Source organism: Anas acuta, chromosome Z, assembly GCF_963932015.1.
Source record: "Anas acuta chromosome Z, bAnaAcu1.1, whole genome shotgun sequence".
In the NCBI taxonomy this organism is placed as follows: Eukaryota; Metazoa; Chordata; class Aves; order Anseriformes; family Anatidae; genus Anas; species Anas acuta.
In genome coordinates, this window is record NC_089017.1 from 36,105,198 (window position 1) to 36,362,190 (window position 256,993).

At 38.6% G+C, this 256,993-nt stretch overlaps 1 protein-coding gene and 1 long non-coding RNA gene across 3 annotated transcripts; one reads left to right on the forward strand and one right to left on the reverse strand.

Annotated features, from left to right (window-relative positions):
• Positions 1-58,934: 58,934 nt before the first annotated feature.
• LOC137847940 (uncharacterized) lies at positions 58,935-68,391 on the reverse strand. Its single transcript, XR_011091125.1, has 3 exons — positions 68,217-68,391; positions 66,252-67,723; positions 58,935-66,004 (listed from the first exon to the last, which is right to left on the reverse strand). It is a non-coding gene; the product is annotated as an uncharacterized lncRNA (long non-coding RNA).
• Positions 68,392-68,753: 362 nt separating this feature from the next.
• LOC137847939 (transducin-like enhancer protein 4) lies at positions 68,754-166,595 on the forward strand. Of its 2 annotated transcripts, none has more exons than XM_068666658.1 (20): positions 68,754-69,715; positions 70,102-70,199; positions 71,295-71,358; positions 72,812-72,856; positions 101,003-101,065; positions 109,893-109,967; positions 122,846-123,050; positions 123,469-123,485; positions 152,118-152,237; positions 152,777-152,830; positions 153,492-153,644; positions 154,868-155,000; positions 155,328-155,521; positions 155,719-155,795; positions 159,379-159,628; positions 160,710-160,957; positions 161,964-162,111; positions 162,659-162,809; positions 163,149-163,225; positions 164,856-166,595. In XM_068666658.1, the coding sequence occupies exons 1-20, from the start codon at positions 69,671-69,673 to the stop codon at positions 164,961-164,963; spliced, it is 2,325 nt and encodes a 774-aa protein (XP_068522759.1). In that variant the 5' UTR covers positions 68,754-69,670; the 3' UTR covers positions 164,964-166,595. The 2 variants fall into 2 exon arrangements, with proteins under 2 accessions (XP_068522759.1, XP_068522760.1); XM_068666659.1 differs by having other exon boundaries at positions 68,755-69,715; positions 122,849-123,050.
• Positions 166,596-256,993: the final 90,398 nt, after the last annotated feature.

Consider the following 256,993-nt stretch of genomic DNA (forward strand, 5'->3'; position numbering starts at 1 on the left):
TTAGCAACATATAAGGAAGGTAGGTGGTACCAATTACAAAGACTTCCTTCCTCCCTTCCTCCCTTCCTCCCTTCCTCCCTTCCTCCCTTCCCCCCTTCCTCCCTTCCTCCCTTCCTCCCTTCCTCCCTTTCCCCTTTCTCTCACTTTCTTTCCATTATCTCCATTCTTTCTCACATTTGTCTCTATCCATTAAAAATATATTGTATGTTATTCCCAAGTGGACAACATGACTAATTCTTTTCTCAGATACACCTTCATAAAACCAATATAATTCTGTTTCAATGAATGGATTGGATAGTAGTGTTAGTTTGCAAAACCAGCCTTGTTCCTGCAAAGGAAGGATATTTGTTGTTCTTTGAGCTTCCTATTATCTATATTAAGCCTCCAGGCTACTTGTTACTTCTATTGTGATTGCTAATGCTTGTTCCTGTTTAGCACTCCGATTCTCTGTTACAAGGTCTGGGCATAGCTTGTTCTGTGTTGGCATTAAGTGCTGGTGAAATGCAATCAAGTTTTGTACCTTCAGACCACCATAAGTGACACTTAAGGAGATGATTCAGCACATCAACAGCACCTGTTTTAAGAAACCTCACCAGTCTAAAAGTATTTTCTTTTCACCTGTGAACCACACATTGCATTATAATCTTGAAATTTACCAGTGAAACATGAACCTTTAAACCTAAAGTAAAAAAAGAGGGGCAAAGTCAGCCACAGAGTGATCCCAAAAATGATTCATACCCAAATCTTATTTCCAGTTCTGAATCAACACCTCTCTCTTCGTGTTTCTGCCTGACTTGCTACTACTACTAACTTTATATTTTGGCTTTTTCACTCATATGTTCCAGGATAGCTCAGCTATTTCTTTAATCCCTCAGTAATGTATGTTTGATGTTATTTTTTTTTCAGTGTCATAGTTTCCTATTGACCTTTATTTCCTTTTCCTTCTCCTCTCATCTCGCTCTCATGTTACTCATGACAGGTTTTTCAGGCCTAGATTTCACCTTTGTGACTCCTCATTTCCAGCAGCCATTGTCCCATCACTTTCTTGTTGAAGTGCTCCTGGTGTAAAATTGAACACTTCTGGGACAGTATGGGTGCTATGCAGCTAGGGACTGAAACCCCACAAAGAGTAGGCTGGAGTTTATAGATCTTTTCAAATATTTTGTCTCTTGGGAGTTTAAAGGTATAAGAAATAAGGCCTAATGGAATACTAGAGGATGAAACCGAGGTGCTCCCTTAAGACTGTATGGGAATGGAGATGGTTCAGACTTTGTTGTTCATGACAGAACCCGTTAGACAATGCACAGTAAAGTAGAATTTGTGTTTTACTTCCCACTAGTATGCTTCCTACATACTTCTGAAGTAGGTGTCATTTGTGCAGTTTTCCTGTGGGCAAGGAAATCCGTAGAAAAAAAATATGGATGAGTAAACTGATTTTTTTACTTTATCGCCTATGAATAAAACTCATTGTGTTCAAAAATGTTCAGAAATCTTGAGAGAGTGCTCAAAAATTATGTGTTCAAGAAACAACCATAATGGTCCAGGCTTGTACTGTGGGAAATTTTAGTTATTTCCCATTTTTGTAGCTGCAGCTAGAAATTACAAATAGGATTGTCTCTAGATGTTCACATCTTCAGAGACTATCCAGAAGAGTTTACAGGCTAAGCACCAAAGAGTACATACAGATGATTACATCTAGAGTGGAACAGTTCGTATGAGTAGTACTTTGAAAGTTCAAAAGCACAGCTAAAATTTTGAGAGAGAAGAAAATGTCATTTTACCTTTTATTTTATTTTATTTTATTTTATTTTATTTTATTTTATTTTATTTTACAAATTGGTTAATGAGGTGCTGTTGGATTAAGTAACTTCCAAAGGTCACGTAAGACTATGGCAAAATTATGAACAGAAATTGGCTCTTAAAGTTACACAGTTTGACAGTGCAATGCAGTCTTTAGCAGTCTTTATTTCCATTCCCATAGTATTGCCTTTATTTAATCTCAGCTGGCATAGACTAAAATTTTCTTCTAAACTTAGAGAATATTAAAAAATCTCTTTAAAAACAAAAACAAAACCACCTCTTAAATAGCCCTCCCAACCTGTTTTCCTGAATGCTTTCCTGTCCCTTGGGTTAAAGAAGCAAATTCTGCTATAAACATGTTTAATTGTGTAGGCTCTATTCTCATCAAAGACAGCAAACCTTCACATTAGGAAACCTGAGGGGAAAATGTTTAAAAGGGAAGAAGACATGTTTCATATTGGAAAGATTTGCATGTGTTCAACATTAGATAGAGAGCTTTAGAGAAAGCTCAGAAGACTCTGTGCATTCAGGCTTTTCTGGGTTCCCCACTGGGAGGTGATACTGCACTTGGTTAATATGTTATAAACACAAACTGGCTAACACTTGCTGTATTTACATTGCGCGTTAGAAATTTGAGTTTCCATAGGGAATTCACAATTCCTCCTCTTATGGAACTGCTGCTCTCTGGAGACGTATAGCCACTGCCTTGATCAGCAATGGCATGGAAGCAAAAGAAGGAAAAAGTAACAGAAAAATTCTTCACTCCTTTAAGCCACAAGCTCTGACTCTATGGGAGTCACACTATATGTACAGGGTGCTTCAGTCAATATTTGTACGAAAGACCTTGTGAGAAAAAGACAAAGTGTGCCCTCAGCTATGCAAGATGTGCTTTCTTACTGAAAGCACAAACTGTGGTTAATTTTCCCAGTGTATCAATTTCCTTCAGCTTAAGGTGAGATTTTAGTAATAGAACCCTTTCATGTTTCTTTCTTACTGGTACCTTTGCTGATATATTGATGCTTTTGACAACTTTTTTAAACATTAAAAGGTAATCCCATTGTACCAAACCATATTCTACAGCTAAGTAGAATATATTTCTTATTGCATAAGAAGCTGTGAAAATCACATTAAAAAGGGGGACATTGGAGTGCAGGTGTGGCTGTAAAAATTTACATTCCTACATCCTGCATTACACTCCTGACAACTGTTGCTCAGCTGTTGCCTGACTCTGAGGTGCCTTTTAGAGATAGTTCCTCTCCTGTAGCTTCTGACAGCTGCTGGGTTCCCATCCTGCTGTGCCCAGTGAGTTTTAGCTGTCCCTGGACACTGACAGGGCATCTCAGTGCCAGGCACAGCATCCAAGCCCACAGACATTTGGAAGTGTGGCATCCAAAACCTCAGCCCAGGTTTTCTGCTGGCTCTTGCCTCATGGCTACCAGTGGGTAAGCAGCACATGGCCTTTGCCATGCCCCCAGCAAAAACCTATCCCTATGCTTGCAAAGGCAGAAAACCTGGGTTTATTTATGCCTAAGGTGAGCTTCACCCTTGCCTCCAATTCACTGATTTGTAAAACTCCTTAAAATAGCTCAGCTGTCAAAGCCGATATATGAACCCCCCATTGCTATATTAATGTAAATTATTACTTATCTAAATTTTTTAAAGGTGCAAATATATGGCATTGCAAAATGGCATTTGACACAGCAAAGTGTGACTGCACTGAGTGATGTGAGCTTTCAGTCTGCTGTGCTCCTAGAAACAAATTGGAGTGCTTTCGCACATCTCCCGTCTCGCGGTCTGTTTGCGGTTACTACAGTGACTTGTCTTTGTTCTGTGCTTGAGTGCTGTAAGAGTCAAGGGCTCATCTGTCATGTGCTATAGATAATCTCAAAAACACCTTAGCAGACAAGGTACGAACCCCAGGGCTGTTTATATTCATGAAAACTTTCCCCCCCCGCAGAGGTCACATTGAGTAAGATAAACCGGTGTCATCAAATATGCACTGTACATTGCAACAGGGGTCTGGCACTGCAGGCTTAACATCTTTCGTGAGTTGGGTGGAAGAGGACTGGTTCTGTCCTTAGCTTGATCATCAGCTTCAAACGGCCAGCACCCTTGTAGTTCAAATGTAAATGAGAACATGGGTTACAACTATCCTCATTTCTCATTACTGAGGTGACAAAATGCATTTTCTGCTGCCTGACTGCTTGATAGTGAGAGAGCAACTGATATACAGATATCGTGGTTCTAATGTGGATATAATAAAATAGGCCTAATAAAATAAAAGATATGTCTGACAGCAGAGCCACAAAGTATTGGCTTTCCATAGTTGCAGGTTGCAATATGTGTTTTATAAAGAATCAGGCCATAGGCTGTGTTTATACCCACTGCAACAGCAGTCATTTAAAAACCCCATACAATAACTATATTTTCCCTAAGTATTTTCTGACTTAATCAGGGGATTGCCACTGGAAACAGTTGTGCATTTACCATATGGTATGGAACTGTTTTCAAAATTTTGCTGTTTCTTCTGAAAGTAGGAATTGGGGTTATATGAATATTTGCAGTACTCCCTTATACACCCCATGGCTATTTCCCCTTGATTTCCCTGATTTTTAACTTAGATCTTTTGTTATTTAAAACTGTTTTTGAAGGCTGCTGCACTAAATACCTCTCAAAAGTACACGTATTTTTATTTCTGTTTTGCCCTTTTCTATCACTGTAAATAACTTCGTGCTATCACTGATGTAGTCTATTTCACTTTTTAAACAGATGAAATCCAGAATACAGCTATGCACTGATTGTCTAACAAATATTAAAAACATAAAAGCATATAAAAAACATTAAGTTAAAACTCCTTAGAATAACAATAATAATGAAGAATTTAGCATGCATTTTTTTTTCCTCAACACTTGTTTTATTTTGTTAAATAGCCTATGTAAAGTACAATTTACTTCTCGATTTAAAAAAAAAAAAATCCCTGTTCCATTCTGTTTTGGTTTGTGGGGTTCTGTTGTCATTTTATCCTAAAGTGCTGTTTCCTCACATTTGCATCTACCAGCCTTTTTAATGTGATATTCCATTTAAACTGCCTTTTAATTGTATGTGCTGCCTTGGCAGAACATGACTGATGTACTAGCGTTAATTAGGGCTCCAGTCAGCAGCCTATGCCAGCTGGAAACTGAGAAACAAGCGTAAATTATTCTGTCATCAATCAGCTCGAAAATGTTTGAATCACTAATTAGTTTGCAATTTGGGTGACAGTTTATCTGACGCAGGCGGTGTCAGAAACTTCAGATCTTAGATGAATAATTTGCCAGCAACAAGCACATATTCCCTGCTTTTAAATACATGAAGGTTTATCTGCATGTTGAAAGGTGGCTCAGCAGTCTTCATTAACTTCCAACTGGGACTATGTAAATCAGGAATCAGTGTGAGGCACTTCAGTCTGTGGTGGTTTAGCAGATGATATTTAGAAAAAGAAAGCCTCTTTTCTCTCTTTTTTATTAATAATTCATAAACTGATAGACGAGAATGTTTGGGCTTTAACAACTTAAAAAAAAAAAAAAAACACATCACAATGGTTAAAAAAAAAAAGGCAATCACCCCCTTTTACATGAAAATTAGTTGTGCTGCATCTTGCTGTTTAACTGATTTATTCTCCTCCACTGTCATGTGGCTGGAATGTTAAGCAGCAAGTGATTAGCCCTTGTCCTTTAAAGCAGGATCATTATTGGGGTTTTATTAAATGGCAGACTTGTGTTTCCATTTAAAGGATAAGGGGGGGAAAGAAGAAATTGCTAACAGGAAGCAGAAAAGGTTATCCATGTCTCAAAAGGAGAAACTATTCAACATTATAAATGCAGTCAAGAGGGTCTTAACATCTATGTTATTCTTATCTATAAGAGAGATAAGTTTGATATCTTGCAAGGCATACAACTGTTGTGCGACCCACAGATAAATCAACATTGCAGAAACAATTTAGCAAGATAGTTAGTGTTAAAAGGTAGGGACACCAATGTGTCTTCTACCTACACATCCATCCTTCTATGTCTGAAAGACGTGTTGTTGATACAGGAAGTGTAATTACAGGTGCACAGAGGAGACCCATTAAATGTCCTAGATGCCAGATTCAAAAGACAGGTGAAGATCTGATTTTTGGGTTCTCTGTGGCTGGCAAAGGGAGTACTCTCCATGCTTAGAGACTCAGCAAGGTGAGAGAAGTGGGGGAAATAACACTGTGTAATTATGATTAGCTGATACCACTCTGTAAGCACATCACAGCAGTAGTACAGGAGTGCAGCTGCTTAATAGGTGTACACAAGAGGAATTGATGTAACAAATCAACAATGTTTGGGTGACAGTCCTCTTCTCTTCTGCCCCACATACTTCTACTCTCAAGTCCTCTTTGTTATAGGCACAGCTAATAACTCCTTGGTACTTCCCATTTCGATACCTTATCAACATTGATTTAAAACTTTGCTAAACTTTGGCTACTTTAGTTCATACTTTTCATATGTTAAGTGGACCCAAATAAAAACATTTGTTTTCAGAATTTTCTAGGAAAAATAAATTTGCTCCTTTGGGAAAAAAAACAACAACAACAACAACAACAACAACAACAAAATATATATTTTTTCAATTGCTAAAAATTGGGATATCTGTAGCTGCTTTACTGAGAACCTTCAGTGCATAAAGGAAAAAACTTTTAACTTCAACAAAATAAAAGTGGTTTGCACCTTTCTCATGAAAAATAAAAATCCAAAGTTGGTTGAGTTATAAGGCCTTCACCCAACTTCACTGCAAAGGTCAGAAGAGATTAGATGGAAATATGGTCTTCAAAAATCTTCTGGCAACATTCATCACAATAAGGCTTCGTGTACCACTGTAGATGGGTTGTCACTGTGAAGGAAGGAGTGCCATGCAAGGAAGGAGAATGGAGGAGAATGACCTCATGTTACCTGAGATAATGAGCAACTGTATTTTCCATGGATCATCCTTCGTTGGGCTTTTTTTTTTTTTTTTTTTTTTTACTGTGTGCCCAAATGGCGGTCTGCACTGGAAAGTCCTGACAGTCTGACAGTCTGAGTGCCCCACCTGCAACCAGAGGAATGGGTCTGCAAGCATAAAGTCACACTTAATGGCAAAGCGGCCTACAGGACCAGGTTTTAAGGCTATAAGATCGAGTACCACTTCTGACCTTAATCCCTCTCTCTCAGCTCTGTCAGCACAATGAAGGAAAAATAAATTCCTGTTTGTCAAACATTTTCATGGACAATATAAAAAGCACATGAAGAAATTAATGAGTCTGGCTTCAGAGTAAAGTTTGAATAGTAGAAAATAAACAAAGCTTCGGACTGCACACTGGAGAATGAAGATAAAACAAAATTGTGAATAGCTGCTTACTCTGTAAGCCCTCCTCTATCTATACATTGAGCAGAAATATGCTCTATGAAGAAAATTAAAAAAGAAAAAAGGAATAAAATAGAAGAAAAAAAAAGAAAAAAAGAAAAAGGAGCCACATGGGAATTCCTTCGTTCCTTCCTTCCTTCCTTCCTTCCTTCCTTCCTTCCTTCCTTCCTTCCTTCCTTCCTTCCTTCCTTCCCTTCCTTCCTTCCTTCCTTTCTCTCTTTCTCTCTTTCTCTCTTTCTCTCTTTCTCTCTTTCTCTCTTTCTCTCTTTCTCTCTCTCTCTTTCTCTCTTTCTCTCTTTCTTTCTCTCTTTCTTTCTCTTTCTCTTTCTCTCTCTTTCTCTCTTTCTTTCTCTCTTTCTTTCTCTCTCTCTTTCTCTCTTTCTCCCTCTCTTTCTCTCCTTCTCTCCTTCTTTCTCTCTTCTTTCTTTCTTTCTTTCTTTCTTTCTTTCTTTCTTTCTTTCTTTCTTTCTTTCTTTCTTTCTTTCTTTCTTTTCTTTTCTTTCTCTCTTTCTTTCTCTCTTTCTTTCTCTCTCTTTCTTTCTCTCTTTCTCTCTTTCTTTCTCTCTTTCTCTCTTTCTCTCTCTTCTCTTTCTTTCTCTCTTTCTCTTCCTTCTTTCTCTCTTTCTTTCTCTCTTTCTCTCTTTCCTTTCTTCTCTCTCTTTCTTTCTCTCTTTCTCTCTCTTGCTTTCTTGCTTCCTCGCTTCCTCGCTTTCTTCCTCACTTTCTTCCTCACTTTCTCTCTTTCTCTCTCTCTTTTTCTCTCTCTTTCTTTCTTTGGCCTCTTGAGGGATCTGCTTGGTAGAGCACCATGGGAGAGAAGAGGGGCCCAAGAAAGCTGGTTAATATCCAAGGATCACCTCCTCCAAACTGAGTATTGATGCATCCCAAAAAGGAGGTCAGTCAGGCAAAAGGATGCCTGTGGATGAGCAACAATCTCCTGGAAAAAAAGTCAAACACAGAAAGGAAGCGTACAGAAGGTAGAAGCAAGGACAGGTAGCCTGGGAGGAATACACAGAAATCATCCAAACAGACAAAGATCAGGTTATGAAAGCTAAAGCCCTGACAGAATTAAATCTGGCCAAAGTCATCAAGGGCAATGAGAAAAGTTTCTAAAGGTATGTCAGTGATAAAGGAAGACTAGAGAAAATGTGGGTAGACTCTAGAAAGAAACAGAGACCTGGTTATTTGGTGTATGGAGGAGGCTGAAGTACTCAATGACTATTTTGCTTCATTCTTCACTGAAAAGTGCTCTAGCCACCTAGATCACAGAAAACAAAAGCAGGGACTGAGAGAATGAAGGACCACCCACTGTAGGAGAAGATAAGGTTCAAGACCAGGTAAGGAACCTGAAGATGCACAAGTCCTTTGGACCTCATGAGATATATCCACAGGTTCTGAGGGAACTGGACGGTGTAGAGCCATTATCCATCCTATTTGGGAAGTTGTGGAAGTCTGGTGAAATTCCCACTGACTGGAAGAGGGATAGCATAACCCCAATTTTTAAAAAGGAAAAATGTAAGACCTGGGGAACTGCAGGCCAGTCAGTCTCAGCTCTGTGCCTGGCAAGATCATGTAACAGATCCTCCTGGAAACTCTGCAAAAGCATGTGGAAAATAAGGAAGTGATTGTTGAAAGCCAACTCAGCTTCACTAAGGGCAGATCATGCCTGACAAATCTAGTGGCTTTCTAAAACAGGGTTAGGACATGGAAGCAGAGAGGAAGAACGACTGATATAATCTACCTGGACACATGCAAAGTATTTGATACTGTCTCATGTGATATCCCTGTCTGCAAAATGGAGAGGCATGGATTTTATGAACAGACCATGCACTGGGAAAGAAATTGGCTGGATGGTTGTACTCAAAGTGTTTCAGTCAACAAATCAATGTCCAGAGGGAGGCCAGTCACCAGAGGTGTTGTTCCCCAGGGGTCAGTATGTGGACTCACACTGTCTAAAGTCTTTGTTGGTGACATGGACAGTGAGATTGAGTGCACATTCAGAAAGTCTGACAATGTCACCAAGCTGTGGAGTGCAGTTGACATGTTGGAGGGAAGGGGCGACATCCAGAGGGACATCAACAGGCTTGAGAGGTGAGCCTAGGTGAACCTCATGAAGTTCAAGAAGGCCAAATGTAAGTTTCTGCATCTGGGAAAGGGCAATGGCAAGCATAAATATAGGCTGGACAAACAATGGATTGAGAGCAGCACATAAGAACCTGGGTGTTCAGAACCTGGATGTGGTGCTTAGGGACATGGTTTAGTGGGTGACATTCGTGGTAGGGTGATGGCCAGATGATCTTGGAGGTCTTTTCCAACCTTTGTGATTCTATGATTCTATGATTCTATGATTAGTTTTCTCTAAAGCACAACCCATCCTTACTAGGGATGCTTCAGCCATCTTGTCTTAAAGCTCTGAGCATATAGCTTCAGAGAAAGAGCTTCAATGAAAACGTAAGGCTGAGTCCAACTCGGTCCTTAAGAAGATCATAAAAAATGTCCAGTGCAAATGGAGAATCTCTTGAAGATCTCAATTTAATGTGAGAATGAATTTGATGGAATGAGCTTCTCTTTCCATCCTACAGCAGGTGGCCCTAGTTTGACACATGTGCTACGGTATCCCCAATTAGAAGGACCTGGGGGTGTTGGTTGACAAGAAGCTCAACATGAGCTGGCAATGTGTACTTGAAACCCAGAAATCCAAATGCATCCTGGGCTGCATCAAAACAAAGAGTGGCCAGCAGGTCGAAGGAGGTGATTTCTCCCTCTCTACTCTGCTCTCACGAGACCCCACCTGGAATTCTGCATGCACTTCTAGGGCCCCCAGCACAAGAAAGACATGGACCTGTTAGGGTAGGTCCAGAGGAGGGCCACAAGGATGCAGTGTAGGGGTTGTTCAGTCTGCAGAAGAGAAGGCTCCAGGGAAACCTCACAGCAGCCATGTACCTAAAGGGGGCCTACACGAAAACTGGAGAAGGACTCTATACAAGGGCATGTGGTACTAGGACAAGGGGTAACAGCTTTAAACTGAAAGAGAGTGGATTTAGGTGAGATATTGAGAAGAAATTCTTCACTGTAAGGGAAGTGAGGCCCTGGACCAGGTTGCCCAGAGAAGCTGTGGATGCCCCATCCCTGGAAGTGCTCAAGGCCAGGCTGGATGGGGCTTTGAGCAACCTGGTCTAGTGGGAGGTGTCGCTGACATGGCAGAGGGGTTGGAATCAGGTGGCCTTTAAGATTCCTTTCAAGCCAAGCTGTTCTATGATATTTTGTGTTCAGATTTTCTGAGTTTAGCTTATCTTAAGAGGATTTAACTTTGCCTTTGTTACAGAGCATCCTGGGACTAATGAGAGGTGTTTTGTTTTGTCAGTGTTCAAATTTAGATCTATGAAAATGACAATTGGAGAATTGCTTTAAATATAAGATTTATATAGATATTATATATGTATCATATTATTATATTTATATAAGCTTTAATATAAATATAAGATGAAAGTGTTATCCTTTTTTTTTTTTTTTTTTAGAAAATCCAACATTCTGATATTGTCAGTAGCTGGCCTCAGAGATATCATCCTGAAGCTGAAGAAAAGGGCTGAACACCAGCTCTGAGTGGTTCAGCTGAAAGAAGCTAATTCCCAGAGATTGCTTTGTTATCTCAGGACATGTTGCTGAACAAAACCATGATGAGATCAAGGAATTGGGAAGAGTTTAAGTAATAAAAAAATGGATTGTCTGATATCTGAGCTCAAATTTTTGTCATGTAGTTTCTTGCCATTTTCTTGGTAGTTTCTTCAAAGGCCCTCAAGTGATCTAGAAATTCTTTGGTTTATTGTTTGTTTGTTTGTTTGTTTGTTTTGTTTTTGTTTTGTTTTTGTAAGGTTTGATTTTTTTTTTTTTTAATTTTATTTATTTATATATTTATCTTACAATGCAATTATACTTTGAGTATGTTTTTGTTGCAAAAGATGCAATTTCTACTGTTGCTCACCACCTGACATGTTGAGGTAGAGGGGTGCCAAATAAAGGATTAGTATTTACTTATCCATTTCTGACAATTATGTACTTGCTAAGAGAATGGGAAATTGACTTCAACTTTCCAAACTACAATTTCAGAATTGGACCAGGTTTATTTAAATGAGACAGGTTCCAAGCAGAATACAAACAAAAACAAAGCTTTTGTATCCTAGTTTGTTCTTGATTCCTGCCATTTAATAACATTTTAATAAACAAAATGGATGAGGGAGGCGGATGGAGAAGAGGAAGTCCTCAACGTTGAGTGAATACACTTAAAAGAAGCTAGTCAGAGAGAAATGTGAACCTCATAATGGTGAAGCTCACAACACAGTGACAGTTGACATAGCTAATACATTGAAGTAGACCATCATTATATTTTTAGCAGACAACCACCAGTGAAAGAATAGATTGAAGACTGAGAAGGGGTGAATGAATCTGAGTGAACTGTGTCTTAATTTTAGACACTCAAGATGAATGCTTCATATACAATCCTTTTTGCTCTGGAGGTCTTAAGCTGTCAGTGGGCAAAGATGAACATCTGCAGAGTGTGGTGACTGAATTTCCTACTATACACCCCCACCCTCACCACTCCCTTCCCCTACTGATTACAAGGAAATTGGGTCAACATGTTCCCAACTTGAAAGCAAAACCTCTTTGGAAAGCTGAGTTTCTCAGTTCCCTGCTCTGATCTTGTTTAGTGGAAAGAAAGGTACTCACAGCTATTTCCTTCTCAGTCCTAAACACCTCTTACCCTAAATGACAGATTAGAAGACATGCTAATCACAAAATTAGTCCAGGTAAAGGAGTGCAATGACCTGTTCCCTAAGAGAAACATTTTGCACTGTTGTGAAGATGCTACAGCTGTCTAGTGGCTCCTGAATTTATTATTTCCTTTTCATTTTTTGTTATCTTTTTTTTTTTTTTTTTTTTTTTTTTAGGATGAAAATAATAGTTTTGCACCCCTGTCTGAAGATGTCTTCTTCCTGGTGAAGACTTGCATGGCATGTAGCTGGCCTGTGACTGGCTCGTTGCAGTTAATGTGGAGCCAGACTTTGTGTTCTCCATTTGAATTTAACCTTTATTGGTTATTTTGTAGAGAAATATCATGAATATGAATATTTCATTTCAAGGAAATCTTGAAACATCCTGAAGCACCTGTAAACTAAAATCACAGTGATGAGGGTGCAGTTCGCTTCCTTGAGGGGACACACTCTATTTTAGTCTTGTGTGTCTCACACATTCTGGCTTTTTTAACTTGGACATTTATTAGCTGTAATTGTTATATAATTCACTGATACTTAAAAAAAATACTCCTGGAAAACCTTCTAATCAACTGCCAACACTTCAGGGATGCAAGCAATCAACAGTGAATATGTTCAGAGGCTGGGATTTTCAAGCAGCAGTGAGGGAGTCAGCTGCCTAATTAAACTGAATGGAAATAAGTCTTTTCTGTCTTTCAGAGCAGCTCTAAAAATCCCTGCCTTGTTTTCTTATGGGTTCAGCCACAGATGTTCTTATCTAATTCTGGATGCCTTCCATTTTCACTAGTTTAGGTGCCTGGGAAGGGTCAATCTTTATGCCTGATGTTCTTGGAGTCTTTATCACCTCTCTATCATCACTCATTCAACACATTTTCTAATGGATTTTCCTCACTTACCCTTATGCTCTTTGGTCAGAGTGTTTAAGGCCATGGGGATGACTTGATCTTTGTAAGTGTGCTCCTTCACTGCCCTCTTTAAATTTTAATGCACATCCATTGGATTCTGCTCAGGGAGCCGAGTATTATTGATTGTGTGATCTTATAATGTACTTTATGTAAAAAAAAAAAAAAAAAAAAAAAAAAAAAAAAAAAAAAAACCTACTCTATCTTTAGTTCTCCCTCTGTCCCTGCTGGCTTGAAGTAATTGGTAAGCTATTAAATGGGAAATGGAGATGGAGTTTCTCTGAACTAGAGAACCATTTCCAGTATTTCAGTGTTAATCTACCATGGTTATATCAGGTCATTATGACCAAGTATTGTTTCATCATCATGATTATTCAAAAATTCTCCCACTACTTCTGGTGTAGCAGAAATTGGGGTGAGATTTAGAGCTGGACATTCATTTATTGGGATTGGTAGGAGGAGCTTGTGCCTTTGCAGTATACCAAGATTAAACACAGGAGATTTAATATTGAGAACTAAAATTCATAGTGGGATTTTCAGCTTGTTTTTTTTTTCAGACAATGTATACTGTTTCAACTCCTGTCCTTTGTACCTCTCTTAGAAAGAGATAAACCTGAAAAATGCAGGATTTGTTTGTTCTTTTGTTTGTTTTTCTTTTCTTTTCAAAGTTGAGAAGTGAAAGGAGGTGTAAGTGTAGGTGTAGTGAAAGGAGTTAGTACTTCACTGGAAGTCCTTCATATCTTTTAGAATTGCGTCTTTCTTTCTTCCTTTCCCTAGGATTGGGTTAAATGAAAACTACAAACAAATATTCCTATCTTTTTGTAGCTATGTTGATAACATTTTCCCTCCCATGCTGACTGCAATATCTGCCAGGGGATGAATTCAGATGGTCTGAAGTTCATCTTAGTAAAAACTCTGATGGTTCTCCATCCATGAGAACAGTGTCTCAACAGGGACTTATAAAATCCAGATTCTTCCTCCCACTCAGTTCTACCTCCCCTGCTTAGTCAAAGTCTGGACTGTTTTGAAAACTGTTAAGACATTGCTATGATCATACAAGCTCCACTCACAGTGGCTTGTACATGGTTTGAAATGCAATTAGATTTGTTTTTCTACAAATTTTTAAAAGCTATTGGCAGATACATGTTATTACTAGTGAAACTATGATGAAGTATAACTCCTTGAAAATACTCAGTCAGATGTAGATTCTGCATTACACATATATAATATTTTCATGTATTTTTATGCTTCTTTTATCCTTTTCAAAATGTACAGCACCATTTGTGAATAGGACTTTTTCAAATTATATGTTTTACGTATTTTTTTATCTTTCCCAATGCTGTATGGTAGCCTGTTGACAGGTTTTCCACAAGATTCAGCTGAACAAATGATGGCACAACATTTTAACTTATTTAATCAGGAAGTCAAGAAAGTAGTCTAATGTGCTCTAAATGTTTTAGTATTATTATTATTATTTGTTTCTTTAATTATGAAACTGATAACCAATGCCTTTAGAAAATATATACATTATAGATCAATATATGCAGCTTGACTAATATATACTTCTGTACTTGCATACACTTTGGAAGGTAATAAAAATGTGAAGATGAAAAATTCAGCTTTTCTTCTAGCACCAGATCTTCATTTAGTGCAACTCATCCCAGCTCAATAGTAAATTAGACACTATGTGATGATCTGGTCCCTTTTTTAATCAACTTTGAAGACCATCATGGGGAAAGACAGCAGTTATATGACAGTTGACTTGATCAGTCATATGAGCTATTTAGCAGCAAATTTCAAATTAATGCAAATTAAAAGTCCAAGGTGTCATGAAGCTCTAACATGTATGAAAAAGCCTTATGGCATGGAGGGAAGAGACAGGTGACAATATCAGAAATTCTGGAAATATATCTGGAAAATCTTGTTTAGTGTTGAACATTATATGTATTAAGACAGTACAGAGAACACAAAGTGTAGTCAAGTCACTAAAATAGATAATAATTAACACTGAAATTCTCAAAGGAGTACTGTGGGTTTAAAAATAGATTCAGGAAGAGTTTTAATGGTGCTTAAGGCTCCTGCAGTGTTTGACAATCTTAGCCTAATTCTCTGAATTATATTGGATAAACGATGACAAAAATAAGATATAAAAATAGCCTATATTCTCATATATGAGAATAAGGAATAAAATACTAGATAGAAATATCAAGATAGACTAAAGTCATAATAACAACTAGGATGATGACATTCAAAACACAAAAGTAAGTTTTTTCATTATTATTTTTTATTTAAACAATGGAATATAATTCAGCCATAAAACTTCATTATCGTCTCCAGTGGAACTTCAGCTATTTATAATGAGATTTTTAAAACTATTTAGGACAAAATACTAGAAAATATACCACAAGGATCCTTCCTACATTTAGGACAGAGCAAATCTGTGTGTTCTTTCAAATAACGAGTTGTAATTTTGTATTAATGTTGTCAATTTCTTTGATAGCAATAAAATATGCAAAAAGTAATTTATTATTCTTTTTTGATACTATTTTATTCACAGTAATGATAAATCTATACTGAACTTTCTTTCAGCTCTGTGTCAGACAGTTAACACCTTAACCACCATTCTTTATACAGTAGGTCATTAAAATCAATGAGTGGACCCTGCTGAAACAGAAAATACTTTAAATGTATCTTGGAAGATTCGCATATTTGGACTCTAAGGCATCAATAGAAGAAACTGGACCTTGAATCACAACAAATATCTAAGCAAAGCCATAGCAAGGTATTCTGATCCCTAGGGCATCATTTCCTCTCCTCTTGTAGGTGGGATTGCAAACATATCAGGGTATAACCATTCTTTCTCCTTTCATTTATGCTGTGTTTATCTCTTTATCCTCTGTGGAAACAGCTGTGTTAAGGTTTCACAGATATAGTTGTCCCCCTTTGGGAGACTTTCTTACCTCCTCTTCCTACCGCTTTGCCTAGATACTTAACAACAGGCAATAATGTAATGAGTACAAGAGAATGTCTCTTGAATTTCAGAAAGGCATTTAAGAGAAAATGTCTCTGCTGGGCTATGGTCTACTGTTTCCAAAGTTCAAGAGGAAGAAAAATAATGAAGAATTATATCTTTCTTTAATTGATGAGCTGCAGCACCATTTATCCTTAAAGCTAGAGAGAGCTTTCTGTAAAACAAAACAAAACAAAACAAAAACAAACGAGCAAAAAAACCAAAACCACTTTGTCAAAGAGATATATCATGAGTATTAATAAACAAATCACTATATGAAAATTACTGTGCCACAATGAAATCTATAATGAAGTTATCAGTGAAAAATAGTGATTTCTCTAACATGATCAGGTAGGGCCTGCCTGTGCAGAGTTATATGTGGTCATTAGATTCAGGTATCGAACACCCAATCTAGTGAAACAAGGCAGATGAGTATTCTCCTCCCCCCCCCCCCTTTCCCCTCCCCCCAATATTGCTACTATTTTTAGTTTATTTTCTGAAAGTTATGTTGATGTATTGTGCAGTTCCAGCACTGCAGTATTAACTAGAGAATGCCTGAAAATGTATTATCTCTAGTATTAACATTATTGTAAGTACGCAGCTCAGACATTACTCAAAAGTATAAAAGAATTCTAATAGTAATATATTTGACTTAATGAATATATTATCGACTATATATTGAATATATTATTGACTTAATGAAACTAAAGCAGTAAAGTTCAGATTGATGCATATTATACAAAATTTTTGCTGTATATTCCTAACAGGAAAACTAATTGAAAAACTGAAGACATTAAAATATAGCTTAAAAAAAATCCTGCTTGTTGGCTGAATTAATTGGCAGAAAAGTTTATGATGTGCCAATATATTAAGACAGAGCAAAGCATTTCATACTAGTAGAGCTCTGCCACATTTCTAGTTCCTTCCTTGTCCACAAAAAGCTGTTGGTAGCAAGGTGTTTTTCATTTAGTCCATATGTTTCAAGAATAAATTCTTATACAATATCTAGAAGAAAAAGAAAAGTCTTTCAGGGTATGTATTTCATGTTAAGGATGCAAAGTGAAATGTAGGCTTTGAATTACATGCTATTCTACTGCTATTCTACATCTGGGTATATTTAATGTTTCTCAGGCTTGAGCCCAGAGGAACAAATGATTTCAAAGCTTTTTGTAAAAAACTAACAGACAAACAAAACGGCTTACTAGAGAGAGAAGACAGGTCTGGACAGATTTTGGTTTTACAGACAAGGACACTGAAGACATCAGTTTGGGCACTTCTGCCCATCCCTCTCATTTTTGTGTGTATTATTAAATACTTACCTTTTGAGACAGTCACAACAAAACTTTCATGAGCCACCAACTAATCCATTTATATATTGATATTTCAAAATAACCTAAAGGGTGTGGGTGTCCAGGTTTCATTTCTGACTTCCTCATTTGGAAATAGTAGTAATCCTGCTTTAGGAGGTCCAATGGAGGAATGGGAATCCTATTGTAAAATGTACACTACTTTTGGGTACCCTATTTCACAGAATCACAGAATCATCTAGGTTGGAAGAGACCTGCAAGATCACCAAGTCCAACCTCTGATCTAACACTAACAAGTCCTCCAGTAAACCATATCACTAAGCTCTAAATCTAAACATCTTTTAAAGACATCCAGGGATGGTGACTCAACCACCTCCTTGGACAGCCTATTCCAATGCCTAACAACCCTTTTGGTAAAGAGGTTCTTCTGAATATCCAACCTAAACCTCCCTTGGTGCAACTTTAGCCCATTCCCTTCTGTCCTATCTCCAGGCATGTGGGAGAATAGACTAACCCCCACCTCGCTACAGCCTTCTTTAGGTAGCTGTAGAGTGCAATAAGGTCAACCCTGAGCCTTCTCTTTTCCAGACTGAACAATCCAAGCTCCCTCAGCCTCTCCTCGTAAGCCTTGTTCTCCAGATCCCTCACCAGCTTCATTGCCCTTCTCTGGACTCACTCAAGCACCTCGATGTCCTTCTTGTAGCGAGGGGCCCAAAACTGAACACACTACTTGAGGTGCGGCCTCACCAGAGCCGAGTACAAGGGGACAATCACTTCCCTAGACCTGCCAGCTACACTGCTTCTTATACAAGCCAGGATGCTGTTGGTCTTCTTGGCCACCTGAGCACGCTACTGGCTCATATTCAGCTGACTATCAACCATCACTCCCAGGTCCTTCTCTGCCAGGCAGCTTTCTAACTACTCATCTTCCAGCCTGTAGTGTTGCTTGGGGTTGTTGTGCCCCAGGTGCAGGACTCAGCAATTGGCCTTGTTGAACTTCATACAGTTGACCTCAGCCCATCGGTCCAGACTATCCAGATCCTCCTGCAGAGCCTTCCTACCCTTGAGCAGATCGTTGCACGCACCTAACTTGGTGTCATCTGCAAACTTACTGAGGGTGCACTCAATCCCCTCATCTAGATCATCTATAAAGATATTAGAGAACTGGCTCCAGTACTGAGCCCTGTTAAAACTATCTGGCTAGTTTTTATTTATTTTATTTTATTTTATTTTATTTTATTTTATTTTATTTTATTTTATTTTATTTTATTTTATTTTATTTTATTTTATTTTATTTTATTTTATTTTATTTTATTTTATTTTATTTATTTTAATTGTATTTTTCTATTTTATTTTATTTTTCATTTTTCTTTTCAGCATAGTTATCATTTTCTATAATTTAATATATTGAGAGGACTGACATTGACCTCACAGCTGTGAGTACTCATCTCTTTGCAGTTTATTGAGTACAGTCGCCATAAAATAGCAATATACAATTAGTGACTCAATGAAAACTTTGGTTTGTAACTTGTCTGGAATGACAAAGACTCTGCAGCAATGACAGGAAATATTGGAAATATAGATTCTGCCAAAGCACATCATTCATAGCTAGAGCTGTCTTTAGTCTTCTGCTAGCCATGTGCCCCATTTGGTGACACATGAAAACTTCTGCAGCAGGTGAAATAGAGATCTGATCACCATCCCTTCCATTACCCAGCAACTTGAGAAATATGGCCATATTGAGCCTTTTCTTTATACTGAATGAGACCAAGGTCAGGTGAAAATAAATCTATTATCATTTAATAACTATGCTTGAGTGAGCTAAATTGAAATTACTCTGGTAACATTAATATTGGTATTTCTTTACTTCTGAGTGCTCATAATCCTACCATTTTTTCTTTAAAAGAGTACTTTATATGCAATTTTCTGAAGTTCTAAAAAACATCCTAGAACATTGACTTCTCTGTCCTTTCATTCCCTAAAAATCACATGCCATCAAAGCAAGGCATGAAGGGAATTGTCTTCCTAGACCTACACTGCTGGAGCCAAGAGGCGGTAATAGCCTCTGTTGCATTAATAGACATCTGTTGCATACGCTGTCAGCAAAGTTCTGTTTTGTACTTCAGTACTCTGGGAACAAATTCTTCCAGCTGAACCACTCAGAGCTGGTGCTCAGCCCTTTTTTTTCAGCTTCAGGATGAGATCTCTGCAGCCAGCTACTGACAATATCAGAATGCTGGATTTTCTAAAACAAACAAATAAATAAATAAATAAAAATATGGATAACAGTTTCATCTTATAATTCTTCAATTGTCATTTTCATAGAGAATCATAACCTGATCTTTGTCAGTTTGGATGATTTAGATGTAGAGCTTAGGGATATGGTTTAGTGGGGACTGTTAGTTTTAGGTCAGAGGTTGGACTCGATGATCTTGAGGTCTCTTCCAACCTAGAAAATTCTGTGATTCTGTGATTTCTGTGTATTCCTCCCAGGCTACCTGTCCTTGCTTCTACCTTCTGTATGCTTCCTTTCTGTGTTTCACTTTTTTCCAGAAGATCGTTGCTCATCCACAGGCACCTTTTTTCCTGACTGACCTCCTCTTTGGGATGCATCAATACTCAGTTTGGAGGAGGTGATCCTTGGATTATAAGAGGGGCCCCTTTCTTGGGCCCCTCTTCTCTCCAGGACTTTGTCCCATGGTGTACTACCAAGCAGATCTCTCAAGATGCCAAAGTCTGCTCCATTGAAATCCCAGATTCTTGAGCTCTCTTCCCTCAGGATCCTAAACTGCACCATTTCATGGTCCCTGCAGCCAAGGCTACCCTTGAGCTTCTCATTACCCACCAGGTCCTCCTTGTTGGTGAGAATGAGGTCCAGCATAGCACTTCTTCTCCTTGATAGCACCATCCCAAAACACAGATGAATATGATAGTGTAGAAATTACTTATACCCCTTGCAAGTAAAAATAAAAATAATTATGAAGAAATTAAAGTTCTAAACTAGGATTCAGTGAATTCTTGCCCAGCTGCCATTGTTGTGTCACATTCTCTAAGCCTTGTCTGCCATTTTTCTTTTTGAAGAAGGAAATAAACTGTTTCTTTTCTCATCATTCATCCGTAACATCTATTTAGGTTGTAGGGTTTTCAGAACAGGGATTCTGTACATAGAGTAGGACAGTGACAAGCACCACATCCAACCTTTCCTTAAACACTCCCAGGGATGGTGACTCCATCACTTCCCTGTGCAACCCGGCTTCAAAGTGCAGCCTTATTCAAGCTGAGTAAAGGGAGATGATCACCTCCCTTGCCCTGCTGGCTACACTGTTCCCATACAAGCCAGTATGCCGTTGGTCTTCTTGGCCACCTAGGCACACTGTCAGCTCATGTTCAGGTGAGCATCAATCAACATCTACAGATCCTTTTCCTCTGTGTAGCTTTCCAGCCATTCTCTCCCAAGCCTGTAGGGCTGCACAGGGTTGTTTTAGCCAAAGTGCAGGACCCATCACTTAGCCATGCTGAACCTCATTCTTTTGTCCTCTGCCCATTGACCCAACCTGTCCAGGTCCCTCTGCCTACCTACCCTTCCTACCCTCCAGCAGATCCACACTAGAGGGGAAGACATACAAGGAGCGGCTGAGGTCACTTGGTCTGTTCAGCCTGGAAAAGAGGAGGCTGAGGGGAGACCTCACCATAGTCTACAGCTTCCTCATGAGGGGGAGAAGAGGGGAAGACAAGGACCTATTCTCTTTAGTGACCAGCAATAGGACCCATGGGAATGATGTTAAATTGTGGCAGGGGAGGTTCAGGCATGATATCAGGAAGAGGTTCTTCACTGACAGGGTGGTTGCACACTGGAACAGGCTCCCCAGGGAAGCAGTCACTGCTCCATGCCTGTTGGAATTTAAGAATCATTTGGACTGTGCTCTCAGTCACATGGTCTGAATTTTTGGGTAGACTTATATGGTGCCAGCAGTTGGACTTGACAATCCTTATGGGTCCCTTCCAACTCAGGATAATCCACGATTCTGTGATTCTATGAACACTTTCCCCCAACTTGGTGTCATCTGCAAACTTACTGAGACTGTACTCAATTCCCTGATCCAAGTCATCAATAAAGATATTGAAGAGGATGAGCACCAACACCAACCCTTGGGGAATACTACTTGTGACCAGAAACCATCTGGAATTCACTCCGTTCACCACTACTCTACGGGCCTGGCTGTGCAGCCTGTTTTTAAACTGGCAAAGCATGTACCTGTCCAAGCTGTGGGTTGCCGGCTTCTTCAGGAGGATACTGTGGGAGACTGTGTCAAAGGCTTTGCTGAAGTCTACATCAACGGCTTTCCCTCATCCACCAGGCGGGTCACCCCGTCATAGAAGGAAATGAGGTTGGTCAGGCAGGACTTTCATTTCATGAACCCCCATTTTACCATTCCAAACTTCCATGTTGGGAGGCTGAATGCCCTGAGGATAAGTGGTCTGAGTGGTAAAGACAGATGTAAAGAAGGCAGTGAGAACCTCAGCCTTTTCCTTATCCCCAGTAGTCATGTTCCTCCAAGCATCCAGTAAAGAATGGAGATTCTCCTTCACCCTCCTCTTGCCATTAATATATTTATAAAAATATTTTTTGTTATCCTTGACCATAGTGACCAGGTTGAGCCTGTGCTGGGCTTTGGCCTTCCTGATATTTTTTCTCTGCATATGTGGGCAACTTCCTTATATTCAGTTGCCTGCCCCTTCTTTTTCTCCCAGCTACTCACCAAAAGTTCCCTGTTCAGCCACGCTGGTCTTATTCCCCACCAGCCCATCCTACAGCACACAAAGACAGTCTGCTCCTGTGCCTTTAAGACTTCCTTCCTGAGGAGTGTCCAGCCTTTGTGGAGCACCTTGCCCTTCAGGACTTACTCCCAAGGGACCCTCCCCAACAGTATCCTGAACAATTCAAAGTCTGCCTTCCGGAAGTCCAAAGTAGCAGTTTTACTGATGCTACTCCTGACTTCACCAAGAATAGAGAACTCTACAATGTCATAGTCATTCTGCCTGAAACAACTCCCTACCACCACATCTTCCACCAGCCCTTCTCTTTTTGTGAACAGCAGGTTTGGCAGGGCACCCCCTCTTGTAGGCTCACTAGCCAGCTGAGTCAGGAAGCTATCTTCCACACACTCCAGGAACCTCCTGGACTGTTTCCTCAGGGCTGTATTGTATTTCCAGCATATGTCTGGGAAGTTAAAGCCCCTCATGAGGACAAGTGCTGGTGATTGAGCAACTTCCACTGGCTGTTTGTAGAATGCCACATTTGTTTCTTCATCCTGGTTTGGTGGTCTATAACAGACACCTAATAGGATGCCACATATGCAAGCTATATATGCCAATGAGATCTTTTTAGGAGACACTCTGATATAGGTGATTTCTCCACAGACTGGAAATCAAATTCTTCCACATTACTCTTCTGTTCCAGAGAGCAGTTGTTTTTCAAGGGGCAGAAAATAGTTCCTCATTCATCTTAGAATAAGTGTTGGATTTCTCACTAGTCACACAGCAGTTACTTTAATAACTTAATTCTCTGTTTCTTATTATTTAATGCAAGAAAAAGTGAGAAACAAAAGGAAAAAAGGAAACAAGAAATTTAGAAACTATGCTACTGGTTAATTTGAATTGAGTGGCAATTTATAGTTGTCCAGTACTGAAGGGTTTAGTGATACTTTTTATTTCTAAGCCAAGAAAAATTAAATAATATTTATCTGATTTTGTATGGTTAAGCAAGATTATCAGCCAAGACACAGTATTTCATTTAAAAGAAGTACCCTGGTCATACTAACAGCAGTATCAATTATAGAAATGTTACTAACAACAAAAACATTCAATTTCCCAAAAAAGGTCAACAGTAAATCTATCTAAAATATGTAAGACTCATAAAAGTAATGGGTTTACAACTGTGATTGAAACAGATGTTCACAAAATCAGCATTTAAACATGAAGACACTATAACATAAATGAAGACAGAATTAATTTAACAAGTTATCTCAAGAGCAGAAAGAGGAAAATGAATGAACAGTTACTCATACAATTCAGAAGGGTTTTCTTCTCTCTAAAATAAGTGAAAACAGAAATGAAAGCATAGGGTCAAATTCTGTCACTGCTCAATGACAGTATTGTAGAACTGTCTGTGCAATCAGGGGCAGAGTCTGATGTGTAGCAACAGAAAAAAAGAGATACTATTAATAAAATTGTCTATCTTGTTATAAAGGAGTAGTAATCTATCCTCATTCTCTCTGTACAAGATTCATATTGACTCAGATTCTCTAACAGCGTAGTTCTTTACCTGTATAAGTATTAGAAGACAGAAGCCAGCAGAATGAGATTACATTTTCACAGAAGTTTTGAGTAACAGGGAAGGAGGGAGAAGGAAGGAAGGAAGGAAGGAAGGAAGGAAGGAAGGAAGGAAGGAAGGAAGGAAGGAAGGAAGGAAGGAAGGAAGGAAGGAAGGAAGGAAGGAAGGAAGGAAGGAAGGAAGGAAGGAAGGAAGGAAGGAAGGAAGGAAGGAAGGAAGGAAGGAAGGAAGGAAGAAAGGAAGGAAGGAAGGAAGGAAGGAAGGAAGGAAGGAAGGAAGGAAGAAAGGAAGGAAGGAAGGAAGGAAGGAAGGAAGGAATAGTTGTCATTATATATCTGAACAAGATATTCATATATTTGGAATACCTTCTTCTATCAGCTGTTTCATCTTTTGTCATTCCTCTTTGGTATGACTGAAAGGGTAGAATGGTATTTGATTCTCAAAGATTCAGAAATTTCTAAAAAGGACCAAGTTTCTTATTGAGGGTTTCTGACTAAGTAATGATCTTGGTGCAAGCTTTTAAACAGGTTCAGACTGACACATGAAAGTTGTAATTGGTTCAGAATGTCGTGCACCACAAAGTGTTAGTTTTGACTATCTACTATATTGCTGTATATTGAATAACAAAAAATAAACCAATACAGCATGTCTAATTTTAGTGTAATAAATACTACAATTACTTGCCTTTTTTTATTAATATTCAGCACCAAATTCAATACTGTTACTTTTTTTTTTTTTTTTCTAATCAACAATTTTTCCTTTAGTCTAACAAAATTCTAAGAAAGTTACTAAAATGTCTCACTTCCTAAAACCAAGTTCTCTGCTGCTTATTTTCACTTAATATATAATTCTGGGGAGTAACGAAGTACTTGTGAATCATGAGCAATATAGGGACCACTCTTTGAGAACCAGCTACAGCATTACTCTAACATGTAGACAATAAAACATTTCTTTTTCCTCATCGTAGGATCTGACCCTACAATGTCCTTTTTATTCAGGCAGTAAGTTCTGCTAAAGTATAGACTAATGATTGTCACATGGACCTTCCTTAGGCCTGCAGGCATCTGTTTGTAATTTTCTGCTGGTACATTGAAAATTGCAGACACTGTAACCTATTTCTTCTTCCACTGAAGTTTCTCCAGTTTTGGATAGTGGCTTTAGCATATTTTATCTGAGAGGACTTTTCCAAAATTATTTTCTGAAATATCTGTCAAGAGAGTTTAAAGTTATTTCTTCATTAAAAGATTCTATATACTACCTAGGTCTTTTGAGCTTTTTATAACATACTTTTAAAAAGAGCTTGAGGTAGCAGAATATACAAAACCAAGCAACAATATGCTAATAGAGCACAGAAGTATCTCACCTTAGGAAGCACTTCACTACTTCAGTATTCAAAGCAGATTCCTAGTGCATATTTACTCAGTAATTGAACACTCAGTAGATGAAGCCTTAATTTAACATCAGCATTGGATTCTCCTCATAGTTAACTTATGTTACAGAGTGAGTGGGCATTCTCCTGAAAGATGTGCATCTATGGGCTTGACTGTGGTGTAAACTAGGTATTTATAAAAATAACCTTAAAAATAGCACTGACTGAAAAATGGTGGAGGAGAATGCCATTATATAGGCCATTCACATTCAAGTTTCATAGTCCCTCCTTTTCTCCTTTTTTATTCCTTTTTTTTTGTTTTGTTTTTCTTTTTCTAATATATTAAAAGTAATTAAATGTTAGATTACCTTTGGAGAACACTTTGAACTAAAGCCATCATTTTAAGAATATTGTAAGTTTCCTGCGTGGATACATTTGTCTGTTTTTGTTTGTTTGTTTGTTTGTTTTGTGTGTGTGTTTTTTATTACTATTATTATTTTTTGATGGTGGTTTTTGGTGTTGTCATTGTTTGTTTGTTTATTTGTTTAAGTACACAGAGGTTTGTATTTAACATCTAAATAATTTAATTATTATGTACATTGTAACACAAAATCAAACAGAACCTTCTAAAGAAAGCAATTTATAACTTCTAGCCTCTACAATGATGAGCACTCTGATGATTTTACCCATAACTTCACAATTGTTAGTGCAAACTCTTTCAATCTTGCTTCCATAAAACACATCTTTTTCTCATCTGGACCTTGGAAAGTGGAAAGTTTATGATCACCACCAGGCTAACTGCTAGGGTATCTCAAGCTTCATTGAGATATTAAGTGATTATTTGGTCTATCCTTTCTCCTTTTAATACTTTGAGGGATAAAAGACAGCAAGAGAAGTGTCTGAGGTTATTCAGTACAAGATAGTCTTTATTATTCCTCTTGACCTCCAATAAATTCATTTGTAAGGGTCAAGAAGACAGCTAGAAACTTACTCTTGCTGCTAGCAGCCTGTTGGTACTTTCTTCCCCCAACAATTAGGCAGTTATTCTAGCTCTCAAACTACCAGATTTTTATTTATTTATTTTTTTTTCTGAGAATATCTCTGTCTCTAGTAAAGGTGATCTGGTAAAGGTGATCTCCCTAGTGCCAGCCTTTCCCACTGTCCTAGCCTTCAGTGGTTCCCCTGTCATGGACAGAGACCACTGTGGGAAGGGGCAGCACTTCCTTGCCTCCATGAAGGAAATTTCCCATCCCCTTCCTCCTTTCTTTCCATCCCTCTTCCCCTTCCAGTAAGCACAAGGAAAAGTTTGAGAAAATAGTGAGAAAAGAGAAATAGAGCAGGAAAAAAAAAATAAAAATAAAAAAATAAAAAAAACAATGGTGGGAATTGTCAGGAAATGGCTTTGCAATGATCTTCAAACTAGAACAAAAAAAAAAAAAAAAAAAAAAAAAAGATCATTGAGAAACAGGTGGAAACAGGTGGAGAAAATTTAGAGATGAAGAGATACTGAAGAGATACTTAAGGACAGCAAGACAAAATAAGATATTTTGCTCTATAACATACCTTGCAGTGCTTTAATTCTCTATGTTCTTTCCTCTGACCATTACATCTAGTATTTATTCCCTTTTGAGCTACTGAATAATCCCTGGGAAGAGTCTGTTGAGGGTGCTGCACCAGTGAGGTGTCCAGATCTGTGGCTATCAATAATTTTTACTTTCCAAAACAATCACTCTATGCAGTCAAAAACTATCTGGTACATTTTTGTCTTGTCTTTGGATATTAGGAGTTGTTCAGGATCTTTTGATACCACAGCTTAAATAAGTATGTTGTATGTGAAGAACTTTCCAACCTGACACAAGATAATAATCTTGCTATTCAACAAAGTGCACTTTGTAGCCTGTATAGCAACACAAGCATTTGAAATGAAATCCCATTATTTGGAAAGCATGGGTTTTAAAAGCTACTGTACCTCTGTCTGTGGTGTAAGAATTCAAAGTAAATTTTGACACTTGGCATTTTGCATCTTCTCAGCAGAAATAAAGGCAAAAGTTAAATCCACATCATTTTATTTATTTTCTGTTATGTAAAAGGTCAGATTTTCTAATTACTTTTGTCTAGCGGTGTGGATTTTCTGCTGGATGGTTCTTGGGTATTCTTCCACTATTAGTATTATACTGTTCATCTTCCTTCTGGTTAGCTATCACCTCTGCTGCCTTTACAAAGCTTTCACACAGCTAAGGTATAAGCCTGAATATCTAAGAAAATAAAAAGCCTGCAATCTATTGAAATATTGCAAGAAAATGAACAGGAAACAAATGTCCATCCTGTGTGTCTTATGGAGACCATAGCAATATCTTCTGTGTCCATGTAATATAACATACATGTATTTGGCAAGAGGTATGTTTATTTCAGGGAAATATACCCAAAGTCAGAAATAATTTTTTGAACTTACAGGACTGATGTTCATGTCCTTTTTTTCTCCCAGATTTTCCTTAATCCTGCTCTGTGGAATGCATACTGTGTGGCCATGTAAATACAGGGCATGGTGGTACCCAGAATTATCTCACTGGCTGTTGGGGTGTGTGTCAGTAGTTCTAAATCCCTTCCCCATTTGAGCAGTTTATCTAGTGGAAAGTAGAGATGAAACCTCTACATTCTTCAGAAAGACCTTCTTGCAAGTGTTAGGTGTATTTACATTGAAAAGCTATTTTGCTTTAATAGATTGTTTCATCACAACTGGTGCTGGGTCACTGCACTTAGACACAGTTTTGTGGGGAGAGTTGAAGGTACCAGCAAGGAGTAGGAGGTAAGGAGGACATTAGGTTTTTGTCACTATACCTTAAGTCTGAAATTAATTGTTTGGAGCTATTTGGAGAAACTATGCAGAGCCTTATATACTTTTGGAATGACATTTTTCATCCTCACAGTTAGCACCTCAGAGCAAAGCCCAGCTAGCTGCTGGTGGCATGAAGCAAGAACGGATAGTTTCGTCCTTAAGGAAGTAGTCTGAATATTACATTTAGTATTCTCTCCTAGAACTCTCTGCTTTCTGTTACTCATTTGTAGTTCTGTTCAGCATGGTCTGCCATAATGTCAATATTATTAACTGAAAAATATAGTTAAGTCTGTGAAGTTTTTAAAAAGTAATATAATTCTGGTCAGATCATTTATCATAATATGATAAATAGTATTTTCCATTTCTTGAAAACTGTGCTTTCATTCCCTTTGGGATGGCTTCATTTTGTCCTTTGCATCATTATGGCATCAGATATAACTTTTTTATTTCCACATTGAACTTCATGTGTATGTCTGTTAGAAGAGGTTGACACAGTATTTTGGGATAGTAGAAGATATCCATACCAGGATAGCAGAACACTAGTAGATGTTTTTCTTATTAATGATTTTCAAAAACAAACAACCTAAAAGTCAAACAAACAACAAAACAAAACAACAACAACAACAACAAAAAATAGTAGAGTTTGACATGCAAATAAAATCTCAGTGTTATTTCATGACCAAAGAAATATCTTCCAGAATCTCCCAAATTTTTGAATTCCAGCAATAGCTACTATCCAAGCAGAGTTAGTGCTGTAGATTGAATAATTGTTATATCACCAGAAAGAATCCAGCAAAAGATTTTCAGAATGAGAACTTTTATCTAGGGCTTTGTTCCATAAAAATAGAGAGAGCACTGCAAGCATACATGTCCTGGTTTTCAAGCCATGAACAAGCATGGTCTTTGACACTGTTCCTGAGTGTACTATCCATAATGAGACTATAAAAGGATGGTTTTGCTTGTCTTTTATTCCATTCTAAACGTTTCACTTGAGCTGTTGCTAATGTGGCAATCATGCCCAGCAAGTGCAAAAAGGTTTCCAAGCACTTCTGGTTGAATACAAGGAAGGTACTCTTTTGCTTTTGCTCCTTATAACTGTCTTATATTTTTATAAAGTCTTTAATCAATGTACCCAAATTTAAAAATCTTGTCTTCTTTTTCTTTTTCTTTTTCTTTTTCTTTTTCTTTTTCTTTTTCTTTCTTTTTCTTTTTCTTTTTCTTTTTCTTTTTCTTTTTCTTTTTCTTTTTCTTTTTCTTTTTCTTTTTCTTTTTCTTTTTCTTTTTCTTTTTCTTTTTCTTTTTCTTTTTCTTTTTCTTTTTCTTTTTCTTTTTCTTTCTTTTCCTTTTTCTTTTTCTTTTTCTTTTTCTTTTTCTTTTTCTTTTTCTTTTTCTTTTTCTTTTTCTTTTTCTTTTTCTTTTTCTTTTTCTTTTTCTGTTTCTGTTTCTGTTTCTGTTTCTGTTTCTGTTTCTGTTTCTGTTTCTTCACTCTCAGCTACCTCCAGGACATCATGTTCTGCAAATTACAAAAGCTCCCATCTTCCCATTGAAAAAAACGTTACCAAGGGGTCCTCGTCTGACTCCAACTGCTTATTCTTCCTGCTAATATGCCTTTTCAAATAAACCACCCCTAGTTTCTTAGGCAGAATGATTATGAAGCAGTGCAGTGCTCCATAGCCTGAAGGAGAAAAGTGTGACTTTGCCATCAGTCTGAAGAAAAGGCCAATGCAAACAGGAGTCACTGCATGGTAAGTTGTTTCTCCGTAGCAAGACGTGTTATGCACACAGCTCTTGCAGCTTGGAGCCGCTGGACCTCTTACTGCTGTAGGAAGCTCTATCAACTTTCTCTTCCTATCCCGTGGGAAAAAGGTAAACCTAGAAGGGCTCAGTTTCATTTCCCTTCTTCCTAAGTGCTAGAGAAAGAAGAGGGCTTCTTAGGCCACCCTACTTTCCTGTGAAAGCTATGTCTCAGCCCACAAATATATGACTTGAGTCAAAGATACATGGCACCCATACACAACCCTCTTGCCTGCATCTGCTATGTTTCTAACTGGTGGCTGCAGTTGCCTGCCAGTCACTAACTCCATGAGCTGTGAGCACTACAGCACTACAGCAAGTGCTCTACCTCACTGTGGCACCAGCTTGTTTCCTATCAGGAAACAAATAGTCTACAGCCTGTCCCTGGCTCTAGCTCTCTGCCTGGCTTTAAATCCTGGCAGAGGACAGCTACTGCAAAGCGTGCTCATATTTCATTGGCAAGGAGCAGCAAGTATTCAGTACAATATACAATGCATGTTAGATCTTTTTCTTTTCACCTAAAATACTATCACACACTCTCATAATTTTATAATACACACAAGAGTATATTTTGGATGTGTCTAGGTGATAATAAAAGATGTTTAACTTGTTTTATGCTGCAGGAGATAACCCAGATCTGTTGAGTTGAACCTAGGTTGATCAGGAAGCATGTACAAAGATACAGCCACAAGCATGTTTTGGGGGCTGTGAGGATGAGCGTTCATTTTCATTCAAGTAACTTCAATGGTATGCTTCATAACAAGGGACAATACTGACAGGAGATCTACAGACTTAGACTCCCTGTAAAACTGTGTCCATTATGCAGCATGTAAAACGCACTTGAAAAGATTTATCAAGAATGTTTCCTTCTAGCTGAACATGCATTCTTGTGCAAATGCAGACAATGCAAATATGTAAATACGTATTGCCAATAATGCCAGTTCATCTAGTTCATCTCTTTTTAGATTTAGTCTTTAACATTTAGTCTTACCTAGACAAATAGTTTGTAGCAGTAACTATTTTAATAGTTTTAGGAAAGCTTTTTTTTTTTTTTTTTTAGTGATTAGACTTCAAAAACACTTTAGGTACACCAAAGCTGTATTATAAATTTAGTGTTTAGTGTGCAGAATAAATTATTCAGTTAGATTAGATTAGAACCTCCTGTCACACAGTAGCCCCAGAAATACCTTTAAAGGTACTTACAGGTTAATAAATAAATATCAGAATATGAACTATTATAAACAATTTGTCCATATTCTGGTACATTGAAAGGGCAAAGTAGAACAGTGCTCAGTTGGTGAAATTATGCTCTCACATCCCAGTGTATGCTTTCTCCACAACACAACTTGAAGTTTTGTTCCCATAGCTGCCAAGCTAGAGCAATAATGGTTTTGAGTCGTGGTTATCTCCTTGTGAGTTCAACTTCTTTCCTAGAGAAAACAAAGCAAAGAAGAAGGGAAAGAGACAGATGTGCGTGATGTACCCAGGTGTTGTCAGGACATGGGTAAGAAATACACTTGGACTTGGCTGCCGAAGCATATATTCAGCTCCCCAGTGCAAAGAGCTACAAACCTCATGGCATGTAACAGCACTACAGACAGACATCGATTAATGTCAAACTGATGTGAAATGAAAAGCTATTTTTCTGTTTGTCAGAACATGACTTTTTGATTTGGGCTGAGCTGGCCTGAAATAAAAAACTTTCTGTTCAAATTTTCCTCATTTGAGAAAAAACCAATCTCTCCTCCTTCTATGATATTTTCATTTGTTTGATTTTTGTTGCTGTTGTTGTTGTTGTTAAAAACATTTATTTTTATTTCTGTTTTCTACCACCTCAAAAAGCCAGCTAGATAGAAAATGCTTGGCTAAGTCTAGCATTGTAATTGTAGAAAATTCCTAACAGCACTGTGATAAGACATATGTTTAGATTGCTAATGATGGAAAGCCCTTTAGAAATGATGGAAAGCCCTCTTCAATTCTCTGATGCCACAGAACACAATTTGACCTACACAGCTCAACCGAAATCTCAACAGGCCTGCGGTATAACTTTAAAATGTCACTTTGAATCAAATCTATGTACAAGACAGTCCTCCCTAAACCATACTGTTTTGTTCTTCAAAGCAAGTTTAATAATAGCGTTGCTCTTTGCTAGAGTTGCAGTAGAAAAAAAAAATAATATAGAGCTGTAGTACAAATGTCTTGAGCAGGATTTCCAAATCTTTATCCTTAAGATAACTTAGGAGGACGGATTTCTTCCAAGATGAGAAACACTCCTGTTCCAAAGTCAAATAAATAAATAAATAAATAAATAGTGATTCTATAACATGTTTTACAATATAAATAGGAGTCCACATTCATCCACATATTTAATCAGATAAATAGCAAGGAAATGTGCCACATGTGTGAATTGTTGCTAAATCAGCATTTTCCTAGGAACTCTTGTTGGCTGAGAAGTATTTAAAGTCAGCAAAATTTCTCTCTCTTTTTGTTTCCTGAAGTATTTCTGAACCCAGCTGGAAATATTCCAGAAATATTATAAGGAAATTATCAGCATTCTGTAGGTGTCTTCTCCCATGAAATCTCATGTGTTGGTGTTTAGCATTCAAGTTTTGAATATGGTCACCTCTGTCACATGTTCGTGTTTTTCTTCTGTGCCTGGAAAAACTTGATCTTATATTGATGAAATACCTTTCTTTGATAACAAGTGAGTATTTCACTGCCAGGCCAAACCATATCAAAATATGCACACAGATGCAGCTGAAACTAGCCTATATTTGCAGTTGAATAAAAAGTTTCATATAACCACAATTAATTATGATTGCATTCCTTATTTGGCTAGTAACAGATTGAAGACCTGATCCTGAGCCACATAAGAAACTTTTATCTGTACAGAGTTCTGTTGGCATTAGATAAAGAACATGAACAATGTGGAAATGTTTTACGCTGTGTAAATATGTCACTTGGGTATAACTTAATTTTTACATTTCTCTAGAACTAAGAGTAACATCAACATTGTATTAGAGTCATGACAAATCCTTCAGTTCTATTTCTAGCTGAACAACCACAGTCTCATTAAGTTTGCTTAAAGATTAATATAGCCTATATATGTATTGTGCAATATCCTTAAAAATAATAGTATTATACTATAATATCCATCATTATCTGATTTTTCTTCTCAATAAAAAGGCAAAGTCTCCTAGAGTGGAGACATTATATAAATTGTACTGTTTAGTAATAGCAATGTTCATTATGAGAGGCTTAATTATGGTCATCATTTAAAAAACAAAAACAAAAACAAACAAAAACAACAACAACAACAAACAAACAAACAAACAAAAAAAAACAGTCTTGTCACAGAAAGCATAATAATGAATGTCTCTTGTTTAAAAATTTATGAACCAATTTTTCTTCTAAAGGTATGAAGTCTACTAGTCTGCAGGGTGTCATGAGTTTTATTCTCCTCTTTAAAATAATTAATATTCATGAAAATTAGATTCAAAATAATTGCAATATGAGAGTCTTTTTTACACTGCAATTTAGATATGTGTTTGTTTATTTACATGGAAAACCACCCAAAAGGGGGAAAAAAAAAAGGCAGAAATTATTTTGTACATATAACCAAGTTGAAATTTTATTTATACTGGTGTAACTGAATGGCAAATCTAATACTACTCCAATTTGCAGCAGATTGGCTAGGAGCTTTTCTTCTTCTAGGGAGTAATATTCATTGTGAGTAGACTAAATTATAACTTACTATGTGCTCCTAAAAGGAAGATGCACTCCAGTGCAGGAGTCCCATGCAATGCCTATACATAGGGATTAAGATGGGTTTATAGGTTTTATAACACCTAAATTCATTAGGAAGAATTTTAGCAAGCCAGGAGGATGGAAAGCAGCTTTTAGCTTTCAGAGGAACTTATTTATTTATTTATTTGTTTGTTTATTTATTTATTTATTTATTGTAGTAGGTTTTAGTTGATGTGCAAATTGAATGTCATCATTTCTAAAATAAAGCAGTTTGTAGTGAGCTTACTGGCATTTTGCATGTCAGTTTTAATTCAGTAGTTGTAACTCGGAGTTTGGCAAAACATGGATTCTTCATTAGAGAAGTCATTTTGTCCTTATTTAACCTGGCAAAGCAGGTGGAAAGTCCATACTTCTAAAACTTCATAAAAGTTAGCTGGCTGTGTTTGTTTCTTGCAATCAACAAAACAAATGAGGTGGATAGAAAATTACTACTCCATCGTATCAAAGAAATGGCCTGTTTGCAACCAGTTCTCTCCAAGAGGGTTGATTGTGATCTCTTTCGGGACCAGAGCCTATAAAGACTAGACTCTGACTAAACTCAGAAATCTCTCACACATCCAGAATAAATTATCAAACAAGCAAACTAAAAATACTGGCAATGAAAAGGTTTTAAAAGCTAAACTGTTAAGATAATTAAATGCATATTTCAGCAGTATTTATTTGGCATTGATTAGCTAAGGCCACTTACTGCGAAGAGCTGAATAGTTAATTCAAGTGCTAGGCATCTCCTAAAGGAGATGACCTCAGGGTCATATAATTGTAACAGTAATTTATTTAGCTGAAGAAACGAATATGTTCTCAATTAGCTTGGCAGGCATTATAATAACACTAGTGGGATTTATATTTACTTATGTCACTCTGCTGTAAGGATAAAGTTATTGGATCTGTTTGCCTGTATTTAGTCCCCCAGTTCATGATTCTTTGCAGCAGAGATGTGAAGGTTTGCTCATCCTGATTAATAGGTGTCCAATCCTAATGCTGTAGATATTGGCATAATCACTCAAGGGACCTGAGGGACATACACACAGCAGTAATACTGGCAGAAGACAGTGTTACCTACTTAAATCTTTCTCGTGCTGATTTTTTTCCCTATTACAGATTCTAAGGCTTCTCAAACTTACCCATAAATTGGTGCCTGATCTGAGATTATTCTACCACTGGGGCTTTTGGAGCTTTATCACAGATACTTTATTCTGTTGGGATTTTTTTTTTTTTCACTGCTTTAATCTGCTGTCACTATAAAACAGGAATGCAGTAATTCATTTGACTGTGCTGTACCTCAATGCTACTGCAATACTCTGATCTAAACTTAATATATATCTTTTAATTTTCCACTGTTGACATATTTTCAGTGTTTGCTGGTTGGGGTACATGTCAAAGAATGTCTAATAGCTGTAATTTACCTACCCTACATCACAGTGTGTGATTTATGGAAATTTGTAGTCTAGAGTTGTCCATTATCAGTAACTACCATCACAACTAAAGCAATCATCAGCATTTTGAAGAAAAAGATCCACAAGAGAGCTAGGGATAAATAAATAAATAAATAAATAATGGAAAAGAAGGTTTCTGATTCGTCTGTCTTTCAGGAAGCATAAGGATTATTCCATGAAGGCTTGTGGTGGCCAAGGAGAGGAATGAGGTAGAGATGACTTTCTAAGCTCTGCCAGGAGAGGTCTCTGCAGGACTCACTACTGCAAGAGGTGCAGGGCAGCCCCCCATCGTATGGTCCCAGTTTTTCCCCTCTGAAGCTATGTCAGAGGGGAAAAGCACAGCAAACTCGTGATGTATGTTCCAAATCAATTTTATCTGTAGCTTGTAGGCTGTTCAGTTTCCTCACATGCTACCATTTATACAAATTAGAGGCAGATGAAAAAATCCTTTAGTGTTTAGAAACAGACTAATCAAGTTGTTAAGACAGACTGGCTGAGTTGTTTTGCTTCATTTTTAACAGACAAAAATCACGTGCCCCAAGAAATAGTTGAGTGAAATAGAAGAAGTGCATCTTCCTAGGGTTCTCATCTGTAGTGTTTCCTAATCATGTAGGGAACTTATGTCTGTGCTTTGATCTTTTACTTATACACATGCCTAACTATTTTATTGAACAGAGATGGGTGTCACTCAGCCTGAGCAAGGAGGATCCTGTGATTGCCTTATTTTCTGAGCCCTGGGGATCTCCTGCCACTACTTCTTGCGTATGGGAAAGCTCAGAATGCACCCACCAGTCCTACAAGTCAGGGGGGAATCTGAAGGGGAATCTTAAGAGTAGAGGCACCTCCATGATTAGCTGGCTGCTAAGCCATTTCAACCACAAGTCAGAACTTCAGCTCAAGAAAGTTAACTGTATCTTTTTTATGTCTTCTGTGTACTTAGGAACTTCTTAAGAATCGGAAGGAAAATTTTTGGTACCTCAACACATTAATCATTATGTTAAAGACCTCACCCATTCATCAGAGCTCAAGAGTGTGTAAAGTCCATATGATCTGAATAGCTGGCCTTCAAAATATGCAACAAACATATTTGCTTTCATTTTTTCAAATATTTTGCAATCAGAGAGGGGGATGGAATTTTGCATATAGATGCAGGTCATTTTGTAGCCAGTGTCATTTTACAAAATTTGTTTAAGTAAAAGGTATTTCCAAAGGAACTTAATTTTTCTCCTTTCAAATCACAAAGTTGTACAACTCTCTGCAGAGGCTTGGGAGAAGAGATGAGGAAATCCAAAAGCTGTTCAGTTCTCTTCAGTTTCAAGCTCCCTTTTGACTAGGAGCATTGATGAGAAGAAAAACCCAGTGAGAAGTTTATAAGCATAATAGAAAATATTTTAGCAGCACTAAGTAACATGTTTTCCATTTATTACTCAGAGCTTTGAAATAAATTGATGGCAACAGTGAATAAGAGACTTTGATCAGGGAACTTATATAGGTGTTCAGACGTGGTTTTTAGTGACTCTGTGGATGCTGATGCTTGAAAGTTGACTGTGATTTGCAAACAGGTTAAAATATATTCTTTGTGCCTTGAGTTGACTATGATCTTTAATTGTAAAAAGAAGATATAATGTTAGGAGAACATTCATCCAAAAAAAAAAAATCTGTTCCTTTTATTGGTGCTGTAAAGTCTCATCCCCTCTTAAGCACTGCAGGGTGTTAGCAATTTTGACTCTGTCCCAACTCATATTCTACTCAGTGTGCGAGGCCTCCTGCTGACATTACATCAAGGACTTTGGGCCAACACAAAGCCTATTTGAGTCTTACAAGTTAGTGTGCACATCTGCTTTCAAATTAATTGACTCATTTGTAGTATTCACAACAGCTGTGACAGCTATGTTTTGTGACATGGAATGCTTTATTTTATTGGTGAAAAAACATATTTATTAAGGAGTTTACTCCTTCAAACTGAACATTTTTGAAAAAGGATTCTTTTTTAGATTGTGAGTACAGTTTTAAAAGATGTGCTGTAATATCCTACAAAAGTAATTTGAAACACTAAGGTTTATGATATAGATTTTGCAGTGACTCTTGTAATGTTCTGTTGTGATTGCTTATGTAATCATTTTCAGTCTATCAAGCTCAACATTAGTCTAAATACTGAAGTGATGAATACTGTTGGTTCCTATTCAGATACATGGGCAGAGCTTAACTGACGTTGAGGAAATTGCTTCTGCCAACACAAAATCTGATCATAGATCTAGAGAAGTAAGACCAAACCTCTTTATATGATATAAGTCAAAATCCATATAAAATTTATGTATAATTGAGTACGTGTATTCTCTGTCAAACCCAACATTTTTACTTGGCAGTTGAGAGGCTGAAAGAGAGGGATAGAGGAACTCTATCCTTTTCCCCACTTAAGATGGAAATGAGTACCAGATGTCACCTGGTTTTTGCATTTCTGTACCCTGTCCTCCAGGTTCTCCCTACCCATGGTTATACAAAACTTTGTGGAGAGAATATTCCAACACCACCAGTGATGCCTTCAACTTAACCTTCTTCCTTCTGTATGACACAGCCTGCTTTATCTCACTTATTGGCTTTGTCCTCTTCCCAAGCATCAGTGAAATTTTCAATGTGTTGTTGTGTTGTAGAGACAACCTAAAGTCAAGAGCTGCTTATCTTGGCTTTATGTCTAAGCTTTGCTTTGCATTTTGAGTTCATAACAATTCTACCAATGGCTAAAAGAACCATCCTCTAGAACAGCAGACAACCTCAGCAACAAAAGGGACAGAAGAGCAAAGAAATTATTACAGAAGGAAAATGTTTGAGTTGAAGACTGTACTGACAAGAATTCCTCAGAACTAGATTTCCCTTGGCACAGGTAGTCTTCTGTTAGCTTTAATGGCACTTAGGCACATGTACTCCCTAGGAAGAAATACATACCTTTGTGTCTAGATGCATGACCAGTAACCATACAAGGAAATCTTCATGCTCTGTGGTTTAACAGTAGATCCCAGGTTTCCCCTACTCTAAGCAAGTTCTGTATCTTGGTAGAAAAGACATCTTTTATGTATACAGTTAAGACATGCCTGAGATATGGGAATTCAACACAGCAGTCTTTCTGAGATGAAAGTGTTATGGGTTATATCAGTACATTTTTAATAAAATACGCTTACCTTGATCAATCTATGCCCTTCAATTTAAAGCTGAGATTAATTCTCCAAGACACATTATGGTACTGTGTTAATACTTGAAATCATCTTATAAACGCTTGCTTTCATATTTGGCATAACTATTGTACCACTATAGAAACTGCTTCTATTGACCTTTAGATTAAAAATATGTTGGATTATCATGATTGACACATTTAAAATGACTCATTCTTGCCAAACACAGCATAACAACTTTTTAACATTCCCTTTTCTTTACAACTGCCTCCACTTTCATTATATGAAATATGGCTGTATTATACACCACCTCTCATTGCCTAACATGCTTTTTTTCAGAGTTCAAGAAGATTTACATTTGGAGCTAAATGTTTCAGTGATTGCTCTGTTGGATTTCATTATACCAGTGTAGTTAATCAAAGCAAGTCTGGCCTTGCAACCATGATTCATTGTATGGTTTTTTGAACTTAGTCATTTATACTGAATGAATATACACATTATCACCAGAGTACCAGATTTTCTTTAACAGCCTGCATGACACTGTACTGTAATGCCTTAGTAAACTGCTTATGCCATGTGCGCACTGCAGCTGCTTTTTTAATTTATTTTTTTTTAATCCTTTTTAAGGATTTCATTGCAAGCCATTCTTTTTACTGGAGAGAATGAGGGACTCACTAGGAGTGTCGTCAGTGCACGGGTATTCTCTAGTCGTCCTAATGACTGCTATTTCACTGTACACAGGAATATTTTCAGATCTGCACACTTTGTCTGTGCAGCTGGGTGGTCTGCACAATAGTCATTAACAAGAAATCCCCAAATAAGCATAATATGCTCATGTTTGGCAGACATTTATTCAACCACATGCTTTAGAGTGGATTTCAGTTATGGGCAAGAGAATCACTGGTTTTGTTGTGGCTGAGAAACAGTTTTGTGGTTTCAGTTTCTTTCTTCTGGACAACCTAAATGAGTTTTTGCAACTATTATTGAGGGAGCAGATTCCTTTTGCTTATAGAAACCTATGGAGGTAAAGATTTAAGGTAACAGCACATGTCAGCTAATACCTCCTTGATAATTATTTTGCAGTCTTATGCAGACTAGGATCTCTGTCTTTAAAATGTTGGCAGAGTTGAGTTAAAGCCTCAGCAACATCTTTTAAATGCTATAAATCAGACTCAGGTATTTAGCTGCCTAGAGATGAAGATGGGCATTTAGTAAGATTTACCTAAATGTCTAAACAGGTCAGGTACTTAATTCCCACTGAAATCACATAACAGTACTTCAGATACCTCTGTAAATCAAGATGCTTGTACTTCTGTCTACAGTGAACTTCTGAAATTTGTTAATACCTATACCTGTTGTTATTATGCCTTTACTCTGTGTCTAGATTAAATTTAGGCAATGGTCATAGGTTTTTAGCTTAATGGGCAAGAAAGATGCACCATCAAAAGAACAGTTTTGATCAGTGTTTAGATGAAATTCAGGTACAGCTGACTATTATCTTCCTAATCTCTGTTTCTGCGCAGCTGGTACATTACAGGATACTCTGTGGGGTTTCACCTTTTCTGTCACAGAGAAAACTTGTGAGCTGCTGGGTGGTAGACATGACTGCCTGAGTGAGAAGCAGTCCACATAGAGATGGCAATTACCAGGATTGCCCATTTTGGATCAGCTACTTGGAAAGAGTATATGTGACTGGGAGAATTTTTTAATCTTGTACAGTTTTCAGTGTGTTATTGTTCTACAAAAATAGATGTCAGTTCCTAAGCTGGATTAGAGTCATTTTGCACCTAGCAGGTTAAATGGTTATAAACTGATTAGATGCAGTTATGGGAGATTTCCTTGGTTTGACAGATCTTCCACTTATTTAAGACCCCCATAACAACATTTTTGACCCAGTTCCTTTTAGCTATTGTCATAGAAAAAGTATATTACAAAGTGAGAAGTGATTTCCGCCTTCTCATGCAACCCTGAGGACAATGGTTAGCCAGCACAGCGTGGAACAAAATCAATTTTGAGGACATCTATTGGATATCTGTTGCTACTGTCATTGGTCTGGTTTGTAACTGCCTATGAACATTTTTTTTTTTTTTTTTCTTAACAAAAGGTACTCAAGAACATCAAACAATTACAAAAAGGGGAGACAGACAAATAGTATGTAAATAACTGACAGTGGGATTGTCTTTGTATCTTCAGTGTCACTTATCTTCCCTACCAAGAGCATATTGTTAATTCATTCCCCTGTTTAAAAATGGGATTGTGTTTTGTGTTGGCTACATGATAATCACAATTTCCTTTTGTGTTTGCTTTCTACAGGCATTTGAATGATTGCTTTTTACTGGCACAAATGGTCACAGAACACATGCTCCCCTATCACATGCAGGGGTATTCAATGAAACTAAATGTCATATTCGCATGTGTAAATATTTCTTCCAGAAGTATATACTTGTTCCAGTACATGAATAGAAAGAATACTTTGTGACTTATCTGGCTCATCACAACTAACCAGCCCAACTGAGTTGTCAAATATTTGCAGATAATGGGTTTGGATTAATCTATATGGTTACATTTTTAAAATAGTTTCAAACAAAAAATGAATCTGAAAAAACATGATCTGTTTGCAGATATTCTGTTTGCAAAAAGAAGGCAACATGTGGCTGATGAAATATTCATTGCGAATTATTCACCAGTCTCAAACTGTAGTAAGTGTTAAGATAAAAGATTTGTAAACTCATCAAGCATTCAACAAAATTCACCAAGCCTGCTGTATTTTTTTTTTTGGTCATGGCATTTCTACTTATGAAAATATATTCATGAATTTGAAAGATTCTGCACACTTTATGTTTACTTTCTGAATTAACAATTATTCAGCAGTTAAAATAAATCTATATTACCAATAGATCTGTACTCTTCCATTTTATTGCTTCACTTCAAAGATGTTAGTGTTGCATATATATTAATACTTCCTAGAACACATGGCTTAATTTCTCCCCAGTACTTACCATTCCGATAACAAAGAAGAATCCTATCAAGCTCTTCTGATATTCAATAAATAAATGCAAGTAGAAGAAAATATTGTATGAGTATTAATTTAGTTTAGTTTTAAACCTTTTAGCATAGATTTACCTTTTTTCTCTTTTTTCTCTTTTTTTTCTCTTTTTCTCTTTTTTCTCTTGTTTCTCGATTCTGTTTCTCTTCTCTTCTCTTCTCTTCTCTTCTCTTCTCTTCTCTTCTCTTCTCTTCTCTTCTCTTCTCTTCTCTTCTCTTCTCTTCTCTTCTCTTCTCTTCTCTTCTCTTCTCTTCTCTTCTCTTCTCTTCTCTTCTCTTCTCTTCTCTTCTCTTCTCTTCTTCCTTTCTCTCTCTCTTTCTCTTCCTCTTTCTTTCTCTCTTTCTCCTTTTCCTTTCTCATTCTTTCTTTTTCACTCTTTCACTTTTTCTTTGTTTCTTTTTTTTTCTTTTTCCCTTTTTCCCTTTTCTTCTTCTTCTCCCTCTCTCTTTTATTTTTATTTTTATTTTTATTTATTTATTTATTTATTTATTTTTTTGTCTAAGAAAGGGTTTAAGGAGGTTAGATAGGATTCTTAGATAGGCTTCTTTACAGGTGAAGTTCAGCAGATGCTTTTAAATATTATCTTTTTAATAAGAAATTCTGAACATGGTGAAACACTGATAGCATGAATATAACAAAGTAATAACATCATCCTCTCATCCTTCTTTTGAAAATATGCATATGTTTGTAATGTTTGTCCTTAGATAGTAAATAATTTACCATAAGGAATAGTAAATAAAATGTGCTACATAATATGGAAATATTTTTTTTTTAAATAATTTGTTTTGAATAATCACTTCTTTAAAAAAAAAACAAAAACAATTCTTCAGAAATGTGGTGTAGAAATTGTCACAGAAATTTATTTTAATTTACATGGCAGTAAAAAAAAAAAAAAAAAAAAGTCTACCTAAATATTTAGAAAGATGCTGATAATGTGTATAAAAATAAATAAATAAATAAAGGAACAGTAAGTAACATACCACATGGGGATATTATAATATAGATCATAAGGTTTGCTTGATCTGCTGTATTGGGTCTTTTGTTATCAGCTTCACTTGCATGTTCTCTACAAGTTCTAGCAATCTGCTGATAAAGACAATAACATCCTGGCATGCTATTAGGAAAAAAAAAAAAAAAAAGAAACAACTAGATGTCAGCACCACCTGCACTCTCTACCACACCCCATAAAGTGGTGTGTATACTGTCAATTCTATGTTATTACCAAAGCAAACAAGGGAATGCCCTTAACATAGTCAGAAATTAAAAAAAAAAAAAAAAAAAAAAAAAAAAAAAGAGTTCTAAAAGTGAACCTATCCCAAGGACCATGGTTAAGATGTATAGAGAGGGGCATATATGTATATATGTAAGCCTCTCTACTCTTTCTCTTGGATGCATGGTGTGGTAAGTCTCTTGATCACTACCTGCATGAATAAAGCAGTTGAGTTCCCTGCCGATTTAAAGGCCACATTGAAGAAGTCTGTTTAATGCAGTGGATGGGACTATAAAAGGCTGCAAACCATCCTGAACAAGGGAAAGGTAAGAAGCATTGGACTGTTTTATCTGGCTTTTGGATAAAGGGGGAATTTCTAGAACTACAGGATGTTGTTTGGAGGCAGTACAACTCATAGACATTACCAGAAAAAAGACCTGAAGTCATCTGCTTCATTAAGTTTCAATGAATTAATATGAACAACTGAGATGACTGGCTCAGGCTGTGGTACAGTAGAGAGGGAGCAGGAGAACTTAATGTAAGGTTAGCTGGTGGGTGCTTCCTTGCTGTGGCTTCACAGGTGACATCCTGGATGAGAAAAGCTTTTATGTATATGTTTAATGTTAGTAAATGGGAAGATTCATATGCTTTAATAATCAGCACCTCTCTGAATGCTCTCTTTAAATGGGTCAAGGAACATGGGGAATAAAAGAGACCACAGAAAGAATAAATGGAGAAGCCAGAGATGAAATTATTCTATGCAGGTATCTGCTTTAGTTATTTAATCAAAACAAACATACAAACCTAAAACATCCTAAAAGGCCTTATGTTTAAATCTTTATGGCTTAGCTTTGCTTGTTTCTTATAGATATAGTCTGTGCTGTATTATTATTACTACAAGTTTATTATTATTATTTTATTTTTCCGGGAATGGTACATTTATTTTCTCTGACCCAAGGGAGTATATGCTTAGAGCTAAGCTATTTTGACAACGATTAGCCCTTTCTGCTATATTATTCTGTTGTGTTAATATTAATATAAGCATGTGAACTGCAAAAGGATTTTAATAGTATGCAAGAAAAGTTTTCTTGGCTCACACTAAATTTCTGCAGTCACAACTAATTTATCTCTCAGATTTTCATAATAGCAAGTCAGCCCTTAAGAAGCAGAAACTTAAGAACAACCCACACCTACCCCTATCCAATTTCATAGTCTTACTAAAACAGAAAAAAAAAAAAAGGAAAAAAATCTCCCCTACCCCCAGCACTCCCCATCTTGTTGTAGAAACCATCAGGCTGTCTGTACTTTCTGTTTACTTGTTTTTCTCTGAATGTTTTGGGACCTGCACATCTTTATTTTCAATGAACATCTTCCATAAACAGGACATTTAAGTGTATTTGTGTTGTTCTGACCTGTTGAAGTTGCTGATCTGATTGGCTCACATGCTGCTTTGATCATTTAAAAAAGAAAACATTTATACAACAAAATATTCTGCAATAATTTGCAAAAGGAAATGAAAAGGAGACATATTTGTTGTGCTTGCCTTCTTCCTAATGTATCCATTTTTATATATCCTGGAGACTGCAGAATCTCCCCACACACACCTTCCAATAATCTCATCTTTGAAGGTTGGAGGTTAATCACATCCATTGCATAAAGAATTAATTTTTCTTTATGATGAAGAGTCTTCTAAGGTTAATTTGAAAGGGCACTTGAGTTAGGGCCTGCTGTGTGGTATTTCTAGTTACACTAGACATGAACTTGAACCATTAATCAGCTGGTTAACTGCTAGTGTAGAATGAGGCAATTGTATTACTGATACCTACAGACAAGATTGGTGATTTCTGCTTTCTTAGCATTTCTATAACTTCAGGCTGATCTTCTGGTTTGAATGTGCACATGCAGTTAATTTGACGGAGTTTGCAATAATCACAGTAACTTGAATACTCTCCCTTAGCAGTGTAAAGAAATAAAGTGACTGTTTCAATTATAAATCCATGCATACTTTAGGTAAAATGACAGATTAGGAGAATGAAGAATGATTTTTCTATACCATATAGGGATTTCAGTGTATGTGACTGGAAGTTGGGTTAGGATTAATTTGGACTGTCTACTGTGAAACAACACACCAGTAGCAGAATGAAGAGAGAATGGTCATCTTTGGTCTACCATTTTCCCACCACTCCAGCTACTAGATATAGATATCTAGTTCTTTGTGCTGTGCACTTTATAACTTTATGCAGAATGAGGTCATATCCAATAAAATTTCAATATGTTACTAGGTGACATTTCCAACTTGAGTTTTCTAATGGAAATTATATTGCTTTTATTTTAGCAAATTGCTCTACAATCCACTTAAGAAGAAGTGAAGCTTGAGGGTCAAATTTTCAAAAATGAAGTTTAGGAACCACATGAGCAATGCACCCTATCTCTCATATGCATACATGGGCATTTGGCCACCGGATTGGTGCTTCCAGCTTCAATAACACTGGCACATGCAATCAAGATGTGTGTTTTTACGTATGCTAACTCAGAGCCCATGATCAAGCATTGTTGGTTGTACTCTTTGTATACAGATATGCAACTAATATTAGAAATGAATAGTATGCTTTATCTTGGGTTGATTTTCTAGTGTATTTTGTGTAAGTTCAATCACTGAAGTGGACCTAAATAATTCTAGCAAATCCAGCTAGTATGTTGGATATTTTTTTTACATTATTTGTGTACAACTAGAAGTAACTACACAAGACATAGAGCCAGATAATGAATTCTAGTGGAATTAGGACCTGTATATTAAGCATTCTTTGTCAGGGAGTTTTACAGCATTAATTAATTCTCATAATCTTGCTGTGTGTAGATAAATTTTTTATTATCCCCGTTTTATAGATGGATAAAATTAGTCACATAAAGGTTAAGTGATTTGTGCAAGGTCATGTAGTAACTCTGTAGCAGGACTGAGAACAGAATTGGAAGTCACAGCCTTTGTTACCTTGGGCTAATGATGAGTCCACATGCCACGTGTTATCCTTTCATAAATGACACGTACTCAGACCAGGGCTGACGATTAATTAAGTATTTAAGAGATTCTTTATGTATCTCTTCATAATGTGTGCATCATAAAGGGGTTCAGGTGCACCTGATGAAACACTGGATCCTGCTCTAGTGCACAGAATTAGTGTTGTCCTCTTTAAGTCTGTTCTTTTCAGTTGTTGACATGTATAGTTGGCCAAAATTAGTGAGAAAAGTGAACTCCATAGCAAATGCTCCATTTATCCTAATGTTCATTGAAAATGTTTGTGTGTGAGAGCCTAGGGAAGGACAAATCAACTGAGTTAGAAAAGTGAAAACAATTTCCCTGGGAGTGAAATTAAGTTCTGTTTTATGTCCTTGAGTGACCATGAATGTCCTATGTATGCTGAAAAAAGAATGGGTCTTGCAGGGTCTGCAGCATGAAGTTTTCAAAGTCTCTGAAAGACTGCACATGGTCAAGAAAATCTTCCATTGCTGCAGCACATTATTTCCTGCATTTGCCAGCACTGCTGGGGCAGACACAACACTCTGTGTCTGTCTCTACTATATAATTCAGCAACATTTGTATAGCTTTGGGATTTGGTTACACTCCTTGTTGCTCCTGCTTGTCACAGAATAAAAAATGGGCTTGTGTTAAATGACATGGCCCTGACTGGGCGTATGGTTGCAGAGTGCAGAACCATGACATTCAAGGCATTCGTTTATGAAGAAGAGGAATTATGTTTGTCAGGTTCGGAAAAAGCTTATTGTTTCAGCCTTGAGAGAACAGACATGATACAGATTCCTAATAACTTGGCAATTTAAAGTAAAACAAAACACAAAAGCAGGAAAAATATGAAGGAATATTCGCATTATGTATTTAAAATTAATCATACATAGAACTGGCTGAATTACCAATATTAATTACCAATAAATAAAGTGCCAGATAGTGTTGTTTAGTGAGTTATTAGTCAGAAATCAGTGATACATATTTTTCTAGTTAGTACTCTATTTGTACCCAAAAAAGTCATGAAGACAAAGACCGAGTCATTTTTTTCTTCTTCTTCTCATGAATATTGTACTAAGCACAAAGAAAACACACAAGAAGTGAAGCCACTGCTCAAAATCACTTACAGTCAAAAATACTGATAAAAAATAAAGAGAGAAAATAAAGGGTAAAGTGATATCTCATTATTTCCATTTCCTTTATTTTAAAAGAATCATTTATTGTCATTTTTATTGTAGTAACAGGGAATGAGGGAAGTTGGAAATGACAGAAGGAAATGAAGAAGCACAAATGAATATGGAAGGAAAGGAGTTGTGCAAGTGGTTGTGTGTGGCAGGAAAACTAAAAAGCAAAGATAGAATAGAAGAGAAGGATGGAGCAGAGCTTGGCAGGCAGAAAGCCAGCTGGAGCTGGGGAAGAAAGTATTTGAGAGCAGGTTTGAAAAAGGGGCTTCCCTCTAAAATTTAAAATGAGTAGGGACCCAGGAGGTTTAATCTCTCTTTCTTCTGAGCTACTTCATCCCAGTGACCAACAACACTAAATTTGTAACACTGATTAGCCATCTAAGAGAGAATGGTAGACACTCTGTATTAGTTCTGGTGCTGATGTTTTTGTTCTGCTGGCTACAAACTACTTTGACCCCTTCAGAGTATATACCTGCTCTCAAATCATCTGCTTCCATTATTTTTAATGATTGTAGAGATCCTGTATTGTTGAGGCGATTTTATTTTGTTAAGCGGATTTGATCAAAAATGGTGGGGGGAGGACTGAGGAGGTTGTTGGGAAGGAAGGTATGCATTTAATATACTGATGTGAGGCCTGTAAGATCTGAGATAAAGCACTACCATTACCTTCTCATACCTTTGCATTACTAGCCATTACTGAATGACACAGTGCAGGAAGGCTGTTAGGGAAGGCTAATGTCTATACAGCTGGTGTAATGAAGAAATGGGAGGTTTAGGTACAGGAAACCACAGCTCCAACAGAAGGAGCTGAAAAGATATAGATAAGATTAGTGACATATGTAAAGGCACAGATAATGTGTGACAGAGTCTGCCCAGCTGAATAGGCTGAAGCCAGCAGTAATAGGAAGCCCATGTTCTCCCTAATCCTCTCAGATAAGCTGTTCCATCCAGAATTATCAGCCAACAATCTTCAGGGTATCAGGCTGAAAATGAAGTTTCAGACTGCTTTGATTCCTCATCCATAAATGAGAAAGTGCCTGAAGGATCTTTATTTATTCTTGCTCCCTCCGAAACACTCTTCAAAAAGTGCCAATATACTAGCAACAGATGCATAAAGCCTCGCTTACTTTGATTGACAGAACATGATATAAAGCAACTCTCACTTGACATTTCAGTTTCATAAGGCTCCAAGCAAGCGTATGTGTGGGGGGAACTTTAAAAACTTCACAAGGAAATAAAAGGGGATATATGCAAACTTGAAGAGAATATTTTCTGAATTGAACATAACTTTTTTTGTGTTTCACGTTCTTATATGACAAGTTGAGCTGGTGATGAATAATTTCACTATATTGTTTCAGTCCCGTGTTTATTAAATGCCGGCAATATTTGTACTGTTGACTTTTAAGCATTACAAAATAACCGATATGTGTGTCCCCAGGAAATATGTTTAATTTTAAGAGAAAAAACACTTTAGAAAAAACTTTAAAATAGAGTGTTAAAAGGAATACAGGTTTATCTGTCTTCTTTCAAATAGATTTAAATTATACAAAAGGCACAGGAAGAATTTGGTTGGCTTTCATATTCCTTTTCTCTGATATTTAAGCAGAGGTGATAGAAGGAGAATATTAGCACCTGCAGTGTGCCTGTTTTTCTGATGTGACAACTTTAGCCTAACTCCTCTAAGTCAGTCTGGGCAAAGTTTACAAGGAGTCATTGCACTATGCCCTCATTAACATTTATGCTTTAATACGTTTTTTATTCTTACACATGACTTTCCTTGAGCTTCCAAGGACACTGTATTCTGTATATATTAACACATATGAAATGCTTGGGAATTATAGATTCATACTTGGAAAAAAAGGAAAATTCTTGAATGAATCTATAATCCTCAAACCTCTTAGGTGGGATGCATCTGCTCTTCCCAATGAGGAACGTTTCTTTCTCCTTTAAAGGAAAGGAAAAGAGAAAACTGTGTAAGAATTTCACTGGGGGAAAGCATAGAACTATGTTCTAATAGAACTGGCAGATTTTCTACTCTTTATTTACAATGGATAACCAAGATAATTAACTAAAATACAACTAGTGAAAGAACATTAGAAAAGGGAAATTGTTCCTGAATATTAACATGAAACGTTTTGAAGAAGGGAGAAGAAATGTAGATGAAACATTCTTCTTTTTCTTGCCTTTTGTTCCCATACAGTAAATTGCAAATTGCCTACCTTCAAACCTGAAAAAAAATGCTGCTAGCAACAGTTAATCAAATGTCAAAAAACAAACAAACAAACAAATAATGCAAAGTTACTGATATTTCATAAAGCTAGTTATGTGATAAAATAATAAATAGCCTTTTGATATTTCATATTTTGTAATATTTTTTAAGGCCCTGAGTTCTTACTATATTACTAGCAAGATTTCTGACTTTCTCTCATTCATACCTGGCCCTATTTAATGAAACAGAAATAAACTGATTTTATTTTTTTTTTAAACTGATTTAAATATCACATGTTGTATATTCCTCCAAGTAAAAAAAAATAAAAAAAAAATCATTAAATTAAATAGCTAAAATAGTTGTATTTTCAGAAATTAAATGCAAATTTTGAAAATAATAAGCACATCTCTGGTTCTGTTCAGTGTTTTGCATTTTCCACTTTTCTTAGTTCAGTTGCTATGATTGCAAAGAATTTCAGTTTTACCATGTCTAGGAATTAACGTGCAGTAGCACATGTAGCACAGTAGTAGCACAGTAGAATGGTAGCAGGTCATTACAAAATGAGTTATTAAAATGCATATGTAAACCAACATCCCCATCAGAGAATGCAGGGGCTAAAAGTGATCTGCAAAGGAAGAAATCCTGAGGGAGAATCATAGCACTGGAAAGTGAAGTTCAGGTAAAGCAGTGTTGGAAAGTGAAAGAGGGAAAAATATTTAGTCAAAGGTTGAAAGACATTTAAGTAAAGAAAAGGACATTTTGCTTTCAGATGCAGGCAAAATGTGCCTTAGTCTTTTCTCCTTACCTGTCCTTGACTACTGGACCACTTTTCTGACTTTCTGAAACCGATAAGCTAGAAGAGGTGACCAATGCCCTGCTTTCAGAATCTTATCACAGTATTTTGTAGAAAAGCAGAAATGTAGTTTCATGCTTGTATTCTTAGCTATAAGAGTAAAAAACTCCCCTGTTGCTGGACTCAGCTTGCTGAAAAACAGTAAGAACCTATAGAAACTAAAATTAAGAGTATTAAGTGTTAATACCAAGAACTGCAGAACAGTAGCCAGTGAGTAGGATCCTTATTCAAGTTTGGTAGCATGGGACAAAGTGTGCCCTCAAATGTGAGTCCCAAAAAGTTCAGTGGGGATCACTAGCACCATGTTGTAACTGGATCCTTTCTATGCAACTTTAGCTGTGTTATCAGGCCCATTAGTGGACTTTAACAAATGCTGATCTTTTTAATTCACAGGTGGAAGCACTTCTAAGTGGACTGAAGACTTGTCTGCAGACATTGCTTAATAGTTTTCCTCTGCTGGAAATGATCGTATATGCACTGCACCTGCATGCTTGACTATGGATATGGAAAAATGCCTCCTTCAGTTACTGTATTTATTTTTAAATGAACAGTATTCCTGAGCTGTTCTTTAGAGTAAGCTTTGACTGTCTGAGAGCAAAGCTGAGCACAGTTAGAAAATGGATTTGGGGAACTGGAGAGTCACTGCTCTGCCCATACATCAGTGTGCTCATGCATTGAGAGGGCCTAACAGATAAAAAAAAAAAAAAAAAAAAAAAAGAGATTGAGCAGAGAATGTACAGAGAAGGATAAGACCTGCTGACTTTAAACAGAGACATATCAAAGATATAATTTTGAGGACAAATATGACAAGAGAAAGGATTAAGAAAACTGTTGCGTTTCTCACAGTTGTAAGGAAAGGCTGTCTCCTTCACCAATGTATGTAGGTAAGAAAACAAGGTGAGAGCTGGTAAATCCTCACATGTTTCTACTGCCAAAATTTAGTTAACATATTTGATATCTCCAGTGTCTTCTGTGTCGTGCAAAATGTTTACTTTCTGGAAGTGCTGACATGCTAGAACCTGTATTCCAAAGAGAGGTGTGGGGGAGAAAGGAGCTCTAGCATAGAGCTAAAGGGTTAAAATCATTTGAAATGCCACACAAAGTGCTCCCACAGTTTTAAAATGTTAATCAGTTTTGAAAGTGTAAGTCATCCCCTGCTGATAAAGAAAATGAACACAGGAACAGAGGAAAAATTGGAGTTTCTGAATTAAGAATCTGTGTGGCTTTTCATCAACACTTGGTAGGCAATCCAAATACTCAAGGCTGTCATCCAGCAGACTGGTGTACAACTCTGCATTTTATATTACACACACATTTAAAGCCAGGATGCCTACCTGTGTTTCTTTGGGAGCCATTTTAAGTATGCATGTACTGGGGAGGACAAAGGAGAGCACTGAAACATTCAGTGGTCTCTCTGAAAGTGTGTCTGAACTCACTGAGTGCTTTCATTGCCAATTACCACTATTCTAAAATAGATAATTCCAAGGGAATTATAACCTACTGTGTATCCTTTGCTGTGGCTGATTTAACTAAAGTGGAAAAAGAGTGGAGGAAAATTGAAAGTTGTCACTGCTTTGTAGACAGAGATCCTGGCATCCTACCACAGATGTGCCAGAGCAGAAAGAAGGGAGGACCTTTTGCATTATAAGCTCTCTAAATGACATCAACTTTACTGTGTAATACAGGTGTGAAGAGAGGATTTCCCACTATTTTCTAAGAAAGAGATTCTGTTATTTTTATTCCATACTGACTTTGTCTTGGTTTTGTTTGTTTCTGGAACCTTAGGTACTGCATGGGGCCTGATGTTTGATTGTTTGATGTTGCAGGAACCAATCTGATGGCAATCTCAATCAGGAAAAAGTCACCACTATAAGAATAACATGGCATAGTTTTTTTTTTTTTTTTTATTTTCTTTTTTTTTTTTTTTTTTTTTTCATCAGCTGTTATAAAAAGAGGGTGAGAAAGGTATGGGAGAATCAGCAAAAATTTAGCATAGTTTTCTTTTTTTATCACAGTCAAGAAGATGTCTTATATTCCTTACACAAAGACTAATATACACAAAACAGACTTTTTGTCATTTTAAACTGTCATTTGCCTTCTGCTTGTTTATTTTAAATATGTTGCATTTTATAAATTCAGAACTTGCAAGCTCAGAGTGGGATGCTTCTCATGGCCCCAGGCAAACATCTCTGATTTTAACATCTTATTATGCATGGATGAAAAGCTAAACTAATAACTAATTTCCACCCTCACAACACAGGCATCTCTGACAAGATTAAAAGCAATTGTCTTTAAGGGATGTTTGCTAACATTAGCCCAAAGTGGGCAAATGGGCAAGTGAGGAAGCAAAGTATGATTCTGCATTAGAACTAGGCAATTTTGGCAGTGCACATAAGAAAATCACAGCATTCAAAAGAGGGACAAAGACATGGGCAGAGAACACACTGTGTTAATGCCACATAAGATTCACTGAGAAAAATACTGTGAAGGAAATACCTAATTGACTGAAAAATGGCATTTATTTTCAAGATGCCTGTGAGTATTGAACAATCTTTCCTTATGTCCAGACTGGATGTGTTGTACATCTCCATTGTATATATGATAGCACATGTAACAAACACACACCACAGAATAAATGGTATGTCTTCCTGTTCTTTCAGTAACAGGTTCATATGAGCTCAGGTAGAGAAGCTTACCTCATTATAATGAAATAATATAACTACTTTTTTTTTTAATCCTTTTAAGTTTAATCATTTAAGGAGATATCACTAGAAGTGGAAATGTTGCAGGAAATGCTACCAATGGTCATGTAAACAGTCCATTTGTTCAACTTTCTTACAGCTGTTTTCGGTGCACTGCCTCTTAGTTGAGAGAAAATGTATTTGTGTATATATTTGTGGTCATCAATGACAATATGGTACTTTCCAAGGAGATATTTGTGAAAGTCAGCATTACAGCTAAATTGTAGTTTGGGTATCGAGGTCTACCTAAACTTCCTCATGTGGTTTGCCTGATGCTGTTCTCTGCTTCCTTTTCTCTCCTGGACAGCTGCCTAGTGCAGCTCTGTGTAGCTTAATAATTATTATATTGTGACTTTTCAGTGAAGAAATTAAAGATTAATAATATCCCTCCATTATTTTTTATTTTTTTTTCCCTGTAGCACTGTGCATTTTTAAAAGCCCATTGAGATTTCTGAATGAATGGGGCTGTAAAAAATCGAGTTTCTCTTACTCATTATCACTACTGGCAACATGGAGATGCTGTTTACACAGAAAGCAAGGCTAAAAACTCTGAATAAGAAAAAAGAAACCAAGAAAATACAAAGCTAATCATTGATTACTATGGCTAAGATTTGACTGTAAGTTTGTCACATGAATCGATATGGACATTACCAGCTACTGTGCAAGTAGTGATGCGTCTCTTACTGTCAGAATAGACAAGATCAGTTGCCCATTTTAACTCAAGAGACAGGGGTGGTCTAGTGATAAGAAAGAACTAAGAAAAGAGGTAGAAAGAGAGAAAGAGAGAAAAAGAAAAAAAAAAAAAGAGAAAGAGAGAATGAAAGAGGGAAAGAAGAGAAGAAGAAAAGGAGAAGGAGGAGGAGAAGGAGGAGGAGAAGAAGAGGGTGAAGGAGAAGGAGAGGGAGAGGGAGAGGGAGAGGGAGAGGGAGAGGGAGAGGGAGAGGGAAACAGAAGGAGGGGAAGGAAGGAAGGAAGGAAGGAAGGAAGGAAGGAAGGAAGGAAGGAAGGAAGGAAGGAAGAGAGAGAGAGAGAGAGAGAGAGAAAGAAAGAAAGAAAGAAAGAAAGAAAGAAAGAAAGAAAGAAAGAAAGAAAGAAAGAAAGAAAGAAAGAAAGAAAGAAAGAAAGAAAGAAAGAAAGAAAGAAAGAAAGAGACAGTGGATATTGCATAATTATTGCTGACCCTGCATCACAGTATAAGATGCCACTGAAATTCGTGTCAATGTGGTTAAGCTAGATTTAAATTAACTCTTGATCTTGACATCAGTGTAGGTGCAGCAATGTGAATTTCAACAAGTTAAAGCCATTAACCAGACCCATTTGCCTCTGGTTTGCACCTTACTTTGAAATGCAGAGGGCCACTGCAATACTATTTGTGCCCAAGCAAACTCATTCAAAGAAGAACCATGCATTGCTGCAAAAGCTGTTGTCACACCTGGAGTGTGACAGTTTTTGTCTTTCCAAGCAGTACAAAGCATCTGGAAAACTAATCTCGCTGGTTTGTGGAGAATTCTCCATTTGTTAGAGCATCATTACAGAGCATGGCCCACTACAGCCAATCTTCAGTGATGAGTGATCCCACAGAATCTCAGGTAGTCAGCAATGACAGAGCATTAGATGGCTCTAATTTATGCCCAAACCAATCTGGCTTCTGCCAGTCCCAAAATCACAGGAGTGCAAACATAGATTAAAGGCAAATTTTTCCCACCCTTCATTGCATTTCAAGAAGACAAAGGGCTTATGCAGTAATTGTATAGCTGTAGGTAATTGTTAACTAGGAGAAGTCACTTCTTAAACCATGCAGAAATTGGAATTTAATCTAAGAGGAAAATACATTTTAGTTAGAACATTGTAGCTGAGAACAGAAATCTGAAAGTCTAGGCATAGCTAAGACTTGACAACAACCTTAAATGTACCTTTTTTCCCTTGTTTATTTTTCCTATTACTGAAGGAAGAATCATTTCTCAGGGAACAAAATACACTTATTTATAACACAGTATGTAATCAGTTCAATCTATCCCCTACCCATAGCAACAACAAAACTTCTACTCAGAACACTGAACAGGAATACATTAAAAACATGACATGAGCCCTTCAGAGGTTTTCAATTATTAGTTTTCTTGCATTGCACAAAGGTACAAGCTGTCATTGTACAGTGGCTTTTTAAAATGCAGAGAAATAGATGTGTTTCCTCCATATACAGCCTTAAACATAAGTGTTGCAAAATTTCTAACTCTCCTTTTTTTTTTTTTTTTTTTAATCTCCCAGTTTCTTCATGAACTCCCAACTCCTACTTAACCCAGGGGAAGAAAAAAAAAAAAAAAAAAAAAAAAAAGGATGGAAACTGTAACAATGAAAGGCAGCAGAGTCCACAAGGCAGGATATGGATCTTTGGGATGCTCTATTTCTTTTCCAGGCTATACCATTAGCTCCCTGTGTTGCCACAAGCAGGTCATTCCATTTGGCTACTGCAAGTTCCCTGCTATGCAAATAGTAACAAGACCACTTGTCCATGTCATAAAGTCTTCTGAGGAAATAAACTCAGATTTACTTGTTACAAACAAACTGATTCTGAAGCTCAAGACTGAAATCCGTAAGACTACTTTTGTTGGAAGTTAATTCATGACAATTAATATTACTGCTAGCAATAATTTAAGTACAGATAATCAAGTTATTCAGATCACCTCTTCATCTTAAGTATATAAAAACTTTATACTATAGAAAATTTATTTAAAAATAACAGTAAATCCAAATGAACTGATCAAATGAACTTATTCCTGTTACTGAAAGCTACATCTTTGAAATTCTGCTAGTGTGATGACAAATGTTAAATGTACCTTTTAATATAATACATTTATGATCTTCACCTTGCACATAATTATTTAATAAAGTCTATGGATTAGGGAAAACAATCTGAAAATGAAAAAAATATGGCCTTGAAAAGAGTCACCAATCAGACTTCTATACACGCAGTTTAGAGGTTCCTGCTATGACTTTCAACTGGAACAGGTAAAGATGTGCTTAATCATAGCAACTGAGTGCAGTCAACTTTTACTTGCTTCCATAGGAATTAGTACCTTCAGCATCAGAGAGTGAAGCAGTCATAAACTCATATGAGGTTTATCACACAATGTTTTCTAAAGATTGTATGAAAAGGAATATCACTGTGTCTGCATTTATCTTGTGCTTTTGTAGTCAGACACTTGTAGAAATATGGTATAGGACACATACCTCATTAAAAACTCATACACTCTATTTTACAAACGTTGGTTTGTAATTAGTACTTTCCTCAATTACACAAGCAACCAGTTCAGTGTTAAAGTTTAAAAAAGTATATAACAACAATAAACTACTTTAATGACTTAGTTCTTTCCAAAGGTGTCATAATGGCAAATAGGAAAAATCAGAACAGTTTAATATATTTTGTAAAATATTAGCCAATGTAGTTCAGGAAAATTCAACAGAAAGTGGTGTAAAAACAGAAGTACTATGCTGATATGATTGCAGCCATATGTTATGTTGTTTTATTTTTTCAGCATGTCATCAACAGTTTTCTTTTGATATGATCAAAGAACCACACACATTCACTCAAATAAGGTATAAAGAAATCTGTGCTTCTGTTTTTCTTTAGTTTTCAGTCCTTCATTTTTGTCTGTTCTCTAAATCAGAAAATTTGAGTGTTCTCATGGCAAGGATGTGTATCAATTAAAAATGAACTGTTTACTACAGAAAAGCTAAAAACTTTAGGACCTTTTGGATATGCATATCAATGGTAGGAACCTGATTGCACTCAGGGGAAATGCTCTCAGTTATCACAGAAGTGCTCAGCACTCTAGTGATATGTGCAGGAAAAATACACATAAAGAAAACTGGATTAAATGGAAGGAAATAATTCTGGCCAAGTGAACAATGCCTACAATATAATTCATACACACATTCTGAGATTTCATTAATGGCTAGATACGTAGATAGTCTTGGGCTCTTCTGCTGTATGGATGGACTACATGATAGTGCATCAAGATGAAAGGAACTTCCATTTATTGTAATGATGTAAAATCTCCTAGTGTCTACAAGTGCTAAAAGTAGATTTTGAAGTAGTAACATAGCACAACCAGTTACATTGTACAAACATTTCCTGATCCTGTTAAATATCCTAAAACAGTTTGTACTAACACAGAAAATGTTTTAGGGCTTCTTACTGCCAGTGATATTCATTACAGCCAGTGAACACAAAAACACATCTGTCTCCTACTTAGGGGGAAGGAACAGCGTCATGAAGCTGACCATCTATCTTACATATTTAGGGTGCTAAGCACTGAAAAATTGTGACCTGGCCAAAAAATTATCTATTCGTGTTTAAAATAATGAGTTTTTTTTTTTTAGTCTTTTCTTAAATGTAAAATTTAGTTTTTTTCTTTTTTTTTTTTTTTTTTTTTTTTTTTTCATGTGTCCAGTGAGCTTCTTCCTTAAGAGATGGCATGCAAATTTTAAGTTTTTCCCTTCAGCTGGAGAATCAAGTGTTACTCCATTAAAAAAAAATGGAGGTACACTAGCAGATCCACACCTCTGGGATCCATTCTTTACTCTACAGGATGTGGAGAACCTTACAGGAATGGAGCATGAGACCCAGATCCTGAGTTCCTATTAACCCCCACTTTTAAGAATATTCAGCACAGTTCAGCACTTTTGAAAATTATTCCCAGAGTCATGTCATTTACATAACATTTACATAACATTTCCTTATATTTCCAGTTCTTGCTTAGCAAGGTGACTGTTTCTGTCCCTATAATACAGATTTGTTTCAGCCATGATGATGTTCACGATAGCAAGTATGGTCAGTGAGGCCCAGATGGGCTAAGGACTGGAGAGCGACTTTTTACATAGGCAGATACAGATAGGACAAGGAGAAACAATTTTAAAATTTTAAAAGAGGGTAGATTTAGATTAGATGTAAGGAAAAAGTCCTTCACTCAGTGGCTGATAAGGCACTGGAACAGGTTGCCCAGAGAAGCCATGGATGCCCCATCCCAGGAAGTGCCAGGCTAGATGGGGCTTTGAGCAACCTGATGATGTGGGAGATGTACCTGCCCATGGCAGGGGGGTTGGAACTGGGTGATCTTTAAGGTCCCTTCCAACCTAAATCATTCTATGATTCTATGACTTCACACTTTTTTTTTTTTTTTTTTTAGATGGAATATAGAACTACATAAAGCATGACCATATCCAAATATATACTGGAGCCCTAGAAATTTCTCAGCAGTGCTCTTTTCAACTGGGCACTAATTTTTAAATTGTTAACAGTTAAGCAGTTAAGCTAAGGTTGCTTATCTGTTAAGAGTAATGATACTTAAGTATTTTAAAACATTTATGTCTGATCACTGAGACCAGCCTTGTTTAAACTGAAACAGAAATAAACTGTTTCAGAATTTTCTATTAAAAAAAATAAAAAGCACAGCGGAGAGGGACAAGAAATGGGGTCTAATATATAGCTTCCAATAAGAACACAGAAGTTAACCTAAGGATCTTGGCCATGTTTCAGTTCTAATAATTGCATTTTTGTTCTCTAAATTCCCTCTATAATTTCATATAGGTAGGGATTTCTTAACTTCCTGTCCTAAACTGTTGTGTATCTTGCTATTCATTAATGAACAATGCCATTTTCTAGTCAGGTGAAGCTTAAGTCATACATGAACTGTCTGGATTTTACCAAATTAACTATTAAGAAAATTCCCTAATTTCAATTTAGTCACATGTAACTTGTCAGGTAGTTTCACTGGTAAAAAGAATTGTAGTTCTCCAAAGCTCTACTTCTACACTTCAGCTGAAATCTGTAAGGTATTAATATTTTAATACACAGCAGTATTTTCACCGAATAAAAGGGTATACATGCTGTATTTTGAATAAAATAATTTACATTATTCTGATCCCCACAGAAGGATAACATATAAATGTTTATGGAACATACACATAAAACATATATCATTAATGTTCAACAACAAGCATGTGTACCAAAGTAAGTCTGAACAGTTTTCCCTGAATTTTACTCTGTCATTTGAGTACATTTTTCCTGATGCTTAGTTTTTACTGAGTGCATTATGGACTTCTCTAGGGAGCAGAAAATGTGTTTTTTAAGTAAACATGGAATGCCTTGATAAATCAAAACATTCAAATGAGATTACTATTGAAAAAAAAAATCTATTCTGTTTTTAACTGAAGTTCTATGTTTAGGATAATAATAAAACCTGTCATCCCAGAAGACTGAAACAAATTTTTATTCATTGTTGCAATATTGCACATTTCTTAAAAACAAAATTGTCATATGAAATGTAAATAATGTATTCCCATAAGCTAATCAGAAAGAAGTAGAAATTGCCTACAGCATACTGAGTGATAGATATTTTAATGTGGTAATTAAAAGGAACAGCACCTTTTAAGTACAAATATTCCTATATCATAGATGTTCACTGTTCTACACCTTTACCTACTAAACAAAAAACAAAGCAACCCACAGCGCAAATGAATCACACATCTTTAGAATACTGACCTAAGACAATAAATTTCAGAGCACTGCTTAGAATGGTGGCTGGGTAAAACACCAGAGGATTGTTTTTATGTTTAAACAAACAAACAAACAAACAAACAACACTTCTTGCTACATATTACTTTATATTGTTTTAAATTACACCTTTGAATCTTACAGCTGTGCAGAGATTTGTTTTTATGAAGATAAGGCCCCAAACACCTACTTTAAAGTAAAAGCCTTATTTTTCAGCTTTAAAGTACAGATTACAAGAATGATATTGCTAGGCAATGTGCACTGTTCAGTAGTGCCTACTGTCTGCAATAAGCTCTTTACAATTAGTCAAGACAACTCTTTAAGTGGAAGATGCAACGTATGTTTCTACAGCCACCACTTATGTACTGGACTACAAATGCTAACACTGGCATTACAAAGTAGTGTAGAGCAGGAGCCAGATCTTCAGACATGTAAATCACAGTAGTCTTATTGCAGTTGACTGAGGCACAATGGTTTATAGCACTATAGTAGTTAGCCTGGCATTACTGGGAGATATAAATATGAACTATAAGAGTATGAGTCACACATGCTAGCATTTGGAATGCCTAGATAACTAAACAAAAATTAGTCAGTGTTTAGATAAGTAAAGTACACACGAATATTGTTAGATCTTTTGCCCCAAATTGAAATCTAAGTCTACCACCACTTTCAGCTTCACCATAAATTCTTAGATCCGGAGACAATCTCAGAAAGTTTAAGATACCTAAATCATAAGCCTAACAGTCTGGTACAAGTCCAGCAAGTCATTTAGGTATAAGCTTAATTTTAACCTAGTGACTAGCTCCACTGAGTTGATAGCACAACTCATGAGCTTGAAGTTAAGCAAATGCTTAAAGTATTTTACTGACTCGGTTACAACTATTAGACCAGGGCTTTGTGAGCCTGCTTCTCAGACTCTGCCAAATCTGTAGTTAGTTTGAAACTAGAACTGGTGTTGATGTGGAGAAAACCTCAGCAATTCTGTAAAAGCCAAGGGGCACATGAATTATATGTCTTTGCAGGGATTCCTGGATTTACATGTACTAACCTTGGAGCTTCTTACTGAAATATAATAAATAAATTACAGATTCCACAGCCCTGTACAAATATTAATTACAGCAAGTCTTATCACTCTTCCTTATAGCAAAACTGAAACTAAATTGTCTAAAACCAAGCAGTGAGTGGTGGAGCGGATAACACACTTCTAGCATGCATTTATTTGCTCCCTACTTTGATTTGATATCTGACTCAAAGATCTAGACACTCTGTTCGACAAATCAGACTTTGGGCTGGTGTTATTGCATTTTAGCTAATCAGTTCTAGGTGGAACAGATGTAAAATTCATTTCTATTCTTTCTGTGTCTTTGCTTGCAAGGGAGAGAAGTAGGTGATGTACTTCTGATTCATTTAAAAACATACTTGGTGCAAATTTACAGCTAGAGAATACCATAAAGGTGAAAGAACGGGTTAGAGACAGTGTGTGAGCACAAACTCCTCCCTCCCGGATCCAGAGAACAAGAACATCTTGTTTGAGGAGGGTGGGGAGGATATCTCTTGTTTCAAGTATGCCCCTATTTTTTTTCTCCATTACCAGAACTGCATGCCCTTCCTGATCTCTGCCTGCTCAAGGCGCTGCTAGTCCTGTGTCATCATGAGTACTGACATTTTTCTTGGTACACAAGTTGCAAGCCTTAACATCTTATAACGTTAAAAAAGCAGTCTAAACATTAGAATCCAAAGTACTCCTTTATGAATTAATTAGCAACGTGGCATTTGACCTCCTACGACTGTGGTCTGTAATTTGAGGGTTATCATTAGCAGCCCCTATAAAACAGCTACAATGGATCTGTGAAAATTGCCTTCTAATTCACAAAAATATTACTCTTAAAATTGGGCTCATTGGTGTTCTTTATTTGGGGGGAGGGAGGATAAGGAGGAAGGGAAAATGAGGGAGGAGAGGAGGGGAGAAATATTTGAATTCAGTTAAAGGAAACTAGTATTTATCTTGCTTTCTTGTATTAAAAAAATAACAAGCTTTATTCATAATATGTTTGGTAAAAGTAGTAGTAACAGGTTGGTGTAGAAAATAGGTATAACGTCTTTTAACTAAAATATCTCTGATATTTGGTAGATAGAAAGCTTTTATAAACTGTTTTCTGCTGGGTTACCATCTTCAGAGTCTCAAAGCTTCCTCCAGTTAAGGTTAATTTATTGTTTGTAATAGTGCATATGCCTTAACAATGTAAAGAGCATTTCCCACAGATCAGTTAATAAGATGCAGCACAGAGAAAGGACCAATGAATCTGTTTGTTACAGTCTACTTAGTGAAGCTATGACTACAATACTCCAATGCTGAAGTCAGTGAAAAGACACCCGCACAACACAATCCAGGGAAAATGCAAGCTGATACAGCACAAAAGATTCTTTGTTTAAGAGCAGCAGAAATTTCCAGCAACTGTCTGCACAAAAATGCAAGATAGAAGAGAATGTAATTAAATAACAAAACAAACCCAAACTAAAAGAGAATCATTATAAACCAGGACAACGACACTTTGTTTTTAAGTGCACGCGATGAATTTTAAAGATCTTTCCTCAGAAAGGGCAATAAAGTATTATGGAGGAGTGACACATTTGATGGATGGGTAGGTTCTGAAAAAACACATTATCAGTTACTATTTCTTGTTTGGTTCTGGTCCAGTAATTTTTATTTGAACAGGCCACATGCTAGCATGGTTTTGACTGCAGGAAGACTGTTGTTAAAGGAGGTACAGTTTCATTGACTGTATTCAGGTTTACTCTACCTCTACCCCTCCTTTTTCTTTTTCTGATAGGGACTCCTATGGCAGGCACTGTTTCAAGTGTTAAAGGGAAGAAAAAAAATGTTTGTTTAGCAGATTACTCCTTGTTTTGTTTTCAGTCACCTCCCAGTTCAACCCAGTGTATCTTGCAGGTCATTTAGGAAAAAAAAACAATTTTATTGGTTCTCAAGTTTATTTCCCAAATAGTTTGACCCTCTTGGTTTTGTTCCTTCTCTCTTTTTCACCAATATTCATCCAAAGCAGTGTCATTAAACCTGATGGAGTCGCTTCACTTGAGCTATGAGCAATCAGGGAGCAAATCCCCATTCATTGTTTACTTAAGTAAACTTTTCAGAGCCTTCGTGAGATTGCCTCATCAAAAAGGATTAGTTATCAGGAGGAAAACTTCACTGTTTACCTTTCAAACAGGTGTAGGTTAAAGAACTGCTGATACCTGGAGTACCTGGAGTGAGGATGACTACATTACACCCAGTTACAGAGATAAGAACAGTCCTTCAAATAACAATCATTTCCCATTTACTTTCTTTAACTGTGGATTGTCAAGGTCCACCCACAGCACCCAGTGAAGAGAATGGCATTGTTTACACTCAGTTTTCAAGGAGAAACTTAACTGGAGAGGAATTATTCTTCTTATTTCTCAGGAATTAAAGGTGTATTTAGAGTACAACCCTGGTTCTTCATTGGATGAAAATACACTGCCATTGAATAGAGTTTTCTGTTGTTTTAGAAGAATAAACACATATACAGAAGCTATTTTTTTGAATTAGTCTCTGCTAAACACATTAATCTACTAGTAAATCTAGCTACTAAAAGAGATGCGTATGTCTTAGTCATGAATGTTGCTCCTGAGGAAGGTGCAAAGACAATAAAACTGTTTCACAATACACAGTATCTAAATTTCTGATTCCCAGTGCTTGCTGAGTCTGCAGGACAATAACAGCATGCAAGTCAACAGCAATGTATGACTGCAAATTAAAAGAGCAATGGTGTCTTCTCCCTTTCAAAGCAAGCGGGAAATTTGCAGTATAATGTGGAAAAAGAGATCTTCAAAATCTTACTTGCATTCTGAATACATATATCTCTCTATATATTTAATTCTCATATATTTTTGATCTGTGTAGTTTACTCACTTTTACCAAAGTAATGTTAATATAGTCCTTATTAAGAACATTAAATATTTTTAGATTCCATATAATATTCTAAAGGAATATTACATTAAACTATTTTTTCTTTATTTTGACCTCTTGGAAAGTACACCTTTCCTTACGCTATTAACGTGCCTTGAACTTGTAAAATTCAATTGATTTACATAGTTTCCTTGCACGACAAGATATGTGGTTCTAATACATATCATTCCACAACGTTAATTCCTAAACAGCGATGCCTTCCTTCTCAACAATTCAATGTGAAAACACATCCCCTTTTAACTTAGTATGTGCTTTTAAAAAAGTTAAAGATTCAAAAAATGTGAAATAGTATTCATTGCACCTAAGAAGCCTTGAGTTAAAGATTTAACTCAAAGAATTAGATTTATTCATTAATTTATATGGGCCAGAGGCTAAATAGTGACTTTCATTGATGGTGTTGCAAAGGCTTGGGGAACTCTCTTTGCCTTCAGAGGCATGAAGTGCATCTTGGGTAGCAAGAAGGCATGCTAAATCTGTTCTTATCTTCTAACACTGCTAGCAGACTCAACATTGCAGTAAGCATTGAAGCCTGGTTAGGGAAGATGGTAAGCCACATGTTTTCAGATAGTCACAGCTTCTAGGATGGAAGTCCTCATTCTTCCTGTGTTGGGGGTGACTGCATGTGAGGTCTGTCATGTGAGTGAGTGACTTCCTCCTCATCCTAACTCTGCCTTTCAGCACTTAGCCAAGCCCACACATTGTCTTATGAAAAAAAAAAAAAAAAAAGACAATTACTTTTTTGAAAGCTAAGGAAGCTTTGGATCCAAGCCTGCAAATGAACTGATGGATTTTTCCTGAGATTAACATGTGTCCTGTGAATAAAATGCGCTAAGAAATATTGTTGCATTCTCATCAGAGTTGTAATATTTATTTAGCTAAGATGTGACTATAAATGTGACTATAATATGTGAAAATACTTGATTGAGGTCCAGCTTTGCAGATCATGTCATATCATTATTCGTTCATGTTTATTATAAACTAGAAGAATGGAAGAATGTTGATACAAAATGTGGGTTAAACAGCTTCATGGCTATGGCCATTTAACAAATATTGTAGAGAGGCCTTAAGACTAACTCCTTGCCTTGCAGAAAGCACTCATATCTAGAACCTGATAATAAGGTGCATATGAAATTTAGTGAAGCATGGGATTTTGCAAGACTTCTATGAGGGAGTTTTCTTCCCTAATAAATTGCAGTGGTTTTGCCACAGGAAAAAAAAAAAAAAAATCCTTACTGGTAGTTCTTGTATTTCAATGAGAAAGGGAGCATTTGTCTACGAAAAATTACTTTAATTTCAAGTATCTGCCTAAGCCATTCTGCACTGTCCACATTTGCAAATCCAACCTCTAGTATATAACAGGCCCTAAAATGCTACCCTTCCTGCTGATAAAACTTCTGCGGAGTTTAACAGAGGTTTTCCTGCCATATCCCAAGAGAATTTACTGTAAGTAGAATTGTGTCATTGCAAGAAGTTTGCATGAAATAAATCAGGCAGGCCTGCAGAAATAAACAAATTAAGACCATGAATCCAGAACACTAATGCCTGTAAAAATTAAAGAAAATGGGACTTTGGCAGTGTTGAAGAAGAATGTACAGACTTCATTAAGAAATCTAGAACACGAAAACTGCTTTGCACAGATTTCTTGTTTTTGTGAGAGGGATACTTATTAACTGACATATAAATCATCATATTAAACATATTATCATAAGTTCTCCTAATGTGCTTATTAACAACATACCCCTATGGTCACTAACAACTAACTTAGGAAGTTGTACACAGTGATGGTTTACTGAGACAAAGTCACTTGATAGCACTTGTAAAACACAAGTACACAAAATGGATGTCATGTTGTCACATTCTTCTACCAGTAAAACCTGGCTTAACACCCTAATTAAAAGTTTAAAGCAGAGGGAACTTAGTGCCAATTCAACTGAAAACCTCCTTGAGTTTATCTTTTTGAAGGCTTGTTACATGGTGTATTTAAATATGTCTACTAATTTAGGACTTAGTATAAAGCATTTTGAATTGATTGATTTGTCAAAGAACTTCTCACCTTTATTTTTGCGAACATGTGTGCGCATGAATGTGTGTTTGTGAGTACACAGCTGACCAAGCAGGGTGACCTGGTAACTTGGTCTCAAATTAAAGTGTAATAAGTTGCAGCAGTAGGCACAGCCCTGTTGGTCTTCAGCTACAGTCATTCCAGACAGGAAATCTGTGGGGTTACATACCAAATGGCCTCAGGATTGGACCTGTTATTAAAAGTCCTCTGGTACTGATAAGTCTCTGTATTAAGGTTATGGCTCAGCTATAAAAAGATCACCAGAGTCTGCGAGTGGGTTAGACAACCTTAGCTGGAAAATAAAATTTCCTCTTTTTTTTTTTTTTTTTAACCTATCCTTTAATATACATATATAGGCACACATTGTTCTGTTCGTTTTAGACCTTACATTTTAAATATAAGTAAAAGCAGACTAGTTCTGAATCAATAGGACCGAAATAACCACTTCATAGGAGAAAAAGAATGGATGAGACACTTTGCAGCCCTTAGCCTCTCCGAGATATTTCACAAGGCTTTTTTTTTTTTTTTTTCCACCAGCCCAAACTCAACACACTTACTGTGCCTGTAAAACTGCCTAAATATTTCTTGCAGTTGATTCACTTATGAGAAATCTTTAGCAAGATGTGTAAAACATTTAAAAGCTACCTTCTCTACTTGCTAAATAATAGTACAGGTTATATAACCTACCATAAAAGATTTTTCATAAAAGAAGGAAAAAACAAGGAACTTTAAATACAAAACAACCTATATTTAAAGATCCATCAAGGCTGTGTCAGAAGTGACAAAAGACGGGAAAATAGAATGACATTGACATCCTGATCTTAATTCACATCATTTAAAAGTGCCAAGTTATAGCACACTTTCTCTTAAACTTCTGAGTTTTATGGATCTTGCAAGAATGTTGCAAAACTGGGCAAAAATGCACATTGATTCATTTGTTAAAGAGTTAAGTAGGTACACACAGTCATTTTGGTAAAGCTCAGCAAATCTAGCTCTGTCGGTAGGACAGAGCAACATAAATTCACTGAAGACAAGAGAATGAACTATGCTGAGGCATAGATAATGTCATTGCCAAAGTGCTCTCCAAAAGAAGAGGGACAGCTTTGATGGCAGAGCTCTGTATGTTTGTCTGCCAGTGTGTGAAGACCACTCTGGAACTCTGTACTTCACGCAAAACGAAGGCAGGGCTACAGAGAACACAAAATCCTCCTGTTATTTCAGAATTCAGTATCTTCAGACAGAGCGTTTATTTTATAACTGGACTAGTCCTTCTCTGCATTGAGGATCCTAAAATTATGGTCTGAACCCACCCATCATATTTCCAGAAACACTCACAACTCCACAGAGTCCCATAATTGTTCTGTTCTCGCAAAGCTTTCAAGCACCTGGGTGTCAAGCACAACACTAAAGCTTTTGCAGGCTTTGCAGCCATACCTCTGAACGTCGAGACGTGCTCCTGGCATGTAGTGAACGTCCTCCATTTCAGAGGAGCTGAAAGTGCTCCACTGCTTCGTGCAAGATGCTTGTGACCAATCCTTTAAAAGCATTTCTGGTGCTGGACAGTTCATACACAAGCACAGTGGTCTTTTCATAATTATTCAGGTGCTTTACCTCCATATCTTCGAACAGTATTTAGAGGCCTAAACTCCACTGGGGCACTGATTATGAGCTCTGTAAATGTGAAAATACCAGCAGAAATGAAACCTGCAAGCATGACAAAGCCTGGGTACTACTATGGCTAATGAAGCCAACCTTGTAGGCATTTTTGGTCATAGAAAAACAAAAGGTGAGAAGGACACATTTTGGTCAATTTCCCAGTGACCTGGATTTTATATTAGGCAAAAATGGCTTCAGAAGGGTTTAGAACCACTTGCCACAAAACACTCCTAGGTTACAGTACATGCCAGATTGCAAGCAGACTCTGGTTACAAACTCCCCTTCAAAACGGAAAGGTGACGAATTTCTGCCCTGTACCTCCTAAACTTTAGACGGGAATGGAAGACGGATGTCATCGCTACCTTCTTCAGGTGGACAGATGGTGCCATCACCACCAACACCAGCATCCTGAGGTCCTGACCACCGGACCAGCCCTTGGAGGGCAGTCAAGGAAGGCAGAACCTTGGTGAAGTGGTCCATCAAGGCCTCAAGCTGCTCAGCAACTACAAGCCTTAGCCAGAGAGAAGGGGGTGGTAAAGAGATTTTACTACTACAAATGCAAATATGTGCACGTTAGCTACCATTATTAGGGCACTAATTGCTGAGTGAAAGTTTTGAGACTATGGATTTTGAGCAAAGGCATCCAAAGCGACGTGAGCAAACCACATCTATTTTGCATGCAGGTTTAAATGGCAGATCTTCAGGAGTACAAACTGCTCGGAGGCAAATCTAAGCATGACAGGCGCAGACAAAAAAAAAAAAAAAAAAAAAAAGCAGCCTGAGCCTATCGCTCGCATGTGCACCGGTGCATGGTGTTGCCTGAAGTGGGGCTTGGCAGGAAAGTTGCCATGGGGTCTTTCTAGGACACGGCACCGAGTCGTGCGGGGGTGCGGGGCTGCTTTCCAAGAAGTTAGGGCTCCTGGAGGGGACAGGCCTCCCTGGGTGTGTTCCCTCCAGCCTGCAGACCACGGAAGCCACCGCGGCCGCAGCCAGGCTGCCTGTGGGACCTCACAGCTATCTGTCAGCTATCTGTTGCTCCTTGCGGGTGGCTCGCAGGCACAGGCTCCCCGCACCTTCAGAGACACCCGGCCCGCGGGATCCGGCGGCCCCTTCGCTCCCTGCGTGTCTTTAGGAGGGGCGGCTTCAAACGTCGGGTCCCCTCCGCCCGGCTCCGGCTCCGGCGAGCGGCAGCATCCTCCTCGCCTCCTCAGGGCGCCGCTTCCGAGAGGAGAGATCCCGTCCCTGAAGCGCTGCCAGCGGGGAAGAACAACAACAACAAACAACAACAACAAAAAACTTTAATTATGTCACCTTCAGACGACAACAACACCAGGAAAAGAAATAAAATAATAAAATAAAAGCGCACACAGCGCGGAGAGGGGCGGCCTCCGGGGTGTGTGTGTGTGTGTGGGGGGGGGGGCTGCCGCGCCCTGAGGCGCCGGCCGTTACTCGACCGTTACCCGACCGTTGGACGCCCCCATCCTATATGTGGGGAGGGGGGGGGGGTAGGGGAGGGCAGGGGGCTGTGAGGCGACGCCGCGGGGCCGCGCTGGCCTCTTGCAGGCGAGGCTGCCCCCAATTAGCGCGGCCCCCCCCGGCGGGGGCGATCCGGAGGGGGCGGAGGCCGCCGCGTCCCCGTCCGTCCCCCCCCCCCACCTCAGCTCCCGCCGCGCCCCCGCCCCGCGCTCTGGATGCGGCGGGAGCGGGGAGCGGGGAGCGGCGGCCGGCAGCGCCCCACGTTACTTTGATTGACAGCTGAACAAATGTTTCCCCTGTTGCAGCGCCGGCGCTGTGGCACGGCGGCGATCGCAAAGCCCCGCCTCGGGCGGCGGGGAAACAGCGGCGGAGAGGCCCGGGCGGCCGCCCGATTGGCCGCGGGTCCTCGCGGCGTCACGGCCCCACGTGGGGGCCGGGCGCGGGGCCGCTCCCCCCTCCCTCCTGCCGCGGTCCCGCACGCCCATTTGTCAGCGGCGAAGTGATGGGCATTAACACAGAACGGCGATTAATGCGCGGGCGGCGCTGATTGGTCGGCGGCGACGCCCTTCGTGGGCGGGGCGGAGGAGGGGGTGAGAGAGGGGGCCGGGCGGCGCCGCGGTGCCCGCCGGGAGGGCGAGTCCCGCGCGCTCCGCCGCCCGCGCGGTGCCGGCGGTGCCGCGGGCCCGCGAGGACTACAGCTCCCAGGGTGCCCCGCGCGCGGCGGCCCCCCGTGCGCCCTGAATATGTATCAGAATGTTAATGACGAGCCGCTGCTAAATTTGGGCAAAGGAGTCACCGCGCCACAGCGTGCTGGGGGAGCGGCGCGGAGCGGCGGCGGCGGCCGGGCTGGGCTGGGCCGGGCCGGGCAGGGCTGGGTTGGGCTGGGCCGGGCCGGGCCGGGCCGGGCACGACCCCTCCGCTCCGCACCGCTCCGCTCCGCTCCGCACCGCGCGGCGCCGCTGCCGCCGCCGCTGCCGCCGGCACTTCCCGGAGTTCCGCCCGGCGAGGAAACAACCAAAACAAACACAAAAGAGAGAAATACGTAAATAAAGCAGCCCGGACCGTGGTTTCTTCTTCATCCTTCCACTCCTTTTTTATTTTTTTTTTTAATTTTTTTTTTTTTTAATTTTTCTTTAACCACCACCACCACCAACAGCAGGCACCGGCCACGCAGCAGCGCCCGGCGCGGGGGATGCGGCCGGGGCGGTAGCAGCAGCAGCAGCAGCAGCAGCAGCAGGACCCGCTCCGCTCCGCTCCGCTCCGCACCGCTCCGCTCCGCACCGCGCCCCGCTCCCCTCGCTAAAAGTTTGCAGGAGGGGAGGAAACTGCGAGCGGGGCGCGCACCGCCGGAGGGGCTCTCCCCGCCCTCCTCCTCCTCCTTCTCCTCCTCCTCCGCCGCCGCCGCCGCCTCGCACGGGGCTCGCCGCCCGCCGGAGCGCTCGGCTGGGCTCGGCTGGGCTCGGCAGCCCCGCTCGGCGCCGCCCGGGGGCCCCCGGGGGATGTGGCAGCGGCCCCCGCGCCCCGGGGACGCCGCCGCCGCCGCCGCCTCCGCCGCGCCTCGCTGCCGCCGGGGGTGCCCCGCCGGCACCGGGGCGGCGGGGCCGGGGCGCCCCTGCCCTCCGCTGCCGCCGCCGCCGCCGTCGTCGCCGCCGCCTCCTCCTCCTCCTGCTACTCGCCCGCAGCCCTGATCCCGGCCGCCAGCGCCCCCCGAAGCGGCGTGGATGATCCGCGACCTGAGCAAGATGTACCCGCAGACCCGGCACCCGGTGAGTGGCGGCGGGCAGCGCTCCGCCGCGGGCAGCGCGCACTTGGAGCCATTTTCTTATTGTTGTCCAACGCCGCCGCCAACGCCGCCGCCCCGGGCTCGGACCCCGACCCCGACCCGGACCCGGACCCGGACCCGGAGCCGGGATGGCGCCGCCGAGTTGCCCCCAGCCGGAGCGCGGCGGCCCCGGCGTCCCGGCGCCCTGCCGGGGGGTCCCGGCGGCTCCCGGCTGCCGCCTCCCCCCGCGGCGGCCCCGTCGGGGCGGGAGCGCGGGGAGCCCCCGCGGGCGGCGGGCGGGGGCGCGGGGGGCCGCGGCTCGGGGCGCCGGCACGACCCGCTCGCTGCCTCTCCTCTCTCTCTTTCTCTCTGTCTCCCCGCCGCTTGCAGGCTCCGCACCAGCCAGCGCAGCCCTTCAAATTCACCATCTCCGAGTCCTGCGATCGGATCAAGGAGGAGTTTCAGTTCCTGCAGGCGCAGTACCACAGGTAACGCCGTCCCGCCGGGCACCCCGCGGGGACACCCCGCAGCGGGGACCCCCCCCCGGCACCGCCACCGCTCCCGCACCCGCACCCGCAGCCGGGGCGGCGGGGACGGTGCGGAGCCGTGCGAGCCCCTGGGCGGGGGGGTTGTGGGGGTTATTGCATTTTTTCCCCCTTCTTTTCCCCCATTTTTTGTTTTCTTTGTGGGGTGGGGGGTGTGGGATGAAAGGGCGTCCGTCGGGGCGCACCCCCCGCTTTTTTTTCTGGGAAGCGGCGCTCAGGACGCGCATCTCGCCTTGGCTCGGCCCCCTCGCGCCTTCCATTGACATGTCAAGTGCTGATAACCTGGGAGCGAGGCGGCCAGCGATTTCATTATCCCGAGCCGGAGGAGCGGCGTGTGCTCCAAGTGACAAGTGACTTCTGGCAGGACTGCTTAGCGCGCCTCTGGAAGCAAACAAACCGAAAAAAAAAAAAAAAAAAAAGGAAAAAAAGAGGAAAAAAAAAAAAAAAGCGATGGATGTGTTCGTGTTTACCGCAGTATTCCTTAAATTACCTGCGGTATTTTCCTAGTCATCACTAACAGCCTCCCCCCCCCCCAAAGAAAAAAAAGAAAAGAAACAACAAACAAAAAAAAAATCCCAGCAACTTTTTGCTTCTCAAAGCGGTGATACACATTTGATTCCTCTGTGGGCTGGGTGAAAACAAGAGGTGTTTCCAAAGCTCGTTTAAATAAAAGCTAGGAAGACCAAAGCATGGATTTCTGAGTGGCTTCTCAAGCTTAAGTGTTATAGGTGAGGACATGTGTGCCTGTCTTCTGTGAACCAGTGTTTTGTTTTATTATTTTTTTTTTGTCAGTGAAAAATGCTCTCCTGCGTACTGTATGCAGTTCGCTTAGGAGGTGAGGATGTTGCACAATCTCTCTTGAAAGATGAAAAGTATAAACCCCACCCTGAACTCCCAGGCAGGCGCTGGAACGTGCATTTCTGTTTGTGTCTTGGGGAAATGCTCGAAAAGGGGAGTACCTTGTGCTCAGAAGAATGTCAGTTTTGTGTTATGAAGTACCCATGCTTTTTTTTTTTTTTTTTTTCATGTCTCGAACAGTTTGAAGCTAGAATGTGAAAAACTGGCCAGTGAGAAGACAGAGATGCAGCGACATTATGTCATGGTAAGCAAGCTGCATAACAAATTCAAAATGTCTATTAGCTTGGTGTGCTGAGATTGAAATACGTTCGGATTGCTGGAGGCGAACAGAAAGATTATAGTTGGTGCTGCTGCTGCTGTGGAGGTTGCATCCGTGCTGCCATTATCCACCCTTGGTTTCAGGGGTTTGTAACTTGTTTGTGGCAGTTAGTTTCTACGTGAAATCCGCTCTTCAATGTTTCAAGCAACTGGGGATATTTCTTCAAAGTGGTAGCAGGTTACTTGTCAGCCCTTTTAAGGCATGTGCAACTTCAGCAATATTCCTGGGGATGATGTATTTTTCACTTACACTGACTTCTCCCAGCTACTGTGCCTCTGTAAAGCGGTTTGGGGTCACATTTTCCTTTTTTTCTGTGATGGCAGTAAGCCCAAATTGCACATGCATGTCTATAAACCTGAAGCCCCCGTCCTTAGAAGAACTGTTGCTTCTGGGCTGCTGGTTCATTGTTTTACTGAATTCAGAGCGGCAGGGATCTGAGCTGTGAAAGGGATTTCCTCGATGGTTGTGGTCTGCCTGGTTAAATAACGTGCATAGGAAGACATCCCTAAATACATAATTGCATGATGGATCGTGATAACTCCAGAGGAGCTCTTGCTATCCTCTCCCTTGTGCATCTACGAAGGATTAACTGTTTTCCATTTGTATGTGACAAATAACACACAAGTATTCACAAAAAAAAAAAAAAAGAGCAAATAACCTGGAAAAATTCTTAACCAAGAGCACAAACATATGTTAAGGCTTGCATTTGTCTTTTTCATGCCTGATTTGCTTAAGTCTTGGAGATTGTTTGGTACTAACATAACACACTGACCTGAGTTCCCTGAGATGCTCAGGCACATCAGGGGATATGTAGGGTGGTGTGCCTGCTTTGGCTCTGAATTTACATGCTCTTTCATTTTTCGCATCCCTGCAATTTAATTGTAGCTTTTTTGTGTTTTTAATTTAAAATACTGAATAACCGGTCTGTTAGTCGTTGCTGATTTATATGTGTGTCTGGCTTCAAGCACTTCGGGCGTTTTTTGGCATCTTTTATGTGTGCTAGAGAATAAAATCTTGAGTATTTTCTGTCTGTGAGTTTTTCTTTTTTTCTTTTTTTTTTTTTCCTCCTGCTTCTAATCTTTAAGTCTGGTTGTGATTACTTCTTTTGATTTTTCTGTTGTTGTCTGGGTTGGGCTTTTTTGCTTGGTTTATGGCCATCTTTTGTAGATTTGTCAAGAAGCAATGTAGATAAAATAAAAATAAAAAAAAAGAAAAAAACAGTTTACTGTGAAATGCTGTCACAAATTCCAGGAGCTCTTCTAGCTAGTAAATGTTTTAGGTCTCTGTGTCTTTGTACAAATGATGTTAGAGTCAAAGCGAATTTGGGAATGGTTTTCACAATTGCAAGGTCTAACAGAGGCATTTTCTTCTCTCATAGTATTACGAGATGTCCTATGGGCTGAATATAGAAATGCATAAACAGGTAGGTAAATATTTTGCTTTGTGTAAGAGTGTTCCCTGTAATTTCTCCCATCAGTCTTAAAACAGATGTCTGTTACGTGCGAGCCGCTTTAATTGCATGCTTAAGTGCATTGGAAATTTTTTGTGCTGCACGCTGCTCTGAAACTTGCACCTTGCGTGCGGTGCGTGGCTCTGCGGAGGCAGCGGTGTTGTTCACCAGGTGTGTGTTTGCTGTGTTGACTTCTCCACGTGCAGCCCCTGTGCACGCGGGGAAGATGGAGGCAAGCAGGGATGGAAGGGGTCTCGGGTGGTGGTTTCAGATCCGACCAACCTCATGCCGTTGGGGTTTGCTTTTTGGAGTGATAGTGACATCGTAAATACACGTTGGGTGCAAAGGGACGTGTGTTTGCATGTGGGAAAGACTTCCCTTTGGTTAACCTGGACAGATTTAAGCTGGAACTACAATAGCTATTGATGCTCAGCCATGTTCCTGTCTCCCTCAGGTCACTTACTTGGACCTTTGTCCAAAAGCAGAGTCTCAGCTTCTCATCCATGGAAAGGGTAAATGAGCTTTCCACAAGGATGTTAGCTTGCTCAGTTTTGTGCCTTGAAGTCTAGCACTTAGGCCGAGATTAGCAGGAGATTACTCGGATGGAGCATGGTAGCGTAAATCAGAATTTCTTATTCAGTAATGTGTGTTTTTAACCTTCTCCAGAGGAGAATGAATTAAACATCTGACCTCTTTTCCAGTGAGGGAACTTTTAATATGGTGGAATTTAATACTGACAACTCATTTTAGCGAACGGTTGAGCAATTTGCCAGTGTTGCTTGGGAGCGTAAACTGCAGAAATAAAGAAATGGTCGAATGGGAGAAGAAAGACCATCTGAAAATTGGTTTGTATGCGCTCCTGTTCAAAGTAAGGGGTTTGAAACTTCTCCGGGTTGCTGAAATAGGATTTCTTTATCTTGTTGAGAGCAGACATAGATATCAAATGTTCTTCCCTCTTGTTTATTATTTATTGTATTTTGTATGCCATTAGCATCCCAACCCAAATGACTGGGGACATTTGCGTTGGGTGGCACGCAATCCCGAGGGCGGCAGGTTTTCCTGCCTCGCAGCGTTTTGCGCCCAAGGCCCAGACCTTCAGAAATGTAGGTGCGAAATGTGCACGTGAAGGCTCGAGGGGAGCAGTGAGAGAACTGCTGGCGGGAGCTGGCAGCACCTGCAGCGGAGCAGCTCGTGCTGAGTGGGATGATGCAGGTCGTGGGTGCTGCTGGACGGGCTGATGGCAGCCTCTCGGAGGTGCTGGAGCTGGTGAATGAACGCCCAGGTTGTTCCAGGTCCTGTCTGAAAAAACAGCACTGACATAGTGGGTATGAAAGCAATCCACCAAGTCCGAGTCCTCCTTGCAGGCCACCTACGTAGTAAATGCTTTCATGCGCTTGAAAGCAGCCATTGCAGTCAAACTTGTTTATGTTTCTAGGCGCTCTGTTTTTACAGCAGTTAGCTGTATGTGGACTTAAACTGACTGTGCAAAATTATGTGGGACAATGTTGGCTTGCAAGTGAAATGTGTAATTAGATTGTTTTAAGCAGGGGAAACCCGCTTAAAACCAAACCCTTTTTAATTTCTAAACGCTTTACTTCAGAAATTGTATACAATTATGGCAATGGAGACGTCAGTGATACTCTGGAAAAATTAAACACCTAGTTACAACTAAATGTGGGGATTACGAAGGACGGTTTTAATTAAACACCTTTTTCCATTACTGTTCAGTCTGTTCAAATTAGTAGTTTAAGTATTCTGCTCTCATGCAAAACACTTAAATATTTTGTCAGACGTTGATTCAAATCAACTGTGGCTAAGAAACTTGTTCGCTATCATTCCTAAATCTGACGCTAGTTCTGTATCTTTCATGCCTCCCCTTCTATTCCCACAGCATTTTTATCCTTCCTCCTCTTGCTTCAGCGACCGCAAAATATTTCGCATCTTGCTTTATGATCGCAGTGTGGGGGCCCAATTTTGTACATATAGGGAGCTGATTGTTTCATTTGACGCGCACAAATCTTTTTTAGTCTTCCACCTTAAATCCCCTTTTCTTCCACTCCGATCTTTGAATTTTACTTGGCTGAAATTGAGCGATTCACCCTCCTCCCCCCTTCCCCCCCTTTTTTTCCCTAGCTTTCTAAATTCAATCATATCAAAAATCCTGAGGGCAGTTTATCACATTATGAAATACAGACAGCCCTGCAAACCACCTACTTATTATATTTTCTTTCTTTTTTTCACTTTAGCACAGAGGCATATCTGTCTTTATTTGTTTTTCTGGGCAGACAGCCTTGGTTCCTCTTAGGTTCTTTTCCAGATGTACTCGCTGGATGCCCTTGTAATGGAAAGCAGGCAATAATGCAGTGAAGTTGCCCTTCGGCGTAATTGGGCCTAGTTCTCGAGATCAGGTTAGGCTTATTCACTTATTAGATTTGCGTCTCAAAGGGTTCAAGAGCAGGACTCCCTGGAGTCCTTGGAAGTACCCTAGTAATTGGTGGCCCTGATATTTGAAACCTTTGTGTATTTTTCTGTTAAAGCTTCTGTTCTTCTTGGCTGCTCCCAGCCACAGAGTATTTATTTTTAGAGAAATTTTTCACTGGAACAGAAAATGATGGCTGTGATGGAGTCATGACTCTGTGACTTAGCAAATTGATAAAAGGATAAACGTGGAGCGCAGCGATAGTGTGTGTGCATGGCGGGCGGGGGAGCGGGGGGAGAGCATTGCTTTTCCCACCCCTCATGTGATGCTCATCATCAGTCATCCTGTGTTGATTTTGATAGAAGACTATTAAAGTGAAACCTATGGGGAATTTGTCATTCTGAAAGGAAAGCTAATGTAATTAGTACCAATTAAAGTACATTTAGTAAATTGGATTTAATCTTAATTAAGCCTGCATAATGTTGCCAATTTTTAACAATTATGTTTGAGAACATAATTAATTTAAATTTTGGTAACTGAGTAAATAGCATTAGACTGGTAGAATTAGTCATTTGTATTTTTTTAAAAAAGACAAGTGTGGGGTGTGTTGTGACATGTGGTGTTATAGCCTAAAACAGTAAGCTAATTTTTGATATTCTGTACCACTAGGATCAATAGAGCTTCAAAATAGACAGATTCCTCCCTCCCCATCCCTCCCCCCCCCAAAAAAAAAAGAAAGAAAGAAAAGAAAAGAAAAAGAAAGAAAGCCAGCAAGTAGGGGATTTTGGGTTGCAGTATGTACAAATACTTCCCTACAGTTTTTAATTTCAGCATTAGAACAAATGGAAATGTTTGAGTGTGGTCTGAAGATGTCCATTTCTTACCAAGTTTTTTTTTTTTTTTTTTTAAGAGGCTCAGTGGATAGTTTATGAATGAATAGTTGAATAGAATGAATAGTGCTGCTCTATGTTTCTAATTCAGTGTTGCTACTTCTTGTTGGTGGTCATTTGGTTTAATTTCTGAAATTAGGCTGTTTTAATGTTATGGTAAACAGTTTATTTAAATTGCTGTAATCAAACGTGCTTTCTGAAGGTTTTAATTGAGAATTGTAATTATCACTTAAAATAAGTGTCTGTATTTTGCTACAGACAACAGATATTTCTGAATGGGACTGATGGAAAGTATAAATAAGATACAGCATTCACTTCTTATTTCAATTATGGTTTTGGGGGTGGCAGTACGTAAATGCTGATTCTTTCTTCATGGTTAGGCTCTGTCTTTGAACTAATTCACGTGCTGGAATGTCGGATTTCAGCATTTTTGAAGGAAAATTCAGATCTGTTAAGAAGTTGGGTGTTAAAAAATAAATGAAATGACTTCTTAAGATCACAGTAAAGAAAAAAATAAAAACAAAAACATCGCCATTTCAGTCCAATCCATGTAAATTTTATTACGAGACTTGGGCAACAACCATTTGAGTGCTGCTAAAATATTAATTGGATAGAAATGAAAGGGCTCTACTAGCTGATAGGATATCATAATCATAGCTGCAGTAGTCGATGGTAAATGATGATAAATGGCATTAGGAACCTTTTAGCAAACTGTAATAACTACGAGGAGGGAAGCAGTATGGATTTGCATTATATCTGATACCCTCTAGTACCAAGTGGATTGCCAATACTGCTTGTTTAGCATTTTCTAAGGGCAATAGGATATTGATTTCTGACTTACAAGGAACGGCTCTATTTTCACCATTGAAAAGTATTGCAGGTTGTTAAGAAGAAATTGACTTGAAGAGGCCTGACTGCTGCCCATCATGGAGCAAATAAAGCAAAACTGCCGAAGCATGGTGGAGCAGCGAGATGGGGCCCTCAGCAATTTGTTGCTATTAATTTACCATGCTCGACAGCAAATCAATCGGCATCTACTTCATCTGCTGGAGAAAATGCTGTCCAGGGCAGATAAAAGGCCCTGCGTGGTATGGGGAATAGGCTGGATTGGCCAAACGGAGGCTGCAGTTAATGTGTAAATAAGTGAAATCAAGGCCACTGTTGCCGAGAAAGCTGTTTTTAATTAGGTTGGGGCTTTATAGTGAGCTATTTAAGAAAGTAGTATGGAGCTTGGAGAGTAAGGGGAGATTTATTGCCGACTGAGTTAATATATGGGTTGTACTGCATCCCAGCCTTGAGCCTGCTTGCTTCTTAAGCCTTAGTAAATTATTTTGGTAAAAGGGTAAAGATGGGAATCAATTTGTTTAATATAGGGCTGAGTTTTGACCATTTTTCATCTTCATGGCCATAAAATGCATGTATCACAGAGAACTGTGTGCTATGTATGTAACAGAAAAGTACTTTTTTTTTGTTTCATTAACAATGGGTTAGACTTGGCATGAATGCGTGTGCATACATGTGTGTGCACACCTTGTTTTTTTAACACAGTCTGCAGCTGAATGCATATTGTCTTCCATTTGAAGAATAGCTGGAGAGCCAGCTGAAATTATACTGGCTGAATTTGTTCTCCATTATGAACAGTAGGAAAGATTTAATAGAGATACAGGCAGTGGGTAGTCTGAACTGAGCTGGAAAACTTCAAAATGCAAGGGCTTAGACATGAAATCTCGAAGACTGCAGCTCACACAGGACTATTAAGGAGGAAGGGAAAAACAAGTGTTTTTTCCATCAAAGTCGCAAAATATAAAAAATAGGTTGTCAAATCTGTTTGACAACTGAGGCTTGTTTGTCCCAGTTTTAGGTTATTTAGCCTCTGAAGCCAGTAGAATAGCTTAGAAGCTTATGAAAAGTTAGAAAACATGTTATTCTGCAGTTAAACCAAAAACCTTTTACTTTGTAATAACTGCTGAGTTCTTAAACAAGATTCTGTGCTTTTTTTTTTTCTTTTTTCTCTTGATACAGTTGTTAGACAGCCTTCCTGTTAATTACTTAGAAGTTTGTTGTTACTGCTTCTCTGCAAGTTGCTGTTGAACTAACCTTCCCCCTCAAACCACAGAATAACATGCATTAGGACAAGAACTTCTATTTCATCCTGGTTTTGCCGTTCATAAGCAAGGGAAAATGTCATTTTCTCCCACTTATTTTGGCAAGTCAGGCAGATGCCTAAGACACAGGAAGTAGCACAAAACATGCTGAGCAAACTTTTAAATTAAGACATACGTTCTGTTTTTACTGGCAAAAGGCTGTACTTGACAGTGCTTAAACATAACAGCATTTTTCTGCCTTTGAAAGATGCTAATTGCTGTGATGCTGCCTCACCGGCTGTGTTAGTTTATAGGCATGCTTGTAATTACTGAGGGGGCCAATGGTGATCCTATGGTTGGGGCTGCCTAACGCTTTCTGGTGTAAAAAATTATTGGAAAAATGTGTATGTGGTTGGTGCTTTTTTTTTTTTATTCCTTGCAAGAAACTCTGTCACCTTGACTATTTGCAGCAAGGGACCTTGTTGTGGCAGGAGCCCCGTGTTCTTTTTCAGCAGCAGGGGAGAGGAAAGATGGGAGGCAGAAGGAGGTGGTCTGCAGCTCCTGCCCGGCGCGGCCGGCTGGCACGGCTGGAAGTACAGCTCCAGCGTGAGGCTCGTGCTGAGCCACCAGAGCTCACCGCCTGCGATGCATCTGACAGAGGAGGAGAGGGAAGCCATGTCACTGTTTCATATTTAATTACATTTGCATCTTTTTCTACTATGAGGTTTCCTCCCGTTCAGGGGCAAAAAAGAAGTACCGAGGCTGTTAAACACAGGAATAAAACATCAGTGGACAGGTTTCAAAGTGAGGTACTTGGGTGCTGGGATGCCCAAGCTTTACAGCGTGCGTGTTAGTTTGGTCCTTCCCTATTGTGTATGCTCATTGTGGTGCAATTTTTATTTACACACTATCCGATCTCATTACCAGTTTTCCTAGAGGACCTCTTTCACTGCACAAAATAGACATTAGGAAAGTAGAATTAAGGTTGCAGAGGCGACTGTAAAGCTGGCTGGAAAATGTTTGACTGCTTGGCTCTGCAACCAAAATAAATAACTTTTAACATAAGGATTTAGGGATGTGAAACAATAGTGATTGGAAGCTCCTCAAGGCAGGGATTCTGTTTTTGTGTGGCAGTGAAGGGGATGTCCTCACAGGTCAATCACAGCATATGCCATGGAGTTAGTGTATTAAAGCATGGGAACAGATTTTTTTTGACACTAATACCAAGGCCAACAAACACCAAGAATTCAGAGCTATCAGTTTGGTCTTACTTTTATTTTATTTTATTTTTTTTTTTAATGAGAAGATCCAGCATATTACTTGTGGAGTTGATGGAGAGCTGGGTTTTTCAGAAACGCGTGCCAGCGTGAACAGAGTGATTGTAATTGTTACAGAAGTCACTTCTGCTGCTGTCTGCAGATTGAGCACATCTGTTGCCAGTGACTTTCAGAAAACCTATTTAGCCACAAGGCACAGAGGGAGCAGAGCAAAGATGATAACGTGAAACACAGGAAGTATAAAATGATGCTTGCATTAACTAACAGATGACAATACACTTGAAGCTAAACCTATCCATACTCAAGAAATCTGATTCTATGAAAGAAATTAAATGTTTGAATGAAAAAGTAATCTTTATTTTCAAATGTAAAAATATGAGGTGTCTTTAAGAATACCTGTTTGTGCCTCTGTTTATCTGTGTGTTTTTACAGGTTTGGCTTTGGTTCAAGATGATATTTTTACGTTCCACTGCTACCTTGAAGTACTTCTTATGTGAAAATTTCCCCTTGATATTGTTTATCTTAGTGGTGACACAAATGTTGTAGTAGTTAAGTGTAGTGGGAAGCATATTGGCACAATGTCAAGAGCAGGTGTTTAATTTTTAATTTTTTTTTCTTTAAAATATAATTAAAATATATCAGAAGTAGTACATTGAAGTCTACACAGTATTTTCTTCCCTGCGGGGATAGGATTTAGACTTACGGAATCATCTTTACTAGACCAGGACAGGTATGTAATGTTCTGGCATTGAACACTGGCGTTATGGCTGAGATGTTTAAATGCACAGATGTCAGGCCAGTCAAAGTTATAGTCCCCACAGTAAACTTGAATTGGTCTCTTTATGGTTATGTATTTGTATGGTACACTGTATTGCCAACTCTAAATGTTAAATCATGCCAGTCCCCAGAAAATCATGAGATTGGCTTAAATTAATCACGGAATAAAAATAATATATTTGGGGTTCTTTTTATTTCCCTTCTAATCTTAAGCTGCCAAACTACACTTGGCTCATGCTTCTTAGGTTTTTCTCCAGCATTCTTCTATAATCGTTTTTTGCTAGTAAAGTGTAAAACATCGTAAGATTCACCATAAAGTCAAGGGAGCTGGATATGTGTTGCAGCTGGCAAATTTTGTCATGATTTCCTGTTCTTGGAAAGTGTGTGAGGTGTACTCTTCTAAGAAAAAATAATACCAACTTAAAACTATGTACATACTCAATTTAGAATAGCTTGTTAAGTTTTTGAGGATTATGTACCATGATGCCACAGACTTGGTGGTGATTTCCCCTTCTGCATCAGGAGGAGAAGGAGCACAGGATGTAGTCTTGAGTGCAGGTCTTCTAACTTGGCCTTTCTTTTGGTCTGCTTAAATGGTTTCTCCACAGGATCTTACACTGCCAGAGGTTTCTGACATTTGCTGGATGAGATTCAACTTCTTCAAAGGAGGAAAAAACCTCTTGCTATTATGTTTGGGATGTGGAACATTGGCAATGAGAATGTGTGCTTTTCTTTTTCTTGTGTTTGCTTAAAAACCTCAGCAGAGCATCTCACAGTTGAGCAAAAATCAAAATCTGTCCCTTTCATGCTATAAAGAGTCTGCATAATAATAGGTCCTGCCACTAGATTTTGTTTGGCTCGTGTTGAGAGCTCTGTGCATGTTGTGGATGATCACTGAAAGCACTTTAAATTTTTAAAAATGCTGTTCTTTCCTCAATCTTAAATGCAATAAACTTGTCATGTATTTGCTCCCATCTCTTTATGTGCCTGGCTACTCTTGGTGTCTTGGTGGTTTGGGAAGTATGACAATGCAGGAACCCCTAAGCCTGTTATCTGCTCCTTAGCCCAGAAGGAGCAGTGGCTGCCCTGGGGCTGGCTAGTTGGTAATAATAGATGGGCACCCCCTTACAGTAGGTAGGTAGCCTCTGTCTAGAGAGCATGGTAAGGCTGTTGCTGGCCCATCCGATGGGCTTCAGTTACCTGTGTGGCCAGTGTTTGAAAAGTCTGGCTGGCAGAGTGCTCTATCCGACAGCACTTGGATGGCTGAAGCTGTCATTTGCTGTATTGACGTGATAGCGTTATTTAAAATTAATCATAATGCAAAGTATAGTGAGTTTTTCGCCTGGGGTCGAGGGAGAAGAGGACATTTGGGTCGCTTGTTTTCTTTCTTGTGTCCCTCTGTTCAGCAGCAGAAATTGAACTTTTTCCTCATTTCTTAGGATGCAGATAGCTAACAGGGCTTCTAGTTTTATGCAGTTGGATATCCAGTTAACGCATGAATTACTCCTATTTATTAGTTGATTCAAATTTTAGCTTCTAAAACCCTGGCGAAAGTGGAGCAAGCCTAACATTTATCTTGGGCAACCACTTTTTGCCATTTCTCAGCTTTCCCAGGGATGAATAAGGAATTTGCAGCTGTGCTTCATGGCCAAAACACTTCTGGACCTAATTTTGAAAACACAGCGGTGTTCTCTTTCCTATTGATATAGGAAAGAGAGCCAAAATAACTGCAGTGCAGCCCAGCCAAGGCTTGGGGAAGAGTCAAATATGGACTTCACAATGTTTGTCTACACATTTTTATGAAAACCACTTTGCTAGCGACTGTTCAGGGCTGGGTGTCTCTGACTGTCCTCTTTCCTCACCTGGGAGATCTTGCTCAGGGTTTGAGGTGGTCAGGTCGTCATCCAGCTGGCTCACAGTCAAGAAGCCAGGGGCATTTTGGACTCTGCAAGGTCATGTAACTCCAATAGCTGAACCAAGATGTGTTGTGGTTTTGGCATTAAGAGAGGTGTGGGGCTCTGCTGGGCTTCTGTGGTATCTGCAGGATGAGGAGATGTGAATTCAGTATTCATCCTGTGTGGAGTTACTGTGGGTCTGCAGAGAAAAGCCACTGGTGATATGTGTCCTGTTTCCTGCTGCAGATACTTGTAGCAGTTTACATATGTCCTTGGCTATCTTAGATCTGGAGGGGAGACCATTCAAATGGTGTGGCAATTTGGTAGTTGTGTTTTTTCTGACTGTGGGCTCACACTCTGTAGCCCTTTGTGAGAATCTCTGAACGTTTCTGTGCCTCTGTCTCCATCTCTGAAATGGTGATGATATTTACATGACAAGAGTGATGTAAGATTTAATTTGTTAACTTACATTATTAGATGAGAGGCTCTAGAGAATCACAGGATATTGAATGAATATATATTTGCTGTGGAGGAAAGAGGACTCCTTCCAAACTCGTGTCAGCTTTGTAACAAAGTCCAGCAATACCTTTACTACTGTGTGTTTTCCTTTATCCTTATGCCCCAGGAAATAACAATAGAGATGCAAGAGGTGTCCTCCTGCTTGCTCCTCTGTTAATTTTGTATTTGGAGATGAAAGTTGGAAACAGGGGCCTGGTCCTATGATAACATTCGGAGAAGGAAAGCAAAGTGTGCAAGGCCAAAGCTGACCAAAACTCTTACGCCAGATTTTTGATTTGAGGGGGAAGCCAAAGAACAAGGAATGATTAGAGGAAATTAGTTAATTGGTTTTCTTCTCACATCTCATATTTCCCTGCGATACTGTTCACTCTGTATGACAGCCATCCAACTTCACAGTGCTCCCTTGGAAAGACAGCACTGTGGTGATGTGCAAGAGAGTCAGCTAGAATGCCACTACTGTCTGCCCTTTGTAATTTCATAAAGCATGTGACTACGTAAAGCATGTTGATACCTCTTCTTAAAATATCTTGTGTTTGAATAACAAGAAGCTTGGAAAGACTTTGTACGTAAAATACACTCTGTGCGTTTGTGTCGGCGTGTCAACAAAGAATAGATAGGACATTCCTCTATGCAGTTTAACCAGTAGGCTTTCTGTCCTAACTGCAGAAAACTCTTACCATCTGAACAGGTTGCTTATTTGCAGGTCCTATCAATGTTTCTTAGTTTCTGGGGAGAAACAGTGTGTTTTTAACTTAGTCTCCTCTTAAACAAACAGAAAAAATGCAAGCATTGATGAGGGTCTCTTCTTTGTTGCTCTAAAACACTAACTGTGGGGGAGACACTGATTTCTCTGAGCATCAAAGGACTTTTTTTATGTCAGAGTCAGTTGCTGTGTATTTGTCCATGAATAAACATGGTGATGTTACTGTTTGAAAGTAAGTTACTTGCAGGTTCTTGGTTAATGCGATCAAGAGTGATGTCCTGTTTCCTTTGCAGCTGTGTGCTTCCACGTTCTTCTAGAGATGGCTGTTAAATTAAACAAGGAAACAAGGCTAATAATGTGTCTTTAACATGGATAACACGAGAAGAAGGGCATTTTCCATGCATTGCTAGAAGACATTTAGCTCTCTCCTCCTCACCACTCCCCGTGGTTTATCTCTGCAGACTGGTGACACCAAAATATGCATGATGTTTCAGTTGTTGGCAGCATAAAGAAAGTCTTACAATTTTATGCCTGTGGCATCCTGGAAATTTCTGGGGAATGTTTGTTTCTGACATTCTTTCTAAAACCACATTTAACTGGGGATGACAATTGTTCATGTTCTCAGGTTTGATCATGTAGATAGATATGTAAAAATCAGGAGCGCCACAGAACTGTACTAGAGTCCCGATGAGCATACGTGTGGGGTGATTTTTTTCTGAGGTTGTGGATTTCCACTGAAGATGAGTTTTCAAAAATGTTTATGAGACACTTTTCAGACTAGCCATAGCAGCCTCATTATTATCCATTTTCAAACTCTTATCTCTGTTATGTAAGACCTTCATTTGAATGTAGAAATGTCCAGCTTCTTTGTGTATGCAGTGTGTTTTTCAAATACACCTTTGGCCAAATAGGCTTATATACTTTGCGAATGTATGAAATATTTTGTCTTTTATTTAGATGCAGGTTACTTAGCTCTGTTTTCTGCCTGGAACTCAGGTGGGTATTTCTTTTAAAGCATTGATTTTTACCAAGTCTTTTGTGTGGGTGAGAAGAATCCTGGGATAATCTTAGTTTACACATTTTCAAAGAAAAATGCCGCTGTAAGTATGCACTGTATTAAGGGTCACGAGGTTTGTTTAAGCCTGCAACAGAACCTGGAGAGCCTGAAAATCTGTAGACACAGGAAATACCTCTCAGTATTAATATGAAGCAAAGCACAAAGCTCCCAGGTAGATGAAATAAATCATCTGGGGATTGTGGAGACCAGGTGCAAGTGTCTGGTCTGTGCTGTCAGAGGCTTCCTGAGACCTTGGACCATGCACTGCTCCCGCTCCCAGCTGAGAAGCTGGGGCATTGCAGCAGACGCTCTTGCACCACTGGTGGGATGTAAGGACAGCAGAGTGAAGGCAGAGGGAAGCTTGCAGCGTGCGGGGCAAGCCGAGTGACTCATCATGGAGCCAAAGAAATCCAGCACGTACAGCGGGTAGCTCACAGGGAAATGTTGAGGTCATGGGTGTGCCCTACATCTGGCACTGCTTGAAGGCTGAGACACCTGAGGTGGTGCTGCCAGGACATGCTGCCTTCACTTGGTAGTCTCAGACCAGAATTACCTTTAGAAGAGTGATTCCTGATTTTCATCTCTCCCAGGAAAGTGAGTAGAGATTGGGCTATCCAGCAGAAAGCTGGTTTGCGTGAGATAATTGTTCAGTAGAGCTGAAAGAGGAGGGATGCTGTGCTATCGCCGTGGAAAGACTGTGGCCAGCTGGAAGGGGTTTTGCTGGGTTCCTGCCCCAGCCCCATTTATATTTTGGCCCACGGTGGTTTTTTCACATGCAATGATTGCGAGCAGGATCTGGAAAAGGGACTTTTCTTTTGCAGTGGAAGAACTGGGAGTATTTCCTTCCCAGAGTTCACAGAAGCCTTTTAGGTAGGGTGTGCTAAGAGGTGGGAAGGAGAAGTAAAGAAAGATTTAAAGTAATGTATGTAATGTTCTGATTAAATTCTTTAACCACTAAGCTGTTACATAGAAGTTTCTCTGTTCTCCACCCCTTTTTATTTTTTTCAAACGTGACTGCTGCTGTGTTTCATGTGGGAATCGTCCTGGCAGGAGTTCCCAGCTCCCTTGGGGACATGGGTGGAGAAGCACTGAGTTGGAGGGGGGTGTTTGCCAGGGCTTAGTTGTGAGCTGGGTTGGATGCCAAGGACACTTCTGAACATGTCTGGGAAAGGGACTGAGAAGCGTTTACTGGGGAGCTTCAGTGCTGGAGACAGACACTCCTGCATGCTTCTGGTGACTTCAGCGTTGCGTGTTCCCAGAACACGTCCCCGTAGGTGTGTTTAGATGTTCCCCTGTGCTTAGGAATTCTTGAAAAATCATTTTGGGCACTTATCTGCTGACTTTCTGTCCAAATTAGCAGGTTTAGGCGTTATTAAAAATCCCATTACATACCTTCTTGAGACTTCACATGTGGCCTTTGCTGCCGGAGTTCTCTGTCTGGGAAGTGGAAGTAATACCATTGCTGAAGCATAACCACAGTGGAATTTTTGGAGACCGATACGTTAAGTAATAAGAGGTGGGATATTATTACATGGGAGTCACTTAGAAGTGTCTGTCTTTATCTCTCTAGACTGTAAGATGCTTGGGGCAGGGTGTTATTTCCCAAGACAGTTTTGTCCTCATTTTGCCTCCCATGTGAGTTCTGCTGTCTTTTCCATCCCAGCTGCAATTAGCATGCTCCAGTGATGTGCCTTTCGGCAGTAATGCAGTCAATGCTTTAATTTGTATTAAGGAGGCTTGTCCCTTGGTAATCTGTCTTCCCAGCCTCTGTTCTCCATCTGGAAAACAGGATAATACTATTACTACTTTTTTTTTTTTTTTGTAGGATTCTGGGAGGAAAAATGAAACTACACAAAGAGCTTTCTCACCTTGTGTAGTGTGTCCCCATCTTCTTTCTGCATGCCCCCTGGCAGGGACCAAGGGTCTGCCCAACCCTTAACAAATGCCATGAAAAAGGGCTTATTCCCATACACCAACTGGCTGCAGCACAGTGGGATCTTGTGTCTCTTGTACAAGTAATTTTATTGTCAAGTTGAAGAAAATGTAGGTGTTGATGAAGCCTTTCATACCTCCTGGTTCTAGGCAGAATTAGCCTGGGATAGGCTTCTGGTGTAGATCTCAGGTACCTTAATTTCCAGTCTCCTCAACTTCACTGGAATTACTACCTGTCCATTTTTTGGCAGGGTCTGCTTTGATTAATTGGTTGCAGAGGTTGAAAGAAGATAATGGCAATATGAGTTGTCAAAAGATTAGGCAAACCCTCTTAGTATTAAATAGAGAGGATCACAGCTTTGCTTGAGTCTTAGCACATCAATGCCCCATGTGTGAGAAACCGTAAATGTAGTTTTAATGGTAAAAGGCAGTTGGACATTGGACAAAAATACTAGTCAGAAGGTTATTTTAAATACAAAATAGAAGAAGAGTTTCATATCTGATGTTTTTCACTGAAATACTGCTGTGCTTTTCCACCTTCTTGAAGCAGTGGGACTTAGAAAAAACAGGTCACTGTCTCTATGTGAGCATCACATTGCTACTACCTTTCTTGGTAACTAATTTTGGATGCAGAACAGCTGTGAAGTTAGTAGGACTGTAACAGCTCTTGGTGCATAGTCTACTTTGGTCTGTAGAGGTGGAGAAAGCCTCATTTACAACTAGATCATATGGGCTCTACAAAGGTTTTGCAACAGATTTTGAGAGTAATTTTGCATAGCCAAGGGTAGCACTGGCAGAAAATGACATCTGTTTTTAAAACTTCACTTAAACGTCCTCACTTAAGATAATGTGTGGTTTGTGGTGCGTGTAGATGGTATCCAGGAGTGTGACAGAAGTACTCAGAGGTGTGCTTTGACCACCTTTGAACAGACTCAGGTCTTGCTGACTGAGTAGCCTGGGAGTCTGGAGGTCAGCAAGGGTTGATTATGTTGAGTATTTCTCAGTCAATTCTGCAGGTAGTTTAAGGGAACTTCTGTTTTGTGTTCATGAGCTGAAGTTATGCCTGCGTTGGCAAACTTGATGCAACAAGGTTTGATGACTGAAAATCCGATTTCACTTTTCTTTCCTTTGTTGTCACCTATGCCACATGGTATGTTATAATAGGGAAAAGTGACTTTTTCGATAAGAAAGTCAGTCACTTTGAACTGCCTTCCCTTTATATTAAAGGTTAATATTTTCCAACTTAATTCTTTTATCTTCACTGAAGCTCACACAAAGAAAACCCAGTCTGAGCTATCCAGTAGTCATCAAACCTATTTCCCTTCCTCCTCCCCCTGGCTTTTTCCATTGTCTTTGTGAAAAACAGACAGTGATTATTCACGAACAGGTTTGCAAACAAATTGTAGGTAGTTCAGTGATTTTAAGGTTTCCCTGTATTCTGGCAAATTTCTAATGCAAACAGAATCGCACAACTAAGTCTCTAATTGTCATGGGAAACTACTGTTATGAAAGGGAATAATTATAATAGTTTGTGCAAAACAGACTCTCATAAAACAGAATAGATACAACCTTTGTCTGTTTTTGTGGGTAAAAATATTAGGATTTGAATAAGTGCTTTTCATATAAACACTTGCCTGAAACCTTTTTGATTAAAAGGGTGGAGAGATTACAGACCTAGCTAACTAAATATGAAATTAACAAGCCCAGAGACTGCATTTTGGTAAACCATAGAATTACTCCGTGGCAAAAAGCCACATATCCATTTAAAAAAAAAAAAAAGAGAGAGGGGGAGGGACACACGGAAATGTGGTTTTGCTGTCTGTCATGCTGTCTGCTATAACTGAAAAACACACATTGTTTTGAGTCATTTTCTTTTACATTTTTGACCACAACATTTAATTACTTAATCTGACCACTGCCAGGCTAGTAGTCCACCACTCATTTTTACCAGTAAGTATTTATTATTCTGAATTCACTGCACAATTGCGCCTGGGTGATTTGGTTTACCAGATGATCTAAGCGGTGGCTGCAAGGACTAGTTGAAGCTTGCAGCTGAAACAGATCGTGATGCTAACCCGAGAGGTGAAAAGGTTGTTGTGTGGTTGATAGGAACATGTCTTGGTTGCAGCATAGTGGAGGAAGTGAAACAGAGTGCCTTCCCATGCTGAGAGGAGTATCGGTATATGTCACAAGACGAGAGCAGCCTGCCAAGAGCGCTGCGGTGTGGTTTGCTCTTTTAACTGTGTTCTTGTTTTCTGGCTTAAAGGAGGAAGGTGTTGAGTACTCACAAGAAGTCTAAGCATAGAGGCTTTGGGTGTCTGAGACTGCAGTTTTCTCTGCGCTTCAAGCTGGCAGCAGATGGCATTGATAATGAAGGGAGTGATCCAGCATTTGACTTTATATCTCCTTCTTTGGGTTAACCCTAGGGTAAACTGGGTCTGGGAATGGGATTTGTATTTAAAAAAAGAAAAAAAAAAAGGAAAAAGGAAGTTTGGGTTAGTTTCAGCTTGGATAAGTTCCTGGTTTGGTTCACCACATACCCAAGAAAAGGCTAGCAGCACAAGGGTGGGTTGAGCAGGAGCAGCTGGATTAGAGGATCAGTGGCACATTTCAGTGCCTGTTTTTACACCAATTCATGTGAAAACCACAGTGAAAGCCTTCTGTCTCCAAAACAGGTACAGCGTAGCTGGTGAGAGCACTGCCCATGTTTCTGACCCAGCTGTCTTTACAGGGGCGTCATGGGTGCTGAACTGGGCTAACTTTGTGGAGGAATCCAAAAGTGATGATGAGAACACATCTTAAGGCAAAATGTGTTCATGCTATTATCACATGGTTAATCTGTTGATAGAATTGATCGTTTACCCCTTTGATGTGCTTGCTTTTGACCTATTTCCCATGTTCTAAATGTTTTTATTAAAGTCTCTATGCAGAATGATGAGGAGCACATTTAACATATGGCACATCTTGAGTATTTGTCTGAAATTAATGCAGTTCATAGGAACTCTTCACATAAAGTGTGATCTCACAGGGAGTTACAGCACTGGAAGAGGTTTCACGGAACTTACATTTCTCCACCAGAGAGTTTTCCTTTGCTCCATACCTCCTGTTATGCTTTTTACAGCGTTTTCTTAAATTTCATGTTTCTTTAAAAAGTTATGTTAAGTTGAAATCCTTCATGGATAAAAAGTATTTGAAAACTTCTATAATGGTGATTTAATTTCAAGATAAATGTAATTTAATGTTGTTTGACTCAGAGTCTGTCCTGGCAGGAGTTTTACTGGGGAAATGCCATTCAAATGAATTGAATATGAAGATGTACTTAGTGTATCCAGCTGTCTTGGACAAGCGAATTTCCTGGATGTATTAAGCATTCATGTCTTACAAGTGTCTTAACATTTGCTTTGCAAATGTGTCCTCTTAGAAGGTTAAAAGGCGTATTGTAAACTGCCTGATTATTTTAGATGTACTTCACTAGCGAAACTACCACTTGTTAGATATTCACATTTTGAAGGATAAAATTACCTGTTCTTTTCTAGTCCTCCTCCACTTAAGAGAAAACTGGTGAGTGCTGCAGGGAACTCTGGTTGCAGAAATGCTGAAATCCAAATAGAGTTATTGTCAGCAGAGGTAGTTATGGTCCACAGTGATTGAAATTATGAGCCATGACAATTCATATCAATATTTTTTCCTCTATAGGAGTCAGGACTACAGACTGTTACTTTGTTGTTGCTCGCAGAAAAGCAGCATTTTGCTGCAGCAAGAATCCTTTCCTGTTAAGCTAATGGTGGCACCACGTTTTACTTAAAAAAAAAAAAAAAAAAAAAAAAAAGTGGGTACAAAGCAGTGTTGTCTGAGTGGCGACAGAGATGTGTGAACTGCTGGAACATTCAGTGTTTCACTACTGTGTGAATCTGCTCAGTGTGCCGGCTCCACGGTGCTGTCCCACCTACACTGTGGGCAGCCTGCCCTAGAGAAGAGGAATTGGGATCCTGCTGGCTGTGCCAATGTGTGTGGGGTGAGGTGGTGAAAGCCCCAAGCCGCAGGGCTGGTGGCAGTTCATCATCTCTTGCCTATCTGCAGGATGCCATGGCATTGAGGTTCTTGGCCGATAACTTCATTAGAAATGTGGTATCGTCTCATCATCTCAAAACATGATGAAATCAAGAGTTGGCACCTGAAGTTGAAATTTCCAATTATGTTCCGAAAAAAAAAAACTTGTGCTCTACTATACACCCTTAGCATTTTATATAACTTTCATTTGTCTATTGAGTGTTGATTAAAAAAAAAAAAGAAAAAGTTCTCTATAGGTGGGAAAGGGAGAGAGGTATCTTAAATGTAATCAGATTCTGAGATAATGTCTTGATTCCAGAGGAAGGAACTTGGTAAGATACCTCCAAGCGATACAATAGAACATCTATTTATTTATCTTCAGAAAGATTTAACAGGTATCATACTTACACAGGGTTTAAAAATTGGGATGGTAACATGCTTCATTTGGATATGTGTCATTGCAAGCATCGAAAGTGGATGTTTGATTATAGCATTGCTTTAAAATCCACTGCACTATTCTTTCTTCTCTTTGGGGGGCATAATTAAAATTAAATGTTTGTGTGTACTGGCTTAAAAAGGGTAAGATTTTTATCTACTAAATTATGTCAAATACCAAAGTTTGTTACCTTAATGTACGGAAATTACATCTGAGTATTGCTCATTTTCATAATAGAACAGGAAGGTGCAGTGGAAAATGAGTTAAAATGTTGTTTCCTTTGCATAGACTACTTTTCCTTAAGTAAACATTTTTTTTTTCTTCTGAATTTCTTAACTAAATGATAACTATCCAACACATAGTGTGAAATCTCTGGGCAGGAAGAAGAGATGAAGGATTGGAGATGAAACAAGACAGTGTTGGAATTCTTGTAACCAGACCCAAGAAATCCACTGCACAAATCAGTGTGCTGATTCCTAGTATTTATCATTTTAGAAGCAAACATAAACAAATGTAATTATAAATGAAATGAGTGGGCTTTGGGCTCCAACATCCATGATCTGCAAGGATGAGGTAGCAAAGGCAACCAGAAGTGGAGGACAAGTAGTAATCATATTCCTGATGCAGAAAGGTGGGTTCCTGGTCTCCAGATGAGTTTGAAAGAGAATAAACTGAGTTCAATAGTTAGCTTTTTTGTTGTTTGTTTGTTTTGTTTTGTGTTTGAATGGAGACTTGCTTTTTTTGCCCTTTTTGTAAGTTTATTGGTCAACTTTTTGTAGTTCATTGAAACCTGGGCCAGCACAACGTTTGCTGGAAAAAAAAAAATTATTTATTTACTTTTTTTTTTGTCTGGAGGAAAGCAGAAATGTGTTGACAGTGGTTGCATGGAGTTGGTGGTCAGGACTGGACTTGTACAAGCTCATACACATAACTGGAAGTCTGGCACAATCTTCATAGTTCTAAGGCTTGATAGTGTATCAGCTTCTTAGTGATGACATTGGGAGCATACTGCTCCAAAGTAAGCACTGGAACTGGAGAGTGGAGGTCGGATAATGGGGGCCTATTGCTTCTTCTGAATGTTTTCTTTCTTCTTTTTTGTCTACTTGCAAATGAAGGGCAAGTGTTGGTGGGGATCAGGAGTGAGAGCTGGGCACTTGAACCAGCTCTAACTATTTTGTGGAGGGAAAATGATTTTAGTGTTTCTTTTGTGTTAACACTTGAAAAGAGCATCGGAGTCCCCTTTCCTGAGCACTGTTTGTATAAGTTTTAAAAGCATGGTTTAGTCTGAATTAACCTGGTAGAGGCATTCAGCCTTTTGCTAAAAAGCTGGCTGCTTAATATTTTGCCAGCGCATCTAAGGACATCCCAAAATAACGATAAGTCTACTGAGAACGGGTTTTGACTCTCACCTTTCATTGGTTCATGATGTACAGATTGAAACTACTGATCAGCAGTATTTCTCTTTGATTACAATTCCTTCAACTTCTGAGAAACAGAGTATGAACTTGTGATGTAAATAAATAGGGGACTTACTGCACCCGATTAAATTGAAACTGTGCATTAAAAGCACTATATCTATGTATTTTTATGGCCGCTCTGAGATTGGCTCGTGTCATTTCCAGTAGGTATGGAAGAACTGTGTTCAGACTGTTTGGACAATTGTGTGAGGGGAAGGGTCAAGCAGTAAGAGAGCAGTGATGGTGCATGTTCCATCATTTCAGCTGTTACGGGCAAACGTTAAAATGGAAAATTCTGACCTAATTAGTTATGAGATGGACACAAAAGATTGAGCTCAGAGCTCAAGCTGCTGTAGTGGGATGCCACAGGTTTATAAGCTTAAAAAAGAAAAAAAGCTTAAATAAGCTTAAAAAGAAAAAAGAAGAAAAAAAAAAAACAACAGCTATGAAGTCAGATTCCTTGAGATGGTGGAGCAAGCTGGAAACTTCTCATTCTTATAGTATGAGGCCATATTTTACAAACTCTGTAATCCTATGAAGTGTCCTGTGTGAGGATTGCTGGTAAGTGATGGGATAGTACCTTTCAGGGTACTACAGTGCTCTACTGATGTCTTTCCTGAAAGACCGCTGTGCTTCACAGTGGTCCCTTCTTACTTGTTTCAGTCTGCTTTTTGGGCTTTCTTGGAAGAAGGGAAGTTGAAGCCAGTTTCTGTCATTTTAAATTCTATTTGCAACCTTTCTTCTGGATGCTCTGCAAGTATTTCTGGCATGGCAAGACAGGATGCAGCTTGCTACCTAGTGGCAGCCTGAACTGAAGATGAGACACTCCAGGCAATGTGTTTCTGTGTCCGTACTTGCTGGAAAACATTGATATTAACAATAAACATGAGTTCCTCAAGCGACAGGCTTGAAGCAAGTTTATGTTACCTCACTTGATTTTCTTTTTATTGTCTTAATCACGAATGGTTCAATATGTATCTTTTCTTGTTCAGTTGAGGTCCATGTCGTTCTTGAGACATTAAATAAAAGCTATGTCTTATCACTTCAGCAGCCCACATATTGGGATGTATGTTAGTAAACTGATTTTGAAAATTCTGCCACTCTAGTCTATTGCTTATATTGCTGTCCTCAGTATTTTGTACAAAATAAGCACATTAATTTATTAAAGAGTAATTATCAAGTTTATAGTACTCTATAGGCTTAGTTGCAATGTTTATAAAGGAGATTGATTAGGAAAGTGAGGGGATGTAGGTATGTGTGTTTATTTAGCAGGATCTTGTTGCATTCAACTCTCTAAGTACATTTCATACAAATAAAAAATAAATCTTCTATTGCTCAAGTTTAGTGAAGAAGTTTTCTGTTTAATGTCCCTCTCACTAGAGATCTTTGTCCTCCATTCTCTTTGAATACAGGACTAGATTCTTTGCATCTCTGTTTCCAAACAACATTCCTTAATGGCTGAAGAGGAATTTTATATTCAGGGCTTGCAATATTTTCTCCAGTTCCATAGAACTGGAGTAAGCACTTCCAGACAACAGTCTGTGATTAAAACAAAACACATTCTTCTTTATGAAAGAAGAGTTAATTTTCTGTGAAATACTAAGATTAGCTTTTTTGCTCGCTTTATTCAGGATTGTGATATGTCTCATACAGTGTAATAATGTTTTTTCCCTCACTAATTTGTGAAACGCTTGTTTGGATACTATGGGTGTGTGCATGTGTTCTTGGTAAGCACTTAATAAACTAGATTGATCTTTTTGGCAAAGGCTGCATTGTGTAAAACAAATTAAACCTGAAATAACAGTTGTTTCAGATTATTTTTCTGAAAGTGTAATTGCATATATTCTTTTTCCTACTGGCTGCTGAAATGGGTTTCCCAATAGTGTTTTATTATTCTGTTTTATTTCAACAATACATATATAGTAGTTTTGTTTCCATTCCACTGACAGACCTACAGCCTCCAGTGGTAATTCTTTACCAGCAATTTTTTATAATTGTAATAACTATGGAACTTCATGAAATGTAGTGGAAATATTTTTCCTGAAGTTTATATACTATAAATAAAATCCCAATTTTGCTTTTTTCTCTGATAAAAAGGAATGCAAATGGAGATTTTTAAAGCAACAAATGGATTCTCAACCCTGTACGTGTTAGAACATTTTTGAGTATGTCAGTATCTGAAGTTTATATGACTCTTGCTTCTCTCTTAGGCTCCAATTCTGTTAAGAATTGGGACATATGCTAAAATACTTACCAAGGTACTTAAACACGTTCCCATATTTTATCATGTGCTTAAGTCCAGTTCTTGCTGTGTGCTGCAAAGGTGAATTGAACTAAGTCCCTAGGTGCTACCATCAGAGGAATTCGGGAGTGTGGTAGTCTGTTGTGTTCTCTCTCATGTGTGCAGCTGGTGGCTGCTGGGCAGCAGTTGTGCCATGAGCACTCCGACACCAGTAACTAGCTCTGTTCTGGGTTGGGCTGCCTCATGGGGGCTTCTTCTGCACAGCCTTGCCCACAGGCTTATCTGCTGAACATTTTTCAGGAGTACCCAAGTTTTCAGAGGCACTTGTGTATTTGAAGGTCAGATTTTTAGATATACTGGTCTGCGTATCTAGGCAATTAAGCATCATTTAAATACTGCTCCCTGATTGCTTTGGTCAAAAAGATGTTGGCTGAGCTGTGGAATTAAGCAGTTGCTCTTATGTTGTATCCTTTTAATAATTTTGAGGCACTATTGATTGATACAGGTCCTCATTCCTTTACATGGGTCAGATTCAGGCACAATTATTTTGTTATTATCTCTTTATATGCATACCAAAAACGTAAGGGAAAACGTATTTATTAACCTTATAGTTAGGAAATGTTTAACCATTCATTTAAAGAAAAAAAAAGCAACAACGTAAATTGTTTTGGAGAGCTTAAAACTGTTAAAATACTGTTTTTTCTTAGGTGGCTCTCAGAGGGAGTCAAACAATACAAGCTTGTGTTAGATAAGTAAAAAGACAATTCCAACTCGAGCCTTCGCTGCCTGCCTCTCCCTCATCCTTTCTGCTTCCATGCTGGTGTGTTTTTATGCAAAACCAAACATCTTTTGTGTTTAGGGAAAGGAGTAATAGAAGTGTCGGTGTTTGTTAACATATTTGACAAACTATGGCAGCAAAAGCTATCCTTTTTATATTTTGGCATGAACAATTGCCCTTTTATTGGGCCATTAATGCTATTTCAGAGCATCATGCTGTATCCACAGGCAATAATTTAGCAGCTGTTTATCAGGAGCTTTCATAAAGCTTTGAATAGTATTATAACATTCAGTAACCCTAACAACAGCATTTCAGAATCTGTGCCGGTTTAAATGGGATATCCGTGAATGTAGTTGTTCAGGGATGCGTGACCCACATAACCTATAAATTTGATTGGAAGTTACAGTGCTGGCATAGGCTGATGGATAGCAGATTAGAGCCCTGATTAACCATGTGATTCACAGGCTGGAAATATATTGTCCTAAGAAAGATTCATCAGATGCAATCAGAATTTCAAGTGGTCAGATGAAATTCAAATGCTCTCTGTGCTTTTTCTTTTTTTTTCCTTGTGCTTTTTTTCCTTAGGTTGCCCTCCGTTATTTATTTATTTATTTATTTTATTTCCAATGCTGAAAAATACTTCTTTGATGAATCTGCTCCTCACCCTAAAGCTGTCTGTCTGTTATTCATCAGAAAGCAGGTCGCAGTTCAGTGAGCAGAAGAAAAGATTTTAATAGAAGCTGTGCCAAGGGCTGTAATGCATCATTTTAGGGCCCTAATTACATTACAATGACAAATATCAATGGTGACAACAGCAATAACCTACATCCTTTAATGGCTATGCTGGAAAAGGAGTTTGGGCGCTGCGCCATTAGATTAGACTTGGTTTCAAAACATAGGCCATTAGAAGTGTGTGTCCACAGCATTATTGGCCGATAACTGAAGCCCAGTGGAAAGGCCTGTAAATAAATGATGCCTCTCTAAAGCTTGGTCCCATGGGACAAAAGAGGCAAAATTAGATGGCCGTGGAAGCAGCAGTGTTTCCGAGGCAACTTTAGCTTTCAATGTGAGGAATTGGCTGCCTTATTTTATGAAATCATACTTTTTCCTTCTCCTGCCAATTAGGCTGATCATGAAAAAAACATTGGTATGGCAGCTAAGAGAAAATAAAAGGTCTTAAACTGGTATTTAAATGTATATTTTTAAAAATCTCTGTCAATGTGGAAATGTAAAGCAGACTTGTGTTTTTGTTTTGTCTCTTACTTTGTACATTACGCCAGTGGGAGTTCTCAGGTCTTGTCTAATTGTGGTTGCAGTAGGCCTACCAAGACTCTAGCCTGCATTATCAGTGTCTGCACCTTCAGATCTTAGGGTGTCCTTGTGAGAAATCCACTCTGACTAGCTTTAGTTGGTTAGCTTTTTGTTACATTGCAGTTGTAATAAGCACTTGAGTGTGTTGCTGTTGGATTATTCTATGCAGTTAATTGCAGAAGTGCCATGGCAGAGGATACTTTGTATTTACTAGATTAAAATGTCTGTTTCAAGTTTTGTTTTGTACATCACTTACTTGTTTTTTTTTTTTTTTTTTTTTTTTTTTTCCTATTAAGCAAAAAACAAATACACAAAAGGTGTGTTTTGGCTCTTGAGTTGTTACGGTTTGGGATCATTAGCTTAATACCTAACACTGAGCAAGGCGATGAGAAAACATTCTTGCATCGCTGAGTGTTGTTGTGTTAATTATTCAATTCTGGACCACTGGAAATGCTTACTGCAGACAACATTCCTCAGGCAAAACGAACAGTATCCTCAGGCATCCCTGCCATCTTTACACTTAAAATAATAAGCATTTGTTTAAAAATGCCTTTCACATTTGACTGTTTGAGTACACAGCATGCATCAGGAGACTTTACTGTTAAAACACTAAACATGTTTCATGCCGTTTTTTTAACGTGTTCTCAGCTGCTTATAAAGCCACTTTGAATTCTCAGATCATACAGCTTTCTGCCTCTGATAACCTGCTCATTGCTATAAGCTGACAAATGTGCTGTGAGCATACAGCTTGCCCATACTTTTTGCTATAAATACTTGCTGATGGCTAAAGAAACAAATTGTTGGTATGGAATTACAATTTAGAGAAATTGTATGAAAATTTATGAAAGAAGCAAGTTCCCCTTAAAATTTTGTATGCTGCTTCGGGCATCATGTTTCAGTCCCAAGCGCTGAATGTCCCTCTGCCATAGAGTCCATCACCTCTGTGGGGTTTCAGAGTAGTTTCAGAGTATCTGGAAGAAGGGTGGACTGAAGTGCATTTCAGATGCTTTTGGAAACACTTGTAAGAACATGAACGTAACATAAACCTAGGTGAACTTCATCTGCAGGCCATGCTTTTGACTAGTTTGTAAAGAAGCCTCTGATTTTTTTCTTTTCTGAATTTAAGGAATAATTGAAGTGTAATTAAAGTCTTCCCAGCAATATCTGCAGGCACTGGAGGGCTAATGCTGAAGTGTAACTCTTTATGGAATACTTTTGAGATTTTTGAAGACTTCATCCTTGAATATTCAAGAATAGGTCAGTGTCTGTTTTACAGTTCTCAATGTCTGCTTTGGCAATAGCAAGAAGCATCCAAAGACAACTTCCTGAGAAAATTGAAATGCGGTTGCTTTATAGTCAAGCCCCAAAGCATTGTGGAATAATAAAGTGGATTGCGTACCCTTCGTGAAGTCTCCCCATCTCTGGCAGACAAAAGCAGATCAGGTCTTTTGAGGTTGTCAGACTGCACAATGTGTCATGTCCTTCATAGCATTTGTGCATGTACCTGGCACTTTTTTTCCTGCGATCTGTGATCTCCAGGGCCAGGCAGCCCATGTCTCAGTCGAGCTGTACCTCTGCAGACCCTCGGTGAAGTCCTGCTGCTTTTCTGGGGTGTTTCCTTGCTGCATGCTTTCTTTGCCAAGGAGCAGAGAGGTCTGCTGAGTGCTATGCGAAGTGGCCTACTCCCAGAACTGGTGTTTTGACTCGCTCTTCATCAGGTGGCTCTATCACTGCCTTTTGCATAGCAGCACCGTGAGATGTATTACTGATCACTTCCTCCTTTTGCTTCCCTTGCCAGGACCTTGTAGTAGTTATTTTTGCTCTTCAAAACAACTGTCTTTCTGCAAACTGCTCTGAATTTTATTGAAGCATTAGTGCTGCAGGTGGTAAAATTCAAGTGTACACAGAACCACACAATGAGGAAGGCTCATTGCCACGGGAATTGAAGACCATTTTAACAAGGAAGTCATCTTACTTCTAAAGGCTGTGCCTAGGAAGGGCTTCTCAGCTCTGTTGTGACTGGTGCAGCAGGTCCCATGGGTAGCTGAGAACTATGGCTGAGGGATGTCTCAGCATCTCCTAAATCCCTCACTGAGCTCTTTTTCTTCTCTGTACATTGGGCCAGGTGCTTTCTCGCTCATTCCACCTTCCTGCATGAAAGGATCCCCACTGTTCTGTACTCTGGTGCAGCTGATACCAAGAGGTCTGTTCAGGTTGTGTAACTGCTTGTATTCCATCAATGAGTTTGAGTTGTCCAGCTAAAGTGGGGAGAAGTCTTTTGCTGAGCATAGCCAAGGGAAAAGTCGCCTGGGGGCTGTGTGGGAGGTGTGTGTAGTCGTGACAGGCATTTTATGTGTGGAATTGTTTAGGAGGCGTTGTTCCATAGTGAGGAAAGCATCACTTCCTTCTTATTACTGCTTAAATGGTAGGCCAGAGGGACTCCAGCTTGAGTCACAGGCAGCAGTGCTTTGGTGTTTTCTCTTCATGTGGAAAAGCCTTTGAGAGCAGGACATGTAGTTTTCTTTTTGGTTTTAAGGAACTCAGGAGATTCCTTAGGGGAAAAAAAATGTGGCTGGGACCCAAAATTTGGAAATGACTGAATTAATGGTGCTTGAACTACTACAGCACAGGTACTTTGTAAGAGTGCGTTGTATTACAGTCTACAATTCCTTAATCAAATATTGCTTCTCAAATAATGCAGTACTAGATCACGAAGCCTTTCTGGCTGAAGCTTAGACACACACATCTCGTAGCTCTCTGTATTGCTTAATGTAACAAGCAGTTCATAAATCTCAGGATGAAATAGCAAACACTGTCTATTTAAAGGAGTATTTAGGTTTTACATTGTAGCATGTCTGATATTATAGGCATGTGTAGACCTTTGAAATCAGCAGACAATTTAGCTTTGTGATGAACATATTCTCAAGTGTCATTTAAGGTGTCTATGCTTGCTGGTAAAACAGAAAACGTCCAGTAGATGAATGTCAAACATGTATTAAAATGCATAACTTTAGTGAGATGGGGACTTGCATAAATCATGAAGATCAGTGAGAAGATGCTGGGACAGTGCAACATTGAGATTGATACATAAATAACCTATGGGAGTTTAAATGGATTTTGGAGAAATGAAGAAATTGTATTGAGAAGTAGCATGTGTAAACACGAGCGTGTCACAGTACGCACAAGGGGGCAGAGTTAGTTTCACATGTGCCCTTACCTCCAGCATTCCATGTCTTCTGGTTATGTAGCTGTCTAACTGTAATATTCCTTGAACATGGGTTTATTTTCTGTGTAGTACTGTCTTTTTTAATGTTAGTTCTGGGCCATTCTGTTCTGTCGGTTCATTTCTAAGGTTGTGCAATTTAAGAGACTGCATAGCAAAAAGGCCAGAGGGGTTGCTGATAAAAGAAGGAAGCCCAAATTGCACAAGTTTATACGTCTTTGTCATATGCTTAGTGATTTCGCAAGAGGAAGAGCATTCTGTCCTACTGTATAATGAAGAACTGGTCCTGGTTATAATTTATTATAAGAAAGTTACAATTTATTGTAAGGAAGTCTACATCGCCTTAAATATTCTGTCACTAAAGCTGTAATTCTTGTGTTATCTCTCCAAATCTCCTCTGTCTCTATTGAGATTTGCAGATTAGATACACAGAATAAGAATTGATCTGCAGTGTGGAAATAAAGCATCATATATTATCCGTTTCTGATCATGATTATGGTCTGTATCATGAAAGTAACTACTGTTAACCTTGGATTTGATAATGGCAAAAATATGATACAATTATGTAAGAATATATAAATACAAATTTATAAAATATGTGTAAAATTATTATCAGTGAAGTTGTATGTAGTATTGCTAATGTTCTCCCAGTATACATATAGAAATATTTGGTTTATCTGATCCCTTCACTTACAGTGGCATTGTTATAATTTGAAGTGATACTTCCTTTTGCCTTTTAGGAGAGATTTTAGTGCAACACACGGTATTTTGCTTTTGTTTTTTGTTAAATCTCCTGAAGAGTCTTTCCTTAAAAACAAATGTGTTTGTTTATATAATGAAAATTAACTTCTCTTTGTATTATATGGAAGTTCTAAACTGTAGAATTTTTTAGCCAGAAATGACTGTCTGCTAGGAACTATTGAACCGGCTCCCAAATGCTTCTGCTAAGCAACCCTAGCCAGAAGGTGGCTAGAGATGGATACAAACAAAAATATGTCCTGTGCTCATGGATAACAGTTGCGTCTGAGAATTTATATAATTAAAACTTATTTCTTCTTGTCATTTGCAGGCAGAAATTGTCAAGAGGCTGAATGCTATATGTGCACAAGTTATTCCCTTCCTGTCCCAAGAGGTAGGTAGTAGTCTGCACTGGTACTAATCTAAACAGTTGCCTCATATCTGTTGTAAAAATGGGACTTTGTGTTGAGACTGTTCATTTATGAATCTCATAGTGCTTGTAGATGACTTTGCACTGCGTTGTCCTCATTGTAACTTAATTATCCTCTCCAATTCTATTATAATATCATTTAAATGTGTTTATGAAATGGAGAGTGTTGTAATGTGTTAAGCAAAATTCTAGTTGTTTAAATACTTTGCTGTCACACACAAATGCAGTTTTGCTCACAATTCCGACTTTGTCAATCTGAAATCAGAGGGTAGCTTGCAAAAACACTAGAAAGGCATGATTTGTGCTACATTCCTGGCAGCGAGCTTTAAAGTTTGGCAGAAACTTCTGTTTTGGTGAAACAAGTAGTGGTGCTCAACAGAGTAGACCTACAAATGCAGCTTTTTTTCTGCCTGTTTTCTCTCCACATCCCAGATTACTTATTACCATAAATCCTTTTATGTTTTCTGTGTATTTGGGGAATATAGACAGAAGATTGAAACTCACTGTGAGCTAATTTCTCTAAGCACTAATTTTCTCCAAATTACTCTTTGTCAGTATTATCCCGAGTGCGCAGTAGATACTTGGAGGGGCACTGGGATTTGGGGGAGTTGGTTGGAGCTAGCAAGGGAGCCTCGGAGCTGCAGGCATGTGCAAAGTGAAATGGCAGCGTGGCTCATGACAGGAGATGTCGGGTGCGTGATGGCTTCCCCTGCCCACCCTACTGGGGGAGAGGGACTGGGAGGTGGGGTCTGCCAGTGCCCGCTGGTGCGCATCTGTTTAACGTGTGGTTTCGCTTCAGTAGCTGAGAAGTCAAAGCTGGAAGCTGTATTTCTTTGTGTTGCATACATAAAACATCATATCCATGCCTGAGAATATGCTAGGGCTCTTTCCACCACCTTTTCAGCTGCCCGTAAAGTGCCATTGCATTTCAAGAGAGCTGCTCATCCTGCTACATACCAGGGGCCGTGTGCTCTGTGCCAGCATTCGGCTGATGCTGCCTGTGTACATGTGCCCGCGTCTGCCTGCGTCTGAAACGAGAATGACGCTATCAAAACTAGGACCTGGCAGTGTTTGCGAGTGCAGCAGTGCTCCTTGCCTATAAAGATGGGTTTGTGGAAACTAAATGATGTGTAATGATCTAGTTAGATTGCTGGGGGACCAGAATTCAAGTGCTGCATGGATCTAAAATGGGTAACTGTTGATTTTGTACTTCAACTGCTACGGAATCGCTGTACTTCTAGTTAGGGGGTTTTATTTGCTGCGCAGGAATAACACGGCATATAAAAATGAAGTGTAAAGCTGATTCATACTCATGCTAAAGCAAGCACGAAAATGTCACGATTTTGAAACAAAGGCAGGGGTGAGTACTTGGCAGGCAAAGCTGTGATCTTGGCGAAGGCACACGATCAGTATTTCCATGACAGAGACATCTTCTCCTGAGTATGTGATACAGTGTTTAGAAACTCTGTACCACTAAACTACTACTGGTACTGCTATTTTCAGATGAAATCCTAAGCAGAACTCTGGTACACAAGCAAGTTGCACTGTTCTGCCCGTCTGATTCCAGAACCTAGCTTGTTTTTCCTGGAGCGGGTCTGGTTCTTGCCAGGGAGTACATCTGAAGTGAGATGTGTTTTTTTCAGAGTGACTGCTAAATTTTGGCCTTTGGCTCTGATTTTGAAAGTGTTAGTGTCTACCCCATCTATGTGGAATGTTTTTTTTTTTTTTTTTTTAAAGACACAAAAAAAGGGCAGTGAGGTTTTGAGCTTAAGTGTTAGTGGCATCCCACATAGGTGAGCACAGACTCCCTCCTTTTTCTCTGCTCTGTTTTGCACCATGCTCTTCTCTCCCTGGTACTAAATCACCCTGGAGTCATTCTTCTGAAAGCTGGTATTGGTACAGTTTAAGTGCATGTATTAGAGAGAGGAGGCATTGTGATGGCTTCACATCATGCTTATTGCTTTTCCTCAGTCAATGCGAACCTCCCTTGTGATGCTCACATGTTGTAACTTTTGAACTATAAGCTAAAGTCTCTGATCACTGTTTGACAACCTCCTGGCCATCAAGCCAGGCATGGAGAACATAATTTTAATATAATCATGATCTTAACCATTTCAGTGGCTTTCTCACTAATATGCTTGTTGTAAGAACTATATAGATAGACAACAGAGATGATGCGGATTGTAAATTTAGTAAATGATGTTGTCCCGCTTCTGTCATGGGTACTGTACCATTCAGTAAGGGCTTAAGCGCACTATTGTCAGTATGGTTTGTGACCACCATTTTCTTTTTTAGGCTTTAAATCAAAGCTTTGAGTTAAGTTTTTAGATCTGAAAACAGTATCTCTTACGGTTTCTGTGCTAGTGAGCCTTTGCTTTTCAGAACCACGGCCCATAAACTTTTCTTCACCTGTTTGCATGTCTTGTTTACCAAGTCCTACATCTGCTTCTCTGTGTATGCTCTGTGATGTCAAAGCTCTTCAGGCTACAAAGGAAATGGAGAGGTCAAGAAAAGTTCACAACTTCAGCATTTTTACATGCATTGACAAAGACAAAGGGAACACTTCCAAAAAGGCAGTGTACACATTTGTCTTGCTTGGAGGCAAACGTGTTTTTTAGTTCATCTAGCAAGAAGGGAGCAGGGCTAGACAGCAAAGAAAGATTGAAACGGGAAGTGCAAAAAAACTTTTCACATTTCTTGACAGTGCCACCGCTGGTGATAGTTTTCATATCAGGGTTAAGAAAATACTGGTGACTGCATGACTTCTATAAGTACAAACACTTCTTAAAATCAGGTTATTTTGGCAGCATATGCTGACGAGACAAAAGAGAACTGATCTCCAGTTTTGAGTGTTCTGCTAGTCTTGGTTTCTATCTAATTTGTATCTTTAAGAAGTGAGAGTCTTAATGGAAGCCTCTTTATTTCATCATCTAGATTAATAGAGAATTGAATTGCAGCATGCTTTTGCTGTTTATGCAGTTTGCATACAGTCTAATTGTGGAATAGTGGCTGAAAAATGTGATCAGACTCCTTTGTATTGTGCCTGAGGGAAAAATGAACAAAATACAGTGGTTACATGCACTGATGGCAACATTATTGCCTCATAATAGCACCAGGTTAACTTGTCTTATTGCTTGTTAACTTTGTAAGGAATCAATGGCTTGCGATAACTCACTTAGAAGTAAGAAATCGTGGCCAAAATCACTAGAGATCTCATGAAAAGGATGCAATTACAATACGTCACCCTACTGTGCCTTACTGCCTGCTTTGTTTCAAGGAGCAATCCAGTAAAATATTCAGGAAGTTCTCCAGACACAAAACTTGAGTTAGTTTTACAGTGCTGTAGATTACCTAAGTATACCTTGAAAATAATTTTTTTAACCTGCCTAAATATGCAGTCAAGTGGTACCTTGTTTTTACGTTGACTCCAGCTTAGGAAGACTGTAAAGAATATCATCAAGAAAGACAAGCTTCCCATTTTGATAAGACAGAATGACTTTGTGGTCGGGGCATGAGATGAACCTCAGGGGTGATCAGCGTTCAATTTCTGTTGCTGTTGCAGACTTCCTGTGTTGCAACAGCCATTTTCCACCTCTGTGTGATGTTGTAAGATATCGGTGTGTTCAAAGTACTTTCTATTATATATGAGGAAGGGGGTGCCTACAAGCTGTAGGTAAATACTTGGAGTAGCTGTTAGCACTCAGTTAACCTAGTGTAGATTGGCTGCAATTGGCATAGGTAGCTGATGTTCATATCATTTGATGATCTAGCCAGTTAGACACTATTCATTTGGGGTCTAAAGCTGTAAATTATGCCTCTGCTAATTTATGTTTCTTCTCTGCTGAGTGTACCAGCTGCAGCACAGCATGGCGTTTGCATAACCCTGCGGCTTTCAAGTGGAGTCTGGTTCCTGTCTGGTCAACATGGTGTGTGTGACTGGGTGCAACCAGTGACTATTGCCTTTCGACCCTGATAGTGTGCCCTGAGAAGCAAATGATCTCATGTGCTGGAGTGCTGTGTTTGTTCAGTGTGACTACTGTTACTCTTATATCATGGTTACCTGATTTTGAGTAAATATTGACTGTGTTTATATTCATGCAGACGCACCACAAGCTGACTGATTTACAGCTAATAAAGTAGTCGTGGCAGTCTGGAGCTCAGCACAAGCTACAAACGTTGCTTGAGAAGCCAAACAAATGTTCATAGGATTATCCCATGTCGACTCATGCCACACTTCAAACATTATGTAGACTGGAGGAAGCTATGAGAAACATTTTCTGAAGGTTCACTATACCTTCCAAGTACCAGTCAACTTAGATAATAACAAGCCAACAACTTGCTCTTTAACAGAGGTCTTCAGTTTCCCATGCAAAATAAGGTGGTCATGTTTACTTAGAAGCAGGATCAAATGCCAAACAATGTGCAAATAAACACACAAAAATGAAATGCTGCATGTGTTACCAAATCCAGTCTTTTCTGCTCAAACACCTTTATATTAGCGGATGGTTTCCCTTTTGCAGGATAGATATGGGCCATAACATGCTTGCTCTTCTCTGTATATATATTCCCAGGAGGTGCTTCTAAAGCTCAGTGAATTTGGGTGAAGAGCATGGTACACATTATACAGAAGCAGAGCAAGGGTCCTTAAATGTTATTCAAAAGGAAGTAGTTGTTGGTCTGGGATATGAGAGGCTGAGAAACTCTGAGAAAACTATCTGCCTCCATCTAGGGCTTGCCCAAGACTAGAGCTGAAACAAGTAAAAGGGAGCTGTCAGGTATCTGTAATCCTTCTACCAAGAAAGGCATCTTATTAGCAATTTATGCATATATCACTAGTAGTTTTCTTAGGATTTTATGAAGTGGTTGTTATCTCTTGTCTGAGTTACAGTGCATGGATTCAGTGACCCTGCTGGTCCCTTTTAGTTTTCTAAGAGTGCTGTACTCCACTGTAAAAGTGTTTTTTCTCTCTGGTTCTCACTAGTGTTTTCAGCACTGCTTCATCTCATTATGCTGTCTCTAGATCAGGCTTTTCAGAATGACACTGCCGCAATTCTTAAGCAAGACCTGGTCTGTACTCCCTCTAAACAGATAATACAACAACAAAATAATATGAATAAAACATAGCAGAATCCACTTGCTTCTGCAAAGTCAATTGTTCATCGAGTTTTGCATCAGGTTTTGTTAGTGGTGCTGAGAAAGGCTGGAATTAAGTATTTTTAACACCAGCTCCTGTGCATGCTTGTCAGGAAGAATTTCTGCTGCTTGGCTGCCATCAGCATGGCTCACCTGTCATTGGAAGCAGCAGGGAGCTCTTACATGTTATAAAAAAAAACAAAACAAAACAAAACAAAAAAACCCAGGTATTTTCTACCATGCTGCAATGCATGTGCAGGAGCCAGGGCTAGGTGACAGACAGTGTGATAAGACAATATGATGGTGAAAACGCTTCCATCCTACTTGTGGTCTCTGTCGCTACCCGCCATGAGACTGAAAGGAGAAGATTTTCCAACAGAAGGCAACTGCAGACACCATTCATTACAGAAAACAGAAAGGGATGAAGAGACAGGGAAGAAGTTAAAAACGAGAAATGATACTAGTCAGGGTGACAGGCAGGGCGCAGGGTATTGAGTTCATTGCTCTGGCCTGTTAAATGCGATGCAAAATACTGTTTTCTCATATCTGAAGAAAACCAGTTTGTCATTTGCTTGTGTGCAGGGAGGAAGGCTAGCATTAAAGTGTGTGTGAAAGCTGCAAACCCGTGTCTTTCTCGGTTGGAGAAAAGAAAAAAAAGTCACATTTTTTTTATTTCTCTATTTCTTACTTGGTTTTAAACCTTTCCATTACCGCTTGAGGGGCAGGCTACTGTGTGGTGTTAACATGGTGCTGCGGCAGAATGCCTCCAAACATCCGTCTGGAAGTGGGGCGGTCTGTCCTTCCGTGCTGCCGCCCTGTTCAGTGTCTGCATTGCCTGCCCCTCACCTGGGCTTCGGGTTGCGCTGGGACCCCGCAGCGCTGCCCTGTGCCTTCTTGTTTGCTCTGCTAGATCTAGAGGTCTTTACCCATTACGGGGCTGTGGTCAGTAAGTGGATCCCCCTGCTCCCTTACAAGGGGACAAATAAGTTGGGGTCCCCGTGCCAAGAAGGTGCAAGTCAGTGCAGGGACTGCTCAGTTTTCGCTTGCTGTGATGCTCTGGTGTGTTTTGTTTGCATCTGTGACTCAAAAGTAGCTTATGGGTTGCTGGGGACAGGCCCCCGGTGGGGTGTCGAGGAGCAGGGAGGAAGTTGGATGAGAGTCGGTTGCTGTGCTGAGCTGGAAATGATGGAGAAGCTAATTACAGACCATCTATTTTGGGTGTTGTGCATACCGTGCCACTGAAGATTAAATCAATGTTAAAGAAGCTAGCAATAGAGAGTTTTAATTGTTTCTACTATACCTAATTTAGGTTCAGTGTTATAAGGCCCATGGGTTTTCTCCTCTCTATGAAGGCTTGATCCCAAACCTATTAGAATCAATGAAAGATGCCTTGTGAGACTGCTTAGGGAATTTCTGTCTTACAATGCTTTTCAGCAAAAATCTTAAAGTGAGATTTTGGTACTTGACCCTTCCACCTTCTGTTCTTCTCACCTGGGAATGAAACGATGTTTTTCCCAAATACTCTTCAGAGCCATTCTTTGTACATTTGCTGTAAAGGAAAAGAAACCATTTAAACTGTTGTGGAGTTGACTTATTTTTTCAAAGCCTGGATGGAAATTGGAGTCATTTCCGTAATAGCTTTGATGTTTTAGGCCAGCTTTCTGCAGGTTCCTCAAAAGTTCTTCTTTTCCTCCCCATGGCCCTGGGAACAGGATTTAAGTAAATGGGTGTTGGAATTGTAAAGAGTGCTCATATGTACAAATCAAGAGCCACATTCCTGTCTTTATGTCCATGTAAAATGGCATTGCCTAGGGCATGTTAGGAAAGCAATGATGACTGTAAACCTCTCAGTAAATGAGGTGGGTTGTTTTTGTTTTTCAAATGATCAGTTGTGGTGTCTTTTTCTTTTCTTTAATATTATTTATTTATTTATTATTACAGGATCAAACGCTTGATCCTTTTTTGATATAATTGACCTCCACCAGCAAATGGTGTTGTAATTTTTATGGTCACCCCCTTGCCTTATAAAGCCACGTATCACAGGGCTTTCAGCTACATTATTGATGCAAGCTGTACCTGTCCTCATCACGTGATGACCTGGAGATGATAACACATCATCAGGAACTCGAGGCTTGAGAATTGTAATTTCCTTTTTAGCGGTTATCCGTGATGGTGATACATCAGTCACTGCAGGTTTTTTTCCCAAATGCCAAGAACACATTTGCTCATGTTCAGGCCTGCTTTTTGTTCTTTATGTTGGCTGCTCTTAAGTGACAGATTTGGTTTATGTTAGCACTGTAGCTTTAGAAAACTCTAAATGGGACTGCTGTGATTCTGTTTGCAGCAGTATGTTATTTGCTCTCCTGGCATTTCCGTCATTTAATTCTTCTTTGCTTAAAAACAAACAAACCTTAAAACCATTTTCTACCTTCCAGAAATGTTTCTAGATTACCTCTTTCATTATTGCAAGCATCCACTTCTCATAGCTGGGGGTCAACATTTTTCATGGTTACAGGTGGATTTTTAGGCTTGGTTCTCCTTGTCCTGAGAGCTTTTAGGGGAAAGGACAATGCGATTTTTGTTTCTGTGTTGCAGACTCTGTTTTTCCTTTGTTACAAAGATAGTAGTGCAGGGAACACTGAGAACTGACATACCTGAGAGTGCCAAACCCTGGTGCAATAGAGCCTTTTTGTAGGGCCCTCACTCCTGTCCAGGCTCAGGCTGCCCTACCATGCTCAACTTGTGGCTGTAAATAAAAGGTGATTCACACACAGTACCTATCATACAGCCTACTTGCAGTTCGCCCTGGCCCTACATTGCACCAATTTGTCACTCCTAATGCTGATCTTGCAAGGCTGCATGTACAGATGAATTTACCACCAGTGGAGCTCCAGACTGGCACAAGTCTGGTTGCAGGATTAGGACCTTGCTTTTATTTGTAGCTGATGTTTTCAGATAAATACCAATCAGTTTTCAGCATACAGCAATTTTGAATTTACTGCAGTAATACAGTATCACTCAAACTGAGATAATATAACCACTGAAGCTTGTAAACTGTGTTGTTAATTAGACCATGTGTTTTTGATGGACTTTTTAAAGCTATTAAAATTTACATGTTGGGGATTGAAATAATTAGTTCTCTTTCACGTGTTTGACAGAATTGTGAATGGCATTTTAAATTTCTTTCTTACGGTTGAGCTGCTTTGAAATGTACCAAGGAAGAGAATCTGTATATCCTTCAGTGATGTGGGCACTGTGTGGTTGTTGAAAATACATACCTTTCATTTTCCAGTATGCCTTTTTCTTTTTTTTTTAATGAAAAAGTTTCCATGCCTTTGAGGAAAGTGGTTTGCTTTTTAAGGTGGCATGTAAATTCAGGAGCACACTGTGCTTGTGAACAAAAGGAAGACAGGTCCCCCATATAGCCAGGTTATAAAATAGCTCTTTTTGGTGGCAAGGGTGTAATTCTTGTCAAGTAATAGCATAAATAAAATCCTCCTCTTACCTTATACACAGAATTTGACTGCCTGTTAGAGAACAATTATTTCAAGCCCTGCATATAATTTAAAAGAATAAAAAGTTGAAAAAAAAAAAAAGAAAATTTGTGCATAGTATTTTTTTTAAATAATTTTATTCTGTTTCTGATCTTCATTTATAGCACCAGCAACAAGTGGTGCAGGCTGTGGAGCGTGCCAAGCAAGTGACCATGGCAGAACTGAACGCAATCATTGGGGTATGTGGTCTTTCTGTTTCAGCTCTAATAGTATTTGAAAACAGCTTTCTTCTTCTTTCTTTCTTGTTTTGAACTCATTTCAATCAGGTGGGCAAAAGCTGGGGGCAGTGGGGAAGAGTTGGGTAGCTTGATCTTTGTAAAAAGCTGGTTGCTGCTTGAAAACTTCCACTTGTGCTATGCTGAGAAGACTAAGAGGGTTGATGTCTGTGTTGTATCCATTCCCTGAAGCGGAGTGGCTGTTTTCTGTTGTCCTTTTTAAGCCACATTGCTTCCTTTGCATACTGCTTGCCAGCCTGCTTCCCTAGCCATGCTAACAGATAGCCTTTGTATGATGCGCTGTGCGTTACTGAGGGGTTGGTTTATTCCCCTCACTGTTGCCCGTGTGTTTTCCTGTGTGGTGGCCCGAGACCATAAATATCCACCACACATTTCTCTCTGAATGCTAAGAAATAATTCAGCTACCTTTTGCTTAAATAAAGGAAAAAAAGCACAATAACCCTTCCCCAGTTCATTCACAGGATCCAGTCCCAGTTGTCTAAAAATACAGGTGTGGGGAGCCCCCCTTTTAAAAGCTTTACGACCAGCAGTATTGGCTGGTAGTACAGAAGCCCTGCAAGGTTTATGGGTGTGGGCAGCCACAGTGTTTACATTTTATGAGTGGAGAGGAAAGGCATAACAACAAAAGCCATGGCTGCTCACACTACATAAAATAAAGGTGAGAAGTCATAGCTTAATAGCACATTATTCACATGTGTAATTATGCAGCTGGTAAAAGCAGTTGTTTAAGTTATTCTAATGAAGACACTACAACTGTACTTCCCATATTCTGCCCCCTCCCAAACGCTTTTTCTTTTGTGTATAGATTATACATAAAAGTCTTTTCCTTTTTTTTATTCAGTGTATCAAACACACTTTGAAATGCTAATTATTCCATTTACTTTCATTAAAATTCAAATTGCTGAGTGAAGATGTGGATAAGGGTCGCCGAATAATCAATCTGAAGTGAAGATATTGCTTCAATTATGCCTCTGTCTTTTAACAAGGAAATCAGGACTCTCTGATCATTGCTGACGGTAGTGTAGAGCAGTGGTCTGATTGTAGCTTGTTTTTAATAGGCTGTTTCTAACTCTATTTTGTATCCCTCTGACCACAAGAAAACACTGGTAGTCAATTAGAAGATATAAATGGAAAAGAGTAACCTTTATTTCCTCTGAAGTACCCGTTAGAAAGAAGGGGGTGAATCAGAGCGAGTCGTGTAGAATCATGAATAACATTTGTTGTACGTCTTTTACGCTCCAGTGGGGAGAGTGGGAGATGAATAATTTCCCAATTAGTTTTCATTACCTAACCAAAAATATTGCCTTCTATTAACATTCTTTGCATAAAGTAAGTAGCTAAAGGTTGGCTTCTTTGTTGTAGAAGTTTTTATATGTCTGCTTTGCATGTGTGTATGTAGTGTTGGTGTGTATGTGCATGTACCCTTGTGTGTGTGCGTGTGTACATGCACACGCATGCATATGAATATGTCACAGTCTGTGTACGTTTTTGTCATTCACCCTTGCATATATTAGGGAGACTGTGAAAAGTAATTAGATTCCTAGTAAATGTTAAGTTTATTGATGTAGAGCATGTGGCATTGTAGATACTGCCTATTGCACTTGTTATTTAAGTTTACCCTGCCTTCATGAACTGCTAAACTACACAGAATAAATATAAACAGGCTAGAAGCTTGTCTGGGAGCCTGGCAGTTACTTCTATTGGTCTGCCCCCAGCAGACAGAAGTGAATTTTCTATTTTGTCTGTTGCAGTCTGAATTTATCTTTTCAAGTCAATTGAGATTCCATTGCTTGAAATCTTTGTAATATCTGAGTTTTGTTTCTGTGGATTAAAAAGGGATAGCTCTCATCTCCCTCAGAAGAGTGATTTTTACCTTCCTTTTTTCACTCTTGTTTTATGTTGACTTACAAAATGCTGTGTAGCCATCTGTTTAGTTTTAGAGAAACAGGAGCAATACAGACTGAAAATTTCATGTACATCAGATTTAAAGGGAAGTAATCTAATTCAGTCTTTGAGAGATTCGTTAAAAATTGAATAAATAAGGTAGCAAGTTATCAAGAGAGCTTAAGTTCTAGTTGCATGAATACCTACAATAATTTCATGCCTGCTCTTAGAGAGATTCAGAGTCTGAAAATGTAGCATGGGACTCAAAAAGGCTTGTCATAAGTAAAGTGAATAGCAATAAAAAAAAAAGCAGAGCACATAATTAGAAATCATGTCTTTTTTATATCTCTAATTATGTTGTTTTATATTATTTTGCTGCTTGGTAAGTCTGACAAAGTTTGTGTTCTTTTAACACCGATATTTAAAAAGCTTCCAGTGTTTGTTCTCTGTTGATAGTTTTTCAAAAGACATCTGCTAATTACCCACTGAATTGTGTATTGGAGGAAGGCAGAAGCAGTGTCTGAGTTTTTGAAACACAAATGTAGCTTAGATTTCTCAGTGTTTTGGGGCCATATTCAGTTCACCTCGTTGATGCTGAACTGTTTTTCGTTTGAGTGGAGGAACTACAGTTAGAGTTTAAAATGGATTTTACTGGAATGGAGTATGGCACAAGAAACAAATGTGCACAAATCATGTCTCTCTTTGTGTTTCACATATATATTTTTATATGAATGTTCTCTGATTTAATGGAATCTGATGAAGCACCTTTTTAACTTTGCAATATTATTCTATCTTCATTGGTAAATGAACCAAATCACTGATCCGTACAGTTTAAATGCAAAATACTGAAGTGAGCCTGGAACCTGGAGAGACTGCTTGTTCTCCTGACAATAAACTCGTTGTGTTTAATGGAATGAAACACTGTTATAATGACTTCTTTCACAGGTCATGTTCAGTTTAAAACTGTTGACGGACTGAAACAAGTTAAATATCATCCATCTTCTTCTTGCGAGATACAGGGAGAAAAACTAAACCAAAACTATGTATCATAAGCATGCTCTGCAAGAGGATTGTAAATCTGCATCTGGTGGTATTTGCCCCGGGCAGTGTGGTGCAGGATTCTTGCTTGAGGTACTTAGTAGGGCACAGTCAGTGTCCCTCTCCAGTTTCGGTGCATCGGCATGAGCAACATGATGCATCCAGTTGATCTTGTCATGTGCCATAGCTGCCTTGTTTTTAAATTAAAAACTGCAAGTTCACACTGTTGGAACAACACACAAATTGTAGCCTTAAATCAGTAATATGATCTAATTAGGAATGATGTTTTCATTTCCTGTATTCCTAAATTGAGCTGTCTAACTCTCTTAAAATTTTATTTATTTATTTATTTTTTAAAATCCATTGTACTATATAATCGGAACATGCTGTGTGAATGTGGTTACGTTTTAATAAGGGAGCCAGGGAATTTAACTTGCAACTTTATAAGAATTTTATCAGAGTATGTTTTTTCCCCCTGTTTTAAAATAGTCAGTTTTAAACTGCATTTGGATAGTAAGACAGAAATGGAGGCTACTGCCTGTTTATCACAGAAAGAGATAAATGCACCAAAAACTTAAGAACAGGTATGTGATGGTGTTCAAAGAAAATGCAGTTTAGCACAAGAAATGCTGAACCTCAATTTTTAGCAGTGACATTTTAATGATAGGAAGTCTGCAAAATTATTTGCCATCAATTGTGAAGGCAATAACAAGCCTTGGTGGTTTTTCACACTCTCTGTGTTAAGTGCTTTCAGAATGACAGCGTAAACTGTGTTAGAGAACTCCAAGGAAGTAAAACTGATTAAAATGTTCATGCTTGAATGGTGCTGATGGAATAGTTCATTTGGACTTTCTCTACCTCCTGCAGCTCAAGCTGAAATATTAAAATTCAGTGGATTTAAATCTCTCTCCCCTCAGCTCAGGAAAAAAACATTACATTTTAATAGGTTTTAAACTCATAATTCATTGGTTTGGAGCAGCACTATTAAATCTATTTAAATATTACTTGTATTACTAAGGAAATGATTTAAATGATTTTGCCTTTACCATTCTATACATCTGGGTAAAAGTAAAAAAAAAAAAGAAAAAAAAAAAAGGAAAGAAAAAAAAAAGAAAAGAAAAGCTTTGGTTTGATTTTTAAGCATTTTGTTTTATTATGTCAGTTTTATTGTCTTCTTTAAAAATAAGCAAATGGCATTTACTGGAAAAAAAGGATGCCTCTGTATTGTGACATATAACCATCAAGCTATAAAGTTCCTTCTTTAATACACTGCTTGTCAAAATCTCAATCCTGTGTTTGAGGCGGAAGTGCTTGTTTGCTCCATCTCAGAAAGTATGTAATTTCTGGTTATTTTCAAGTGAGTGTTCCATTTTTACAAATGTGGAGAACAACGCCTGTTTAAGTAAATTATGTACCAACTTTATAGGTGTGCAGGTACACAAAGCTGTGGAAGTATTCAGATGCAGATAGGTGCACACAGGCTATAATAAAAAACTTAGCGTCAGTGCATGCTGTTGTTCCCGCGGCCCCCGTGCTCCAGAGCTCCTGCTGCTAGGTGCGAAGGTGTGCAATTTAGAGGCATTTCTGCCTCCTCGCGGATGGTGTTTTGTTTTGTTTTGTTTTTTTTTTTCCTGCCTTTTGTGTGTGCCTGTGCAGTGGGGAAGAGAGGAGAGGTGCTTCTTGCTGAGCCGCAGCACTTGGTGGGCCGATGTTGCTGGTGGTACCTGGGCAGAGGAGGGCTGAGGCTCGGACTGGGAGCAGGGATGCTCTTTGCCACCCGGTGCCCAGTGCCCAAGCAGAGAGATGACCATGGGGAGGTGTCGCAAAAGCTTTTCCTGTGTAAACTGTGAACGTCTGCATTACGGTTTTTGTGGTAAAGCCATTCCTGCCAAATGTGTGCCTTCAGAAATGGGAACTTCAGCGAGGATGGGGAAGGGCAGCAAAATGCCCAGCTGTGTTGTGGCACTGGCACAAGCTGCTCATCTCTTGGCCCTTTTGTATTGTTTGTGCAAGGGCTGTGCTGGTCTCAAGCAGTGGTTGAAGCTTAGATGCTGTAAAACAAAGTGGCCAGCTGCTGTATATTGTACACAGATTGTTATAGTGGGAAGGTGGCAGACAAGGTTGACTTAATGGGTACGTGCTTTTGGTTGTGTTAGTTGTGTACCTGAAGAAATAACCGAAATGCACTCCTCCCTGTTTAATTGCTCCTTTGCTCTTTGTATACCGAGAATGTGTGAGACATGGTCTGCAAATTTTTTGACACTACCTAATCCCTGAAATTGAATTGTAGGAGGAAAAACATTTCTGCAAACATTTTTTTTGTTTTTAATTATTCGTCTGAGGTATGGCTGGGTTGAAGACACTGCTTTTTTGGGGGGGGGGCGGGAAGTGGAGAGTTATTTTTTTTTTGTAGTGTTTTCACATGTGGCAGCTTCAGAGAGAGCCTTATAGGTAAGGCCTGATTTAAATAAATCTCTTCCATATGCAGCATTATCCTGATTTAAGGAAGGTGAAAATGAAGTACACAAGATCTTTTTAGGGATTTTTGAGAGAAGTAATTAGAATGTAAATAATTCCAGGTTCCATATTTCCTGAAAAAACGCTCCAAGGGTGGATTTTAAATGCTGTTTCTACACTTGGAATGGGCTGCCACTATTTTCCTCTTTATGCAAGCTGTTGTAGCTACTGAATTTATATTGGTCTATCACTGTAGGAGCAGTCAGTAACATGTTTCAGGGCGAAGTGCAGACCACTTATTACATCCCACTGCCAATATGCTGATGCCAGAGGCCCTGCTCGTTATGCTTAAGTAAGTGCATATGACATGAGTGCTACAGCTCACATGCTGTATCTGATCAGGCAGGAGAGCTGACTTCTGCCTCCATGTTTCTCAAGATTTTCCAAACTCTGGCACCACAGCTAATTGACCACCACATCTTTTCTGGGGGTTAGGATTAATCAGTGCAGATTGGAGGAGGATTTTCTATGGAGATTTTTTCTTTGTGCATGAAGATCCCAAACAAAGACAATTTGCTGAAATTCAATGCAGCATGTATCTATAACTATAAGAAAACTGTATCTGTAACTATGAAAAAACTGAAAGAGCTATGTAGTCTGTGTTTTTTGGCAATTGCTATCCAGAAATTTGATTTACTAGGGGTTCACTCAAAAAAAAAAAAAAAAAAAGAAAGGCATTAAGCAAATGCATGTATGAGATACGTGATATGCATTTTATGCTAAGACTGCATGGCTCTTTGACTATACCTTGTGAGGAAGTTTAGAAGTGAATTACTGTTGCCACATTGAAAGCTCTGATGGTAGAATCGCTTATAGATTTAGCAACTCAGGTCTCTGTATGATCAGTGGCATTTCTTTTCTTCTAGCTTTTACTGTTATTATTAAGTTATACATCTCAGATGGTTCTGACACCAAGTCACAGTGGAGACACCATTTTCCTACCATCTGTCCAGAGTAGAGAAAATCTCTTCCCAATGTCCATGGGTAGGATGTGAATAGAGTGTCTGGATAAATCAGGTGTGTGTAGATAGGATAAATCAGGACAGCGTGCACCTGTCCAGATCTGAATTTTGCCCTCTGTAAATGAAGACACCCCATTGCTGCTGTCACTGTTCTTTTCTCTGCACTGGTCGTTGTAAACGGTTTTGAAGCAGAGGTTTGTTATGCGAGGCACATGTGAAGCCACTGGTGTTTCTTACGGTAAGACCTTGAGCACAGCTGCACTTGGTGCTTTCTGCCTTCTCTTGCAGATGCGAATTTCTTTTTCCTAAGCTAACAAGGGGACAGGGAAGAAGGAAGAGGAGAGCTTAAGTGGCATGATTTATGCAAGAATTTCTGCCCTTTATTAAATGATAATACAAAGTGATTTTAAAGAGCCGAATTCTTCCTCCCTCCACTCCCAACGTGAAAATGAGAGAGGAGTCCTGCAAACAGAAAAATGAACTACTGAACTCTGAGATTCTGGGGAAAAATGCACTGGCCTTTTGTGGGAAACTAGCTTCCTCCCCATCCCCCATTATTAAAATGCTGTCCTCTTTAACCACAGGTCTTTGATTTGGTAGTGGATCATATTTTTTTTTGTTGTTGCTTTCATCCTCTGTCTTTGCTGTTTCGCTGAGTGAAAAATAGTCATAAGGGGGGAAGGGAGGACAAATGGCGAAACGTATCCTGACAGATGTTCCTGTATATATGATTAAGAACGGAAATGTTCCCTGCATATATTGCCTTTCATCCCGCAATATGATTCTGGAGTTGACTTCTTATTTGTAGATCACTTTAAAGATCTTTAAGGCAATTTGTAGAGATATGATTCTGATAGTTTCTTTGTTATTTATGTAGGAGTTCTAAATGCTCCCCTTCTGATTAATGGCAGCTATTGATTTTTCCCTTCCCCCCATAGTTTTCTCAGTGGAGCTTGCTTTCCTTCTGTGGAATCAGTATCCTCAAAGACAGAAAATACTGATTCTCAGGAAGGAAGAATTTTGGCATTTGCTTGATGGCTTTTATTTATTTACTTACTTATTTTTTTATTTTTTATTTCTGTTCTTTTAATTTATCTCATTTTTCTCCGTTTTTATGTTTTTTCATTCTGTCCTGGATTTTCTAACCTGTGCATCTGTTTTCCTTTGTGAGCAGAAACAAGCACTGTGTTTGCTGCAGATGAGCTCTGTGTGAGGGTACTGAGTTCCCACCAGTTTCTGATGCCATCCTTTCACATTGGGCAGATGCAAAATGATCATTCTCTTACAAATTCGATCTTAAGGATAGTAGGTTGCCATATCCTACATCTTTAACACAGTCTCTTTAAGACAAACCAATCATATGATATATGTGCGTATAGCTCCAGGACTGTTCCACTGGAAGAGCTATTGCATGACTGTACTTCTATGCTGTTTTGCCATGTTGTACCTTAACATTAAAAACAACAACAACAACAAACTGGTTTGGGATGGTATGCCAGCAGATAAAGGAAACAGAGACAGTGCACATCATGTCAGGGGGTGCTAACAGGCATGACAGATAAAAATTCATATCATTTGAAACACGCTTAAAATTGTGTGTGCCAAAGCACTTCCTTTTCTTGCTGGTCTTTGAACCACTGACACTGTGTACTCAAGCCATTGTTTTTATCTCTTTATATTCTTTACCCTGATTAGCATTTTGTGTGTATACTATCATAATAATGTTTCTCTCTGAACAGTCAGTCACTTCACCTGAATAATTTCATGAAGCTAAATTAGTCAGATGCTTTAGTGTCCCCCCAGCAGTATATATAGCAGGTTTGTGTGTGATTACATATCTTTTTGAGATGTTAGTTTGTTAACATTAGAACTGTCTTCGGGTTAGAGGAGTATGTTCAGGTTGTTTGGATAATGGCTGCGCACTTCCAGGGTCTGTAAAGGAAAAAGTGGTAGATTACTGTGACACAGAGCTGCTTGGAAATTATCCAGTAAAAACTTGAACCTTTTCCAGGAAAATAGGTTTTGAATGTGCTGACTATAACAAGAGAGCATTAGAAGCTAATTTGTTAGTGGGTTTATTATCACATTTTGCTTTAAATTTGATCTCTTAAGATGTGTGGGGAAAAGAATTAAGCTAAGCATCAATATTTATAATTCCAGTTGTAAAAATTAGTGATACTCAGATAAGAACCTTTTACAAAGCCTTTTTATGCATTTGTTTAGACGTGGCTTTGGGAATTATTTTTTCCCTTGTCACTGTAGATTAAGTAGAAGAAAATTCAGAAAATTTAAAAACCCAAACCAGATTAATAGCAACTAGATGTTATCTTTATTTGATATGGCTTGGTAATTGTTGAAATTTTTAATTCATTTTTTAATGACAAACTGATTTAAGTGACTGTCTTCCAAAACTTATTACCAAAAAAGTGAAGTTTTCTTTTTTTGGCTTCTTTCTGACTGCTGATTTTACCCTTGCTCTTATATTTTTGTGTGTTGGATATTTCTTAAAAACAATCCAGTAGCTTTCTATAGGGCATGTTTCTTGGTTGGTAACTGTAGCTGTTTTTATTTCTAAATAGTTCTAGAAAATTTACAGCATAATAAAGCATGGTGTACTGTTTTTGCAAGTTTTCACCTGTTATGAAAATGCATGCTTGATTTGATGCATACTATAGTCAACTGTTCTAGGGTTGTCTAGTTAACCATATGCTAAGAGTTCACAAATGACATGACTAAGGATAATAAATTAAAGAGGAGATGAAGGAGTGGGAAGTGAAAGCATTACAGCAACATCAAAAAATTGTGTGGTTGCTCAATTGGTTTATTTTCAGGCATTCCTTGCAAGTTTTTAAATTGTATCGGATTTCATGATCTAAATTCATTCTATAGGCAGAATGAATGTAACCTGCTTTCTACAGGGGCATATTTGTGGGGAGAATATCTGTCAGTTTTCTTATTTCATATCTGTGGCATTTTGAGGACTAGAGAGAAGACCACTTTTTTTTTTTTTTTTTTTTCTTGCTACTTTGTATCACTAACCAGATGCCTAGTGGGTAAGGAATTGTGGTGTTTTTCTAACTTTCTCTGTAACCAAGCAGCTGTTTACAGGCCAGTCTAGAAGATAATACTCACTATTGATGTTGATGGGTAGTGAAAAAGCAAAACCAAGCTGTGAATGTTGCAGACATTTGAACATAGTAATAGATTTCAAAGGTTTGGATAGAGCAGCTGGGAAGGTGCTACCACTTTCTGGCTTTGCTTTGAGTATGTGTGTTAGAAAACAGTGCTTAATTATGTCGTAATTTACTTTTTTCTTCTTCTTCTTTTATGATTGCCAGCTTTGTTCCCACAAGCCATTGTGTTCTGAGAGCAAAAGTCTACCCAGTATTTCACTTGTATTTTTTTCATTTGTGTTTTCAGACCACTTTGGACATGTCTTACTTTGGACATACAACATTGCTCAACATGTTGGAGGAGCTCATAGTCCTTTTCTGTACTGATGCAGCCCTACTCCCAATCCACATGTTGTTGAACTTCCAGTCCTACCCCAATCTATAACTATGCACCACGTTATCTGCAACTGCATGGCATAAGCAAGTGGGTCTATAACAGACTTTGGGATGTTAACTTAGGTTAGCAGTCTGCTTTTCATACCAAAGTGTTTTCTCTGTGCCATCGCAGTGTAACTAAATCACACCAATTTTCTTCTGTACCAGTGAATGGCACTGTGTTACTATGGAGCCATCTTCCATGCAGATTTCATGTTCCCATCACTTTCCATGAAAGATCTTCAGAGTCCCTTCAGAAAAGTTGTGTGCATGGTTTTCTGTGGCAGGAAAGCTGTGGATTTGTTTTTTTTTTTTTTTTTTTTTCACCTACTCTCTTCAGTTCTTTTCAGAGGTGTCTGCAAGTCAACGTGCAAGGGAAAACATTTCAGTTCTTGGCCAAGAGAATCTGGGCCAGCCATGCAGTTCTGGGTGATCTCAAGCAGCTGCACTGAGGAGTCATTGCACATGCTAATCTTAATGCCCAAGTTATGTCCAGGAGGTGTTAATGTTTGGCATAGCCAAGATGCAGAGCCTGCGGTGCTGTATGGCTGAGTTATGTAGAAAAACCCCCAACAAAATCCAGTGAAAATGCCATTGCATTTTTACGGCCGTTTTCTTCAAGCTCCTTGGAAACCATCCTGTGTCCACAGAGGAGGTCATATAATGCAGATTAGGTGGATTGGTAGGCAAATGTCTGTGGATTGTACAGAACTGTGCAATCAGTGACCCTTACTTGTATACTTTGATCAACAGTGAAAGAGCTAACAAGAACAAAACTCTGTCACTGCTGGTATTCTCTAGCTCTTATCAAAGCCACTGGCAAACTCAGGAAGACATCTTCTTGCATTGGTTTATAGCACATTTTCAAAGAGGAACAGGTAATCCATGTTTAAAATGAAATCCAAGATTCTGGATTACAGGGGCTTTTGTCTACTCATATTCTTTCTCTGTTTATCATCTCTCTCTGTCCTCTTCCCTCCACAAATCCAGCATGCCAGCTTGTTCTCTTGCTGTAAGGTAGCCCCATGCAAGTCCTAAAGCTAAGCAACAAACAGTTGTCTCGTTTCATTCTGTTGTAGTTAATTTTCAATTATGAGCAATGAAACATCCTTCTATAAGAGCACTAAACAAACAAAAAAAGTGTTTGATACTTTCTGTGAAAAAGGACACTTAACTAGAGTGACATGGGCTCGCAAGTAGGGAGAGGATTGATCTTTCTTTCTCACCTGCAAGAATCTTGTTTCTTTTTCTTTTTGTGTCTTTTTTTGTCCTATTTTTTTATATTTGTGTTATTTTTTCCCTTCCTTTTGGGTCATTCATTTTCCATCCCTGGCACTGGGCTGAGTCAGATGCCACGTACGTGCTACTGTCACTCAGATTCCACAACCTAGATTGTGTTTTGAAAACTAAGAGAAGGATCTCTGCCTTCACAGGAAAGTGTGTGCGTGCAGGGTGCTGCATGAGTTATGTGGCGTGCAGTATATATGACTTGCATTCTTTTACTTTCAGCTCACCCATATGTAAAGATTCATGCTAGGGAGGGGAGGGAAAAATCAAGTGAACAGTATTATTGCCTCTTGATTGATTAGAGAGTTAGGCTGTGAGGTGGGAACTGAATTTAGATTCAAATGAAAAACAAATAAAAGCAGAACTTGAATCTCCGCAATTAGGAGTTTAAAATGGAATGTTTTTATGCAAAGTGAGTTAAGTTTTTATTTCTTCCTCTTCCAAAGTCCTTTATGAAGATGTGCAGGGAAGAGAGCAATCCTAGAGGACTTCTGATTTGATTTACCACGAGTCCTGAGAAGTGACTGCTTGGAAACTAAGAGAAAATTTCAAAGCTAATCTAGTTTCTGTATGAACAGGAATTAGTTGGACAGTTAGTGGGCAAGTCTTGGACCTAAGCAGATCTCTCTTGGGATGTATTTAACATAACTTTTTTTTTTTTTTTTTTCATGCCTTCCCATTCAGTAGCAGCAAACAAACTATCTACCCACGATGGTTAGCATAGCACAGAGCTTGATGCAGCCCTGGTTGAGGTCAAGCACTCCAATTCGAACCTCTCAAGGGCTTTCTCTATGTGTTGCCAGTGTACTGGTAAAAATGACTTTAAACTCTTGTCAGCGCAGTTACTGGTGCATGCATCACAGTCCCACTCAAATAAACCTGTCACAACACAGAGTCAGCAGCTAGAGAAGAGTACAAGGGCAGGCCTCTAGCTTTTCATTCGAGCATCACTAAACGTGCACAGAGTGCCCAATTATTTCAGCATTATTGAGCAAGCCTACAGGAGGACCCAAGCCTTGCTACATTAGATTTTCTTTAGTAATTTGCTCAAGTACCGCTGAGGACACTTAAAGGGCTTAAAACGGTGGCTGCAACCAGTTTCCTTTTCTGGATTGTTAATTCAGGTTTTCTCTTTCAAATTAACTCTCACTGCATGCTGTGCAGTAGCGCTGGGAGAACTGTTTAACACTAATTTTCTCAATTTTCAGCTTTTTTTTTTTTTTGCATTATATAACTGCTTTTATAGTTACATATGTTTTGATTAGGCGTGTACGTGGTGTGTTTCTGCTAGCAAGAATAAAACGTAGCAGCTCTATCAGAGGAATAAAAAAAATTCACTAAAACTGAAGAAAATCTCTCTCTTTTTTTTTAAATTATTTTTGTTGTTAGTTCAGCCTGAAGTTTACAGATTGTGTTGCATCCAAACATATGGACATTTTTAAAATGCCAAGATGTTTGTGAGAGTTGATACATGGGTTGATCGGATGTATGGGTTGATCTGATCAGTTAGGTTTGATGTATAGGATCAGCCAGACAACCCCCATCTCCCTGAACAAATTCAATATCTGTGTTTCATTTTTCACAGCAGCAACAACTCCAGGCCCAGCATTTGTCACATGGACATGGTCTGCCCGTGCCGCTCACTCCGCACCCCTCAGGCTTGCAGCCTCCAGCCATCCCACCCATTGGCAGCAGTGCTGGTCTTCTGGCACTGTCCAGCGCACTGGGGGGGCAGTCCCACCTCCCGATCAAAGATGAAAAGAAGCACCATGATAATGATCACCAAAGAGGTAGGTGCTGCCAGATACGTACATGTCTTCATTTGTTTCTCGTTCCTTCTTTCTTTTACTTTTTAACTCTCCATATGTTTTGAAAAACATGCGAACAACAATATTCACAAGTAATTTTCTAAAGCTAATTGCTTAAGTATTTATTACCTTGTAGTAGCCAGAAAGTGTGTTCAAAAGGTGGAGTTCTGGTTTTATAAATCTGGCTGTAGGGTATTAATAATTAACTGTACAGAAAAGTTAACATCTGTGCAATTTATTATTTAACAGATATCAAGATTCTTTCTTCTGAGAATGATAAATGTGTAATTTTATGTAAACTAACTAGTACTTTTCTCTTTCTCTTTCTCCTTCCCCCCCACCTCCACATCCCTGCTGCTGCCTCCTCCCCTCCATGCGTGTGGGGCTGCTCTGCATGCAGACAGAGACTCCATTAAGGTAGGACTCCATTTTGCAGGTGGAACGATAGGCTCAAAAGAGCTGCACAATGCATTTTTCTGACATGTGGTCTGGAGTGGTGGAAGAAGTCACTGAGTGAAACCAGGGTGTGACCTTCATTATCAGAGTCCTGAATAGGCTATGTATCACACTAAGACCGTGGCTGGTCGTAATACAGCTAGGTTTGCAGGTGATGTACCATCATCCAGTGAGCCTGGTGATCAGATCTCTGCCCCTTAGCCTACTCTCAGTGTTGAGGCTGTTCTCACATATGGTAAAGAGGACTGTCCTGAGTCTGTGTAAACTTAGGAGATAGAAAGAATTAGCCAGTGGTTTTAAGTCTTCAGAGGCTATAAAACTATAATTCTGATATATCTGCATAATACCATTTGCATTGCAGTTATGGAGAGCTGTGTCACTTGCAGGAAAGAAGCAGGGTCCCACCTGCTGTGGTTTCTGGAGCTGTTGGCTGACTAGAGTGAAAGGAGCTGCAGAAAGCAGCACTCACTCTAAGAATCCTATGTTCCTCTTCCAGAAGTCAGTTTTCACGATCTTAATGATTCTGTGGTATAGATACGTGCACCATCCTGTGAATGATAGTGTTTATAAACAGCCTTAATACATACCTTGCAGCTCATGTAATTTTGAGCATTCAGTGATGCATACTGCAGCAATTCAGCATATATTCCTGGGTGCTCGTCTGTACTTGATAACCATCAAAGTCTCACAGAGGATGCTGTAGTTTTAATGCTGCAAATGGAAAGGTGCATCTTGGCTCTGCCCTCTCCTGGATCAGCTTCCTTTCCTTGCTGCCACTGGCCATTTACCAACTCACAGCAGAAGCGGTTGTTGCTGGTTGCACAGTTACCTGCATAGCCCTGGGTAGCTGGATGCAGTTACAGAGTAGGGCTTGAACAGCTTGCACAATCTTTAGGAGTGTAAGATTTAGCGGTTTTAGGTGATGGTGAGTGTGAAATGGAAGAGATGCTTGTCTTACAAAGGGCAAGACCTGTGTACCTGTCTTACTGAACACTTGCAAACAATTTGTCAAGTTTTCAGTGGTGCTTATTTAAGAACTGTGTGATTCATTCTCGGGGGTGGCCAAACAGCAGAAGAGGTGTTCACAGCACAAGTTTTAGGAGCATTTGATGATATTGCCAGGAACTGGCCAGTAGTGTGTCCTCAGGGCTGCATTTTGGAGCCAGCTCTCTTCAGTGTTTTTTAAACAATCTGGATTCAGAAGTCAAATGCATACTAAGCAAGTTTGCAGATGATACTAAATTAAGAGGAGCTGTGGACTCCCTCAAACATAGAGAGGCCTTGCAGAAAGATCTTGATTGACCAGAAGGAGGGGCTCTGCTCCTCTGGGGACAGCGACAGGACCTGAGGGAACGGCATGGAGCTGGGACAGGGGAGGGTCAGGCTGGGCGTTAGGGAAAGGTTCTGCACCCAGAGGGGGGTCGGGCACTGGGACAGGCTGCCCAGGGCAGTAGTCACAGCACCGAGCTGCTGGAGTTCAAGAAGCCTTTGGGTAATGCTCTCAGACACATGGTCTGGTTTTTGGGTGGTTCTGAGTGGAGCCAGGAGTTGGACTCAATGCAGGTCCCTTCTGCTCAGGATTCTGTTTTGCTCATGTGCCCTGGACAGAGTCAGAAGAAGCACAGTGCCAGGCACGGGCTTTGCCCCACCAGAGACCTGTCCCACCAGTGGGTGCTGTGTGAGGGGGCATGCCTTTGCTTCTCTAGCAGCTCCCAGTGGGGACATGTCCTGTGCCCTTCCCCACATGTCTATTCTGCCATTGGCAACTTTGCTCTGTCCCAGCAGAATGAAATTGAGCTGATTGTTGTCAGTTTTGCTGTTACCCACGTGGTTCTGCATAACAACCAGGAGCTGACAGGAACTGTCAGTTTTTACTGTGAGCAGCAAAGGCACTGAAGCTGTCTATCCACCGACACAGGACAACAGTGCATTGGATTTCACTTTAGCTTCTTTGTCACGAGGGCTAGAAACTGGGATTATTGCTTTGTGCAGTGAAACCAGGCACAGATTAATGATGATTTCGGCAGAAAACCCCCTGTTCACTCCACTCTGAGCAAATAGTTTTAGCCATTTTTATTTTTTCTCCACATCCAAACAAACAAGTGCAAGTAGGGCAGATATCTAAATATATCTGAGAATATAAAAATGCTTGTTTTCTTTATCAGGCTTGCATACCGGTATAGTTGAGACCACAAGCCTTTCACTCATGAAGGTGAATAAAGAGAACTGTTAGCATATAGGGTATGCCAATTACTGTTTTAAATAGATTTATTAGTCCTGTTTCTGTAATGTCTGGGGCATGTTGGGGTATTTATGCTGGTACGAGTATTGCGGATGTGTTTATACTGAAAAGACTGATTTTGTTTGGTTCATCTGAAATTACTTAGAATGATTCAAATGCACTGTTACTCATACAGCTTCTGACACTGAGAGGAGGGTGTCACTACTTTGTAGCAATTTATTTTGAAATGATAAGTAGATGTTTGTCTTGTACAGTGTTCAGGTTGTGAGTTGGCTTGTGTGTCAGCATTATGGGGCTTGCTGCCAGCCTTGCAAGGTGAAATAGTTTGCTAATTTCCTTAAATGTTTTCAGTGATGCCCAGAGTAGCAGTTAGTCGCTTGTTCTATTGATCTGTCCTCCCTTAAGTGGCTCCTGGTTAAGAGAGGCTTTTTATGATCGTCTGCTGTGTGACTTGAGATGTTTTTTGTCAGCCAGAACGTGCCAGTTGCCAGCAGCTGGAGTCTGTGTGCTTGTATGAAATAATTTATTCATGCAGGATAATGCTCCTTAACATTTAACAGGTAATGAACGTGACATAAATTTCCTTCTTGCTTTTAATTTTTCCCTTTCCTCTTCTAATGTGCAAACAGGCAGCTCTGGTACTCTAAATAATAAGTAATTTTTGGCCATCTGTCAAAAGGAAATTTCAATACAAATTTAAATTAATGGTGCCTGAAATTTTTTATAGCTCCTCTAAAAGCCTCTAATGTGCAGAAAATTCTGAATCTGCTGGTAGTAATTAGTGTAGCATGTAATGAGGATATGGGCAACGTTATACAGCCCCAGTGTAACGTTTTGATATGGTAGCAAAATTTTGATTTATACAAGGTTGTGCCTGGGTTTAATTGTGAGAGACACTTTAAAGTGTTTTCTTGCTGATACAGATTATTAAGCAGGGCAGATTTTAGAATAGCTCGTAAAGTGTAAATTTACGCTTTAGTGTATGATTCAGATAACGAAGGTATCCTGCCCATCGGTATAGAGGAGCTTGACTGAGGTGTCCCATTTCCCCTCGCCATTTCGTGCTACCACTTCCTGTGTCTTTGATTTGGCAGGCAGTTTTCTTCATGAAACTTGTTTCCAGTTATGCTCACCGTGACCCTCCCTGTAGTTCTGCCCATGGAAAATGCTATGCTGGAGCAGCTGGAAATGCTGCTCTCAGTTCCTCAGCACAGAGCTGAGCTGAGCTCAGCACAGAGAGAAATGAGCAGCGTGTGGGTGAGGAAGAGAAGAGCTGGGCTGGTAACACCTTTTGCATGTAAGATTTTGTGGGTTCTTTGGAGGTTGTGGCAGGCAAGTTGTTCATGTCACCTGTGAGCACTGAAGCCAAGATCAGAGGCTGCAGCCATGGAGTAAGGCAGGCTGGCATCAAAAGGCTGTTTCTTTTCAGACACAGTCCCATTTCGGTTTGTATCACTCTTCTAAACATGACACTTTCTGCCTGATAAGAGAGTCCGGCCTTGCATCCTTCCCAGCACCTCCCTGGAGCAAGCAGTTCACTGCTGAAAACGAGTAGGGACCTTCCAGATAACATGAGATTGTCCAGGAGCTATTACTAAATAATAGATCACCATCTGCACAGCAAGTTCGGTGGAGGAGGATGGCTTTGGGAGCTCTCTGATTTTGTGTCAGATTCAGTCCTCCAAATCCTCTGCAATGTTCGAAGTGAGGAAGAGCTCGAGATGCAGTAAACTGGGTCATGGGTCTGCTCTTCAAGGCAGAGGAGAGGGGAGGGAAGGGCAACAAGGGGCTGTGCTGACAGTGTAGTGGTGGCTTAAGGGGTCTGACAGAATAATATGTGTTTTGACACAAAGATAAACAAGCAGCTCCACAGTTAAACATGTGGCTTTTCTGAGAAGACCTGATGTTTTCCCTTTTTAATGCAGTAAGCTTTTTTTTTTTTTTTTTTTTTTTACTAACTAGTAAATAAATAAAATATGATTCTGCAGTGCTGCAGTGTGCCCTTGCTTTCTATTTGCACCCCGCAAGGATTTTTCCACCTCTTATGAGGACTGCTGAGTCAGGAGACGTGTCATTCTTCCTGGCCCTGCTCCTCACCCACTGTCTCTGGGACAAATTTGACAAAAGTTTCTCTGGTCCGTAACAAAGCCCCTTCTGTAAAAATTACCCTCTGAAGAAGCTTAAGGAAGCATTTTGTGTGTGATGGTGTCATCTGGCAGACAGTAATCAAGTGGTAGCAGTCTCTTCCCATGGCGTTGGCTGATACACCCGGACTAAAGGAAGCTCCCAGCTGCTCACGAAGCTTTGGGTCTGTCACAGCCAGTGACGTCCCTTACCAACATATTCAAGAATTTCAAAGTCTTTCAAATCACTGCCCTGTACATGGGACTAAACTTTTGCAACTTTTTTCCATGTCTGTTGTTAATCCATTTCTGTTTTTTATACCCATGTGGTGTATCTTTCCTTTTTCCTTTTTTTTTTTTTCTTTTTTTCATATGAATTGTAAATTATTTGGGGCCAGGCCATACCTGTAGTACAATATGCCAACATGGTGGAAACTGTTCATTTCTATGAGTTCATCTCAGTCACAATAAGTCAATAATTAAAAGCTGCTATCTTGTGGCTGGAATAAAATAGCCTATTTGAGATCCCTCTGGAAAAGAAAAAAAAAAAAAAAAAGGTTTACATGAAAGGATAATTTTAGTTTCTGAAAAAACAAATCAAATGCAGATTGGAGATGCATTTCTGTCCAACATGTTAGTGAACTAGAAGTCTGTCAGTGCAAATTCAAGTGGGTTTAGCAGTAAGATTACTTTTTCCTTAATCTGTGGGAAGGCTAATAATTATACATGTGGCAAATACAGAGAAAGGGGACTCATTGGTGTGAGTCTCGTGTTCCATTTACATTTCTGGTGGCAGGTGCTCCAGTGCTTGCTAAAACCTGAGCCTGTCTCAATTTAGCTTCTCTAACTGTTAGCCGCTATTAAGTGTTTAGACCTCTGTTCACTTAGTATGTAAGTAAGAGTAAGCTGCTTACTCCTGCAGCTGTTATTTGATACTTGTAATGCTTCTGAAAAGAACAAGGTAGTTTAAAATAAAAAAGACCGACATATATGATCAGAATTCTGGATATTACTAAATGTGATCGCATTGCTTGGACTTTGTTCTTCCACTGGTGGAAGAACACCACAAACTGATGTGATGTACTGCAGTAGACTTCATCTTAATTGTCAAGTTTCTTTTAAGTGAGACTTCCTCCAGTGATATGAGTCTCCTGCCAAACACCATTGCATTCAGTTTGTATTTAACGAGCCAAAGAAACATAGTTATCTGTTACATGCCTAAAGAAAGTTAGAGAATTTATTTCCTGATCATTTCATTTTGCCACTTTAATACCACTCAGCTGAAAAGCTCTTCACAGGCTTGTAAAAATCAAAACATGTTTCGTATTCGTGTCGTGGCTTCTGCGTGAGCCTTTCTCTGTACGGAAACAAGGCGTTGCGTGTATTTTGCTTTCTGTAATGATGAAGTGGTAATTTTTGAGCTGAACACGTTTGAACTAAACTTTGCTCCACAAGAGTTGTGTTTTGATCTTCATGGGTGTTTTGAGGGTAGCATTATCAGAATATAATGAGTAACTTCTGTTGGCTTGCGATACAATAATTTGTTCAGTATTAATTGATATCTGCCTCTGGGCATGTAAGCTGTGCTGAATGTAACAGGTGCTCTAATTCCAGAAAATGTGTTGTAATTGTTTGTATGTGGAACAGATGAATAAATATCTGTAGGGCATAGCTGGTCCTCAGGTGGTGAACGTGAATGGATTAATGATGTGATTGGGTGAGACATGCTTGTTTGTTGCAGTCTCGTCCAGTAACTGTCTGCTGAAGCAGAACAAATATTAATTAGCAGGGTCCTGTTTGTTGTCTTGGTCTATCCTATGGAGCTGATTTTTTGGCATTGCCTTTTTTTTTTTTTCTTAATAACCTTTTCATAGTTAGACTTGTAGCATGTCATTCAAGTCTGTGGTTTTTAACAGATTTTAAAACACAAAACTGAACCTCAGGTATGTCTCTCTTTTTTTTTTTTTAAACTAAATTTTACATTCCTTTCTTTCATTCAGTGTCACATCATTTGCCTTTTTAATGAGGTCATCTGGGAATTTTAATTTAGTGAAGAGCATTCGTATGAAAGTAACAGCATGTACTCTGCTATCAAAGAATTAGTTGATTCTGCCATGTCTGATGTCTTCACTTCATTTACCCAATGTTTTTTTTTTTTTTTTCCTTCTTCTGTATATAAACTATGCTGGCCTCTTTGCTCGTGCCTGTTACGGCAGGGTGACTCTTACTCAGTGGTGTACCCACATTTGGATGAGCTCCTGCAGCGCTTCTCACTATCAAACTTTATTTTGCCACTTGGTGATTTAGGGTAACTCAAATGTTCTCTCTCCAGATGCTCTCTTCACCCAGGAGGCAAACACTTATATGGGCTGTAATTTCTAACCTGAGCAGTCATGTCTAATTATTTCCATGGCAACAGACTGTGATGTTGATAATACAAGATTATGACTTCACATTGTAGAGTAGGAAGAGGAAGTTTGCTGGGGTGAGGAGGTGGGTGGAAAGGTCTTCTCCAGCGCAAAGTCTTTGACAGTGTAATAGCTAGGAGGAAAGAAGCAGAGGAAGGAGATGGATTTATTTATTGTCTTTTTTTGAAGTCCTCATTATAATGTAAGTGTGCAATTAAAATCATACCCTGAATGCTGGCATTCGTGTTTACACCAGTTTTCTCAGGGTGAACGTGTCTGGAATGAAGCACATGTTTGCAGGTTCGGATAAAGAGGTGTTAGCCTAAGGGATAGGAGAAGATACGTAGTATTCATCAACTTTTACTGAAGCGGGACACAAACTACGTGGCTGCTTTATGTGCTTATGCCAGCAATGTGACAGGTTTTCTCTCTGCATTGAGCACTAATCGCCTATTTTAATTTTGAGTTGTAATTAAGACCTTTGCATCCAAGGTATTTGAGACATCCCTTATTTTAATGTGTATCAATGGATTCATTGGGCATTCTAATTATCTACTAGAGGGAGAAGAGGAGAAGAGATTACCTTGTGGAGTCAGCAACATGGGTGAAACGCACTGCAACTTTCCATCCCCTGCCTGAAGTCGCCGAGTGCCGGTAGCAGGTTAATGCTGGTGTTACACGGCTCTTGCTGTCTCTTCCCCCGCACTGGGAAAGAAGTAAATTCCCAGTCAGAGTGTTTTTGGTTTCTGAGGCTGATTTTAGAAGAAGCTGGAGGAAATGAGTGGTCTGACTGATTCCTAAGTTGCTATGAAAGATTGTCGAGTGCATCATGAATTGCAAAGTTTTAGATGTGTTTTTGAGCAATTACGCTGGCCAGCGGGAATCAGCCATTGAGGAGAATTTGCAGGAAAGTTACACCGGGCCTCCTGCCTCTCTCTGGTACACTTCTAATTGAGTCGAATAATTAATTACATATCTGAAGCTCGATTAGCTTATTCTGCATGACGATTTGAAAAGTTCTGTGTTTTCTTGAGCGACATTTGGCCTTTTGAAGAACAAAAAATTGGAAATGCTAATGTTTTTTCAGCCAACTAAGGGAAGAAAATAAAAATGTCTCCATAGCAACAAAGCTTCTTTCTAGATGGTTTCCTAAGATATGCCTAAACCAGAAGCAGATGTCTGATTTGAGAATCTTGCCTCCTTCAATGTAAACAAATAACTTCTAGGCAGGTGTTGGAAATAATATGGAAATCCTATTAAGGGGCCCTGGGTTCCTGTCACTCAGGAAGCCCTAGCCACAAAAGGGCTGGTTGTCTGAATAAAGGCGGCAGAGTAAATTCTCATTAGGCTTTAGCTTTTCCCAGGAAATGATTGTCTCTGCGTGCTCTTTCTCCCGCGAACCTGAATGTAAGCCGCTTCGGCCACTGATCCCCTCCGCCGCCCTCGCCTCCTCGCTCTGCTCTGCGGCTGGATTAACGCCTCGTGCGCTGATGCCGGTGCTGCGAGAGTCGTGACAGTCGCGATCGCGGCCCCGTCGCCGGCCGGAGCGAGGGGAGGACGGGGAAGGGGCGGGGAGGCGGCGGAGCAGCGGCTCCTTTCGGGCGGGTTTGCGATCCAAAAACGAGACGGCGAGGTTTCCCTCACTGTGTCCGGGAAACTGGTGCGCTCCCCCCCCTTTTTTTTTTCCTTTTTTTTTTTTTTCCTTTCTTCTTTTCCCCTCCGTCCCGCTGCCGAAGCGGCTGGTGCGGCCCGCGGGACGGCTCCCGGCCGGGGCGGGCACGGGGGACGGGCTTTATGCGGGATGGGGCTTTGCAGCCTAGGGCTTTTGCAGGCTGGGGCTTTGCAGGCTGCAAGCGGGGATCGCTCCCTGCCCTTCCTCTCTCCCTCCCCGTCCTTTCCCCGTCTCCGCGTCCCGGGGCGCACTTGATGAAGCCAATGAGGTGCCCGCCGGTGGTCTCCCGTCGCCGTGGCAACAGACCGCGGGGCACCCTGTGTGTGAAATGTATGCACATCTGTGAATTAACCTTTTTTTTTTTTTTTTTAAGCTTGTTCCTCCCTCAGCGCCGGGGGACCCGGGGCCGCCCCGCTCCGTCCCCGCGGTGCCGTCGGGGCGCTGTTGGCTCGCTTCTGGCCCCGCCGTCCCCTGGCTTCGCTGGGAAAACACCAGACCCGAGCGGGGGGAGGCTGGAAACAAGCGCAGCGCTGGCAGGGGGCGGCATGGACTTAATGAAGTGCTGGGAGCCAAACGCTGCCCCAGCCGGCTGATGTGCTCGGGCCGCCCCGCTCTCCGAGCTGCGGGCGTTCAGCACTGAGCGCCCAGGCTCGCTGTGCTTGCACCCCGTGCCCCGGCCTCCCGAGGGACAGCTGGGGGAGTTTCCCCATCGCCTGGGGCGGGGAAGGGAAGGGTTTGGGCACGCCGCCTTCCTCCCCTGATTCGTGGGGAGGGGGGGCGAAGAGCTCTGCGCTCGTCCTCCGCGGGTCCGGGTGGGTGTCGGCACGGGTTTTGGCGAGCCCGGCGGGATCCCGAGCCCTTCGCTCGTTTTGTTTCGGTAACGAGCGGCCAGGCGATGCGGAGGTCACTGCTGGAGTTTGAAAGCCAGCGCTGACCTCAATAAACGCAGCCTCCCCGTGCGATGCTGCAGCGCCGGGAGTTAGGAAAGCACCGTAATTGGCTCGAAGTAATTATAATTGCGCCTTCGCTTGCCTTGTTTCTCCCTGATGTTTGCTGAATTTCTTTTTGTTGATGCCACAGGTCTGTCGCACCTCTGTTTCAGGGCTGCTTTTAAAAACACCAAACTGCAATTTATTGTGGCCCTGCAGGAAACAAATGTTATGTTTTTCCTCCCCTACTTGGAGAAGGAGTTCCTTTCAATTCTTTCACCTGCAAATATTTTGTGGTGAGCTTTGCTGTCCCATAGTGGGGGGAAAAAAAAAAAAGTGAGAGGAATTCTGAAAAACGTCTGAATAATGTGAAAATAAGCCCTTTAAAATCAATTACCAGTAAACCTTGTGGGGAGAGAGACACCTTTTTTCTGCCATTCCCTTGAAGTAAGGTGTCTTTCCAAGTGCCCTGTCACTATGCATAATTGGTGTTAGAGTAGGAAAGGCACCCTGCTTTCAGCATAAAGACAGCCTGTCCAGGGTCAGTTTGGTGCCTTTGTAAAAAGCACTGTATGCTCACTACCTAGGCAGCCTGAAAGCTTTATATCACACCGCGGGGTATTTGAACGCAATTAAGCACTTAGCAGACCTTCTGTGGGACTCTTGTGTGCTTCATGAAGGTTTTCTGGTAGCTGTGTTGCCTCCAGCCATGGCACAGGCTGGAATTGCCATTTTGGGGCCCCTCTTCCTGCTCCGTAGGATAGGAAGGGGGGGGAAATTTGGTGTAACGTCTCTCCCTCTCTCTCTCCCCAGTTCTCTTTAGAGTATCTAGCACCAGACAGTGCAGTCTTTTCTCCGGTTTGTGCAAGCTGAAACTCGTTTGATGCCAAGTGTTTTTTGTGCTGTAGTACCTCTCCTTTGTGCCTTTGGTCCCCATGGTCCCTAAACAATTTTACAAATATTGCTAATCAACTGAACCAATGAAGGTGCTGCTGTTAGGACTACTGATAAACAAACCTAGTGTTGCAAATAGTGCTAGTTTGATTTATAGTAGTAAATGCAACTGAAGTTGCCCACCAAGTGGAGTAGGGCTGGAATGCCTACAAACAGCTGCGGCGATCACAAAGTGACATAGCCGCATCTACGTACTAGACGAGTGTTTCATAATTGTTTTGGACAGGAATGGGATGAAATTTTTTTTTGACTGAAGAAGGTTTTTATGTTGACAACACAGAACTCCAGAGATTGTTACAGTGCAATCACTCTAAAACTGTTTTACAAACAAAATATGTTACAGATTTTAATTATAAAAACAAAAATATGTGCTTTAATTTGACATACAGACAGAATTTCTCTTGCTGTTTTGCTAAGTCTTAAAACTGCCAGGGATTCTCTTTGGAATACTAGATATTCAGCATGCACGACTGCTACTGTGGATGTCAAAAATAAAATATTTATAAATGTATTTGATAGTGTGTTCTGGCTCAAAATATGTATCCGTCCAACACTACACTGTGATGTATATGTAAACTGGTCTTAGATGAAGCAGTTGCTCTTATCTAGGCTTAGTGGTGCCAAACGTAAGATTAAATCAAAATAAGCACCAATACTTGTTAACTAACATTTTCTTAAAGTTTAAAAACAGTATGTTAATGCAGTTATGTGGTTATGGCCAAAGCCAACAAAACCAAGGAAATGCATGTTCTGAAGGTGGCTGTTTCCTTCACTGAAGAGACAACTGAGGGAAAAAATGAAATACCACTTAAACATTATGCCTTGTAACACTGGTTTACGCTGCTCTTTGAAAGTGTAAATATGAACCCTCATGAAACCTCTGGAGAAAAGCGCGTGAACGTTTGCCTGATAACTGAGGAGAAAGAAACACTGAGGTGGGTGATTAGGAAGAGATCAAATGAGCAGTGGAGAGAGAGATGTGGGAATAAACGCACGTTGCCTGTGTCCACCTTACTAATGGTTGTGCTTATTTTTATTCACATATTACATATTCTCTGGAGAGGGCTCTTTTACAATTTACACTTGAAAAAAGAGGAAGAAAAATTGTAGGCAGCAGCCTTGATTATGCCGTATTAAGATCAGGCAACTAATAGACCGACGTGTACCTAACACTTGTATTTTAAAAACTTGTTTGCTTTCTATACAGTAACACCAGAAACAATGCATAGGAAGTCATTAATTCTCTGAACACTATGCTTTTCAGGATCATAGGTTGCCATTGTCCTCTGCTGTGTCAGAATTTGCTTAATGTTTCCTTTTCTCCTGTCGGACATCTGGTAGTTCCTGGGAAATATTTGAAGAGCCATCATTTAGTAGTTTACGGGGGAAAGCCTTGAATAATTCAGACAACAAATGATTAGGCAAGCACTTGTCTACCTAACTGAATTATTCTGCATGTTTGCTGAAGCAGTAAAGCAGGAGAACAGCATTTCCTTCTCTGGAGGGTTTACAGTGGTAGTATTGACCCACCTAGTTATTGGGTTTCAGCCTTTTGTTGACACTGTTGTAAATGAAAGCAGCCTGGACAGGCACTGAGCAGCTGGGCTGGATAATTGTGAAGGATTCATGCTTGTTGCTGTTACCCCCAGTGTTTGTAGTGGGTTGTTTGCTTTGACTTTTGTTGAACTGTTGACAAAAGCATTAGATACAAATGGGAACAAATAAAGTGTTGAGATGCCAGGAGGGCTTGGCAGTAATGGTGGTTTTCATTCTGACTTAAATGGGGAATGTCGACACTTATCAGGATGGGAAATGGAAGGTGTGTTCAGTGTTTGTGTACTCCCCCCTCCCTTTTTGCTTCCTTTACTCCCTGCTAAATATGTTTTGGCAAACACAGGTGAATAAAAACAGAGCAGAGGCAATTTCACCATCGCCTTAACTCTTTGGCACCACATTTTTGAAGCTCTTTCTGACTGTGGATGTCTTGCTGGGCAAATCCAGTTCCTGGCATGAAAGGATTAAGTATAAAAAGGGATGGGAAGAAAAAAAAAAAAGGAAAGAAAAGGAGGGGGAGGTAGAAGGGGTAGAGTTGGGAAAAGAGGGGATTAAATAGAGCAGTATACACTGAAGTAGTATAGCCAGCAAAATTGAAGTCATTTACTGGAACGCTTTTAATTTGGTTTAAACAAAATACTCTTTTGTATATTCAAATGGGGAGTAGCTCAGCTGTTGTGAAGCCAGAAAATTAATGGTATTTTTAGTGAAATAGCAAAAGCATGTCAACAACATAGCTGAGGATGATAATGTTGGCATTTTATTCATGAGGAATTATCAATGCAGGTTACTGGACAACATAGTGTGACTGGAATGATTGAGCACAGGGGGGAAGCGGCTGTCCTTCTGTAAGATGATTTCATTTTGCATTTAGTCTTTCAGGAAGAGAGGAAGGAGAGCGAAAGGAAGCATTTAAAAATACATGTCTAAGAGGCCTATCCTTGTGGTTTCTGGCTCCCAGAGTCTAACCTTTTTACCTCTGTCTGACTCACGGTTTTGCCACTTCTTTTTTTGTCAGCTGTCCTTTCTTTTCAAGTCTTTCATGAGGGATGGCAGAAAATAGAGGGAGAAGAATAGAGTTACTTTAGGATATCTTTGCTGAAAAGGCCGTTTCGGCCCTGGAAGAGGTGCAAGTTTATTCTAGCTGTCTCTGGCTCTGAGCTTTGTGCCTGCGCATTGTTTGCATGGGACCCTTAATGCATTTAATGCATTGTGAAATATGGTTACCATGGCTGGTCATGGAGGAAGTTAATGTATGATCTGGAAGGTCTTACCACTTAGCAGGAGAGATGCTTCATATTTGTTATTGCAGCTACAGTTTTCTTGTAACAATCAACCTCTGAGTATTGTGCAGGTCAACTGGAAAGTGGCAAATAGAGTTCACAGGGGTGAAGACGCCACTATGATGAGAGCTGAAAATGCAGTTTTTTACAGCTGTCTGAAGGCACACAAAGGTCTTCCTTGCTTCTGCTGCAGTGTGCGTGCCCAGTGGTATTTGAGGCACCCTGATGGTTTGGAGCACCAAAGTTGTCATATGCAGGTATTTTTTGTTGCCTGCCTTCGTGTAGCTTCAAGTTGTCCTAAAACCAAATGCCGTAGTAGCAAGGTCATCGTGGCATTTATGGACCCACTTTGAGCAATCATCCATGAGTGTTTTCTTTATTCCCCTTTGTTATGGTTGCCATATTGTTCCAAGCCTCTTCACAGCAACAAAAGGAGGGAAGCACAAAAAGAGATAAGGAAGAAATTGCCTTTTACTGCTGCCATTGCTGAGTTTTTTTTTTTTTTTTTTGTAACTTGCAGTGTGTTTGTTGTGCCAAACCAGAGCCCTGTGGACGTCAGCAAGGAGCGTTTTGCCCAGATGTTAAATACTGTGGGATCAGGGCCTGAATTTGTTATTAATCCTACAAATATTAAAAGAAAGTGAAGAAATATCAAGCTATTTCCAGCAGGCATGTACTGGGAGTGGTGTTACTGTAAATATCAGCTTGTGCATGATGAATCCCCAATTCTTTTTGTCTCTCTCTTTAGGGAATACCCTTAAGAATTCACAGGGGGCTAAAGAAATTCTCATAGCAAATTTCAACCCTGAATGAAGGAAAAGTGAGAAATCTCTGAAAAATAGAGACTTAAAGCCCAATCAAAACAAATATATCCCATAATCATCTCTGCACAGCATTTGGGAAATCCAGTTTTGAGTCATCTAAATTATGCGAGAATTCAAAAGAAATAACTCATGAATGTTCTACAGCATTGCCTGGGTGCTTTTTAATCAAGCTTGGATAGTTTTCTGATTTCATGTGAAATGCACTTTCCCCTGTACTTGGTTACAGAGAGTTAGCTCTTTGGGCTAATCTGCTTTGCTCACGGACCTGTAAGAATGGCCCCAAGCTGTGCTTTACCAGGAGAAAGCACAAGTTTTGGGAAGCCAAGACCTGGAAGCAGGAAAGTGCTTCTGGAAAGAATTTGCATCGGAGTAACAATAGTTGTGAATGATTACAGCAGCAAGAAGAAGGGAGATGAGTGGTGTACTACATAGGTTGAGAATGGATTTGGACTCAACCAAATTACAAAGTGATTACGCGTTACAGTGCAAGATTTTTTTCATAGACTGGCATCAGACGGCAAGAAAGTGGAGTGCCAGCATCCAGATAGAAATAAGAGCAGAGTTGGGAGAGGACATTAAAAATAGAGCATAGGAAAGTGTAAAATAATGAGACAGAATAAGAATAACAGAGAGATGATGCCCTAAATCAGTGATGCACAAGCCTTCAGCACAGAAGGTCTTTATTGGCAAGTTGCCATAAGCCAGTGGGCTGCACCTATTTTGCATATAATTTACATTGGATTTTAATCAGATAAGCACACACCCTGTTTGTTTGTTTGTTTTTTATATTTATGGAGTGCTGTAATTGCAAACACTGTGTAGCAGAAAGCAGGGCATGGCTGCATACTTAGTAGGCTATAGTAAAACAAGTGATGATGGGAAGACTGGCTCTGCAAAATCAGAGGTTCATCTGACATCTGGCTGTCTTTGAGATGGCCTTATGCATTTTGAAGTACAGATCTGAGTTTATTAGGCAGCTGCAGGTTTGGCTTTGTTCACATTTCAAATGCATAAGTTTAATTTGAGAAAAATCATTTCAAAGACAAGCCAGCAGATAGCAGATTTCCTGGTTAATTCTGTTACCCATGGGTAATTCAGAAAACAAACAAACCACAACAACAACAACAAACAAAATCAACAACAATAATAATAATAAAAAAACAATCTCTGAAATGTTCTTTGGTACTTATTTACTTCTCAGATGTAGCGGTTTTAGCCTCTGAGTTCTGCTGATGGCAGACTTATAAACAATGCAGAAGTGTTTCCTCTTTTACATTTCATATGTCTGTGTGATATGGATTTATGCAAATTAAGACTAGGCTAAAATTATTATTTGTAGACATATTAGTTGCTGGAGTATAGCCACTCTGTTATAGTATTTGGATTGCTGTGGTTGTATTTTTGCTGATTCAAGGAATATTTTTTTCTTCCCCACCCTTATTTGTCCATTTCAGTCTCAGGTACTTAATGGATCCATCCCCATAATACTGAAGTACCTCCAAATCTTCAACACATTAATCCTCTCACCAACCCTATAAAGAAAAGAAAGGCTCTCTAGGCTTCTGAAATTATCCCTATCTTATAGATAATGAACTGAGACATGAAGAGGCTTAATTGACTTCACACAATCAGATAAAAGAGCAGACTACTGAACCTACATTTCCCAAATATAAACATGATTTTTGATCCTTCCTCCCTTTCAATCTTAGTGCATTTGAGTCCTATTCAGGGCAAATGTATAGATGATGCTTTCTGATGGTAGCTCTTGTGGGTTAAGTTTGCCAGCTCAGTCCTTCAGGGCTAATACATGTTTCAGCCGAGTACCTAGTCTTTGTACATTTTTTCAGAGGAGAAGCTTTAGCTGAACTCTCATCCTTCCTCAGGGTTTGATCAGATTGCTGTTTTTGTGTGGAGCAGATCCGTCTGTAGTGCTGGGGGCTGTAGATGTGGCAGAATCAGGGGAACCCCCTTGCACTGCTGGGAGAGCCACAGCATGGGGAGCACGCCTGCCACGTCCCCCTCACCTAACCCACCCACTCAGCAGTCGATCACCATGCCGTGCAGCATGCCACTGAGACCTGCAGCTAACGTGGGGTGCTGAGGGGCTCCCAGGTGCTCCCCCGTGTCCTCTGGCGTGTATGCAGAGGGAGCAGCCCCACAGGTGGGTATGGGAATGTGATTTTTGGCGGTAGTGAAAGTACTCTGTGGGGAGATGGTGTAGGCAGAGAAGAAGGATTTCCATCTGCAGGCTGGAGCTCTGGATACAATTACGCCTGCTGTGAAAGAGCTTGTTACACTTTCTCACTGTAAGGGCTCCATCTGGTGCTCTAGGTGTCTTTAAATGGAAATTTACATTTACTGTCAAAACTAAAGTCTGCGTGCAACGCACAGTCTGACGATCTCACTGGCCACAACAATGCTAAAAGCCCTTCCTTAACTTCCACCCAGTAATGTGGAAATGTGGAAATCGAGGGGAATGGACTCAGCGCTTTCAGCATCTGTCCCCTAATTACAGGAAGCACTAATGAAAATTCAAGATTTTCTCTAACCTAGGGGAGGATGTAGCTGTGTCTAGGAATAAGCAAGGTGGTGTTTCAAGGAAGCAGAGTACACTCTTGATCAGGCAGCCCAGATGTCGGTCAGTAACAGCAGTGTGACTTACAATTCAGCTTCTTAAATTCTAGTGAGAGACTTGCTGGCAGTTCTCTGTGCACACGGTGAAAAGACCCCACTCACTCATCAGGACAAGCGTGCCCTACATTGATGTCAAATTTGAATCTGATGTGTGCAGAGATCATCATAATAATAGTCAAGTCTTGCACTGGGACACAGGTTGCTAGCAATGCTGACTTCTGCCTCGAAAAGTCACGGTCTTGGCAGCTACTAAGGAGAACAAATGCACTGACAAACTGCTGCAATCTGGGATCTAATAACACTTCCCAACTGAGAAACCCATTTTGCAAATTAGAGGCAGGCATCCTAATACACCTCCCCAACCCTTTTTCTTGCCTTCTCACCATCTAGCTGCTTCGAGTCTCATCTGGATCCGTCTTAATAGCTAAAACAGTCCCTGACTGTGCATAAAATCAAGCCACTTGCTTGGGTGTCCAGTAACATGTAGGTGTAAGTTTTTTACCTACTCCACAGCAAAGTGAAAAAGGTTATTTTTGCTGTTGCATTAGGAGAATGAATGGTGGGTAGAGGAAATTTCCTGTACTGAAGGTAGCTTGAGGAAGCTTTCTCTTAACACTGACTCGTTGTTTTATAGCATTGCTTGGGCCTTTGATCTCTGTGTTCTTAATTGGCTCACAGGGTGGTTATTTACAGTCAGCAAGGAAAGTACCTTGAACTTGTCATTTTAATAAACTTGTTACTAGCCAGCTTTTCTATAAGCATCCCAAACGGAAATAAACATCTTTATTTTTGTTTTCTAAATAAATTTTAAAAATGGTTTCCTAGACAACCTTGATGAAATGTCAACTTCTTCGCAGATCTAAAGCCACAACATAGGTATTGTCTCCATCCCTGCTGGGTAATTTGTACACTGCAATAGTTTGTTTGGAAACATGCCTGTTGTTCTTTAAAATGTACTTAATGCTAGATTAGAGAACACAAGATTTCCCCCCCCCCCTTATTTCTACCAGCTCATTTCTAAACCATTTAAAATAAAGAGCTTGAGCATGTATGGTATTTAAAAAACCTTTCACATGATGTTTTTAAAACAGATCAATTTCAGCATTAAAATGTTAGGAATTCAGCCAAGGAAAATTCAACTCAGGATTGTATAGCTATAATGATAATGTATTATACTCATCTTCCTTGAAAATGATTGTAACAGTAGAGTTGAACCTACTGAATTACATAATTTAAGGAGCGTTTGCCAGGATGCTGTTTTAGGGGGATTACTGTAGCCTTCCCTTAACAAAAGCAAAGGGGAAGATGGATCTTACTATGAAGAACTTAAATGAGAGAGAACAGTCTTCACAAATTATCTGAGATAACTCATTTGAATTGAACAGAAGGTCATATGTGTGCATGCCAGTTATCACACTTAACTACTTGGCAGAGTGTGTAGGGAGTACAAGAGGGAGATTTTTGCTTTTCCTCTCCTATAACCTGAATTAAAAATGTATTGGCTGCTCATTGCTGACATCAAAACATTTCCAGCTAGCCTGAAGTTAGTATTTGATTGTGCTTTTAACGTTTTAAAAAATTAACAGCATGACCTGTCTAATATAAATAATGAAAGGACCAGAAAAATAAAAGCTACTGCTGCTTCTCTTGGCAAAGCTCTAGGATGTTCAGGAGCTGTAATGCATCTAAAAATCTGGCAGAAGGACTGTGTGTTTTATTTTCTCAGTCTTCAAAGTAGGTGTTGTACATATAATGTGCTATTATATACTGATGTAACTGCTTTAAGGCTGACTGCAGGATCTGTGTTCCTACCACTCTTCTATCCATTCCACTTACCATAATCCTTGATTTGAAAAATAAGTTTGGGCACAATTATTTTTGCAACCAGCTGAGGTCCTGAGTCAGGGTAGCACAAAGTAGGCATCCAAAGTTCAGCACATATGTACATTCTTCTGATTTCTTTATCTGCCTTGTGACTTCTCTGAGATCAAAGTTTGTGCCTCAAATCTGGCAACTGCTTGAGTGCTTTCCTGAATAGGAAATAGGATAATTTCCTGAACAAGGGTCTTGGGAACACAAGTAGGTGAGTGTAAATGAAGTGAGGCAAAGATACTGGGCTTGGATGTTATGTGGGCAGGGAGGTGAATGGTAGTGCTCAAAGATTTCTTTCTGGAAAATATTTTTTTAGATGTTTGAGAAAATGCTTTTCTTCAGAACCACCATGAACTGCAATTTTCCAATACTTTGTAGCACCCAACCATGTTTTATTTACCTGCACTGGTTGGATAATTAATTCTGTTTTCGTGGAGGAGTAGCAGTGGCTCTGGTTTCCTCAGTCATGGAGGAGACTAGAAAAGGCTGAAGTATATTTGGTCTTCAAAAGCAACACAAGATCTGACGCAGGAAGAGATGAGTGAGCAAATTGCCAGTCTCTGATTTAATATCCGAGATAAACATGAATGCTTTGCTGCTGATTGAAGCAATGTGGAAGTAAACATAATGTTTCTATTGAAATATAGGGTGCTTTTTGTAATCTTGGTATCCTCCATAACTTCCTATCAAATCAGGAAAAAATAGGATTAAAAATAAGGGGAAGAGATGGATCAAGTTAGGAAGTGTGGAAAAAGATCGTTAGTATTTGAAGCCTTCGAAGTATTCAGTAAAAACAATCATTTGCATTGTTTTCATGTCATCTCTGCAGCAAAGCAACTTTTGAGACAGGCAGAAAAAAAAAAAAAAAAAAGAACGTTTTCCTCTGAAGAATTTATATGTATGGATAAGTTGGAAAGGAACAGAAATGTGAAAACTCAAATTGATGCTTTTGCCATGGATATAACCTGTGTTAGATGTAACCAAAAGTAAAAATGTGGGGCACTGGGACAAAGTATCTGATCTGAATGTCTGCTGAAAGCAGCTAAATGGAATGTCCCACGAGACTGCCTTCAGACATGATCTCTGTGGTTTTACAGCAACAAAAAAGGCTAATTAGTGCCAGGTTATATCCTTCCGGTCAAAGTAAAGAATTAGATAGGGGACGTAAATCCCTGGAGAAAGTTGTTAGGACCTGTCACATGAAAAGTGAATCCACTTAGCTATCCCCAGAGAAGGTAAACCTTAAAATCTGGTTGTTATTACTTTAACATGGAAAATTTGGGGGGTGTATGTGTGTGTATTTTTACCTCCTGACCTCTGTTGCTAGTACTGACGATATTTTTTATAACCCCCGTGGCTTGAGCCACTGCAGGGAAGTGTTCGTGTTCAGCTTGGCTCAGTGCCGTACAGTCCATTTTAATTACTGTGCAAAGTGAAAGGATAACAGTTTTACTTTGGTACTCAGCCTGAGAAAAGGGCCAGCTGTTCTTCAGAGGGATTTCTTGATTCTTATAGATATTTTTTTAACAAAGTATAAAGCATACTGACACAGGCCTTTAATGGATATCATAAAACATTCCGTCTTTAGTGTTTTCTTACTGTTCTAAAACTAACCAAATTACCATGTGTGCTCTGTTTAGATTCAGCTGCTATGGAAATGTAATTAGTGTTAATATTCTGGAGATACGTTGGATGTTGGGAATTTTCTGTGTGCATCCGTCACCGGCTTTTGAAGAATGCTCACAGAGCGCCGCTGCTTTTCCTCGCATTGTGGCACGCTGCTGAATCAAAGCCTGTAATGCAGGCTGGTGGTTATCTGTCTCTCTCTCTTTCATGGTGGTGAGCCCACAATTAAATTGCTGCATTGAATGCTCTGGCTGGTTGAGCTTTTTCTCTTATCCTGTGATTGCGTGCTCTCCCTCGCTTGTTCTCTCTAGTTAACTCCCAACACTCTCCTCTCTCTTTCTGCCTCTATTTTGCTAGAGCTGCTCAAACTGTTTCAGGTCTCCGGTGAAGGAAATAGCATGAGAGATCAGTAATTGGAACCCCAAATAAATATTTGAGGAGAGCAGAGCTGTAGTTCTGTGTTTCCTTGGCACAGCTCTGTTCCTCAGATTTCCAGAGATGATTGTATTTACCCTCAGTCTTTCTGAATCTCTGTAACTCACTGGCCTTTGACCCTTCTGTTTCAGTGTCTCTGATTTTGGTTAAAATAACGTTTAGGATTCTGTACGCTGTGATGACTGATATGCAGGCTTGTCCCAGATTTTGGCATTTATTTTCCAATATGCCAGCAGCAGAATTTTCTCTGTCGGGTAGCATTTCTGCACTTGCACACCTTGTTTCTTCAGGAGCATTTATCTGTTCTGGCATCATTAAGAACAGAATTCCTTTGCATCTTGCATATGCCCTGGGGCTCTCACCCTCTGTATTCCCTGTACCAGTTGTAATTTATATGTTAACACCTTCTTGTAAATCTTTTCATTCTGTCCAAATCACCTGCTCTTCTGTGTGCTGAAGCCCATGGTCTTGGTTTGGGATCTATTCAAAAGGGAGGAGACTGAACTGAGGGACAGCAAGTGGGAAATGGATCAGGTGAATTGCTTTGCGGATTAAAGGGGAGAATGTTTGACAATGCCTGGGTTGTGTTACCATCAATTAAATTCAATATTTACGAGTTGGCAGATGTGGACAAGAGTGGGCTTGATGGTAAATGTAATCTGTGAACTCTGAAGCTTCTGTAAACCTATCAGAAGTGTTTAACTCCTTTTCCTGCCCCGTCTGTTTCTTTTTCTTTTGTTCCCTGCTGAAACCAGGTCCTTTGTTCAAACCATCTTGCTTACCAAAGGATGCTTGTTATTCTTGCCACACTCCTTGATTTCACTACCTTCATGTGCTTGTGCTAAGATATACTTTAACCTAAACCTGTCTTTCCTTTTTGCCTCACAGCTATGCTCCTCTACTACTTCACTGCTTGTACTTAAGCCGCATTGGTTCTTCTCTCCATCCTTTGACCCTCACAGTGTCAGCAGTGATTAGGCCTTATGTGTGTTATGTCCCTCAGCCAGTGATTACTGGAGAAGCTGTATTTTAAAGGATTTATTGCAAAAATCCATCTGTGAAAGGCTAGCCAGCAGCCCTCACCATTGCTTTAAACACCTCCTTTTCCTGCCACCACTGTGTGCCTGTACACCAGGAGGGACCGGAGAAACAGCAGCACACGCTGACAGGATTACATGTCAAAATTGCTGGGTATCTCCAATTTCTCCTGTGTGGCTGGCTCAGTTCATAGCAAATTGATAAGTGTATGTTAAAATACACGACTAGAATTAACATGCATGCTGTAGTGGTTTATTGTTCGTTTTATCACCCATTTTGTAACATCTAGACTTTGGTGCTTTTGATTAGGTTAGATTAGAAATCACAGTGGTACCAGCAGGGCAGGCAGATCACCCATGTAAACAGTTGCATGGTTATATTTAAAGAAATTACAAGCTCATACGCATTATGGATATACATATCTATATTTTTATTCATGTAAAACTTCTGAGAACACTTGTCTTTCGAAGATGAACTGCTGAGCCCACACGTTCCTTTTACTGTGGGCTTTTTTTTACGGCCATTTTGTTGCTCTTACAGCAGCACTGCACATCTAGACTTTGATGTTTTTTTATGACACCCTTATCCACTAATTAACTTCATTAATTTTGCAATTAGTGAAGTTAATTAGTGGGTAAAAATGCTATATAAAACTTCAAAGTTTGCATCTTAATCATAGTTTGTATTAAAAATAATTATCACACCCTTGATTACTAAGCTCAATTCAGTTAGCTCAAGGAGGGTCATGTGATATTAAAAACAGCTTTGTTCTGTGTCTTTCTTAGCTAGTTAGTAGCATTTTTCACTGAAGATTACTGAGACTGTGGTATCTGAAAATGTAGATACAGGGAAAAGGCAGTGAATGAGACAAAAAACAGCTTGATCTTGATGTGGCAGACTAGGTTTTGGGTTTCAGTTTGGGTAATTAGAGAAATACGTTGGAAACAGCAGGAAATATTTAAAATGTTCGTTGTGACTGGTGATATATGTGGGGAACAATACTTGGGTCTCTCCTCATTTGATGAGCCCATTCTGGGCTGTATCAGTGTGATCACAATCTAACGTGTATACATAATGGGATAAGGAAAAGCCAGTTGCCTAAATAAGGACAGCAAAGAGAGGATTTGTTAAAATAATGCAAATAGCAGAAATTCAGTGAAGCTGGCATGGATACTGGGATGTAGTAATAGTGATAATAAGAGCAAAAAGCTGTAGTAGCAGTGGAGGTGTGGGTGACCTTAGGAACACAGCCCCTGTACAAACAACACCATATGGTACCTACAGAGCAGCCCACGGTATTTCACATCACCTCCCTCAGTTTAATGGAAGTAATGTACATGTGCGTACAGAAGTGTGTAAATGAATGCATTTTTTTTAAACAGATGGGTGTTCCCTTATAGCTGGAGCCATGAAGAACGTTTGATGTGTGGGAGCTTAGTTGCAGTTTTTCTCCATGGGTGTGTGACATGGCCCTGGCAGCCTGCTCCAGACAGTTTTCATTACCTGCCTCTAAAAAGAGGAGTGGAGGTGAAGGCTGGGTGACTTGCTTCACCATTTCATGGAAGAGGCAAGAGGGCTCCTTGAAGCTGTTTGCCTCTTCCACACATGCATCTCCGGAGCTCAATGGGGTGGCATGTGATTTGTGCAGGCCTTTGTAGGAAACGTGGTAGCCAGTGAGGTTTTCTTCCACGACCTGAGGGATGGCAGCATGGTGACAATTCCTGCCTTGGCTTGGGCTGGTGCAGGCCGTATCCTAAAGAGAAAGTGTCATCGCTCTGTGTCTGGTGGCTGGTGCCAGGGTTCTATGTGTGGTTCCTGGTTCCACGTCTCAAGGGAGACAAAATGGAGGAGGTACAGGGAAAGGCAGCTGAAACAACCAGCAGGATGGAGCAGCCTGTCTGATAAGGGAAGGCTGGGAAGGCAGAACCTCTTCAGTCTGGGGAGAAGACTGCTGAGTGATGATGTGCAAAACCACAAGGCCGCGGGTAATACCAGGCTGTGTTCACCAACAACTGCAGCCCTAGATCTAGGGGGCATGACAAAATGAGTGGGAAGATTGAATCTGAAACAGAAAAAAGAAAGGCCTTTTCACACAGATAGTCTGAAGCCTGCTGTTATGAGAGGCAGCAGAGGCAGGACGGTCACCAGCAGTTTCAGAGGGTCAGGTGAGACAAACCCAGATAGGAGGTCTGCTGGTGGTTTCTGAAGGGGGTAGGAGGTCTCAGGTGGCTTCTGTGCAGCAGCCCAGGGTGCTGGGGAGGCTGGAGGGACAGAGCAGCAGCCAGTGCCTGCCCAGGCCTGGAGCAGTGCCTGCAGGTGGTCTGTGCTGGTTGTATGCCCACATACAAAATTGGTGCCAACCATCCAACCAAGCAGCATTACTGTCCTGTCGTCCCTGGACTGTGATGCATGCTGTATCCATTTTTATAGTTTCTTTTATACTTTCAACAGACTTTATAACAGCAATAATGTCATTCAGATAATTATACTGTAATTGACCTTAGCGTTGAGCATCCTTGGCTTTTACTGCAGTTTGCTTAATACTTCAGGATGGTCAATTATCTCATAATTCCCACTTTGTTGGGAATTATTGTTTTAATTATTACACTCCAAATACATCATTTTGGCATAGCGGTAAGGGTACGCTGGGGAATGGTCATATTCATGAATGCTTTAAAGAGTTACCAGCTTTATCATGTGGGAGGGCTTTTCATCCTGTCATCTCTAGTCATTACTTTTAACACTTATTCCATTTAATTATCACTTAGTCTGCTCAAGCCAGGTCTTCATCTGCAGGAGCTAGCATATGGGGAGTTGGGGCTTACAGGATTTGAGAGAAGTTGGAAGGCTGCACAATCTGACCATATTGATTTTTTTTCTGTTGTGTTGCAGCATGAGTCATCTGTGTTAATGCAAGGAACTTCCAGTGGAAGCTGGGGTTAAAATGGTGGTCGTGATTCCTCTGATTTTTTTATTTTTTTTCCAAGCAGTCTGAAGTATTAATTATCCCAAGTAGACAGTGAGCACGCAGATGTTTGCCTTGTTACCGGTGAGAATTTTACGGCTCTGTAAGAGGCTTATATTGCCCTCTTTATGATCATCTAATTTGTTACTATGTGGCACTGATACTCCACCAGGAGCAGCACCCTGCAAGCGTAGGAGAGAAAATGGACTGCTTTATGAAACTCCAAATGGCCTTCATGATGGGTGATCTTCTTGTTTAGCACTGTGCTCAGCACTGCCCAAAATACACAGTGAAGTATAACGTGTCATGCTTTATGGTCTAGTGCAACAGATAGTGTGGATCCAGCACTAGAAACAGATTCACTTCTTAACCAAACTACATGAACAAGGCAATGTGCTCAGCCTTTCTATAAATGTATCTGTTAAATATTGTTTTTTTTTTTTGGTCAGCATTTTGTGATGTATTTAACATCAATAAAAATGTCCTACCTAAGCAGAAAAATGAATAACTGGTAGATTTTGCTAAAATGGAAACTAGGTGTAACCCACTTTTACCAAAGAATATTGTTTCCTATATTTGATCTAATTATTATATGTGAGCAAACTCTATGTTGGTTAGTAGGAAAATGCTTCTCTCTCTGGTAGATGAATGCATTTTATTGAAGAAAACAGCAGTGCGAAAAGTCTTTATTTCTCAATAAATTTTAATAGTTACTAAAATGAGGACTCTGGCCCATTAAGTTACAGCCTGCCAAGGTATAATGCTGAATCACTTAATTTCTCCAAGTAGCTATCCTACTCCAGTTTCTTAAAGGCAGCTGTTAGAAGAGCGCCAATGTTTTAATTGAGGAACAGGGCAGAGTCTGACAGCTAAGTGGTGTGCTTTGATGGAGGTTCCCTTGCACAGTTCACAAATGTAAGAATCTCTCTAGGAATATATATGTAGGCTTGCAACATGAGAACTAAGATGTGTGTGGATACAGGATTGTACATAGGAATTTGATATCGGTGGAGACCATGAAGACATTGTTACGTCTAGGTATTTCTCATTTGTAGCTAGATCCTTACAGGTGTTGATAAGATGATAAACAATTAACAGGAACTTGTTATGGGTCATAATGTTGTCCTTCACACACTGAAGTTAATAGGAGTTAGGTGCATGTGAAGATCTAGACCATAGCCTGTTGGCTGTTGGCTGAGCTGACATGCTGTGGTCTTGACGTATCATTGTTAATCAGAGAGAAATTTAGATCTGTCAGTACCAGTACTAGAGATCCCATGAAGTTAGAGATCTCTGTGTGGCATGTGAACAGAAAAGTAGCTGGTGTTGCAGGAGTGTTGATTTGTTGGGTAACTGGGGCACCATGCAAGAAAAGGGGTGAAATAGTTTTAAGTGAGAATGTTTAATTTGTTCTGTAGTAATTGACTCGTTAGGTAAAATACTGTTAATCCAAGTTCAGTGACCAAATTTCAGTTTGGGAAATTAGATTCTTCCTGCTTTCTTCACTCCACTGATTTGCCCACTCTTCCCACCAGCTGTCATTAAGTTAGTTGTCTCCATTTTTTCTACTAATGTCAGGTGGGATACCATCTTTTCATATCAGTATCAAGTCTGATCCATCTTTGAAGCAATAAAACCATTAAGCACTACGCATTGCCCCAGTGCCCAATGTGGTGCTCATCCTTTATGTGCTACTGATAATTAACTACTTTATCATTCTAGTAGGGAGCTTTAATTTATTACTTTATTAAGCAGTGAAATCAAAGATTAAAATGGTATCTATAGCACATAGCTAACTAGATTGTGAAAAATGAAACTATATGGTTTCAAATTTATGAAAATAAATATTTCTATTTAAATAAGTGCAGTAGTTTGCTTTAATTCTTTAGACACCACTCTAATTTGTAGTTTACTGGTGATTATTTTTCTTCGTTTTAAAGTAATTTGCTTTCTGTAGGGTGAAGTTGAGAAATAATGAATTGAATTCACATTACAAGCTACTGCCTCCCAAACTGTAAATGAATATAAATGTAATAGGAGTATGCTATTAAAATCTTTTGCAAAAGACTATGCTATATTGTTGCAGTAAACAAATACATTCTTTCAAGCCATCAGTTCATTTAATACTGTATTTCTACTTGGCCTTTATTATAAGGGTTTCTGTGCCTACTGTCACTACTGCCTCTGAATGCCTTAACGTATATTGTCTTTTCAGAGCAAACAATAGCATTTTTAATTTGTGTCATTTACAGTATAATAGTTGATTAATGATCTACTTTAAAGCTAGATCAGTGAACTCATTATAAGATGTACTTGCTCAGGATAGGAAATCCTTGTCTACCTATTGTATACTGTCAGGAAGGAAGAAGAGAGGGAAATGGGAAAGGCACAGACTGTGCTCGGCACTGTCGTTGTTCTGAAATTTTAATTTCCACTCAGTGTACTTAAAGGGTAAATAGCGATCACCAATCAAAAATTGTTTTGTTTTGTTTTGTTTTCCAAATTCTACACTCATTAATCAGAGCTACTGTTGACAAGAACTGGAAATTTTAGAGAAGTAGAGCTCTGAGTGTCCCAGCAAGGATAAATGTTCTCATACATGACTTGGGCAATGATCACGGCTCCGCTTCTGTGGTTAAGTGTTTTTCATTCTTACCAGAAGTTTGTGGTGTAATAAGTTAAGGAAAAGAAGAAATGCAGTAACAGCAATGGAAGACAAGTTGCACAGTGTAAATGCTAATTCTTGGTTTTGCGTTCCTGGTGGCAGTGATTAAAATAAACCTAGGGAGGTGTTCCTTCAGAACCCCAAAACCAGAGTGTTGTATTCTACAGCTTTATGAGGAACAGCAACTGGTCATAGCATGTGGAAAAAGAACCCCCAGATGAGAGCTTCTAGATGAACAGGAGTGTCTAAAATCCAGTAGTAAGGACTTCATTAGTTGTTGTTCCTCCGAATCCCTTATATAAGGAGGATAGAGAGATGGAAACAGTCAGCAGGGTTTCGACTGAGGATTACTTTCATCTTCATTCCTGTCAGTTCCAATTCTGTAAAGTGCCTGAACACATCCTTACTTATGTACGTTCAACCATTGACTTCAGTGTGAGATAAAATTTAGCACATGGTTAAATGCTTTCTTGAATTAGGGCCAAAAGCTGCTGCTGCTGTTAAAATCAATCCCAGAGGGAACTTTGCATCTTTCATTACTTCCTTGTTTGTATACCAAGATAGAGGTTCTACCAAGCTCTGGAAATGTGGTAGGACTTGATAAATGTCACCTTTCCTGTTTAAAGGAGTAGAGCAGAATTGCTGGATGACAGTGCATTAAGTACAAATTACCTTCCTTTCTCTCCTGTCCCATAAATGTGCCTTGTAACCATCATTGCTAAGTGAGGGCCGCAGAATGACAAGAGACTCCGTGAGCCACTATGTTGTGTTCCTGTCTACTGCAGACACACCTGGTAGTTGTAAAAGGAGACGGATTAAAATCAGTTTAGGTGTTTTCCCCTATTCTTTCCAGCTGCAAGATTGTTAGTTCAGAAGATTACTTCGGCCTTTGCTAGAAATCTTCGTTCAAATGTTTGCTGAGGTCTGACTTACCTTGAGTCATCTTCTTGTTTTGATTTCTTTGTTCTTTTTGTTTTGATTCCTGCATGCACACATACACACCCCTCTTCTTGGAGGTCAGTATTGATTTAACCCTGCATATTTGTACAGGAAACAAGGCAAGACCAGGCCAATATACAGTACTCTTAAAATGGTCCAAAGTAGCTCTACATTCATTCTGTTGACACCACAGATATCAAGTATTCAGTGATGTAAATTATTTTCCTTTATACTATCTCTTCCAATGCAGTGCACTTTTAACAGAAGAAACTTGCTGGGTAGCTAGCAGTGATTAAAACACAAAGTGCTGTCCATAAGAACAGCTCTAAATCACCTCATTGGCTTAAGTTGTATTGAGGGAATGTGACAAATAAACCCCTGTTTGGAATGAGCATCTGATGTGTTTTTGCCATCTCTTTTCTAACTGCAGAGCTCTTCTGTATCTCCCTCAGCCAGTTTCAGAACAGCGGAAAAGCACAGAAATTCGACAGATTACTCTTCAGAGAGTAAAAAACAGAAAACAGAAGAGAAGGAAATAGCAGCTCGTTATGTGAGTAAAACATTTATGTTGTGCACTGTTAAACTTAAGTGTTCCTCAGTAATTTCACCAATTTCCTACTGCATAACTAATTTTAAAATTGTCAGTCAGGTTTTTAGTATGTTATTATTATGTGCATCTGTGATAGGTAGAAGGTTTGGGTGTGTATGATTAATAGTAGTTTTGATAATACAGATACAGGGCACTTCAAAGGCAGGGAACAAGGAAGGAGCATTAGTTAGGCTGGAACTTGAGAAATCTGGAATATAGCTTGGCTCCAACATGCAGTACAACTTTGGGTGAAGATTTTCATCCTCAGGCTTCATTCACTGTTGTGAAAACTGGGAAGAATGCTGTAGCTGTGAAAAACTATTAAGGAGAAACACCTAAATATTACATTTATTTTTACTCCATAAAGTTTGATTAAAGTAAAGGATATATTACATAGTTGTGAGCAGCTTTGCATTTCATTGGCTTGTTTTTTTCTTTGTACTTAAGAAACATCAGGATATTAAATACATATTTTTACACACTGTGATTTGTCATTGCAGGACAGTGATGGTGAAAAGAGTGATGATAACTTGGTAGTTGACGTTTCCAATGAGGTATGCAGAATTGTGTTTTTTGTACCTTACACTAGCAGTGGTGGGGTTGGTTGTGTATTGAACGATTTCTGGGTGTATTGGGTATAAATAAGATTACAGCCTTTGCCTTCATAAGAGGGCCTGAAATGCCTAAGGAAGTCCAGTCAGGTCTTTCTTTAGAATGCAAATCACATCTCTTAATACTTATTTCTACAAAGGACTTTTTTGTTTCTTATTCACACCAAAAGCCTACTTGAGATTTTTGAAGCCAGCCCAGCCCAGCAGATAGGATGCAGTTTGTAATGGTATCTGTGTTTTCTTTCACTGTGGCCCAGACTTCCTTTGTGAGCTTTATCAGGTCTGACAAATGCCTTAAACCTTCCCAGTCTGTCAACTGAAAAAAATAGATTTATTTCCCTATTTCAATATCCATGGGTTTTAAATATTTTTCAGTATCCATAGATTTTAAACAGTTTTTCATGTTTAATGGCAACAAATTTTAAGGCTTTAAAACTATTTCATTATTGATATTGATTTTACATTTTTGCCAACTAAATGCTTAAGAACTGAAGAAAGATGTCACACTTTATGACAGAACTTCACTCCAAAGTGTGAATTGCTCAAGACAAGCACTAGTGGCTAGTATGAAGTTTTTATGCTAATCCACATTGCTGATGTTTAGGATCCTTCCTCTCCCCGGGGGAGCCCAGCACACTCTCCACGAGAGAATGGCTTGGACAAGACTCGACTGCTGAAGAAAGATGCACCAATTAGTCCGGCGTCAATTGCATCCTCCAGCAGTACTCCTTCCTCCAAATCCAAAGAACTTAGCCTTGTAAGTGCTTCTGAAGTCTCCAAAACCTGTGATAATAAGCTGAAATAGATGCTTACCAGCTTTCTATCTAGACACCATTTGGATTTCCACAACTATCAGTAAAGCATCATGAAACATTAATTAAAAAAAAAAAAAGTAAATTTTATAAAACAGTAAAGAGAAAGTCCACAGACTTTTTTTTTTGATATAGGAAGAGGTTATTTTCATTGGTGGTGTGGGTAGATGATAGATGTGCTGTGCTGAGAGATGTTTTTCTCCTCCCCCATATGAAAAACTGTCATTCTAAGAATAAATAAGAGTACACAGGGGTTCCTTGAGCTGTTTTCCTGCACTGTGGTTTATAGCAAATTCAGTTCCTGCTTGGATGTGATTTGGTTGTTAGCTTTGTTTGAATTACCAGGCCATATACAACAACAATAATTTTTATTTTCTATCTAAAAAGTAATCTGTCATTTACAAGAGCCTTCCTTGACTTGCATCACAAATCACAAGGCAAAAAAAGTGCTGCCAGCAAGTTGGGGGTTTTCTTTCCTTTCCTGTTTGTGACCACATTTAATCACATTTCTGAGCTGCACAGTAACTCCCATCTTCGTTCTTCACAGGTCAGGGTACATGATTATTTAAAGAAATAAAATAAATAAAAAGAAAGCTTAAAGTGAATGTAGTGCTCAGGAAAGGTGATGGAATGACATGTTCAGGCTCAGGAGTCTGATGAACAAGCCTGTCACAAGAGTAGCACTGCACAGTTCTGACTTAATACTCATCACTGTCTCCATCCTATGTTACCAACCCCCGATCTGGGTGTGAGTTGTTGGTCAGTTGTTTTTTCTGCTCTTCTTGTCTGCTGGGAAGTGGACCCTCGCAGAAGCTCATAACACGAGCACGTCCACCACAAGCAGACCAAGACCATCACCATATATCATGTGCTGCCAATATAATTGCCAGATGGCAATGATCTTCAGTCATTGACCTCATTCTGAATCACATGGATGCCCCAGGCAAGGAAAGCTGTGAAGGCTATAGTTAATTTGCAAAGCCATTCTGTATTCTTCATTGTCTCTGTAGCTTCTTTTCATTGCCAGTGACTTCTGAAGCCCAAACTCAAAAGCTAGATTTCACTAATCGTGCATGTTCTTATTGTCTTCCACTCTTTTTTCAGACAGTACTAAAAAAGGTAATATAACGAACACACTGTTTTTCATTTTCTTTTTTTTGGCAATTAGAATGAGAAATCTACCACTCCTGTATCTAAATCAAATACCCCAACTCCACGGACTGATGCGCCAACTCCAGGCAGCAACTCCACTCCCGGACTGAGGCCTGTGCCGGGCAAGCCCCCGGGTGTGGACCCACTAGGTGCGTATCAGTCTGTCTCAGCAATGTGAAACTGCTGCCATTCGTTTCCTTACCATGGACCATGCCAAGTCAGAATGTTATGACTGCTTAAATTGGATGCTAAACTGGTTCTTCAGCACTTACATATATATGTTTTATATATGTATAAGTGCTTGTTTTTATATATATATATATATATATATATATATATATATATATATATATATATAAAATTTTATATGTGTATATATATATGTATAAAAATACAATTTAGTGGTTTAGGAAACTCATATTTCATTTAATGGGTCTGGGGTGGCTGTGTGATTTCTTTGTTTTTTTCTTCAACAGCTTCAGGTTTAAGGACACCTATGGCAGTGCCATGTCCCTATCCAACTCCATTTGGCATCGTTCCACATGCTGGAATGAATGGGGAGCTGACCAGCCCTGGAGCTGCCTATGCTGGTCTGCACAACATTTCCCCTCAGATGAGTGCAGCAGCTGCAGCAGCTGCAGCGGCAGCAGCTTATGGGAGATCTCCAGTGGTAAGTGCTGCTAGTGCAGTTGGTGTTGAAAGTAATTCATATCAAATTTCATATCAAATGTAAGACCTGTGGGGTTATATCTAGTGCAGTCTCTTTGTAATTTGGGAAGTATGCTATGGAGAAAGTGAATTAAACAGTCTTCTCTTGCCTATCTCCATCTTTAATATACCTTTTTGTTTTGCTTGGGAAACCTATAGGTTGGTTTTGATCCACATCATCACATGCGAGTCCCAGGCATCCCTCCCAATCTCACAGGCATCCCAGGAGGAAAACCGTGAGTATCAAACATTCAACATCACAAATTATTCATCTGCTGAAGTTATGTTCCCTTGCTGGTTGGAATTCCCCTTAGCTACTGAAAATTATTGTGTGAATAGGAATAAATACAGCTGTTTGACAAAGGAAGAAGAAACTGTTTAATCTTAAAGTTGCATGTGTAAAATTTGTTTCAAAAACCAATAGCAGCTGGCAAGTATTGGGTGGTATAGAGTAGAGGAGATAGAAATAAATGGAAAAAGGAGCTGAGCTTCGAGGTATTACATGCTGAGTCTGACTGGTTAGTCTTATACAGAAATGCAAAATGGAATGGGATCTCAGCTTTCCTTCTCCACTGTACTCTGCTTCTCAGTTTAAAAAATGATTTCTATGTTCACAAAAGCCTTGCAATTACTTGCAAACTTACCAGCTGCTATAAACAGCAGTGTGCAGAGAAAGGAACACTGAAATGTTTTATTTGATTGAAAATACTGGAAAGAATTATTGTATCGTAATGTTCAAATTCATCCTTGATGGAACTGACCGTAAAAGGTGACCTGCTCTACCAGGCATCTCTTGTTGTGAGCCTCAGAAAAAGAATTACACAGATATGAAGAACTCTGCGCTCACATCCCTCTTGAGTTAGAGAGGGGAAAAAATGAAACAGTAATGCAAACCATATTGATTCAGGTTTTATGTGACGGTCCTCCAGTTCCTGTGTGACACCCATGGGAAATTGTGGCTGGCTAATACTGCAGAGGTGGTAGGGCAGGGGACGTGGTTTGTGCTATTCCTTCTCTCTGTGTCTCACGTATGAACATGTTTGTGGGGGAGTGGATGGGAGATAGTCACGCACCTGCGTGTGACTGAATGCATATTTACCTCCCACTGAGCTTGTGGACGTGCAGGATTAGTAACCTATCATGGGAGAAGTGATCAGTCCTAGTGCCTGTAACTCCTCTTGTACAAACATATCACAGGAATCATAAACTATATCTGACTCTCAGATTGCACACACTGCAGTTCGCCTCAGTTGACTTTCTGCCAGTTGATCTGCTCTGATAGGCTGTTGCATAAGGTGGGTTTGGAAATTGTGTGCAGCAGCCACCAGGTCAGCTGTTTGCATTAAAAGTTCTGCGGGGTGCAGACTTTCATTCTACACATACAGCGGGCACTTAGAAATTTCCTGATGTGACATTCAGATGTTTGCACTGTTCAGGTTCATCCTTGGTGGAGCCGGATCCAAGAGAGGTGACCAGCTCTGCTAGGGTTTGCTTGCTGTGCACTGAGAAATGTGAACTGTGCAGACCTTTCTGCTCATGTAGCAAACTGAAATCAAACCAGTTCAAGTTCTGTTACATCTCAAAGGATTTTGAATGTCATTGACATATTGATGACAGTTTGAAATGACAGTTGCATTTAAATATTTGTCAGCCTGCGTTTCTGAAACCTTTGAAATCTGTTACTCCTTTAGCATGGCTGCATTCCTTTTTTCTTCGTTGTTAGGTACATTATTTTTCAAAGCTACCATTTGGGATTGTTGCTTTCTCATTTACTCTTTCTTGTCCCTTAAAGCAAAAGTTGCGTAACTCTGCACTGTTGAGCATTAGTTGAAATGCAGTTGGTAGCATGTGGCACATCAGGGGTCTGGCTATTAATAATTCTCTTTCCACTTTGGACATATCTCAGAGAACTGAGGATAGTACAATACATAAATAGAAAAGGTAGCTGATCTGGACAGAAGAAAAAAAGTGCTCACTGGGTGTTTATAGTGTCAGATATTTTGTAGGTTATTAGAGTATTTCAAATAAGCAACATGCCGTGTGATTTTATTAAAAAAAAAAAAAAAAAGCAACAGTTTAATCACATGTGCTGGTGGGAATAATGGTTAGAATGAGAACACTGTAGTCACTGATCACTCCAGAACTAGGCTTTATTTCTGCGGTTGTTCAAATTTGTTCCCTACGTACTTCATAAGCCTGGCAAAAATCTCTCTGACTGATGAAAACAATAAACAAAGTGTTCATTCTCGCTCTACAGAGCAACTGAAACTTTAGGCAGAAATCAGAAGAGATGATAATGAAATTCCACTTGTTTTGTTAGAGATTTTAGCTTCTTTTTTCAGTACCTTACTGCAGCAAACAGGAATTAAGGAGATAATGGGGAAGATATTTCAGATTTCTGTGGTGATAATTGAACCCAAGATTCTACTTATATTGGCAGTTTGCTGCTTCTGACAACCACAGAAATCTGTCCTACCCTTCCCTGAATGTGTTTAATGTCAAAAAATGGAGAATGATGATACGATTTGTCACTCAGACCTGCCAGAACAAGAAACAGAGGGCAGGATGAGAAGAGTATGTAAAGCTCTGGGAATTGGGCAGAAAGGTGAAAATGCAGTTGCAATTTATCCTGCTGAAAATTATTGTTCAGATGTTAATGCACTATGAATCTTAAATAACAAAATCAGTAGTTGAATTCTGAAGCCTGCCTTCCTCAACTTTCAAGCTACAATTAAGGAAATGAGCTTTCTAAGTAGTATCATAAAATTATTTTTTTTTTGTGAGCTCTTCTCATTCTCACCATTGTGACAATGTTTTTTTTTTGTTTGTTTTTTGTTTCTTTTCATCTGTATTTTTGTGATGTTTTAGGTCTAAGGAAACTAAAGATTTCTGTTAAGCATGCATTGGTGTGTTTAGGTGAATCCTCTTAAGTTTGTGCTCTTGTAATAGATGTGATGTGTCAGGGAGCATCTAAGAACAAGACAGTTTCACAACCTAACTGTTCTCCTTGGAAAATATTTTGAGATGAAGCTGTTGATAGGTTATTCACAGGTGGCATAGCTGGCAGTCACACAACACATTCTTTCTCAGTGAGAGTCCTGATTCTGGCAAGAGAAATTGGGATTTGTAGTTGTTGTGTCAGTTCCACAAAAAAAAAATAAATAAAAAGGGAGAAAGAAAGTAAGCTCAAAAGAAGGAAGAACATCCCAATGTATTTTTGCTGGTCTGTCATGTCAGGTGTCAGCAAGCATGCCTGAGGGCTTAACTCCTTGATGGTGGTGTGGTGGTGGTTTCCCTACACCCTTACACATAGTGCTTGGCAGTTTCACTTGAGCTGCATGTGATCTGTGGTGTGTTCAGGGCAGCTGGGCAGCAGTCCAGCTGAAGTCCACGTTAGTCAGTAAGGGAACAACCAAATGTCCACTGGCAGTCACCTAGCCCCAGTGCTCTGCAGCAACAGGCCGGCTATTTCTGTCTGCCAGTGGGCCTTGACCCGTCCTTCATTTGCATCTCTGCAGGCAGTGGTCTCCCCACACATTGCCAGAAACTGTCATTGCATAAGTTGTGAAAGCTCATTTGATTGGTAGATGGTCCTTTGCTTGTCCCATTAAAAGCGTGTGTTTTGAGATCCATGCTGTAAATATCTAAAGGATTTTTTCTTTACATCACTGAAAAAATTGCAAGAGGAACTAAGCAAACAATCTGATGAATGCCTGCATTGGAAACACATCTATAAATCTGTTTTCTTAAACAGGCTTGAAGAAAAACTTCTTCAGTCTTATTCCTCTCACCCCTATCTTTTTTTTTTTTTCCCCATAGAGCCTACTCATTTCATGTAAGTGCAGATGGTCAGATGCAGCCTGTTCCTTTCCCTCCTGATGCCCTCATTGGTCCAGGAATCCCTCGCCATGCCCGCCAGATCAACACTCTGAATCACGGGGAAGTTGTGTGTGCAGTTACCATCAGCAACCCCACAAGACACGTGTACACGGGTGGCAAGGGCTGTGTTAAAGTCTGGGACATCAGCCACCCTGGCAACAAGAGTCCCGTCTCTCAGCTGGACTGCCTGGTAGGTGAACGGTGGCATATGACAGTGGAAGAAAATGGCAGGTTCTCTTAAGGTTGAAATGCTACTGGTAAGGTACAAAAGACAGTGGCTATTTGAGTGTTGTCATTGGTATCAGAGCTTGGTATTTCATTTGTAATTTCGTTGTTCCTTTTTGAATGGAGTTTAAAGTATATTCCTTGTAGTACTTGTGTCTTTTTTCCCCCAGTGAATCAAAACATTTTTAATATCCTAAAATTGTATTTGCAGGGGGGAAGATCAAAGACAGCACACCCGATATTGTTTATAAACTTTGACATTTGTTGGCAATGTTAAAGCTTGATATCCTATCATGCTAAAAATTGCTGTCTTGCAGCTGTATTCTCAGAGAATATTTGAAGATTGTCACATATTTTGTGTCTGTGTATGTGTGTGAATGCATCGCCCTGTCTTAATGTGACAATTAAAAATATCCCTGAGTGTTATTCACAAATTATTTGAATGTGCTAACAAGATGAACCATTGTTAGCAGCCTTTCTCATGTCATTTACCAGTTCTTGGTAAGATGTTGCTTCTTGTTACAGAGGCAGTAAAATGAGAACTGTGCAGCACATCCAGACATATAATGAATTGCTACACAAATTGCTACACAAATGAAGAAAATTGCCCAAATATTTTTCTCTGACATCTCCGAGATGGTGGCAGCAAGTCTCACTGGAGCAGAGCGGGGGGGGTGTGCAGTGAATTTGGTACTCCCCCATGCCGAGAGGTTAATGTGCTGAAATAAACAGCGTATGAAAACGTAACTTTCTACACAAGCTGTCGAATACAGCTATCTTGAATTGTTTGGGGTTGGGTTCAGGTCTTTGCATTCTGATGCTAATTAAGATTAAATATCTCTCACTACTGAATTTTGTAGATCAAGTTTAAGTACTTCCCTAATGTCATGTAATTTTCTGGCATTAATATACTTTATCATTGTCATAAGTATAAATGGCTCATTAAAACCAGGAGGGAATACAATACTTTTATGGATTTCTGCTCTCATGTTAATGCTGTTTTCCTTTCCTCATGAGTAATCTCTTGATGGCTTCTGTCTCCACAGAACAGAGATAACTACATCCGTTCCTGCAGATTGCTCCCTGACGGCCGCACCCTGATTGTTGGTGGGGAAGCCAGCACATTATCCATTTGGGACCTGGCAGCTCCAACTCCACGCATTAAAGCAGAGCTGACATCTTCTGCTCCAGCTTGCTATGCCCTAGCGATCAGCCCTGATTCCAAGGTCTGCTTCTCCTGCTGTAGTGATGGGAACATTGCAGTGTGGGATCTGCATAACCAGACTTTGGTAAGGTAGGTCGACAGAACCAGATCATCGGGTTGTGAAGAATTAATTAGACATAGCCTTACATGCTCTTCTGCATAAATACACTCTTTTTTTTCATGGTATCAGTGTTGCTGCTCCTTCTATTTCATTGCTAGGCAATAACTATGGTAGTACTTTGACAGAAGTCTATATAGTTGTTTGTAAGCTTTGAGAGTTTCATAATTTCAGGCCTACCAAACAGCCCCATAACTATAATTGCCTAAGATCAGCTGGTGTTGACACTGCTATATGTTCTTTGAACAGATGGATTTCTTTCTTCCTATGCAATACTCTGTGCTCACACTCCAATCTCTTTAATCAGTGCCTCAGCAAATAGGTTTCAGGTACAAGTGTGTGTAAATTACTGCATTGCACACCTGAACTTCTTAGGAATATGGGTTGCTGTTCAACACTAACGTACAGTTAGCTAAGAGCCAGTCATACAGACCTTCTCTGTGCACTACACTGTGTACATGCTATTACATATACTCTTTCAATATTGCATGTAAAGGCAAACTTTCACCTTCTAATATTCTCAGTTTTGCAGCTTTTTAAACAAACAAACAACAACAACAACAACAAAAAACACACCACCACCACCAAAAAAAAAAACATTTTGTTGATGCCCTGCAGTTTTTCTTAAAGCAAGTGAATTTTGACAGACATGCAGTCATGCTATTCTTTCAGGGGTATGTGGTATTCCCAGTCAAATGGTGGGTGTCACACAGCAACAAAGATCCCTAAAATACCTGATTCATAAAGCATGCTTCTTGAGGTGTCTGGCCAGATTGATTGCTTCATCAATTCATCACAAAACGCACATGTTCATCCTAGACTTTAGATTAGTGCTGGATTTCCACTGACATATACTTTTCTGTTGTCTTTAATGGCTGCATGTCAGAGACTGAAAGAAAAAGGAGGTATTTTGAGTTCATGACCAGAACTCACTCGTTCCAATGCAAGAATGTGTGAATCTTCTTCTGATGTTTTCAGGCAATTTCAGGGTCACACAGATGGAGCCAGCTGTATTGACATTTCTAATGATGGCACCAAACTATGGACAGGAGGCTTGGACAATACAGTCAGATCCTGGGACCTCAGAGAAGGGAGACAGCTACAGCAACATGACTTCACATCACAGGTTCAATCTTAGAAGCTTTGGCATGTTAAGAAAAATCTGTCGAGCCCTTTATTTAAAAAAAAAAAAAGACATAGAGAACTCCAAAGAATTTTTCACTTAGTCTCACACTTTTTTTTTTGGATATGGCAGCTAAACATCTTTCTGGATTATAACTGTTTGACAGATTAGTATTTCTCCCATGAGAGCAGTGGAGAATCCTTTTTATTAAAGAATTGCCAGATTAAAGTGTTCTTGTACACAATCTGCTCCTATTTCTGTAGATCCTTGTTCAAAAATATTTTACAAAAATATTTTAAAATGCTGTCAGATAAGCTAGGACATTAACTTTTATAGCTTGATTCAGTGCTTTGCTATTACAGTTTTAATTGAGATTTGTTTACATGAACTAATTTATCTTGATTACTATAGTAATTGGATTATCATGTTTTTAAAACTGTGGCAGACCAAGATGTGTTTTCGCATAGTGTTAACAGTGTCACAAGAAGTCGGTTTTCAATATCTCGTTCTCATTCCTTACTAACTGAAGCATGTGCTGTGCTAATTCCAGATCTTCTCACTGGGCTATTGTCCAACCGGTGAATGGTTGGCAGTAGGAATGGAGAATAGTAATGTTGAAGTGCTGCATGTTACTAAGCCGGACAAGTATCAGCTGCATCTTCATGAGAGCTGTGTGCTGTCACTCAAATTTGCTCACTGTGGTAAGCAAATATTTCCATGCCAGTATTTTCCTTTCTTACTTCCTGAGTAATTCATTCAAGATCACCTTTAGATGAAAGTAGAGATATTTAAAAAAATAGATGTTAAATTGAAGTATTAAAATTTTTTAAAAATAAACAAAAATCTGTATGGCTGCTTTTTTTGTGAAAACTCCTTATATTGTCATCAAACACCTTAGTGTAACCAGATAAAAATATGGCTGTTCTTTGGATAGATATTTCATTAACATGTGAATGCATTGTTTTTATGACTAGTCTGTTTCTTGGGGTGCATTCCTTGAAAACAAAATGGAACAATAACATTTAAACAATCTGTTGCAGGCAAATGGTTTGTAAGCACTGGAAAAGATAATCTTCTTAATGCCTGGAGAACACCTTATGGAGCCAGTATATTCCAGGTAATAATCTCCTAAAAGCTGTTTTCCACTTCACATTACAGTGCAGTAGAGCTGCACATCCCAAGTAGCTCAAGGAGTTTATAACAGAAATTCTTGGCTAATTGTTATGTTTCCTTAAGACTTTGTCTGTAATTAAATAGACATAAGCATTTGTCCTTTCTAATGTTTTAGTAATTTGTCTCTTACGATAAATTAACCATTTATTCTGAAGCTGTTTTTAATACCTTTCTTTCTTACCTGCTTGTCCATATTGCAGTAATACAGCACCCAAGTTACGTTAGGTTAACATTCACTGAAGGTCCTGTAGCTAAACTAGTGAAAGATGTATCCAACACATATTTTTACTGTATGGAATGCATAAAGTTAGTAGATTGGACAGGCAGACTCCCGAGCTGAAGATTGTGCCCTTATGGAAGGATACTGTGAAGTGTAACTGGGAGTTTTAACCTATCTGCAGTTTTTAGCCCCCTGAGCCCAATTTTAACAACACTTCAGTGCCATTACAGAAAATCAGGATTTGGGGCATGTCTTTCTCTTCTATCACCTACAGGTACTTCTATGCTGGGATTTTTTTCCAATTAAGTTAGCTGGTGTTCAGGGTTAAATGGTCAGGTCTCACCTGTACTGATACCTGCTGTGGTTCTGCCTTTCAGGTTAGAGCAGTCTGTCTTGGCAAGAGAAATCTGAGTTTTCTTAATGGAGAGTATTGAGCTATGGAATGACCTGCCACAGGCAGTTTGAGTTGTCCTTTCAGGAGCCCATCTAACTCAAAACTATTACTCCTAGTATAGCTTTCTTAATAAGGAGTAGAGAAATAAACTTCTTGTGCAGTGTAGCAGAGGTTTCTTTGCAAAAAACTTATCATGACTGGATAGTATTTAGCTTTTGCAGTGACAGGCAGAAAAGAAAATGTAGACATATATATAGGAAACATGCAATAAAACAGCAAGTAAAATGTGACAATACATACACATAATCTGAAAAAAGAACAGCTGGGAAAGACAAAGCCACTGCATCCTGACATATCCTGTCTTCCTTTCACCTTCTTATTACACCACAGTATCTTTTTTATATTTACATCCTTCCTGATAATGTAAATTAATTTGTACAAGGGTTTTGTCTTCTGTGTTGAGCAAATACTGAGATGAGATATAGTTTCTTCTCTGGAACTGTTTCATACCTGTAGGTAGTAGGGCTCTGTAGTGCTTCTCCATGAGGTTTAAATCCAAAAAAAAAAGAAAAAAAAAAAGGAAGAAGAAAGATGTCTTTTATGCAAAGGCTAATGTATAAAATATTAATAAGTGCTCATTGCTTGTAAAGTGTATAGAAGGGACTGCTTGTTTTTGATGGATTGACAGATTATTTCAAGGTCCATAGTGTTGAATAGAACATTCGCTTTCCTTTCTGCTGCCCTTTTTTGTTGTCACAGAGCCTTAGGTGAAACAAGTTTGGAGTAACGGTCTTGTAGCAGAAGTTGCCACCCTGTCACTTTAGATCTGAACCTATAGCGGATGTATTTAAGTGAGCTTTCTATGTATTCCCTCTCAATAAACTCTTCTGATTAATCTTCAAACCCTTCTGGATGGAAAGATAGAAAATATATAATTTTCTTTTTGTCTTTTTCTTGTAGTCCAAAGAATCCTCATCTGTGCTTAGCTGTGATATCTCTGTGGATGACAAATACATTGTCACTGGCTCTGGGGACAAGAAAGCTACAGTCTATGAAGTTATTTATTAGAGACAAATCTAAATGCAGGCAGAACTCCTTCTCCTAGCACTTTGCTGTATTTCTTTTTTTTTTTCTTTTTTTTTCTTTTTTTTTGTTCCCTTTTCTAAACTGAGAATTTAAATGCTCATCGCAGTTGTGGAATTTATTTTTACCCTCTTAAGTTGCTGTTGATTTGTGAATGCTCATTAACAAATTGTGATACCAAATTGTCAGATAGCTACTTGGAAGATTCAATAAGCATACTTAACAGTGAACTTGACTCTTTAATTATGTATTATAGCTGTAATGTATTTATTTTGTTTAAAGAAGGCTTTCTAACAATGAACTGACTAAATAAAGCTGTCTGGCCCGGCTTTAGTTTAAAAGGTGCATTGTATACTTTGTGTTTTTGCTAGTGGATAAATTGGGGATTTTGGAGAAGGATGTTCAGGAGATAGTGAAGGTTACACTAAATAGACTTGTAGTTTCTATTTAAAAAAATAAACTTTGTTATATTTTTTAGTCCTGTTCTTGGATGAGACCTCTTAAGTGTTATTACAGTATAATTATTTGGTGGGAAGATGCTGTAACTTAACTATTTTAGACAGTCTTGGAAACTTAGGAAATCGCAAACTGTAGCCAGTAATCTACATGCCTGTGATGAATGGCAAATTCAGTTCACATCTAAAATTCACTTTAAGTAAGAATGTGCTAATTTATATATTTGCAATGTTAATATAGCATCTTGTGTACAGATTTGTTCTCAATGCTTTTCTGTTGATGAACATAAAGCATTTTGGTGTCAAGCTAGGTTTTTTAATATAAACACCTCTCTTTGTTATATTGTAGAGAGTACAATAAGTTGCCTCAAAGAATCACCTTTGTTACTTCTGGAAACTTTTGCAATGTTTCCTTGAAAATGGGGATATGTGTCTTTGGGCAATTTTTCAATTACAAGAGATTATGAAAAATATTTGATATGTTCTTTGGAAACTGCACTGAAATAAGAATGGATGCCTACCAATATACAAACTACAAAAGCAATGACCTCTGAGGTAGGATTTACAAGAGCACTCATTCCGACATACAAAGTGGAATGGAATCTCATTTGGGAAAAGGACTTGCTTTGTTTGCCAGCAGTTCAATCCAAGTCTTGATTGGATGTCCCTAAAACGGACATAGACTGAGCCATTGTGCCAGAGACAACGTGTTATCTTTTTATGTTGTTGTTGTTGCTGTTAAACTATGATCTGTGACTTTTTTTTTTTTTGAATGCTTTAAAAAAAAATCTTTAAGTCTGTGGATCTGCTGATGTACAGTGCCTTTGCTGCTATGGATCAAAATCAAAAGACCCGTGTAGATAAATCTTATTGTATAAGTAGAAAATTACTTAATTTCATACTAGAAATGGATTGATGCTGCAAGTTAAAATGGACTGTTCATTGAAGTTCCAAATGTGGTAGCAAAAAATGGTGTCTTAAGTGCTTAGTGTTTGATGTCATTAACAGTTTCGTAATACTCTACATTGTAGAAAGATTTTGATACTAAACTGTGTCATTGTACATAGTTCTAATGCATTGTATTGACCACCAGTACTTCTATAATGGTAGATTATTGTTTGTGCATTCAGACTTTTAAGCATTAAACATAAGTAACTTCTAAGATGCATTTTTCTAAGTCTTTTTTCCCTCTCATTCCTTTTGCGTACGACAGTCTCACCTGTGTAGAACGCTGTTTGTAGGGAGAACTGGCATTCAGTCAGAGGGCATGCCAGTACAGATGCATGCAATTTTGTCACTGATAGACAGTTTTAGGTTTCACAAAGCTCTTCCTGGCCAGCTAAATCAACAAATTTATAATGTCTTAAGTTTCTTGACTGCCTTCATTCTCAGCTTTTGGGAGTATCAGCTTTTGGAGGCCATAAGACTTCAAGTACGTCACCTAGGAGTTTTTCACCTCCTGTTTGTGTCATGGGATAAGATGACACAAATAAACTGACACAAACTATCTCATCAGATATAAAGCTTTATGTTATCCTGTATGTCCATGGGAGGGAAATACAGAACAACTCCAGCTCCCAGGCCTGCTGAAGTATACAGAGCTCAGCAAGATAAGGGAGAGGGATGATGCACTGAAATGTTTCCTGGGTTTCCTCATCAAGGACTAAAACCTGTTCATACCAGTGCAAAGGCTTCTCTTGACTACAGTAGGCTTTTGATTAAGAAGTCAATCCAGCTTCCATTGAGTTAGGACACAAAATGAACTATGGGAAATCATTAGGGGAAATAGAGTGAACTAGAGGAAATATATACTATTGAGGGAGAGGGAGGTTGTACTAGTCATAATGGGAGAAATGGAAGAAATCCAAGTGGAAATTGGAATTAAACCTTTCTCCTTTAGCCTATATCTGAAAGTGATGTGCATGTTACAAATTTCAGAGGTATAAACCTCTTGTGCTTTGAGGTCCAGCCTATGGTAATTTCTGTTTCATGAACCCCAGGCTGAGAAATTACTGTTTTTCTGAAGTACTAAAACAAGGCTTAAGCTGATTAGGTCATTTACCTGCATTGTGAGTGATGGGGTACTACTTGTCAGTGAAGAAGAGTGTGGAGGGAAATGCCGGTATTTTTTCCCTCAGAGTTGTCAGATTTCTTACAGTTAACGCTGAAGAGGAGTTTTCCAGATGTCCCCCAAAATAACATAAGGTTTCACTCACACGGAGATTCTGTGCTACTTAGTACAATAATGCATTGTAAAGATAAACACTGTGCAGATGCTTTCTGTTAATTGTTACTCTTGTCTGAAGAGATATAATTTACCTGTTATAAAATATTATGTTGGAGACACCTTTTATTTTCAAAGCCATTCAAAAATTTAAAAGGCTAGGGGTGTACTCCATTTACTAACAAAAGAGAAGCCATCTACTTAATGTTTGCAGAGGATATTGTATTTTTGTGTAATAGTTCAGGCATAAGAGATTACTTTAAACCCCTAAAATAAAGCTTTCCTTTAAAAAGAATAAAACACTGCATATCTTGAATTTGTACCAGAGCTAGTTTTGACAGTACAGTAATACAGTTTTAAAGCAACCTGCCATATATCTGCCTATTAATATATGTATTGATGGCTTGTAAACAGTCTAGGAATTATGTGTTTTAATCCAAGATGATCACAGTTAAATGTGTAATCATCCTAATTTTTCTCTCCTTCAGGGTTCAGTGCAAGTGAGAGGTGATAAACAGCTACATCCTTTTTTTCAGTTAAACTCACATAGGTGCACCTTCCTTTTTCATTTTTTAGTTTCTACTACCACTGCAGAACACAACTTCATGCAGAAATGTTTTGTTACAGCTATTTTTTGTACCACAAACGTGGCCAACATTCTCCATAGTACAAAAAAGCAATGGCTCTGTCTTGAATCTCTTTCCCCTCTCAAATGCTTTTAAGTGCAATGATGCATTAGGAAAGCCATTTCTTCTAATCTGTCTGTCTTTTCTTTCTGGCCACTATAGACATGTTTGGTGGGAGTACTTTCCATCAAAATGGTATTTTCTAAAAATATGTAACTTTAAATGTTATTTCTCCTGCACGTACTTAGGCATGATCTTTCTCTCCTAGTTATTTTTAAGCTACTCAGTTATATTATACGCTAGATGTATAACTTGATGTGATTTTTCTGTATTTTTAAGTCTGTATTAGAATATTTCAAACAATAGGACTTTGTTTTCACTCTGGCACCAAAAACATACAGAAAATTATTTCTTCCCAAAATGCTGGTGAATGAATGAGAGAAACAGAAAGGTAGGTTTGCAGATACACAAGTATTTGGAGTATCTTCTAGAGAAACACAGGTCATGTCCTTTGCACAAGTGAATGAATCTGTTCTTAAGGCAATAATGCTCCCATGTCATATGCAGATGAAACTCTAGCTCTACTACATAGAGGATCTAATTAAACTACTTTTTTTGCTGCTGGTGGTGGTGTTTTGCTTTTTTTTTAACAGTTTGGAACCTCTTTTGTTCTACTAGCATGCTTATTTGGGATCAGTCCCACTGAAATCCTGAACTGGCTAGCTTCTATTCAAGGATTTATGCTCTGAAAAAATGACAAGCAAAATATTGTTAAATAAAATATAGTCAAGTTTTTGCATGTACAGGAGTCAGTAAATTCAAAGCAGTAGTTTGGTCTGCAACTGTTTCTCATTTGCATTGAATTTCCTATATCTTTATGGTACCAAATTAACACTGAATTCAGCAATACAAAATATGCTTAAGAACATCAAGTATGGCTGCTGTGAGAAATGCCACTTTGAATTTTTCAGAACAAATGCATACTGAAGAGCTCAGCCAAAAAACTGCTCTTACATGGGATATGTGGGACGAGTAGTTGCATTCAGTATTGAAGACCTTCTCTGGAATTAACATTCTGTAGTGACCACAGTGCTGTTGAAGTGGGTTGGGCAGTGTGGGCTTGCACATGCGGACAGGCAGCTAGCTGGTTCTGCCATATATTTACATGAGAATCCCCTTCCCAGGCATAGCAGGAGATGAATCCTGGAGTAGTGTGCTGTACAAGATCATCTCTGACAAGCTCTTAAATAATGCACCTGCCGCGTCTGCTTTTGAACCAAGAGTTACTGAACATAGCCCTTGAGATTTCACGTTTCTTCCGGTATTTGGAGTACAGTGTTTCCACCTCACGGCAAGAAATTTTTATGTCAAAACCAATAAATGTTCTTACTCTTACCAAATGATTTTCTGTCCTGGTTACAAGGAAACAGTATTATAGTGTCTTTTTTTATTATTAAAAATGGTGTAGTCTGACATATACAACATGTCCATAAACCTGCCATCAAGTGCAAAGAAGCTCTTCTGGGGGTCACTCTGAGTCACATAGATGTGTTCTAAAATGTTGTTGCAGAAATATTTTTTTTCCCTGTTTTGGGAGAATTAACCAATGGTAGTACACATGTAGTATATACATTAAGTGAGGGACTTTTGCATCCATGTCTTGGACTTAGCCAATTACCCTAAAATGCTTAAATGCATCTGAAGGGTAAAATCAGTAAGTACAAATATTTAAGGATTTTTTTAAAAAATATCTGCTGTTCTACAGTAATTATATTGACCCAAACTGTCTTTTAATGTCATATCAAGGCAAGCATCTGTATTACACCTTCTTTTCTTATTCAAATAAAAGAGGGGGTGGAAGAATTTAATGCTAATCTTTATGTTTCAATCAAATATGTTCTTTTAAAAAATACCCTAATGTTAGCGCTTGGAAGAGTAATTGTCTTAGTTTTATTATCATTATTCTTGAAGAAATTTATAACAAATGTGCTGTGGCATGGTCTACTGTAATGGTATAAATGGGGATAGGTGATGGAGTAGCTATTAAAAATCGGTCTTTGGACAGTGCTGCTGATATAAAAAAAAAAAAAAAAAAAAAAGCCCACATGACCTGGTAGTCAACGGTGTTACCTCATTTCCTGAGCAACAGGACCTGAATTTTTTGCAATACATTCAAGTGCATTTGGAAGTATATCTAGTGTGGCTTAGGGAAATTTTGATGGGTTTCAACAATTCTTTTTTTTTTTTTTTTTTTTTCTTTCTCCTCTAGTTTAGTATTTGATGCAAAAAGTGGTGCTTTTTGATGGATTGGGTCCCAGGGCCACAGTTGGTGTCAGGTGGAGCGGACTGCCCCATGTTTGCTCTTAGGCTGCACTCTGCCTCCTGGCAGGTAGTGAGATGATTTGCATGAGCCCTGTAGAAAATGTTTTTTTTTTTTTTTTTACATTCTTCTGCACAAAGATATTATCTAAATACTAGATGTCCTGTACTTATAAGAATTTTTCACACCCAAATTGAAATATAGGGAGACATTTTCTGTTGGGAAAAAACAAGGAGGGCCTCTGGGGAATCAAGCATTTCAATCCCTTATCATCACGGTAAACGTGCAAACAAGGCAGCCACACAGGTGTCTTACAGACTGTCAGTCTTCTGTCTAATGGCTGGAAGCTGCTAATGGGGTAGGGGAAAAAATCCTAAAATACGTGGTATGAAGATAATAGACTTCCTTGTGTTCCGGCATGGCTTTAAGGTGTTAGGTATGAAGTCTAATTACATTTGTTTTAAAATAAACAAGTGTGAATGCTCTTGTGATACTAAAGATGGCATGGGTAGCTAGCTTACAAAAAACAGTGAGGTTTAAAGAATGAAGGTAGTTACCAGGCTTTCTCCTTGGATCACATTAAGCAGTAGTATACACAAAATTCTGCTCCCTTTACAGTATAATCTCCTAAGTGTGAACAGCGTTTTTAATATTTCAGTGAAAATATTTCTTCCAGAGCAACGCTAATGTTGTCCCCCTATTCCCTCACACATATTTTTTCTGATATATAAAATTTCCCATTTCCTTTGCAAATTAGCCTGTTTCATTCAGACCTTTAGGAAACAAACAAAAAAAAAAAAACTGTTTGTGGTATTGTGTTTGTGTGTGGCTTTGCTGCTGCTTTCCCACTCCTTCCTTCCCCACTGAGAAATGTACCAAGGCTGAGGAGATTCTGTGGTGTGTGGCTTTTTTGGATCTTGGGGGCTGCTCAGAGAATGGGAGTGGAAAGTGTTTACGGGATTTGCCTGGCTGTAACAATTGCCGTGACAGCTGTTGCAGGCTCGTTTATGCCTCTGTCTTCCTCTGAGCAGTCTTAAATAAAGAGATGCAGTAGGAGCAGCCCTCGGTCTAGCTGACCCTTATGCTTTACCAGGTTTCACAGGTGTTCATCAGCTGGAAATGATGGAGGAGGAGAAGGAGCGGAGTGTCCTGGCTGGGCTCAGCATGCCAGCAGGAGACAGCCATGAAAAAGACAAATGTGATCTAGGATGTGTCAGGAGAGACATTTGCAGCAGAGAGAGGGAAGTATTGCTGCCATTATACAAGGCACTGGCGAGACTTTGCCTGGAATAGTGAGTGCAAGTCTGGTCATCTGTGTTCAAAAAACTTAATTGAAAATGGGACTGATAGGGAGAAGGGCCTACCAGACAGACTAGAAAATTGAGGGGATGGAGACTGTGTCATGTAAGTAGAGTTTATGTCCTTTTAATCTAGTGAAGTGGCAGGCAGAGAGCAGATACGAATGTCATCTAAAAATGCTTCAAATGTTTATTCATCGAGGGTGAAAAGGTATTAAAACTGAAAGATAACGCTAGCACAAAAAGCAAGTGCAGAAGACAGGGTAGCCTGGAATTAAAGAGGCTCCTGTCAGAGCAGGGAGGTCCTGGAGCAGGCTTCCCATCCAGAGGCAGCAGAGAAAATCACAGACTGCTTTTAGCTGGAGCGTGATGCATTTATAAAAGGACGCCCGAGGCAGGAGGGCAGTGAGTCCACAGCACCACGTGTCTCTTCCAGTCCTTGCTGTGTATTTGACCTGCATGTATAAGGGGTGTATAATGGTAAGGGAATGAAGTGATGTTTATTTTGAAAAAAAAAAAAAAATTTGGTGTGAGGGAGGGAGAGAAGGGAGGTGGGTGAAGAGAGTGGGAGAGAAAGCCTGTCAAACAGAAAACATTCATTTGGAGTGCTTCACTGCTACTGAAAAACGAGTGCTGCTTGCTAGGTCTATTTATTATGACACTGCTTATCTAAAAACAATAGTTAAAAAGAAAACTGCACATTATTCAAGCTCTAATGCATCATGTTGCAGCCTACTTAGACTTGCTGGGTTTGTACTCTATCAGCCCAGACAAGTGATCTGGTTTCTCTTATAAGCCAAAATGTTTGGATTTTTTTTTTGATCTTGGAGACATGGCAGATGCTTCTCCACGTCTGTCACTGGTCATGTCCGGGGCTTGTGGGCTTGGTGGAGTAACCCAGACTGCAGCTTGCAGACTGGTTAAACTGCTCAGACTAACAGCAAGGGAAGAGGGAAGATTTACTTATTTATTTATTTACTTTTTTCTGCACAGGAGGGAGGCAAGATGATTACAGCTGGGGGTCATCAGTCGTACTGGCTGCTTACTATGCACTGCTGAGAAAGATGTGGGCTGGGGACAAGGATTGCTGAAAATTCCTTCACTTACCACGTCAGGAAGAGTAGGGGAAGATGGTATTAAAAGCCAAATAGTTCCATGTGAAACTCAGGCAGCTATACTACACCAGGCTAAATTTTATTAGCTTTGTCTTTGAGATGTCTTTTCTTAATGCTTAGCAAAAGGAAAATTCCTGATATGTTGCCAGAAGTATTTATATACTTTAGTTGAGCAAGGCTGCAGCTGGAAGAAATGTGAACATGCATGTACAGGCTTGATATATCACCTAGAGAGTTGTTTTATGTCTTCTCACTTCTTTTATTCCTTTTTTTTTCTTTTTTTTTTTTTTTTTTCATTTCAAACAGTATTTTCTGAAGCTGAACACCAGTCCACCTGAGAAATCACTGTCCATCACCCTGCGTAGTTTTCCAGAACTTAACGTACCAAAGTGCAAAGGTACCAACAGAAGGAGAATCTGAGCTGAGTTTTGTGTGGCCTCACACCAGTTTTGGGTGTGAAACAAAAGAAAACAGAAACAAATAAAAAGTCTAATACAGCTGAAGTTAGGTGCCTTGATGTTTTGATACTGAAGTAAAACAGGCAGGTAGGGAAACACCCAGAAGACAGAAAAAAAAAAAAAAAAAAAGTAGATGGCTGAATTTTCTAATGCAGAAAACAGTTATAAGGGTGATTACAGCTGGCATACTCAAACAAACAAACAAATAAATAAAAGGCAAGAGCTCTGCTCTGTTCTTCTGCACCTTGAGAATATGCAGTGGAGAATATGCACCTGTGCTCGGTAGTTCCTATGTAACTTTTCATCACTCTCTTGCCATGACTTGTGAGAGGAGACTGCTGAAGACTCTTCCGGGGGCCTAAAAGGATTATATGTCTACTGCTAGCGCTGTGGTAACACTTATTCCTGGCATCTTTTATAGCAGCCTTCCCTTAGGGAATCACCTAAAATAACTAGTGACATTTATGTAGCACCTTCGTCCGGTGTACTTGACAAACCACAGGCATAGTCCAGGGAAAGCTTTATTTACTGCTGAGCTCCAGACATTGCAGGATTGGCAGGAGGCAGCCACTTAGCAAAGGCACACTAAAAAATAAGTAAGGCTCTATGAACCTTTATGAAAATACAGGACAGCTACTGGTGGGAATGTGCTCCATCATACCCGTGCTCATGTGAGCAGGTTCTGATAATCTTTCATGATTATGGTGTTGGTGAACCCAGTTGTTCACACACTGCCAGTAAGATTTCTTGAGAAAGAAGCACATGAAACAGTCATGGAGCACTGAGGTTTGTCTTACTGATCTCACTGAAAGGTTGACCCACACTGGAAGTACTGAAATCACTGGGATTTAAGGAGCATCAGTCTTTTCTACCTGGCAGTCCTAGGTTGGCATTGCAAGTCTGGGCATGGAGGGACTTCAGCTTCAGGCACATCAGTGCTGTGTGGTCTTCACTATCACACCATCCTGTGATCTCCTCCCACCACGTCTCACCTGCAGCTCTGTGACTTCCTGCACGAGTGGGATTCCCATGCCCGTGGTAACTGTATGAGAGGCATGGAAATCTGCTCTAAAGCATCTGAAACTCCTGTGACTGGGACTGCTTGTAAGACGGGGGTATTTTGAGTTTTTATAAGGACTTTTTTTCTCAGCCACTGCCACCTCATCTGAGATATGCCCTTCCTTTGAGATATAATCTCAACAAGTCTTTCAGGAAGGGAATTTAGTCTTTTATGTTGCTTTCTGATAATCTTTTCTATTAGAAAATAAGTTTGATGTAGACCCTTTAGATTCTCAGGACAGCTGCCTATTGTGTCCAATCAAAGCCTCTCAGCTGCTTCGCAGCCTTTGGTTTTTAGTTGTACTTTCAGCTCAACAAAAGTACAATTTTTATTTTTATTTTTATTTTTAATTTTTTAAAAAACAGGCATAATTGAACATGTGAGTTAAAAAAGAAATTCTTAAAGAATATTATTGAATTAGTTGAAAACATATGAAGTCTTTCCACATTTAGAGGTAAAGAAAAATATTTAATTATCTGCCTTTCACTCCACGTCTCTACATTGCCTTAGCCCAGTGTGGGATAAATACAAAAAAGAAGAGTTGTTGTTCAAGCCACTCAGTGGTATGACTTCCACAGTATGTGTGCTGCACAGTCATGTTTGCCAGCCCAGCTTGATGAATATTTGGCTTCTATTATCATATTTTTGCTTCATTTCAAAACGTTACCTTAATAGATATGCTGGTCATTCTTACGTTTAAACATTGCTAGGACATCAAATGCATCAAATTACAGCAAGTTAAAATCTTAATAACAGTAATAATACTCCCTCCCCCCCCCCCAGTAAATCAAAACACCTCAGGAAAAATGTCCTGGTTTTCCTTTGTAGAAAAACTCAAATCATTTTACTAATTTATTTTTTAAATTGAAATTATTATTTTAGACAAATTTAGACAAATTCAACTGGAAGCTTTCCCATGACTCAGAACTCTGCTTTTTCTGCTGAAATTAAGACCTCCCTTCCAACATGAGGGCATCCTAGGCATGACCAGGGTTGGGATGGGAACCCCAGCTCCAGCCACCTGCTCTGCTGAGCTCAGCCAAATAGCTTGAACAGCAGCATTGCCAGCGTGGCAGGCTACTGATCCAAGCCATCACATACACATCTGTGCGCCTGTGTCTATCATCTTTTTTTTTCTATCTTGTTTCCTGGGCTGCAGCCTCTTTGGTTTTTGGGACTGCCTCCTGTTCTGTGTGTGCAGTGCCTGGGCCTTTTTGAGGTCCTTGTGCCTTACCACAGCACAAACAAAAGTCATGTTCTGGTGACTGTGTCTAGAGATCTAGACTGAAACACAAGTCTAAATTTCCTTCTGAATTATTTTATAATCTATTTTACTGCTGATTGATATGAACTTTCACATTAATTGATTATAACGGGTCTAGAACTTTTTTTTTTTTTTTTTTTTTCTGTATTGGCAGTTAGAAAATGAAATATCAACTCCTACTAATCCTACTCCGACCAAGCTAGAGGATCCTGAGGCATATTTAATGTTGTTTTTTGTTATGATGTGTGTGCCTACAGACATGACTTCAGCTAGTATGAGATACTAGAGTCTGATGTAAATCATGTTCCTTTTTTTCTGTAATGGCCATAATGGATCAGTTATTCCACAGTGACTCCTAATTAAACATTCGGATAATGTCTTACAGTGAAACCTACAGATTTATTTATCTATTTATCTACTTATTTATTTATTTAAATGAAGATACTTTAACTTAGCTCTTCTCCATTATTAAAATATTGTTGATAAATATGCTTATTCTTTATGAGATACTTTGATAATTATGGATTAGAAGGGGGAAGTGTGACTATTATCTTTTCCTCAGGAATTACTTTATAAACTCTATAACATTATTTCAGTGGATGATTACATAAAGAATAGAAACATATTTTTAACACATCAGCTTCAGGAAATTTGAGACCAAAAGACAGGCTAATGTGAAAACCTGACACATCTATAGATATTCCAGAATCCAGAATGCTTGCACATTGTGTCTCATTATGCAGGATCAGGTATAAAATGAGGTACCTCCCTGAGGGTTATCATAATGTCTGTCAGTTGGCATTTGCCTTGCACTATGATGTTACTCTCAGATGTGCTGTTCTCTAAGGAGGACTTAATGTAACAGGGAGGCTTGTAGTAGATTCCTGGGCAGACCAGAAAGTTAAAATATTAAGCCTACTCTGAGTCTCAAAACAGCCTTCTATTAAATAGGTTATCACAACTGGAGTCTCATTTCTCCTTTTCTGAAGCTAGGTTCCAGATGGGTGAACTTCAACAAAAGATTGCATTATAGTTGAAAGCTTTTTCTAGTCATTGTTACGTGAATGGAGGGCATAGGGGCAAGTGTATAATAACTATATTTCTTTTTTCTTTCAAGTGCATTCTTGCTCATTCTTTATAATAATGGCATTGTTAGTTATGAAAGTCTGTTTGTCATATTATATTTGGAGTCCTGTATACTTGTTATACCACAAGTTGAGGTAAAAGTGTCATTTTCTGTGAAAGGAGACAGCTGAAGTTACTTGATGAGCAAGAGGGGTTAGAAGACATTTTCATTTATTTACACTGGTTTCCTTGTTTGCATATCTATTCCAGGGTCTGCTTTACAAGAAACTGGTAAAAATATGTTGACCATAAACATTGTTTATGCAAGGATTTGAGACGAAAATGGTGCCAGTAGAATTAATATTTTGCAGTTAAAGGAAATGCTGGGGTTTGCTAGAAACAGTGTTTTTCAAGATCCTCAGCTACTACAGAATTTTAAACAGCCTCTTAGTAAACACAGAAAAATCTATTATTGGTTGTGTAAAAGTGTTTCAAATTCTTCTTCTCTCATAAGTAATGTGTGGTGAGTAGGTAAATTAATGTTCACAGTAAATCTCTTTATCACAGTAAAATAAAGGAATTTTTATAATTTTCCTAAAATGTGTTTGGTTTTCAACAGATAAAAGACTATGAAATAATTTCTCTAAAGAAAACTATTTTCTGCAGTTGTTAAACCACTATTATCAGTATAGACAGTGTTAGCTTATTTAAGTGTTTTACCTATCCAATAGGTAAATGCTTCAGTTGCACGCAGGTAAGCTACAAATGAATGACATTTATCAATTAAATATTTTATCTAGAACAGAAATTATATAATTTTCATTTGGAGATGCCAATATAGTGCACAGTTTCCATTGTGTGTTTTCCTGATGGCTTACTTATGGCTGACTTTTATGTTTGTTTGTTTTTAACAAGTGAAACATCACAAGGTCATATGAACCATTATCACCCAAGAAGTTAAGGTAAAACATTTTTTCTGTATAAACATTGGTAAATTTTGATGGAGATAGGTTTCACCTTGTGCAGGATGGTTTGTGGATGGCCTAGGCATTAGCTTGAATGTGTTTCTGATAGCTGAAGAATCTGATGTTCCATTTTTTTCTGAACTGAAGTTAAAAAATCTTGAAAACATTTTCATCTTTTTTTTTTTAAGATGCAATCAGCTGTAATCTGCCTCCTTTCTTGCTGAAGACAACCTTATTTTTGCAGGCTGCTGGTATTTCCTCCTGGAGAGGAATGTTTTCTTCCACTTTGCTTTGCCCTATTTTCCACAGGACATCAGTTTTACTGAATAAACCTCTCTCATCAGTGCAGGCAGCTACCTGTAAAATAGGATGGTGGGTATAGCTGTGGTGCTCCTCCCAAGACACTGGTAAGACCTCTGTGTAGCCTGTCAGAGCCCTGACACTGCATTGTCATTTATCTGAAGCAGAGCTGTTATGCTGCCGGATAGCAAAATGGGGTTGAAATTTGTTGTTGCTACTTTCACAGCTGTGTGTTAAGATCAATGCTGTCCAAGTGATTGGTGATGTACTTACCTCTGTGTGCCCCTCCTGCACCTTCCAGCTTTCAAAAAAAATCTGGTATTTGATACTGAAGTAATTGACACTATAAATGTTCTCTACAAAATTCTTTTGAAATGAAAAATGAGCTAGATCTCTGAAGTTGGGTTCTTTTACATAATACATAAAAGGTGACTATGTATAATAATACAGTAGATGTGTTCACTCATTATGCTATAATTCATTTCATGTCCTATTGTGATGTGCCATTCTGTTTAATATCTGTAACTTGCTCAACTGAAGCACAAAAGTAGCAGAGCTGTAATCCAACCATTCTGAATGATATAGGGTGATATCATTTTCTTAAAGGGCCAATCCCGTGATTTTCACCTACTCTTGCTTAGACAACATGCCTTTTACTTCCATATGTTTGTGCTTAGGGAGAAAAAAATAATAAACAAACAACAGCAATAGAACCATGAAAAAAAAAAAAAAAAAAACATCTTCACAGAATAAAAAATAAACAAACGAAAAAGAAAACCTTAGACTGAGCCTTGGTTTATTTGCATTACAAGCAAGTTAAATATGAAGTACATACAGGCAGGAAAAATTATGATAAAAAATCTTTATAATTTATAAGCAATGTATTGCTGAAAAGAGTGTTCAAAAACATAATATGTATTTTATGTAAATATGTATCTGCAAATGCAAAGATACAAATGTGAAGACAATTTTTGTTCATGCAGATAAAACCTGTATACAAAAAAACTAGGTCTGTGCTCTACAGAAAATAGGTGAATGTCTAATTGCAATCAACAGCAAGAAGAGATTCGTGTTGTTAAAAATAACTGTTATTATAATTAGACCTGTTGTAAGGAGAGCAGCAATCGTCAAGGTAGTTTGAACTGTATAACTCCTTGAATATTTAAAATATAGAATACATAGTAATGTTCGCTGTTAAAGAAAGAGCTTGTAGGTTATGCCAAACAAAACTGGGATAGGATTATTCTGTTTCTGTTTCTGTTTCTGTTTCTGTTTCTGTTTCTGTTTCTGTTTCTGTTTCTGTTTCTGTTTCTGTTTCTGTTTCTGTTTCTGTTTCTGTTTCTGTTTCACCTCCTCTCTTCCTAATGTCCAAAGAAAACCATTGGATGAATATGGTTTTGAACATGAGTTTCTACCTCCAACATTAATTTATTTATATAAATACTGCAGACAACCCTAAGTGGATGAAGGCCTGATTTGGTCAGCAAAGAGTTCCCCTCACAATATTGTAAACAGTCATTTTTTAACAAGGCATTGTAATTATTATGTGTGTGTGTGTGTGTGGTGATGGGAGCAGAGGAAGAAAAAGAACGTGAATTCCCTAACAGATTTCACAAACCTGATTTCTTCTTCAACAGAGAGAGTACAGATAAATGCCACTTAACTGATCTTCCTCCCTGAGAATTCCTGCCAAAGATCTTAAAGAGGGTGGTTTGAGGTTTTCTCACCATTCAGACATCTACTTATTGATTATGATACAAGGTGTTTTTTGTGTACACTCGCCGAGGAACTTAAACTGAAATGTTTTTAGGTCAAATCAAGTGATTCATGGAAACAGCAGAAGATCAAGAGCTAAGCCATGCAAAACCACTCTTGTGGCACAAGCAACTGGTGCTCAAGAGTCTGAAATTTAGCTGCATCTATGCTTATTAACAAAAGGGTATTTCATAAAATGTCTTGTCCTTATCTTGTATAGGGATGGCAGGGACTTAGTGATAGTGATGCCTGATGTTATAACACCGCATGATTGTGAAGAAATGCTGATTGTTCTCCTCAAAATATGGAGACATGGTTTAGAAGTCACACAGGAGTCCTAACTAAATGATTTCTCAAAATCACAAAGTCATGACTGTATAATAAGGAGGATATAATATAATGAGCATATAATAAGGAGGTGATATGTGACATGGCTTGTCTAAGGCCAGATTGTACCTGACAAATGTGGTGTCCCTCTGTGATGGTGTTACAGCATTGGTGAAGAGGAGAAAAGCAGCCGATGTCATCTACTTGGACTTTATTTTACATTGTCCACTGTGATATCCTTGTCTCTAAACTGGAGAGGTGTGGATTTGATCGATGGACCACTCAGTGGGTAAGAATTTGGCTGGATGGTTGCACTCGAAGAGTTGTGGTCAGTGGCCAACATCCATGTGGAGATCAGTAACGAGTGGTGTTCTTCAGGGGTCAGTATTGGGAACAGTACTTTTAACATCTTTGTTGGTGACACGGACAGTGGGATTGAGTACATCCTCAGCAAGTTTGCCGATGACCCAAGCTCTGTGGTGTGGTTGACATACTTGAAGAAAGGGATGTCATCCAGAGGGACCTGGACAGGCTTGAGAGATGAGCCTGTGCTAACTTCATGATGATCAACAAGGCCAACTGCAAGGTCCTGCACCTGGGTCAGGGCAATCTCAAGAACAAATATGGGCTTGGTGGGGAATGCTTTGTGAGCAGCCCTGAGGAGAAAGACCTGGGGCTGTTGGTTGATGAGAAGCTTGACATGAGTCAGCAACATGTGCTTGCAGCCCAGAAAGCCAACCACATCCTGGGCTGCATCAAAAGCAGAGTGCCAGCAGGGTGAGGGAAGTGATTGTCCCCCTCTGCTCTGCTCTCATGAGACCCCACCAGGAGCACTGCTTTCAGCTCTGTGGCCCCCAGCACAAGAAGCGCATGGAAGTGTTAGAGCGAGTCCAGCTGACGGCCACAAAGATGATCAAAAGGCTAGAGCATCTCTCCTATGAAGAAAAGTTGAGAGAGTTGTTCAGCCTGGAAAAGAGAAAGCTCTGGGGAGCTTGTAGTGGCCTTCCAATACCTAAAGGGGGCCTACAGGAAATCTGGGGAGGGACACTTGGTCAGGGAGGGTACCGATAGAACAAGGGGGAATGGCTTTAAACTAAAAGAGGGTAGATTTAGATTAGATATTCAGAAGAAGTTCTTTACTCAGAGAGTGGTGAGGCACTGGAACAGGTTGCCTGGAGAAGCTGTGGATGCCCCATCCCTGGAGATATTCAAGGCCAGGTTGGATGGGGCTTTCAGCAACCTGGTCTAGTGGGAGATGTCCCTGCCCATGGCAGGGGGAGTGGAATTAGATGATCCTTAAGGCTCCTTGTAATCCAAACCACTCTATGGTTCTATAATGAGACAGATGTCATGTATTGCAGCTGCAGTCTGCTTATTGGCAGAGCAGTAAACAAGTGTAAACGGTATTTTCTATCTCAATTTGTTCTTAACCATTGGGGAAATAATCTCTTTTCCCCAGCTCAACCTACTAACACCTCACACTTTTTTTCTGCATTAATATATATATTATATCTATCTATCTATCTATCTATCTATCTATCTATCTATCTATCTATCTATATAAATTAAGTCTATTCCTTATGAACTCATATGGGTTTGTATTTTGTACTATAACTCCAGTTCACATTCTGATTCTCAGCCTGTATTGCTGGCTGGGAGACACTATTAGGCAAAATGAAATGAGAGAGCAGGAAGAGAAGTTGCACTTGTAAAGATGAGAGTGATGGGCTGGGTGAGTGGGTACCTGGCCCTGATGCCATTTGCTGCCATTTTCAAGGAGACCTTGAATTGCAGGAAGGCAAGGGAGAAGGAGGATCATCCTGCAGCACTTTCAAAGCTTCAAAAGCTACTGCTGACAGGTGTGCAAAATTTAGAGCAATGTGTTACAGCATCTCATCCCTAATTTAGAGCTAAAGCATGTTTCCAAGAATACGCTGACTGTTGCAGTAACCACCAGTACAATGCTGAGAAAGCTCCTCTCAGCAAAAGCAACCACGTTAGAGAATAGATCCTGCTATGGGCCTAAAATAAGAGCTGGCTGCCTGCCAAGGGGCAAATGCTTTTGGCAGCTCAGGAAAAGGATCCACAAAAGAAAGTCTGTTAACACAAGAACAACTATCAGTTGCCTCTGGAAATATATCCTGGTTTGTGGAAAACCAATTAAATACAATCACTGAATCCTTTCAGCTTTTTTTTTTTTTTTTCCTTTTTTCATTTGCATGGATTACATTAACATTTTGAAGTGTAAAAACTGTATTTTTGCTAGTATGAAATAATGAGATTCTTCAGACTTACTATAGGTCATGCACTATTTTATGCTGTTCACATTGTGTAAAAATATATACTTATTATACTCTGGAAGTAAAATAAAGAAAAATGTCCTTTAGCTGAGCTTAAATTCTTATTAGTTGTATTACAGGTATTAATCACATAAAAGATATAAGTATTAATCACAATAAGAGAACAATTAGCAGTAATACTTCCAAAGGCACCTAGCCATCTCATTCCCATCAGCTTACAATGGAAAATTTGGCAGCTAGAGTACTGAATTGTGCTTTGAGACTCTATTCCTCACTCCTTTTCCAATACCACGATAAAAGTGAAAGCATGAGTGGCTACACTTGAGAATTTCAAACCTTTTGGACCTTAAAGATCTGAAAGAACCTAGGCTGGAGAGACTTCCAGTTGTCTTACATGCTGACTCTGGACAACAGATTTCTTTACAGAATATGGTTTTTTTGCTTGTTTGTTTGCTTGTTTGTTAGTTAGTTTGTTTTAGATGTTTTCAGTTTTAGGTTGGATGTTAGGAAGAACTTTACCGAAAGGGTTGTTAGACATTGGAACAGGCTGCCTAGGGAAGTGGTGGAGTCACCATCCCTGGAAGTCTTTAAAAGACGTTTAGATGTAGAGCTTAGGGATATGGTTTAGTGAGGACTGTTAGTGTTAGGTCAGAGGTTGGACTCGATGATCTTGAGGTCTCTTCCAACCTAGAAATACTGTGATTCTGTGATTTTCAGAATTGCATGCCACAATTCCTTGTTGAACTTTGTAGTTTAGAAGAGAATTACTAGACGATTGTCTAGTGTTGACAGACTCTGACTTTACAAGTTCACTTTCTTTGGAAAGCTGAACTGCACCAGGCTGGTTCTGTAGTCTGAAACCATATTTTTATTAAAAGTTATTAAGTCATAGAATCATAAGGGTTGGAAAAGACCTTCAAGCTCATCTGGTCCAACCCTACTACCAATGTCACCCACTAAAACATGTCCCTAAGCACCAGGTCCAACCTTTCCTTGAACATCCCCAGGGATGGTGACACCACCACCTCCTGGGCAACCCGTCCCAATGCCTGACTGCTCTTTCTGAGAAGAAATGTCTCCTAATTCCCAAGCTAAACCTCCCTTGGTGCAACTTGAGGCCGTTCCTTTTAGTACTTTTACTAGTTATCTGCAAGAAGAGGCCAAGCCCCAGCTCCCCAAATGTCTGTAAATGTTTAACAGGGCTATCAAACAGGATGTATTACATATATAGTCTTTATACAGGTAAATACAGCCATGTGCAAGTCTTGATGGCAGTCATAGTCTGCCTGCTATCTCAGGGGGTGGAATAGATTACACAGTGTTGACTTCTCACACCATAAACGGGTGAGTGTACTTTGAGGGTATCTCACACCAGCCACATTCCAGGCCTGTTCTGATTGTCTAAAAGATTTTGATTTTTTTGTTTGTTTGTTTTAAAAGCCAGTTGTAACTGATTATATGCATATATATAAAGCTTTTTTTTTTTTTTTTTTTTTTTTTTTTTATTTTCCTTTAAAGGAATCAGCTTGCTGATAGGACTAATCTCTACCAACAAGTCTTGGCTCATTCAGCTTGTGTATACAATGGTGTAGTTTTGTTGTCTGGTAAGATTAGTATGCCATGAAATTTATAGATCATGTTTCTGGAACTAGCTGTTTTTCACTCTTTCCATTCCACTTCTTCCTTTGAATCTTTGGAAGCTTCCAGGGCTGCCACCTTCTCTTTTAGTTATATGATAAATACTCCTGGCTTCCCAGTGAATTTTGTTTGTTTGTTTGTTTTATTGTTTAGGAAAACCTGATAACGAAACTCTTTACATTAATTAAATAGGAAGGAATTAGAGGAAGAAATGTTGATGATGGTTGAAGTTCATAAATAATAGCTCATTAGAACTTGCATTCAGAGCTTGAAACTTAGGTCACCCTTTATTACAGTAAGATGGAGCTGTGAGAAGAATGAAAAGGTGCTGGGAGGGACTTCTGTTTGTGACTCTCATTTAAATGGATTTTCAAGCTAACTGCAACCTGAATCCTCTAGTTGCTTAGAGGGTCCTTTACAGGTCACATTTCTACACTGGTTATGCAATTAATACCTGTTTTGCTACGGAAAAACTCTTACAAACTCTTCTTTTTTTACTCACCCTTGTTTTGATCATTATATTTTGTATGAGGCCATAGAATTATAGTATTGTTGGCTGAAAGTCTGTATATCAGTTATAACAGAAGAAGATAGACTCCCTTCCCTTCCCTTCCCTTCCCTTCCCTTCCCTTCCCTTCCCTTCCCTTCCCTTCCCTTCCCTTCCCTTCCCTTCCCTTCCCTTCCCTTCCCTTCCCTTCCCTTCCCTTCCCTTCCCTTCCCTTCCCTTCCCTTCCCTTCCCTTCCCTTCCCTTCCCTTCCCTTCCCTTCCCTTCCCTTCCCTTCCCTTCCCTTCCCTTCCCTTCCCTTCCCTTCCCTTCCCTTCCCTTCCCTTCCTTCCCTTCCCTTCCCTTCCCTTCCCTTCCCTTCCCTTCCCTTCCCTTCCCTTCCCTTCCCTTCCCTTCCCTTCCCTTCCCTTCCCTTCCCTTCCCTTCCCTTCCCTTCCCTTCCCTTCCCTTCCCTTCCCTTCCCTTCCCTTCCCTTCCCTTCCCTTCCCTTCCCTTCCCTTCCCTTCCCTCCCCTCCCCTCCCCTCCCCTCCCCTCCCCTCCCCTCCCCTCCCCTCCCCTCCCCTCCCCTCCCCTCCCCTCCCCTCCCCTCCCCTCCCCTCCCCTCCCCTCCCCTCCCCTCCCCTCCCCTCCCCTCCCCTCCCCTCCCCTCCCCTCCCCTCCCTTCCCCACTTCAGGAAATTACTTTTGCATATATTTTGATTCTTTTCTGTCCAGGGCAAATCTGTACTTTTATTACTGTTTCCACAGCTATTACATTTTTTTCTTTGATAGTGTATTTCATGCTTGTATTCCCTATGTAAGTATTTATGTAATCCTTTCTCAGAATGGAAAAACAGGAGATACGCAGATCTTCTGAAATAAAGAAGGATTTTATGTTGCTCTTTTCTATTTGGTTATATATCTTAGTAATATTTCGTCATGAGTATTAAAAGAGGATATACTCAAGATTTGGTTAGTTTCCTGAAGGTTCTCTACTCACAAGACACTGTTGATCAGCCTACTATTGGTAACTTTCTTAGGATAAAGACTTGATTTACAACTGCTCTTTGGAGTGCTTATGTGGACATAAGTTGCAGAGGTGACTAAACTTTATGGTCCTGAATGTTTATCATTACTGGTGTTACTGGGATCAGAAAACTCAAAATCAAAGCAGTAAGACTGCTGAAACCTTGTCTAGTACTAGTAGCGATTGTGACATTCTGGGAATAAAATAAATTTTATTTTGATTTGGTTAAAAACTGCAAGCATAGTTTTCAGAATTCAGAAATCTTAATTTATCTGAATTGCAGCTCTGTTCTTTTTCAGTTTGAGAAATTGTTCATGACTGTTAAAATAAGAAAGAAAAATATGGGAATGAAACAGATGTTACTTTGCCTGCTAGATCAAGAGATGGCTAACACTGAATATATCTCTCTATAGTCTTAACAGATATTGCCAAATTACTGAATGAAAAGGGTGTGTACTGGATCTGAAATATGAATATATATATATTACTTAATATATGCATGTATATATGCTATGTATTAATAATTAATTTATAATCTAATCCTTAGTATAGCTTGAAATGGGCATAGAATCATAGAATAGAACCATAGAATATCCCGAGTTGGAAGGGACCCATAAGGATCATCCTGGCGCCACACAGGTCTACCCAAAAATTCAGACCACGTGACTAAGAGCACAGTCCAAATGCTTAAACTCCAACAGGCTTGTTGGAGTTTACATCCCTGGGGAGCCTGTTCCAGTGAGTGACCACCCTCTTGATGAAGAATCTCTTCCTGATATCCAGCCTGAACCTCCCTGTCACAGCTTGACTCCATTCCCTTGGGTCCTATCACTGGTCACTAAAGAGAATAGACCAGTGCCTGCCCCTCCACTTCCCCAAATGTACTTTGAATACTCTATTTTTTTTTGTTGTTGTTGTTGCTATTAAGTCTATGTTCATTTTACATACACTTAAAATATGATTTACTACTTGAGTAGTGTTTGGAAAATAGTTTTCCCTGTAGATATTGTATCCCTACTTTGTCAAAAAAGTACTATTTCCAGAATAAAGTATGAAAATAGACATTCCATTCCATAACAAAATATCTTTGGAGGGGAGAAGGTGTCTTGCAGTAACTGCTTCAGTGTTTTTCCCAAAATAGACAAGCTTCCAGTGTTTTCTTCAAGTGAAGATCAGTCTAAAGCATGTCTAAAGGAGGCTAGTATTTCTAAAAAATGATAAAGTCCATCACTGCCATAGCTAGTAGCTAACATGAGGTTGAGTACAGATAGCCAAGTTAATACAGACATTTGGCACCATGCTCAACTACTTCTGTGTTTCTAATAGGACACTGGACTGAGATTCAGAACACAGTGTGTGCTATTACTGGTACCGTGAGTGGTCTCAAACAGATTATTCATATCACATTTTTTTTGGCAAAATGCTTGAACACATACTTATGTCCCAATGATCACAAGATGCGTTTCATGGAATATAAGAAATTGTCTCACTACCACTTAATTTCTTGCATGAAAATGAGGAAAAACACTACCATTTTTCTGTCCCTCTTTTTCTGCCTGTTTTTCTTGAACTGTCAGCTTTCCAAGGCATGAAATTTTTTTTTTTTTTTTTTTTTTTTTTTTTTTTTTTTATGCTAGAAAAAACTTATTGCAATTCATGTTTACTCAAAAACTTGGTTCAGGATTATCAACTGTCATCACTGGCTCTCTAGCGGTGGTTACTTTTCCCTGAGGTTTCTTGGCACAGCTGTTTGAATAGGCATCCCCAATCCTGCTTCATCCAAATCACTAAAAGTCCTGCTATTGAGCTTATTTTTTTCCAGCTAATTTGTGCTCAGATGAGGTCCTCATGTAGGAGCCACGATATCTCCTGACACTACGTAGTTGTCAGAAACAGGGAGTGGTTGCATTTTCTACTGGTCCAATCGTGGTCAAAAGAGTTTTATGGGTCCACAGCTCTCTTGTAGACATGATAAACACAATGCAGCTCTTTCTGCAGAGACCCTCAAACTGTACAGCTGTAGAAAAGTCTGTTATACTTTCTTTTACTTTCTTTTTCAGTGATTGGTCTGTCATCTGACAGCCTATGTGTACTTGTAACATTTATGAAATATCATTTTTTTTCTTACATTTGTGTATCTTTTTTTTTTTTTTTTTTTTGGTTTATAATATGCTTTTATCTTGGACACATGAGATTTTGGTAGAGTTGGATGTTTGTTATTTTTGAACACTTAGCCAGTATATTTTATATCCTTAAAACATACATATAATTTTGTGCTTTAAAGCTATAAGAAGTTATTTGTCAGTCAATCAAAATATAAATGTCAGAAATGCTAGAATTGTATTTTCTTGACTGAAACTGCCAATCCCTCTTTCGAGACAGTAATATTACCTTTTCAGTCTTACTAGCTTTCTATTTTACCATTTAAGAATGCAATTTCATACAGAGAAGATATTTAAGATTATGTTCTGAAAAGTAATGAAAACCATATGCAACATGCAGGAGACCTGAACCCATAAACACTCCCTTTTTTATTTGCACCCTACATGTGAAAATTTAGGATCGGCTCTTCATTCGAATTCCATGTTCATTCTTCTTTATAATATCAGCCTTTGAAATAGCAAATTGAACTAAATGATATATTTCTAGAAAGTGTGGAGAATAGAATCATAGAATTGTAGATTATCTTGGGATGGAAGGGACCCACACAGACATCATTGAGACTCCTGGCTGCACACAGGACCACTGAATGTCAAAAATCAGACCATGTGTCTGAGAGCATTGTCCAAATATTTATTGAATTCCAGCAGGCTCAGTGACATGACCACTGCCCTGGGCAGCCTGTCCCAGTGCCCGACCACCCTCTGGGTGCAGACCCTTTCCCTAACCCCCAGTCTGACCCTCCCCTGTCCCAGCTCCATGCCATCCCCTCGGGTCCTGTCGCTGTCCCCAGAGAGCAGAGCTCAGCGCCTGCCCCTCTGCTCCCCTCGTGAGGGAGCTGCAGGCTGCCGAGGCCTCCCCTCAGCCTGCTCTGCTCTGGGCTGAACAAACCAAAGGACCTCAGCTGCTCCTCATATGTCTTCCCCTCCAGACCCATCACCATCTTTGTAGCCATCCTTTGGGCAGGAAGGAAGTTTTATGTCCTTCTTATATCGAGGCACACAAAACTACATGCAGCACTTGAGGTAAGGCCTCCCCAGTGCAGAGCAGAGCAGGACAATCCCTTCCCTTGACTAGCTAGCAATAACATGCTTTGTGCACCCCAGGGTATGGTTAGCCATTTTGGCTGCCAGGGTGCACTGTTGACTCATATTCAACATGCTGTTGACCAAAACCTCCAGATCCCTTTCCATAGGGAAAACTCTTCCCTCTTGTCCCCAGTCTGTACGTACAGACAGGGTTGCCCCTTCCCAGGTGCAGAATCCAGCATTTGATCTTGTTAACCTTCACATTACTGATGATTCCCCATCCCACTGGTCTGTCAAGATCTCTCTACAAGGCCTCTCCACCCTCAAGGAATTGAACAGCTCTTCCAAATTTAGCATGGTCCACAAACTTACTTAGTTTATTCTCAAGTCCTGCATCTAAGTCATTTATGAAAACATTAAAGAGAACTCATATGAAAATGAAGCCTTCCAAAGACCTCTGAAAAATAATTAAGAGAGGCCTTACAATGATAGCCGGCTCTCTGAGTACCCTGGGATGAATCCCATCAGATCTCATAGACTTATATGCATCCAGTCGGAGCAGCAAGTCTCACAGAAGTTTAAGGTTTTCTGGGAATTTATCATTACCACAGTCATGGTCCCCCAACTCAGGGCACCTTGGGTCCCAGAGCTTATCAAGGAGATGTTGAAGACAGTGGTAAAGAACCATCTCTGCTTTGTTTACATCCCTATTCGTGAGGTGAACGTCTTCATCAAGTAATGGAACAATGTTTTCTCCGGTCCCCCTTTTCTTGTTAACATATTTAAAAATATATTATTTCTTATTGTTCCCCACAGTACTGGCCAACTTTAACTCTAATTGAGCTTTGGGCACATGTTTTATCTTTACGAAGGCATGTAACATCTCTGTAGTACTCCACTGTTGCCCAACCTCACTTCCAGTGGCCATACCTTTTCTTTTTCCACCTGAGCTCTACAAGAAGATCCCTACTTAGCCAAGCTGATCTTCTGACCAGCCTACTTGACTTCTGACATTTTGAAATTGCCTGTTTCTGTGCTCTTAACAGGTGCTACTTGAAAAGTGACCAGAACAGATGGACCCCAACATCTTCAAAAGCAGTTTCCCTGGGCATCTTACTAAGTAGTTGCTTGAGCAGCTTGAAGGTTGCTCTTCCCATATCCAGTGTCAAAGTTTTCTTACTATCACCAAAGATAACTTGAATAGCTTGTCAACTTGAGTAGCTCATGTTGACAGTGGCCAAGACAGCCACCAATCGCCACTTCACCCATGAGACCTTCTCTGTTTACTAGCAAAAAAATCTAGAACTTTCCTACTTGTCTCCCTTAATACCTGTTCCTGTTGCCAATCCATAGCTTATCACAGATGGACCTGATTTTATCCCTTTCCCCTGTTAAGTCTAGTTTAAGTCCTATTTATCAGCCCTGCTAACTCCTTTGCAAAAATCCTTTCTCCCCCTCTAAGAAAGGTCGATTCCATTCCAGGAGGCCAGGTGTTGTGTAGACCATTCCATATTCAAGGAACCTGAAATCCTGTCAGTGACACCAGCCTCAGAGCCAGGTATTCTTCAGCTGGGTCTACCTGTTCCTTTTAATATTGTTCCCTGCTACTGGAAAGAAAGAGAAAAACACTATGTATGTGCCTGATCCTTTAACAAATTGCTTCAAAGCCCTAAAGTATTTCTTGATTGCCCTTGGAGTTCTCTTTCCTACTACATCACTGCCAACATGAAAAACCAATATTGGATAATAATAAAAGGGCTGTACCAAGTAAGTGTCCTTTCTAGTAATGTTTCTTACTCAGGACCCATGGAGGCAGAAGACTTCCCTAAGGGTTGCGTACAAATGGCATATCAGGCCCCCTGTTACCCTCAGCAGGGAGTTCCCTATGGCAATAACCCTTCTTTTTTTCTTGATAGAAGTTATTGTTATATGTGAGGTAGGCTAACTTGCCTTAGACAACCCCTCATGTGGCTTATGTGGCCAGGTTTTAGCAGTGGGGAGCTGCAGGAGTGGCTTTGTGAGCAGATCCCAGAAGCTGCCCCATGTGTGAGAAGGGCCAGTTTCAGCTGGTTCCAAAGGGACCTGCTGCTGGTCAGAGCCAAGCCAACAAGCAATGCTGTTTGTGCCTCTGTGAGAGCATGTTCAAGAAAAGGAAAAAAATGCTCCGCAAGAGCAGCTGGGAGAGCGAGGAATGAGAACCAGCCCTGCAGCCCCCAAGGTAAGTGCAGCAGGAGGGCAGGAGGTGCTCCAGGCACAGCAGCAGTTCCCCTGTGGCCTGTGGAGAGGCCCCTGGTGGAGCAGGCTGTCCCCCCGCAGCCCATGGGTCCCACATGGAGCAGATCTCCACGCTGCAGCCCCCCCGTGGGTGGAGGAGCCCCCGGTGGAGCAGGTGGCTGTGGCCTGGAGGAGGCTGCGGCCCATGGAGAGCCCCCGCAGGAGCAGGGGGTCTGGGGGGAGCTGCCGCCCACCCGTGGGGGACCTGTGCTGGAGCAGTTTGCCCCTGGGGGATGGATGGACCCCGTGTGACAGAGCCATGTGGGAGCAGTGCTTGGAGAGCTGCTGCCTGTGGGCAGCCCCTGCAGGCTCAGTTCTGGAAGGATGGCATCCATGGGAGGGACCCCACAGGGAGCAGGGGCAGGGAGGGACCGAGAAGACGTGGAAGAGATGAAGCGTTAGGGACTGACCAGAGCCCCATATCCCTCTTCCCCTGCACTGCCCAGGGGGGAGGAGGTAGAAGAAGGTGGATGAGGGAAAAGGTGGGTTGTTTATTATTATTATTATTATTATTATTATTATTATTATTATTATTATTATTATTATTATTATTATTATTATTATTATTATAACTGTCATTATTATTATTATTTTCTCACTGCTCTAGCTTGTTAGTAGTAGGTAATAAATTACATTAATTTTCCTATGCTGAGTCTATTTTGCCCATGATGATAATTGGTGAATAATCTCCTTATCCTTATCTCAGCCCTCAGTCCCTTTTCATCTTATTTCTCCCCCTTTTTTCTTTGCAAACGGTGAGTGAGAGAGTGATTTTGGTGCAGGTCAGCTTCCCAGAGGAATACCCTGGGCAGCTGGCCTACCACACCCCTTCAGCTTGGATGGATCTTCATCCACATCTTTTCTTGCCTGTTCATCAAGTTCCAGAGACTCATACCTGTTGTATAAGGGCACTTCGGAAGGTGAGGTTGGCAGGGAGGGCTCACATGCCACCATAAACCTGCTTCCATTCCCTTTTCTCTCTTAGGTCCTCTCCTACAGCCTGGTGGCAAGAGGGTAGGGAATCCCACATTCCTTGTGCTGTGACTGGTCAATGTGTCTGTCTCAGGGACAGTATAGTATGATTCCAACTATGAGATGATTCCAGGTGTTATCTCCTCAAACTCCCCAATATTCCTCAAGCTGCCCACCTCCTCCTGGAGGAGTATAGATAGATCACTCTTGGTTTCATTCATTCATTCGTTTCTTCTACCTATCCCGAGCCATGCCCTTCATCTCATTCTTCAGCTGAAGTTATTTGCGGGAATTATTTTGACGATCGATGATGTTTTCTGAGCTTATAATAGATAAAGTCCATAAAATGATTGTACCTCACTTATAAAGATGCTAAGTGAGATCTGAGTACAGTCATATGTTGCTTTTTCCACCAGCCTAAGAATTACAGATGGTGATCTATACATAGGCCTGGTTGGCTATCACCACATCCTTTTTGGTATTGCCAACTGAAAATCATCTTCAGGCAAGAGGTGTTGAAAACTTTTAATTATCTCTGTGCATTTTGCTCCATATTCTGTTTTAGTGTTGACAAGGCATTGCTGTTGCACGTTTTCAGTTTAGTTTTTAGTTTAGATCAGGCAGCTGCATCAGATCTTTCTCACTTGTCTCAATGCATTCTTTACTGTTGGGTTTTGGGTTTGTTTTGATTTTTTCTGACAGTTGATCTTGTTCTTAGCTTATTCCCATTTACAATTTTTTGGCTTTTTTACAGTTGCCACTTATGTACAGACACGTACGCACATTTCTTGTCTTAGCTTTGTGAGGATAACTTTTAATTCCTTCAAACATATACTATATTTTGGATCATTTGTCATTCTTTGTGAAGTTTCTAAACCTTTACATGATGCAGCCCATGCAGATTCCAGATCCCTTAGTTATTTCCCTTCGTCTGCTTGATTCCTCTCTGTATGTCTGCAATTCCTCCTTATCACAATGGCTGATCCTGGAGATTCAAATGTACTCTTGTGTGAGCTTCTGCATAGACATCACACACACACTTGAAGACAGATCTGCTCCATCCAAAACACTATATCAACACTATTAGGTCATTTTCAGTTATCTAAAGGACCACAAATATGTACATATAAATTTCAGATTAGAAACTAACACACCAGGTATTAGTAGAAACTATTTTAATCTGAAATATTGTTGCAGACCCTTCAAATAAAATCTTTTCAGTTTTCTTTAATATTTTGCTCTCCTTGTTATCTACAGAATTGGTTATCCTAATTAAAATCACCCTCTTATCTTTCTAAGAGGCTGTGTGTAGAGCAGGAAAAAAGTGAAAGACGTAAGACCACTGTGGGGGCTCTATGAGTAACTCTAATAGGGAGTGACATAGTTGTATCACTGCCTGTACTAATCATTGCAAATTTGCTCTCCTCCTGGAGCTTCATACCACCCATATTCCTTAAAAAAAAAGTGTTTGCATTAATGTTTTGTAAACTGCTTTGGTCCAAATGAACCATGTTAGCAGAAAGAGTAGAAAGAGCAGCCAAAAATGAGCCAATCTGATTCATTTTGGAAATCATATGTGAGCAAGCTCAGCTGGAAAATCTGAAGGGATAGTGACTTTCATCAGGAGGGCATAAGAATCAGGTGTGGAGGCTGATTCAGAACAGGGAGGTCTTAAGCTCTCACTATAACTTAATTATCTCTCTTCTGAGAAAAGGCAAGCTCAACCAACCAGCATTACTGCTTTTGTCATTTCCACAAATTCTCTTATATTTAAAAAAAAATAAAATAAAGCTTGAACAATGTTTTAGATAAAAATTAGATGGGGGTTTTGATTTGATTTGATTTTTAGAAAACTCTTGCCCCATATAAAAATATAGTTTGAAATTTATATTGAATATTTATATTTCTCTTAAATGTGAGCTGAGGTTTCATCCAATGAGTTGCAATAAAATTATAGAATCACAGAATGATTTTGCTTGAAAGAGACCTTAAGGATCATCTATTTCCAACCCACCAGCTATGGGCAGGGATACCACCCATTAGACCAGGTTGCTCAAAAACCCTTCCAGCATGGCCCTGAACCACTCCAGGTATGGGGCAACTACAGCTGCTTTGGGCATCTTGTCCCAGTGCATCACTGTTCTCATAGTGAAGAATTTCTTCCAAACGTCTACTCTAAATCTACTCTTTTTCTTTTTGAAGCCATTACTCCTTGTCCGATCACTACACTCAAAAGCAAAAAGTCCATCTCCTGCTTTCTTTTATGCCCCCTTTAGGTGTATAAAGTATAAGGTCTGACCAGAACCTTCTGTTCTCCAGGCTGAACTACCCCAATTCCTTCAACCTGCCTTCACAGGAGAGGTGCTCAAGGAACCTGATCATCCTTCTGTCCCTCCTCTGTACTTGCTGTAATAGGTCTATGTCCTTCAACAGTTTCATGTTCCATGACTGATGTTTAGATAGGCTGACAAAACAAAACAACAACCATTACAAAACCATTAATCAAACAACAACAATAAAAAAACAATGACAACAACAACAAAACAAAACAAGAAAAAAAAAAAAAGATTATCAACACAGTCTAGTACTCCTTTGGTAGAAAAGCTGAAAATGGAGAATGATTGCCTGCACAATGCCTTGACATCTGAGTCTCCAGTTCTTTTGATATAGCTATAATTAATAGCATAGTGACAGTGGCTACATCAATATGAGAGTCCTCTTACCTTCAGTAGACAGGGAGGCTTACTTTAATAGTATGAGTCAGAATGCAGTATCTGACTTTCCCTGGGCTATGTGCATGTGGATGCGGGCATCCTGCATACTTTCTTTTCAGATTGAGAGAAACTGAAAAGGTTCATCTTGGTGTTATTAAATTTAATGTTATATTTCCTGTTGATCTGGTAACTTCAGGACTGGAGTTCTGTGTAAGCAATAATATTCCAAGATATGTCAGTTTGCTGATGACAGAACAATCCTACTGTACAGCTGTAAGTGCTCTCTAAAAGTGAAAAAATAACAAACATCAAAGGGCAAGCTGACATGGTAAACAATCATCAATTATTGAAAATAGTTCTGTGAAAAACTGCAGTACTTTATAAGTTTCTAACATGAAATGTGAGAAAATTAATTCTTTCAAATCACCTTCAGCAGAAATTGAAAATTGAACAGTATGTTTCCTCTTTAAAACCAATATTCAGTGAAACTCCTTTCATTTAATACTAGTGAGTTTATTTTGTACTGACTCTGTAGGAGTACAAGGGTTAGCCACCAATCTTATGCTTCTCCTGGAGAGTGCGGGTTGTTGTCTTGGTTTTGTAACTATTCAGCCTTGCTCAGCCTTGTGCAAGTTATCCTTAACCGAGGACAAACATATTAGGGCAGACATTTTTAGTTCATTGAGAAACCACCCCACTCAACTCCCCTTCTGCAAAGGTGCTTTATGCATCTTGTATTACTGTTGAATTCAGTAGCACTGTGTGTGCGCCTGAGCACCCGCTTAAGTACATTGCTTACATTCGTCTTGATATGAGACTTGATCCTGCTGTTATTTTCAGGTGAGTGGTGCCACTGTTGTAAGAGTCTCTTTAAACTTCAAATGGGTAAGCGCTCCTTGTAAAAGTAAGTGCTTCCAGAACTCTACACTTGTAGTATGTAACAGATACCCTGGTTTCAATCTTATTTGATGTACAGTTCAGCCATATATCTAATGGGATGCACAGTAGGCAAGTACAGTAAATAAACCAGGGGAGTTGATTCTACAGCCCTTCTCCTGTCTATAGGATTACAGCACAAAGTACTGCACAGTTAAAATTTCATGTCCTTGATGATGTGTAATCCCAGATATCAGCATGCTTGATCATACATGTGAAACAAACAAACAAACTGGGTAGGCTTACACAAGGATGAAATAATATATTAACCTTTCTCTCCTTTTTCCCTGGAGAAAGTGTGTTTTAATGTATATATCTTTTTATGAAATTTTAAAAATATTGCTGTTTGTTTTTAATTCTAACACACCACAAAAGTAAATAAATAAATGAGAAAAATCATTTAAAACATATGTAAAATGTACCATTTTTTATTGATCGTGTTAGTGTTTTTATGCGGCTATTAGCTTGGCATAACTCTTTATGTGTTAACAACAATGCTGTAAAGTAGTAAATCAAAATACACCAGGCAACAGCTGTCTTCCAATGTTGCTGCCATTTGCAGAATATAATTTGTGGAAAAAAGACCAGGGATTCTGGAGAGTGGATAAAAACCCAACATCCACTCTGTCAGAATGATTTGAGACTTAAAGCGGAGATAGTCAGCTCTTCCTTAATGCCTATCACCTTGTGGAGTTGAAGGCCCTTTCCAGAGGTAAACTGGTATTGTGCCTCCAGGGACAACCAGGATACAGCCCTGAAAGGAAATGGACCTACATTCAGGTGGTGTCAGATGTAAAGTGCATCACAGCTGTGATACTTTGGACATGTAGGGATGGGAATGGTGGCCTAGAGGGAAAAAAAAAAAAAAAAAAGAAAGGAGTCTGGGAGGGTGAGCCACAGCCATGGGAAGTGAAGTTGTTTCAAAAACGCTGAGCAAGCCATTTCCCAGAGGTGGGTGACGGTGAGCACAGAGAGATGTGGCCTGGTCACATGAGTAGACAGGGAGCAGCAATGGTACTATTTAGAAGATATTTATGCTAATGTTGCCTTCACAGTTAACAAGCTAAATCTGCAACAACGAAGACTTTTAAATATTTACTACTTTGCTTCTAAGGCAATCATTTCTGACAAGCTAGGAAGTAGCATTAAAGCACTATGGAAAATGGTTTATAATCCTCTTATATTTATCACTCGTATTTCTGGGGTCAAAGATGATGTCATTTTTCAATGGTTGCCAGCAGCCATATGCTCTGAAATTACAAACAGTGGTAAGAAAAACCTTCACTTGTCAAAAAATCCAGATTTTTTTTTTCAAGTGCTTTCTCTATGTCATCTTCCAGAGTTCAATTGTTTCCCTCATGAAATAAATACTAAATGTTAATCCTTTTAGCCTTGTTAAACATTGCAGAGCTGTATAGGGCTGGTATTACAGTCCTCATTTAGTTGTTTTTGAAGCATCAAGACATGGTTTGTTTAAAAGATGCACAAGCCCAATATTTTATCTGATGTCAAGGATGTTTTCTTTATAATCATTCATTACCACTATTATAAAAGTATGATGGCAAAGAGAAAAGTATCTCACTGTAAAACACTAGTAAGATATTCTCTTCCTTCTCCCCCGCCCCCCCAAATTACCATATGATGTGATTCAGTGAAGCAGGCAACAACTTAACTTGCAAAATCTTTGTTCAGCATAACAAATAAACACGCACCTAAAACACTTTGCAGTTGGTGTTTAAATTTATACATGTGCTCTTGTATTAGTTGAATCCCATTCATGATACACCCGAGTATGTTTTTTTAATGAATAATCTTTTTTTTTTTTCTTTCTTTCCATTTATTTTAAAACTAGTCAAACCACATTCATTTCGGTTCCCTTTGTTAAGCATTTGATCTTTTCCCAAATGTTTCGTTTAAGAAAGGGTTCTTTTCTCATACTGTGACTTTATGATTGTGAGAATTCTGTTCCACAATTATGACTTTATGTTTGTGAGAATTCCTCTGCAGCAAAACTGTTGAGAGCTTGCCATATTTTCCATCTTATCATTTCAACTTGCCTCCAGTAAAAGCTGGCTTTATTGGCAAGCTAGGTGTAAAATAAAGGTGATCCTGAAGTGGAAGATAAATCGTAACTATAAACATAATGATTGTTTGCATTATTTTGTACACAGTAGGTACACTGCTCCAAGGTAAAGAGTAATTTGTTTGGGAATTAATAATCCTAATTCTAAACAGGGATAAATTACATCAAAGTAAACCATTTTATATCAGGCTATCAATGCTATACCAGCCATGAGAATATATATTTCACCAATGAGACAATATGTGTACCGAAATTCTTATTGCAGACAAATCTTTAGTGGCTGTGCTAGAAGTGGTGGAGCTTGCAGGGATGCATGATCCAGTCCCTCTCCTAGTCTTGCACACTGGAGGGAGGTGGTGGATGGAGTGGGGGCACAGCTGCTGTATGACTTGTAGGATCAGGACAGACTAGTAGCATATGTCTGTAAACAGGACTTGGTATATGTTCCCTGGTGCTAACTGCTGTTTCTCCAGCCTTATCTGACCACCACATAGGGCTGTGGAGAAGGGAGGTGAGGGGAGAACGGGGGATGGAAAGGAAGGGGAAGGGAGGCATATTTTTTTTTCCAGCTTTTTTAAAATTTATTTTATTTTAATTGGGTTATTATTTCACACCAAATCAAAATATTAATCTTGGTTTAAATCTGGACTGTATAAACTGCTTTTATGTGTCCTCTAGCCCTTCTGTTAACATTCTTGCATTTTTATAGGAAAGTTACTTTAATTGCAAGATTTCAAGTAATCTCAGCCAGACTATAAAAAATGCAAACATCAAGAAAAATGTTGGCTTGTATACATGCTACTATACATGCTAGTGGTACACAGGGAAAGTACCTTATTTGTCTGTTAAATTTAAAAGAAGAATTGAGAAAGATGCAATTGCTTCTCAGAGAAGAAAAGAGAAACTGTATTTCCAGGAAACCAAATATGAAGTCCAGCTTTCCTAATAGCAACTCTACATGAATGACTTTCTTTTTATTAATAGATTTGTTAAAATAGCTATTTCTTCTTAGGTGGCAAATATTTATTAAGGAAGAGTGTAAAAACAATCCTGAAACATTTGTGTACCTGTGTGTGATGAATGTCTATGTATACAGACAATTTTTACACTGTGTCCTTACTTAAAATGGAAGAAAACGTAGTGAAAATAATACATTATTAGGCTAAACCCTGGCACATGGAATTCCATTAGAAACACACTTCTTGTAACCAATTTACAAATTTCTCACAAAAAAAAACAACCCAGCTCTTATAAGCGGAATGATTGAATACAAATAGTTGCTTAATTGAATCCCTGCAGTATTTTAACAGTTACTATATTGTCTTACTTATTCAAGATAAACATTACTGTTAATTTACTACCAATATATGTTAGATAAAAAAACACACAAAAACCAAATCCAACCAACCAAACAGAATGATTAATTTTATTGGTAAAACACCGATTGCCACAGATTTTAAATCCTGTATGGTAGCAAAGCATTTTAATACCAAAGTAGTCAAGGTGTTTGTCAATCTTGTTATTTTATTTATCACTTTTTTTCACATACTTGTTGATAAATAAGAGATATGAGTCATGTACTCTCAACCCATGTCTTTGGGCCTTAGACCATCATAACATTTAAATATGGAGTTTCATATAATCCCAAATAAATTCAGAAACTTGGTAAATAAAGTTGGTTATGTGATTTAAAATAAGAACCCTCTCTGGGGGATGTAAAAATTCCTCTGGAATGATGTGCCATGTAAATAAAATCTACGATTCTTTACTGTAACTCTTTCATCACTACTAAATACAACAGGAATTCCCTCTTTTCTGAATGACATTGGAAGCACTTGCAGAGAAACATGATATTCTGCAGTCGTCTTTCTCATTGTATCCTGCTGGAGCCCTCTTTTTACTTCTGCACCCTTGAGAGCTGAGTTTCCTGAATCTTTTGTGGAATTAACAGTGTTGGCTTTTCTGAATGATGAGATTGGTTCTTCACAGCTTGGGATCTGGTATATTGGCATTTTTAGCTTACCTGTCGTAGTGGAATCTGGTTCTACAGATTGAAGAATTTTCGAATGTGAAGAATTCTGTGACTTGATGGTAGATTGACATCTAGAGAAGGCAGAAAATTACCATTTCTTTCAAAAAATGTATACCCCTGAAGAATGAAATGACAGATGTATAACATTATTATGTGGATTAATCCATACATGTGGTTTTGGTAAGCTAGCAAAGTGATTTGCAATCCAGTAGTCGAAGTTACATCAGGGTAATATTTTCTTCTCTCAGAAAATATTAAGACCTCAGTGAAATCACTAAAAGAGGCAAAGCAATTTGGGAAAAAGATACAGAGTTGTTATCTATTATTTAAACTATAGCATTAAGAATTCCACGTCATGAAAATAAATACATCAAAACAAACAGAAATGTTGAACATGAATATTATGAGTAACTAGGAGGCAAAATGCAGATATTCTGGTAGTGTTAGTCTTACAACTTTGACTACAAAGTACATTGCAAGAATATGGTGTAAATGCAAGAAGAAGCAGGAGACAAACTCATTTTTAGAAATGAAATAAAAACAAAACAGAGAAGTAAAGAGAACAATGACAATGTTTTAAAATTCCTTTTTACTGCTCTTACTGTAAATGGAAACATTTTTCCATTACTTTTATGCATCAAACCTGACTAAATATTACAGAAATAATCTAACCATATTTTGTGAATTTCAGGAGAATGTTTTGTTAAATTTGTATCTCTTCATTATTTTATTAACTGCAAAACAGCATTGCTGAAAATTTTGCTACTGTGAAAAGTAAATTTGTTTTGTCTACTTCAACTGAGAAACTATTGTTCATTATGTGATTTAAAATAAGATCCCCCTCTAGGGTGTGTAAAAATTCCTTTGCAGTGATGTGCCATATAAATAATCTCCATGAAAAAAAAGATAGCTAAAAAAAAATAAATAATCATCCCTCAATAGACAATTTTATTTCTGTGCAGGTGCCTTACACAGATTTCAAAATGTCTGATCCTTATGGACTTTTTAATTTTAACTATATTTTCTTTAGTGAAATTACTAAATTCAATATTTATACAAGAAAGGCCATAATTAAGAAAAAAAATAAATAAATAATATGCTTCACAGACAAGTTCCGGAAAAGCTTAAAAAATCTTATTTTTCTAACTATATGGGAAACTCACTCTTTAAACCAAGCACTTAAAAACCACACAATGATATGAAGTATGAATGTGTTGTAATCCAAAGGATAACATTCACAATACTGCAGCAACAAAGGAGGAATGACTTTTTAAAATTATGTCAGTTTTTTAGGTCAAGGTGACATCAAAACTGTCGAAGAAGCTCAAGTTATGGTCTGTGAGTCATTGTTCACTGTTCTGTTCAAAATAGTTTTCTGGCGGGTCTTATGTTCTTCAGTAACGGTAATGGAAAAGAAATAAAATAAAGCTATGAGCTATGAATAGACTCTTCTCCCTCTATCCCCACTGATCTGTTAGATAATTAAACATCTCAAAATATCTCAAAGGTTCTCTCAAAATATCCCTCTGAGAAACTAATATGAACAACTTGCATTTTGTTAATGATAAAATTAGGCATGAGAGCTTTGAGAAGTACAGCTTTTTATTTCTGTTTGATGGCAGGCAAAAGCTGAGTTCAAAAGCTGTGGCAGAACTTCAGCAAGATTATATAAGGGCCATACAGGTAGAACAGTCTTTTCAAATTAGGAATATCTTCCTGTGTATTATTTGGATTGTGCCAAATGCAATCGATCAGTTATATCATAGACACCTTCTGAGCCAGGGGGGGCTTTGGTTTTCATGGGTAAAAGGCTCTAAATGGGAAAATCATGCCATGCAGCAAATACGAGTGAGACCCATGTTATAACAATAAAGAATCAAAGTTAGTTTCAATCTAGAGCTGTGATATATTGCTAGATGTGTCTGTGAAAAGTAAACAGGTTAAACTCTTTACTGACCTTAAAGGTGTAGATAGTGGTAATGCTGTTACCAGATATCCAAATGTGTGAATTAAATAAGCAGGGCTAAAAGTCTATTTTTTTTATAGCTAGCAAAACAATAATACAATTAATTAATGAAAAGGACTTTCATTATTGCAGTTAGCTTAAGTTGTTGTCTTACCATGAGTAGAAATTTTGGTATCCGGCTTGGTGAAATTACTGCTTATGCAGGTGTGGTGAACAATTTCAGCTCAGCTGAAATACTGTTATCTTCATAATGAAAATAGCATTTATGTTTGCCTCAAGCATGTATGAGAAATTGACACATATAGCAAGGGAGAGATTGTAGATGGATGTGGACGAGCCCTTGTCCCTATATTATATTTTTGGCTTGTTTTCCCTTTTCGATTTCTGGACGAAAACCAGAAAAGTTGCTGTGCCACAGGCAGCTCACACAGATGGTGAGGTACCAGCACCAGAGAGCAAATAAGCAGGGGGGAGAGGAGCCTTGTCTTGAAAAAGAGGATTTGCAGAGAGGTACTCTTATCTTTCAGCCTACTCTGGACTACTAGCTATCACGTATACACTGCAGATGAAATTCTTCCCAGGAATTTTGTGGTACAGTCAGCAGGTAGGTTTCCAGGAAGTGGTAGAAAGTGAGAGACCGTTCCTGCTTCACATAGAAGGAAAGCTTGAAGCCAGGGAGAAGCTGGAGAGCAACATTTTTTTTGTATTTTCCAGCCCCAGAAGTCTATTTTTTCTACCTGCAGGAAATTACCTTTTCAAAATCTACTACCACAAGGTTGGTGTTGTTTTGTTTTGTTTTGTTCTGTTTTGTTTTGTTTTGTTCAAATAAGTGACCTGGCCCTGCTTTGCTGTTGGAAGTGGGATATAATGTTTATTTGCATGACACATGCTATTACATGCTATTTTATATAGCTGACTGGAAAGGGTAGATGTATGAATGACATGTTCTCTGTGACATCAGTGGTGAATCAAAAGCGTAAGTGGGGTTGATGTGAAAGAAGTAATGGACTTTGAATTGTGTTGTGCATAACTCAAAGCTTCATGACCCCAAAATTGGTGCAAACATTTTCTTTGATTTGTGGAGAAATGGATTTGCTTTCCCACATCTTGCATGTCAGATGTCCCAGTGCTAAGTTTCATCTTCTCTCCCGTTTCACTCACGGGAAACCATTATATCTGTGTGATGTCAGCATGAAATCAAAGGTCAACTTAGCTGATCTTGTATGTGAAACACCTGAGAAGCTTGTAATAAGCTGTAAACCCACTAATTTTCATGTTTGTCTTGCATACTGTGAGAATGTTTATTATTCTGTTTAAGGCTTTTTATTTGTGTGTACTTGATTGTAAATCGTTTGTATTTCTTTCCAGTCAAACAAACAAACAAACAGAACAAAACCAAAAAAAACCACCAAAAACAACCAAACCAAACCAACCAACCAACCAACCAACCAAAAAAAAAAAAAAACAGCAACCAAAAAAAAAACCAACACCTGGTCAGACAGCCAGAAAACCAACTAATACAAATCTTCCATATTCTGAAAATATACTTTTCTTCCTGTTGGAGCTTTTTTGTTCTGAAAGGGTTTAAAAAGGGAGAAGGTGAAAACCCTTCATCAGTTTAGCAGAAAGGTGTAATAACTATGCTACAAGTGCCTGGGAGAGAAATCCCTGCATAATAAAATTTTTGTTTGATGACTCTTGGCCCTGGACTCTGACCCTCATTTGTGTTATAGGGAGTATTGCACAAAGGAAGGCAAAAATTCACTCTTAAGCCCTCATTTCTTCATGGTTTAGAAAATGTGAGGGTTGTTATCCCAACAGCACAAATCAGCGGTGTCTGTCAGCAGAGCAGAATGTGAAAGGAGAAGCAGAAAGGTGGATGAGATCTCTTTCTCATAATTGCTAAGCTGGAACTGGTCCATGGTTTTCTACCTCTTGCTATACCAGCTACTGAAGACAGGTTAGGTGCAGACAAGGCATAGACAATTTTGTTATAGATAACTTTTTGATATGTTGCCCAAATGTCCTGATATTGCAAGATAAACATCCTTACTGACTGGAAACTAGCCAACATTATACCAATCAACAAAAAGGGAATGGAAGACAACCCAGGAAACTACAGAGCTCTCAGTCTAACCTCAGTACCTGGAAAAGTTTTGGAGAATATTTGGAATATATTTGGAAGATATTGAAAATCAGTTAAAGAAATTAAGGAAGTTAAGGAATCTGTTAAAGAATCTATTAAGGAATCTATTAAGGACTGTATTCCATGCTATGCTATGCTATGCTATGCTATGCTATTCTATTCACTCTTGTCATTCAGATTAGTCTGTTGGTGATGATAATCAATGCTAAGCATCTCACAGAGAAGGCCTTTCTCATAGGCTGGATGTTTTTAGAAAAAACATGAATGATATTCCAGTATATTCAAAGTAAGCAAGTTTGTGTCCCGTCCCGTCCCCACCACCCCCCGCTTTTTTTTTTTTCCCAAAAGGATTCATATATCCTGTGAAGTGATTTTTTTTTTTTTAAACATATTTTCTTAACAGCTCTTTACTGGGAAATGAATAGAATAAGGAATTAATAAACAATAAAATTATGCAGCTCCTCAGAACAAGTGTTCATTTATATTGGATTAAAAGTAAATGACCAGATAGTAGTATAGCCTTGAAGACTTAAAAAATTAATTCCTGCTAGGTTGACACATGCAGGTGTCTCCAGTCTCTTGGAGACTGCATAGTCTACATAGGATTGAATATCTCTAGCTGAAGATTGTACAATGCTCAGAATATCCAATGTTGCAGGCTCTTTTAAAACTGTGATGTACAAGGATAAGTTCTTTGGGACAGGGACTTTCATTTAACATGTTTTTGCACAATGTCTAGGACAATTATATCTCAGTCTATGTAAGTTCTTGAATGCTGAAATACAAATGATAAAATATGTGATATTTTCAGAAACATTTTGAAAATCCATTCCTTTTGTATAAGTAGTCTGGGTACAAAATTAAAAATAATTTGCAACAAGTAATAATTTTCTTAGATGGTCCTTTTAGATGAATATGTGCTCATATTAAATTTAAAGAAATTTTCCCACTGGCATAAAAATCTTGCCCTTTGTATGTAAGCTATTGCTGAGACTTTCCTGCCTGGTCCTTCATTTGGGTTGTTCACCAGAGAAAAGAGATTCTGGGAAAAGTCTTCCCAAATAGAACAACGGTACAAGAGTAGTTTTCGTTGTATGATGCATTATGTGAAGAATTGTCTGTCAAGCTCTTTCATGCCAATATAGATCATTTCCCTATCTTTACACTTATGTAATAGCCCAGTATCTTACTTTTTTATGTACTTACATAAGAAATCACAGTACTCAACTACTGCAAGACCTAGTAATTTAATTTGTAAGCTTCTCATTTTGTTAAATGAAACATGTTAAAAGTGAACATTGCATAATTTGCAGTGTTTTCAAACACTTTTTGATGAAAAATTAGTTCTGTGTATGCATTAATATATTTCAGTCTTTCTACGAACTTCACTCTGTCTTTATTCTGGAAGATCATTATTCTAAATGATCCAAACCATTGATTTAATCTTTTCCTGAGATGGAAATGATCATGCAATTTCCTACATAAAGGTGTATTTTTATTGATTTATTGATTTATTATTTTTTAAAAAAAAAAAGTCATCTAAATATTAGTAAGAGAAAAAGGACTCCTACTGACCTCTGGAGAGTTAGAGGACCACTTATGAATGGTACAATGCATAAGAGAAATTCTCTTTATTATTCAAATACAAATAGACAACTAAACAAGCAAGATATGTGAATGCACCAGTCAAAGGGTTCCTACAAGTGTAAATGTTGAATTAAAACATTAAAAACAAACAAACAAAAAACAAAACAAAAAACTACAGAGGACAAAACAGGAACTCATTCATTGACTAGGTAAATGTCATTTGAGCTTTTAAGGGACACCTCGATAGGCAAGATCACAAACAACACAATGGACTATTGTTACATGTTATTAGGCCTAGTTTATTAGGAAGAGGCATATTCTTTCAAAAGACAAAGTATGTGAATAAAAATTCAATTTCATGTTCTCTAGAGACCAAAAATATATCATAGTGGTACTAAAAGAGATATGTTCTAACATAAAAGGAAAAAAAAGTCTTGAAACTGGTGTGAGGCAAATTGTCACCTTGGAAGTATAAAATTAAAGCTTAATAATGAAGAAGCAAGAACTTGTCCCTTCATTTAGTCTAGTCTAAAGAATCCTTCAGTCTATGTTAATTCATAAATAAAGGAGCTGTTAAATCTAAAAAACTGTAAAGCTTCTTAGACTGTGGTATGATTTTTCAAGTGCTTATAAAGTTTAATTTGTATTATATGTAAACAGTTGTATTCTTCTAACAATGTTTTTCTGTGATCAGTTCATTATGATTAGTAAGACTTTGGAAGAAATTTCCAATAATTTATCCTAATACTTTTCAAAATATGCACAAGTTGTACTGCAAGATGTTTGAAGTGTAATTTGTTTCGATAAAGAACTGGCAATGGTTTCTTGGTGTTTTATACAGCCTTTGTGTATACCAGAATCATTTAAGTTTAGTTTTCAGACCCATTTGTTTGTTTGTTTGTTTTTGTTTGTTTGTTTCCAGCTCAACTACTTTGTTATCCCTGCGGATTTCAGAACATTAAATAGAACTCTAAAGTATAGAGCATGATGAGAGGGAGACTGGATAGATTATGACTATAAGAGTTATTTGTGAAATTTGTAAAATCAATTCCAAGCCTCCCTACTGTTTACTTATTTACATTTAAATAAAAGGTTGAGCAAATTTCCTCATGCAATAGTTAAAATGCTTCTCTCTGCATAGTCTTCATCTTCAAGAGTGATGAAACATGCTGTAAAGAAAGTCAACAAGTTTTCTTCCCTCGCCAGGTTAAAGACACGGATCAATGTAGTTTATCTGGTTTATAAATGCATTTTTTTATCTTCTAAACATGTTCTTATATGTAGAAACCTTGCAATGTGGCAGAAAGTAGCAGGAATTATTACTTAATTAAGTTTCCCTATCTACACTATGTTGGACGTAGCTGGCTGGGTGAAGAAATATGTTGAGGGATGCAATTCTTGGGTGTGGAGAGTAGAGAATATAACAGGTATCCTCACTGCACCTGCAGACTGACAGCAAAAAGACAGATGTAAATAAAATATCTAAAAGATTAATGAAATCGTTACCAATGGGAATTTGTGAAGCAGCTTATAAACAGATAATATCCTTAGCTCTAATTCAGCAAGTACCAGAATATGTATTTAACTTTAAAGATGGGAACAGGCCACTTAGAACTCCATTCTCTTTTTAGCATCATATTGAGACACAGTTTGAAAATGTTTATGTCTAGCCTCTTTCAGCTTTGGTGTGTAAGCAGGAGATTCTTGCCCCAGACAGACCCCTTGCAATTTGCCAGTGCTTCTTTGCTGGGAGAAACCTCTTATTCTAATCAAAGCATGTTATTTTCCAGCAAAAGATAGGGAACCACAGATGAGGGTGAGCTGTGAGAAAAATATAGGAACAGCCTCTGAAGCATAGCTCTTTCAAGAGTATGTATTGTGTATGACTATACGTGACTGAGCTCTTTGTTCTGGATTGCAAAATGAAAGGGACTTAGGGATTAAGTGATTTGGCTCTCCACAAAAGAATCTCGGCAGGAAGAAGTGCCTCCTAGGGAAGCCTTCTACACTATCAATCTGTTACTGGCAGGAAGACTAGTAAAAAACCAGACTATTCAACATGCCGTTACATGAAATTCCCAGGTTACTGTTGCCAATCATGTACTGAAACAAAATCAGTTCCACTCAGCTTAAACATGTGTGCTTATACATAGACAGATCTGGATTATTAAATGTGGCATCATTAAAATCTCTCTAGATGGGCAATTAACAGCATGAAGTAAATTAAGCAGAGACATGTTGTATCTAATTTGAGTTACTGTACACTAGTTCCTTAGTGCGTACCTCAAGAAATTGGCCTGATAGAACGTAGAAGTAATTTTTCTTAATAAGAAAAATTAGTGGCAATGTCAAAGAGCCATTGGAAGCTCATGCCATGAAATTACTGTAGACATTTGACACATCAGAATGCATTCAAATACCTGCATTGAATCTTTATAGGCAGGATGTGTGTGTACTTTAAGGTGAAAAGCTTATTACTCCTATTTTTCTGAATTATTATTCCAAAATGACAATATTTTATAATGAATTTTAGTTACATGATATATGGCTTTTTAATCTCTTCAGTGTTTTAAACACTTGCCTGTGACCTCATCAGCAGAAGACTGCAATCATAGAATAATAGAGTCATTAAGGTTGTAAAAGATCTCCAAGATCACCTGGTCCAACCATCCCCAGTATCCATGTAAACCATGTCCCAGAGCACCACATCCGACCTTTCCTTAAACACCCACAGGGATGGTGACTCCACCAGCTCCCTGGGCAACCTGTGCCGATGTCTGACTAAGAATGTGTGTTATGGCAGGGTAAATTTCTCAAATAGTGTTCTAGAGAGTGAATATCTACCATAGGCCAAATACAGGATGGGTAGTGTAGGAATGTGAGGATGACACTGTCAACCAAACACATTACAAATACCTGCAGGGAAAAGAAATATTTTCTCCATAGTTCACATTGCTACTGTTTATGCAGGTGACTGTGAAATATAAGCATCTTTGGATTCTGCCCCACAGTGCAATCAGAGGAGCTTGCTTTTACTTGTGCCAGTGCATAGCATTGCCATTGCAGGTGCCTCTCTGTTGATACCATCTCTACAGCAGCAGAAAAATAGGACACACAAGTATGGTTGCCTAACACTCATTCTTGGCTCTTGAGGCAGTCTGATAGCATCCCTAAGCAGAAGAATCACATGAATTTCTTTTCGGACTGTTGCCATACAAGGCAAAGAAATACTTCACAGGCATTATTACAGGCATTAACTACTATCCATTAACTGATTAGTGGAAAAATGTAGAATAAACACAGTACTTTCAAAGTTAGCACAAAGTAAATCAGATGAGGTCAACTGCAGGGGCAGCGTACAGATCTGACCCTACCTACGTACTTCACAGGAAACAGTGAACATGCTTTGTCTAGTGTCGAGATTTTTGAGTAAGATAACACCGTTTTTTGTTATCTAGTGTCGTGGTTTAACCCGGCCGGCAGCTAAACACCACGCAGCCGTTCGCTCACCCTCCCCCCTCCCTCTCTGGGACGGGGGAGAGAAATGGAAAGTGAAGCCCGTGAGTTGAGATAAAGACAGTTTAATAAGACAGGAAAATAATAATAACAAAAATAATAATAACAATAATAATAATAATGATACAATAGTGATAATACGAAAGTAATAATAGTATGTACAAACAAGTGATGCACAATGCAAATGCTCACCACTCGCTGACCGATGCCCAGCCTAACCCCGAGCAGTCCGGCCCCCTCCCCCCGGCTAGCCACCCCTATATATTGTTTAGCATGACGTCAGATGGTATGGAATACCCCTTTGGCTAGTTTGGGTCACCTGTCCTGTGTCTGTCCCCTCCCAGCTCTTACTGCACCCCCAGCCTGCCCGTTGGCAGGACAGAGCAAAAGGCTGAAATGTCCTTGGCTTAGTATAAGCACTGCTCTGCAACAATTAAAGCATTGGGGTGTTATCAGCACTTTTCTCATCCTAAGCCAAAACACAGCATTCCACCAGCTACTAGGAAGAAAATTAATTCTGCTCTAACTGAAACCAGGACATCTAGATATTGAAAAAACAGCAGACCTGAATTAGCCCAGAGAAAGCCTTAGTGTTTCACTTTACAAACTCACTCTCAGGGGAATTTGCTGGTTAAAAAGTTCGCAGCAGAAGTTATGGTTAAACAAACACATGAAGTGTTCATTTAAAATAGGGATATTCAGAAACATAATTCCTGCTCCTGAGTGTTTTTACTAGAGACCAGTGGCTAAGTGTTGCTCCTTTTAATTGAAAGCTATGGTGTTTCTTTGCCCTGTTAGCAAGAGTCTTCAGTCTTCAAGTGTTCCAAATGAGTACCTCTGATCTTTCTGAAGTTCATTCATTATTATTAGAAATCAAAATTTAGGAAAAAATGTTGATGATAAATTGAAAGAGGGTAACTATAAATTGAGATAAAATTCAAGTTTTCACTGAAATAAGATCAAAAAAATCTCCCAACAAACCAACCAACCAACCAGACAAACAACAAATAAGCAAACAAAAAAACCCAAATCATTGTATTGAAAATCCAAACTCTAAAAGTACTTTTGCCCTGAGAACTTGCTATGATTATTTTGTTCCTCCACAGTTTTAGTTTACTTCTGTCTTTTCACTGCTACTGCCTATTAGGATATAGTCAATGGATGTCCACATGGCTGATGTGCTCTTCTGGAACATATTCTCTCATAAAATTGCACTTTAAAATAATATAGTTCATATGCTCAAAGAAAACTCTTGATTATGAAAGTCTGAAATTTTGATTTGAAAATGTTGCCATGGCATCCTACCTTAGGCTGAGATCTGCTAGTCTGCCTGGTCTGTTGGTGGCTCAGTTTCCTTGTTAGATCACATCTCTTCTGATCTGCCTAGTTTTACTTCCAAGATTGTTAGCTAGGACTGTATCCCAGAAAGAGGTCAGGAGAGATGAAAAGTGATTTAGAATATTAAAACTGCAAATTCTGGGACACTGCTATGGGATTTTCAGGTTTTATATTCTGATTTAAATATTTTGGGTTTGACATCTTCTCTTTTCATTCATATGTCTTGACTATATTTCTTTTTAATGCCCATGGAAGGCAGATTTACTTTATTGATAATCTTTGTTTAGTTAGAAAACACTTTACTGCCCCCAGACAGTTTCAACAGAAAAAATGGTGTCAGCTCTGTGGCTATATTCTCACATGTAAAATCAATGGTTTACTTTAACTAGGGTGCAATATTTCTCCGACCTACCTCCAAAAGCAGAACAGAAATTAAACTAAGAGTTCACATCAACCACTTGAATTATGAGTCTTTGACATGATTTCAATTTTACACATCATTTTCCTCAGTCTGTTGAAGTAGGTAAGGAAAGTGGACAAGGGGGTAAGATTTTTCAGGACTGGATTTGCAGTTAATGTGGTTGTCAGCACCAAAGACATGCACATTCTCAGAAGTATTTCTTCCTGTTATTTTTCCTCAAGGAGTATCATCTTTCTAAAATCACCTTTTGCGAGGTAATCAGGCATTCCCCAGTGTGTGACTGATGGTGGTCCCAGAGCTGCATGCTTTATGGCATGCCTTCATCACCTTTTGTCATAGGACAGAAACTGTAATTTGGAGCCAGCGATATAAACCCTGAGACAATAGAATAACTTTTTAACTCACCTAAATCAAGCATAAACAATAGAGCTGTTTGAAACGTTTGGTCTACAAAAAATGTCACAGTCTGTGGAAGAATTCTTTCTCTGTTTGATCTGTCACTAGACTTCTCAAAACATGACACTCCTTGAACATAATATACTTTGATGATAAACTAGATTAACTTTCCCAGTACAAGTGAAAGGCCACCTGTTGCCAGAATGCCCATATTCCTCGTTGGCTGTCTTGTAGCTGTCATCACTTCAATGCAATCTGCGCCCAACATGCTGGAATATAATGAATATGTCAGGAGTTGGAGGTCAGCCATCAAAGTACATGAAAACTTGGCTTGCATACAGTGTCAGCATGGAGGCCTCGCCTATCATCTTGTGCAAAGGATTTCTGCACCACTTGATTTGTTTGCACAGGGTTTGTTTCTGTTGGATGGAACACATTTACTGAGAGGATTTTTGACAGCCCATTCAAACATTTTCAATTTGGAAAATGGTGCTTCCTGTTTCAGGCTCTGTAACTGATGGGTGGTGTGAAATGCTACTGTAGCGGATCGTGTTTTGTGTTTATTGTTATTATTTTAGCATGAAAAGACCCATGATGAACACTGAAGTGTTTTGATGAAAGAAAATTATATAACAGGGATACAGTGCATCTATCAAATCCAAGCCCTTTTATGTGCATTTAGTAGAACAATAATCCTTACTTTTGCTTTACTCAGCCCTGCTGGAGATTATAACTCTCTTTGGTGGCTTTGCAATTTCTTTGGATTAAAGATTTCAGATTCTTTGCCATAGTGGTTTAAAATGTAATCAAAAATTAAAAAGAATTAGTCTAAAGAGTTCCTAAACATCTGAGTTCCTGTCCCCATGATATGACATCCAGGGTGTTTTGTATCAATTTGTTTAGAAAAATCCTAAACATATGATAAAAAATTACATTTTCTTTTATCTCTTCCTCCCATTCATCTTTATATGAATAATGAAGATAAGCATTATTACACATTAGGAATGTTAGGAGTTGTTAGAACACAGGTATTTCTATCCTCTTTTATCCTTTTTTTTTTTTTTTTTTTTTTTTTTTTTTAATTGTGTAGCCTAAGTTACTGCTCTCCACATACACAAATTAAAACACACTCAGTTAACAGACCTAACATTGGTTCATCCCAAAGAGTCTTATAATTTCTAGAAGAGAAATATCCCAAAGCATTAGGTTAATAAATCTTAAGGTAATATGATTTCTCCAGCTTTAAAAATAAGTGTGCTTATTACAGGCCAGTTTGTTGAACTCCTCAGAAAAGATTTTCCTGACTACAAAAGAAGATTGTTGAGCTGCCCTCAAATTTTTAGCAAAAAGATGAAGTTGGCAATCTAGATAAGAAAAACAAACAAACAAAGCTAGTTTTTGGGGGAAATGGGAGATGCAGTTTAAATCTCTCTTTGACTGATGTAATTTGGATATCATTTTTTTTTTTTCCCCTAAGAATTTACCCTAATTCAGGTTGCTAACTTGTTTGTTCTGGATGCTTGAGATCTGCCTACTTTTTTTTTTTTTTTTTTTTTTTTTTTTCCTCCTGAGCAGTTTATAAAATATATTTTAATATCTTGGGATTATTTTAGGTAACTTCATTGTTGTATCTCCAAATTAGGACCACCATAAATACAGTAGTTGAAGACAATATGAGTTTTCCCGTAGGTAGAAAGAATTTATTACAGGATCTCTAATTCCACAGTGTAAAATTTATGGTTGTATATAATTGATAGATACCTTCAGAACTTATGCTGTGTATCCCATTATAACTGGTGGGAATATAGTCAAAAAATAAAATCTTACTTGTGGATCACAAAGAACATGCTAGAAGCAGAAATAGATCACAGAGGAAATCCAACAGCCTTCACTCCTTTGTTTCCCCAAATACCTATTAGATATATAAGTAAAATATTCAAAGGGCATGTCTTCCTAAATGATAAGCTAAGACAATCAGAATTTCTCTCATGAAAAATGTGACTATCTATACCGATATAGGTACAGAGTCTTTCATTATAGAGAGTGGTCTTCAGAGCACATGAGTGTTATGAGGTAGCTGAGTGGCTGGCCATATTATGTACCTTTACTGTTACACTGGCAAACAGACATGAACAGGATTGAAGACTCAACCACTGGCAAGTCCGCATTCCCATAGGATTTATGCCACTAAATTTAGATTCAAGATGTGATTTTCTGCAAAACCCTATCAGTATGTGACTTATGGATGAATTCATGAACTTAACTGAGCAATGGAACCTCTTTTGGTATTAGAATATACTAACTCACAAAGTATGCCTTAGAGGTTTATTTTTTGGACTCCAACCCTTTCTTTGTCTCATGCAATAACACCTGTCAAAATGAACTGAAATGCTTTTTTTCAAGCTGACAATTTCACATGTATACTGAATTCCTAGTAAATAGAGAAAATTAAAAGAAAAAATCCTTCTTAACATTTAATACAATTAAGCTGAGATTTATGTAGCAATTTAGTATGTATGTGAAAATGTCAGTTTCCTCAAAAATATTTGTTTTCATTTACAATGCACTTGGGAAACAGTAATCCTTTAGATTTCTCCATTACCTTTCTTTAAATGTTCTTGAGGTGTTTTTACAAACATTTGCTAAGAAAGCCCACGAAGCTTTTGAAAAATAGGTGCATTTTGCTGACTCAGCGTAAGAAGAGAAAACCTGGAGCACCAGGACTTCACCCAGGGCCAGGGAGCAGCTAGGAAATATATCCTTGTCATTCAGGCTTTGCATGGGGACATTGTGTAACTGAACACCATTTGGGTCACTGTCACAGGCTAAGTCAAACATCTTGAGAAAATCATTTGTTTTTCCTCAGTAAATCCTAAAGTTACTGAAGTTGAGTGATGAAACTCTGTTGCATATAGCTTGGTAAAGGTTTTATGTCCTGCAAATGCACTTTAAGATAGAAGTTCAGCTTCTTTATCAAAAGTATTCTGATACTCCCATATATAGTTGGAAATGTTCATGTTTAGTGAGTTGGTTGTTTATCTAAAATGCTACAGAGATTTCTACCTCTAATGCTCAGTCTCAGCAACTAGGCTGTACTGAACTTTTTAGAAAAGCTGAGTAGAAATTGGGTGGTGGCTTAGGTAAATGATTAAAATTAATTTTAATTAAAAGATAATTTCAATTAAGACTGAAAAATGGCACTACTTAAAAGAATATTGGCTCCATCCAACCTTGTATTCTATACTGGACAAGGGCTTGCATCAGATGCTTCATTGAAAGTGCAAGAAATCCCACAGTGGACAATTTGAAATAACCATTTGGCTAGGGCAGACAGACCCATGACCCATGTCCAAATGTTTTCATTTAACACAAATTGCTTCCACATCTTTAGTAATCAATTTAACGCAAGACAAAGTTAAATGTGTCCTGGAGATCTGTAGCTTGATTCTGCGTTGTTTAAAATGCAGCAGCACCTGTCTGATTAAGTGCCTGTAAGCTGATTTGTTCCTCCTCTCTCTACATAAAAATAAATAAATAAATAAATAAATAAGCTTCTTTTAATTCCTCTTTCATCATTTATCAATGATGCTCAAAGCTACTCTTACTGCTAGGACAGGAGCAATGGTGGTGATGTGTCTTAAAGGACAAAGGGGATATTTACCAAGCTACAGCTTTATTGGAGCTTTCTTGGAGGAAAATATTCTGTTTAATTTCTTTAGTTTTTGCAAACAGAATACTGTCCCATTATTCAGAATCACTGAGCAGAGCAAGCTACCTGTGAAGTGACTCTGTTCATACTCTGCCACAGCCTGGTTTTTGGCCTGGTTTTCACACAATGCTGTGCTTCTGCTTTCTTCTGTGCAGCCCTGTGTCAAAATCCTAAAGGGACAAGGCTGAGGAGCATCTGCAGATTTGTCTGTAGACTGTCCCACATGGAGCAGACCCTTACGTCATACCCTGGTGTGTTTTATGTGAGAGACTGACAATTCTGTGCACACTTCTCTTTCTGTACTGCCATCACATGCATTCATACAGCTTTATTCATATAAGGCTGCTATTAACTATACAGTAAATAGCTGTTCACAATTACATACTGAACAAAATGTATTAATACAGCTCCTGTAAGATAAGTCGAGTACCTTGAAATGGATATTAGAATTAAAAACTAAGAGAAATGGATATTGGAATTTAAATCTGTTTAACAGATGTTCCATCTATTATATAGTTAATCTCTTGTTCTGTAAAAGCATTTAATAATCGTTTGTTATATACACAGCAACTCCCTTATGAAAATATAAATTAAATGTTTATTTGGGGATCTTAACCTTAAGCATTACAGAGGAAAGATTGTTATTGATTCCACATTGAACCCTAGGCCTCACTAATTAATTGTGTAATTTAAATTCATTATTTATGGAATTAGTTAGCTAAAAAGCAGAAGCAATGCAATATATGTGTATTGCTCTGAAACATGCTTTCAACACCAAATGAATAATTTTTTCACTGGCCCTTGTTATTTTATGTTCCTTTAGAAAGGTCCTCCTTGCATTATTCAAGGTTTTTGCCTTATTAATTGTTCTTGAACTAAAAGGATGAAGCTTTGCAAATTACTTAAGTGTCTGTTTATGACTGAGATTCAGGTATCGCGTTCTAAACAGTATGCTAGTTATAACTTCCATAGCAAAGGCAAGTGAAATATTATAACTTCAAGGTTAAGAAGCTATCCAAAACTGGTTTATGCAACATATTTTAAAGTACTAGATGTAGCTAAAATTCACAAATAAGAAAACTTCTGCCTGATCATTAAATGAAATACACACATACATAAATATATGTGTTTATATGATGCCAACACACATCAAAAAAAAAAAGATAGATTTCCATGTAAGCTCTTCTAATGGTTCTAAGTATATTAATACTAAGTGGCATTTCATTTTTTTTTTTCTCATGAAGATACTATTAGAGTTTTCTGTCTTTTTGCTCTGTTTTCATTTGGATGCTGGCTTCAGGAGAGATGTACATAGTAAGCTAGAAAGTGGTTTGTTCATTTGATTCTTTCCACTGCTTATATGTTTCTTTGTTATGCATCTGGATAAATGGCATGCAGATTTCATTAGGATATGGTGCATGAATAAGTGTTACTGTTGAACTATAATAACTCCTTTGCTTTCTCTGAGATCCTCCTTCTTTCTTCAAGCTCATTAAAAGATCTTTTTGCATTACCTTGTCCTCTAAACATCATACCATGGGTGCACAATTACTGTGCTTTCCCTTGAACTTGAATTTACTGCTAAATACTTACTCTGGCTGAGCAGCAAAGATCAATACGTTATCTGGCTGGAGTCTGAAGCATGCTGTGACTCACCTTTACAGATGAAGAACTCTGAAACAAATGTACATTTCTTCCAGTGAAAATCTATTGAGGAATCTTCCGAAAGTTTCTGTATATGTCTTCTCTGGATAGGATTTGCTCAGTTAGTTCGTGTAAGTCTCAATAATTGTGAAGTGATCATTTCAGGGAGGAAAATAGTTCACATGTATCATGGGACTCCAGGGAATGTGCAGTACGGTGCAGAAGGCTAATTTTTGACACATGCAGGTGAAAAGACAAAGCTTACCTGATGAGATACTAGCTTGATATCTCTGGTGGCTATTTTGTGGGGCTGAAGCTGTGCATGAGCAGCACTTTCTCTTATTCTTACTCCTTTTAGGAGGTGGCCTACCCCTGTAGCTATACAGCTCCACTTGCTGAGATTAAGGACAGGCTGACACTGGACCCATGTACAGGAGCCCTATATTCAGTTGCTACATTGTCACTTTTATTCTCTCCTAATTTCCCTTGGATTTTTCCCAGGTTTTGGCAATGGTTTCTGGCAACTGAAACTGCTGCATGAAATTTGCAGACCTGAAGCCGATGAGCTGAAAGCATGGTCTGATCCCCGAGGCTGAGGTGAACCATCTCCTTCTCTTACAGATAAGGAGACATTTTCTGACAAGGAGACACAGTTCTCAGAAAAGGCTCAGAATCTTCATTTTGGGTGATACTTTTCTCTTATTTCTTCACCTTACTATCTCAACCATAAACTGATTTCCATCCTGATGCTGTGCTAGTATGTGCATAACAACTGTGAGGCAAAGGTGTAACCAAGGACTGTGGTCAGAGAGACAGCTTATCTTCAGAACACATATAGAAATATTGCTGCAGACAATATGGCCTTGTTCTTCTTCAAAAGCTAGGTTTTACTTCCAGCAGTTCCCTTGAAAGAATTCTTTCCATAGCTGACGATCACACTGAAATTAAATTACATGAATTCTCAAGGAAGCTCAAACAAGTAAAATATAATGTTTAGAAATTCAGAGACGCAGGTTCATACTGATATTATTATTTGGCTTATGGTGCACCCTGTCTATTTTGTGATGAAGACTGGCATGCACTGACAATATTGCTCCCAGTCTGTACAAGATGGCAAAGTTAATGTCACTGTAGGGACCAATGCTGCTGCATTTCTTGCCTTATTTTTAAGACAATCACTTTACTTAACTGTGATGGAGTCTTTCAGGCTTTTATATGTACTGGTCTGATTACATATAGGTGGATGAATAAAGATATATTGCATTTGTGTGGAGTGCATGCAAATGAGTATGTATTTACTGAATGCACATACCAAATACTTCTGAAAAGATACATGCTATTTTCTTTAAAGGAACATTCAGTTTTAGTTATGTAATCTCATGTTCTAATAAATCAGCTACTTTGAAATACAGGAGCTAGGGGAATTTGTGACAAAATATTATGTTAAAATAATATTCTTGGCTTATATTTTCAAATTAGGGAAATATGAGTATTTAAAATAAAGAATTTCAAGAAAATATTTAGTTATGCAAAAAAAAAAAATAATAAAATAAATAAAATCCTGCCCAGATAATAAAGAATATGAATATGATGTAATCTGAAACACGTTAATTTATATAGCCCGTCAGAGTTTCATTTTTTCTGAAATAATAAACAAAACCAAAACCATCCCTCCATCCCCCCATCATTCTACATTTTGTTTCTTGGTAACTGCAATTCTAAACTTTACTGATGTACACAGGTTTTTCACCATAACTCTCTAGACAGCACTAAACGCAAATCTGTATTCTGCTTTGAAACAATTTTGCCCGTTTAGATTTAAAAACCTCAAAAGTACCCTCCTGCTGCAAAGCTTCAAATCCATATGAGAGCATATTATGCTGTTTGCAAACTCTCTGGTGAAGTGGCCAAGCTTTTAAACCCAATAATTCTGATTCTAGAAATGTATAGACATCAGTGGTGAATATAACTGATGTTTATATGATTATTATATTTGTAAGATTTGACTTTTTTTTTTTTCACATTTGCAAAATATTCTAGCAATTTTCTCCCAAATAGCCAATTTAGCCAATTATTGAAAGATCTGTCTTTGAACAGTCTAAAGTAAAAGACTGAAAAACCTCAGGTTGCATTTGTAACACTGGCAAGATCAAAAAACTTTTATTGGAAGCTATACTTGTGGATATTATATATGTATTTTCTATGTGTTCATGTCATATATTTCCTTTTAGAAAATGCATTCGCTATGTAATATGCACAGGTTATGTAAAAGATCAGAAGTACTTTTCCCACAATGTTTCCAAAATAAATTCTGTTTCCACAGAATTTTTTAAGTTACTTAAAATGTTAAGTTGATCAGAAATTGTACATTTAGATGCAATTTGGTCATACTTTCTGGTGTGGGTGGGATGATGAGAACATTTTAAACAATCCTATTTGTGTACTCTTATTCATTTACTATCTACACATGCATATAACTTGCTTCACATACCCCCTATCTCCTTATAGCTATTAAGTAAGAGGAGAAATCTTAGTTCTTTGTGTGTGTGTACAGGAAATGTATTCTTTGGTCTCTGTTTAGTGAATTAGATTTCAACCTAAAGTAGAGAGGCCAGAATCTCTGTGATTGTGTCATTCCTTTATTTTCTCATGTATCTTTGTTTATGATAATGTCCTTTGCCATTATGTTGAGAGCCACTTTTTTTTTTTTTTTTTCTTCTGAGTCCATTTCAACTCTAAAGTAATACTACAGGAAAAATAGCAAGCATAAATCAGAACATCAAAGTAAGTCGCACCATGCCTACACTGTACAAATAGCTGTTGATGAGTTTGCCATGCTTACTGAACTGAATAAATATAAAAGCTTTTCATGTGCATTCCTATTTTCAGTCCCAATACAGTGTGCTAACCTCAGAATATCAAATTGAATCAGGGGTTCTGAGAAGAGCTGGCCGCAAAGCAGTTAGAATGACACTCTTCATTACACTATCTAGATTCAGGTTTCAGACAACCATAACCAGTGCTTTCACAACCTCTCACCTAAAGTCAGATAATGTACAGCCACCCAAATAAGTGACTAAATTTCCCTGCAAGTGCTTCTGAACCTCTCAAAATGTGGAGTCTGCAGAGACCCTGAAAACTGAGACTGAAATTGTTATGAAGAGACTTTACTGGATGAAATTTTTCCTTGCCAGGCACAAATAAGAAGCTCTCAATAGGGTGCTCACCACACAGTGTGTCAGCACATATTATGCAGTCTGGTGCTGAGTGGATGTGTCAGCTGCCCATTAGACCACACTAAAATAGAATTGCTGGGAGCCTGAAGCATGAAGCATGATATTAGATAAAGTGATGAAATTTCACTCGATTAAAGAGCCAGGTCAAGGACAGTTACCTCAGGAAATTCCTTTTTTTCCTAGAATATTCTCACAAGTTTGATAAATTTATCCTCCTTTTCCGCTTATTTTCGATTATCATTCAAATTACATGAATGGCTGCGTTTACACTCGCTGGCTTCAGACATATGGGGGATGACGGGAACCCGTAGGTTTTTATTATGTAAAAAAGAGGAGGAGGCAAAAAAGCATTGATTTTGTTCCACATTAAGAGCTCAAGGAAATGTTAGATTGATTTGTTTAGAACCGTTTGTGTTTTCTTCCTCTGAGGTGAGAGCAGCTGGGATTTTTTGTTAGGCTCACTTAGTGCCAGTGCAGAGCAGCACCTGAGGGAATAGAAAATTGCTCCCTTTATCCACAGGAAATGTATGCTGCTGGCAAAGGGATCTGCATCTGTTTTGCTTCTTGACTGGAGTGCTGAGGCCTCACCTAGTCAGATAAAGCTGAAGATTTGATTTAGTGTCTGTATCAGCTCCTCAGAGTGTTCCACAAGAAGAAATTAGTGTGCACAGCTAAAGCTGCTGCATTTTATTGCAGTTTATAGTTTGGCAAGAGCCGTTGCTCCCCGCCTCCCTCAATTTAATTTCAATTAGGATCACAAGTTGCTTTGAAACCTAAGAGGAATCTGAAAGGTTAATTATTATTGAGTGGAGCCAATTCCTGACCCTTATCCTGAGAAGCTTTAGTACAGTTTCTAAACAATATATGACATCTTGCAAATTGTTTTCATGCTTATTAATTAGAATATGCAAGCTCTTCTCTTTCATTGGGTCTCCTCCTTGTGCTATACCAGGTGTAAAGCAGAACTTGCACTTAATTCAAATCCAGTCATCCTTCTCACATAGTTGCCCATTCGCCCATGTACAAATGTATCATAGTGAATCACATCAAAAATCCCAAACACTGCACCGTTTAACTGTTTGACTGTATTGTGTTGAATTCTGGGCAAGTTAGAAACTGGCAGTTACAAGGCAGCCACCAGGCAATGACATTCAATCCAGGCTGAATTTGATTCCCTTCTAACATGGTATTTTCTAAGATCAATAAATTAACTAATACATATACCCCTTAATAAGTGCAAAACTTGTCCTGAAATTTTACTGTCATATTCACAGGAACTCAAATGCACTTGTGTTATCATTGGTGAAAAAAAAAAATAATCCTGGGGAAATATATTTGTATATTTATACGTATACATAAACATATATGTATATGTATATACTTGATTATGCCTAGACTACCCTAGAAAGTAAAATTTTGCAAGGCTGGAGGTACCTGTCTGATGAATGGGTTCATGAAAAATGTCCAGATCAACATAACACAGAGGTTATCATAAAATATGAGACCTTAATATAAGTCTAGGGAAAATTACCTTTTGGATGACAAATAGCATGACATTCACCCCCTAATAGAAGTAATCTAAGAGTCTCAACAGTCACAGTCATCCTGCTGAAGCACACATTTAGAAGCTCAAATTATGCTACATGTAATATTTTGTGTGTAACATACTGATAATAAAAATACAAGATATAATAAGGAAAAGAGACACACAGCAGACGTGAGGCCAGGCAATTACAGACCAACTGATGAAATATAACAATTCCACTCCCCCTCTCCCCCTCCATTGTGTCTTTGACTGTTTACTTTCTGCATTTGTGAAATGAGTTCCCCTCAGCCTCCCCCAAAAATAAAAACAAAGCAAAAACAAAACACTATATCCGTTTTTATTTATTTAAGTTATTTATTTTTATCAGTAAGTTCCAAGTCTAGCCTCGATAAAATTTCCTCATAGAAAATGCAAACACATACATCAGTCTTGTATGAAGACAATGAATTTTTTACTCTTCATCTGTATGAGGTTAAGATTAAAGTAGCATAATCCTTAGAGAGACAAAAGATATCACTTTTTGTGGTGGCTGGATCTTAAACCATCCCTTTGACATCCTCATTGAACTGGCTTCCAAATGCTTGTCTGTCACCAAATACAGGCAGAGCAACCTGAGAGAGGCTTTGTTGGTATTCTCACTGTGTTTTGCACTGCTAAACATGCCTGCAGCAAAGCTCTTGTCTCTTGCTTTTGCATTTAGTTTTGTCTAGTATTGCTCTTCAAAACAGAATGAAGCAAAACAAAGCACAAACCTCAGGTCCATTGCTTAAATTATTTTAGCATAATAAAACCCTTTGTAGAGTAATGAAATGAATTTTTACTGCTGCTGGACAACGTAAGAACATCTGTTTATTGAGAAACCTGTAGAATGAAATCTGATATGTCACTTTTCTCTACTCCCTACTTTGGGAAGAGTGATCAGATGCTTCTGCTAACTTGTACCATGTACAGCAAAGGTTCCTGCTCCAATATCCTCTGTCACTCTAGTCTTTTCCATCCAGTTCCCTGAACCACCACCAGTGCTGAGGCATGTGATTTCCCTGGTAACTGGTAAAGAAGTGTAATCATGCTTTGATTTTTTTCCTGTTTAACATTTTATATTTCCCAGTGTCTGTTCCAGTTGGGATGGGGGAAGGGAGGGAGTGGTTTGCATATGGGGCAGTCCTTCCCCTTTCATCAGGCTGTAAGGAAAACTGGGAAAGGGACTTCAAGTGAAGTGTGGAGGCCCTGGAGTTATATCAGGGTTACAGGCACTGGGGATAGACGTTTCACTCATTTCTCCCAGGAATGTTTTCTTAAGAAACCTTCAAATGACCCTGTCAAGGTAGGAGGCAGAGGCAGGTCCCTTGTCTGTTTACAAAGAGTGACAGTCCAGCTTAGCCCTTTCTTTCTTCAGGTTGCACACCCTGAACTCCAAGTTTGAGCTATGGTATTTTCTTGGGGTCCTACAAGGCTTAGCCGCTAGGGAACATAAAAGAGACCAAAGCAGAAGCACCACCATTTCCCTCTAAAACTCCCAGCTTACAGTGCTACAGGAATAAAGTAGTCAAGATGATATTCTCCACAGTTTAAAAAAAATAAATAATCCCCCAACATTTGAACTGTACATGTATTAGTCATTTTGCTTCAAGAACCAGGAGGTGAATCACATCCTACAAAGAAACTCATGGAAAAATACGTCCATGCCTTGCATACCCAGAAGAAATAATGATGGGGCTGTATGGGGTAAGGCATGCTGCCATGTCTGATGTATGTACATGCTGTCCTCCCTCAATAGTGAGGGTCAGTTCAAACATATCCTTAGTGCTTCCCATGGTCTGAAAGCTGAATCCTGACCTCTTCAAGATCATGAAAAAATGAAGCTACTCTTCCCTTACACCCTAATAGTTCACTGTACATCACTAAGGCTCTAGTCAGCACAGTTTATGCATTCTTAGTCTTCTACAACCTCAGGTGTGGCAGTTTTTCCACAAGTGACAATATAAAACTCCCCTTTTTACTATAGCGCTTTGAACAGCTGAGTAGTTAGCACTGATGACATCTGTGGTGATATTTGTGTTAAGACTTGGTAAAATGAATGTAATAGTTTATGTTGAGAGTTACTGTTTCAGCCTCTTTGCAAAGAGAGGCAGAGCACCCTGAAAGGCTTACATATATTGTTTGGAGGGTCTTCTCTCCATAATGACTGGAGGCATCTAATTTGTTTTAATATAAATCAGGCTGATAGTGGATAAAGTGATCTGCCTTGTTCTTCCCAGCTCATTATTCCTGCATATCCTTTCAGATTTATGTGCATTACATTTGGCAAACATCAGTTTCTATGTTTAGTTGTATTTCATATGAATTGGCTATTTAAACATGTACTGTAATGCTAGAAAGTGTTTGCTTTACTTTTCAACCTAACTGTCTGTGAAGTGTTATTTGTCAGAATCAACAGTTTTGGTCCAGAAGCAGTCTGAAAATAACATCACAGAACACAAGCGTATAGTCTCTCTGATAAAAAATAATAATAATAATAAAAATATAAATAATGCCTGTCTCTGTGTTACAGGTTTGCTGGTCTCTGTTCAGAAGTGTTTTCAGATATGTAGTCCATTTAGACACAAAAAGAAGCCCACCAACAAAAGTGTCTTCAACCACTGGAGGTTCAGTTCTGGTGAAATTTCCACACTTCCACAACAAAGATGTTTTGCAGCTATCTAGGTCTTAATCCACTGAAACACAATTACAACATTGTTCCACTAGAATAACTGATATCACCACAAACAATTCCTCAGTGCATTTCACGAATCTGCATACAGAGATATGTTGATGTAAATATTATAGAAAAAATGTTACACCTTCCCTCTTTGCCCAAGGCATCATACTGCCTGAAACAAGTAGATCAGGGAAATTATTTCCTGTCAAAAATAGAAAAAAATGCCCTTGAGAGAAACATTCCTCCCCTATGCCCTAGTAAGTGTTGAAGTTATCCCAATTTGTGACTTCTAAATTTTGGTATGTAGGAGCTGAACCTGCATGACCTCAGCCTCACTGACGCTGCTCCAGCCTGTCTCTGGCACCACATCTCTTGCATATAGTCCAAGCAGAAGTGGTACAAAGATCGGCATTCACAGGAGACATCGAGTTTTTACCTGCAACTTCCTGTCACTGAAGTGCTGTCACTCTGTGCTCTTTTCTTCAAAGAGTTTTTTACCTGGTAGCAGGCTATACTTCACATGCAACCACGAGTGAAAACATTGCAGCTCATTCATTGTACTGTACTTGAACAGAGCTCTCCTCTAGGTAAGTCCATTACTACAGATCTACAGATCATTTTGAGGAAAATGGTGTCCTGGCCAGTAACCTGTGAGACACATTTCAGCTTTGAGGATGCAGCATATCCAAACCATGCAGAGGAAGCAGAAAAGCTGACAGGCTCAGAATGATAGCAATGACAGCTTGCACAGCTGTACTCATTTGATTTACAACACTTAGCAGCAGTGGTTTTATTATAGTACATCTGAATACTTCTAAGGGTTCTTGAACATATTTTTCAATATTGCAGCTGAAGGCCAAACTCGTCCTGTGTTTTTTCTGCCTTGGTTAAGTCCTGTTTATGTTGCAACTTGTCAACATGTCATCCCATCAACACATATAAGGAATGTATATGAGATAAGGCTTCATGAAAATAAAGCACAGTTTCTAACTATCCACACCATCTTTTCTCTATGGAAAAAACAGTTATCCCATAATTAGTGTTCACTTCTATGTAATATTGTACCAACTTTCCCAATCTTTGACCTACTTTTCACTCATCTTTAGAGATATAATTTAACTGTCTTCCCAAAATGAATTTGACACCCTTTTAGCTCTTCCTACAGAGAAACAGAGCTGCCAGCCTTCAATTCCGTTGCTCTGAAGAGAGTATATATCAATCCAGCAAAGGTGTGCTCTTAAATCCACATATGATACCTGCCTGAAATGACGGTAAGACTCTGGATGTATTTCCTTGCAGGGAAACCATGAGCTGAGATTAACACACCTCTGCTGATGTGGAAGAACAACAAGAAAATAAAATGTGCAAATCAATGGGCAGGAATTATCAGCTGAACAAATGGGAAAAGATGGAGAATTTAATAATTAAACGAAAAAAGGGTTAGGGGTTATAAATGATCACAGGTTGAAGGCTTTCAACACTGTTTCGTATAAGACTTTCATAGACAATATGATGATGATATTAGATTCACTAAATAAGTGAACAGTGAGGTAAACTGAAAACTGGCCGAACTGTGGGACTCAAAGGGCTGTGAATGATGACACAAAGTCCAGCTGGAGACTAATCACTATTGCTGTGCCCCAGATGTTTATAGCAGGTCCAGAACAGTTTATTTTCATTAATGACCTGGATTCTGAGACAGAATGCACCCTCTGAAAGTTTGCAGATGATACAAAACTAGGAGGAGTGGATGATACACCTCTGATGGTTGTGCTGTCCTTCAGAGGGATCCAACAGACTGCTGACAGGAATGTCATGGAATTTAACAGGGGAAAATGCAAAGAGCTATCCTCATGGAGAAATGAGATCATGCACGAGTACATGGTGATAGCCAATTGGCTAGAACAGCTCACACTGTATTATCTTGGGGTCTTGGCAGACTACAGATCAGCAATATACCCTTGAGGCAAAGGACAACATCCTTCTGGTGTCCATTAAGGAAAGTGCTGCCAGCAGGTTGAGGTAAGCGATCCTTCCTCCCTCCTCAGTATTGTTGAGCCAAATCTGACTCCTGTGCCCAGATTTGGGCTCCCTAGTCCAAGAGAGAGATGGACATTTTAAAGTGAGTTCAGTAAAGGTCATGAAGACAAAGGGCTTAGAGCATCTAGCATACAGAGGCTAAGACAGCTGGGACCATTTGGACTGGAGAAGGGAAAGCTCAAGGGGATCTTATCAGGGAGCATAAATGATGAAAGGCTGTAGGGAAGATGATCTCAGCAGTGCCCAGTGGTAAGTTGTGAGGCCTTGGATACAAGCTGAATACAAGAAATTCCATAGATTTTATTTTATTCTTATTTTTATTTTTTACTGTGTAAGAGTAGGCACTAAAACAGGTTGCCCAGAGAGATTGCTTGTTTAACCCACAGAAAAGAGTAGTCTTCCTCCTATTTCTGAGACTAAACAATCTGTTTTATGTGCTTTTGTACAACAGACTAAGAAGCAGTAGACTAGCATGAAAGCAAGGAAGATTCATAATGGATGTCAGAAGCAAACAAACAAGTAAACAAAAACACCAAGCTATGTACTTGAGAGGCTATGAAATCTTTCTGATTATTGCCAAGCAGGTTACAGAACGTCTCTAAGGGTTGACAGTGGCATAGTTGATTCTATCACCAGGCAGAGGGATGGGGCTTTAGAAAATCTTTGGTGTCTCCATACTCTGATTGTCTTATGACACTCACTACCTGGAGGCAAAACAAGATGCAGAGAGAATGAGGGGTAAATACAGAGAAATGGTTTATTGAATTGAAATGGAGCCAATAACATTATTTTAATTTATGCTGTCGTAAAATGTTGGGAATGAGGACAAAAAGTCAAAAAAAAAGAAAAAGAAAAATTATATTATACAGAAGTTAAATTATTGACGTTTCCCTGAGCATACTTTACAGTAGAATTCACACCAAAAAGAAATACTTAGTCTGTACTGCTTAGCAGACTTGTGATGAACAATTTCAGCTTTTGTATTTTATTTTATTTTATTTTATTTTATTTTATTTTATATTATTTTTTTTATTTTATTTTATTTTATTTTATTTTATTTTATTTTATTTTATTTTATGATTTTTTTCGTTACTTAGATAGAGTAATTGTGAAATAATTTAGAACAAAATTTGTGGCTTTTAGCTTCTCCCAATATGTGTCCTCATGCTTCCATTCAAACCAATCAATTTATCTATCTACTCTTCCACAAAGAAGTTTTTGTTTTAAATTAGAATTTTTCCTCAATTAAAAAAGGGGGATGGACACATGGATACATGCAAGGGATAAACGTAGGAAATTTAGGTAGAAATTCTGGTTATGGGTCTGTTATGATATCAGTAAATACAATTTTAAGAACCTGAAATGATTCCCAATTTAGTAAGAGATCTGAAATATATTCCCCTGAAAGCAGCTTCATATGTGAACAATACTTCCCTATACGTAATATCATTGTATTATATTGCACATTACTTGAACAAAAATTTTAGCAAGGAAAGAAAGTTTTCTTCTCCTTTTATCCTTTTCCTTTATTTCAATTTTCAGATGACCTCTCTTAGCCATGTTAAGCACTCTGGGAAATGATAAACTCTAGTATCATGTGAGTGGCAGATGGGTTGAAAGTAATTGCTGGAGAAAGATAGATTTCAACTTTGAACTTTATCTGCAGATTCTTGCTATGTCACAAGGTGAAAAAAGATAGTTTAGAGAAGCAAAACCACTTTCCTGTTTACTGAGCAGTTGCAGTCATTGATGACAAAGCTTTTTTTTTTTTTCTTTTTTTTTTTTTTTTTTTAAGGGGAAATGAATTATTTCTGCAGTAGTCATTATTATATTTACATTTGTTTTTTCATTTACACATATAACTTATCAAACTAATTTCACTTCATCTCTCTTCTAGTAAAATAAAGATAATCCATCCCAGAAATCTCAAAAAGCTAAATTTTTGTCTGTTTGCCAGAACAGGTAAGATTCTTGGGTTCATTTGTAGCAAAGGAGGAAAGACAGACAAGGACATAATTGGGAGACATCAGAAGCCTAAGGCTTGTGAAGATAAATCTTGCAAAGAAATCACTGAGCTTCAGCGACAAGCCTACTTCCCTACAAACTCCTCATCCAGTGACTTTGATCAAGCCTTGCTTCACTAAGGCCTAAGGATCAGCTGACTGATCCTCTTTTCCCTCCAACCTCAGGTGGGGAAAGTTCACATGGTGCCCTTTTGTAGTCTCATATTTTGCAGTTTTTTGAAGTTCTGTTTCCCTGATAGTAGCTTTTGTCAATGTATAACTTGATTCTCTCTCTCTCTCTCTCTCTCTTTTTTTTTTTTTTTTTAATGGTTGCATAGATTTATAAGTTTTTGTGTTACTAAAAGGCTTGTGTGTTAGTTCATAATTTCCTACCCAGATTTCAGCTTACAGAGATCTGAGCAATGCTATTGCACCTAGTCTAGAATATCCAATATGAAAAGCAGCTCTATGAGGTGAACAAAATAAGATGGACATTGAGACATAAGAATAATTTTCAATCTGTAAAGAAACTGTACACAACTCTTCTGGTGGGAGGCAGTTCTGTGATCTTCCTGCCAGGCTGTGGATGGTGGCCAGCCATGCCATGCTCAGTAAAACAGGTTTTAGCTCACTGTGGTGGAGTTCAAAGAAAATTATGATAATAAGGCTAGGAGTTAAAAAGAATTGGAGGAAACTTTCTATTGAAGGAAACTTTCTATTGTCAATCCTCCCACATGCCTGGTGACAGGATGAGGGGGAATGGGCTAAAGTTGTGCCAGGGGAGGTTTAGTTTGGATATTACAAAGAACTACTTTACCGAAAAGGTTGTGAGGCATTGGAATGGGCTGCCCAGGGAAGTGGTGGAGTCACCATCCCTGGAGGTTTTAAAAGACGTTTAGATGTTGAACTTAGCAATATGGTTTAGTGGAGGACTTGTTAGTATTAGGTCAGAGGTTGGACTCAACGATCTTGAGGTCTCTTCCAACCTAGACAATTCTGTGATTCTGTAAAACAAGTATGAAGTGTATTTTTTTTTATTTGTTTTTCATTTGTTTGTATTCCTTCTCTTTTCATTATTATTATTTTTTTTTTATCCATAACTTGCAGGTTTCTTGAAGTTTGCTTAAGTTTGGGCTTGCAAAGTGAACCTAAAGCATAATCAAACAGTTCTCCCAGGATTTCTGTTTTATGGTTCACTGTAACCTAAGCAAATCTAAACAGGCAGATTTTGCACAGCCCTGATCCCACACATTTCTCTTCAGCATATTTGAATCCTTTCTCTCTCTCTCTTTTTTTTTTCTTTTTTTTTTTTTTTTTCCTGCTTGTCTTTTCATGTTGTACAGCTTACTGCAAGTGTATTACATGAAGCTGTATAAGCTGATTTAAGCCTGCATCATGCAGTGAATAAATGAGGAAAAGGGGGGGTGGGGATGTTAGGAGAGAGAAAAAAAAAGGTAAAAAAAAAAACAAATACAACAACACACATACCAAACCAACCAACCAACCAACCAACAAACAAAGAAAAGAAACCTAAAGAATGCAATGTTAGATAATGGAACCTTTGTAATGCATTTTTGCTCTGAATATAGATAATATAGCTAATATCCAGTAGCTGACTGAAATTATTGTCAGTTCAGGAACAGGAATGTGGCAAAAGAAAACGATGATGTAAATGTCCTTCATTCTGAAATGCTCTACACTTTTATCTGATGCCAGTTCCATCAATGGCAATATATGTCCATTAGTACTCATACAGCTCAATTGCGTGTTGAAATAACATATTAGCATTTAACCTGAAAAAATGAAGTTATTCTAAATTTACATAAAATTATGGAGTAAACTCCAAACAGGTCGCCCTAGAAATGTATAATTATGCTCAGCAGTCCTGTCAGCATACATAGAAACAATTTTATTCCTAATCATCTTCTGCTTTTATTCACTCAGGAATGTATCATTAAAATTTCCACAGAACAATGAACCTTAATAGGCACTAATGCAATTGTGAATTGTGGTAATTGTTACCTAAATTAATCTCTGTACATTCAGTTTCTTGTTGCCCTATGCAAAAGAAATGTGAATAAGAACTGAAATATGTATTAATTATACTATTCTTGTAGACAGAACTTTGTTACAATTTGCCAAGAGATTTCTATGGATAAATCCATTAGGATCATTAGTTCTAATTCTGTGTAATTTTCATTTATTAAGTTATTTAATTTTTTTCCTTACGTTGCTAGATCTAGGAATTTGAAATTGAGTCATATGTATTAATGTATACAGTGTATAGTGTATTTGTGTGTAAAGGGTTCTGTATTGTCATCTATTACATTTTTTTCTTAGTTTTATGTACCCATTACATTTATGTATTACTGTACAGTAAGGCGGTATATTTTTTAGGTCTTTTTCTTCCTAGAAATTTTGTGATTTTCAAAACCAAGCTAAATGTTAGAAAATCCTTCTGCAAAAGATAGGGAACATCAAGAAACTCACTTTACTGATCAGTGAAATGCAAACATCAGTTGGGTGGAACAGGGAAACTGTTGATCAGCATTCAAGAACATTGTGTTCCTGGAGGCAAGGCAGGAAGATGACTACAGTATTTCATTGAACCTACAGGTTGAGGACTTTAGGAAGACCTACCTTAATTTTTCAGACTGAAAGTTGTCTGACTTCTAATATACACATCACCAGAGGGTATGTAAAGAACCAAACTAAATTTTGTTGAGGTGAGATATCCTAAGTCTGACTTCTACAGATTTTTTCAGGGAACAAGCCCTCTTACCTTGACAAGTAGAGATTGTCCCTTTCAATGAAGAGTCACAGATGCAATCTCAGCTGAGATGATGACTCTTGTGCAATGAGATTGTAGTTTGACGATGTCTGCTAAATTACTTTTTTTTTTTTCCTTTTAAATGCAATAGGGCCATAGACACTGAAAACCTCATCCATTTTTTTCTATTGCTTCTATGTCTGTGCCACAAATACAACTGTAATATAAGACAAGAAAGACAACAAATCATATTGGATAACAAACTAGAGGAGTATAAATCATGTGTGATTAGAGATCTTTGGTTAAACTAATTACTTTTTTTTTTTTTTTTGATAGCAATATTGATTTCAGCATGATCAGAATAATATGATTTGATTTGAAACTAAATTCTGGAATGTCAGAGTTAATGTGAGAGATGAGTGAACAGGCAATTTCTTTAATATCTCAAATGCTAGCAATATTCAAGCAACCAAACATTTTTGCTCATTCTTGTGACCTACTATGTGAAGTCTCACAGCAGTGATGTAATTTAGGTATAATATATTTATTTATACATTGCCTCACTTCTAATGCAGTATATATTCACAGAACTAAGTATGTGTAGGGTTTTATGATGATTTACAAACCTAGCAAATTCTGTATTACAGCCATGGTGTTCCAATATTGTGTGCCCATCTGGAACTGGTAGGAGAAGATTACTGTGGAGTCTGAAAATTATTGCTTATAACTATGCATAGCCAACTAGCAATTTCTATTTCAAATGATTCCAAATGAACATAAGTTCCTGGTCACAAATGATGGAGGTGAACTCTTTAATTTCCCTTCAATAAGAATCTAGCTCCTAGATTCTGCACACATACAAGGATAGAGAAAAGGAAAATAGGAAGGGGTAATTCATTCTTGGTAAACCAGTCCTCAGCTTGCTCATCATTGAAATAATGCCTGCTGTGAATTCTCTAGAACAGAGGAGATTATACCATGCTGGTCTAGAGAAGGAATAGATTACTTAAGTCACTGTGCAAGGGACTGCAGTCCTTACATATTCTCTCTCTGTTGCCCAGCTTTGCATACACACTTGCTCCAGAACAGGAGTTCCTCTTGTTCTCGTATAAGCTGATTCTTGTTCTTGTAAATTCACTGTAAAAATGTTAATTATTGTATTTAAATGTTATTGTAATAGCATAATATATAATATTACAATTATATTTTAAACATTAAAATAGTAACATCTATAAATGGGAAAATGATGCAGGGTTTGATCTTGCTTATCTTAGAAAAATAGTACCCTGTACTTTCTAACTTACATTCTTTATGTCCTTACATTTCTTCATTTTACAATACTTTATATTTATATTTTCATAAAAGGAAATGCATAGTTTTCACAGTTTTCATTGGGAAAAACAGTTCATTATCTGTGACTGTTTGGAATAGTGGATCACACTTGTTGCAGTGGGAGAGTCTGATTTCTGATAGTGTGTTTCTGACTTTTCAACTGGCCCAATGTGTGGTCTTGGTCAAATCATTTTTCTGCCTTCATTCAAGTTTCCTAGCTTATGGATTTTTAACAGTCTCTTCTGATATGAAATAATAAAGTTAGAAAAAAAAAAAAAAAGAAAAAGTGGCAACATTTATTTTTAACTGTAATCAACCTGTGCACAAATGTAAGTTGTATTGTAATAACTCTCAGTCATTATCCCCAGTTCCGTACTCATCACATCCTAACAGGCACATGAAGAAGTTTTAAAGACTTTACTGGATCTTCTTCATCTTTGAGAATTTGTATAAGATTCATGTATCTTTCAAAAAATGATATTATTTTTCAGCCTGGTGTAACTGTTTGGATGAAAGACTGTAGCACAAGTTCTCCTTTGTTTGTTGGAAATATTAATAATATTGTTAAGAGATAAAATCTGACACAACACTGGGATGTTCAGAAGATTATTAGAAACACAGCAGCCTTTAGGTTGGAGTTATTGATTAAATAAATAAATAAATAAATAATATATATATATATATATATATATATATATATATATTTATATATATATATATATTATATATATATTTTTCCCTATGTATAAAAGAAGAAAATTCTACAAAGGAACAATAAGACATAATTGCCTGGAAAATATCATAAATTAGTTAGCTGATCCAATAATATAAGGTATATTTAGATATTTTTTATGATGAAAGAGTATATTGAATCTTATTAATTAAAATCAAAACAAAATGAAACAAAACAAGGTTCATGTATTAGCTAGTTTCTCTAGTTTCTCTAGTCCCGTATGGCACTATCCACACTTAGTTCCCAAGAAAGTAGTGCCTGTGTCAACTGCAGTTAGAATAGATTTTGCTTTACTATTTTGGACTGAATTGTTTGTAATGCTGTGGAGGAAATATGTGGGAAGAGATGAAAATTTGCCTGCTGAAGTAACTATTACATACGTGTGGAAAGGTATGCCGTTCACAGAACATCATTTATGAAAAGACAGTTACCTTTCCCTGATTTTTCAGAGCTTGCTTCAATTAAACACAGCAAACATGAGCAAGCTGGAGATCAGGAAATCCTTTTCAAGAAAGAGAAATTGGAAGCAACTACCATGCATCTAGCAAAATGACATATTTTGATTGGAAAGAATATTTCTTAATTGTTTTGAAGGGAAGGTCAAAAATGAATTATTGGGCAAAAATGACCAGAGCAACAGATAAAAAAAGTACAGGCCATTATGAGGAAGAAAAATCTTTGTGATACAATTAGCACTGGGAAAGAAGGTTGCTGAGTATTTGTTGTGGTTTAATCTGACAGGCAGCTAAGCATTACACAGCTATTCACTCACCCTGCCTCCTTCAGTGGGATGGAAACTCAAGGGTTGAGATGAAGGCAGTTTAACAGGCCAAAAAAGGTACAGATAAAATAATAATAATAGCAATAACAACGATAACAACAATAACAATCACAACAATAATATCTACATAGATGAGATAGATGTAGATGGATATAGATAGTTATAGATTAGATGTAGATCACAGAATCACAGAATTGTCTAGGTTGGAAGAGACCTCAAGATCATTGAGTCCAACCTCTGACCTAACACTAACAAGTCCTCCACTAAACCATATTGCTACGTTCAACATCTAAACGTCTTTTAAAACCTCCAGGGATGGTGACTCCACCACTTCCCTGGGCAGCCCATTCCAATGCCTCACAACCCTTTTGGTAAAGAAGTTCTTTGTAATATCCAAACTAAACCTCCCCTGGCAAACTAAACCTCCCCTGGCACAACGGGACAACCCGTTCTCCCTTGTCCTGTCACCAGGCACATGGGAGAATAGACCAACCCCCACCTCTTTACAGTCTTTAATGTACTTTTAAAGAGTGATAAGGTCGCCCCTTAGTTTCCTTTTCTCCAGGCTCCCTCAGCTCCCTCAGGCGCTCCTTGTAGGACTTGTCCTCCAGACCCCTCACCACCTTCGTTGCCCTTCTCTGGACTCTTTTGAGCACCTTGATGTCCTTCTTGTAGCGAGGGGCCCAAAAAACAGAAAAGTCCTTAACTTGCTGTAAGAGCTGCTCAGCAACAACTAAAATATCAGTGTAATATCTGCATTATTCTCATTCTAAAACCAAAACACAGCACCATACCAGATACTAGGAAGAAAACTAACTCTATCACAGAAGTATAGGATACACTGTATTTACATTATAGTTTTCATTTATAAACCTTCATGTACTGCAGTCGTAATTTGGCTACGTACCAATAAGAATACTATCACTTTATTACATGAGCATGAGAAAAGCCCTAATTTATTTCTGGGTCCATCTCACTGCATTTTCAATGCAGGAGAATTCTGACTTGGGGGATACCTTAAGTATGTTTGGTACACGTGCATTTTTTTTTCCTCTGAGATTCTCTTTTCTATATAATATAGTATGTACAGTTTGGGTTTTCTTGTTTTAGTATAGTTCATGGATTAAGAGACTTGTTTTCAGGATGAAATTGTTGGTAGCATACTTATTGTGGGATGACAGGATTTTTATTTCTGCAAAATATGTTGATTGATTCTCAATTACAAGAAAACCAAACCTGACATTCAATTTTGAACCATTTTCTCAGACATAAACATGAAAATAATTGCAACAGGAGAACTGCACACAAACTGTAATGGGATCAGTGAAGGCCTAATATTACCCTATGCTTTGCCAGCCTGTCTGTTTAATTTTTGCTTCAGGTCTTGACCTTGGTCTTTAACTGACATGTTAGTGCATGAGGTCTGCATCTAGCCCTGGGAGGTCTGATTGCTGTGCCTAATTATGATCAGAATGAAGTAACTTTTATTTTGAAAATTTGTGTATAGAAATTGAAGTAGTAAATTAGCTTTCTACTGTAATTATCCTTCTGTGATAATATTAATTTATACTGAAAAAGAAAAAAAAAAGAAACAACCTTTATCACCATGATTGAAGACAAACCCTCAAATTTTCAAAGATCAGATTTTTACGACAAAATCCAAGCTGTAGCAATTTGGGGCAGTCTACTTGTAAACCTGACCAAAACCTTGGGTATATAACGAAAATTCAAGCTTCCTTCCAAGCACTGAAACTGATGTGCCTAAAGTAGAGATATTATCAAAAGGTCTGGGTTTGACTCCCTCTCAGGACTGAGTGACTTCAAATCTTGAAGCAAGTTGTGAATTCATCTTAGTATCCATTCATTTGAACAGGAATACAGAGATTGCTACGTTGAACTTCAGAGAAGTTTGGTGACATTTCTTACTCAAAAGTAAAGAAATAGGAGAAATGCGTAAAAAGTATAAAAGAGGGAAAGACATCATTTTATCTCTTACTGGAAACTGGAATTTGGTCTAGACTTTGTAACTTTGCTCCCATTACTTCTGCTCCCTGTACTTGGGTGTCTGACTCAACAGACTAGGAACAATTCTGGGGATTCGTTAGATTCTATGTTCAAATACTTGGGTTTCATGGCTGCCCATATTTATAATTTAACAGTGACCAAAAGAGGATACAGCACAGTAACTTTGGTTTTCCAAGATCATTTTTGTTGTTGTTTTTCTCATATGTGAATATCTTTCAAAGGAACAACTTATTAGAAGAGTAAAGTGGAGACTGTAAAGAGGATTTATCTTTTCTCCAGTTGCACAAAAATGTCTTTGCTACTTTTCTAACTGCTGTTTAAATTGAAGAAAATTTCCTTCCAATTACAACACATATGCTGGTGGAGCATCTCAAATTCCCCCTCCCCAACCCTTTTTCCCCTCTTTCCCCCTCAGATCTTGTTATTTCAGAGAGACAATGTGTGAGATATTCAAATCCCTATCCCTCATTTGGATAACAATGATTGTAATGAGAACTGAGAGAAACTACTGGCACAACATGAACACATTCCTGTGACAGGGACTATAGATGAGTATTGTAAAACTGACACCTTTCCTGAACCTGTTTTCTGCATTAAAAAAAAAATATAAAAATAAAAAAATTCCTGGGGGCACCCCTGCTGGCACCAAGTGTACAAATAATGCTTGTATTCTGGTTCAGAAAAAAGAAAAATGAAAATATTGCATTGAAAGCTGACAGCTTTAACTAAATTTAAAGGTTAGCCCTGTGCTAGTTAGCATATCTATTCATGTCTCTATCAGTCTATTGAATTGCTCAGCTGAACACACACACAAAAGCAAAACTAAGGAAAAAACAGAGATTGCCAGCATTAATAATTCATAAATACTAGAGGCTTCTGGCTGACTATTTTTTTTTTCTGGGTGTTGGAAGTCTGCTAAGAACTGTACCTTCTAGCTCCTAAGTTACTTCAGAAGCTCACAGGGAGATCCTGCCCAAGAATGTTAATGTTTCTGTAAATGGTTAGCTACCAAAACATATTGTGGATTTTCATCCCCTCGAGCACTTTTTCTTGTTTCTTTGGATTACTATAAGGTAGGTCTTTTCATGAAATGTTTAACTGACAGTTTTTATATTTGAATTTCACAAGCCTCTGCAGACCATAAAGAGCTCAAATTCAGCCATAATCCTCTGTTACAAAGTAAATCAGAATTTCTGAACAGATTCCAGATGCCAATTATGGTATTAATGAGGATATACAACCTCTTTCTCTGCTTCAGCTGGATCAGTAGCAATACTGCATTTGACAGGTTAACCTGTCTTAAATTTTTTCGGGAAAGAGGGGGGAGTAAATTAAAATTTTTATTATTAAATCTTCCAATTGAAGGCTGAAGCCGTTAACATTTTTCAGAATTAAATATTTTTTCTGGGAACCAGTTACAGTGAATGTTACAGCTGTTGCCTGACAATTAATTGATTTGGGGCAATATTTCTGAGAGATTGAAATGCAAGTGTTTAGCAATTAAAAGGCTTTAGTGAAATACTCCAGTGGTGAGCTGATAATAGTGGAAGACAAAGCAATACAATACTAAACTCTCCACTCAAACTGTATTAAGAAAAAAAAAAGCAGGGTCTCTAGCTATGGGCAATGCTTTTCTTGGTAAGGGCTTTCCTTCATCAAGGCTTGACTCTCACTGTTTTTGTCCAGGTATAAACCCAGGTGTAATCCACTCTTCCACACTGGGAACTTGCTTATTTTCCATGTAGTTGGAAATCCATGATCACCTACACTTAGGGTAGGACAATGAAGGGAAGCAGTCCCCAATCTGTGGTGGTGAGGCAGCTCAAGGTGCTTTCTTAGCATCATTGTTGCCATACAGATGAACATGATCCTTGGCAGGGAGCAGCTGAAGCCTTTACCTCGAATCCATGGCCAAATCTTTTCTGTGCTGTGAAACAAACAAGACACTACTCTACACATAATGGAGCCTTCGGGAAGTGAATTCTGCACTGATACCTTCTACCTGAGTATGTGTGCCTGTAGACTATTAAGAATGAAAGGTGAAATTGTTTACCTTAAATCATCAGAGGTTTTTATAACAAACAGTTCACCATATTTCTGTAATGGAGAGTTGTTTATAATTATATACGCACATCCTTAATTTTGTTTACTTCAGAGACTTTCATCCTAGTTTACCCTAGGCATATTTATTCTTGCCCATACAATTAAGTAAAAGTATTTTTTTTTCCCCCTATGGTGTTTATAACCAGATAAAGAACATGTCTGAATCTGAAATAAAAATAGTTTTTCCATACTTAATGTGAAGCTATGGTGTAATGTCCTAAATACACATATTCTAGTAATTCAGAATCATCACGCTTGTTTCGTATATTTTAAGTAGAATTTTTATTTCAACATCCATGAAAATAACTCTGGTGCAAAAAAAGACCAGTATATAAGAAAGTTTCTGACATACTACTAAATCAAATCAAAATTGCACCTGTTTAGAGAATTATTATTTTTATTATTGTTATTATTATTGTTTATTATTATTATTGTTTATTATTATTATTATTATTATTATTATTATTATTATTATTATTATTATTATTATTATTATTATTATTATTATTATTATTATTATTATTATTATTATTATTTGTAAACTACATTTTTGAGAATGTATACTCACCTTGTATAGAAAAAAACAGACCTGGTCAATAACTAACTATAAACAATATTTTTTGCAGTTTTGGAGATTTTTTTTTGTCTTTATCAGAGAAGAGAGATAAGAAGACCTCAGAAACATATTTCAGTTGTCCAGTTTGGTTTCTGAACTGATTCTTTCACTCAAAACAAACAAACAAACATAACCATCCAACCAACTAATCAATCAACCAAACAAAAATCCACACCCCAGTTGAAGTTATATAGTTGCTCAAAAAATGCAGCCAAATTTTTTTTAACTAAACTCTCAACATATGCAGGTGGTTTCAAGCAAAAAGCGAGCCCGTCTGCATACATATTCATTTTCTAATGTCACTGATAAAGCTGCACATATGTACCTGTTTGAAAGAGTGTGATGGATTCCTCTCATATATAGAATAGCTCTCACAGTAGAAGAAAACACTATTCCTGATGTCTATGTACCTGATGTCTATTTTTATTTTAAGGAGAAGCTCCATTTTTGATTTTTAGGGGGCCCAGATTATTGACCTGTTGCTACTTCATGATTATTTTAGTCATAGGGAAGCTGGTCTATTATGTTTCTTTATCTGCATTACCCACAGACTATACTAACATTGTGTTTAAGTCAGAATACCAGAACAAATTTCCATGAAGAAGAAGTTGGGGGTGGAGGAAAAAAAGGGAGTCATGGTGGAAGGTTACTTTTCACAAAGACGAGAGACTGGAGAAGCTGTGCCATATAGAAAGATGCTTGGGAACTGCAATGTCACAGAGAGTGCCAGAAGGAAGGAGTAGTACATGTATAAACTATGCCAGGGTGGTAAGATGCAGCAAAGGACATTGGTCCTATCCCCTGTTTTGAGTTTGTCTTATTAAGAGGACTTTCTGTTACTGAATCTGCACTGGGTTTGTTTAGCCTTTCAGAGACAGGATTTTTGAACCTATGTAACACAGGCACTCTAACTAAGCAGGAAAATACAATGCCAAGAAGTCTTCACTCCTTTTTTTTGAACTTTCTGAGGGAAGCCCCTACCATGAAAAGAGTCAGCATTTCCTCCTATGCTGCTGTTTAAAAGGAACTGGTTTGCTTTGTGGTCTTCTGTAGATGGAAGTGGCTCCCACAAGAGGAACTCTTACCAAGAACTAACTGGAAATTACTTGCAGCTGCTCAGGTGCCACTGATGTTAACTGAAACTTTGTGGTTAATTTCTTGCCCACAGCCTTGAAAAAAAAAAAACTCTTAGTGTGAATAGGATCATAAAAGTTTCATATGGAATTTTTAGAAGTAAAAATTCCTATAGTTGTTGTCACATGCACCAAACCTCATCCCTTTTATCTCTTTTTATTCTTCAAGTGAAGAGAGTTAGGAGTCAGGAGCCTTTTTCTTGATTTATATTTCAGGCCACAAGCCTCTCTTGGCCAGTGCTGCAGACTTTTTCTGGTACAGCCCCTAAACATGCTCTAAAACATGCCTTTAAGCTTTCCGTCTTTTAAAGAGACCTGTCTCAAAAGCTGGGATTTGTCCAAGGCCCTCTCCACCGCCTGCTGTATTTTTCTTGCTCACAAAGCATTTCATTGTCCCACTCTAAGCTCCCAACCATGGAAAGATTGATAGCTCCTTTTGAAAAAAGTGTCTTTTATGACTTCTGTTCTTCTCCTGAACAGATTCACTCTTTCTTACCTCATTCTTTAGCTACGTTTATGCTGCACAGCTAAAGAGAGCGTAAGGCACAGGCTGGTTATGCTGAACTACAAGGCAAGAATTGTTCCTAACATATGCCAAGCCAGTGGTGGTAGTTAGCACAGCTTTGGCTGTGTCAGAATCAGATCAGCAAAGCCAAAGCCTGTGTGGACACAATCCTAGCAACTGCAGATCTCTTCAGATAAATTGCTTTAATTACATCTATTATTGCTTAGGTACAGTCTTTGGAAAATATTGTTTCTATCTGAACTGGCATAGTGATGTAGACTGCAGCAAGTGGACTATAAGGGCACAGAATCATTTAAACTCATGAAGGAGTAAAAGAGTTGCAGAACTATTTTTTCTTTTGGACAACATTTCCTTCCATATTTCTACTTGTGTCCTGTTACACCACTGTAACAGTGATGTATTTATATACTGTATGAAGAATATATACTGAATGGTGGAGCTCTGACACAGTTCTCACCTAACACAAATGTTCAGTGTTTATTACTGTGACACCCAAACCAAAACCAAGAACAAAGTCTCCTTGTACCAAACACTATTCAGGCAGGTAATAATAACACAGGTTTTATGTTTAAGTATGGGCATTTGACTACTACGATCACTGTACAAACCTGGAGGGATATGTTTGGGAGTGTGAAAATGTTGGGAGGAATTTGAAAATTAATTCTTTTACCTCTGTAATCCACTGCTTTTATTCATCTTTATCTACAGTATCTTGTTTATTTTACACCTTTATTTCCCCTGTTGTTGTTAGCTTCGTATGTTTTTCTTTTTTCCTTAGAAAACATATGGTATGCGATGCGAATAAAAACCCATTCACCTGGTATCTCTGAGGTACAACAAAGATCTAGACTGGTTATTACTGCCAGTCAATGGATTATAAATTGGAATTACAGTCCTTGGTTTGTTTAAGTGTTCAAATTATTAACTTGACCTGGAAAAAAAAAAAAAAAAAAGACCAAAAAACCCCCACAACTGTAAGTACAAGAAATGTTTTAACTTTATGCCAGATGTGTACGTATATATATAAGTCTATCTATCTAGATATATCTAGACATATCATAAATCTTTACATGATCTCATGTTTCTCTAACTTTGTATTATCTCATAGTACAAAATTTTTGATTGGCTGTAACTTTATTCCTTTAAAGGAAAGGCTATTGGCAGAAAAAAGGAATGAAAGAAATTAAAAAATGATTCAAGATGATGCCACAGACGTGGTACGCAATGCAATTACCACAGCTTGGTCTAACGGCAGACTCCATCCTGGGATCCCTGCTGTGTTGCAATTAGGGAGGTGGGCTGAGGGAAATGTGGTTTAGGGAGCCTCCCACGAGGTCTCCCCCTGCTAAAAGCAGCATAGGGGTGGAATTCTGTAGGGTCTGGAGGAAGATGTGTGTTGGCTGCAGATGTGGGTACCACTGTAGCTGTTGCCCCTGGAGCCTGTCAAGCAAGCCTGCAAGTGCTCCTGCAGGAACAAGAAACACAGCATAACTGGAATTATTTTTGAAGCTGAATTTCATGTTCTCTGCCATGGATCCGCCACATAAATTCTGTCCATGCTTTTCTTCTTCTTTTTTTTTTTTTTTTTTTTTTTTGGGGGGGGGGGATCTTAATGCTACTCCTAGCTACTGCTTTTAAGAAGCATCCAAGCACACTCAGCGAGATGTCCCCATACCAAGAAGTACATTCTTGAATTGCCCTTAGAAAATGCAGCTGCCTGGCACTGCCAGCCCTCTTGGAAAAAAAAAAAAATAAAGAGCAAAATGTCTTGGAGGAGCACTCAGCTTACTGTAAGATTGAAGCTTTAATTAGACAAGCTCTTTAAAGATTATATTTTGGTCCTCAACATTTTGTAAACAGATTAGTTTTCCTAAAAGTTCTCTTTCTGTTTGATTAAGTCCTTTTTTTTTTTTTTTACTTCCAAAACTACCACTTCCAAGCATGTTTGTTCAACTCACCCAGCACTCTGTTTCCTTTCTCCATTCTTGTGTGACTCACATGCTCTTTCTTAAGTGTTACTGAGGTACTTGTCTACCTCATTTTACATACCAAGTTTTTTGTTCCCTGCACTATGAAATTTGATGGGCAGGAGCATGTGGGTGTTATGTTCAAATGCCTTAGGTCTAATTTCCTTTTTATTTGGGAAACCTTTCTTTTAACAAATAGAAGTGATCAAACGGACTTAAACAACAGCTTTATGGTATAAAGAACATCAGGAAATAGTCACTACTATGTGGAAGTGATAATGAAGTGGAGTGTATGAATTCTTGATAACCATTAGTACAAAAAAATGTTCCTTTTATAGCAGATCCCCCATTCTGAGATGACAGCTTTTTCCTCTCTTGTGAATATGAAGTACCAGATTATGAATTCAATAGCTGCCTCTTTTTCAGGGCATTGCTTATGAATCTGCCCTGCCCTGTCAGAGTACGTTATTAGCATTAAACACACATGCAGCACCATAAATTTAGAAGACACATGCCCTATCTGAAAAGCTTACAGTCTAAATGAGATATGAGAAATTCACAGCAAAACATAGGACAACAGTGCAGGAAAGTCAGTGTGTAAGGATTATTATTCATGATTTAAATTAAGGAGGAAGAACTACACAAAGAGGTACGTACTAGGTAGAATTTGATAAAGAAGACGGAGTGCATCTGATAACCAGGAAAAGGAAAACTGCTTCAGACACAGGACTGAAATGGATTTGGAGATAACAGATCAAAGGTTTTCATTAGCGAATTACTAGCCAGGTTCCACTCTGCCTGCTGTTGATCCTCACTTCTTCAACTGCACTTCTGTACATTGATGTCTGCATTTTGTCTGTTTTCTTTTAATGTCTGGTCTGAAAGTGGTAGGGCCATTTTATTCTGTGAATTATCAATATCTGTAACTGATACTGCTTTGGATGGTATTTACAAATGTCCTACAATTTGAAAATCAAGCCTTAAACAGATAAAGCAGTCAATTACAAATGTAATGATTATTTGTTAGTTTAACTGTGTTTGCCAAAAGGGTGTATCTATTCTGCATGGTTAAGATGAGAAGTCAGCTGTCAAAACTACTTTTTCTGAATATAAGAAACCATATCGTAGTTAATTATATATATATATATATATTCTCGGTGACTGTTTTTTTTTATTATTATTATTTTTAATATTTATTTATTTATTTATTTATTTTGGACTTTAATAGTTATGGCCCATGAATCTTGCTGTGGCAGTAGATTGAGAAGCTTCATGAGTACTCTTGCTGTTAGCAATCCATAAAAAAATCCATTTTGAGTTATTAAATAGTAATCTTTGGTTCATGAAGTCTTCAGACCACAAATCAGTGAGAATTAGATGATTATTTTGATGAAGTATATGTGCCCCGTTTTTCTACTTCCAGTTAAACATCTCCTACTAACTGTTGTCATAGACACGTTGCTAGGCTAGATAAACAGTTGATCTGACCTGCTTCAGTGGCTCCTTTGAGTATTACTTTCCCTGTCAATCCTGAAATAAAGTATCTCTTCTGGAGAGAAGGGTAGAGAGAAAATTCTCAAAAAGTGTTAGGAGATGTCAGCATGCAGGTGGCTCTGTGTATGCTCTCAGTGAGTGGAGAGTAGTTTAGTAGCATGAGAGAAAGTGACAGATTTCTCACATTCAACCTGCAAATGGATGTTTTTCATGTTGGATGAAAGAAGTTACCAATGTGTAACTCCGCTGTGAAGACGGTCATTCTTAGTGGTGCTAGTAGGGAAGAATTACCATTTAAATGAAAAATAACCTAAGAATTAAATAAAATTAGGTCAGAAAAGTAGATTCATGTGGATTTATGAGAGGTTCTAAGAAACTGGCTGAGAATCAGCTTCCTGCTGTCTTTTGACCATTTGTAATATTGAACTATTTTAATTTATTCTTTGCTAGCAACAGTAGGCCCACAGTAGTCATTATAATAAGATGCAGCATGAGGTTAATATAATGTCCTCAAAGTGGGCAGCTGTCCTGTGGCTCTTATACTAACAGAACAAGGAAGCTGGGGCTGTGTTCTCTAAGATGTGTCCTCCACTTGTGTTTGTTCTGGTAGCTGTGGAGCTGAAGATTTTATTTCCTTTTGCTACAAGACATTATGAAGTCATTATGTTCCTTTTATTTACAGATAGACAGTACTTACAGATGAGGTCTGTTCTAGGCTCTTTCTATTAGCTTGGGATTGTGTTTCATGACAGAGCTACAAGGTTTATTTTATTTTATTTTATTTTGTTTTATTTTATTTATTTTTTTATTATTTTATTTTATTTTATTTTATTTTATTTTATTTATTTTTTTTATTATTTTATTTTATTTTATTTTATTTTATTTTATTTTATTTTATTTTATTTTATTTTATTTTATTTTATTTTATTTTATTTTATTTTATTATTTTATTATTTATCAATTCCTAAGCTTTAAAAAAGAGTACTTTCATTGACAAGCTAAGTCATTTAGATCCTTTTAAATTCAGGATTTTACAATGCTCCTTCTTTAGACTGTAAGCATCCTCTCTTATTCAGGGATCATACTTTTCTTCCTAAAATACAGGTCTGTCAAAATTCTTTCTTCCAGCAACCTGTTCCAGCAGCCATTATCCAGTCACCTAAAAGTGCCTTTGATTCATCACAGACAAGTCCTGTCCTGTATCTCAGCAGACAAAGAATGGCAAGGAGTCCCCAGTTTCTAAGGAACAATGTCTTCATCTGTGTGCAAACTTCTCCCAAATGGGTTTACCATTGATGATTTTGGGAAAAAACTTGAGCCCTCTCTCACTTTAAGAAACTTCCAGAGGACTGTCTTGGCCTCAGAGGATAACCACTTCAACACTATGGCCTAGGGTGGTCATCCTAATTCTCTCACATGGGAGCATCTCTTTTTCTTGAATAGTGAGAAGGCCCAGACTTTCAAAGCAAGAGAAAGTTTCAAAGCATGATTTCTGTAGCAGGCAAGTGAGTGGATCATGGAAGAAATTTCACAGTTTCCTCTAATTTCATAATATTTTTAACACTGAGGCTGAAAAGACTTAATCTGCAGTTTCAGGAACACTTTTACTTTGAACCTTAACATTTTGAAATATAAGTATGTGTATTCTTTAAAAACATGGGTGGAAGAGATATTTTTTGGGGGTAAATAAGATTATCTAAACCTGGTAGCTTTGGGGTGCATTACCCTTTCCTATCATGTGCTTGTTCTTGTTCAACTAAAATTTATTTTTCTATGAATAAAAGCTGGGTAACATATTCAGTGGGACAGCTTATTTATCAAAAGCCTGGATTCATCTCAAATAAAAATAGGTTCACACAGGTAATTAATGCAAATAGTTTTAATTGCTTTGACTTTCTTTTGAAAAGGTCGGAAGATCTCAGTTTAGCACTCATAGTACCAAACGTCATAGTTTTTCAAAGTAAAATTTGAGAAGTACTCAGTTGTGAATAAGATGTTTCAAAGAGGAAGGTTAAATGTGATAGTTCTCTAAGGTGGATTACCTAAAGAGAAGTATTCTTCAGGCAAAACACAATATATTTTCTTTCAAACTACAATAAAAAATCATTTATATTATTTTTATTTAGTTAGTTAGTTTTTCAGTTTCATTTATTCATCACTTCTGTAGATACCAGCATTATGAACTGTGCTTAAATTTTAGATTAATGCATTGCCAGGGCATGCCATTTTGTTAAACTAGACTTCTGCTTTGTACACTATACATTTATTTTCTTCCTTGTTCCTTCCTCCCTATTTGCAATAAGCCACTGACTGAAGCTCTCCATCCCTATGTTTCTTTGATGACCTTAATGCTCCCTTGCCTGTTTCTAATCAGTTTGCTGAAGAGAAGGCATGAATAATAAGATCAGAAATGTCTTTAATATAACTGTAGTGCCCTTGAGAGCTGCTCTTCCTCTGTTTTGTTACTCCTTGTGTTCCAGTTCCCTATATCTCCAGGTCCTCCTCAGCTGGTGAAGGGAACAATACTTAATGCTGATCTTTTCACTGGATAATAAAAAAGCAATTTACTTGTTATGAAGATAATTCATATTTGTGGATACTAAACCACCTGTACAGAAGTCCAGCTGTAAAATATTACTAAATGTACAGATAAATCAATAAAAATAATTTAGGAGGCATCTAAACTGAGAACTTGAAAGCAAGCTGGTTTGTTATTTCATCAGTTTTTCAGAATAAAATAAATAAATGTTGAGTGGCTTTGTATTTTTATGTAGTGTGGTTGCTTACATTATAATCATTAACATTTTCCCTTTTTGTGTGGGGAATATTACCAATGTTATTGTAACAGTGACATATTTATTTGGAATGACTGATAGTTACCTATGTATTTTTATTTTTATTATATTTAATGGAAAAGGCCACACTTTATTGATATTTGTGCTGCTGGTAGCTGAGATTCTAAAAGGTTTTTGAAACTAAAAGCCAAGTTTTAACTGTCAGTCACAAATCAACAGTTTTGGGAAACTGTTTCATGGCCAATTGTTGTATCTTACATAGGCATTAAAATTTCTGTTAGCAGGAGCAGGAATAGTTCATCTACTTATGAAACAGATTCATTTGAAAATTAATTTCTTTATATAGATGTCATTAACATCTTGTGTTACTGCAAGTTTAATAGCTAAAACCTCACAATTTAATTAAACAGTAATGTGAGTTCCTGATCAGTTTACTTTTGCATTTACAGTATCTAGACATTTACAAGATGCAAATCATTCTGATACCTATCTGTAGCTAGACATGACAGGCAAGTAGCTTACAGAAATGAATTTTAAAATGTGTTACCTGACTTCTATGTTCTTCCACAAAATGCTTGCTGTAATTTGGGGTTATGCAATAGATACACAATGTCAGTTTCCTTTCTATTTCCCTGTTTTTTATGTTTGTGCTTGGTTGTGTTTAAGCATAACCTACTATCACAAAGCAAAAAATGCTGTTGCAGGCTTTGATCAAATCAAACCTTATACAGCTTCTGATGTTCCAAGTAAAAAGACACACCTTAAGCTTCATTAGAAAGAAACAGATTTCTTCAGTTGTTGTTTCCATTTTCTTATTTAATGTGACTTGATTATATTCTTTCTTTAAGCCAATATTTATTGTACATTTACTGTAGATGTTTCTGAGTAGCTATAGCTTAAAAAACACTGAGATCCTTGAAATTTAGACTCACTGGACATTGTTAAATATTTAATTTTCAAATTCTGGGTAACAATCCCTTTCCAGTTAAAGATATTCAAGCACTTTCAACTTTTACTTAAAAGTACATTTTGTTGACTTTGAACAAATTCTGAGTGTTGTAACATTTATTTGGCAAGTTTGGGTTACATGGAGAAAGGAAAGGGACTTAACGGCATTGAAAACAGTTGCAGCTTAATTAATGATTGATTTAAAATATATATGGTGAAATCTTTTTAAAAAATATGCTTAAAATTAAGTATTTTTCATGTCTGAACTAATTTCAGATTTGTGAACACTGAGTGACGCACATTGAGCACTACTTTGGGAAATCATTTTTTTTTTAAATTATTTTTAAGATTAAGTATCTAAGCATGGAATAAGACACAAACCGTGTTACAAAATCTTCTCACATGAGTTATTGGATGTGTACATCAAGGAAATAGTCAATATGAGGTCATCTTGTTAAGTCAGAACTATGATTTCACTATTTCATTTATGCATCATTTTCTCTATGTCCTTTTGTATATTTTCTAGATGGCAAAAAGTAAGACAACAAGTACAATTTAGAACCTGTTCTTACCCTTAACAAATCTGTTTTGCCCTGTGAATTAGATTAGCTGACATCTGGTTTGGATTTAGTTTGTTGAAAGAGATGCATTCTGAACCCCAAAATATCTGTCATCAGTCAGCAAACATAGTTTGCTCTTGACTCTCAGGAAATGTTTCTTATGAGAGGGCTGTCACATCTTTTGTTATATGGCTTGAAAAAAATGTTTATACCCCTCTATGGCTTTATAAAGCACCAAGCTCATTTAAATAATTGTACAGTCATTTAGTTAATGTGTTCTTTTTTAAACTTGCCTAACTACGGTGAATGTAGTTTTGATGGCAAAAGAACCCCTTTTATATAACAGCATTTTTCTTCTCCCCCCTCCACCCCCACCTTGCAAAATAAATGCAACACAATTATTTTACTGCCGAGAAATTAGCTCATTTGCAAATGCCACCTTGGAACACAAGAAGAATGGCATTTATTGAAGCACTAATAAAGGCACCATGTTAGAATAATTTTATGCTGACGGGCCCACAATCACTCAATATTTTAAGAGCTGTCATCACACCAGCATGAGCTGCATGCAAAAGTACAAATTTATGCTGTGACATCATGGCACTAAGAGTATAATTGGAATAAAATTACAATGCTTCACTCTAGCATTCACAGGCAAGACAGAGCACTTTAGATGCCCACCCTGGGCTGATCCTTTTCTATGCATCACTGTGCCACATATTCTGTTAACACATGAAGTATTATGACACATATTTCTGAAGAGTTCAATGTGTCCTTCAGGTATTTCCAGAGTGAGCTTTCAGTGGGTACTCAATGACCTGTGTTGTTAATACACAGTACACTGCACAGTAGCAGAAAGCTGGAAGAATCACAAATCAGCAAAAGCCACCATTTTAACTCTTTAGATATGGATAATTAAGCAAGCAGTCACTACACAATGGCTGAGGACCTAATACTATCATTTTTTAGTGAGTTAATAAATTCCAGTCATGGCCTGTGGTTAAATGCTAGCTTTAACAAATGAGCATATCTGCATAAGAACTGTAACTTTAAAATTCAACCTTTTGACTTTTACCACATTTTTATTCCTTATTGCAACTAGGAAGGAAAAAAAAAAAAAAAAAAAAGAGCTGACAATAGATGTAGGTGAGATATGGGATAGTGCAATGAATTACATGTTTAGACATAATATTCTGCTCGCAATCTAGCATTTCCCACCAAAGCTACAAGCCCTTTCAGCATAATCAGACATGCTTTGCACTGCAGTGCAAGAAAAGGTGGTGATTCTGATTTTTCTTGGATGGCTTTACACCACGAACTTTCATCTGAATCAATGAGACAAGAATTGCATTTGTCTGATTACACCTACTTAATCAGATCCTGATATTAAAATGAGTTTATGAAAGAAGTAACTCTCTCAAAGGCTATTCACTTGTACTGTTGTAAAATGAATACAACTGAAATTAAAATAAAGCTAGGTTGGAAAAGCAGGTGACCTTCATAAATGGCAAAACTGTGGGATGCAGTTTTTCAATATTGATTTAGATTGGATTACTTTGGGTGCAGTCATAGTTACGGGTGAAAGAAGTTTCCCATAACACTTTATGCACCTTGTTTAATATACCTAATTTTGTTTTTAATAGGTCTGAAATGAGATTGTCTCTCTTGTTAATTCTCTCATTAATGAAAAAGAGATTTATTACTGAATTAAAACAAGAAAAAAAGAAAAAAAAAAAAAGAGAAAAAGAGAATTATGGTAGGGGGCTACCCTACCCAGGGCATTTTGATGGGCTCAGTGCTATAGTCTGGAAGAGGCATCAGCTCTGGCAGGTGCACATGGTCTTCCCTGGACTCCACCCCCAGAGGATGTTCTTGGAGGAATTTGGGATGGGGGCACAGAGCCAGCAGAGAGGAGACCTGTGATCACTCCTTTGCCACGGATGATTTAAATCATCCCTTATCTTTTCTGTTTAGACAACCATGGTGATAGCAAACCCTTTTACTATTGTTATTAAAAGTTATTTGTTTTTTTCTTATTTAAATAACATACAAGCTTTTCCTGTGCATTTGTGGCATTTAGCATAAGTATTCTCAAAGAAAGTTGCCAAACACTTATTTTCTTGACCTGATTAGTCATGGCGAATTCAAGATCTATGTAAACTCAGTTATTTATTTATTTGGGATGAAGACTGAACTAACTATAAAGAGACAAATGAGTCAAAACAGAAATTTAATCACTGAATAAAAATGTTTTATTTAATCTGGAATAAAACATGTCATTGTATTCCTGGATTTTTAACACCTCTTAAAACTAATTTGACTTTAAAAACTGCTTTCAAATTTAAGGAGAGGAATTATTTTGTTTAGAAAATGTAGTAACAGCCTAACATGCATTTTTTTTTTTCCCTTTCAGAAACCGTTTGAGCCTAAAGCCAAATTCAATATAAATTCAATTTTTCTAAGCGATCAATTCAAATTCTAGGTAATTTCTTCTACTCAAAAAAAGAATAACCAGATACATGCAAGAAGGTGCATCCAGGAGAATCGACCTGTATGATGTGACATAGAGGGAATGTGGAGGACTCCCAGGGCTGACCATTTTGCTCCAAGCCCCCCACCTCTAGCACCACTGGGCAGGTGCGGATATTGCACTGTTCTGCTTCCTGCACTTGTTCCACTTCCTCTATGCTTCTCCAACCTGCATGGGGATTCCTCACCTCTAGAGTCAAGATCTATCTTGTTTCCTAACAACTGGCAGCTGCCGCATAACTTATGAAAGGAGAGACACTGATAGATCAGATCAGCTCCCTCATCCTCCACCTAAGAATTTTGCCATCATCTGCCCTATGTGTGCACAATGCCCTCAGCCACCTCCACTCCATGGCTAAAGCTGTCCACCTCCTTATGCACAGAGCCAAAAGTGAACCTCTCAGTGGCACCAGAAAAAAGAGGTAAAGAGAAAGAAGGCCATACTTGTAGAAACGACTTCTACAGTTGATTTTCTTTCATTTCTACCCCCTCTCTCTTTTTAAATGTTGGTCCATCTTTCCATTTGGAGTGCAAGAAACAACTTAAAGTGGGTGACATACTTGGAAACGTGGAGACTGGAGATGAATTATTTTTGATAGAATACATATAACTCTCTGACTTAATACCATCCTCCCATTTTTGGATTACTTGCTGTTCTCAAATCAGCATGTTCTGAAATTGCTTATTTGGAGAATATCCAGTGGGCACAGAAATGGGAAGCTCTCCCAGACTCCAGAAGTTGGCAAACATAATGAGGTAGATTTTACAATAACTGCTATTTTATATATTTCTGCTTTATTCTATTCTCATTTCAATCTAAACACATATGTTCATCACTTTTGAAGTGCATATGCCTGGATATTTGTTGGAGGAAAAAACAAGCTGAATGAAATCAAGAATATCTGCAAGTAAAGGAAAAAGGTAACAGAAAAAAAAACGCAAAAGAGAGAAAATTTCCAATTGCTTTGTCCTGAATCTTGATCTCATTGCAGTTCAAGAATCCTGGGGAGATAAATAGGAATATTTGTTCCTATGAAGTTCTGTAGGTAGACCTTAAGGACCAGTGAAAAGGCATAGTTCTGGAAGGAATTTTCTCAGGAGGCAGTTTTGTAGCTCTTGCTGTAATCCTTCTTGCAGTAACAGTTCTTCCTGTCCTTGCAACACCAGTTGTTGCATGTGGGAGATCTCAAGAAGTGCAACATTACAAAAAGTAGGGCTTGGAGGATTTGAAAAGTAAAAAGGCTATTGTGAAACTGTAAAATACTTTATTCTTGCAAGCTGGCTGAACTTCACTTTGACTCCATCTTTTTGTTGTTCATGAAAGCTGTTTCATTACCACCAGAAAAATTCTGGAGAAAAAAAAAAAAAAAAAAAAAAGGCCATTATCTTGATTCTGTTGCCAGAAGTTTGTTAATTTGAAGGTGGCAGTGCTTCCAACTTTTACAGGAGTGAAACATCTAGGGTACATGCTCCAAGGCCATACGTTCCAGTAGGACTCTCTGAAGCAAACAGGCTTTAGGAAGAGCCCCTCTACCTTGTCAAATAGGATTTAAGCCAGCAGAAAAGGCTTGTGATTTCTGTGAAAAATATCTACTATAAGAAAAGGAGAACCCACCATATTAAAATTTAAATTTAAAACTTCTATCAGTTTGAAAATAAAAATCAAAATATTCAGATATTTACTTAAAATTCAGATGGTTAATTCAATGTAACTTTTGGATAATGACTATGTATGGTGTTTTGATGATGCTGTTGTTTTGCTTTTATGGGAAAAAAAAGGAATAAATCTACCCTTATCTACTCCATATTGCAAACTCTTGGTTATAAAACATATCCCATTTTAAATCTCCCTTATATGCTTCATTCGCAATTTTAGTAATGAAGACCTCAAAGTTGAAGATCTCTCATCAAATTTGTAAGAATCAAACAGTATCCTATGCAACAAAAAATTAGCACTGCTTTAGATATATCAGCCATCATAAAAGTTGTCATCGTTAGATGCAACAATAATTTGTATGTATACTTACCCGTGGTGACTATTTATCAGAGCAAAGGAACATTCACCTTTACTGTTATTTCAGAATTAGAGAATTTTTTCTCTGAATACAGACATAGTTGAAAACTATGATACTAACATCTGTGCAGTATGGCAAACCATTTTAATACTGAATGTCTGTTTTCATTGCCTGCCTTAATTAAAATTATGTAGCCAACGTACTTTGACCCACATTCCAAAATTTAGATTCTGTTTTATCTTTTGTTACTGCTGGTAATCTACTTTATTTTGTATGTGTGTGTGTGTGATGTTTCCATCATTATTACTTTTTCACCAGAATGTTTCTTACTCCTTGAAACTTGATTTCTCTGAGCAATTCTTTGTTTTAAATCTGCATATTCCAAATGCCATAAATACATGTTAATATTACAGTGTGCACCATATTTGTCCATGCATATGTGAATCATAGTTTCTGGTCATGTAATAAAATGGTGTGGCTTTGGAAGTGGGTGCAGAAGAAACCTCTGTACAGGAAGTTTAAAAAAGCCACAGTTTGGAAGGGGAAGAGAGCGTTTGGTAAGGACACTGCAAGTCAGATATACAGACCAGTTGACCGTGAAAGAACACATTTTATAGGAACAACCAAAAACATTTCTCTGAGCTTCAGGTCCTGACTTTGCTCCAGTGCTCCCCTGGGAACCATTCTGAAGCCTTCTTTTACCTGCCATAAACTACAGACAGCCTTACTGTCCCTTATTGCCCCAATAATTTGGCTTCATGGGATTAACACTAGAGCAGTTCAAGTCTGACTATGCCCTTTCCACTGTTGATAAGTATTCTTCATTCACATTATATATGTGAGAGGAGATGTAGATGTTTTCTCACGTCTACCCAATATTTAAAATGCTTCTTCTCTGTATTTGCTATTAATTAACAAACAATTATTCTCTTCTTTCAGATTAGCATGTCATCTGTACTCTCAGTGCAGTAGTAAATGATATCTGATTTTGGCATACATCAAATTTAATTGGGTTTTAACAAATTGGAAAACCAACTTGAATACCAAAAAAAGAAAATAGTCACACATATTTGAAGCCTATGTCTCCAGTTAGTCTGAGACACCATGTGGAGAACTGGCACAGCAGCTCCTTCCACATCCTCTTTCCAGTATCACACAGACCAGTGAAGGAGACGAGACTAAGGGTGAAGTTCCTGTCTAGTAGTCTCAGAGTGGAGGCACAAATTATTTCCTCTCTGTCTTAGCTCCGGTACAGCAATGTCTCTGACCCTCAAAATGCAAATTGTCTTTAGTTGGAATTTGTGTGAATAAGGACTGCAGAAGTGTTGCTTGTGATAAGTTTAAGGGTTTTCAAGCATTTAATCTATTATATTTTATTGCATGCATGCTGATGCCTGTCCCTGCTCACTACCTTACAATCTGTGGATAAAGCTTATCAATGGCTCTGAAGGAACTGTTAGTGAGAAACTTTTAATAAGAAATTGTACTTAAGCCTGGTGTTTATACAATAAAAATTAATACTTACATATGTATCTCCTCATATAATATAAGGTAGTTTTGCAATATTTAAATGAAAATGGGAAGGAAATGGCAGCTTTTCTTTGGGAGGGTGAACTTCGTGCTTCATGGTCTTTTACAAATTGCATTACTGAGCAGTATGTTTCCCAGAATGACAATGGGAAGAAAAAAACAAACAAACAAACAAACAAAACAAGAACAAAACTAAAAACAAACAAACAAAAAAACAAAATGATTGATTCCAGATTTGTTTTACTTTATTATTTTTTTTTCTCCCATTTTTCTTTCTTTCTTGGTATTGCTTTGTTGATTAAAAAATAGCTTGGTTTCCTACTGTAAATGTTGAGGGTTGCATTGTCATAGAATGATTTGATTCTCTCTGTAGTTAACACAAATACATGAAAATCTCACCATGAGGTCAAAAACAAAAACAAAAACAAACAAACAAACAACAACGACGACAACAACAATAAAAAAAAAACCACGAAACCACAAAAAAAGCTGTTTCTTATCCACACTTGTATTTATTATTATTACATTTTTAGCCATTAATAAGTATTTATTGCATTTTCTAAAGCTCCTTTTGCAGATATGATTTTATGAAGGAGTAATGAAGACATTAAGGCTTGTCAGACAAATATAGGCACATAACAGATCACAACACTGTGAGTACCCATCCAGTTGCAGAAGAAAACAAATAAACAAATAAATAAACAAAAACCCCTATTGCATAAACTTCCAGTAATTTAAGATTCAGTGTGGGATAACAGGATAAAGGACTGACTATGACTTCATTTTTTTTTTTTGATTCCTTTTACAAAGAAGGACTGAAGGACTGTATTGGTTGAACAAGAGATCTCTTTTGTTCTAAAAAATAAATCAAGAATGAATTTCTCTCTGTAGAATTTATTTATACTGAAAAGTATAAATAAAGATGGAAATGAATGCTATTAAACCTCAAGCAATGAAATCCTAAGTTTTTGGCACTTAAGTCAAGAAAGGCCTCAAATGATGGAATATTTTCTCATAAATGTGAATAAATATACAAATAAATGAATAAATAAATAGACTTCTAAAAATCACCTTCCACCATTGTCCAGAGAAAAAGGCAGTATATTTTTTACTTTTGTTAAGTTTATGTCTTCAATTCAGTAAATGTATTACTGTGCCTGTGAAATCCCATTGACGGTGTAGGAAAGCTTCATGCAACATACACTCCAAAACAGGTATTTTGGGTAGTTGGGTGCTGCCGAGCCTGGGTTGCAGTCCTTCCTGCTGGGGATGACCTGTAAGAACAAGGGGAAAAGACTTTTTCTTAGACTTCATGAAGATGGTGGTATGGGCTTGGTATCATCAGCCTACAGCTGCAAAGCTTTCTTTCTCTGGGCTATGTGTGCTATATAGTGTAACTCATTAACTATAGGAAAAAACTAAAAAGCAAAAAAAAAAAAATTCAAAAAATAAATAAATCAGGGTTTCTACCAGAAACTACAGGAATTCTTACTTATTGCAGATTTGACTTGTTGGTCTTAGAGCTATTCCAAAGGCTAGGGTATCTTCATTTCCTTTACAGATTAAATACAGATTAAAGAAAGCTACTTGGTCATACAATGTACAATTAGAGCATTTTATAGTAACTGTGGAGGAAAGGAAAGATACTTCTTTCCTTTAGAGAGTAGAAAGATTTCCTACCCTCATCGCCTCCTCAAGACGTCATGCTTATTTTGGGTTTGTTTTGGCTGTTTTATACTCCTTTCTTGATGGCATAAGGAAAGTGCTGCCTACAGAATTGAATCTCAAGTTCTTTTTCTCTCTTGCTGCAAATATTTAATGTTGTTTCAAACAAGATTATGAAGTGGTTTGTTTTGCTAATGGTTGCATGCCCATTTGTTCTATAGGGTAGTTTTGAGTACCATGCTAATATACCATACTAATAGCCCATGGACTATACAAATTTCAGGCAGTAGGATTGGTGGCTTTTTTGTTTGTTTGTTTGTTTGTTTTTCTTGTAGATAGAATATGCTCTTTCCTGTTGAAACAGTGTTGTGGCTCCTATTTAACTGAAGCCCACAAATGGATGAAATATGCTTAGTAATACAGAACTGAGTTCAATCAAATGATACATTTTTTATTATTGTTCTGCTGTGGAGGATAGAGTTGGCAGATTTTCCCTTATTTGAAAAGCATCCACACAGAGATAAGAGGTCAGGCCAACTTTCATAATGCCACTTAGGAAGAGGGCCACTTTTGCATGACCGTAATAGATTAAGCTCAAGTGTTTATTTTTCAATCAATTCTTATCGATTTAGAAAACGCAGCTATTTAATTGCATATTCAGTCTTCCTGGCCATTTGTAGGAGCTACTTGGTATGCTAACTGTATAGCAGCCTAAAGGGCTACATTTTCAAAGCAGGGTGCACAAATCCTATTAACAGTAACAGGGACTGGTTGTTAATGTGTAACTCTCCCAGTGCACACTTCTGAGAAAAATTTAACCTGAGATGGTCTATTTTAGCAGGCAGGAATGTTTTATCTGTATCTGAATGGTAACTATGCTCAAGACCTCTTCTGGTATAGTACCTCATTTTAGCATTTTGTTTTGTTTTGTTTTGTTTTGTTTTATTGACTAGATTAGCCATGGCTTCTAGAGAACCTAGCTGAGGATGTGGTCCTGACACACAGTGGTACAACTGTGTGTTGCTCATTGACAGGGTGCTTCCCACTGCATTGCTCAGTGACTAACAAGCCACTTGTGGTTTTAGCAGAAGCCAGTTTAACATGAATGGGACCTTTGTGGACCATTTTGTTCTGTCTTTCTATGGAGCAAATGCCAACATGGTTGACATCTAGAAACTTGCTGTTCCATTGTAATAGGATATGCATTTAAATTAGAGCTCTGTGAGCTGGGAGATATTCATGTTAGCATCGTTTTCAATAAACCAGTGGAAAATCCGCAAACCCTGACTGAATGGCTGGGTCTGAAGAGCTTAGAGGACGGATGCATGACTGGCAGAAAACACCATATTTTTAATGTAGAAATTT

Bases quoted from the DNA above. Each gene is read 5' to 3' on its own strand.
- LOC137847939 (XM_068666658.1), top strand. From the start codon at position 69,671: ATGATCCGCGACCTGAGCAAGATGTACCCGCAGACCCGGCACCCG. The intron at 162,112-162,658 runs GTTCAATCTTAG...TGCTAATTCCAG, and splicing joins AACATGACTTCACATCACAG to ATCTTCTCACTGGGCTATTG. The intron at 163,226-164,855 runs GTAATAATCTCC...TTTTTCTTGTAG, and splicing joins ATGGAGCCAGTATATTCCAG to TCCAAAGAATCCTCATCTGT.